This window comes from Moschus berezovskii, chromosome X, assembly GCF_049115385.1.
Source record: "Moschus berezovskii isolate FMDL1 chromosome X, NW_MosBer_1.0, whole genome shotgun sequence".
Lineage (NCBI taxonomy): Eukaryota > Metazoa > Chordata > Mammalia > Artiodactyla > Moschidae > Moschus > Moschus berezovskii.
The window spans coordinates 19,395,743-19,684,100 of record NC_142488.1 but is presented as its reverse complement, the minus strand read 5'-3'; the positions used below and the strand labels follow the sequence as shown (position 1 = coordinate 19,684,100).

The window sequence follows — 288,358 nt, the reverse complement described above, 5'->3', positions numbered from 1 at the left end:
TACATGAGTACATATGACATATATTTTATGTATTTACATGTTTTATACATATTTTATAGGTGAGAAAATGAAGGTTGAGAGAACTAAAAGTAGTCTGCTAAATGTGCATTTAAAACAAGTCGGATTTTAAGTCGTGGAGCTAGGATGATGGGCATTCTCAGATGAAGAAGCAGGAGGAGGAGAGAAAGAAAATTATAAGGTTCTAAGAGTAACAAAAATAGTAATAGTAGATTGCTGGCATTTCTTGACCACTTAAAAAGGCAGGCACAGTCCTATGAACTTAATAGACTCTACCTCCTGTCATCCTAGAAAACAATCCCATAAAATAAGTATATGATTATCCCCTTTTACAAAGGAGAAAAACTGAGGCACAGAGAGATTGAGTAATATGTCCAAGGTCACATAGCTAACAAATGGTTCTGCCAGAATTTGAATCCAGTTCTTTTACAGTTTCAATAAAGAACAAGGGAGGGACTGTTGACTAGAGCTTTGTTGCTTGAGGTGAAGGGCAGATGAGGTTAGAAAAGGGTCTTGATTGTTGGATTTGATGTCAGTGGATTTGAAGTCAAAGGGAAGTCAGTGCAAGTTTTATTTTACCAATCGGAATGAAAAGATCAGAAATCTGATTTAGAGTGATGTTTGTAGCAACAGTACCTAGGATGGCTCAGTGGGAGACAGAGAAGAGAGGCAGGTGAATCAGTTACAGCTGTCAGGAGTCCCCTGAGAGCTGGAACCAGAAGAGTGTGGTAAACCCCAGGTAAGTGCTGCATCACAGTAAGGTGAAGAAAGGGCTGCAGAGTGAAGACTCTGTCCAAGAGGGGCTGCCACAGAGAGGCATCTGGGCCTCTCTGAGCAGCCTTATGGGTTGGGACCTCAAGTAGACCTTAGAGAAGCCTGGAGTCCTTATGTTTGTGTGGTGCCTTATGCTTTACCATAGAGTTTTCATGTAGTCTCCCTTGGTCTCCAGAATAAGCCTGTGAAGTAGATATTATTTACCCCATTTTGTAGATGAAGAGATGAAGGCTCAGAGGGTGAAAAGTAATTTGCCAGAGTTACAAAGCAAGAGAGCTGGAGCCAAGGAATAAAGTTCAAAGATAACATTATGCTTCCCTGAAAGAAAATTTGGACACATCACAACTTGGCTGAGACAGCCCTCTCTGATGGTGATTCCCCATGGCAGCAGGTCATAGGGCTCTGCCAGCTGTTAGTGAGAAGAGGCTTCCAGGATCAAAGAAGATGAGGTTAAACGGGGTTGTCTCCTGCAGAACTTCTCAAAGCCTTCAATATAGGTGTGTATTCCAAAGCTGTAAAAAGGGGGCTACAGAACAGCGTAATACTGTGAACAATACTATGCTGTGTACTTGAAAGTTGCTAAGAGAGTCAATCTTAAAATTTTTCACCACAGAAAAAGATAACTATGTGAGATGATGGATATGGACATGTTCATTAACCTTATTGTGATAGTCATCTCGCAGTATAGTTGACCCTTGAACAAAGCAGGTTTGAAACGCACAGGTCTACTTAAAAGTGGATATTTTTCAATAGTAATGCTACAATACTACACAGGCCATGGTTGGTTAGATACTCAGAAGTGGAACCTTGAATACAGAAGCCCAACTGTAAGTTATATGTGGATTAACCCCAGTTGTTCAAGGGTCTGTAGATACGTGTAGCAAATCATCACGTTGTCCACCTTATACTTATACAATGCTATGTCAGTTATATCTCAAGAAAGTTGGGGGAGGGGAGAATTGATGCAAATGCAAGAAAAAAAAATGGAAGAGAGACTGTAGTAGATGTCATATACCAAAAAGAAAATATTGGCCCATGGAAAATTTGTCTTTTGCAAAATACATATTTATTTAACTTTTTATTTTATAATTGAGTATAGCTGATTAACCAGAATACATATTAACTGTACAGCAGAGAGTACAAAACCCTTCCCTAAGGAAATTATTTTCAGTAGGGCCATCATATGACTGCTTCCTGGACCCAGAAGTAAACCAATTGGATGACTTTGGTACTTCCCTGACTTTTTGTGTGAGGCTGGAACATTTAACAAAGGCTGGTCACTTAAAAAAAAGAGAAAGATATCTCTCACTATCTGAACTTAGCTAAATTCTCACTGTCTGAAGGAAGAAGCTAAATTGAGTTGAGAAGCAAGGAATATTTGTATTTATCCCTGTCAAACGAGATACGTATTCTTTACCATCTTTAGGGAAGAAATAAAAAAGTAAGCCTTCATGGAAACAGATTAATAATGACATAACAGGCCATAACTGTTCAATTGCCTATTTCCATCATTCCCACTCTTCTTCACTCATCTCATTATAGGTAGGGACAGGAAACTTGCAAACTACATTTCCCAGACTCCCTTGCCTGTTGGCATCTGGTTGGGTTCTGCCAGCGGGAGAGAATGACAGGAGACTGGAAGGTGAAAGAGAAGTTCTTTTTCTCCTGCTTCTGAGGGTATTTCTGGCACAACGGGTGGCCTTCTGTTGCTGGACAGTTGTTGGTGACTGCAGACAACTAAGGACTACAGTGAAAGTAGCAGATCCGACATCAGGGAAAGCTACAGGCTCTAGTGGCCTTCGGTGTTTTCAGGAGGGAGCAGGATTCCAAAAGCATCAGCAGTGTTTAAACAGATTCATTGATGAGTGTCCCCCTCTGGTAGTACCACCTCTTCCCTTTTGCTCCTCCAGTCCTAACAATGTTCCTCCAGTCTTCGGAGGTAGCTTCCTGCAATTACTACTCTCAGGCTTTCCTCATCTTTCTGTATGCTCTTTGTGCCTTGCCAATACTGTGTAAACCATTTCCTGTACTAAATTCACCCTGAAAGACCTAGAATGAACTCTGTCTTCCTGACAAATCACTGACTGATACACCCATACAACTAAGTTTTCCCCTACTATTGCAATCGTTCTCAAACTTTCCTATAGAAATCCTTCTGAAGTAGAGAAGGCTGAAGATGACTGCTTTGTTCCCCATACCTGGCATCTGATGGTTTAACCCAAAGTAGTTTCCAAAAGCAGGAAATATATTTTCAATCTCTTTGCTTCACATTGAAACTTTTCTTTGTATACACATAGGCATCATGAATAAGATTTGACATTGAAGATGCATCAAGTTTATTATGTGGTTCTGCTTACCCTAGCATGTCACCACATAGGTCTTGTGGTACAAATATCTCAGTTTGAAAAGCTAGAACCCAGGGGTTCTCTGAGGCTATCTTAGCCATGAGTCATCAATGGACTAGCCCTTTTCCTTAGAAAGCAAACTCTGGAAGGCAGCTTGGCAAAGTAGGAAACCTGTGGTTTTGGAGGCAAGACAGGTTGTGTCCCAATCCTAAGAGATATTTGCTAGCTATGTGACTTAGGTCCAGTTTCTTAACCTCTCTGAATCTTGTTTTCCCTGTTTATAAATCGAGCCTAGGAATCTCTATCACACCAGGTTGTTAGGAAAATCTGCTATAATATGGAGGATCCCCTGGAGAAGGGAATGGCAACTCACTCCAGTATTCTTGCCTAAAGAATTCCATGGACAGACCATGGGGTTGCAAAGAGTCAGACATGACTGAGTAACTAGCACTTTCTACTTCCTAAATTCTTAATAAATGGTAAATTGCTGGTTGCTTTCCAAGCTCCTCCTCTCTGTAGATCTTGGGAATGAAGATGAGGCTAACAGCCCACTCCCATATCTATCAGCCAAAAAGACTTCACAGGAGTTGATAGTTGCTTCTCATCAAGAGGAGGATAGGACCCCTTGACCCAGTGACTTTTACTTTTAGTCAGCTTTAACCTCACCTGACAGAGACCTGCTTTATGAAAGGGGTCAATGACACCTCTAGGGAATTCCCTGGTGGTTCAGTAGTTAAGAGTCCATGCTTTCACTGCAGGGAGCATGAGTTCGATCCTTGGTCAGGGAACTGAGATCCCACATGACTCATGGTGAGGCAAAAAAGGAAAAAAGACACCTCTACTACTTGTGATGCCTCTCTTGTTGTTCTCTTAAATTCCAGAGTCAGGTAATGTCTGAAAATCTAGGCACAGATTAGAGGATAAAAACAATTTTCTTTAATTGTAGGATGTATAAATTCAATATTGAAACCACTCTGACTGTGCCACATTTAACTTAAGGCCAAAACTTTAATAAAATGGACAGCCTGGGCTTCAAGTTTTTGTTATGGCAGTGTATTTTGGGGTTGTTAAGGATTTTTTACCTTTGTTCCTAAGTAAAACTTCCAAGTATTACTATAAGCTCTAATAATCATAACAAACAACACTGCCCAGAAACTTATAACTCTACAATGCTATTTTTAAAAAAAAACACTTACTTTGAGGTATTTATATTTATCATGTGGTTTCTAGCTGTTAGTGTTGCCTCCAGTCACTCCTTTTCTCCTATTATCCCCATGGTTACCTCTTTGTCACTAAGTGCTAACTGGGCTAGTGTAAATCGACCCTATTTAAAATTTTAAATGAATAATAATAAACCAGAAGGAATTAGATCTTAGATTTTAAAGCTTGATTTTTACAAGATTGTGAAATAGGTGGTCACTTGGTTTGAAAAGAAAGTTCAGTACATTTACAAAATAGCAGGGACTGACTTAACGGAACAATAGGATTTTTTATAGCAATGAGTTCACTGTACTTTAAAATGTGATCAGCATATCTATATTAGTGTTTCAGTAGTCCAACACATCCACCTAACTGATTAATATTGGAGTATCTACTATGTGTCAGACATTGCAATAGGCAAAGACAAATAATCTCTGCCTTTGAAAAACTTAGAGTCTAGTGGGAGTGGCCCACAAAAGATATTCTACCTGGAACTTGTGAGTATTACCTTATTTGGGAAAAAAGGTATATATAAAGGCAGATAAAATTAAGGTAAGGTTCTTGAGATAAAATCACCCTGAATGGGAGGGGGGATGTGGCAGTGGCTAAATTTAATCAGTGTCCTAAGAGACAGAATAGGATGACTCTGAGACACAGGGGAGGTCATATGAAGCGGGAGACAGAGACTGGAGTGGTGCAGCCATAAGCCAAGGAATGCCAGGAGCCACCAGACCTGGAGAAGGTGAGGAAGGAGTCTCCCTAGAGCCTTCAGAGTTACTGTGGCCCCATTTACATCTTGCTTTGAGACTTCTGGGATTCAGAACTGTGAGAAAACATATTTCTAATTTTTTTAAGCCACCAAAATTGTATCAATTTGTCTCAGCAGCCCTAGAAAACTAATTCAGCAGATACTAGTCAAGTAGCCACAAAATAAATATAAAATTGCAGTGGTGCTGAAAGTTATGATGAAGAGTTAAATGATGTAAGCCAATACCACAGGGCTCTGACCTCCTCAGGAAGATCAGGAAATGATCTGAGAGATGAAGAGGGAAGGGGTGAGTGAATCTTCTGGGCAGAGGGAAAGGCACATGAAAAGTCCCTGGGAAAGAAGGCATTACTGGCTAGTACCAGGTCTCAAGACGACCTTGCGGTTCCAGTTCATCCAGACCAGACCTTACCAACCATTTTAAGGATCGCTGATGTAATCTAAGGTAAACAGAGAAGAATTCAAATATATGAAGTTCAAGGGATGCTGTGTAATGCATACAGAAGATTAAGCAGTTGGTTGAAAAGGCTCCATAAAATAAGAATCATTTAAAATGACACATGTATACCTTTCACATCTTATTTGAAACATGTATTCATTCATCAATCACTCCATGAAGATCCAAGACTTTAAGTGTAGTTTCAATGAATGTCTTTCCTTGGCTTCTGTCTTATCTATATAATGTGCTAACTGCAGTTTTCCAATTCAGTTGCTTTTAAAAAAGAACTGATATACACATGCAAAGAATTCGGAGAGCATAATTATTCTAGAGTTTTATTTTATTAGATCTTTTATATATTTCTCACTTATACTTAATTGAATAATTTTCTTTATAACAATTTATCTTTATTGAGTCTTCCCAAAGTATCCAACCCAGTTTTCAGAGGGAAAAAGAAAAGCCCTCTGAAATGTGAATGTGTTCATGTTTCATCAGCTTACATAATACATTAAATTTGGTATTTATTTCAAAAACTGACAAAAATAGGTTAGAGACTCTTAGTAAACATAAAGCTCAATTGGTAGGAGCAGAAATATATGTGCATCCTGGAGAGCAGTCTACTAGCAGTGAGTAAGCAGTGTGCTGTGGGCATGAACTGTGTTTTTACAAAGGGTATCACTGGAGAGCAAGCTTCCCAGGTGGCTCAGTGGTAAAGAACTCACCTGCCAATGCAGGAGATGTGGATTTGATCCCTGAGTCCAGAAGATCCCCTGGATGAGGAAATGGCAACCCACTCCAGTATTCTTGCCTGGAGAATTCCATGGACAGAGGAACCTGGTGAGCTACAGTGCATGAGTTTACAAAGATTTTGACACAGCTTAGCGACTGAGCACAAGCACAATCATTGAAGAGTACTGTTAAATGGAGTCGGTGATTAAGTGTGATGTCAGTTATAAGAATAAAACTGAATCTTGGTTTTAAGAAGAATGGATTTCATGGGGAAAAAGAATAAATGGTCACAAGCCAAATAGGAGGCTAACATAGTTCATGTGAAATATTTGTAGCTTGGGTTACAAGAGTTCTCCATAATGATAATGGAAAGATAGGCCCACATTTGAGAGGAACATAGGACATAACATTGGCAAGATAGTGGGTTAGATGAAGCGAGAAATAGAAAGAGTTAGAAATAGAAAGGACTCCAGGTTTCTGGTCAGTGATGTTCTCACTAAGTTAAGTTATGCTGGGGTTGAACTAAGTTTGAGATGAGTTTGGGATACATTGAGTTTGAGTTACCTTTAATATGCAAAAGGGGTCTACAGCTCAGAGGAGATACGTGGGCTAAAGTTTAATGTTTAAATATAATCAATCTCATCTACCAATACATTGATAGTTATGGCAGGTTTTAATCAGTAATAATTGTGCTTTGATTAGAACCTCATTAACTATGCAATCACCTCTGCACAAAAATTGCCATGGCAATTTTGCATATATGTATATATTATACAGCTCGGAGAAGGCAATGGCAAACCACTCCAGTGCTCTTGCCTGGAAAATCCCATGGATGGAGGAGCCTGGTGGGCTGCAGTCCGTGGGGTCGCTAAGGGTCGGACACGACTGAGCGACTTCACTTTCACTTTTCACTTTCACACATTGGAGAAGGAAATGGCAACCCACTCCAGTGTTCTTGCCTGGAGAATCCCAGGGATGGGGGAGCCTGGTGGGCTTCCGTCTAAGGGGTCACACAGAGTCGGACACGACTGAAGTGACTTAGCAGCAGCAGCAGCATATATTATACAGCTATACATTGCCAATATTTAACAACCTGGCAGACACACACACACACACACATACAGACACCCACATAGACACAATTCCATAGGTGACAACCTTTTGAAAGAAAATCTGATTCATTATGGTTTTTCTCTATTCCTCATTAATACTGATAGTAAAATATTGAGTGCTTTCTACAGGCATTCTTCTAAGTGCTCATATGTATTTCAGTTCATTCAATCTTTGAAAAAATTCTTGAAGGTAGATACTGATGTCATCATGTCCATTTTACAGATGGAAAGGGTGAGCCACAGTCAGACTAACTGTTCTCATATTGCCCACCCATCAAGTGGCAGAGCTGGGAGTCAAATCAAGGGTATCTGTGTCCATAACTACTGCACATCACTGCTCCCAGCAAAAGGAGGCATCACCACCCACAGAGCTTCTGGACACAGAATATTCCAGAACTTGAAAGTGGAGGAGTACAAAACAGTGCAGCCATGATAAATGTCCTATTTGATTAGGCTTGCTGTCCATAGTTATGCAATTTCCCAGCTCCTAGGATCCTGTATTTTTAGAAAAACATATTCTCTAAAGTAGAAACTCAAACTACTTCTTCAACAGTTTTGAAGTCTTTGTGCTGCTGGCTCAGATAGTATTCTTGCCGGCATTGGAAAGCAGTAAAACCAATAAGGAAACTACAAACGAAAGCTTCTTTAAAGAGGTCTGAAATCATCTTTCAGACTATGGAGAAGGAGGATATGTTTGCAAAACAATAAGAACTGTCTCCAAAGCTTTCTCAAAGCTTTAGCAATACCAGGTACTTGATATCTACAAAAAAACCTCTTTAATCTCTGAAAGGGTAAAGACGTCATAGAATCAGTGCATTAATAACAAGGGCCTTGTTTTGCTGTCGGGCAACTAAAACATATTTCTTTCCTAGGAAATATTTTCTAGATTTCATCATTCCTGGTCATAAATTAGGCATTTCTAAATTGTTGTTAGCCAACTGCCAGAGTCGGTTGGACAATTCTTTTTACAGAGGCATAAGTTGACAGTGATTTGATATCATGAACTTCATTGGGCCTGCCCTGATTAAGTTTGTCAGAAAATAAGATTATTTGAAGAAAGTGAATTCATCTCACATGGAAAAATTATGATAAAATTTCACTGACTTTCACACAGCCTTGGATAAGCTTCAGAATTCACTTTTCTTTTATCTTACTGATCTCAAAAAAACTGAAGTTGTTTTAACAGCTATTCTTTCTTTTTCTTGTTTTCTTTTCATCTCTTGTCTCTTTTCATTGATATTCTCCACCTATCTCTTATTCCTTCTTCTCACTCAACTCCCAGACTTCCCTGGTGGTCTAGTGGCTAAGATTCCACACTCTCAATGCAGAGGGCACGAGTTCAATCCCCACTCAGGGAGATAAGATCCCATGTGCTGCCTTGCCAAAAAAAAAAAAAATCCCACTAAAAATAAAATCTTGTGATTCACCCAGTGTTCTTTTTGTCACCTGTGTCTGCCCTGCACCTCCTATCTTTCTTTTTATCTCAGATTCTTTCCTTTTCTTGTAAGAATTAAACCAGGTACATAGTTCACAGTATCTATCTTGGCCATTGATATAAAGCAGGAGTCGGCAAACTCCAGCCTTCTGGCCAAATCCAGCCCTCTGCCTGTTTTCATAAATAAAGTTTTGCTGGAAGACAGCCAAATGTATTTGTTTACACACCATCTACGTCTGCTTTCATGCCACAACAGCAGAGATGAGTAGTTGTGACTGAGACCATATGGCCCACAAAGCCAAAAATATTTACTATTGAACACTTTATAGAACAAGTTTGCTGACCCCTGGTACAAAGCAATGCGCTCCAGACTTGAGCAGCCATATTTGCAGGGTCTTCAGAGCACTTCTGTCTCTAGCCAGGGGACTAGATCACTATTCTGCCAACTTGGAATCTCTTTGCCCAGTTCTCTCACTTGTAGAATCAGTTCACAAAAAGTCATTCTTGCTCCTGTTTCAGAATGCTGTGGTGATCATACATAAAATAATATTCCTGATATTAATACATGAATGGGGAAAAGTATGGGGCCACTATAACTTCAGATGCCAGGGGGAAAGTTTTTCTATGGACACCATCATGGAAAGTATAAATGACCTAGGCAAGGAATATCTTCCTTTTTGCACCTTGACATATCTGAATCATGGTATTTATTTCTAACAGCCTGCTCACCTTTGCATCCACTCTCTTGTGAGAGCTCCCTTGTGATAAGGAAGTATAAGGCCAGCTTCAAATACCCATTGCAGAGGGAACTGGGAGCTAGGTCCAGCTACGGAGCTACTGAGATCCCATAGCAAGCTGCCAAGAACTGACGTTGGCCTTGGCTGCTTTGAGTTCATTCTTTGGCTGCCGTTTCCTCAAGATGTTCCCAGATTTCCACTTTGGGGCTGTGGCCACCACCCTGTTTATCATACCTTCAATTTACAAAGTGTGGTCTTATAACTCAAACTGTTTGGGGACAATCTACTTTCTCCTCACACCAATTTGGTAAGATGATCCCCTTAGGAAAAGATGAATATAGTATGGAGAGCCTGTGTGGAAATCATGGGTGAGTTTGGGATTCTTCATCACCTCTTTAACATCACCTCTTAAACAGGGTGTCTACAGAGTAGACTCCCTGTCAAATTATCACAAAGTGGTGGTCATCAATAGAACATTGTCTTCAGGTATAAAGGATGAACCACCTGAGATTAGCCCAGATGAGCCCCTTCCTGCTTTCCTATTTGACTGATGGCATGAAAGGGCTCAAGTTAAAACATTAATATCATTTGGGAAAGGCCAGGCTTTCACCTCGGAACTCTCTGAATCCCAATCAGCCAGTGAAGTCCTGGCAGATTTGATGCAGAAGCAAGAAACGAGAAAGCCCTAGAGTTAGGAAAGTGGGAAAGGAGAGCACACCACATGCCTGCCCCAAATGTGGCGCAAAGACACAACTGGCCAGCAAGAAGTCCTGTAAAGGGCTGCTCTCCACACCGAACAGGAAGGCACAAGCACCAAATTCTTCAAGACCTCCTAGGATCTCGCTGCTCAAATGTGAGCATCCCTGGGAGCTTGTCAGAGATGCCGAAGCTTAGGCCCGGGGGACTTGTATGCACCTTCAAGTTGAGATGCATTGTCCTGGGATGCACTCAATTGTCAGAAAGGATTTGTGCCAGTTGTTAAGCTGTCCATTTATTCACGTGTTCTCTCAGTCCCAAGCCCACCCTTCCATGCTCTCCTGTGACACTGGTACTGGGACTCTGCAAACTACATTTCTATTTTGCTGGTTGCTCATGGTTTGGCTCGGCCAGCAACCCACCCCCTCTGTGGGGGTCAGTGCCTGGGCCCATGAGCCCCTTTCCTTGGAGATGGCAGCACCAGTGGCCTCCTCAGAGATTGAGTTTCAGCAACATGTTCCCCTTCCCCAAATCTCTGTGTGCGTGCTCAGTTGTGTCAGACTCTCTTGCAACCCTGTGGACTGTAGCCCACCAGGCTCCTCTCTGCGTGGGATTTCCCCTGGGCAAGAATGCTGGAGTGGGTTGACATTTCCTTCTCCAGGAGATCTTCCTGACCCAGGGATCTGGCACTGGCAGGTGGGTTCTTTACCACCGAGCCACTGGGAATCCCGCCCGTCTCTAGCCTTTACTATTTCCAGCTTCTTCCTTTGCTCTCTCAGCCTCAGGGGTCAGAGTTGCTTCCTACAGTTGCTACCTTAGAGACACCTTAGAATTCTCCTTTCACCCTTTCGGTTACCTAGTTAACAATTGTATACTTAGTTAGTGATGTCTTCATAAGAAAACCTTATTTTTCAAATAACTGATGTGGCTTCTATCCCCTGACTGGACCCTGCCTGACCCCAGACCCTAAGCTGCTACACCAGAACTGGTCCCAGGACTGACTGCTCCATGGGGCCACCCTACGACTTTGTCTTCCATACTCAGAGCCACAGAGAAAACCTAAATAGAGCAACACACCCCACAGCCCCCAGGGAAAAGCCCTTTCTCCCTCAGAGGATAGGCCAGTTCTGCTTCAATACCAAAGCCAGAGCCAGACAAGAAGCCAGGGCAGAGAAGAAGGCCAAAGAAGGAAGCTTCTGGGTTGTCAGCCCATGAGGGGCCTGGTGCCCTCAGAAAGCCTTCTAGTGATCACTGTTGAACTTCCTCCCCCAGCACCTCTGCACCACCAGCTGGTCCTACTCTGAGAGAAGGGGCCTTGGATTCAGCAGGAGGAGTAGCTTCTTTCTTGGGTCAGAGTCCGGGTATTATGAGGCCCCTGCCACAGCCATAGGCATTTCAAACAAGGAGCTGAAGAGTGGGCTGTCGGTTGTGCTAGAGCAGAGATGGGTGGGGAGGAGAGTGGGACTTGGAATTTGATCACCTAAAATTCCACCCCACCACACACAAGAAATAGAAAGATGGCATTGTTTTTAGCAGTGTGTCACCTCAGCATGAGGTCATATTCCTGCCTATGGTAGAGGCACATCCAAAATGATGGATTCTGATTGATCCTGTCAGCTGTTCAGAAGCAAGAAGTTGTCAGGAATATCTAATTAAATGGAGAGCCAAAAAAACCCCAAACCAAACAAAAACAAAAAGGAGCCAGTATGTTTAAGCAGCAACATCCATTTGCAAAAGAGGGTACAGCAACAATAACGAAAAAATAAAGATTGACGATAAACACCAAATGGAGCAAGAATTGTGTAACTTGATGTAAACTGGCATAATGAAGAGAAATGGAATAAAACAAAAGAAAATACAGATTTTCAAAGAAATCAGAACCAAATTTAGAATACTTCATTTCCTTGTAAGTTCTGAAACTACTTAAAAGTATTATGAGTGCAGACAGATCATCTCTCTACCCATGATTTAAATGGAGGGAAAGGAGAGAGACCACACCACATTGTTGGCCCCACTATTGCCAGGGACTGAATTCAGTGCTGCACATGGAGGACATCAGAGAATTTTCTCTCCTCTGCCAAATAAACCTGTAGCTATTATTATCCCCATTTTAGGAGAAAAATGGAGCTCAGAAGTCCTGAGTCTTACTGAAATTTTGGCACTTGTTGAAATGGAATTAGGCCACAGATTCCATGTCCTGTTTTCCATCCCATGCAGCTGCCTCCCAAAAATCTACTTGAGGGTTATTGACATCTCCCATTGTCTCAGACCATTTGGGTTGCTATCACAAAATACTCCACACAGGTGGCTTACAAATAACAGAAATGTATTTCTCACAGTTGTGGATGCTGGGGAGTCCAAAATCAAGGCACCGGCAGATTCAGTGTCTAGTGAGAGCCCACTTCCTGGTTCAGTAGACCATTGGCAGTGCCGTCTAGGTGTAACTTCCCCCAGCAGAGAGAGCAAGGGAGTTTTCCTGGTCTCTTTTATAGGAGCACTACCCTCTCCAGTACTCTTGCCTGGAAAATCCCGTGGATGGAGGAGCCTGGTGGTCTGCAGGCCATGTGGTTGCTAGGAGTCAGACACGACTGAGCGTCTTCACTTTCACTTTTCACTTTCATGCATTGGAGAAGGAAATGGCAACCCACTCCAGTGTTCTTGCCTGGAGAATCCCAGGGACGGGGGAGCCTGGCGGGCTGCCGTCCATGGGGTCACACAGAGTCTGACACGACTGAAGCAACTTAGCAGCAGCAGTCATGGGCTCTGCCTTCAAGCCCTAAACATCTTCCAAAAGCTCCACCTCCTGATACCATCACCTTGGGGGTTAGGTTTCAACATATAAATTTGGGATGGACACAGAAATTCAGACTGTAACACCCTTCTGTAGTCTGTCCTCATTTATTATTTCCCAAGATTTGAGTAAAACATTCAGCTTTGTGTGACTTGATTATTTAAGCAGTTCATTATATTGTCCTGTTATGATTTTAGTACTTAGAGAAGGAATTTCTAGCCACTGAGAACCTCCGGTTCTTTCCTCACCACATAGGAAACTTCATTCAGGATCCCTTTGCTTTATCTGTACAACAGAGCTTACCACCTGATAAATTCTCTGTTATCTCAAGATGGAACCACTGAAGTGGATTATACTTCAATCATTAGATAGTCCCCAGTTCATCTTTAAAAGCCTGCTAGTTCATGAGTGGGGCAGACTAGAGATAGCCCAACTTGTGGGTTCTTGTAAATAGACTACATGTTGTATCGAAACATCCCTTTGAATGGCAGCTAATTTGTCCTCTATCACAGTGGTTCTCACACTCCCCCGAATTCCCTGAGGAGCCTGTTCACACAGATCAGCAGGCTCTACCCTGGAGTTTCTGAGTCAGCAGCTCTGCGGTAGGACTCAAACATCTGCCTTGGGAACCAGTTCCCAGATGTTGCCGATACTGACGGTCTGGAGTCCAGACCTGAGACTCAGCACTCTATAGAAAGTCTATGGAAAATGAACTGGCCATTGCCTCTTCCTTCTTTACAAATACAACTGATTTTTTAGAGACTTTTTAAAAATTTTTATTTTATATTGGCATATAAGTTGATTGGGGCTTCCCAGGTGGTTCAGTGGTAAAGAATCCACCTGTGATGCAGGAGACGCAGGTTCGATCCCTGGGTCAGGAAGATCCCCTGGAGGAGGAAATGGCAACCCACTGCAGTGTTCATGCCTGGAGAATCTCGTGGACAGAGGAGCCTGGTGGGCTAGAGTCCATGGGGTCACAAAGAGTTGGACACAGCTGAGTGACTAAGCAATAATAAATAGTTGATAGACAATGTTCTGTTAGTTTCAGGTGTACAGCACTTATGCGCATACATGTGTCTATCCTTTCTCAAATTCTTTTTCCATTTAGGTTATTACAGAGTACTGAGCAGAGTTCTCTGTGCTGTACAGTAGGTCCTTGTTGGTTATCTATTTTAGACATATCAGTGTGTACTGGTCACTCCCAAACTCCCAATCCATTCACCCCCCTCCCTCCCACCCTGGTAACCATAGGTTTGTTCTTTAAGTCTGTGAGTCTCTTTTTCGTTTTGTAAATAAGTTTGATGAAACAAATTTTAAATCAGGGTGGAAATGCATCTAGCCAAAAGATTCTATTTCTTAGCCTCTCTTGCAATTTCATGTGGCCCCATGACTAAGTACTAGCCTATGAGCTAGAAGGAGAAGTGTTGGGTGGAAACTCCAGAAAGGCTGCTTGCAGGAAGCTGGGTAACTGGGAAGAGCCTGTGGGAGGCAACCTCTAAGATGGCCCAGTGACACCCATCTCTTGGTGTTCAGGCCCTGCCGACACCACGTGAGCGAGCTGGAAGCAGATCTCCTGAACAGAGCCTTGGGGTGACTGCAGCCCAGCTGATGCCTTACTTGCAGCCTGGGAGACACTGAGCCACGAACACACAGCTAAGCTGCTCCCAGTGATGAGAAACTATGAGATAATAATATCTAGGAGATAATATGTAAACTGAGATAATGAATGTTTCTCATTTCTAGCCCCTAAGTCTTAGGATGACTTGTTAAGCAGTGAAATGTAACTGATGCAGAGCCCCTTCCTTGTTCTCCTGCCTGGATACCTGGATACGAGAGTCAGAGCCTCAGAAGCATCCTAGCCCTTGAGGATAGAGTCTACATGATGAGGATGGCAATGCAAAAGGACAGGTGTCTGGGTCCTGATGATACAAACATTGAGGCTGCATTCCCCACTTTCTTTATATGTGAGAGAAAGAGGCTGCTCTCTTATTATTTTTTTTAACTGGAGTATAATTGCTTTACAATGTTGTGTTGCTTTCTGCTATACAACATAGTGAATCAGTCATATATATACATATAGCCCGTCCCTCTTGAGCCTCCCTCCACCCTATCCCACCTAGAGGGTCACCACAGAGCACTGAGCTGGGCTCCCCGTGCTATACAGCAGCTTCCCACTAGCTATCTATTTTCACGTGGCAGTGTAATACATCAGTGACTGTTCTCTTATTAAAGCTTAAAAATATTTATGTATGCCTGCCTTTTCTCCTTTCACCAAGTCTATAAAATAACAATAGTACAATTTTTGCAGACATTTAGCTCTTGCTATAGGCCAGAAACTGTGTGAATATAAATATTCACCCATGAAATTGACATTACAACCCTATTGTTGGTCCCATTTTGCAGATGGGGAAACCTGGGACACAGCAAGGTTAAATGACTTGCTGAAGGTCACACAGCTAGTAAGGGTTATAAACCCAGGAAGTCTGGCTGCAGAATCTGTGCTTTTAATCGCTAACCCTGTTGTGCTAACATTTCCTAAGTACTTCCCGAGTGCTGGCCATCATACTAAGTGCTTTACATATTCCACAGGAGAGGAAACTGAAGCTCAGGGAGGGTTAAGTAACTTCCTGAAAACCATAAGACTGAAACTGGCAAGTTGAGATTCAAATGCACGTTTCCTGGCTTTGAGGGCCAGAGCTTTCACTTCTTGTGAATTGATCCTTCTGTTCTGGACCTAGTTTGTCTTCAGGGATTCCCAGTGACTGCGTCATTGTACCCTGAAGCCCCCCAATCTTGGCTGTGCATACAGATCAGCTGGGAGGCTTGGTAAATGCAGATTCTGACTCAGAAGTTCTGTCCTGGGGCCCAAGAGTCTATATTTCTCACAGGTGCCCAGATGACAGTTATGCTGCTGGTCTGGGGACCACACTTTGTGCCGTGAGGGTCCAGACGGCAGGAGATGGACTTTCTCCTTAGCGGGGCTTGACCCTCAGTGGCTGTGGCTACCTGTTTCCTTTTCCGTAAAACAAGAGGGAGCTAGAGGAGATAGATGTTCGATGAGGTTCTTCCTTCTGGCTCTCAAAGTTCTTGATTCTGCACAGAATACAATTTTCTGCCACTCTCCACACCTTTGTGCTTATCTGACAAAAGAATCATGCATCATTAAATGCGTCTACTTTGATATCAGGGAGAAGATCAATTTGTTCAAACCCCTCACTTTGCAAATGAGAAAACAGAAGTGAGGTGACTTGCCCAGGTCACAGGGCTGGGGCGCAGGGGAGCTTGTGACCAGATGCTGTTGCTTCTCAGACTTGCCTGTGCCTCCAGGGATCTGGGTACAAGGCAGAGTCTAGTTCCGGGGCTTGTGCTTTGTGACCCAGCTCTCAGGTGAGGCCAGCACAGGACACAGATCCAGTGCTTCTCACAGTATCGCTCTCCTCTCCAGCCACATGACTCGGGGGCAAGACAGCTCAGCTGGGGCGGGAAATGGAGACCAGGCCTCCGAGCCCCCGCAGTCACAAGAGACAGGAAGTGCACGGTGAGACAGGAAGGAATGAGCCAAGTGACCCGAATTTAGGAGGACCACCGCCGCAGAAGGGCTGAGGTTCGGGGAGGGTCTGAAGTTCAGGGGAAGTGGTTAGAGTCCCAGCAAGGGCTGAGAACACAGCAAGCGCAGAGCCACTTCCGGCTCTGCAGCACTGCTTTCCTGGCATTTCTCTAACACAGGGGCCAACCCCTTGGAGGTGGTCCTGGTCTCTGGTTGGGCACAGAGCTGGGTGGTAGCACTGGGGTGTGTTCAGAGGTAGCCCCCAGGCAACAGCCTGACCTGAGGCCCTGGGGTTCATCCCATGCATCTATGAGACCGCTGACCTCAGTTAGTTAGTCTTCAGTAAATGTCCCCTGTGTGCGTAGTGCTGTGCTAGGTGGTCTGGCAGAGAAAATGAAGTATCCAATGTGCTCTCCACCCTCAAAGGGTTTGTCATCTAACTGGGAAAATCAACAGGAAACAAGTCAAGAATTCAAGAGTTCCAGAGAATCCTCAACTCTGCAGTGAGGACTGATTATGCAGTGGAAAATCTCAGAAAGAAAAAAAAAATGGGTGTGAGTCTGAGGGAGTCAGAAAAGGCTTCTTGAAGAAGTGACACCTAAGCTGGGGCCTTTGTGTAGGTGGTGTTGGTAGTGTTCAGTCGCTAAGTTGTATCCGACTCTCTGCAACCCCATGGACTGCAGCACCCCAGGCTTCCCTGTCCTTCACCATCTCCTGGAGTTTGCTCAAACTCATGTTCATTGAGTCAGTGATGCTATCCAGAGGTGTGGCCTATTACTAAAATGGCCCCAATTCTTCCCCCTCCCTGTATCCTCAGCTTTTGTTATGTAACTTTGTAGCTCTCCCCCGCTTCCCTGACCATTTGCAAGTCAGCCATGTGACTTGCATTGGACATGGGGGTGTTAGAAGACTTGACAGAACAGGGGTCTGAAAATTGGCTTTTGTAATTCTGCTTGCCTTTTGCACCACCAGGCAGATATGCCCAGGCTGGCCTGCTGGAGACTGAGAGACCAGCAGGGCAAAGCCATTTCACCCCAGTGGTCCCAGCCAAGACTGGCAGACCCCAGTCTTAGGAGCCAGCGGAGTCAAGGTCAGCAGAGCCACCTAATCAACCACCCCAGTTGTGCAAGCACTTGTTGCCTGACACTGAGGTTCTGTGACTGTTTTCATGCTGCATTATTATGAAAATGGGTAAGTGATGTAATAGGCAGAGGTTGGACGAATGGAGTACTCAAGTGGCTCCTGTAGAAACTCCTTTAGAAAACTAGCTTGGTGTGATGATAATAGTTGCAACTTAGAACAAAGCTCCCTTGGTTAAACATGTTTGGGAAACGCTGAGTAACCTAAGATAACAGGTTTCTTAATATAGGACTTCCTGGGACCTTGACTATGAAATTGTACATTGTGAATCTCCAGCAGCAACATGTTTGGAACATTATATGAAATGCCTCGTGGGACAGATGTGTCCTCGGACACATTTTGGGACATGCCAGTCTCAGCAAATCGCATGCCAGTGCATCACTAGCGGGGATAGCATCTTTCTGTTTCAGTGCTGTATCTCTGGGGACTAGATCAGTGCTTGCCAGGTCATGGGCACTCAATAGATAGAGAGAGAGGGAGGGAGGGAGGGCGGGAAGATGTGGGGTTTCTTACCCCTGCTCTCCCTTTTGTGCTGTGCCTCTGCCAACAATGAACGCCTTGACTTTGTCTACCTGGTGAGCCCCAACTGTGCATCAAAGCTCAGGGTACAAGTCCTCGATTCCCTGAGGATTTGTCTGAAGTCCTCAAGCAAAGTTGGGTGATTCATTCACCATTATAAGCACTTAAGTATGGCTGCTATGTCCCTCTCTCCCCCATGATGCTGGGAGCTGGATGACTAACTTCATCCTGCCCCCTACACTGAACATAGAGTCCATCACACTGTGGATCCCTGATGAGTAGGTGCTGGGAGAAAGCAAGGGGGAGAAGGAGGGAGGGAGGGAGGGAGAAAGGAAAGAGGGATTGGACAACAGGAAAAAGAGCGGGAAGGAGTAAGAGAGAGAGGGAATAAGGGAGAGAAGGAGGTAGAAATTAATATCCTGGGGTAATTTCATAACAGCAAATGGTTAGAGATGAGAAGATTGGAGAGATTTCCTGCGGGCGGGTGGTGGAGAGACACGAATATCAGTAAACGAGCTCAGTCTTTATCCTGTAAGTTGTGAGGCATCACTGATTAATATTTTAAGCAAGAAAGTAGCATTAGATAAGCTTTCTCAATAAATTGGTTTTTTCCAAAAGGTAAAACACTATTAGACCATGTATTCCAAGGTAACTCGAATATGATTTAAGTCATTTGCTTAATAGAGAAAAGAATGTAGCCAAAGAGAAAAAAGAAATTTTGTACAAGTCCCTCAAACTTTGTAGACTAATACAGAGACCTCTATTGAATGGAGATGCTGCACTCAGCTTGGGTCTGGTGACCAGAAGTCATCACCCATGAAGTTGAGCCATGTGTTTACACATTAAATATTGATTCAAATCTGCCCTGTGTTGATAAAGGAAGGCAGGAGTCCCAAAAAGAGTCACCTACAATCAGGGTGGAATTAAATATTTTCCTCTTCTGAAAGCCAAGAATAGCACAAATAAGCATTTAATCAGGATTTGTTTATCATCAAGCCTCATGCATGGAACATAAAGAGCTTGTCAAATTTATGGGTTCCATTTTCCACCCTTTAAACTCTCAAGCAGATTCTGGCAGTTTCCTCATGGCTCATATGCCTGCCAAAGTTGAAGGAATGCCCTGTATTTTTCTGAAAGCTATCCAGAATCACAGGTACCTTAAATGCTCTATACTAAGGAGGAGAAAAATCAGAACATAACCACTGTGCCTGCTTCGTACACTTGTAGTCCTTACTAATTCAAAGCTGGCTAAGATCATTAAACAAGCTAAATCTTATTTGCATTGACATTTAATAAGAGGTGAAAACTCAATTCTGCCCAGATCTAAACAAGCCAAAAGAATTACAGAAGTGGGAGAATTGTCCAGAAGTTTCCAAAAATTTAAGGAACTGTGTGTCTGTGCATGCGTGTGTGCATGCATGCACATGCATATTAAAGTAGGGAGGCAGAAAAGGAAAGGATGGATAGGAAGAATCTCTGTTGCAATCAAAATATGGAGGTGTGACATTTAGGCATATCCAGAAAAGGATGAGGTTAGGTAATATATGTGATTAGCATTCACAAAAATAATCTATATAGACCCTATGAAATTGTGACTGAAAATATTTGAGGATACCCCCATCCCACTGAAAGTATTTTGAGAAGGATCTCAAGGAAAATGACTAGAACTTTTAAAAGCTGATTGGATTAAATTCTGATTTTTTAAAAAAGATTTTAACACCCCCCCCAAAAAAGGATGCTCTAATTAAAAGCTAGAAAACAAATACTTGGAAAGCAAGAATTAGTCTGCATCTCTACAACCATCTAAGAGTAAGCGACTCTGAACAGTCAAAATGGGCATCCACCCTACTCACCAAAGACATAACCTTTTTGGTCAGCTCAGCTGTTAGGTTTCCTATTATGAATTTACTTTGCATTTATGCATTAGTCTCTGTGAGAATGACTATCAGAAGCCAACACCCACCCCCAACTCCCACCCCACCAAAGTTGGTTAGCTTCAGTCATTCTAACACACTCAGTTTTCTGGACCTGCAATATTGAGGTCTCAATGTATAAGTTCCTGAGGTTCTTGTCATCCTACTGAATCCTGGCCTGGGTGGCCAGCTGTTTTTCCTTGATGACATTGCCATCTTCTCTGTCAAAATGTAGCAGTGGCCTGAATTGGGTGAACTCACTTCAGGTACCTGTGAAAAGGTGCAGCCTTTCATGTAAGCCATTCATATAAGAATATCATGAAAATAGACACTTGATGAACTTGTCAAGTATCAGTCAGTTGCAAGTGAAGTAACCCCAACTCAGATTAGGTTAGGTAACAAAGAGAAACTCAGAATGGCTTAAAAACTTAAATATAAGATGTGATACCATAAAACTCCTAGAAAAAAACAGGCAAAACATTCTGACATAAATCATAACAGTATTTTCTTAAATCAGGCTCCCAAGGCAAAAGAAATAAAAATAATAATAAAGAAATGGGACCTAATCAAATTTATAAGCTTTTGTACAGCAAAGGAAATGATAAACCCAATGAAAACACAACCTACAGAATGGGAGGAAATATTTGCAAACTATGAGACAGACAAAGGCTTAATAAACTAAATATACAAACAGCTCATACAGCTCAATACCAAAGGGAAAAAAACAGCAACCCAATCAAAAAAGAGCAGAAGACCTAAACAGATATTTCTCCAAAGAAGACAATCCAACTCCTGGGCATATATCTGGAGAAAACCATGGTTGGAAAAGACACGTGCACCCCAGTGTTCATAGCAGCACTACTTACAATAGCCACGACACGGAAACAGCCTAAATGTCTATCAACAGATGAACAGATAATGATGTTGTACATATATACAATGGAATATTACTCAACCATAAAAAGAATGAAATATTGCAGCAACATAGATAGACCTAGAGATGATCATACTACGTGAAGTAAGTCAGAAAGAGAAAGACAAACACCATATGATATCACTTACATATGGAAGCTAAAAATAATACAAATGAATCTATATACAAAACAGAAAGAGACTCACAAACATAGAAAACAGATTTATGGTTAGGGGAGGGAGGTTAGAGGGGAAAGGTTGGGATAAAGTAGGAGTTTGGGATTAACAGATATACACTGCTATATATTAATTAGATAAACAGCAAAGACATACCATATAGCACAGGGAACTATATTCAATATATCTTATAATAACCTATAATAGAAAAGAATCTGCAAAAGAATATGTGTGTGTGTATCTGAATCACTTTGCTGTATGCCTGAAATGAACACAACATTGTAAATCAACTATACTTCAATTAAAAAATAGCTTAGACACACAAACCAAAAAATTATTTACTCTCATATCTGAGGTTCAGAAGGAAAGCTTCAGCTTCAGGCATACTTGGATCCAGGAGTCCAGTAATGTAACCAGAAATTCATCCCTTTCTATCCATCTCTCAGTTCTGTCTTCTTCTTGTTGACTTTCAGTCTCAGGTATGCTTTTCTTTCTGGGTGGCAGATATAGCTATTAGAAGTTCAAGACTTACTTACCCTTCTATCTAGCAATCACTGCAAAAAGCAGTTGCCTCTTTACAAGTTGTCTTAGCAAAAATTCCTGGGGAAGCTCTAGTTGGTCCATCAAGAGTTACAGATCCTTCTTTGAACAGTCACTACTAGGAAGTTTTGTGCTGAATTGTCAATGTGGCAACTCTCAAAATGTTTCAGTATGAACAGTGTGAAATATGTGTTTAAATCAGGTTGAATCTCCACCCAAGGGGTGGTTAGTATTTGAAATCTTCTAATCAGGAATCAACACCCCAGGAGTGATTAGCTAGAAGTGCACTCTAATCAGTAATCAACACCTTTCTAAAGTTCCAATAGGAAAAAGATAGCCCACTCAAATTAAGATAATTCAAGCAGGTTTAATAAGCATATGGTTTACAAAGGTGTAGATAGGATGTCAGGAAATCTCAAAGGATAGTACAGTACTTAGAAGCTAGTAACAGCGAGGCTATTACCACCCTAGGCCCAAAGGGATGAAAGGAAGGAGCAGTGTTAAGAACCTAAAGGAGACAGTCATGTAGAGGTTGCCCCCTTGAAGGAATTGTGACCTTCAAGATGCGTCACAGACAGCTTAAGGAGACCCTGCAGAGACAGAGTTGGGGGGATTAATACAGTAACCACACTCTCTTCCCTCTCCCCAATCACCTGCTGGCCTCACCTTTGGCCAAACTCAGTTGGAAGCCAGAAAGTATGTCCGGGAGCCCATTGACACAGTTAATGCAGGCCAGACAGCAGAGAGAGGAAGGCTGGAGAGTATGATCTGGACAGGCCAACAGAAAATATTCAACAAAAGATGTGATGATACAGCACTCAAAACCTAAACATGGGATGTTTCCTGATGAACATAAAGAATGTTAGAAAAATGTTATCGGTGAAATGCATAATCATCAAAGAAGTACATGGTTGGAAAAGCTATAGCAGTTGTACCACTATTGCATGAGAATCTGGCAAGACCAGCAGCCTAATGCCATAGCAACACGTGGGTGTGGCACCTCACCTCTCTGTGTTGCTCCCTTCAAAAAGAACGCTATCACGAGCCCACACACAGGGCTGACCCGTCCTACTGTCAGAGTACTGTGTCACCTACAAAGGGCTCTCATGTAAGGTGCTGCTTTAAGTGTCTAGGAAAGAATGGAACTTCCCTGAACTACATAGCAGACAATGGTGTGTTTGGGGCTGCTCACTAAAAAATGTACATTCTATAGTACTTAATCTAAAACTTGGTTTCATTGGATAGTTAGGTTAAGGAGGAAGGGCACCAATTGCTTCCTTTCACCAATTGCTCACCACCACAGGCTCCCGAAACTTACCAAGGGAGTCCAACATCTGTTAAACAGCAAGACTGGATCACATGCCCAACCCTTAGCAAGGAGGAGGGATCATTTCCACAAAGTTTATCCAGGATGTGTTTTCCATAAGCAAAATAAATTCTGCTACAAGAAGATTAGGGAAGGAAGGACAGTTTATTAGGTGGACAGTAACTATAACTACCCCAGTTTGCTACACTTTCCACTTGTGGATTTAACATTCATGGTTCCTGAGTCATGTTTTTTGTTTTTAATATTTATTTATTTGGCTGCTTCAGGTCTTAGTTGCAGCACACGAGGTCTTCATTGTGGTGTGTGGAGTCCTTCAGTTGTGACAATCAGGCTTAGTTGCCTCCTTGCAGCGTGTGGGATCTTAGTTCCCTGACCAGGGATCAAACTCCCATCCCCCACATTGGAAGGCAGATCCTTAACCACTGGCCCACCAGGGAAGTCCCATTGAATCATCTTGAATATCCATAACATTCATAAAAATTGAATTGCCCATGTATTAATACAAAGCCAAGGAAGTGGTGCTTAGCTAGTGCATGAGCCTAGCTGACCACCTGTCAAACACATCTCAGAGTGGTTTTGTTCTCTCCTACATCTACAGAGCTTTAATAAGAGGCAAACTTTGTTCCTTAGGGAAAGCGTCCCTCAGGTGATGGCAACTATTGATGTTGGTGCTGAAGTGAAGAAGTGACTGAATCTTTTCTAAAAACTAGAACCACATTATATTCAAAAATCATCATAAGCCTGAAGAGACTACTCAGATATTTTCATCTTAGCTGATTGCATATTATGAGTTTAAATGTCATAAAGTCTTCAAGAGGGCCTGAGATACACACTATATGAATGATGTGGATTTACTATACAAAAAACGTCTGCATAACCCTTTCAGTTATCTATTCTTACATAACAAACTACCTCAAAACTCAGTGTCTCAAAGCAACACACACTATTTATTGACAGTTCCACAATCTGGGTTGGAGAGAGCTAGGCGGTTCTTCTGCTAGTCTTACCAGCAATCACTCATGTGCCTGGAATCACCTGGTGTGCTGGCCGAAAGCGAGGCTCAGCTAGGGCACTAGGATGCTTGGATCTCCCTCTCTCCATAAAATTCTCAGGTCCTCTCTGTCACCATGTATTCTCTTCAGTTCAGAGAACTTCCCATATGGCAGGCAGACTTCCTGTATAGCAGCTCAGAGCTCCCAAGAGTACAAATGCAGGAACTACCATGTCTTCCTATGGCTTAGGCACTGAACACACTCTGTTAATTAAAGTGAGTCACAGTGCCAGCCCAGATTCAAGGGGCAGGAACTGCACAAGGGCAGGTACATAGGGAAACATGGTTCATGAGGGCTGTGGTTATAATAGACCACCACGGCTCCCCTATACTCCAGTTGTAGGTGCGTTAGTCTAGTCTTTCACTGAATAAATCCAGATGCATCCTCATTTTGTAGATAATGAAGTGAGGCTTATAGAGATTAAGAAACTATCCCAAAGTTGCCCCGTTAGATTTGAATCCAAAGACAGTGCTCAATCCACTAACCATAGGATGTCATACTAGCTTTGGAACATACAATCAAGTTCAGTTCCTGGAAATGTATTCATTGGGTGTTTCCGTCGGGTGTTTCCTGGTAGATTTCAAAACAGACACCCTTTCATCTTCCATTCTCTCCTGTTTAACCTCAACCCCAATATTATCATCCCCTACTCCAGGACTTCCGGCCACTCAGATTCCAGAGCTCATTTCTCTATCTGCTTTTCTCCAGGCACAAAATTAATCACTCACTGCCACACACAAAACAGCACCCATTCAACAGTTAAGTGTGTGTGTTAGTCACTCAGTCGTGTCCAACTCTCTGAGACTCCAATAGCCTGCCAGGTTCTTCTGTCCATGGGATTTCCCAGGCAAGAATACTGGAGTGGGTTGCCATTCCCTTCTCCAGGAAATCTTCCCAACCCAGGGATCAAACCTGGGTCTCCTGCATTGCAGGCAGATTCTTTACTCTCTAAGCCACCTGGGAAGCCCAAGATTGAAATCAAATGCATGTACACCTAAGTTTCCCTTGTCCCTGATTCCCCACCCCTCCATCCTCCATAGCCCAAGGTAAAGGCTCTCCATACTATTCAAAGGTACTGTCATGCTGCCAACCCCTCCTTCCCCCATCAGCTTTCAGCCAAGGTGGTATCATCAAGGAGGTTTTGAGCCTGTGGACTCTGGGCCAATAAGCTGAGGTTGATAAGCCTAAACTGGCAGTCTCAGAAGGAGGAGAGGGTATCTCAGGGTATAGTCAGGGACCCATGAGTAAGAGAGCCACCAGGGCAGGGCTATTTTATTATTATTATTATTGATTGATATTTTCAAAGATGCAGAGACAGTCTATTGATAAATAACTGTTAAAGCATATTGACACGAAAATTTGACTCTGACAGCTTTTCGTAACAGTCTGATGCCAAGCAAGTGCACTGAATATCCAATTTTGTGCTTTCCCCACAATGATCTCCAAAGAGATTTGGAGAAAAGACTGAACCAAGAGTGAGAAGGAGAAGAGAAGGCCTACATAAGTCACCCTTGAGCCCGCTGTTCCCCAGATTTCAGGTTCTCCCCTCTTTTAGTAATCCCCCCTGTACCCCAGGAGTTTACTTATGACAGTACCCTGGTGGCTCAGATAGTAAGGAATCCACCTGCAATGCAGAAGACCTGGGTTCTATCTCCAGATTGGGAAGATCCCCTGGAGAAGGGAATGGCTACCCACTCCAGTATTCTTGCCTGGAAAATCCTATAGACAGAGGAGCCTAGAGGGCTACCATCCATGGGGTCACAGAGTCGGACACGACTGAGTGACTAACACTTTCACTATGACAGTACCACACTCCCTGGGTTTATTCTACAACTCAGGCTGGTACAGGGACCCGAGGTGGGAAGGGGCAACATAGAGGCCTTGCCCTTGCCACTAGAGCTTTGATGAATGAGGGACAATGAAACCCTCTATGTTAAGGCTAAGGCTGAGCCCAGCCTTAGCTTTAAGTGGGTGCCATTTTGTGTCTACATGTGAAACAGTTTAAAGATGCGAGGAAATTGTCAGCCTGAATTTTCCAAGATCTATAATCTGCATCAGTGTGAGAAGAGAAAAGCACAGAAATTGATTTAACTCTGTAAATACAATACTAATTATATCCTTTAAGTGATCTATTTACTGTTTACGCTAAATCACCACTTGGCACAATAGCAATTATGGGCATATAATTCAAATGTGTCCTGTTGGTATGATTTCAAGTTATATTTGATTCTGATAATAATCCATGAGACTTAGTCTATGAGCATTATATGAAAATTAATCTTTTTATTTTATAATTATATCATGAATTTTCCATCTTTGTAATGTGCTGCTCAGAAAATGCGGTCATGGATGAAACAGTTGAAGAAAATGTTAACTGTTACTCAAATCACATATTGCTTTCTCTCCATTTAATTGTTTCTAAAAATTCTGATTTCCCATTTAAAGAAGTCAATGATCCTTGGCTGTGGCACCATGAAATGTCTGTTCCTTCTTTCAGACAGTTAATATGTAGTGTTTCTCTTCTGTTATGCTTAGTACATCTAACATCTTGTATTTCTTAGACCAGGGCCATAAAAGGAAAATGTAGTAGCATATTCTACATTTACCTTTTATCTATATATACTTTTTAAAATTTATCTGAGTTTTAGTGCTGAACATTGAGGAGGCAATATATGAGAGCAAGTTATCAAGGTGTCAGAGTTTCAGCTCCACGGTGATGATTTTTTTCTCGGCTCTGCTGGACAGGGGCTATATGTTACAAGATGCTAAGGGCCACGAGATGATAGGGTGACTGGGTGAGATCTCCGTGACAAGCAGGCAAGCATATCCAAATTGGGACAAAGATTGAGTAGGTAGATTTACCCTCCCATTTGCTTCTGCTAAGGCACCCCGTGAAAATTGATCTGAGGAAATTGTTGAGTCACAAGTTTTCAGGGTTTGGGGATCTATGAGTTCGAAGTAGATGAGGGCGATATTTCTTCTCTCCAACAACCTCACTATCAGGTAGTGTGTTATAATTAAACCAAGTGTCAGCTCAAATTCTGACACTCATACAAGCATTCATAGCAAGGAGACAGCTTAACCGCCACACAATCTATCCTGAAAGTGCAATGATGTCCCATCCTGGTGACCCTTTGGCTGCTCCCACTGCACCTTGCATTGCAAGATTCACATGAGATCTATGTGCAAGCCTAGGACTGTTGAATTTACCAAAACCTCTAGCCAGAATCAGGTAACCAAATCCCCCCCACCAAAATGGGGAAACAAGGGACCAGTCTATAATCCTAATCCTCAAGTGCCATTCTAAAGGGCTGTGGGCTATTGGCCTCACCACATTCTTAAACCCCTATCATGCAAGACTAGGACTTTCTGAACAATATTTCTAGCTACTGCACACTGTTTAAATACCTTTTATTTCATCAATGAGAAATTATTTCTAACATCCCCATTAGGCTAATTAACAAAGCCTGTGATATTGATCTGAGATAAAGATATTCGAGAGCTTATAGCAGTTGCTTTGGGAATGTTGATTTCTGATTAGAGTCTTTCAAGGGAGAATAATCCCTAGAATGAATATCTTCAATTAGAGGACTTCAAATGTTAACAACTTCCCCTAGGGTATAGATTAAAATTAAGAGGCATAAATATCTACTGTCTTTCCTGACATTTAATAAAGTAAATTACACCACAGCAACCATATGCTGTGAGATATGATGTTGTTATGGCAATGATTATAATAAAAGATGAATTTCAATATTTTGTTTGCTTTACATGTATAAGCTTTTGTCCAAATGAATGCCTTTGAGCTAGGCTTAAACATCACTTTTGCTAGAATTGCCATATGATCCAGCAGTTCACCTTCAAGGTATAAACTCAAAAGAATTGAAAGTGGAAAGCAGAGTCTCAGAGATATTTGTAGACCCATGTTCATAGCAGCATTATTTACAACAGCTAAAACGTGGAAGAAACCCAATTGTCCATGGAGAGATGAATGGATAAAGAAAATATGGTATATACATATAACGAAGTATTATTCAGACTTTTAAAAAAGTATCTAAAACACACAATGCTTCATCCTAAATTCTTTCAGGGTGCCTTGTAGGTCAGTGACTGCAGTGGCCAATGACTTGATCCTCGTGGAACTGGAATGGCACTCCACATTGTCTGTTTACAGTACAAACTTCCAGTTATAAGAAAAATAAATATAATTAACACTGCTGTATGTTATATATGAAAGTTGTTACGAGAGTGAATCTGGTGGGTGGATGCAGGATTTACTCAGCTTGCAGCCACCCAAGACAAGCCTCCTATGTAACTTCCCTTGCTTATTAAAACTGCAACCTGCAAAAAAAAAAAAATGGAATTCTGACATGTGCTATAATGTACGTGAATCTTGAGGACATTACGCTAAGCAAAATAAGCCAGTCACAAAAAGACAAATACTGTCTTTCTATGTGTGCCTGCGTGCTAAGTCACTTCAGTCATGTCCAACTCTTTGTGGCCCCATGGACTGTAATCCACCAGGCTCCTCTGTCCGTGGGATTCTCCAGGCAAGAATACTGGAATGGGTTGCCATTTCCTGCTCCAATATGAGGTACCTGCTGCTGCTGCTGCTAAATCTCTTCAGTCGTGTCCGACTCTATGCGACCCAATAGACGGCAACCCACCAGGCTCCCCCGTCCCTGGGATTCTCCAGGCAAGAACACTGGAGTGGGTACCTAGAGTAGTCAAAATCATGAAGACAGAAAGTAGAATGGTGGTTGCCAGGGGTTAAGGGATTGGGAAAAGGGGCACTGGTGTGTGTTTTTTTTTAATTGAAATGTAGTCGATTTACAGTGTTGTCTTAGTTTCAGGTATACAGCAAAGTGATTCTATATGTTTGTATGTGTGTACATATATATATATATAAATATATATATACACGTATATGTGTATACACACACACACACACACACACACACACATATATAGGCTTCCCCAGTGGCTCAGTGATAAAGAATCTGCCTGCAATGCAGGAACTACAGGAGACATAGGTTCGATCCCTGGGTTAGGAAGATCCCCTTGAAGAGGACATGGAAACCCACTACAGTATTCTTGCCTGGAGAATCCCATGGACAGAGAGAGGAACCTGGTGGGTTCCAGTCCATAGGATGGCAAAGAGTCAGACACAACTGAAGCAACTTAACATGCATGCATATATATATAATACATACTGATATATAAAAATGTCCTTTCTCAGGTTCTTTTCCCATATGGGTTATTAAAAATATTGAGTATAGTTCCCTCTGCTATACAGTAGGTGCTTTGGTTATCTATTTTATATATAGTAGTGTATATGTGTTAATCCCAAACTCCCCATCCTTTCCCCTTTTGTAACCATAAGTTTGTTTTCTATGTCTGTGGGACTATTCTGTTTTGTATATAAGTTCATTTGTTTCCACTTTTTCTAGATTCCACATATAAGTGACATCATAGGATATTTGTCTTTGACTGCTTCACTTGATATGACAATCCTTGGGCCCATCCACGTTGCTGCAGATGGCATTCTTGCTTTCTTTTTAATGTCTGAGTAACATTCCATTGTATATATGTACCACATCTTGTTTATCCATTCCTCTGTCCATGGACATTTAGGTTGCTTACTTGTCCTGGCTATTGTGAATAGTGCTACTAGGAATACTGGAGTGCATGTATCTTTTCGAATCATGGTATTCTCTGGATATATGCCCAGAAGTGGGATTGTAGGATCATATGGTGGCTCTATTTTTAGTTTTTTTAAAGAACCTCTATACTGTTCTCCATAGTGATTCTACCAATTTACATTCCCACTGACAGTGTAGGAAGGTTCCTTTTTCTCCACACCCTCTCAAGCATTTACTATTTGTAGACTTTTTAATGATGGCTAGTCTCACCTGATGGCTCAGATGGTAAAGAATCTGCCTGGAACACGGGAGACCCAGATTCAATCCCTGGGTCAGGAATATCCCCTGCAGAAGGAAATGGCAACCCACTCCAGTATTCCTGCCTGGGAAATTCCCATGGACAGAGGAGCCTGATGGGCTACAGTCCATGGGGTTCCAAAGAGTTGGACATGACTGAGCATGACTAACACACAACACACACATTCTGACCACTGTGAGATGATACTTCATTGTGTTTTGCTTTGCATTTCTCTAATAACTAGTGACATTGAGCATCTTTTCATGTGCCTGTTGATTACCTGTTTATCTTCTTTGGAGAAATATCTATTGAGGTCTTCTGCCCATTTTTTTAAATTGGGTTGTTTGTTTTTTGGTTTTGAGCTGTATGAGCTGTTTGTATATTTTGGAGATTAATAATCCCTTGTCAGTCACATTGTTTGCAAATACTTTCTCCCATTCTGTAGTTTTGTCTCTTTGTTTTGTTTATGGTTGCCTTTGTTGTATAAAAGCTTTTAATTATTTCCCATTTCTTTATTTTTCATTTTATTGCATTTAATCTAGAAGATAGAGCCAAAAAGATGTTGCTGTGATTTATGTCAGAGACTGTCCTGCCTATGTTTTCCTCTAGGAGTTTTATAGTATCCATTTTACATTTAGGTCTTTAATTCATTTTGAGCTTATTTTTGTGTATGGTGTTAGAGAATGTTCTGATTCATTCATTTACATGTAGCTCTCCAGTTTCCCAGCACTTAATGAAGAGACTGCTTTTTATCCATTGTATATTCTTAGCTCCTTTGTCATAGATTAATTGACCACAGGTGCTTGGGTTTATTTCTGGGCTTTCTATCCTGTTGCATTGATCTATGTTTCTCCATTTTGTTTCTCAAGATTGCTTTGGCTCTTCGGGTTCTTTCGTGTTTCCATACAAATTGTAAAGTTTTATTATTCTAATTCTGTGAAAAATGCCATTGGTGGTTCTCTAGGGATTGCATTGACTCTGTAGATTGCTTTGGGTAGTATAGTCATTTTTACAATATTGATTCCTCCAATTCAAGAACACTAAATATCTTTCTGTTTGTGTCATCTTCAGTTTCTTTCTCATCAGCATCTTATAGATTTCAGAGTTCAGGTATTTTGCCTCCTTAGGTAGGTTTATGGTCTTAGTTTTGCAAGACAAAGAGTTCTGGAGCTGGATAGTGGTGATGATTGCACAACAGTAGGAAAGTATTTAATGTCACTGAACTGTGTATTAATGGTAAATTTTATATTAGATGTATTTTATCACTATGAATTTTTTAAAATCACATTTCCTGCTTTCTTGATATTTGGGTTCATCATGAGAAAAATATTTCCTGGGTTTCTGTCCCTCTATCATTCCCTGAAGCCTCAGGAAGAATCCACTTCCTGCTACAACAGGTATTATTGTAGCAACAATAAGAGTAAGGTAAGTTCAGAGGTGTATACGCAGCCCACCAAGTTAAAAATGAGAACTTGAATGGCAAGGAGATGAGAGATGAGATTTGAGAGAGTAACAGGGGCCTGCACAAAGGCAAAACTACTTGGCTGGGACAAGTAAGCTACCTAGGGAGTAAAATTTAAGGTGGTATTCATACTCAGATGCTAACTCTAAATTTCCTCAATCCTTGAGAGTGAGTGCCTCCTTAAATTTTGCACCCAGGTGACTTTCTAGCCTCCTCCTACTTCCAGTCCTGCACCTCAGCACCTTGTTTGCAAAGTAAGAATCTTAGATTTCATCCTAATGGCTCAAGGGAAATTTTGTTGCTTTTTTTTTTTTTAATGAGAATTTATTTATTTTGGGTTTTTTTTTATATTATTAGAGGCTAATTACTTTACAATATTGTGGTGGTTTTTGCCATACATTCACATGAATCAGCCATGGGTGTACATGTGTTCCCCATCCTGACCCTCCCTCCCACCTCCCTCCCCATCCCATCCATCAGGGTCATCCCAGTGCACCAGCCCTGAGCACCCTGCCTCATGCATCTGAACCTTGACTGGTGATCTGTTTCACATATGATAATATACATGTTTCAATGTTATTCTCTCAAATCATCCCACCCTCGCCTTCTCCCACACAGCCCAACAGTCTGTTCTTTACATCTGTGTCTCTTTTGCTGTCTCGCATATAAGGTCATTGTTGCTGCTGCTGCTGCCTAACCATCTTTCTAAATTCCATATATATGCGTTAATATACTGTATTGGTGTTTTTCTTTCTGACTTACTTTGCTTGTATAATAGGCTCCAGTTTCATCCACCTCATTAGAACTGATTCAAATGTATTATTTTTAATGGCTGAGTAATATTCCATTGTGTGTATATACCACAGCTTTCTTATCTATTCGTCTTTCAGTGGACATCTAGGTTGCTTCCATGTCCTGGCTATTGTAAACAGTGTTGCAATGAACACTGGGGTACACGTGTCTCTTTCAATTCTGGTTTCCTCAGTGTGTATGCCCAGAAGTGGGATTGCTGGATCATATGGCAGTTCTAGTTCCAGTTTTTTAAGGTATCTCCATACTGTCTTCCATAGTGGCTGAACTAGTTTGCATTCCCACCAACAGTGTAAGAGGGTTCCCTTTTCTCCACACCCTCTCCAGCATTTATTGCTTGTAGACTTTTGGATAGCAGCCATTCTGACTGGCATGAAATGGTATCTCATTGTGGTTTTGATTTGCATTTCTCTGATCATGAGTGATGTTGAGCATCTTTTCATGTGTTTGTTAGCCATCTGTATGTCTTTGGAGAAATGTCTGTTTAGTTCTTTGGCCCACTTTTTGATTCAGTTCAGTTCAGTTCAGTCGCTCAGTCGTGTCCGACTCCCCACGACCCCATGAATCACAGCACGCCAGGCCTCCCTGTCCATCACCAACTCCCGGAGTTCACTCAAACTCATGTCCACAGAGTGGGTGATGCCATCCAGCCATCTCATTCTCCGTCGTCCCCTTCTCCTCCCACCCCCAATCTTTCCCAGCATCAGAGTCTTTTCCAGTGAGTCAACTTGTCACATGAGGTGGCCAAAGTATTGCAGTTTCAGCTTTAGCATCAGTCCCTCCAATGAACACCCAGGATCGATCTCCTTTAGAATGGACTGGTTGGATCTCCTTGCAGTATAAGGGACTCTCAAGAGTCTTCTCCAACACCACAGTTCAAAAGCATCGGTTCTTCGGTGATCAGCTTTCTTCACAGTCCAACTCTCACATCCATACATGACCACGGGAAAAACCAATCCCTTGACTAGACGGACCTTGGTTGGCAAAGTAATGTCTCTGCTTTTTAATATACTATCAAGGTTGGTCATAACTTTCCTTCCAAGGAGCAAGCGTCTTTTAATTTCATGGCTGCAATCAGCATCTGCAGTGATTTTGGAGCCCAGAAAAATAAAGTCTGACACTGTTTCCACTGTTTTTCCATCTATTTCCCATGAAGTGATGGGCCCAGATGCCATGATCTTTGTTTTCTGAATGTTGAGCTTCAAGCCAACCTTTTCACTCTCCTCTTTCACTTTCATCAAGAGGCTTTTGAGTTCCTCTTCACTTTCTGCCATAAGGGTGGTGTCATCTGCATATCTGAGGTTATTGATATTTCTCCCAGCAATCTTGATTCCAGCTTGTGCTTCTTCCAGCCCAGCGTTCCTCATGATGTACTCTGCATATAAGTTAAATAAGCAAGGTGACAATATACAACCTTGACGTACACCTTTTCCTATTTGGAACCAGTCTGTTGTTCCATGTCCAGTTCTAACTGTTGCTTCCTGACCTGCATACAGGTTTCTCAAGAGGCAGGTCAGGTGGTCTGGGATTCCCATCTCTTTCAGAATGCTCCACAGTTTATTGTGATCCACACAGTCAAAGGCTTTGGCATAGTCAATGAAGCAGAAATAGATGTTTTTCTGGAACTCTCTTGCTTTCTCCATGATCCAGCAGATGTTGGCAATTTGATCTCTGGTGCCTCTGCCTTTTCTAAAACCTGCTTGAACATCTGGGAGTTCACGGTTTACATACTGCTGAAGCCTGGCTTGGAGAATTTTGAGCATGACTTTATAGAGGAAAACAACAGAATAGGAAAAACAAGAGACCTCTTCAAGAAAATCAGAGATTCCAAGGGAACATTTCATGCAAAGATGGGCTCGATAAAGGACAGAAATGGTATGGACCTAATAGAAGCAGAAGATATTAAGAAGAGGTGGCAGGAATACACAGAAGAACTGTACAAAAAAGATCTTCACGACCAAGATAGTCAGGATAACGTGATCACTGACCTAGAGCCAGACATCTTGGAATGTGAAGTCAAGTGGGGCTTAGAAAGCATCACTTTTTGATTAGGTCACTTATTTTTCTGAAATTGAGCTGCAGGAGTTGCTTGTATATTTTTGAGATTAATTCTTTGTCAGTTGCTTCATTTGCTATTATTTTCTCCCATTCTGAAGGCTGTTTTTTCACCTTGCTTATAGTTTCCTTTGTCGTACAAAAGCTTTTAAGTTGAATTAGGCCCCATTTGTTTATTTTTGCTTTTATTTCCATTACTCTGGTAGGTGGGTCATAGAGAATCCTGCTGTGATTTATTTCAGAGAGTGTTTTGCCTATGTTTTCCTCTAGGAGTTTTATAGTTTCTGGTCTTACATTTAGATCTTTAATCCATTTTGAGTTTATTTTTGTGTATGGTGTTAGAAAGTGTTCTAGTTTCATTCTTTTGCAAGTGGTTGACCAGTTTTCCCACCACCACTTGTTAAAGAGATTATCTTTTCTCTATTGTATATTCTTGCCTCGTTTGTCAAAGATAAGGTGTCCACAGGTGCGTGCATTTATCTCTGGGCTTTCTATTTTGTTCCATTGATCTATGTGTCTGTCTTTGTGCCAGTACCATACTGTCTTGATGACTGTTGCTTTGTAGTAGAGCCTGAAATCAGGCAGGTTGATTCCTCCAGTTCCATTCTTCTTTCTCAAGATAAACTTTGAAATAACCTAAATAAAGGATTTGGGGTTTTGAAAGATAGTTCTTGCCGTTGTGTAGAGAATTGATTGGAAGAATGTAAGACCCCTAGAGGCAGGGAGATTAATCCAGACAAAAAAATTATAAAGGCCTTATCTGGAGTCTTAGGGCTGGCGGACAATGGATGCTGAAAGAACTATTAAGGAAGCAGGATTGAAAGTGTGGTGACTAATTCAGTATGGTGGTGATAAAAGAGAGGAATGGTCAAAGATGATTCCTTTGCTCACTTGGACAACTTGATAACATGGTAATACCATGCACTGAATGGAGACAAAGGAGGTGAATAAATCATCGAGAGCGTACAGAGAGAGAAAATAGGATGCATGTTCCTGCATGCATGCTAAGTTGCTTTAGTCATGTCTGATTCTTTGCGATCCTTTGGACTGTAGCCCTCCAGGCTCCTCTGTCCATGGGATTCTCCAGCAAGAATACTGGAGTGGGTTGCCATGCCCTCCTCCAGGGGATCTTCCTGACCCAGGGATCAAACCCATGTCTCTTACATCTCCTGCATTGCCAGGTGGGTTCTTTACCACTAGCACCACCTGGGAAGCCCTGGCTGAGAATCAATGCTTTATATGTTAATGGAGAGGAGGGATGGAGAGGGAGTTCACCTGCTGGCTCACCCGTGTCTCCTTTTCCATTAGATCAAAGTTCAGTACATGTGGCATTAACTCACCTGTTCTTCCCTGTTGCCTTAACTGCCTAGGTAAACTAGACCCTACACCCATCGGTTGTATTTGAATTAGGGAAGAATGAGAAAAGCCAGAGTCTAGGCCTCAGACTCCAGAAAGGGAACCACTTGGGCCCACACAAAGACTATTGCCATAACAACACACGTCGCAGAGAGTCCAGGAGACAAGTTAGGTTGTGAAAGTCTGAAGAGGAGGTGGAGATGGGTCTGATGCGCAATGAACTTGACTAAAAACCGGAGGGGAGTGGGGAGTGCATTCCCATCAGTAAGACCTTAGCATTTCCATCATGATTTCCTAGAAAACTCATGCTGGAAGGTATTCTAGCTATGCTGAAAGTAACACAACCTCTGGAGTGGGCACAATATATTAGTTGCCTACCCCAAATTCCTTCCACTGATGAGTGGTTTATATAATTAGGGAACAGGCCTCCTTACCTCCCCTCCTACACCCTCCCACCTCAGAATGGACATCTGAAACTGTCTCTGTGATGACTTTGGCTACAGCTGGAAAGACTCAGTAAATCTTTGCCATTCTATATAAACAGGAAGCCAGGAAGGGAGAGTAGCACTGTAGAAACTTCCATAGAGAATTATGTGAAACAGTCCTGCCAGAACAATACAGCTGGGCAACATCTTGCCTTTATTTTTCTTATGGAAACTCTGTTCAAAGCACAGAAACACACACACACAAATCACAACCACAAATGCAATAGTGCATGCGTGTGAGCACACACACACACATAACAAAATTTGCCAGTCTCACTAGCAGAGGTAGTTCTGAAATTTTTTTTTAAATTTATTTATTCACTTTTATTTCCCTGGCGGCTCAACTGGTAAAGACTCCGCCTCAATGTGAAAGACCTGGGTTCTATCCCTGGGTTGGGAAGATCCCCTGGAGAAGAGAAAGGCTACCCACTCCAGTATCCTGGTCTAGAGAATTCCATGGACTGTATAGTCCATGGGGCCGCAAAGAGTCGGACACAACTGAGCGACTTTCACTTCACTTCATTTACTTTTGATTACACTGGATTGTCATTGCTGCATGCAATGACATGCAGGATGTCTCTAACAGCGGTGAGAGGGATCTACTCTTCATGGCAGTGCTCAGGCTTCTCATTGTGGTGGCTTCTCTTGTTGCGGAGCATGGGCTATAGGGCAGGCTTCAATAGTTGCAGCTCCCGGGTTCTAGAGCTCAGGCTCAGTAGTTTTAACTCATAGGCTTCGTTGCTCAGTGGCATGTAGAATCTTCCTGGACCAGGGATTGAACCTGTGTTTCCTGCATTGGCAGGCAGATTCTTATCCACCATACCACCAGGAAAGTCCTTGAAATCAAGTATAAACCCTAGCTGTACAAGCATCTTCTGTGCCACACTGGAGGAACTTGGGATAACTGGAAAAAAAATGGCCAAAATATTCCTCAGAATGCAAACTAGTGTTTTTCTTGCCCAACTGAGAAGAACCCCCAGGAAGTGAGTTTGAGAAAGGGAAATTTGGGAGGTTATTTTTCAAGGGTGAAAACACAGTAGTTTTTCTTAAATATTCAACTGCAAATATTTCTTGAGATCCTTCTATAGTCAATAGTTCTGATAGACACTGGAAGACGGGTATCATGAAGTGTAGAAGCCAGTCCTCACCTTCTGGGACAGAAAAAGCTCTTTTCTCTATTTTTCCTTGGCCCTTAAATATAAAGTTCTCTTTATACTTTTATGTCCTCAGGGACATGGTAGACAGGAGGTTTCACCCTTCATTCCTTTCCTGGTGAGACACAAAGAGAGACAAAAATCTAAAATCCACTGAGCTTCCATCAAGTAGTAGAAATGTCACTGACAGAAGTGGCATGTGACTTTCTGGAGACATCCTACCCATGGGAGCAGGGTAGGTTTCCTAGGGCTTGCTGTCTCTTCCCCATTATAAGCACACTGGGATGCTGCGGGGGAATCTTCTTCACTCTGCTGAAGAAGCCTTCAGTTTTCTGCTTGCTCCCTCTTTGTTTGGGCAATTAAAGGTGGAAATCATAGAAAGATTGATGTAGGCCTTAGTTCTAATGGGAGGACCCCTTTCTTGTTTCTGTTATCACCAGTGAAAAACAGGCCATGACTAGGCCAATAATTCAAAGAGACTGAGATTCATGTAGACAGACATGACCTCAACCTACAGTTGGAGCTGCCCAGCTGAGCCCAGCTGATACTGGCAAACCCATGCCAGCCAACCTGCAGACGTGTGGAACCTAAATGCTGATTATTATTTGCCACTAAGATTTTGTAGCTAATTGGTACAGAAACTGGTGGTTCTAAGTAATTAAACAACCAGAGCCTGGTTCTAATTGAATCAATCTAAAAGCTGATAAAATTCAGACAAATTATATTTTCCCTCTTTGTGTCTGTATATCCATCAAATGGGTATAACACTATTTCATGTCCCTTAGAAGGTTGTTGTGAACATTCGATTTCTTAATGCATTCAGAATTGTTGTTCAGTCACTCAGTTGTGTCCAACTCTTTATGACCCCAAGAACTGCAGTACACCAGGCTTCTCTGTCCTTCGACAACTCCCGGAGTTTGCTCAAACTCATGTCTATTGAGTCAGTGATGCCTTCACTCATCCTCTCATCTCATCCACTCATCTCATCCTCTGTCATCCCCTTCTACTGCCTTCAATCTTTCCCAGCATCAGGGTTTTTCCAATGAGTCAGTTCTTCACATCAGGTGGCCAAAGTATTGGAGCTTCAACTTCAGCATCAGTCCTTCCAATGATTGTTCAGGATTGATTTCCTTTAGGACTGACTGCATTCAGAGTGCATGAAGCAATACCTGGAACACAGTAAGCATTCAATAAATGTTTACCAGCATCATTTTATCTAGCAGTAAAGCTGGTGTTATATTTTTGCACGGGAATGCAAATGTTAGAGTCAACCTGCAAACTTCTATCAAAAACTCCTGCAGGGATTTTGATTAGTATTGCATTGAATCTATAGATCAAGTCAGAGAGAATTGCATTTTAGCTCTGAATTTTCCAGTTCATAAATATGACATATCTCTCCATTTATTAGGTCTTTTAAAATTTCTTTCAGCAATGAAATCTTGTACATAGTCTGTTAGATTTATACATGAGTATATCCAATTTTTATATTTTAAATGGCATTTTTACTTCAATTTCCAGTTGTTGATAGCTAGTATATTGCATTGTATCTTGTAAACTTGCTAAACGCACTTTTAGTTTTAGTAACTTTTTGATAGATTGTTTTGAATTTTCTGTGTAGATGAACATTTCACCTGTTCATAAAGCAGTTTTATTTCTTCCTATTCAATCTTTATACCTTTTTTTCTTGACCTCTTACGCTAGTCAGAACCTCCAGTACAATGTTGAATAGAAATGATCAGAGAAAATATACTTGCATTATTTTTGTTCTGAGGAAGAGACAGAGCATTCAGTCTTTCACCATTAAGTTTAGCTACAGAGGGACTTCTCTTCTACTGCTAGTTTTCTGAAAGTTTTTTATTAAAAATGAGTGCTGACTTTTTTTTTTTTTTTGAACAGAGGAAAATTTATGCGTCGAACCTGGACTGGTCACTTATGATAATATACATGCTACAATTCCATTCTCTCCAATCATTCCACCTTCACCCTCTCCCACAGAGTCCCAAAGACTGTTCTAAATGCCTATGTCTCTTTTGCAGTCTCTTATACAGGGTTCAGGTTACCATTTTTCTAAATTCCATATATATGCGTTAATATACGGTATTGATGTTCTTCTTTCTGGCTTACTTCACTCTGTATAATTGGCTCCAATTTCATCCACCTCATTAAAACTGATTCAAATGCATTCTTTTTGATGGCTGAGAAATACTCCATTGTGTATACGTACCAAAGCTTTCTTATCCATTCATCTGCAGATGGACATCTAGGTTGCTTCCATGTCCTGGCTATTATAAACAGTGCTGCAATGAACATTGGAGTACATGTGTCTCTTTCAATTCTGGTTTCCTCGGTGTGTATGCCCAGGAGTGCGATCGCTGGATCATATGGCAGTTCTATTTCCAGTTTTCTGAGGAATCTCCACACTGTTCTCCATAGTGGCTGTACTAGTTTGCATTCCCACCAACAGTGTAAGAGGGTTCCCTTCTCTCCACACCCTCTCCAGCACTTATTGCATGTAGACTTTTGGATAGCAGCCATTCTGACTGGTGTGAAATGGTATCTCATTGTGGTTTTGATTTGCATTTCTCTGATGATGAGGGATGTTGAGCATTTTTTCATGTGTTTATTAGCCATCTTTATGTCTTCTTTGGAGAAATGTCTGTTTAGTTCTTTGGCCCATTTTTTGATTGGGTCACTTAGTTTTCTGGAATTAAGCTGCAGGAGCTGCTTGTATAATTTGGAGATTAATCCTTTATCAGTTGCTTCATTTGCTATTATTGTCTCCCATTCTGAAGATTGTCTTCTCACCTTGCTTAGAGTTTCCTTTGCTGTGCAGAAGCTTTTGATTTTAATTAGTGCTGACTTTTATAAAAATAAAAAAACCTTTGCATGATAATGTTCTTCTTTTTAAAAAATGTTAATATGGCAAATCACATTGATTGCATTGACAGATACAGCTTTGCATTCCTGAGGTAAACCCCATTTCTTCATTGTGTGATATCATTTTCATATGTTGTTGGATTAAGTGCTAATATCTTGTTAAAATCTTGCATCTATGTGAGGGATATTGGTCTGTAGCTTTCTTTTCTTATTATATCTTTGTGTGGTTTTGGTATCAGGATAACACAAGCCTTGTAAAATTAGTTGAGAAAATTTTGCTGCTCTTCTATTTGATTGAAGAGTTTGTATGGCAGTAGTAGTATTTTTTCCCTTGGTAGTGCTTGGTAGAATTCACCAGTAAAGTTTTTTTTGGGGGAAGACGTTTCACTATGAAAGAAATTAATAGCTATAAAGTTATCCTGAGTGTATCTTCTTGAATGAACTTTTGGTAATTTGTGCTTTTCAAAATTTTTTTATCTACTTTGTCAAATTTATTGGCATAAAGCTGTCCACAGTATTTCCATATTGTCCATTTAATATCTGTAAGATTTTTAGTGATGTCTCCTCTTTCATTCCTGGTGTTGGTAATTTGTATCTTCTCTTTTTCCTGATCAGTCTGGACAAAGGTTTAGAAATTTTACTGATCTTTTTTTTACCTCACTTTTCTTATTTTATTTTATTTTTTAAAATTTATTTATTTTAATTGGAGGCTAATTACTTTACATTATTGTTTTTCATAGAATCTACTTATATTTTGATTTTTATCTTTTTTTCTATTTTCTGTTTTGTTGAGCTCTGCTCTTAATTTTGTTATTTCCTTCCTTCCACTTGGTTTGGATTTAATTTGCTCTTCTTTTACTAGATTCTTACAGTAGAAACATGGCTCATTGATTTGAAAATCTTTTTATTTCCAATACAACCATTTAATGCTATAAATTTTTATCTAGCACTGTGTTATCAACATTCCACAATTTTTGATATATTCAGTTCCAAGTATTTTCTAATTTCCTTTGTGCTCTCTTCTTTAACCAGTGATGTTGTTGTTCAGTTGCTAAGTCGTGTCTGACTCTTTGAACCCCATAGACTGTAGCTTGCCAGACTTCCCTGTCCTTCACTATCTCCTGAAGTTTGCTCAGATTCATGTCCATTGAGTTGATGATGCCATCCAACCATCTCATCCTCTGACATCCCCTTCTCCTCCTGCCCTCAATCTTTCCCAGCCTCAGGGTCTTTTCCAATGAGTCAGCTCTTCACATCAGGTGGCCAAAGTATTGGAGCTTCAGTTTCAGCATCAGTCCTTCCAGTGAATATTCAGGGTTGATTTCCTTTAGGATTAGCCAATGATGCTATTCTCTAATTCATACATGGATCCTGCATCTATCTCTCAGTTGGTTCAGAATGCAGATGACAAAAAGATGTGTTTTATTAATATCACCCACCGAGTTAACTACCGGGATCAAGCTATGAGGTCAGACATAAAGCAACAGCACCTAAGTGCTGAAGGCCAGTGTATCCTATAGACATCACACACCAGAATCACCTAAGTAGCTTTGTTTTTGTTCCTCAGAGACTCTACTTCAGTATATTTGACCTGTAGATATAGAGATCTATGTTTTTAAATCTGCATTTAAAAAATAACACAAGAATAACTCTGTAGGTAACTATGATGTTCAGCTAGATTGGATAACTCATGTTTGGATGTAGAGAGAAAGTGCTTTCTACAAAGCCTGGACTAGAGCCAAGGAAGAGAAGCACCTAGGGTACCACATTTAAGGAGGAACTCATTCTCAAGGTTTCAGGTGTGCTTTACACACATCTGTGAGTGAATGCCACCTTACATTTTGTGCACCTGGTGGCTTTCTAGTCCTGGTTTTCAGCGTTCAGAAAAAAAAAATGCAAGTAGGCAGGATTCCCTGCTCTGCCTGATGCCCTGTCTCCCCGCACTCCCAGGCTTCTCTCCAAACTACCCCAGTTTAACACCAGGTCACTTGCTTGCCAGCCTTGAATCAACTCTGCTGTCAGTCATGCATCCCTAGCCATTCCCAACAGCCACATTCCTATCTTAGGCCTCCTTGGTGACCATCTCTCACTCTTGCATCACCATCCCCTAAAAACTCAGCACATACTGCCTTATTCCCAGCTCCTTTCCCTAACTTGAGAATGAGTTTCTTTCAACTCTGTTTATAAGTCAGTTGTTTGCGGTCTGAAGGATTTCAGTTTAATTCTAAGGCTAACGGAAGGTCACTGGAAAATCATTGAAGAGTTTTCAGCAAGCATCTTAAATGCCATGTGTTTGTTTAGTTCTTCTCTTGTTTCGAAGAAATAGATCTCTATGTTTTTCTGTTTGCAAGCTTTGTTTGCAATGATTTTCTTTTTCTGACATCTTCAAATGTGAACATTCTTTGAATGCTTTGATTAAAGTTTTCCAAATGGCTTTGAGAAAACAATGAAATAAAATTTAGAGGACTCACAACAGTATTCAAAGCCAATGTAGAACACTTAGTTTGATTTACAAAGTAATTCTTCAAAGCCTCAGAGATTTCTAAAATCCACTTGATGATTTCCAGGAAAGAGAATGCACATACTGTCATGTTAAGTACTTTTAATTCAGCATCAGCTTTATCATAAAAATGTTTTATTTCAGTTACTCTAATGTTTTATAGATAGAAACATTTGTAAATTCTGAAAACTGCATCTTCTATTTTGATTGGTAGAATATTGCAGCTTGTTTGTATACAATTAATTATAAATTATGTTTGCACCTTGAAAATTCCAAGTATACTTAAGATTTCTTAATTTTAGTAAGAACGTTGTTCTTGCCATCATGTTCTGCTGCACCAATATTTGTATTTTAACCATTACCCCCAAAACAATTTTATCTTCAAATATTAAACTTCTAAAATGAATTTACTATGAAATTACTAACAAATGATGGCAGATGTTTCACCTTTGATAAAACAAATCTCCAAAAACTTTGATTCCATGAATTGAATGAAAATATTAAATTATAATTAGAATAAATTAATTTTTTATTCAAAACATCTGATGACACTAATATAAAATGTATCACATAACTCTTTGTAAACTTCATCTTCTGATGGAACCAACATGTTGACAACTCTTGTTTCACTTTTGTACATGCACAAGAAAACTCAGAATGCAGTCTAGCCATTTATGAAACTATATGCTCCACAAAGTGATATGTAAATACTCTCAGATGTAGACAGGAAGGACCCCTGCCCTAGGACATGAACTTTAGGTGGCCTGGCCCATCACAAACACACATAAAATAAGTATGTTAAAAAACTTGTGGACAGCCCTGTCACTCATGATCCAAAACTCAGTACCAAAACCTAAATGTCCACACTCAAAACTAGTACCTTTTGAAGCTCCAGGCTCTCTTTTCCACAACTCATCCCTAGTGTTCTAGAAACAAAAAGCAACTGCATGCAAATACTGTTGCTGAAATCAAAGACAGAAACAGTTTTAGACTGCAAGGAGGAGGTAAGGCGTACAGGCACTTACATAAGAGAAAAAGCAAATTAATTAATTTTTCAAATGTTTCCCTGCAGATAGCAAGAGTGCTGGAGATTTATGCACAACCATATTATTTCCAATTAGTCCTAAGCATCCGTTGCCTTGCTTTTCTTTTTTTTTACATTAATTTTTTATTGGAGGCTAATTATTTTACAATATTATATTGGTTGATTTTGCCATACATTGACATGAATCCTCCCCGGGTGTACATGAGTTCCCCCTCCTGAACCCCCCTCCCACATCCCTCCTCCCCTTATCCTCCCTCTGGGTCATCCCCGCACACCAGCCCCGAGCATCCTGTAACATGCATCGACCCTGAACTGGTGATTCATTTCACATATGACATCATACATGTTTCAATGCCATTCTCCCAAATCATCCCACCCTCACCCTCTCCCACAGAGTCCCAAAGACTGTTCTATACATCTGTGTCTCTTTTGCTGTCTCGTATACAGGGTTATCATTTGCATCTTTCTAAATTCCATATATATGCATTAGTATACTGTATTGGTGTTTTTCTTTCTGGCTTACTTCACTCTGTATAATAGGCTCCAGTTTCATCCACCTCATTAGAACTGATTCAAATGTATTCTTTTTAATGGCTGAGTAATACTCCATTGTGTATATGTACCACAGCTTTCTTATCCATTCGTCTGCAGATGGACATCTAGGTTGCTTCGATGTCCTGGCTATTATAAACAATGCTGCGATGAACATTGGAGTACATGTGTCTCTTTCAATTCTGGTTTCCTCGGTGTGTATGCCCAGGAGTGCGATCGCTGGATCATATGGCAGTTCTATTTCCAGTTTTTTGAGGAATCTCCACACTGTTCTCCATAGTGGCTGTACTAGTTTGCATTCCCACCAACAGTGTAAGAGGGTTCCCTTCTCTCCACACCCTCTCCAGCATTTATTGCATGTAGACTTTTGGATAGCAGCCATTCTGACTGGTGTGAAATGGTATCTCATTGTGGTTTTGATTTGCATCTCTCTGATTATGAGGGATGTTGAGCATTTTTTCATGTGTTTGTTAGCCATCTTTATGTCTTCTTTGGAGAAATGTCTGTTTAGTTCTTTGGCCCATTTTTTGATTGGGTCACTTATTTTTTTGGAATTGAGCTGCAGGAGCTGCTTGTATATTTTGGAGATTAATCCTTTATCCGTTGCTTCATTTGCTATTATTTTCTCCCATTCTGAAGGCTGTCTTTTCACCTTACTTATAGTTTCCTTTGCTGTGCAGAAGCTTTTGATTTTAATTAGGTCCCATTTGTTTATTTTTGCTTTTATTTCCAATATTCTGGGAGGTGGGTCTTGGAGGATCCTGCTGTGATTTATGTCAGAGAGTGTTTTGCCTACGTTCTCCTCTAGGAGTTTTATAGAATCTGGTCTTACATTTAGCTCTCTGCCTTGCTTTTCTTTTTGCTCCCCTTCTTGGTTTCAAAGGTACTAATGACTTAGTATGTATTAGTAATGTTTTGGGGTCGCACAGAGTCGGTCATGACTGAAATGACACAGCAGCAGCAGCAGCAGTAATGTTTTACAAGAGTAAACAATTCATAATCTTCTTAAATGGATGTGTGTACATATATCCATACATATAAATATATTTAGTTCATTTTAGGTAATTATGTGCAAGAATATATAAATCTAGCAATAACATAGGTGAAGTGTGATGAAGGTTCTTTTATTTTTTTTTTGACCACTCCACGATGTTTGCACGATCTTACTTTCCTGACCAGGAGTTGCAGATTGTTTTAATTTGTGACTGGATAGGCAATGAACCCTAGAATTGTGAGTAGTTCTATTTTCATAGGATTCCTTAATACAGCTGGATTTTCAATTTCAAACTTAAATTGAAATGTTCAGCTTTCTTAATTTTGATTGTGAAATTTGTTGATATACATGAATCATAACTTGTATTTCCCTTTTAACTGGTAATTGATCATTTAATTGATAATTTTGAATATTTTAGAAGAAAAACCCCATTTTTGAAAACCTGAAAAGTACTTAATTTTTTATTTTTAAATTCACTTTACATATTTCAATGAACGTGTTCAAGTGTTATACATTCAATATAATTATGTTTTATTTTTTAATCCTTTAGACTTTAACTGTGAATAGAAACCAAATTATGTGACAATCTCAAATACAAATATGGAATTAGTGATTCTGCTGAAGTGAAGGAATAAACAGTTTCATAGAACAAATATATTTCCTGTATCACATATTACTTTACTTGTATTACTCATCTAAACTTTGACAGCCCATCAAGAGAAAAATTCAGACATGTTCAATATTTAAGTTCAATCATCTCTGAGTCTTTGCCAACTCCATATAAATACTGTAGCTTTACATATTTTGGAGGGGTCATAATGAAGGTATTTTGTCAAGGTAAGAGCATAGAACATATTTTATTTAACAGTTTGCTAGCTTGATTTATCACTTGTAAATATTTAAACCTAATGGAATGTGGGCTTTCATTTGTCCTCTTGCCCGGGGCCCACAAATGTCAGGAACAACCAGAACACACGTCTGCAGCTGCATGTGGTAAATCACCATCTCCAGGCAGTCTCCCCACAGTGGTGATTACCTCTTGAAGCAGATGATAATGCTTCTTCAGCCGCTTTGGCTTTTCTACTTCCCACGTGGTCAGTGACATCTCTATGGCCTCCATGGCAGGTGATAAATGTTCACCAACACTTGGTGCAGGTCACAGACTCAACATCAACATACTTGAGAGGTGCAAATTCAGTACTTAATTTTTCATTTAACATTCCCTTAAGCTTGATGTCAAAAGGGTTTATCACAAAAAAAAAAAAGCTAGCAAATGATACAATAAATTAGGAAATAGACCTAGGTTAGCACAATACAATAAACAACAAAACCCCTGTAGCAAAAACATTGAGACTACTCTTTCCACACTCCACAGAAGCACAGATCAGCTTCTATTTCCTGCACATACCTCACATACATCTAACCTATGATGTCCCCATTTCCCACTGATGCTGCCAAGAGGTGGCCTCTCAGTGTGAGTCACAGCAACTGGCGGGCACACCAAGAGGCTGGCAAGGACAGTAGTTTCAAATATCACCACCCAAGACTGGAAGGGCTTCAATTCCTGGGGCTGCTATAATCTGAACCCACTTAGTTTTATCAGGGAGCAGCCTGCATGTTCCTCTTCATTGAAAGGCAGGCGTTAGCTCCCTTGCATCTGGAAAGGGCCAGGAAAAGAGAGGCAGGCTATCACTGGTCTTGTTCCAGATTTAACTACATGATAAAGTGAGACCTCTGGTCAGCAAATATGCCTCTCACTACTAGACAGGACCATGATAGAAGCTGGAAGCACACAATGGAAGTCTACCAAACTCACCTAGACTTAATTGAATGCTTTGTAATTATAATACTTAATTTAAAAATGAATAAACCAAGGACAAACGCTCTAAACTGGGCAGAATCCCAGGACAACAGGTGTAGATCGAAACTGCCTCAAGCCAACTGGCACTTACATCACTCAGAATATTCCCCCCTGATTGATTCTCCAGAATGCGGCCAGAGTGGCCTTGCTAAAGCATAACCTTGATCAGGTCAATCCTGTTTACAACTCTTCAATTACTTTCCAGTACCCTAGGGTTAAAATGCAACCCCCATGATGAAATAGACTATCTGGACTCTGCCCAGCTCAGCTTTGACTCCCTCCCCCTACATTCCTCTTCTGGACCCGAACTGAGTCTCACCTGATCTTCCATCATCTAATGATATCCTTCCTCCCCTGTAACCTTTCTTTGGCTGACTGACATGTATCCATCCATCAAGATAGTTCAGTCCTCCTGTTTTCTAGTAAGATTCCCTGGCTTCCCTCTTCCAGTCAGGCTGTCCATCCCCTTTCCCCATGGTGCACTGTGAATGTTTCCCACACGAGGTTATACCACAAATTGCATCTTCAATGTATCCTTTCTACCTCCTCTGTGAGCACCTTGAAGACAGAGACCTTGTCAGCCCTATATCCTCAGCACTCAAACATTGCTCTAGTCTACATGGAGTTGGGTTGGATTGGATACAACATGAAAACAAATATTTAGAGCCAAAATATGGAGAAATGTTAATGTCTGGTTTGTGAAATTATGCTTTGCTAGATGGCTGATAATAATAAATGGGGAGATTCTCAGCTGAAGAAGGCATGTTGACAGTATTATTTTAGGAGAGTCAGTCTGGAGGTGTACGGAAGCGAATTTCCACTCACTCTCATACGCTCCCCACCAATAATGTTCCCAGTAAACACCCTCACACTCCCTCTCCACCCACTCCATCTGGGCCTGTCAAAGTCACTAACACATGAGAATATGGAAGGCATTTCTAACTCAACATTTGTCATTTTTAGTCAGTAAATGTTAATGTCTTTACTGTATAAAGCGGAAACTTATAAATAAACATGAAAAATACTAACATCAATTGGACCAAAGAGAAAGGACATAAATAGGAATGTCACAAAAGAAGAAGCTGGGCCAAGTAAGCAAAGAAACTGCAGACTAAATTAATAATGAGATGCCAATTTTGCCTATCAAATTGTCAGAAATTATAAAATGAATAATAGCGTAGGCAAGGCTTTAGGAAAATGGCACTCTTACATGTGAGATGTAGGAGTGAAAATTAGGTTTCTGGAATGGAAAAAAATTCAGAGATAAAGATAACAATATAGTGTGCTAGACACTCAGAACATTTATATTCACTCAGAAATTTGCAAAGACTGGAATGGCCAACAATAAGGGAATAATTAAATTATGATAGTTTAATGACTATTTTATACAGTTATTCAAAGCCTTAAAAGAATATTAGATACTTAGGGCATTTCATATTTATAATATAATGCTTAGTTTAAAAATCAGAATATGGACATCTATACACAGAGTCATACTGCATGCATGCTTTGGCTGAATATAACATGACTGAGTGTTAAAATTGATATGTGGCTGAAACCAAATCTCACCATCACAGAACAAACTTCTGAGATACAAGAGTAAATTAGAACTTTTATCCAAAATTTAATTCAAATTACAATTTCATTATAAAAATGTTAGCAGTTAAAAATTTAATGTTTCCATTATAGTACTAGGACAATAATTTGAGGTATTCAATAAATGTTCACTTTCACCTAAGACTGGTGGAAGAACAAGATATTTTCATGTAGTTCATTTTTAAACATAATCTTCTCTTATCTTCATGTTCTTTATATTCTTCATGATGGAGGAATTTAGGATGGTATTTCATGAATGTTGCTATGTGTGATTTTAAATTTCTTCTTCTATTGTTATTACATTTTTATAAACATTTGTTGACTTGAAAAGGATGTAATGAAGTCCCTAAAATTACTAAGCCAACACACTCTCTTAATGTTCCTATTATCTGTGCATTTATTTATTTAGCTTTTTTAGAATAATCATTTTCATACTTAAAATTAACAGATCTTACAGTCATAATAATAAACATACATCCATACTTCACCTGATTAGTAAAATTTCAGTACATAACACACTTAAGATATTCACTTCATTTATACCTAGTATCTTAACTACACTTGAAAGAAAATAACCAAGTAAATAATAAAAAATCATACTAATAGAGCTAACTTGCCTTCTTCATGATATAGTTTGGCCTTGCTTTTTTTGTCTAACCTGATTATTTCTCTCTTTCAATCGGGGTATTTAGATCATTTACATTTAATCTTTATTGTTGGTACAGTTGGATTTAAATCTACTATCTTGTTATTTATTTTCTGTTTATCCCATCTGTCCTTTGTTCCTCTTTTTCTGCCTTTTTTTGGATTGAGTTTTCTTATGATTCCATTCTCTTTTTTGTGTGATCATTAGCTAAAACTCTTTGTTATTTTAATGTTTGTTTTAGGATTTATAGTACATGTCTTTAACTTATGACAGTTCACCTTCAAGTAATATACTACTTCATGTTAATATAAGAAACTTTCAGCAATTACTTCCACTTCCCCACTCTCATGCACCCAGAGAGAAGGCTTATAACTTTTCAATTCAAGAGTTCACTAGAGAGTCGCTCTCTGGATTCTTCTGTTTCAGATGATGACCTGATCACACCAGCCCAGCTTCTGATTGGTTGTCCTAAATCAGGTGGCCACTCCCAGCCTAATCAGCTGAGGCCAAAGGTGATACAATACAAATATGGCTGCCTAAGTCCTCCCTTGGGCTTCCCTGGTGGCTCAGAGGTTAAAGCGTCTGCCTCCAATGCGGGAGACCTGGGTTCGATCCCTGGGTCGGGAAGATCCCCTGGAGAAGGAAACGGTAACCCACTCCAGTATTCTTGCCTGGAGAATCCCATGGATGGAGAAGCCTGGTAGGCTACAGTCCATGGGGTCGCAAAGAGTCGGACACGACTGAGCGACGGAACGGAACGGAAGTCCTCCCTTTCCTCAAGGACAATTTCAAAGAGGGGTGAGTTCCATGAGCATCCTAAAATGGGCCTGACACATATGTGTAAATAAATACAGTATGAAAGGCCAAAACTGTGAGCCCTGTTTCTCTTTGGATAACTTTTCAACAGGTGACTGAGTCCCAGAGGCTTGGGAAAAGATTAACATTTGTACAGCACCTCTTAGAAGTCAAGGAAATTGGGGCAATAATGAGCAACTCTTACCATAATTACTCATCCTAACTGACCTATAATGCCGCTTGAAGGGAGAGTATTAAAGAGTGTGGGGCAAAAAAAGAAAGTGGAATATAAACAGAAAAGAATATAAAAGGGAAAGGAATGACTATTTATTGAACACCTGTTGTGTGACATACAATGTGATGGGCACTTCCCACAGGCTTTCTGGTGTGTTTGTTTGACAAGGGGAAGAGAAGGAAGAACTTAAGAAAGAATTAAAAAGCTTGAAAATGTACTCTCTCCACCACTGGTAAATGCCACTGTCTGTTTTCCCACAGGGTGGATTTATTTTAAGAAAACTCTATTTTTATGTTATCTGTAGAGCAAATCTCAGTTATCAGAAGATTTTAGGTGATGGGCAAGTTCTTCTAGTTTTAGGTGTAAAATATTTTTTAAAATTTTAATCAGCTCATAGAAGTGAGTCTCAAGAATTATGCCAAGTGAAAGAAGCCAGATTTGAAGGGCTACATAGTGTAGTTACACAACTGTATACACTTCTGGGCACACAAAGCACTATCCATACCTAAACAGGATGAATTTAATAGTATGTAGATTACACCTCAGTAAACTTGTCTAAAGTTTTTTCTTAAATTCAGACTGAAATATTTTGAAATTTTATTACCTACTGTCTTATGTTTTCTATCTCTAAACGTAAGCTGACCTTTCTTTTTTGATTTAGGATTTGAAAACAATGGGAAATTCTAATGAGTGTTCTCTTCTGTATAAAATTGATACCTTCAGAATCTATTTTACCCAAGACTGAATGGTCCCAGATTGCTGTGCCTTTTCAGTCCTTATGACTGTTTTATAATTTTTCTTCCCCACCCTTGCTATAAGTTATCAGCAGTGACATACACCCACCCCGACTCTACTCCCACCGCTACCCCGGGAGTATACTTTCCCAAAACAGCAATTCTCGAGTGCTGCTTTTAATTTGTTGTGAACTATGAGAAGTAGGAGTGAGGGCAGATAATTGTGTGGATAAGAATTGTGTGTTCAGTACAAATAAATAAGTGCTGAATAAGGGTCTAGGAAGGTTTCCTACAATAAAACGCACCAGCTTGTGTGCACAGATTGAGTAATTAGTTTAGCCACTCAGAGGCCCATTTTACTTATTTATTAGTTCTTGCCCAAGTTCCTGAAAGGTCAGGTTGCTACATCCCTGCATTCATTTGAGGTGAGGTGTTATCACAGTGTTTTATTCGTACAAACACTCATACATACATATTTACACACAACAAACCACTTACTTAAATAACAGGAGAGAGGATGGAGCCAAAGAAAACATTCCATTCTGGATAATTCAGAAGGTACAGCATAGAATAGAGTTAAGGAGGGAGGGGATTACACACATGTGCATACATATATATTATATATTTATAGACACACATCAGGAAGATCCCCTGGAGAAGGAAACGGTAACCCACTCCAGTATTCTTGCCTGGAGAATCTCATGGACAGAGAAGCCTGGTAGGCTACAGTCCATGGGGTCGCATAGAGTCGGACACGACTGAGCGACGGAACAGAACAGAATATACACATATATGGCTTCCCAGGTGGCTCAGTGGGTAGAGTCCACCTGCAATGCAGGAAATTCAGGAGATGTGGGTTCGATCCCTGGTTTGGGAAGATCCCCTGGAGGAGGGCACAGCAACCCACTCCAGTATTCTTGCCTGGAGAATCCCCATGGACAGAGAAGCCTGGTGGGCTACAGTCCATGGGTCACACAGAGTCAGACACGACTGAAGCTACCGAGCATGCACACACGTACATATATACTACATACATATATATGTGCATATGTGCATGTTTCTTGAGTTAGACAGGAAAGATTTTATTCACTGACCACAGGAGGATAAGGTCACATTTTGAGTCAACCAACTGATAACAGCAGGAAAGCATTTTAAAGAAGCACAAACATTAGCGGCTGTTTTCTCTTTCTCAAACAGGGCATTTGATTAACCTTTTTGCAAGATAAGAGAATCAGTGATGTGCATAGCCTGTTGCATGTGTATCTATGCACGATGACACCATTTAAAATCTTTATAAAAATCAGGTGATTTCTACACTCACAAGTCTAGACAGAATTTTGTTAATTCATTCTCAGAGGACATAATAATTAGTGCAATATTTTAAATGACAGGAAATATTAATGAAGCTTTGGAGTTCTGCTGTGAAAAGGCATAATGACTAGAGTATAGAAATTCAATTCTTGGCTTCTCTTCCCTGCGCTAAAATCTCAACAATTGAATTTGTAGGTGAATTTAGTCACTTTAGTCAGACATCCTTGGTTTGCCTCCCTATCTGTTCTGTAATTGCTACCAACTTCAGAACAGCTTTGTAAAAATTAAGGCATTCATTTCAGATTTATCTTCTCCTAATATTTTTACGCTTCTCTTTTGTTTCAGGCACTGTGCAAATGCTTTTAATCCTCAAAGGATAGGTACTAATATTTTCTCCATTTTATAGCTGAACTAACTAATGCTCAAAGAAAGAGATTTCAATAGATTTCCCAGTGACACAAAGCTAGTAGCGGGGAGCTGGAGTCTGAGGCAAGGACTCTGTGCTAATGTCCTCGAAGTCATTGACGTCACTTTGACTCAGTAAAAGGTAAAGGCCTTGTTTCCTTTTGTTGTTGCAGCAGAGTCTCCACTAAATCTCTATCTTTGTGTATTTTAAAAGTTAATTCTACCTCCAGTGCCTCCACTCATGTGAATTATTATTCTTTCATCATTTTGTTTGGGCCAGCAGTGCATTTTTCGTAAACATGAGCCACAGTTTGCTATCTCCAGGAATTTTTCATTTTCTCTATTATGTACCAAGCTTTTCAGAATCCTCTTTTCATTGTGAAAATGTCCATTTTACCCTTTCCAAGTATAAAGATGGCCATCTCAAGGCTCAACTTTATAACCCTCCCCAGAAGAAAATGGACTGAATCTTCATTTTCCACAAGGTTGAGCAGTCCTCCCTTCCCACTTCAGTTCATATGATCATCAAATCTTAGTAAGAAAAGAATTGGACCATTTCAACAGTTTCATAGGATTTTTTTAAAAAAAGGAATAGGAACATCTAATTCAATCCCTTTGCTTCATTTTTTATGCTTTTACACAATTTATTTAAAAATGTATGTCTTCACCAATGCTATGCCTCTCTTTCCAAGGGACTCTCTAGAGAAATACAGAGGTTAGGAGAACCTTTACAGGGAAAAGGATGAGGCCCAGAGAGCCCAGAGAGATGTGAGGGTCCCTCCCTCCGACCCCCTCTTTCCTGCTCGGCCTGGGGTTTGCCTCCTTCCCACTGGCTTTCTCCTGATACCTGGCTCTCTTCAGTCTCCCTGTCAGTCTGCTCACAGAGAAGGCTATGTCTGTGCTTCTCTAGCAAAAACAGCTTCTGAATGGGTACCAATTTGCTTTCCTTGATAACTAAAGCACAACCCTGCTGGTGTTAACTTTCCAAACCATCAGATAACAAATTAAGTTACCTCTGTGTTCCAAGCAGCTAGGCCATCCACTTGTGCTGACTGATGAGAAATGCCATGAAGGGCAGGGAAACGATTCTGGGGCAACAAGTCAGAGGAGCAGGGATCGATTCTTTGGTACAATCGTGCTTGTTAGGTCAAGACAACCCACCCCTTTGCAAAAACCTGAGTGGGAAAAGAGAAATGAGACTTTGTTCTAGCTCTCACTAGTTTTGTTTTAATTTACACATCTTGTAAAAATGAGAAACTGAAATGAAAGAGGGAATGAGAGCAAGGAGAGAGAATCACTATTCTAGGGTACAAGAGAAAGTTCAAATCAGAACAGCAAGCTCAGATTTTTATCCCTCCCCTCAAGATCTGGCCCTCTTCCTTTCTGGAAGCAGGCAGGCTGCTCCACGCAGTTGGCCACCTGTGAAATATTGCCCCATGCTGGGTTTTCATCAGGAAAAACAAACACCAGCCAAGTTTCCTCAAGTGTAAAATGCAAAACACAACCTGTACCTCAGAGTGCTGTGAGAATGGTGTGATGAAACTAATGTGAGTGTGCCCCAGTGCAGGCTCGGCACAGAGAACGTGCTTCTCGAATGGCAGAACACATGGTGGACCCAGAGCCCCCTTCTGGGAAAGGCTGGTGGGCCCCCCACCAGAAGTGCTGTTGGCCTCTCCAGAGACCACCTCAGCTGGGGCGCCCCCTTGGCAGAGGCATACCCTGTCCGGGGTGGCCCACACCCTGGAAAGGCAGGAGTATAAAGGCCTAACCTTTTGGGTCCAACTTAGGACAACTTCGATGGGCCATTTAGTCCAACTGCTCCCTGTAGGGTTGGCCTAAGGGGTCACAGCTTCTCCCTCTGTCTGCTCTTGCTTCCTCCCCGCTTCCTCCACAGTTTTGACTCCCAGGGCACCATAATAAACATCCTGCCCACTCAACCCTGCCTCAGAGCCTGCTTCCCAGGCAGCCCCGCCTGCAATAGGAGAGTATGAAATTCAGGGTTTAAAATGGTCTGTAGCTCTGGCTAGCACTAATACAGCTTATCCAAACCTATTAGTATAAGATTTGTAAAGCACCAGAAAAATACCCCTAAAATGCATAATGGCTTTCAAAAACTAACTCAAGTTAATATTACTTGGCAAATGGGACTAGGAAATTAGCCACTGGGAAAATTGATTCCTAGGGAAAACATTTTCAGATATAGGCTTCACTTCCTATATCTACCAGTTCATTTTCAGATATATTTCAGAGTTAAATGATTTTCTTAAAATATAGGAAAATGTATGGGTGACTGTTTAGCTGATTTCTGCCTTTTATGAATTTTTTAAAGTAATTAACACACCACTGTTAAATTTTAATTTTTTTCTGTTTTTGAGAAACTTAAAAGTTATAAAAATAAGAAGAAAAATATAACAAACTCCATAGCCCCATCACCCAAAACTGATAACTGTTGATATTTTCTAATGTTTGCTTCTAGTCATTTGTTTAAAATTCACATGCATGGTTTTTTTGTTTGTTTTTCTTTTTTAGTTTGAGTATTTGAAATCAGGGGCTTCCCTGATGGCTCAGTGCAATGCAATGCAAGAGAGGCAGGTTTGATCCCTGGGTCGGGATGATCACCTGAAGGAGGAAATGGCAACCCACTCCAGTGTTCTTGCCTGGGAAATCTCATGGACAGAGGAGCCTGGCAAGCTACAGTCCATGGGGTCGCAAAGAGTCAGACATGACTTAGCGGCTCAACAACAAAATTTTGAATTCAGGTAAGCAGAAGAAGGATACACTGGTTATTGGGTCAGTAAAGTATAGAAACAAAGTCTGGAGATGGCCTCTTAAGACAGGCAAGTACAAGGGCTATTGGACAGTAGGTAGCACAACCAAGTTATGGCAGAGGAATAGTCTCATTTGGAGTCATCACTGATCCTACCCCTGCATACATTAGACACCTCTATCTCTGGACTCTCAATGTGGCTGTTTCAACCCTGAGTAATTTTTCGACTCTTCCTTAATCTTAGCACCACTCTCTCAAGATTCAAAGTACATTCAAATGCCCTGGGTCATGCTCTAGCTGTCGAGGTTGGGGAGAGGGTATATCTCACCCACTTGGCAGAGACAAGACTTCCTCTAACTGACTCACAAAATTTGGAGTATCAGTTATTATAAAGCTACTTTTTCTCAGCTTCAAACCCTATTTCCTGTATACCACTTTGTGATGCTGAGACTGATTTTCTGTCAACCACATTTCTCCTTTGCCAGCTGTTCCCTATATTGACTGCCAATGGAGGATTCTAGAAGAAAACTTGAAGTCTGGGGAAGAAAGAAACGTTAATATTCCTTCCTATTTACTTCCTGTGCCTGTCAGCATTAATCCAGTAATGCTTCTTCACCCCAGCAGTGGTAGAAGATTCTAGACTGCAATTTTTCCAATGCTCCCAGAGTGAGGTCCTCATGCTCCCTTTGAGCTCAAGGACACCAGGGCCAGCTAGTCAGCTCCCACCTCCTCACAGGTCTAAGTCCAAGCCCCATGTGGCCCCAGCTCTAAGCCTGTAAGGTTTAAACATTCTCACCTTTTGCCTCTCCTCTTTCATTCCTGGGGGTGATAGTCCTTAGTGTCTCCTCTTCTGTGAATTGCCTGGCCATATTCTATATTCATTACTATAGTGTTAGTTGTCCTTCACATATTGATTTAGAAGACTGCTTTGTATATTCCGGATATGCATCATTTTTGAGTGTCTTCTGGTGTTCATAATATGGCTTTTAACATTTTTGTGATATCATCTGCCAAGCAGATATTTTATAGTTTGATACACAAATTTATTGATCTTTTCTTTTATGGTTTGTACTTTTTATGTCTTGTTGAAAGAAAGGAAGATGAAGGGAGAGAGGGAGGGAGGAAGGGAAGATGGAAGGAGGAAGAGAAAGAAGAAAGGAATTGAGCAAGATCATCCAAGCCATGATCGTCCACTCATTCATTCACTGAACAAATTTTTATTGAGTTTCTGCATTGTTCTTTCTTTTGCTGTTCCTTGTAGCCATAAATAAGACAAGTAAGGCCTGCCCTTGTGGTGTGCTTGTGCTTAGTCACTCAGTCACGTCTGATTCTTTGTGACCCCAAGAACTGTAGCCCACCAGTCTCCTCTGTCCGTGGGATTTTTCAGGCAGGAATACTGAAAATTTGGGTTGAGAGGGTTGCCATTTCCTGGCAACCAACGGACAGAGGAGCCTGGCAGGCTATAGTCCATGGAGTCTCAAAGAGTCAGACAGAACTAAGCAACTAACATGCCCTGCAGAATTGATGTAAATATAGAATGGACGGTGGAAAATGAAGGTACTGGGAAGGAAAGTGGGCACGGGTAAGTGGATAGACAGGGACAAGAGAGCTACCTCACCTAGGGTTGTCTGGGGATGCCACTTTGAACAGAGACCTGGATGGAGTGAGGGAGTACACAGTGCACGTACCAGGAAATGGAGCCTTCCAGACAGAGGGGGAAGCCACAGAAGTGGCCCTGAGATGGTGCAAATGTTTGAGGTGTTGGAGGAGCCATCAGCAAGGAAGTCAGTGGAGTTGGAATCCAGTGAGCAGGGGCAAGTGGTAAGATATGAAGCGAGAGAGGTCAGCAGGGCAGGGGCCACCTGGGGGTCACTGTGCAGAGCCAAGAAAGAGACCTTATCTAACAATTTCAAAGAGTCACTGTGTTCTCCTATGCCAAGAACAGGTGAGGGGAGGCATGCGAGAAACCAGAGAGACTAGTTGGAAAGGACCACAGTGTCCAGGCAAGAGATAACTGCATAAACTAGGTCATCAAGATCTTCTTACATTTTTTTCTCTTTTAGAACATTGTTTTGTTGTTGTTGCTGCTGCTGTTTTAACCTTTAGGACTTTAATGTAGCAGAATTTATTTGGGGACATGATATAGGGATCTAATTTTAACTTTTTTCCATATGGAGAGCCAATTGTCCCAAATCCCTTTATTGAATATAATTGATCTTCTCTCAATTGATTTGTGAAATGAGCCAATGGGCGAGATCTCTTTTCTGTTTCATGGATTAGTTTGTCTATTTCTATGCCAATATCATTCTATTCAAATTGTTAAAAATTTTTATTATATCTTGATATCTAAATAGCAATCAGATGACCATTATATCTACTACTGTGGGCTAGAATCCCTTAGAAGAAATGGAGTAGCCATCATAGTCAACAAAAGAGTCCAAAATGCAGTATTTGGATGCAGTCTCAAAAATGACAGAATGATCTATGTTAGTTTCCAAAGCAAACCATTCAATCACAGTAATCCAAGTCAATGCCCTGACCAGTAATGCTGAAGAAGCTGAAATTGAACGGTTCTATATGAACTGATGAAGACCTACAAGACCTTCTAGGACTAACACCCAAAAAAGATGTCCTTTTCATTATAGAGGACTGGAATGCAAAAGTAGGGAGTCAAGAATTACTTGGAGTAACAGGCAAATTTGGCCTTGGAGCACAGAATGAAGCAAGGCAAAGGCTAATAGAGTTTTGCCAAGAGAATGCACTGGTCATAGCAAACACCCTCTTCTAACAACACAAGAGATGACTCTACACATGGACATCACCAGGTGGTCAATACCGAAATCAGATTGCTTATATTCTTTGCAGCCAAAGATGGAGAAGCTCTATACAGTCAGCAAAAACAAGACCAGGAGCTGACTGTGGCTCAGATCATGAACTCCTTATTGTAAAATTCAGACTTAAATTGAAGAAAGTAGGGAAAGCCACTGGACCATTCAGGTATGACCTAAATCAAATCTCTTACGATTATACAGTGGAAATGAGAAGTAGATTCAAAGGATTAGATCTGATAGACAGAGTGCCTGAAGAACTATGGACAGAGGTTCATGACACTGTACAGGAGGCAGGGATCAAGACCATCCCCAAGAAAAAGAAATGCAAAAAGGCAAAATGGCTGTCTGAGGAGGCCTTAAAAATAGCTGTGAATAGAAGAAAAGTTAAAGGCAAAGGAGAAAAGGAAAAAAATACCATTTGAATGCAGAGTTCCAAAGAATAGCAAGGAGAGATAAGGAAGCCTTCCTCAGTGATCAATGCAAAGAAATAGAGGAAAACAATAGAATGGGAAAATCTAGAGATCTCTTCAAGAAAATTAGAGATACCAAAGGAACATTTCATGCAAAGATGGGCTCGATAAAGGACAGAAATGGTATGGACCTAACAGAGGCAAAAGATATTAAGAAGTGGCAAGAATACACAGAAGAACTATACAAAAAAGATCTTAACTACTCAGATAATCATAATGGTGTGATCACCAACCTAGAGCCAGACATTCTGGAATGTGAAGTCAAGTGGGCCTTAGGAAGCATCACTACGAACAAAGCTAGTGGAGGTGATGGAATTCCAACTGAGCTATTTCAAATCCTAAAAGATGATGCTGTGAAAGTGCTGCACTCAATATGCCAGCAAATTTGGAAAACTCAGCAGTGGCCACAGGACTGGAAAAGGTCAGTTTTCATTCCAATCCCAAAGAAAGGCAATGCCAAAGAATGCTCAGACTACCACGCAATTCCACTCATCTCACATGCTAGTAAAGCAATGCTCAAAATCCTCCAAGCCAGGCTTCAACAGTATGTGAACTGTGAACTTCAAGCTGGATTTAGAAAAGGCAGAGGAGCCAGAGATCAAATTGCCAACACCTGTTGGATCATCAAAAAAGCAAGAGAGTTCCAGAAAAACTTTTCCTTCTGCTTCATTGACCATGCCAAAGCCTTTGATTGTGTGGACTGCAACAAACTCTGGAAAATTCTTTAAAAGATGGAATACCAGATCACCTGACCTACCTCCTGAGAAATCTGTATGCAGGTCAGGAAGCAACAGTTAGGACTGGACATGGAACAACAGACTGGTTACAAATCGGGAAAGGAGTACATCGAGGCTGTATATTGTCACCTTGCTTATTTAACTTATATGCAGAGTACATCATGAGAAATGATGGGCTGGATGAAGCACAAGCTGGAATCAAAATTGCGAGGAGAAATATCAATAACCTCAGACATGCAGATGACACCACACTTATGGCAGAAAGCAAAGAAGAACTAAAGAGCCTCTTGATGAAAGTGAAAGAGGAGAATGAAAAAGTTGGCTTAAAACTCAACATTCAGAAAACAAAGATCATGGCATCTGGTCCCATCACTTCATGGCAAATAGGTGGGGAAACAGTGTGAGACTATTTTCTTGGGCTCCAAAATGACTGCAGATGGTGACTGCAGCCATGAAATTAAAAGATGCTTACTCCTTGGAAGAAAAGTGATGACCAACCTAGACAGCATATTAAAAAGCAGAGACATTACTTTGCCAACAAAGGTCCATCTAGTCAAAGCTATGGTTTTTCCACTAGTCATGTATGGATGTGAGAGTTGAACTATAAAGAAAGCTGAGCGCCGAAGAATTGATGCTTTTGAACTGTGGTGTTGGAGAAGACTCTTGAGAGTCCCTTGGACAGCAAGGAGATCCAACCAGTCCATCCTAAAGGAAATCAGTCCTGAATATTCATTGGAAGGACTGATGCTGAAGCTGAAACTCCAATACTTTGGCCACCTGATGCGAAGAACTGACATTTGAAAGGACCCTGATGTTGGGAAAAATTGAAGACAGGAGGAGAAGGGGATGACAGAGGATGAGATGGTTGGATGGCATCACCGACTCAATGGATATGAGTTTGAGCAAACTCTGGGAGTTGGCGATGGACAGGGAGGGCTGGCGAGCTGCAGTCCATGGGGTTGCAAAGAGTTGGATGCAAATGAGCATCTTAACTGAACTGAACTGAACTGATATCCAAAAGGATGAGTTTCTCCCTTCTCCCCACTGCTGTATTTTGTTCTTTTTCAAAAGTATTTAAGATTGTGGTGTACTTTCACTGTTTCATGCTAAATTTAGAATCAGTTGTTGTTGGGTTCCCCACCACCACCAGAAAAATACTCTAAGGTTTTTGGTTTTAATTACACTAAATGCATAGCTTAACCGAGGGAGAATTTACATCTATAAAGTCTTCCTAAGTATAAATGTAGCAAGCTCGCTGGTGGCTCAGATGGTAAAGAATCTACCTGCAATGTGGAAGACCTGGATTCAATCCCTGAGCCAGGAAAATCCCCTGGAAAAGGGAATAGCAACCCACCCCAGTATTCTTGCCTGGAGAATTCCATAGACAGAGGAGCCTTGTGGGTTGCAGTCCATGGGGTAGCAAAGAGTCAGACACAACTGAGCGAATAACACTTCAACACTTTTTCCATATATTCAGATCCTTCAATAAAGTTTAAAATTTTTCTCCATAGAATCCTTCCAAGAACTTTAAAGTTTTTATTGCTATTATGAATCTCTGTTTTCCTGTTGCGTTTTCTGTTGGTTATTCCTGGTAATGAAGGACTCTACTCTTAGTGTCAATAAAAACTCTTATCAAATATTTTAAAAAGTGAATAAACAACTAAAAACAGTAGGCAAAGGACAATGAACAGACAGCATTTTCAGGAGAAAGACAAATAACCTATTAACACATTAAAGTTCTTCAGCCCACAGAGCAAAGATTACAAATTCAAATAACCCTGAGATAATCATTTTACACCTGCCTAAGTGGAAAGGTTGATTTTCAAATTCCGGTGCTTACTCTATTTTGAGGATACTAACAGGCACTCTTATACTTTGCTAGTTAGAATGTGTTTGAGGAAAAAGAATGTAGCACAAGGTTTCAAAAAAATTTTAAAGTGTGTATTTGCAATCCTAAGGATTCTAACCAGAAGGAAAATTCAAAGATTATTGGGGGGAAAAGTCCTCATCAAACAGCCATTTCTGATAACAAAAACTGAAAGAATCTAAATCTCTGATACCAGAGGGATAGATAAATAAAGTATATTATGGCCACATGATAAAATGATGCATCTCTTATCATAACCATGTTTGAAAAAAAATTGTAATGGCTGAGAAAAATGCTCGTGATGAAATGTTAAATGAAAAAGGAAGATATAAAACTGTACTCTTTTTCTTTTTGTATATATATATATATATATATATGGACTTCCCAGGTGGCGCTAGTGATGAAGAACCTGCTTGCCATTGCAGGAGACTTAAGAGATGAGGGTTCGATCTTTGGGTCGGGAGGATCCCCTGAAGGATGGCATGACAAGCCACTCCAGTATTCTTGCCTGGAGAATCCCATGGACAGAGGAGCCTGGCAGGCTACAGTCCATAGGGTCGCAAAGAGTAGGACACGACCTAAGTGACTTAGTATATATATATATATATATATATATATATATATCGCAAATTAGAGAAAATATATCAAAATATAACAGTGTTTATCTCCTATTAGTGGATTACCAGTTATTTTTATTTTTGTTGCAGCTATTTATATTTCCTAAATTTTCTACAGTGTGCATGTGTTATTTTTTAGATGCAGGACATGAAAATGTTAAGTAAATAATAAATTCTCAGAAATGCTACAAGAAACTAGAAGTGTGAAAGGACACACCTTGAATTTTCAGTTCACTTTTTAATGTTTAGTTTATTATATGTAATAACAGACACTGCCTGTGGACAGATTGGTCTCTGCTTACAAGTGCAAAATGTTGGTTGTAACATTTAAGCTCCTAATGAGAAGGGGTCCACTTCACAGTCTTAAGATCCTTAATGAAAGCAAATGCAGCAATGAGATCTGAGAGCTATATAGTGTCAGGAATAGGGACTTTGTCCATGTATCTTAAAATGCACAGGATTTCTTTATACTGGGAACTCATCATAGTTCTAAAGTATCTTTAGATACTATCCACTCGATAAATACTTTCATGCATATTTGGTTCTAGACTTTAGTATAATATTGGCATTCTAAGAAAGATGAGTTTGTTGTGATTTTAGCAAAAACAAATGCATTTTTTCCTAAGGTTTATGTTGTGACTTGGTCTGGTGTCCAAGCCCAGCATATCCACAAATATAATCCCACCCACAGCCTTTCTGGGGAATGTAATTCACTCCTCCTCGCCCTTGCAGCCAGGAAAGATTTCAGAGTATCCTTTTACACTTACGTGGAACTGCCTCCCAAGATATTTTTATCGTATCCTCAAAACCACTCATCTCCTTCTCATTTGCCTTTTATACTTACAATAACTTTGACTCTTTCCTCTTTCTGAAAACAAGGAAGTTCCCTTGATATTTGTGTATTTATTTTGCTAGGAAACAAATTGGAGTTAAGCCCACATTTCTATTCAGTGTCAATAGAGCTCATAAAGAGACCAGTTTCCCCCTCAGTTTAGGCCTCTTGGTCAAATTTACTCAGCTTCCCAGTCGGCAGTCCATCCCACTCACAAATGCTGGGCACCTCCAGAGAATAAATAACCTAGGCAGGGAGCTTGGTGACTAATCGTGTTTGCCCAACCCTCACCATTCCCTCATTAAACAGCTTTTTAAAATTCAACTTCCTCTGTCTACCAGTGAGTAACCAAAATACAGGGACTCTCCATCTCAAGCTCCAGTCTAAAATGGCAGCTCCTCTTGGCTGGGTCCTCATGGGCGGGCGGGCACATTGTTGATGTGCTGTGTGTCCTTGCTCAGCGTTTGCCCAACTGGACAGACGCCCTCCTGTCTGTCCCCATCAGTAATGTCTCCATTCAAATACGAGCCCTCAGCCAGCAAGTCTAGAGCCAAGGGAAGGATTTTTATGCTCCCCAAAATGATGAGGCCACCTAGCTGAGTCACCTGGAGCCAGAAAGGAGAATGGTGGTTGCCAGGGGCCAGAGGCAAGGGCAGTTGGGAGTTAGGGTTTAAGTGCGGGACATAGTTTCAGTTTGAGAAAATGAAAAAGTCCCAGAGGTGGGTGGTGGTGATGGTTGCTCAGTGGTATGGATGTACTTCATGCCACAGAGCTGTGCACTTAAAAATAATTAGAATGGTCAATGTATGTGATGTGTATCTTATAATATTTTTTTTATAAACCAAGTTGATAGAAGGTAAAAAAGAAAAATAGAAAGAAAAGGAAAAAGCCCCCTTGTTTCTCTCCTGTAATTCAAACCCTCTTATCTAGATGCTGCCTCTCAGCATTCCAGATGGGTGAGCGCTTAGATTTCCACACCAGGTCAACTGGTGAAAGGGAGCTGTGAAGAAGGGGAGAGAAGGGAGAGTTAAGAGGCACGTGCCCACCCAGGAGAGCCCGCAAGGAACCTGCACAAAAAGTGCATTTGGGCTCCGCAGCTCCTGCAGACTCCCTTTCCCGCCACCAGCTTCCTAAGCCCTTAGTAGGCAGAGGGCCTTGTTTCTGTACTTCGTCTTTTTTGGAAGTGAACGCCTCCCTCACCAGCTCCAACGGAATTGATCCTATTTGCCCACCAACTTTGCAGACTGCAGCTTTGGGTGAAGCACTGAGTTTCCCTCTTCCCACCCCACCTTGCCCGTTAGGATCACACCCTAGCTGTGCCCTCCCCAAATAGCAGGGGAGATGGATGGGACAGGTAAATAGCGTGGGCATTTGACTCTGCATTTTTCTGAGCCTTTGCCCCAATTCTTAAGTAAAATTCCTAAAGTAAAAATGGAATTTTTGCTGGAAGAGTTTTTAAGTCAAGCAAATCTGCCACATTCCTTAAACGACAGCTGCGGTAAGTACAGCTACTGTGTTGTTATGCAACATTCAGCCAATATTGGCACAACCGAGCACATGGATAAAACATGAAATGCTTTCCCTGTTTTCCATGTTTTGCCACAAAATTCTGTTGAGAAAAGTCTGCGACTCTTCACTGTCTGTCATTTCTGTGGGCTCATGCAGAAATTTTAAAAGTGCCCTTTCAGTTAAAACTCCTCCCCAGTGTAATGAAAATCTTGTTTTCACCTTAGGTAACACATTCTTACCTGAACTCATGTTTACCTGTGCGTGCTTAAGCGGCAACAACTCTTATTTTTATTTTGCACTTTCAAGAGTTAACATATAGGATCCCACTTTCCCAGGTAACTGAGCTAGCAAAGACCCACTCATCTAGTAGAAATCCGAAACTCCCCCATTCACTTAGCATTCTACAGCTTCCCTGCTCTGTGGGAACAGCATTGCTAGCACTTCTCTGTATTTGCAGTCTGTTTAGGTGTAACGTTGCTGGAAATTAACTGTAAGGTGTTACTTTAAGTGAACTGAAACAACAAATTTTGAACCTGCAATTGTATGCCAGGTAAATCTAATATGTCCAAAAAGGGAGAAAACACTCAGGAAACTACTTGGCAGATCACAAGAGTGTTTAGTGCCTCAGTCCTGTCCGACTTTTTGAGACCCCCATGGCCTATAGCCCGCCAGGCTCCTCTGCCCATGAATAGTTCTAACTTAATTAGGCTTCCCTCACAAATTGGAAAAATGCATTTATTTGTTCCTAAGAAATTTATTTTTAAAAATATTTTGAATGCCTCTTTCCTTCTGGGAGAAAACTTTAACCATTCTTTTAGTTATAGGATTATAAAAATGAAAGAAAAAACTGGTAAAGAAAGTTGAAAAGATTTTTCAGATTAAAAACAAAATATCTACAATGCCAAGCCAAAATATTTTCCAAAGCCAGGTTCTAAAAAGTGAACTACATCTTTCAGGATCCACAAGGATCATTCCAGATTGAATTTCATAAAAATAAGTACCATTTTGGCAAAAAAATGTTTATTCAACAATAGGATTGCCAAAACCCTAACCAGTACCCATTCACTATAACAAAATTTCAACACAGTAGTATTAATGTTTAAATGATCCTTACAAATTCCGATGGAGTGTGTGATAAATACAAAACAATATAAGAGTAGCTTGCCTTATATAATACACTAGATGTGTTCCTGCAATGATAACAGTAACTTAAGTTTTGTTAGATTAATTCATATTTTTAAGACTTAACAATTCTCCATCAAAAGAACTCTGACAAAGCTCTTATTAAAAGAAGCACTTTTCAAAGAAAATCATCACCTCTTAATTTATGTGCTTTTTTAACATGTAATTTCAGATATTAAGTTTTTGTAAAAGGGAGATTTCCCCACAATACAACCTTAAATCTTTAAGATAGACCCCTACCCCCCAGCAAAGAGTTACCATTCCTCTTGAACACCTGACTATTAAAAATGTAGGACAGCCATATCTTGGAGAATCATACTTACATAGGCAACTTTATATGGTACAGTAGTTTTCAAAGGTCGGACTGAAGCAAAAGATTGAAAAAATCCTAAATGGCTGTGTGTAGGGGTGCCGTGATAGCTCAGCTGGTAAAGAATCCACCTGCAATGCAGGAGACCCCGGTTTGATTCCTGGGTCAGGAAGATCTGCCGGAGAAGGGATAGGCTACCCACTCTAGTATTCTTGGGCTTCCTGGTGGCTCAGCTGGTAAAGAATCCACTTGCAATGCGGGAGACCTGGGTTTGATCCCTGGGTTGGGAAGATCCCCTGGAGAAGGGAAAGGCTGCCCACTCCAGTATTCTGGCCTGGAGAATTCCCTTACAGTCCATGGGGTCGCAAAGAGTCAGACACAACTGAGCCACTTTCATAGGGGTGCTCTTTACAAAAGCCATGGGATGTCCCTACAGTAGAGTCCTGTGCATCTATAAAAACTGAATAAAGAAGCTCTCTATGTACGTGCATTGAAAGTCCTCCAAAATATAGTGTAAAGGGGAAAAAGCAAGATACAGATACTGGGTATAGAAGGTTATCCTTTATGTAAAAGGGATGAGGAAGAAAATAGAAATCTGTATTTGCTTGTATATGTACTTTTTGAATGAGTGGAATAATTCAGAAGCAATTAGAAGCTGCAGTGACCTGTGAAAGAAAGTGAATGGACAGACAGGGAACAGGTTATGAGAGAGACCTTTCACCACATATCATCTTATACATTTCAATTTTTGAAGCATGTAAAGGTATTACTCTTTGAAAAAATATTTTTTTAAACTCAAGGTCAGATTGAGTGATCCTAAGCCACGTGTGTGCATGTGTGCTGAGTCCCTTTAGTCAAGTCCACGTCTTTACGACCTAGCCCACCAGGCTTCTCTGTCCATGGGATCCTCCAGGCAAGAATACTGGAGTGGCTTGCCATACCCTGCTCCAGGGGATCTTTCTGACTCAGGAATTGAACCCACGTCTCCTGCATCTCATGCACTGCAGGCGGATTCTTTACTGCTGAGCCACCAGGGAAGCCCCCTAAGTCATATATTCTCTACATATTCATTCCCATCTTGGAAGCCTTCTTCCAGCCTCCCATCTGCTCTGCCTGCAAGCAGAGCCTGAGACAGGCATCCAGATGCTAATGATGGAGTGGAGGATTGCTCTCTGAAAGTCTGTCACGGAGGAGGGGAGGCACAGGAGGGTGGGGAAAGAGCCAGGCAAGTATGTGGTCTCAGGTAAGATCCAGAGCATAAATTGCATCACACGTTGTCCCTACTTGAGACTAAAGAGCCTGCTTTTGTACCTTGATGTCAGACTCTGGGCCTTGGGGGCAGAGGCAGGGGACTGTAACCTCTCAGGCCACATGGCTCCTGTTCAGCCAAAGGCAAGTCTCCAGAGATTGAGATGGGCCAGCTGGGAGCAGCCAGCAACCAATATTGCTGGCAGCTGGTGGGTGGGGGCATGGCCTGGGGAGGGGTGAAGGTGGCGCACCAGCTAGCTCCCCTGCTCCAGGGATTCTCCACCTTCAATGCCCATCAGAGGCCCATGGAGGGCTTCTCAAAACAAATGGCTGACCCCCAGCCCCAGAGTTTCTGATTCAATAAGTGGGGGAAAATGGAGGGAGAAGAGAAGGTCTTGCTATTTCTCGGAAGTTCCCAGGTGATGCTTTGCTGCTGGTCCAGAAACCACGTTTGGAGAAACACTGCCCTACAGCATTGTTGCCTGTCCTTTTCCTCCATAGCCAATCTCAGGACGCTCTTATCTCCCTTTGAATCTTCTGCAAGGTATTTCCTCTGCATTCTCATGGCTGATGTTCCAGGGCAGATCCTTATTTTATCAAGACCTAGACTAAGGGTATTTATTCCTTAGACAAAAAAGGGCAGGGTCTATTGTGAATTACCTTTACTGGCTACCCTGATTAAAACCACAGAGTAATTATCTCACTCTAGTTGTCCGTTAAGTGCCACAGTGAGGGCTTGACATGGGTTCAAACAGTGAAAGAACTGCCTCAGTTCCTTACCAGTGATCCATAAGCTAACTGTTCTTTTCTAGGAAAACATATACAGATCATCAAGTTCAATAGTTTTCGTGGGCTGATGGCACTGTGGTGCAAAGGAACGGCTCTCAGAACTGGGATTGGGGAGTAGGTCACTGATCTCCAAGCCTTGCATTTTAGAGATGAGGAACCCAAGGCCCTGCTTAGTCACGTGCCTTTGAGTGGCACACAGCTCCTTGTCCTGGGAGAATCCCAGCTCTGGCATCTAAGATGAGGACCCTAAGTTTGGAACGTTTACAGCCCAAGAACTTCAGCAACTCTCAGCTCACCAACTCCAGATCCACCTTCCTGCTTTCCAGGCTCCTCATCCCTAAGAAATAATGTAACTAACACTTACCAGGACCCTAGTGTGTTTGAGACTGTACCAGAGTCATCATGTATACCACCTCTTTATCTCCCTTACACATCTCACCAAGACCAATGCCAGGACTAGCGTGAGGCAAGAGGAGTATGCAGTCCCAAGCCTGACCAGGACCACCACCTTCAGGGTGGGTACAGCCACCCTCTGGGGATGCCCTGCTCCTGGCATCCCTGACAGGGTCAAATCCTCTCAGGTGACCTTGTGCATGTGATCATGGCAGAAGGGCGCTCCTTACGAAGTGATGGTGTTGTGCAAAGTACTGGTCAAGGCGAAGTTACCCTTAGGTTCTCAGAATCACGACCTCCTTTGTAAAAAGGGGAGTGGTGTCAGCCACCCAGAAAAGCCATCTGTAGGCTCATTTTTATGTCCTCAACTCTGTCCTTAAAGGTCACTTGGGAATGGAGGCTTCTTTTGCTATGAGATGTCTCTTTCAAAATGTAATGTCATCTCTTTCCAATGGGAAGATTTCTTGTTCTTTTGATGGAATGAATGGCTACCTTCAGGCAGTTCTTTTGTCTATAACTGTGCCATCCAATATGATAGCCATCAGCCACATGTGTATTTCAGACTAAATTTAAATCAATTAAACAATACAATTAACAATTCCATTTTCAGTCTCACTAGCCACAGTGCAAGTGCTCATTAGCCACTTGCACCCAGTGGCTACAGTATTTGACAGCACAGATAGGAACATTTCCATCGTTGTTGAGAGTTCTGTTGGACAGTGCTGGTAAAGTGGCTTTCCCTATCCTTGATTTTTTCAAAATTTTATTTCTCAGTGTCACCTAGAAAGAAAAAAAGTTTTTTCCTCCTTAATTACACAGAAACTGTTTTTGCCTTTAGTGTCATCCTTTAGTTTCTCTATGACTTTTAACTGCCTGAATTCACTTTAAAAATAAGTTCATCTATGTCAGTCATTCTCAAAGTAGAGCCCAGAGATCCCTGAGGGCCCCCACAGCCCTTTCAGGGGGTCTGCAAGATCAAGCTATTTTCATAGTAATAAGATAAGTAAGACATATCTTTTTTCATTTTCATTCCTTCCAAATGTACAGTGGCGTTCTCCTGAAGCTACATGACTTGTGATATCACAGAAGCAGATAAGATAATCCCTGAATCTTCTATTAAGCCAGCCATTAAAAGAGACTTGCTAAAAGGCAAAAGCAGCACTACTGGCAAGGACAATAAACTAGGAGTATGGGATTAATAGGCACACTGCTATCCATAAAAATGATAAACAGCAAGGGCCTACTGTGCAGCACAGGAAACTACACTCAGTGTCCTGTAATAACCTGTAATGGAAAAGGATCTGAAAAAGAATAGATCTATATATTTGTGTGTGTGACTGAATCACTTTGCTATACACTTGAAACTAACACAGCATTGTATATCAACTATACTTCAATGTTAAAAAAGATTACATTATATCAGAATAAACAGTGCTACTTTCTCACGAAATTTTTTCTGTTTTGGAAGAGAGTTAATTTTATTTCTTTTAATGTCATGTTAACATGTAATGGCTTATTAACGTTATCTTAAATGAATTGATGAATCATTTTAAGTATGTTTTCATTTCTTATCTGGTAAATATTGATAGTTATAGCCTAGGTGAACAATAGCTCTTTGGGGGCCTCAATTATGTTTGAGAGTGTAAAAGGGACTGCAGTTTTACACTGCCAGGCTATGTTATTGCACATTTTTGTTTTCATCCTGGTTTTTGACACATTCCCATCACTAGATAAAACTGGTCCCATCCCAGATTCTCCCATTGTTCCCAGCTTGTTTGCCGCGACATTAAGGAAGCAATCATCTCAAATCCCTTGTAGAATGAAACTTATGTGAACAGGAAAACAAGGGCTCTGTTGTCTCCCGCATAGATGAGCAAAGTGAACATCTTCTCAGGAAGTGGAGCAGCAGGCAATGAGAATGTGCTACACAAATGTCTTTCCCACCCACTAGCCCTTTTCTCTCCCAACCCACCCCTGCCCTCTTAACCTAAGAGAGCTGCTGGAGAAAAATCCAAAGCTTGAGGAAGAAAAAAAAATCAAACTCAAAGGATGTGATGCCCAGGGAACACTGGGGTGAACAAGGTTGACATTCGAATCAGTGACTGCTAATAAGATTGGTATTAAACTATTAAGAAATAAATTAAAGAGCAGGGAAATATACATCTGTGTATTTTAGGAGTCAATTTTTTTAAAAGAAATTCTAAAGATGCAGCAGTTTCACATTGTTTAAGCTTTGTGGGATTTCTTTTTGTTTTGTTTTGCTAAAGCATTGGAATCATACAGGAGCAAGCCATGTGTAAACATATCTAAACCACTCTGTCCCTGTGAGTGAAGGGAGTCAGGAACAGGGGAGAGGTGAGGGCTCCCTAGAAAAAAATAACATCTAAACAAATGCTAAAACTGAAGAGCATAACAAAGTTACGAATGTTAATAACATAAAAAAGAGAAACCCAGAGCCTGGACCCTAGGATGCTGATCTGAGGGAAACTGGCCAAAGATTCAATAAAGTTATATTCTTTTCTCCTTGTTTTTCTCTTTCGAGTGGGAGTAAGAAAAGGAATAAAGGAAGTTGGAAGGTGGGAGGGATATCGTTCCCAGTAAACAAGGTTCTCTGAACACTGCCATGCCTCTTCCTCCTCCTCCTCCTTCCTCCTTTCAGCCACTTTCACCACCTCAGATAATAACAGTAACAAATGTAGCTCCCATGTATTGAGTCCTTGAATCCACCGGGTACTGTTCTAAACACTTTCCATGTGTTTCCATGTGCAACTCACTTGGTCCCACAAGCCTACGAGGTGGGTACTCATGCTTTATGGTTCTCGCTTTATGGATGAGGAACCCAAGGCACACAGAGGTACAGTAATTATCCAGGGGCTTTGCACTTCTGGGTCAAGAATTCTAAGAGGAAAAATAAAAAGCTTTGGTTTTGATTGAATGGATAATGCTTAAAGTTTGCAATAAGAAAAATGTGCTGTTTGCACCTAAGATGTTGTTCTTCTTTGAAGATTACTCTTTAGCATATTTCTAAAAATAATTATTGGAAAATCATTTGCATGTTTTAATAGAAAAGACCTACATAAAAAGGAAAGAGAATGATATTTGTATTTCTCTTTACTGTCCACATTTGAGAATCTAATTGATGATAGTCAGTTGCTTGTTTGTAAAACAGGGATAAGACACAAGGTTCTTAAAGTTGCTAGAAGAATTCAACGCCAAAAGTACAAACAGATTCTAATGCTTCCTAATACACAGTAGGTGATAAGTGGCAGCTGTAACAATGGTTCGGCCATCCTCTGCCCCAGTTTCTGTACTTTACTTTCTCCTCTGTGTTGATTTCATCCCAAGGCAGACAAGGTCACGTCTTGTGGTGACAAGATGGCTGCCAGCAGGTTCTCCTCAGCAACTTCAGCAGGAAAAAAGGATTGTGACCAGTGTCAAGATCTATGCAGGGTCTGAGATTTTACCCTCTTTGCAAGCTAACAACTTATCCTGTCACAGTTTCATGGATGCTGGGAGAAGACACAAGACCTCTAGGTCAGAGATAAGGGAAAGTTTATTACTCACAGCCGTAGTAGTAGCTAGAGTACCAACAATTGTTGTGCTGGTTCCCCAGACCCAGTTCTCACAGGGCAATACTAGCAGGGCCCAGTGACACTTGTACACCAGGGAATTGTGTTATGGGAGAGGAGCCTTGAGATTGATGAACCTGAATCTTTTATAACTGTCTGGAGAGAACTATTATCTTTATTATGTGGGACTGTATGCCTGCATGTCCTTGCTTTGGAGGGAGACAGTATCTCAATCATCCAAGTAATGAGAATCACTGTGCTGTTCACCCCAAGACTAAGGTCTATTTATTTAATACTCTCTTTGAATTTGCCAAGGTAGCTATCAAGCAAAGCCTGGATGGCCATAATGTCTGGCAAGGATGTTATGAACTGGGTAGGATGTGTTTCCCGAAGTATATGGAACCTTTGATTATCTCATTAGATAAACATGCTTTTGTAAAAAAATCAAACAAACAACAAATTCCATGACCAAATTTAAGAAGTATGCTACAAAGTTTAACAGGTTTCTTTACTTCAGGACTTTTCCGTGACTTTAAAATAGTAACATGCGCTATGAATCTCCGCAAGAGAAACCAAGAACTGCAGAATCACCCATACTGCTTTGGCCTCAGAAGAAACAATTTTTTTCCACAGAAAACCTAATCATAATTCAGTGAAGCACTGTGAAAGATGAACACTAACAATTCTTATGAAATCAGAGGTTTCATAATTCTGTTACTTTATCCTCCACTGAGGACCTAATAGAAATGTTACCAGTGATGTTTACATTTTTATATAATCGACAGTGTCTATAGGACTAAAATTTCCTCCATAGATTATGTAATTCTTCAACGAATTACAGAAATTTTAGTTCGGCTCCAAATTCTTTTACTGTGACAGAGTGCTTAGGGTTTCAAGATATCTAACTAAATGTGTCAAAATTAAACATGATTATTACAGACCAAGAGAGACAAAATAAAGTCAAAACTATCTGAACACTGGCATTTTCTTCAGGCTAAAATACACTTTTTACAGAGTGTGCAGCCATAAAACTAGCATTTATGTCAAGCTAGGATTAGTATTATCATATTGTAGATACACTGAGGTACTTTTAGCAATTTTGAAAGACAGTTTCATATTCCCAACTGTAATAGAGTGCCTGAGAAATCATACTCATCTTGCTAAAACTAGTGTAATTATGAGAGTGAAAACAACTAAATATCTTTGACACAGCCCTTTGGCTGTCTTGTAATACTGAGACATTAAGTTAATGCAGTGTGCCTCTCTGAAGAAATGTAGAATCTGCCCTTCCATTCTAGTTTGAAACAAAAATTGGTAGCATAAAATTGAGAAGTAAATGAGCCAACAAAGATGCCCATATTTTTTGTGATAGCCTTGCCCTAGAGAATAAATCCCCCACTGAAGAAGTAGTTAGCGGTAGAAAATGAGCAGATCAGAGAGTCTCAGAGGCAAAAAGGACCTTAGACATCATCTGGTATTATGTAGACCAAGTTGTGCAATTTATTTCTTGGAAGTAATAAGTATGGCCATAGGAAAAAGATGCCTCAAGGTGGATAATGTCTTATTCCACTTGCTATTTCATGTTATCAGCCCATATGAGACTGTGCCAACAATTTCACACACTCTTCCCAGACTTGCAGTTGGGAGCTAGCAAAACCAGGAAGCAGGGACAATGGAGAATCCATGTTGGTGGTGGTGGCAACAGCATTGGCCACGGTGGCAGGCATATATGGATTCCAGGGGTGGCAGCACCCAGTGCCACTGGTGCAGTGACACAAATATGACATTTGTAGGAAGAACGTCACATTGAGATGTGACTTTTGGCAGTTGGGGGGGGCATTACCCAATGTCTGAGCTAGGGTTCAGCTGTCCTGAAGATGCTTTGTGAGCTACCCAAAATCTTTTCATTAAACCTTTTGCCAATGAAGTCATCCAGTGTTTGTTTTCTTCTTCCAGAGAAAGGGAGTCTGGGAGATAGTTTTTTAGGTGGCCTCATCAAGGTGGGCTAGCCTGAGGTATTTATCCATGGTAGGCATCCCATCTTGATACCAGTCTTCTGATCAGATCTCAGTACAGCCTTGCCTTTCGAGTTTTATAAACATCACCCAGTCCTAGGAGTGCCATGATGCATCTTCATATACTGACTGTAGGAAAGAAGCCTAGAAAGGTTTTTGAAACCAAGTTCCAAAAAGAGGGCTATGAATGTCAGGCATGAATTTCAAAATTTCTGAGCAGAGGGCTAGTACTGGGTTGGCCAAAAAGTTCTTCTGGGCTTCTCCACAAGACGTTACAGAAAAATTCAAATGAACTTTTTGGCCAACCCAATATGACTACAGCTGCACTATTATTTGTTAATGATGTATAGAATTGAGAGGAAGAATCCCAAAAGGTCAGCTGGGAGGCCATCACAACAATACATGTAAAGTACTACCTCTGGAATATCCTTCCCACACTCGGCTGAACAACTAGACTTTATTCTCCAGTCTCATCTCAGATGCCAAATCACCTAGTAAGCCGTCTCTGAACACCCAGCCAGGCCAGGTACCTGTTCTCTCTGCTGTCAGACATTCAAGTGCATTCCTCTACATCAATTCTTAACACATTATCTTGAAAGTAGCAACTTACCTGATAGTCTCTTCCAAAAACTTTACTGTTTCTGTTTGCATTCTAAACACCTAGAAGCTCATGGCATGGCCAGCAAGGACACCCAAATCTTCTTTTCCAAATCTGCTCTAATTCCAAATATTTGCACTTTGGCAAATGACTCCTGGCTCAGGCAAAAACCTGGGAATCACCCAGGACTGACATCCCTGTCACCTTATCACCAACTGCCTCCAGTCTCCTTTCCAATCCACTTCATCACCAAGTCATACCTGGTCTACATTCAAGATGTACCTGGAAAGAATTCACAGTCCCTAGCAGGCAGAAATATTCAACCACCAAGAAGCCAAGAGAAGGTAGAGAACTTTTTATGTTCTTCACCATGGCCCTCCACCCACCTCAGATTCCCACTTCAGTCATGTGGACAGTACCTCGTGACCTTCCACATCTCTATGCCTTTTTGCCTTAGGACTATTTCTAAAGCTTTTCCTAAGGCTGTTTCTTCCAGTGCAGTCCAGAAGCACAGTTTGAATAGGAAGATGTTGTTAGTATTCCAGAGACAACCCTCAACCAGGAAGGAATGAGGGTGGATAAATGCTCCAGTGTTCAAAACTGGGAAGACATTTCTGAGGTGCATTCTGCACAGTTCCTCAAAAGGTCCCCAAAGGCATTGAGCACAGTGACTGACAGAGATAACCAGCTCAATAAGGCCCATGTCATTGGTTCTTGGTGCTTCATGCAACTATCTCCCAAATAAGCTACCTGTACCCAAGGCTATTTTCAGGGTCTGCTTTCAAGGGAACCCAAACTAAGACAGTAGTGGACAAATGTTCTTCCTGGCATCTTTTAAACAACTAGCATCACCCTAAATATACAGATGGGTTCTACTGGCTGCAATAGAACTGAAACAGAGGCTATGGCAAATTCAGGACACTGAAGATAGTTCAGTAAGCTGGAGAAGGCAGAGTCAAAAAAACAAATGTGTGGCAGTGGATCAGACTGGAGAGGAAGGCAGAGGTCAGGTCAAGTGACAAGACCTCACAGAGTTTGCTTTAGTAACTGTAAACTCCACGAAGGTCAACTTCCAGAGAGTGCAGCAGGACAGAACAGGACAGGCACAAAATATACTCGTGTCCATAGCGATCATTTTCTCCCAAACTACTCAGTATACTTCTTGGCCAAATAGATTAACAAGAGAATCTCAGAGCAGTTGATGTAACTTCAGAGAAAAGCCCATAAACAATGAGTAAGGGATGAACACGTTTGGAGTAAAGATACATTATTTAATGTGATGAAAATGAAAACATGAAGGACTTGTCTGTGGTCTTATGAGGCAATGACTAAGCTAACAGATACAAAGGGATGTCATGGGTTCCTTCCACATGTTTATGGACAGGCCAGGAGGAGAGGCTCTAAGTGGGTCTGCTAAACTCATACTCTCCTACAGGTACCCAGCTGGGAGAGCAGAGGAGAGAAGACTCAAAATAACCTAGAATTGGTGGATGGTAACTAAGGTGAGTGTGTTACTCACTCAGTCATGTCTGACTCTTTGAGGCCCCATGGATTGGGGCCCGCCAGACTCCTCTGTCCATGGGATTTCCCAGGCAGGAATACTAGAGCGGGTTGCCATCCCCTTCTCCAGGGGATCTTCCTGACCCAGGGATTGAACCCAGGTCTCCTGCATTGCAGGCATACTCTTTACCTTCTGAGCCACGAGGGAAGACTGGGAACTAAGGAGATCAGTGAAAATCAACACAGATGATTTCTCTGTGCTCCGGGGAGTGGAGAGGCAGTGCTAAAGAACTGAGCAGGCTAATGTTCAGTGAAATAAAAGTGTGTTGTTTGGGTCCTCTTACCTCTTACCCAGCAGTAGATGCCTGGACTTCTGACTTTTGATTGCAGTGAGTTGCAGTGCATCACCATTTGGCAAAATCCAGTACCTTCTTTTGCCTGTTTGAAAATAAGCCAAATGTCAACAGTAATTTACCAGTCAGAAATGAAATGGGGGAAGTAGTAAATGATGGGAAAATAATGGGCAAATAGATAGTGAGGGATAAAAGTCTCTTCCATAAGATGGGAGAGGAATCTGAGAAAGTGGGGGAAATTCTATTTAAAGACATTATTGGTAAAATACTAGTTACATTCTTCCTATTGTCAGAATTAGGGGCTTCCCAGATAGACCCACAATGGTATTTTGATCTTACTTGACTCTCATCCAACTGTGACCATGCCTCCTCTTTGTTATCACAGGCACCACTCTCCCTCCTTAGTTCGTTCACTGGTTTTCTTTGCAGCACTCTTGCACCATACTTGGAAAATCCCGGTGTACCAGCTACACCAGCAAGTCAAGCCTTTCTATTTTGCAAAACCTTCACAAAATGCTTTCTATTAAATAGTGTTCACGGAAATAATACCATTATCATGATCCCTTGAGGAAACAGACATCAGACATCCCGGTGAAAGTGGCAGTCATCCCCAAGATGCTGTGACAACTCTGTTATCTTCTCTTTGTGACACTTCACACTTGCACCAGGAACAGTTATTCTCAGTGAGAGCCAGTGCAAGGATTGCTTCAGCAGATCTGCATTTTATGTAGCATTGTGACTGGTTAGTTCTATCCTCGTATCTCCTCTGACAATAAAAGTTTGACCTTTACTTCAGGAGAAAGTTCATATCTAGTTGATGCTTTAAGAAGTCTAATTAGGATGATTGGTTTGAACAGTTGAAGTGAAAAGTATGTATTTGAATTACATTCACTCCTTTTAAGGCTCAGATCCTCACTTTTAAAAACCTGAAACCCTCATCTCCCACTTAACCTAGGCACCTTCCCCCAGGTGTCAGTGTCTTGTGCATTGGCCCTACCCGGTCTCAGAGGCAGTACTTACAGTCAGTTCCTTGCTGCTAGAAGCAACTTCTACCTCCTGTCCACATACTCCCTACCCAAGTGAGACGTTTGTAACTCAGTGTTCAAGTTTGATTTGCCTTCAGAGAAGAGCTCTTTGAAGTGCCTTAGTTGCAAGCAAAAAAAAAAAAAAATCATTTTAGAATCAAACTTCCTCCTAATTTGTTTCTCACCCTCTCCTTCCTCTTGACAACTTTATGGCGCTGCACAGGTTTCTGAGAGGTTCCTATAAGCTATTTCACTTGTTCCTCACTATAGTCTGTAAGCAGGTATGGCAGATTTTACTTGTGAGGAAACTGAGATATTCAGGGGTCCAGTAAATTGGCCAGGGGTTCCCAGATGGCAAACGATAGAGAAAGGACTCAGTGCCAGAGTTCCTGTTGGCTAACCCGGGGCTCTGACAGTTATTCCCTTCATTCCTTGGCTGTGATCTTCCATAAAGAACCACCCTTGTGGCTCCTAATCATTTGCATGAACTTTCTTGGGACTGCTGTCTTTGAGATTGATGTCCCCTTCTTTCCACCTGTCTCATCTCTGACCACCCTTGACGAGTAGTGTGCAGCAGATGGAATCAGAGCCTTACCTCTGTGTAGGTAGCTAATGCCCTTCTCCCCACCACACACCCAGAAACAGCCCTCTACCCATGGCTGATGGAAGTGCATACATAAATTCTCAGCTCCTTTACCTCACTGGTAGAATAGGAAGCATATTCTACATTATGTCGCATTGTTTCTCAGTTCAGTTCAGTTCAGTCACTCAGTCGTGTCCGACTCTTTGCAACCCCATGAACTGCAGCATGCCAGGCCTCCCTGTCCATCACCAACTCCTAGAGTCCACCCAAACCCATGTCCATCAAGTCGCTGATGCCATCCAACCATCCCATCCTCTGTCGTCCCCTTCTCCTCCTGCCCTCAATCTTTCCCAGCATCAGGGTCTTTTCCAATGAGTCAGCTCTTCGCATCAGGTGGCCAAAGTATTGGAGTTTCAGCTTCAACATCAGTCCTTCCAATGAACACCCAGGACTGATCTCCTTTAGGATGGACTGGTTGGATCTCCTTGCAGTCCAAGGGACGCTCAAGAGTCTTCTCCAACACCACGGTTCAAAAGCATCAATTCTTCGGTTCTCAGCTTGTTTCTCAGGTGCTTTGATTAGTATGCCGCTCAATAATACCCCTACTGGCTTCTTTTCCTTCACTGTCTCACTTCCACACCAGTGTTTCCTGGGATCACCTACCACACAATCTAGTTGTACTCAAATTCTGTCTCAGAGTCTGCTTCTGAGAGAACCCAAACTAAGAAATGCATGCCCCCTCATCCCAATCTGCCTTCCTGGCTGGGCTTTCCAGCCTTCGGTATGAAGAAGGAGTTCTACTCAAAAAAATTCCCCTGGCCTTAAGGAACTACTTCTGCTTTAACTACCAACTTCTAGATTGGTCCTAAGTCTGACCATTCCCACGCCTTCCTCATAGCTTGTGTATAGGTGTTCTAAACACATCTCCTCTCCCTGCACCTTCATACCTCCACCTCCAATACCATAGCCCCACCAGTTCTTGGTGTTCAACTGGATGGATGGATGGATGATATGGCATGAATCGATGAGGGTATATTTGAGAGGGAACAGCAGGAACAGAAGACAGAATGCATGTGTGCATGTGGGACTAATAGGAGTTTCTATATGTCTGGGAGTTCTGTATGTCTAAGGAGGAAGGAGAAGAGAAAGCTGGTGACAACCACTGGGGGAGCAGAGATTATGTTCAGAAGAACTGAGCATGCTCTGCAAAGTATACATTTTATCTTGAGGTCAGCCAGTCAGCTGTCAAAGATTTCAAGCAAGAGAGTGCTAAGTTTAGATTCATGTTAAGAAAAGTTATGGGGATTCCCCGGTGGTCCAGTGGTGGTCCAGTTTCACTGCCCAGGACATGGGTCAGGGAACTAAGATCCCACAAGCCAAGAGGTGCAGTCAATTAAAAAAAAATTTAACCCAAAAGTTATGTGGAGGATGTTCTGTTCTGTCGATCAGTCGTGTCCGACTCTTTGCGACCCCATGGACTGTAGCCTACCAGGCTTCTCCGTCCATGGGATTCTCCAGGCAAGAATACTGGAGTGGGTTACCGTTTCCTTCTCCAGGGGATCTTCCCGACCCAGGGATCGAACCCGGGTCTCCCACATTGGAGGCAGATGCTTTAACCTCTGAGCCACCAGGGAAGATTGGAATAAACTGTTATCTAAAATCAGATAATGGATGTGAAAGGACAATGTAAACTGGGAAGATGATTCCAGGTGCAATATTTGGAGTCCTAAGGTAAATTACCCTAGGAGTCCTCATTTACATGGCATAGTGCCTGCCTCTATTCGCTCCTCCAGCCCAAATCCAGGACTCCCAATGGCAGGAGGCAGCAGTGGAGGTATTCCATCAAGATTGATTCAGCATCTGCAGGAGCCTGACGGGTGACAACCCATGGGGTAGCAAACAGTCAGACACGACTGAGAATGCACAACCTTCCAGGCATTGGGATTGTATTGGGGTCACTTAATGTACAACCCTATCCTTAGTTGATTTCACTGTGCAATTTCCAGAACCAGCAGCCTCTGGACCCGCCCACATGTCCTTCCACAGGCCTAATTGCAGGATTCTGTAGTAGCTTCAAATAGTAGTTTCAAGGCTTCACTGTAATTTCAAGGCTCTGATTACACTGAATCCAGTGATGGAAACTGATGGGAGACTAAGAGAGGGCAGAAGCTGAGGCCAGTACCAGGTGGGGAGAATATACATGTTTCCTAATAAATTGTTGGAAAGTGGACATATACAAATAATTCCGGCATACTTTTACATTAACAATACTTAAGGATTTTGCATTTAAAAATGAAATGTTTTCTGTGCTTGTGAGTCTCCTTTTCTGCTAAAAGAAAACATAATGCAGCTGAACCTAAATGAGATATATTTAAAAATTCAGTGACATTTTAGCAACAATGTGAATAAAAACTAAATGCTGCTTTGCCTTGAATGAGCATTTGCTAACTTTGATAATATAAAAAAAACAAGTTATTTTTTCCTTGTATAATATTAATTCCCTAAATAAACACTATGGTTTTGCATTATAATATTCTGCATAATAGCTACTTTATAGCTAATATTAATCCTCTAAATATGACAGTACACAATAGATTTTGCGTTTCAATATTTTTGGTAATGGTTGGTTTATGTCAGAGGGAATAAAGGTTCTTATTTGATATAATCTCTGCATTATCTCTTCACATACTATTTTTGATTAAATGTTCCCTTCCAATATCAGAACTGACCTTTTACAGAAATCTCTACACCAGAGCAGAAATTGATCTCATAAGGCAAAGGGATATTAAATAACAGAGCTTGGCAAGGATGTATAATATTATCGTATTCTGGTCTAGCATTTTGCTGCTTGTGCATGCTGCTGCCTTCTTAAAGTTACAATTAGCATGCATAAGTAAGCTCATTAAGGCCACTAAGAGGAAACACAAATCAGCCAGGGTGATGAAAACCAAGACATATATCAATAATCATCTTGGCACACTACTCAAAAATCATGTCCAAGAAAAAAAGTTTAAAAATAAACAAGAGAGAACTTCTTTTTAAAAAAATAAATTCATTTATTTATTTGGCTGCACCAGGTCTTATTTGCAGCATGTGGGATCTAGTTTCCAACCAAGCATTGAACCCTGGCCCCCTGCACTGGGGCCATGTAATCTTAGCTACTGGACCAACACGGAAGTCCCCAGAAAGCCTCTAACTTAATCTTTGCTTTTGCATTCTAAATTCCCCCTCTGATTCTCTCCCAAAAATGGGTTTGCTTTCAAAATAATGTAGAAATGGAGAATGGACTTGCACTGGGTGTGTCTGCATTTTTCTCCTCTGTCAATCTCCGCAAGCCTTCATTTCCGGTGTGCTTCTCCAGGCTTTAGAATGTTTACATGGCCCATTCCATTTTTTTTGCTCTAGGGCAGTAGAAAGGGACCATGGCTAATTTTAGAAGGAATAAGAAGATAGTTGTGCAAGATGTAGAAAATGAGAATATTTATAACTTTTCTGAAGAAAAAAATCTGAAAAACCAAATTTAGATCTTGTAAAAATTTTTAGCTAAAAAGCCTTAATATTTTCCATAACCTCCAGCACTCCAAAGAGGAAAGGGCTGCCTTGACAAAAAAGTTCTCTTTTTTAAAGATAGTAATGGGGGGAAAAGAAGCTATAGATTGTATAATAAATATACAATTAACCTTTGAACAACATGGGTTTATTCAGCACGAGCCCACTTATGCATGGATCTTTAAAATAAATATACTAGATTGAGATGAGTTGATGATGTCGGCCACGTGTTCCTCACCACTGACTCATTATGTGAGCATTCCATTCCATTCCGTTCCATTCCGTCGCTCAGTCATGTCCGACTCTATGCGACCCCGTGGACTGTAGCCTACCAGGTTTCTCCGTCCATGGGATTCTCCAGGCGAGAATACTGGAGTGGGTTTCTACCATACGTGTCTTTCCATCTTGGTCATGGGAATTAAGCCTTGTGTTGGCCATCCATGTAACAGTGATGCTTGATTTTCCAAATGAGCCCAGTCATCTTTGAATCCTCCAATGACTGAAGACAGAAGGTCTGTCAAGTCTTACTCTGAATTCCTTTCCCACAAACCATCTCATATTTTACAGTGCTTTCTACAACCTGGTAACTGACACTTAATGTTTTTAAATAAGAGACATTTCCAGGTCAATTTACAGGTTACTAAGCATTTTTGACCTACTGATAGGCTCCAGGCTCTGAAGGGTGATATGGAAACTCTCTCCTCCACCCACCAACCAGAGGTACCAGCATCCTCTGGGAGGTCATTAGAAATGCAGAGTTTGGGGCCCTTCCTCAGACCTAATGAATCCAAATTTGCATTTTTACAAGATCTGCAAGAGAGTTCCATGCACACTACTGTCTGAGAAGCTCTGATATAAATGACTGAGGAAAACTAGTTCCCACACAGGCACCAATGTGATGGGACCTTTCTGGAGGAAATTCAGGGAAGAGGGGAATACTCAGAAAGAGGCCCCCAAATCTACCCATTTGCAGACACGTATCTTTTTTTTTTAATTTTTATTGGAGACTAATTATTTTACAATATTATATTGGTTGGTTTTGCCATACATTGACATGAATCCGCCCCGGGTGTACATGAGTTCCCCTCCTGAACCCCCCTCCCACCTCCCTCCTCCCCTTATCCTCCCTCTGGGTCATCCCCGCATACCAGCCCCGAGCATCCTGTAACATGCATCGACCCTAGACAGACACATATCTTAAATAGAGGTCATAGCATTTCACGCCACAATCAGACATAGGTTTTGAGAAAGGATAGCTCCTGGGAGGATACTGACTACATCCTCATACTTACCTGCTTGTCCTGACTCCACAGCTCTAGTTTTTCCCACCACCTTGGCATATCTGCCCAAGGAAAGCGAGAAAGACCTGTGCTGGGCAAATAGGGACCAATTACAATGCCTGAGCGTTAGGTTCAAGGGGTTGGGTCTGAGGTGGCACTCCCACCCCGCTCATATCCCAATCCCTTTTAAACCGTATGCCCCCAGACAGCGACCTAGTGCACAAAAAATAAAATACTACTTCCTGAAGCCAGAATTTTTGTTCCTGAAATCTATCCTCCAACATCTACACGCATTGTCAACAGGATGGAGGTTGCTCACTGAGAGGCCATCCTCTGAGTTTGGGTGCCAGCCCGTCACTTACTGTGTGGCCTTAAACAAATGATTTAATGGCTCTGAGCCTGACTTTCCACATCTGTACACCCATCTCCTGAAGTAATTGTGAGGGTTCAATAGGTTAATACAAATAAAGCATTTTTAGCACAGCCTAACACAGAGTAAAAACTCAGTAAGCAACAGTTACTATTACTATCATCATTATTATAATTGCTATTATTATAACTGTTATTACTGGAGATCTGCTTCTGACTGAACATGAATGAACTCTCTCTGGGTAGATTTGTTCGATCAGTTCCATAGGCACACCATCCACAGCTGTTTTTCATCCAGTTCATAATTCTCAAGGAAATGAATTTTTGTAAATTACTGTGACAAACAGGACTAAAATCTGATCGTGGAGTCTCATCACTGGAACACAGTTCTAATCTGCCAGAGCACTAATGATTGGAGCCTGCGTTAGTGACTCAGGCTTGAGTTAGTGACTCAGGGTTGTTTGCTGGCCAACCCCTCTTCCCTGCCTAAGGACCCATAAGCCACTTAATTTAATCATTCATTCTAGAGTTCTGAGCAAACTCAGTTTCCAGTCTGAGGTGGGAACTCTGGAGAAATTCAGACATCTTCCCCTTTTCCAGTCTTTGAGCTCTCCTCTTGCCTACAGTTCCTCAGAATGACCAGCCACGGCTCAGCAATTTCATCTGCATTTGTCTGATTTTTCTCGGATTGTCATTTTTCTGTGTCAGAAGACATCAATCCATTTATAGCTGCTTGTGGCTCTCTGCTGATCTTCTCGCTTATCTCTGCCTTCAATTCCCCTTAACCAGACATGTTCTGACCTTTCTGAATTCTCTCTACTGCCCGCTGACACGACCCCATCAGACCCAAGCAGTCGGGCTAATCCCATTTTATTCTTTGTGAGCCAGGATAAATTGAAAAATCTACCCCCAAAAGAGTTAGCTTTGATTCATTTGGGGTTAAAACAGTCATTATAATAGTTTTACAGGCTTGTGTTTGTTCTTTTATAAATCAGGGAATGTTGGATGGGACTTTGAACCTAAAGTTGAGGACAGAGAAGTAATAAGTAGCTCCACATTCTAAAGATGAGAGAATGTTGGGAGTTTGGAGATTTATGTGCACACGGAAACTGGAGCCTGCTTCTAGCCTGGAGGTGTAGAACAGGTGGAGCAAGGTGGATGCTGGAACAGCCCACCCTAGAAAGCCGGTGAAGAAGGTTGTCAGTGGCTGTGCTTGCATGGTGTGTGCTGGCAAGACAAGAATGAGTACATTTCCTGCAGGCCAAGGAGACACTGAAGAAGAAGGTATCTGGACTTAAACAATGGTACCTCATCCCACTCAAGAGGGCTGCCCACTAGACCAAGGGACCCTCAGTAGTGAAAGGCTTGGGATGGGCACCCAATGATGGTAGCTGATGGAGAGGGAGGAAAAAGAGGCTGAGACAGACCTCTGCAGTCAGAGACCTATGTCTTAGGGAGGCCCTCCAGGGTCTTCTAAAAGAGTACGTGTACTCCCATGGATCATCTGGGCATGTTAAAATGCCAGTTCTCATGCAGTGAGTCCGGGATGGAACTCTGCATTTCCAACAAGATCCCAGGTGATCCAGATTCTGTTGGTCCATGAACTAACTTGGAATACCCAAGCCCTAAATCACCAGTTCTCAAACTCTGGTCTTGGGATCCTTTTGCAACCTTAAAGATTATTGAGGTCCCGAGGAACTTTTATGTGCCTTATAATGATTGATATTGACTGAATTCAAGCTTAAAACTGAAAAATTTTAATAATTATTGAACAATTCATTAAAAATGCATTAAAACCCATTACAAGTTATCATAAAGAACATATCTTTATGAAAAGATAACTATATTTTCCAAGGGAAAAGAAAATAGTGAGTGGCACTGCTTTACATTTTTTCAAATCTCTGACTTAGGAGACAGCTGGATTCTCACTCATCTGCGTCTGCATTCAGTCTGTTACCTCATGCAGATAAGCAGTTGGAAAAGAAAGGAATATTTTAATGGCCTTTTCAGGTAATTATAAGTACTTTTCTTTGATATCACACTAAAAGTCTGTAAGATATTTTCTTAAAGATTAGTTGGAATGTGAAATCTGAAACCACAACAATGAACTTTTCATACTCTGTTACATTAAAATCCATCTATGTAGCACTTTGGACCCACACATGATTTTGTAACATCATGTATTGGTAATTTGAATACATTGGCTCACCGAACTATGCAGATGTTCCCAATGTTTATATATTTCATTATATAATTTCAAAAAGTCACATTTGTTAATATTACCAGTGATCTCACCATCAGCTCACCAGAAATTTAAGAACTAGGAAGTTTTCATGCTCAAAATGGTAGATACAAGTTTTACAAAATTTTAATTTTTGCTTGAAACCTTAAATTTTATCATTGACAACAACAAACAGTATTTGTTGTTTTTCTTGAAGTGGCAGGTTTCCTTCAATTGTTTACAAGAAAATGACTGCCAAATACCTGAGTCTAACAACCAGAGCTTGTCTGTTAGGAGTTTTTCCCAGTGAAAATTATTTTCCAGGAAAATAAGTGGCTAGTTCAGTTCACAACTCAACCCACCATACACATAATTTTTCTCAAGATAACCATCATGCCTCAGTATACAGCCAAAGTGCTTCCTGTACACTTCCCATTTTACTACACAGAATATTAAGAAGACAGACATATACTCAAAGGTCAGTATTTAACACAATTAATAATTTTTACTGCTTTGTCAAGGACATCCTTAATTGAAATTGGATTCTGTTTTGTTTTGTTACCAAGAGCGACAGCAATGAAGAACACCGTGACTACTAGTAGAGCTTAGTGTCACTGCTTTGATTTGGGTGAAGGGACAGTCAATCTTATTCCCAACTGCTTTTGCACTATCATTGCAAATGCCAACACAGTGAAAAGACAAATAACATCTCAGTGTTAGTAAGCAAATAGTTTTGATCTCACAGACCTAAGAAAGGGTCTCAGAACCACCGCCCTAAGGAACTCACCATGTGCCCCCTAAGAAAGTCAACATTTGGAAAGCTGCCAACAGAGGGTGCAGCGGCCTGGTGGTGTGCACCCCCAATGCCACAACAACTGAGAGAGCAACAATAGCATCCCAATAAGTAAAGATATATTTTGCATTGCGTGAAGGATATATTTTAGAGCTAGATCAGACCATTTCAACACAGCTCAAACTTAGGCTTGGGCAAGGAGAGGAAATGAGAGATTGAGATCAAAGGTGAGATTGAAAGTTTAAGCTGGACTGGACTTCTCATAATTAAAAGTGACCAGAAAGTTATGGAATCTGCCCAAGATTATTATTAAGAAAACGGGAAGGGTAATAAGACAGAGCACAGTGGGAAACAGAGATTAAAGCAAATAAAACACTTTCATGTCTCTATCCCCACTGAGTTGAAACTCTTCATTAGAAAGTTATGTCTAGTCCCCCTTCCATTTATAACACATAAATATTTGAGCTAATTGAGAAGCTCCCTATGTGACATGCCATATTCCTTTTCTTCCTTGTTAACATCATATCATTCATCTATCCAACAAAATTCGACTGAATGCCTACTGTGTCAGGCACTGTTCAAAAGGCTTGGGAAACACGACTGAAAAAACAGATGGATATTGTTGGTAAACCTTACATTTGTAATTGTTACTTTTTAAAGCTTTTGTTCGGTTAGCCATGGAGGCTCAGTTGCAAAGCATGCTGGAATTTTGGAGCAACATAGCAGGGTTCAGTAGAGCTTGGCAAAACATTCTGAGTAGTCCATAAAGCCAGGCCCAAGGAACATGGTCAGTAATCTATATCACAGTGTTCCAGGGCCTGCTGGCTCCAACAGTCAAGGTTATCTGATAATCTGGTGGGCAGATGCCCCAGAACAAAAGGCTCTGGGCAAGATTCAGAAGAGATACAGCATCTTGATTTCAGTGGGATGGAAGAGGAACCTAATCCCAGCCAGTATCTGGAGGCACAACGGACAGGGGCAACTCTTTGGAGGAGGGGGGCCTGGCGAGGAGTTGGCCAAGGAAGGGTCTTTGTCAAATGAACTGGTGTTCTTCTGGGAACTTGAGTAGTAGGAACAGAAACCAGGTTACAGGCTGGAGAGGACACTCTGGACTGGATTCAGAACAAAGAGCAGTTCAGGGGGTATGTTGTTGCCTCCTGCTGAACTCTTTAATGGGTGTGGTCCAGTGAAAGACCATTAAAGGTGCCACACTCTGATAAGACATATAATATCAAACAAAAACAACTCTAAACCAGAAAATAAGTACAAGGAAGTCCAACAAAGTTCTACTTTTGCTCATGATGTAGTCTTCAAAGTAGTCTCAGTATCCAATTCCTTCAAATGGGCATTTGTGTGGGGAAGTGTGGGGTTCCTGCACTGTAGCATATGTGTGTGCCATGCTGTCTCAGGGGTCATCTGCACTGCTCTGTCCCCAGCCCAACAGGGAACATAAAGGACATGACAGGAAACTCCAGAGTGAACCACTAGCATTCATGTGATCAAGCCTGAGCAGTCCCCTTTTCTAAACAATTTTATTGGAGTATAGATGATTTATAATGTTGTATTAGCCTCAGGTATATGGCAAAGTAAATCAATTATACACATACGTATATCTACCCTCTTGGAGTCTTTGCCCATATAGATCATTACAGACTTTTGAGTAGAGCTCTGTGCACTATACAGCAGGTTTTTATTAGTCATCTATTTTATATATGGTACTGGGTATATGTCAATCTCAGTCTCCCAATTTATCTCCCCCCACCAACTTATCCCCTGGTAACCATAAGCTTGTCTTCCACATCCATGACTCTACTTCTGTTTTTTAGAGGAGTCAAGGTGTTTGAACACCAATTTCCCTCAGTCATTGATTGAAGCTGCCTCTGGCTGGTATGAATTCCCTGATAATTCAGGCCTCCAAAATCATAACCTTCTGGTAAAAAGATGAAGGTGCTAGGAAATGGTGATCGGGTTGAGTGCTCTGAAATTGTAAGGGTTGAGGAAATATAGGCAGGGACCCACTGTCATTTGCTACACCAGCTAAATCAACATGCCTGTGTGTAGGACTAGAATCTACATTTTGAACAAGTTCCTCAACTTACACAAGTAGTACAAGTGAGATTGAATTTCTAATTTCCTAATGACTCCTATAAAGAAAAAGACAGTTCTATTCTATCATCCCTCCCCACTAGAAAAAAAATCCAGTTTTAGTAAGCCCTGCTTTTCTTATAACAAAAGCATAGAACTTGAGTCTACCACTCACCATTATTATCCCTAGGCTGACTTTCCATTTTGTACCAGGGGAGCTATTTTAGACAAACCCTGTGAACTTAAATAGGGAAAGTGATTCATTGGCGTGTAAGGTCCGTTTCATGTTGATGTCAGGATGGAGAAATCAGATGGTGCTAAATGTTCTCTCAGGTCAATATTTGATGACTTCATAGCTTTCACCAGCGTTTTTAATGGTTCAACATTTAGCACTCAAGTCTAGGAGCTTTTTGTCAGCTCTCTGTGTGGGGGAGGCGGTGGGGGGAGATGCTAGTGAAAGGTTTTTTCAAAAGGTTAGTTAATGCACTAGGGCATGGATTTCATTACATGATCGCATAACACTGAGTGGCAGAACATATAGTGGGCAATCTAAAAATAATTACTGCTCAGATGTCGATTAACCAAGGGTTGGCCACAAGCCGGACTTTTGGAAATGTGAAGCTGGAGTCTGAGAAAGCAGGTTCCTGGGACCCCCATAAGGCTACAGGTTGGGAACGACTTAAATCAAATTCCTGCTATTGCAGGTCTCACTCACTTTCCATAATCATAAGCTAGTCCGTGCCCACGGGAACTGCAAAGGGCTTATGCAGCAATATCTTAGTCTTTCTTTGCTACAGTCAGGAGCCACCTTATGAATATATGTTAAGCATCAATCTAGATTATCTGTCGTGGGTGTCCTGCTCTTTCTGTAGTTTTGCTTTACCTATGAAAGTATGGCAATTGACTGGATACCGAGGGAAGACAGAGAAACTAGCCCAGAGTGTAGCTGAAGGTTCTCCTATGAAAACACTCAGGAGAGGCAGGGAAGCGAATTCAGGTGACTGAGAGTGACATTCTGAACTGCCACCCTCTGCCAAAGCACTCATCGTGTTGTCATGTCTTTGTCTCTTCTCATGTCTCTCCACCCTTCTGCCACCCCCATTGACGGTTCCTTGAAGGCAGAGCTAAGTCCTGTTCATTCTTGGTAGGTTTCAGCATTTTTTGTCAATGGTTCTTCAGCGGTTAGTTGTGATTTTGATGTTTTTGGAAGAAAGGGATGAGCTCATGTCCGCTACTCTGCCATCTTGAGCTAATCCAAGCCCTGTTCATTCTCGAATCTTCTCTGCCTAGTATCCAGTAAGTGCACACTGTATTTTGGTTGAGTAAATAAATGAGTAATGATTATTTTTCAAAAGAGTCTTGTAATGGCAGAAAATAAGGAAATGCTGAAAGAAAGAAAGAGGAGGAAAAGAGGGAGGGAGGAAGAAAGGAAGAAAGAAAATACAAGAGCCAACTGAAAGACTTCTCAGTAGTCAAAGTTGGAACAGTTGGACTAACAAAATAAAGAAAGTAGTATTGGATTATAACTCAAAGTATAAAATAAATGTAGAGTCTATACTGATATAAATCAATTATTGAATAAATTAATAAATGGGGAGAAGAAACAAATCTTCCATGCAGAACAATTGAAAATAAATTTTGTAGATACTCCACCCTAACTTCCCATTCCTTAAATGTGGGCTGTGCAGAGTGACTCCCCTGTAAAGAGGACTGCATGGAAAGGGGGGAAAGAGGAGTAACCTTGCTGTAAAGAGACCTGTATTAGCCGAATGACCAGTATTAATGTCAAAAGTCATCAATCATGTATGACAGACGGTATGTACCCCTGATATGATGTGATGAAAACAACACTTTACCTCCATGATCTTACTCCCCCAAACCCATCACTCCAGTTCAACCAGGAGAAAAAAATCAGACAAATCTTAATAATGGAACATGCTAAATAGTACCTGACCAGCCTCCGTCAAAATTGTCAGGGCCCTTAAAAACTAGGAAACTCTGAGAAATTGTCACAGCCAAGAGGAACCTTAAGAAACATGACAACTAGACATGATATGGTATCCTGGATGAGAGCCTGAGAAAAGGACATGAGAGAAAAATTAAGGGCATCTGAATAGACTATGGGCTTTCGGTTAATAACGTATCAATTTGAGTTCATGAATTGTGACACATGTATCTTGCTAACAAGTTAGTTTGGGAGGAAACTGTACGTGAGGTAGTAGGAGAGGTGAGGAATGTGGGAGCTCCCTGTAGAATCTGATCTATTTTTCTGTAAATAGAAAACTGTTCTAAAAATCAAAGTATTGTTTAAAAAGAGAGAGAGAAGGTGAGAAGGAAGGAAGGGAGGAAGGGAAAGAGTGGAAGAGAAAGAAGGAGACAGAGGGTTCAGATCTGTGCTCTAAGCTGTGGCCAGGCCTGCTTACAGAAAACTTGTAAGTAACCATAAATGGGAAACTCCTAGGACCCACAGTGTAGGCACGGATCTGAAGCCTCTGTGATGTTCCAGCAAGAATTCAGGCCTTAGCAAGGGGCTTGCCAGACTACTGCCTGACATGATTATACAAATTGTTTCTAGATGGTGATATGGATGGAGTTTAAAAGGCAGTGGGCCCACAGCTTTGGGTTCCTCTGACTGAGGAAATGTCTCACTGTTTTCAGACTGCCAAGATCACTAAGAAAAGCAAGAGAAGAGATGGGGAGCTGCGTCAGCCTCGTTGCATCCTCATCTCTTTCATTTGCATGGGGTTTTTTTTCACTTCTTTTGGGAGAAAGTGGAAGTGAAAGCCTCCTTGAGGTGAGCTCAGGTCAATCCCACCCATCCTTGCCCGCCGACCAGAACCTGGCCTAGTCCCTCTGTAACTAGGTGGGACCTGCGGGTACCTCATCCGGTGAATACTGATGACTTCTTCCATTCTGAATGCTGCACCTGGCTGGCCCAGTGAGCTCACGTCTATTGAGAGCTTTCTGGGTGCTGGCATCTTTCTGTGTTGTTGCAGTACTGCTCCCATTTATGCGGAGGGGGTGCTCCTTCCCCACCTGGAAATGGAAACTTGACATTTTCGGAGGACCTGTGGTGGGCTCACAAAGTCTGCAGTCCAAATTCTATTTCTTTCTGGTCCATAATCCCGGGTAAATCCCGACTCAGTCAGATAGCCTCATATGGGGATTAGCATAACGATGGCCAAGAGTCAGAGGCCCTGGATTTTATTCCAGTTCTGACACTGACTAGTTGGAACATGCCTCAGTTCTGATTCTGACAGACACTCCATGGTGGTAACAGCACAAAATATGCTGAGGATGTGGTCACATCTCTTTATTCCCTTCATTTTTATAATAATTAACATTTATGTCTGAGTTTCCAGTGTTCACACAAACCCTATCTCACTTGTTTTTCAAAATAATTCTCTGAGATAACTAGAAGAGTATATTTTGTCTCTATTTTGAAGAAGAGGAAGCCAGGGCTCAAAGAAATTAAGCAACTGGTAACAAACTAATGTGGCAACAAAGACAGCAAGTGTGTGGGCAACTCAGCAAATGGCTCCTCCTGAAAGCTACAGTCAGGAGCCATCTTATGTCTGTTAAATATCAGTTTAATGGTATTTCCTGGGCTACCCTTCCTACTCTTCTTTTAAGTTCCATTGATTGGATTGTTTTTTAATCTCAAACTCTCATGAGTCTCCAAGTTGGGCTTGTTGTTAAAAATGAAGAAACAGGTTCAAAGTTACTTGTCCAGTACCATACATCTCAGCAGTGTGAATCCAGACCTAATAAGACAACAGAACTCCTGTCCTTCCTTCTCAGGCATGGTCCTTTCCTCAAGCTACACCCTCCCTGAGTGACATCCCTCATTCCTGTGACATGTTAACCATCAGATCTATCTCCAGTCCAGACTTCTCCTGAGCTCCAGGTCCATTTACACAACAGCCTGCCGGCCATCTCCTCTTGGGTGGCCCATACACATCTCCAGGCCAATACATCCTAAATTGAGCTCGTACATCTCCCAAAAACCTGCTCCCCCTTGGGGGCTCCCACCTACAGCTAGTAGCACCACAGTCCAGTCCACTGCACAAATCTGAAAGTAGAAGTCCTGTGACAGCCCGTCCTCTTCCCCCACCCCACCCTCAATTGGTGTGCCTTCTCAATCCTTTCTCCTAAACTTGTCTTTGACCACTCTGCTGCTTCATCTCTCCTGTGCCTCTCAATCCTTTATCATCTGCAGTAGATCTCTTGGCCTCAAGTCTCACCCCACCCCTCAAATTCTTCTTGACCTGGAAAAAGCAGCCCCCATAGATCTGGCCGTACCTGGCTATTGTTCCAGCCTCACCACCCTCACTTAACCTCGAGCACATTGCGTTCAAATCCAAGGTGCATGCAATCCACAAAGAGCCATGCACCTTCTGCCTGGAACACCCTGTCTCCATCTACAAGGCTCAGTTCAGCAGCCACTGTCACATACTTCCTCTAAGAGGCATGTGACTCCCCCAGGAAAGTTGCTTACTGTCTCCTTTGTGATGCTCCTGTACCTTGAGCTTGCCCCTGTTGTGGCCCTTCTAACAATTCTTTGCTGACATGCACCCCTTGCCACCATGCCGGGGGATCCTTAAGAACAGAGACAAACTCCCTATTCATTCTAGCCCAGTGGCCAAAACATAGTAGGCACTCCATAGACATGCACTGAATGTGTGCTGGAATTCATCATCACTGACTTTTAGAATCACTGAAGGAAACTTAGAGCAAGTCGTCATTCCAAACCCTCATTTTACAGATAATGATATGAGGGCTTAGAAAGGATATGACTTACTGAGCTATATAACTACTTGGCAGTGATGGTAATAAATAGATTCAAATCTCCCGAACAGATTCACTCCTTTATCAGCTCTCTTTCCATGATTCTTCATTGCCTCTCAGACTCAAAGTAGAAAAGCCATTACGCCTGTCAGTGTCTCTGTTTCCACTCATAGACAACGGAAATTACTAATGCCTTCCCTTTCTACAGCATAGGGATTTTATTTAATGATGGCTGAATGCTGTCTGTAAAAATACTTTGACTTCAGAGATGAGATACACCACAGCCAAGACTTAGCGGCCTACCACTTTGATTTCAACTTCTCAGTTTACTCTCTCACTTCCTATATTGACTTTTCCTCCCATGCAGCCTGCAGCCCAGCAGAAGCTGCAGGAGAAGGAGATTTGTGATTTCCTCTTCCACTCTAAATAAAGAGAAAGGCATTGTAAATAAAATAAGACCAAGGTTCCTGTATAGCAGCATTAAAAATGTTGCCATTGATGTTAAGTTCAGAATGAGAATAAAAGGAGATTCAAATTTGGAGTCTTACACTGGGAGTGATTATGATATTACTCAGAAAATTCACATCCATCCATATGTATATAAAATAGTCTGCCAACCTAGGAGGTTTTTTTTTTTAATTCTGACATTCTTTAAAGGGGAGAGGTGTGTTAACTTGAAAACTAACCGTGTCATAAAAGATGTGGAAGTGTTCCACCTTAAAGGAGGCAAAAGAAACACAACTAGGTGCTCTATCTTGACCCTACACTGGATCCAGTATTGGAGGGAAAACATGCCATAAAAACATTAGGTCACTTGAGCAAATTGGAATGACAACACATTATTGATACAAATGTGTTATATCAGTATTAAATTGATGGGAATTGATCACTCTCTTACTTCCCTGGTGGCTCAGAGGGTAAAGCGTCTGCCTGCGATGCAGGAGACCTGGGTTTGATCCCTGGGTCAGGAAGATCCCCTGGAGAAGGAAATGGCAACCCACTCCAGCACTCTTGCTTGGAAAATCCCATGGACAGAAAAGCCTGGTAGAATACAGTCCATGGGATCGCAAAGAGTCGGACAAGACTGAGCGACTTCACTTCATGATTAGGGAAGACATTAGCCTATTCTTTTTTTAAATATATATTTTTTAATTAGAAGATAATTACTTTCAATATTGTGATGGTTTTTGCCAAACATTGACTTGAACTGGCATTAGGTATACATACGTCCCCTCCCTCTTTAACTCCCCTCCCACCACCCTCCCCATCCCACCCGTCTAGATTGTCACAGAGCACTGGCTTTGGGTTCCCTGCATCATACATCAAACTCCCACGGGCTAAGATGAGCCATCTCTTAGCAAATACACACTGAAGTATTTAAGGGTAAGGCTTCATGATGTATATAATTTATCCTCAAATGATTCAGAAAAACACTCTGAGTGTGTGTGTGTAGATAATATGATAGAAAGATAGATAAATGACAGAGATATTGAAATATAAAGGAGATGAAGTAAGATATTTACAGTAAATGAATAAGTGAATCTGGGTAAGGCATTTACAGGTTTTATTTATACTATTTTTATTCCTGTAGCTTTTCTGTTAATTTAGAATTATTTCCAAATAATTTTTTTAAAATCATGGGTGAAAAAAACTTTGCATTTGTGATCTTTAAGAAGTTCAATTTGCTATACCTCTATCTTCAGTATTCATGTCCCTGACTATGTATTAAAAACCATAGGGATTCTGAGGAAAAATAGGCATAATATTTTCTTTAAATAATTCATTTCTAGATCAGAAAAGAGGACATAAACACATAAAAGAACAGAAATAATAACAATAAGCAGCGATTACTGAAATCCAATTGAGTCATAGCAACAAAACGGAAGGCAAAATGGGATTTCAGAGCCTTAGAGAGGAGACACAATCGGAGTCAGGTCTGTGACTGGGAGTGAATCCAGAAAGGAGCAGAAGGGAGGAAAGGACACTGTAAGTGGAGATAGAGTGGAGCTGAGGTGTGGAGCTGGGAGATCATGGTCTGGCAAAAGTATGATTCGAGAGGTTTCATGGGGGAACAGAGCAAAGATCAGGGTAGAAGGGTAGGTTGGAAACAACCAGAGATGCCTGGAAATGCCAGGTTCAGGAGTTTGGGCTTTATTCCAGAGGCCAGAGGTCAGCAATCTCTTAGAAGCGGCTGACCCATCTTTCTTGTGGGCAATATAGATAAAGCTGGGAGCGGGCTGTGCTCATTATCATGTGAAGACAATGAGAAGGCTCAGATATTTCAAGAACATCTCTTTTATAGATCTTACCGGATGTTCTATAAAACTCCTAGAGGAAAACATAGGCAAAACACTCTCTGACATAAATCACAGCAGGATCCTCTATGACCCACCTCCCAGAGTAATGGAAATAAAAGCAAAAATAAACAATGGGACCTAATTAAACTTAAAAGCTTTTGCACAACGAAGGAAACTATAAGCAAGGTGAAAAGACAGCCTTCAGAATGGGAGAAAATAATAGCAAACAAAGCAACAGACAAAGAATTAATCTCAAAAATATACAAGCAACTCCTGCAGCTCAATTCCAGAAAAATAAATGACCCAATCAAAAAAATGGGCCAAAGAACTAAACAGACATTTCTCCAAAGACATACAGATGGCTAACAAACACATGAAAAGATGCTCAACATCACTTATTATCAGAGAAATGCAAATCAAAACCACAACGAGGTATCATCTCACGCCAGTCAGAATGGCTGCTATCCAAAAGTCTACAAACAATAAATGCTGGAGAGGATGTGGAGAAAAGGGAACCCTCTTACACTGTTGGTGGGAATGCAAACTAGTACAGCCACTATGGAGAACAGCCTGGAGATTCCTTAAAAAACTGGAACTAGAACTTCCATATGACCCAGCAATCCCACTGCTGGGCATACACACCAAGGAAACCAGAATTGAAAGAGACACGTGTACCCCAATGTTCATTGCAGCACTGTTTATAATAGCTAGGACACGGAAGCAACCTAGATGTCCGTCTGCAGACAAATGGATAAGAAAGCTGTGGTACATATACACACAATGGAATATTACTCAGCCATTAAAAAGAATACATTTGAATCAGTTCTAATGTGGTGGATGAAACTGGAGCCTATTATACAGAGTGAAGTAAGTCAGAAAGAAAAACACCAATACAGTATACTAACGCATATATATGGAATTTAGAAAGATGGTAATGATGACCCTATATGCGACACAGCAAAAGAGACACAGATATAAAGAACAGACTGTTGGACTCTGTGGGAGAAGGTGAGGGTGGAATGATCTAAGAAAATAGCATTGAAACATGTATATTATCATATGTGAAACAGATCACCAGTCCAGGTTCGATGCATGAGACAGGGTGCTCAGGGCTGGTGCACTGGGATGACCCTGAGGGATGGGATGGGGATGGAGGTGGGAGGGGGGTTCAGGATAGGGAACACATGTACACCCATGGCTGATTCATGTCAATGTATGGCAAAACCCACTACAATACTGTAAAGTAATTAGCCTCCAATTAAAATAAATAAATTTTTTAAAAAAGAAATCCATTTGAAAACAGAACTATCTTTGGGTAGCTAATTCGGTACTTCTTGTTCACAGTTGAGTGTACTTCAGTAGATAATCATGTCATGCTTTTAACACGTGGCCATTTTCAGCTATGTTATTAGCCATTTTGAGGGAATGGGGGAAAAATATTTTGGGAGGCTGTGCCACACGGCATGTGGGACCTTTGTCCCCTGACCAGAGATTGAACCCACGCCCCCTGCATTGGAAGCCAGAAGTCTTAACCACCGGACCACGGGAAAGTCCCCAACATTTTTAAAGGATGGAGAGCAGTCTTTTTTTTTTGTTTGTTTGTTTGTTTTTATTGGTGTATAATTGCTTTACAGTGTTGCGTTAGTTTCTGCTGCACAAAGAAGTGAATCAGCTTTATGGATGCATATATCCCTTTTCGCTTAGACTTCACTCAGCGGCCCCGTCCCTCCCCTCTGGGTCGTCTCAGAGCCAGGCTGGGCTCCCTGTGCCACGCAGCAGCTTCCCCCAGCTGTCTGTCTCCACGGGGTCGTGTGTAGATGTCGGCGCTGAGAGAATTAATCAGGCTAGTTGATGCTACCTGCTGTAATAAAAGAAAAAAATATCAGTGATTAACGTAGTAGTTTTTCTCATTCGTTTGTGTCACAAACTGGTACAAGTGGGACAGCTCTCATCAGTAGGTGCCCTCCAGTCGGTGACTCAGGAATCCAGACAACTTCTATCTTGTGATACTGCTGTCTTAAAACGTGGCCTCTGGAGTCACCATGGAGAGGAAAGATTCAGAGGGATGAACACACCAGAAATTTGGTGGCCAGGTCTTGAAGTGATGTATATCACTTTGGCCCATGTGTCAGAGCCTAGTCACCTGGGCTCAAGCAGACTGCAAGTGCCACTAGAATATGTAGTTGTCCTATGTGCCCAGGAAAATGAAATGAGATGGTGAGTTTGGGGTTCCCCTAAGACCAACTCTGAGACCAGGATATAGGTACTGATCATTTAGGCAAGAGGTGCTCTTGGGACCCAAAAAGGAGAGTAGGAAGTGAGGCAGAAGCCAATACAGATTATGGTGATGAACGTATTCTGGTCACCTCCAGCTCAGACCTACTGGGGACTACTGGGAGACCACATAAAATTAGCCCCAAGTTATTCCAGCTGAGAGGTGAGTCCGTTGAGCTGTTTATCCACCAGCTTCTGTCCTTCTTGGTTGAAGGCTGCTCCCTAGGAAATTAACTCTCTGGCATTTCTGGCAAGCAGGCCAACATGCTCCAGTTGCCAGAGAAAGTCCTCAGGCAGAGAGTACATGTGCTCGCACATGACGCCAGCAATGTGTACTGAACGGTGAGTGCTGAAGGCATGTGAAAGGGACATCAACAGCATCTGCTACAGGGAGCACCCACCCGTTGCTTCTGGGCTCTCTTTGCCACTCAGATCATTCTGATAGAAGAGCTCCTGGGAGGCCAGAATACACCCTGAGGCTATGGCTCTAGGGTAAGTCCTAGAAATGCATCTTTAATGAGCTCTCCCTGAGGGATCAAGGCTGCCCATATATAGGTGAGCATCTGGGGCTATCTCCCAGTCTCTTCTCCATCTTCCTTCATCACTTCTCTAGCGAACCACTAGTGAGACTACTTTCCATGGTCACCACTGGCCTGTCCCTTCAAATCTCGTCTCCTCAAGTCCTCAACTTAGTCATTTGATAAATCTTTTTATTTCCTTCTTGAAACCCTCTTCTTCCTTCTGGGACCACCCCTCCCCACTCTTCTAGTACTTCCCCTGCTTTCGTGGGTGCTTTCTCTGGCCCTGATAACGAGAGCAGCTGACTCCCACAATTGTTCCTGATCACCACACCTAGATTTGGAGAAGAAACCAGAAATGGTAAGTAAATTTGTTGGCAGTGGCTCTCTGAAGCCACATGTTGCGAAGTATTTTGAGGTTTTATGTTCAATTAACTATGGCTGCCATGGGTGTTGACGTAGGGAGCAGCAGCCAGAGTTCAGCTCTGCTGTGGATCTTTCTCAAGCTTCCGTTTTACATGATCTGCCTTAACAATCTCCTCTACTCCCAAGGCGTATAACCATCATCTATCTATGTTGGGTGGGCCAAAAAGTTTGTTCAGGTTTCTCTCTAAGATCAGATGGAAAAACCTGAAGAAACTTTTTGGGCAATCCAATACATACCACCTAAATATGTATTTCTATTCATGACCTCTCTCAGGAGTTCCAAAGCCATATTTCAAACTCTTTGGAGGACATACATACTTTATATTTATTTTCTAATTACAACATCTTTCATCTGCATTCTCATGTCACATAATGTCTTTATTGTCTTTCAAGATACCTCAGCTTAAAATATTAGCAGCGTCTTTACTCTTAATATTTCATCACTTTTCCCTATCATTTACAAGGGTGTGCAACAGATTGTATTAGAATTAGTTGTTTACTCTCTGTCTACCTCAACACACTGTGGGTTAATTGAACAAAATAATCAATTCCCTGCTGGTCTAGAGGTTAGGACTCAATGCTTTCACTCCTGGGACCTGGGACTGTTGATCTTTGCTCAGGGAACTAAGATTCTGCAATCTGCACGGTGTGGATAAAAAAAAAAAGGAACCAGATTTGTACCTTCACCTTCCAAAGCTGTTTCTTGTACAAAGTAGAGTTTAAGTTCCTGAGAATGTATTATGCATTTACATACATATATATAATATGTGCATATATATTTAATGTATTAATTATGAATATGTGTGTGTATTGCTCCTTCTTTTTACCCCTTCCACCCAATGTCTCTAGTCAGTCACCAAGCTCTAGCCAGTGGATCACTCCACAGAGACATCTATGTGTGCCAGCTCTGTTTCTAGACTAAATGTTGGGCTGACCAAAAAGTTTGTTCGAGTTTTTTCGTAACATCTCACTGAAAAAACCCGAATGAGCTTTTGGCCAACCCAGCATTTGCCATGCTCGTGGTCCCCTGAGGAAGAGCTACCAACGCAGGAAGTTTATTAGGAACAACACCTGGGGAGGAGCGAGGTTAGCAGAATTGGGGAGAGGGAGGACTTGGGCTGAAATACAGTCATAATAAAAGCCTCAGCTTTTAGGAAGCCCAAGAGCCAGGATGGCCCGTATAAATCACCCCTCCACACACACACACACACCATAGATTAATCACTGGATGTGAGTGTGTGAAGTTGCTCAGTCGTGTCCGAATCTTTGCGACCCCATGGGCTGTAGCCTACCACGCTCCTCCATCTATGGGATTCTCCAGGCAAGAGTACTGGAGTGGGTTGCCATTTCCTTCTCCAGAGATCTTCCCGACCCAGGGACCAAACCCGGGTCTCCCACATTGTAGGAAGACGCTTTACCCTCTGAGCCACCAGGGAAATCGTTGGATGTAGGCTGTCATAAAGAGCAAGTGTAATTTGGGGCAGGGCGCTCTCTCCTCAGGTGAGTAGGAGGCCCCAAAGGAGACTTGACTGAGATCCATCAGCACCAGCGCTTCCTGCTGCTGGGCTGACGTGTGCCCGAGTACTGCAGTGTGAGTCTCAGAAGTGCACCCCAACATTCATGTGACTGCTGTGCCTCATTTGTACCCACATATCTTCTTGCACCCCTCACTACAGGCATTGCTAAGCCATGTCACTGCCCCCAACCTCTTTTTCCAATCCATCGTTGCCCTGCCACCCAGGCTAATTTTTCACAAGCCAATCTGATATGGTCAAGAATCAAGATATGTATATATATATATATTCTCAAGGGTCAACACAGCTTACCTCGCAGTATGTACAAGTCCCTCTGTGTAGCTGGGGGAGAAGTATATATGTAGGTAGTATGTGTTTTGCACATGTATGCACACAAAAAATCTCTCTAGGAAAATCCATAGAGACAGAAGGTAGATTAGTGGTTGCTAGGGGTTGGGGAGGAGGAATGGGGAGTGATTGCTAATGAGTCTGGGAGTTTCTTTTCGGCTGGGGGGGTGGTGAAAATGTTCTGGAATTAGTGGTGATGTTTGCACAACCTTGTGAATATCCTAAAATGCACTGAATTGTACACTGTAAAATGGTAAATTTTAGAGTATGTGAATTCTATCTCATTTTGTAAAAAAGTATATCAGAGTTGACATATTAAAGTGATAGCAGTGATTATATTTGGTTTGTGTCTTTCATGTTGGACTGGCTTTTCAGATTTTTTTGTAAGTGAACATATTTTTTAATATTAATTTAGGGAGGGTAACAATTCTCACTTCAAAGTTATTCCAGTGCTTTAAGACCTTTGAAACTTCATCCCTCTGGGTGGAGTGAAGGCCAAACTCCTTGCAAAGTAGTCCAGGCCCTTACAGAGCTGTCCCCAACCTGCTTTGATGAATGCTCATCTTTCCCTCCCCCAAGACTTTCCACCCCTGTCTTCAGCCACTCTCTCCATTTCCCGAATGTGCCCTGGACTTCCTGTCCCAGAGTCTTTGTTCCCTGCCACTCACCACCCACCCCCTTCTTTGTCTCCTTTCCCACCCAGCCCTACCTGCAGAAATACTTTCAGGGCCAGATCAAATCTCACTTCCCCCAAAGCTGCAATTGAAATGACTCTCTCTTTCTTGCTCAGCTACCACTTTGTTTGGCATCTGTTTCTCTAGCATTTATCACAGGCTGCCATTTTATGTAGTCGTGTACTTTTCATTAAGCTGACCTACCTTTGATTCCTCTCATATATATCACGTGGAATAGACAGTAAAACTCTGCTTAATTTGGGGGTTAGCATTTTAAAATGCAAATCCACATCTATTCCCTTGCTCAGTAAGTAAGGAGTGCTTACTGATAGCATCCTGTGTGTCAGACGGTAATACCCAAGTCACAAAATGTCCTTGCTCTCATGGAACTTGCTTTTTCATTTTTTTAATGTATGACATATATAGAATGTGCATGAATCTTAAGTATGCACCTTAATGACCTTTTACATATGTACATATCCATGTACTCACCACCCACATCAAGATATAGAATATTTCCAGTGCCTCAGGCTCCCTCCCAGGCAATATCCTCCTGACCAGAGGTAATCATTATTCCCACTCCTGCTATGATAGATTGGTTGTGCCTGTTCATGCATGTCATAGAAATGGAATCATATAATATGTTTCTTTTTGTGCCTTGCTTTGTTTTTTATCCCAGTCTCTATGAAATCCATCCATGTCTTATGTATAGCAGCAGTTCGTTCTTCACATTGCTGTGTAGTATTCCATTGTAGGATATTCCATTATATATTTCACAATTTACTTATCTATTCTTCTACTGATGGACACTGGGTTTGGTCCCAGTTTGGGGTTGCTATGAATAAAACTGTGATAAACATTCTTGTAGGTGGCTTTTCATAGATCTAAGCATTCATTCGTCTTGGAATTACCCCTAGGAATGCAATTGCTGGGGCTTAGGTGGCTTTGGTACATACTACCCAACAGCCTTCCCAAAAGCGTTGTGCCAACTTGCACTCTCACAAAAAACGTAGGAAAACCAATAAAGAAAGAAAACATCTGAGCGTGAAAGAAGTGACTGACATTGAGAGTTAAGATCAGATGATGAAGCTGCATTAGATTTGGTAGCAGGCAAGGCATCCCTGACAAGGTGAAATTTAGCCTGAGACCTAAGTGACAAGAAGTCTGTCGTCTGCATGTCAGGGAAAGAGCAGTACAGGCCTAGAGAGAGCAAAAGGCCCTTGGGCAGGAAGAGGGGTGGAGAGGAAGCTGATGACCTTGGAGTGAGTCGGGAAGTGAGACACGGAAGGGAAGGGAAGGAAAGGCTTCAGATGAAGCGTATGTTGTTAAGCCAGCTGCCACAATAGGTGACTAGAGCTTAATTCTATGGACAAGCTATGGGAAAGGTATAAAATACATGCTTCCAGATTACCCCACCCAAGAACTGAGAGAAGTCAGGTATTTATGTTCCAACTGCCGTAGTCACTGGTTATGGATTGCTGCTGGGATGTTGAGCATGGAGGTAGATGCTCACTTCCCAGTGCTCTGACCTGGAAATTGACCTTCCGTGATTCTGGAAGAAAGCCTTTGGGTACAGGTTGCAGATACCAGCAGACAGAGCCCACTAAACTGAACAGTTTCAGGGCAGGAGTGTACTGACAGTTTTACTATGTTTTCTTATGTTAATTTTACCTGTCGTCTATTTTAACACTTAGTCACACAGACACGTATCTAATAGAGGTTATTTCCTTCCATAACTGAGAATCAATGTCTTCCTCTTTGTCTAGGCTTTTAACTTCATCCTTTTGTCACTGTTCTCCTTGACCCTCGACTCCACAGCCAGCTCCTTGATTTCACCCTTCTCCATCACCCTAAACATACTCAGTCATTTGACCAACTTTTTTTCCTGTGGCTAGCATCTCTAATGGAGAAGGCAATGGCACCCCACTCCAGTACCCTTGCCTGGAAAATCCCTTGGACAGTGGTGCCTGGTAGGCTGCAGTCCATGGAGTTGCAAAGAGTCAGACACGACTGAGCGACTTCACTTTCATTTTTCACTTTCATGCATTGGAGGAGGAAATGGCAACCCACTCCAGTGTTCTTGCCTGGAGCCTGGTGGGCTGCCGTCTATGGGGTCACACAGAGTCAGACACAACAAGCGACTTAGCAGCAGTAGCAGCAGCCTCTCTAAATCATGTCTATCATTTACTTTTGCTTTTCTGTGTTCCCATTCCTTAGGTATTCCTCCTAGCATAGTGTCTTACCAATAATAGACTCAGTGTATGCATGCAGAATGACTTTTGGAGTGGTATACATAACTGTGCTAATTTGGAAAGACTTCAGATTTGTATTAGATCTCAGTTTGATTCTTGCTACTCCCTGCAATCCTCCCAAGCCTTCCTTCCTGTACTTCCTGGGATGTTTCTCTGGCAACTAAAGTCTCACTTTCTGTATCAGTTATCTGTTGCTGCATAATGCTGTGTAACGAAACACCCTGAATCAAAGTCTTTAAACAGTAAGTATTTATGGAGTTCATAGCTATGTCAGTTTACAATTTAGACTTGACAGTGCTTCTGGTCGCAACTGGACTCACTCAGTGGTCTTGCAGTCAGCTGCAGCTCAGGTGATCTAGGATAACCTAGTCAGTTGCAATGACTAGGGAAACTCAGCTCTGTTCTTCATGTCACATTTTCCAGCAGCATAATTGGGGCATATTCTCATGGCAAGCAGAAGAAGAGGAAGCAAATAAAAACACTGAATGTCTCTTGAGACCTAAATTTGGAACTGGTATAGCATCACATCCACCACATTTTATTGGCCAAAAGCTACAAGATCAACCTAGATTCCAGGGAGGGAAAATAGACTCTCACTCTTTAGTGACAGAAACTCCACGGTCACATGGTAAAGGGTGTGGCTATAGAAAGAAGTGAAGAATCAAGGTCATTAATGCAATCTGCCATATTTTACTATGTGCTTTTTTTTACTATGTGCTTTTTTTTACTATGTGCCTTTTGACAGGTTGAGTGTATATTCCCTTCCCTTTTCAGTTCAAAGTTTCTGTGTCTTAAAACCTCTCAATAAATAGAGCCAGCAGTGCTTTTTTGGTTCGAATTACTCAATATTGCTTCAGTTCTCCATTTTTATATGTGTAGACATCAAAGAAAGAACTATGGAAAGTGTGATTTGTGTCATGACTATCCTGACAGATTTTAACAGGATTTCTAGTCACCAACTAAAAGACTAGCTGGAAAAGAAGTTAGATAAAAATCGCCCACAATCTTAGAGCTCATTTTCTAATGGAGAGAGAGATGCTTTTCCTATATCTGATGTCCTTGTTGAAAGAGAGGCAGTGCAGGAAAGTGCTTAAATTATGTGTCATTTATGAAAGGGAACAAAGGAGCTGCCACTATTGCAGCTGTTGCCATGGCCTTATCATATTAAATCAGGGTAGAGGAGGATAGTGCATCGGCTTTTCAAATGGGGTGTCTCCTCATAAGACATCTCTGCCGGTGACATCAGCAGGAACACCAAGTACAGAGTGTCCAGTGGAGAGTGTGTACAAAATATTCAAGACAGCAGCGATGCTGTGAGTCAAGCAGTCCTGCTGTGCCCTGCTCAACACTATTTCTGTCCTGTGTGAGGTGTGTGTCTTGAATTTGATTTACTATCTTTACCGCCATTCACCCACTGTGTAGCGTGTGGCTGCAGTAAAGGACTCCAGCTAAGACCAAGGCCTGGAAATCCACTGCAGTGCAATGAAAGCATGACAGTTAGAAACAGATAAAAGCTGTGGAAAGGAAGAAGGAGGTGAAGACAACCCATTCCTGATCTCCTGCTTAGAGAGAAGGGACAATGCAGAATGGTGATTAAGAAGCTAGGTTTCCGAGACAGTCTCAGGTTTGAGTCCAGGCTCTGCCCTTGTTCATTGCGTTACTTCTGGCAAGTCTCTTATCGTCTTGATGCCTCAGTTTCTTTCCCTGCACAATGGGGCTGCTGTGGTTTCAAAGTCTCAAAGGTTTAATAGAGGGGAAAGATCCAGAGATAAAGCACTTCACAAGGTGCCTGGCACAAATTAAGCACTCCATAAATGGGATCTAGCCATGTTTTAACTGGTAGGCACTTGGAATATTATCCAATCCAAGCGCCTCATTCAGAAGATGAAAAACAGAGTCATAGAGATGCTAAAGAATCTTCTTGGGATGGGGTAGGAGGTGGGAGGGAGGTTCAAAAGGGAGGGGACATACTTATGGCTGATTCGTGTTGTGTGGCAGAAACCAACACAATACTGTAAAGCAATTACCCTCCAATTAAAAAAACAAAGACTCTTCCTTGGTTACAGAGCTAACAGCACAGTCAAGGCTCACACCCCAGGATGTGCTGATTCCTTGGTTACAGAGCTAACAGCACAGTCAAGGCTCACACCCCAGGATGAGCTGATTCCTGTGCCCCGCTTACCTTCCACTAGCACACTGGGGCCTTCCTACCCTTTTCCACAAAGTGGGACTTCAATAAATACCTGCGAGTTTTCCCCTTTCCCCTGATAGCCGCATCTCAGGCGCAGGAAACTCTGAATGGTATGGAATTTTCTAACGTGGCACTCACCGCCTGCTCACTTTAATCTGCTGCAAGTGTCTCTGGGAAATAAAATATTGGCAGGTTTGTCCAACAGCTGCTCAGCCTAGAGACCACAGCTTATTTTGGTCCATTTATGTTAACTCATCTGTCTTCAGCTCTTTGTTAGTGACTCACCGCATACTGCTACCAAAAATATACACCAAAATCCAAGAATCATTCATATGAAGGGCAAACCTCTTCCTTAAAATACCACATTTCTGCCATCTTGTCTTTATGAAGTTTTTCCTTCCTCCCACCTCCACATCACATTTTCTTTTTTCTTGCTTCTCCATCTTTGATTGCCTTCAGTGACATGGAAGCTGCAGGCTGTGGTCAGGAGAATTCTAGAATGGACATCTGAGGGCTTGATTCTGGTACTGGCATTCTTTAGCTGTAAAAACCTAGCAAGTCACAATCAGTATGAGACTCCGTTTCCTTATCTGTAATACAGGAGAGTTACATCAGCTTTACAGCTCCCATCGGCACAACTGCCAAAAACTTCCTTGTTATTTTTTCCTTCGAAGATTCTAGGCTTTGAACAATTTTCATCTGCTTTGTAAATTGCCTTTTAAAATAACATTAATATCTCCCATTTTCCATTAACTGCAGGTATAAACAACCAAAGAAATATATATTAGAATCAACAAACAGCAATAAATAGGAAACAAAACATCTTGGATTAAATCCAGCCTATTAAGATGACTGCTGCTTCAGGTACCATTGCCAGACTTATCACAGGAAAATAAGCCATCTTTGTTAGACTTAGTGAAATATTGAAAATAGTTCATATATTATGTCATATACTTAAAAATAGACAGATGTGGGAAGATACACCCCAACTTCAAGATGATGCTAATTCCAAGGAGGAAGAAAGGGAAGGAGATGGGAAGAGAATCTTCAAGTGCATTTATAACATTTCATTTACCAGGATCAGAAGCAAATACAGAAAATTTTTAATGTGTTAAATCTGAATAGTATATAAAGACTGTCAGCTAATATTATTCATTTTTTATCTTTGAAATGTTTCAAAATTAAATATATTAAATAAGTTTATCAATGGAAACTCTTATACATGACTGGTGGGAGTACTAACTGATGTAACCACCTTGGAAAAGCTTGGCGGTTTCTTAGAAAGTGAAATCTACACTTACCATATGACCCAGTAATTCCCCTCCTGTGTCTAGACCCAAGATGAATGAATACATACATTGACCAAAAGACAGGCATTTTAACAACTTTATTCATAGTAGCCAAAAATAGGAAGCAGCCCAAATACTCATCAATAAATAAGTGGATAAATGATAGCATGGTCATACAATGGAATGCTTAACAATAACAAGAGAACTTCTTTCATCCCATAATGTGGATAAATCTCAAAAAAAAAATACATGTTGAACAAAAGAGGTCAGACAAAAAGAATTCAGACTGCTCAATTCAATTTACATGAAGTTCTAAACCAGGCAAAATGAATCCACAGTGATAGAAATAAGAAGGGTGGTTGCCGATCGTGGGAGGAGAGTGCCTGGAAAGAGGCGCAGGGAAATTTCTGGGATGAGGGGCATATCTTATGGAAATATCTGGATTTGAGGAAATGTCTTGACTGAAGTGGTGCTTATATGGGTCTTTGCATTTGCAAAACAAAATTCTTCAAATTGTACATGTAAGATCTATACGTTTTGCTGTATATGAATTTTACCTCAGTGTAAAAAAGAAATACCTAAAGATTATAGTCACTATCTTCATGGGTTCCCAGCAGCTCTAGGGACCTCAGAAGAGGAACCAGTCTCAGCTGAGGGACTGCAGCCATTTCCCTCTCTGAACAGTATAGGATTTTGCCTTCTTTACTGCTGTTTCCTTTCCTTCCAAATGAAGTCTGTCTCTGAGGTTGGCTTTCAAAGGCAATGTGGTGTTGTGGAAAGAATACAGACTTTAGAAAGAGCTGGAACCCTGGGTTTGAGCCTCTGCTCCATGACCCACTAGCTGTGTGACTCTGGGCAAGGAAGTGACCTCCCTGTTTTGGTTTTTGTTTTTCTTAACTGTATGCAGGAGAGTACGAGCCTACTCCCCAGGGTTATTTGGAGGATTACATTAGATCACACCAGCCAAAGTGTATTTCACACAGCCAGGCTCGGCACAGATGCTCCATACACTCTGAGTTTCTTTTCTTCCTTCCTTTACTTTTTATAGACCCTCCACAGAACGGAAGTTTCATATCTCCTCCATCATCACAGTTCAAATCCTAAGGATACAGGGAGTCGCCTCCTTGTTGCTTGTCAGGCATGATGAGCAAAAGTGCCACCTTAATGTCCTGCAAATGGGCCGCTGCCCTGGCCTCTGTGATTTCAAGGGTCTTGCTCTGACCCTCCCCCAGCCACACCTGCTCCTAGAGGACAGAGTCAGTGGGGTCCAGGGGCTGTCCTCATCAAGAGCCTGTGCCCCATCTAGACCACATTCTGGGTATCAAGGACCCCAGGTTATGCTGCCCAAGTGGCCAAGAGCTGGCTTCCAGCGCCAGCATGGGCCCCTGACCTGGTTCATCTTCCCACGAGCAGACTGTCATGAGTGTGCACATCCCTAGTTCCAAGGAGCCATCAGAGGGCAGCTGGTTGGGGAGTCTGTGGACAGAACTTGGCCATACAAATGTCCACTCACAGGGTGCAAGAGCCCACATGGCAATGGGAGGATCCCAGGATAGGAAGAGAAAGGGGATTGACCTCTGGCTAGGATCAGATGCCAGAGGCTGGCTCACCCCATACCACCAGATTCCTGTGTAGAACCCTAAGGAGTCCAGGAATGCTAAGTCTAGACCTGTCCTTCCTGGCCAATATTGGCATATATTTGTCAAGTTTGGATAATAGTATATGTTTTATAACTTTTAATCTTGAGACGTACATTTCATGGGCCTTGACTTGCACTCTTGCCCTGGGCTTCACAAATGTTAGGGACAGTCCTACCAAGCATGTTCGCCTCTCCAAGCCTTCTGTTCTTATGCCTGGAACATCCTTCTCCCAGATATCTGCTTGGCTTCTTCCCTCATTTTCTTCACGTTCTCCTTCCCATTCTCGCCTGCCTTCCCTTTTCTGACCATCATGTTTAAAATAGCTCCCCCACCCTCATGACTCTATACCCTGGATTTGAGGAAATATCTTGATTGAAGTGGTGCTTATATGGGTCTTTGCATTTGCAAAACAAAATTCTTCAAATTGTACATGTAAGATCTGTACGTTTTGCTGTATATGAATTTGATATTTGAGTGTCTAACTCCTCCATTAGAGAAAATATAAATTCCAAGCCATCAGAAATTTTTCTGTCTTGTACACTACTATGTTCACAGTCCCTAGAACAGCACCTGGCACCTAGGAAGGGGTTAGCAAGGTATTCGTTGAATTAATGCAGGAGTGAGTTGGTGAATGAATTTCAGTTCATGCCTTACTCTCTGTTCTAGCCCTAATATTTGACAACATAAAAACCAAAACAAAACCAAAAAAAAATTTTTTTTAATGGGCCAACTCACTTGCATTTCAGGTTTATTTCAGTTTTAATAAAAACTGCTGAGCACGACCCTCCGTTCTTCCAGTTCTCTTGCTCTATTTTTACCATTACGTCTGTTCTGAGTACAGAGACCTCTGTCCCCTTGACCTCTCCTACTTTGTTTTCATCTATCAGCCTTCACCTGTCTCCATTTCCTTCCTTCTTCTGTCTACAACTCGTGGCACATCACTTCAACTGTTCTTTTGCCAGTACCCTCAAGAATCTTGTCCGTACCCTCAAGAATCTTGCCCTTTTGTCTGGCAAAACCCTAGCTCTGGATCAAATCAAGGAACTTCTTCATCTCAACACTTCAGCTACATCAGAGGACAATATATTAACAGGGATAGGGAAATGATCTAAAAATATAGGCATTTCTTTCCTGGCCCAAACTCTTGCCTACCATCTATTGCACATTCTTTACATGGCTAAAATTAAATATGCAAACCTTCCATGGCATTTAATTAGCAATCTGTCAGAAAGCAAATGCTGCTCTACTTTCATTCACAAATTTTAGTTTAATTACATTCCATACCCTTTTCCAACCCAATATGGTTGGGTTCAAATCTGTGGTTAAAAAAAAAATCAAAGGTAAATGTTACATCACTTTTGAAAAGCTCCAAACTCACACAATCAACACATGTTCCTTCCTTTTTTTTCAGCTAGAGTGACGTAGCTTCCTTAGTCCTATTTTCTGTCTTCATAGAAATTCCAGATTTCTTTTCAAAAGAGAGTTGGCAATAAAAAAGCAGAATATAATATTGTATATATACTGTGATTGCTACTATGTTTAAAAATATAAATGTGTATGGGCAAAGAGTAGAAGGTAACAAATAGAAAGGATAATAGTAGTATATGAAATTTTGTTTCTTAATGCTCTTAAGTACTATAATACTGTTTTTCCAATTGGAAGTGCCAATAGGGTAGGGAGGAGGGATAGAAAGTCAATTTTACTGAAGAGAAAGTATGATGTCATTACAATATTCAAATTTATTTTGAATTTCTAATCAGCATTGATTCCATTGACACCTAGAAGTGGCCATCTCTCTGACCTTTAATAAATGTCCTAAACAAATCAAAGTGGTTGCAGTAGGACAGTTATAATCCTGTGGTTTTATTGTCACATGCATCATACTTATTACAAATGTCTTACCAGCCTTTTTTTTTAAGTCCCAGAATACAGAAAGCTTTTTTACATGGTCCTAGAGTCTGGATCAAGTTGCAAGAGAAAATCACTATAAACCCTCATGAAAAGACAACTATATTTTAAAGATTATGAATAATAAATGTATTACTAAAATTACCTCATAACATATACAGATAGCTTTTCCAAGGCCAAAAGTAAAAGCTCAGAGCCCAGAGACTCAATTCTTGCAGAAGGAGGAATGGGGGGAATACATTTAAAGTTGAATTATTCTCTAAACCTAAAGAAAAATGAGGAAAGGGCCCTATCATTCCCTTCAAGTCCAAATTCACCCCTCAAAACTCAGTGTTTCAGTACACAAATGAGGTGAATAATCCACTTATGATAGCACTAATTTCACAAGATTACTTTTTAATCAGGACAAAAGTAAACCCTAGACATCGATGGATCTTGCTACTGGCTTCTCCATAAATAACATTATTATGTTCATTTCCTTAGGAGTACGTGAATTATTATTCGACATTCTTGCATAGAAAATGTGAGTAAAAACATAGAAAATTAAACAGAAACCATTCCAGTATCCCAGTACATTCACTTTGGTTATGTCTTTCTTAGAAATTCTATTTCTGTTATTCAAAAATTTTTCCCCCAAATACCTGCTTGTTTATCTTAAGGAATCCTTTGAGAGGTGGGAAGACTAAATTGGTACAGTTTAATATCACTATTTTTAAATCAAGAATGATGATAAACTATAAACATTTTAAATTATCAGTAGAAACATGCCTCTACTAGTATTCAATTTACTCCAAGAGCAAGTTGTTTATGATTTCACTTACTTATTGTGTTTCTGCATTTGCTATAAAAATTTATTTATAGAAATAATGAAGGAAGATTGAAATAAGCAATTAAGTGCATAGATCATTGAGCAATATTTGTAGAAGCAGCAGCAGCAGCAACTGAACGTGCCACCTCCTTAGCATGATACTGTAATCTCACTCAGAGCCATGTAAAGCAGTGTTATTAAGTAATCAAGTGTAAGCGGGGTGAAGGATAATGGAATAATTCCCACTTACCACTTTGTGCTATGTGAACTCAAGTCAAGGGACATTTCTGCTTCTAAGTGAGTTTTATTAAGCAACAATAAAGAGTCCTGGAAGATTCTTTTGTAATTCTCATTTTTAAATAAGAGCCAAAGACAAAGAACCATTTCTAGCACCACAGCACTAGCATTTTTTTTAATATACATATATTTCAAGTAAAAGGTAAATTTCACTTAGGGGAGCAAAGCTAGTTCTAAGGAAATCCTGATGGTGAGTCCTTGGTGATCTGTGGTGTGCCCCTAGGGCCCTGGGGCCGGTGTCTTGCTTTGGGGTTCTTGCCACTTTTAGGTTTCTGTATTTGGAAGGTAAAGAAAGAATAATCTAGAGTGCTTTTGTCAGAGTTTATCTGAATTGTTAAAGAAAATATGTAGAACCTCACTGATGAGTTAGGGGAAGAAAAATGTTTGAGGCTCACTAGTTTAACAATTTCAAATGCAGTGTGAGCAAGTCTCTTAAGCCTGTGTTTCTTAATTTACCAGCAAAGTTCCTTTAAAGGCAAAGGGGTATAAACTCTTAACTAATGAGAGCACAGGAAACTCTACTCAGTGCTCTGTGGTGACCTAAATGGGAAACAAATCCGGAAAAGAGGGGATATATGTAAATATATAGCTGATTCACTTCGCTGTACAGTAGAAATTAACACAACATTGTAAAGCAACTATGCTCCAATAAAAATTAATTAAAAAAAAAACCTCACCATCACCCTACCCACCCTAGAGTCTGGAGACTTAGTTCAAACTAGACTCAGCATCTTGTGCAAGTTGCCCAAGAAGCAGACTAGGATTTGAGTGGTTTATTTGGGAGATAATCCCAAGAAGCCATTCCAGAGTACACTAAAGAGCAGGTTACTTCTGTGGGCAGAGGACTCAATCCCACAGAGGACCTTTGGGAAACAGTATAGAACATAAGTCACAACTTCCTCTCCCACCTCCTCCCCCACCCAAAGTCAAGGAAGCAAGTGTATTGAAATTTCAATTCCCATTCATCATTGGCTTAAGATGGATCTCAGGTTTGTTAACTGCTTCTCTGGCCAAGAGAAAGCCCTCAGTCAAAATTGCACCTGTCAGTAGTAAGACATCAATTGGCTTATACAGGAACCATGAGTGTCAAGGGGACATGGGTATGACCCAACTAGCTGGTTGCACTCTACAAGTCTCATAATGTATTATAAAAATTCACACTAACTGTGCATCTCATTCCATTATAATCTCGAAGTTAAAGTGATGCTCTAGAAATACGAATCCTATTTATACTGTGGCTTCAAGTACCTGTCTGTAACATGCCTTTGAGAACCTAGGATTAGCACACCCCAGTTTTGAGGGAACCAGGAACAGATAATCAGCTTCTGACTACACCCATTTGGGCAAAGAAGGAGAATAGGTCATCTTGGCAAAAGTTCTCTGCACAGGCTTCTCTAGGGAGTATATTAAGTCAATGCCTTCCACTTTGATTTTCCATATCCCATGGAATTTCCCAGCTTTTCATGGATTCCCATGGAACCTCAGTTTTTGCTGGCCTCCCTCTCCCAGAAGTTGACCCTTCCTCTTGATTATGCACACAGGCTTGGACAACCAATTCTATCCCATTCTTCAGGAGTTCTGGTACTTCTATTCAAGTACCTGAGAATCCATCAGTCTTGGTCCCAGACTCCAGTTGTGGCAGTTGTCTCATTTCTAGGACTCTGCTCATCACGTGGCCCCACTCTAACATCCAAATTGTGTCTCGGTCTCTGTCTGAATTGCTGTCTTGGTCATCCCCAATCCCTTCTCACACTAGGGCTCATCTTGTGCTCTTCAGTCTTTGTTACAGGTTAAATTGTGTCCCTCCTCCCCCATCAAAATCATGTTGAAGTCCTGGCTGGTGTACCTCAGAATGTGACCTTATTTGGGACCTAGCGTCTTTACAAATCAAGTTAAAATAAGGTCATTGGGGCAGGCTCTAATCAAGTATGACTGGTGTCCTTATGAAATGGAGAGATTTGAACAAAGAGACACGCAGAGAGGGAAAATAATGGAAAGAAACACAGGGAGATGACATCTATCTACAAGCTTCAGAGAGGCATGGAACAGACCCTTTCCCCCACAGCCCTCAGGAAGCACTCTGCCAACACCTTGATCTTGGACTCCTAGACTCCAGAGCTATGAGACAATAAGTTTAATGTTGTTTGAGTCACCCAGTCTGTAGTACTTTGTTTTGATAGCCCTGACACACCAATATAGTTCTATTCCTAAGCTCCAGCAGGCAGCCCTACTACCTGTTTACTTTAACTGCCTGTCTACCTGGATTCATCCATTTCTCCTCTCCCAGATTCCTTCTAAAGGCATTCAGCATTCACTGGAACTCCCAAGTATCTCCTCAAACTCCTAATGCTGGTTGCTTGCTTGAAATCACAACATGATTTTGCCACTCCCTTTGGATGTTGTATCTTTTCTGCTAAACTCAAATATCTCTCTCCCCAACACCTACTGACCTGCCCCTAGCAGGTGGACCAAATACAGGTCCTATCCTTCTTAATCTTTCACTACATAATGTCGACTGACAGGCTCTGCCATATTCTATCATAGAGCATTTCCCTCCATGAAACACTGAATAACTATCATAGAATATTGGCTCTCTAGGCTTACAGATATTATTCCCTACTCTCAGGACTTTATATCTCTAAAATAAAGTTATTCATGTTCATATCTTGATCAATTATAGGTTGCTTCTACCTTCCCCTCATTTTGGTAATCCTCTCCTTTTTCATTGTTCGTATGAATTAATCTAGGAGACCTAAATCAATGTTGTTCTAAAATTAAGACATACTCTGGGTAGCAAGTTCCATCACCAAAAAAAAAAAAAACTACCTTGTAGATATTATTTTTCCTCTCCAGTCATGAGAGAGAGAATGAATTTGTAAAAATGCTCCAAGAACATTTAATACACACAAAAATAAGAGAAAAAAAGTCAAACTTCAACTTTTGTCACCACTTTCTTAGCATACCCCAGGAATATTACTACATTTTTTATAACCATTCATATAAACTTAGGAGTAACCTTGAGATAGTGACTCTATCTGCTGAGTAGGAAGGGGTGCAAAAGGCTATCATGTACAATGGTTCCATCTTTGTATTTTTTTCCATTCTTACTAGTGTTTCTCTTCTGATTTCTCTGTGATACTACAAGAAGTAGGATGGAAATTATTCTGTGGTTTTCAGCTATAATATAAAAAAACCCTGAAAACTGCTTTTGACCACCTCTTCCTAAAGTATTCTATTGTCATCACCTAATGAAAACATTGTTTTTTAAAAAAATGTTAAAAATTATCCCCTGCTTTTGACCACTTCTTCCTAAAGTACTCTATTGTCATTAAAAGCTGGTTTTAGAAAAGGCAGAGGAACCAGAGATAAAATTGCCAACATCCACTGGATCATGGAAAAAGCAAGAGAGTTACAGAAAAACATCTATTTCTGCTTTACTGACTATGCCAAAGCCTTTGACCGTGTGAATCACAATAAACTGTGTAAAATTCTCAAAGAGATGAGAATCCCAGACCACCTGACCTGCCTCTTGAGAAACCTGTATGCAGGTCAGGAAGCAACAGTTAGAACTGGACATGGAACAACAGACTGGTTCCAAATAGGAAAAGGAATACGTCAAGGTTGTATATTGTCACCTTGCTTATTTAACTTATATGCAGAGTACATCATGAGGAACGCTGGGCTGGAAGAAGCACAAGCTGGAATCAAGATTGCCGGGAGAAATATCAATAACCTCAGATATGCAGATGGCACCACCCTTATGGCAGAAAGTGAAGAAGAACTAAAGAGCCTCTTGATGAAAGTGAAAGAGGAGAGTGAAATAGTTGGCTTAAAGCTCAACATTCAGAAAACTAAGATCATGGCAGCTGGTCCCATCACTTCATGGGAAAGATGGGGAAACAGTGGAAACGGTGTCAGACTTTATTTTGGGGGACTCCAAAGTCACTGTGGATGCTGATTTCAGCCATGAAATTAAAAGACGCTTACTCCTTGGAAGGAAAGTTATGACCAACCTAGATAGCATATTAAAAAGCAGAGACATTACTTTGCCAACCAAGGTCCATCTAGTCAAGGCTGTGGTTTTTCCAGTGGTCATGTATGGATGTGAGAGTTGGACTCTGAAGAAAGCTGATCACTGAAGAATTGATGCTTTTGAACTGTGGTGCTGAAGAAGACTCTTGAGAGTCCCTTGGACTCCAAGGAGATCCAACCAGTCCATTCTAAAGGAGATCAGTCCTGGGTGTTCATTGGAAGGACTGATGCTGAGGCTGAAACTGCAATACTTTGGCCACCTCATGCGATGAGCTGACTCACTGGAAAAGACTCTGATGCTGGGAGGGATTGGGGGCAGGAGGAGAAGGGGACGGCAGAGAATGAGATGGCTGGATGGCATCACCGACTCTGTGGACATGAGTTTGAGTGAACTCTGGGAGTTGGTGATGGACAGGGAGGCCTGGCGTGCTGTGATTGATGGGGTCGCAAAGAGTGGGACATGACTGAGTGACTGAACTGAACTGAACTGAATGAAAACATTCCCTAAGGATATAATGCTTTGAACTTCATGTTCATTGGATAGGGAGGTTTATTGTGTTTCAGTGGCGTGCTGAATTCTATGGTGAGGTGTCCTAAGGGGAAATTTAGAAGTTGCTTGCAATCATAATTAGACTCTTGTTCTGAATGTTCTGAACAATTTTTCTAACTCAGTTTTACGGTTTTTATCAAGTCATTTTAAGATTTCTGTTTGGGTGAAATAATAGCATCACACTTTGTAGAAATGAGTGGAAGCTTCAGCCGTTAGTCCTACCCTCTACTTCTATGGAGAATGAAACAAGCTCAGAGAGACTAAATGATTTACCCAAAATGCCAGAAATAAGGAGTAGCAGAGATCTAGAACCCAGGTATTCTAACTCCTAGACTTATCATCTTTGGTCTACATGTGGATTACCAGTTTAAGGCAAAATAGTTACATTTCTGAGATACAGCTTCTGAATCTTATACCGTATGTCCCAAGTTTTTCCTTCATCCTTGAGAAAACTTAAATTTTTCATTCCCTTTTCTCCTTCCCAACTGCTCTCAGTTTGTCTTGAGTCTTAAACTCAGGAGTTTCTCTTCTGCATGTTGAGTGGCAGGTAACTAATTTAAGTCACATGATGATATCATATGGCTTCATGCTGCTGCTGCAGCTGCTAAGTCACTTCAGTCGTGTCTGACTCAGTGCGACCCCATAGACGGTAGCCCACCAGGCTCCCCAGTCCCTGGGATTCTCCAGGCAAGAACACTGGAGTGGGTTGCCATTTCCTTCTCCAATGCATGAAAGTGAAAAGTGAAAGTGAAGTCCCTCAGTTGTGTCTGACTCTTAGTGACCCCATGGACTGCAGCCCACCAGGCTTCTCCGTCCATGGGATTTTCCAGGCAAGAGTACTGGAGTGGAGTGCTATCGCCTTCTCCTATGGCTTCATGCTAAGTGATTCAAATATACTGATGGATACATGTAAGTATAAGGCCAAGTGCATGGGATCACTGAAGCCTTAGATTAAATATTTTGACTCATCGTCAAATTATCTGAAGAAATTGGTCGTGGAAAAGAGTGCTAAAATCTTTGCCCCATCAGATACACGGTCTATCCGTCTCTACCGAATTCCGTGCTCATAGAAGCTGACCTGTAGAGACTGTATCAATGGGCTCTCTTGTCTTTTGGTTTCTGATTGGGCTTGAAGAATAGGGAGCATCAACAGAAGATTAGAGAATATCGATTCCCTCAACTCTCTCTCCACAGGATCTCTAGAGGTTGGCTCCATCTCTCTGCTGAAGGCTGGCTACTGTCAGTCAGCCCACTTAGCACAGCTGGGTCCCCACAGACACTGCTCTAGTCCAAGCAGTGGTAACAGCTTCTCAGTATTACTACTTCCAGGGTGATGCACCATCCCTTCCTGTTTTCCACACCAATGCTTTTATAAGTAGCCCCTCTCTCACACCCTCTTCAGTTACCCAGTTTGAATGTGCCATCTGTTTCCAGGCAGGAGCCTAACTGATAGTCAAATAGGACAATAAATAATTTGACTAAGTAATTTAAATATTTTTATATTATCACAAACTTACATATATTAAAGAGGAAAATGCAAAGTATGAATTTATTGTCCTCTGCTAAAGGGCATCTTTGTGGAAAATTTCAGGACACACTGGCAAATATAATTCTCTTTCCTTAGGGAAAATTTATGAGAATCAGAACTCAATCAGAACTTTTGCATTACGACTTTTTTTCTGGCCTTTGGCTTGTAGTGAAAGAGGAAAAGGAAAAGACAAAAATGAAAAGAATTTCATGGCAAGAATTCACCTTTATAAAAATGTTTTCAAATAATGCCCTGAGCTCAGAACAATTTTTTTGAAATTCAGTATTCACATTTAAAAACTTGCTCTTTTATGTTTCTACTCACAAATATAATTTTATATAAATGCATAAATCTGATCATATCATATACATTTGAATTTTTGTTGCAGTCTTTTTTTCTTCTTTGCTCATTCAACTTGGCTGCCCTCTCTTTCTTTCTTGCCTGCCTCTCTGGTAAATAACCCCCCTTCCAAATAATCCATAATAGCAAAGTAGTCTCCATCTGCACGTATTTTCTCCAACTGCATATTTTACCTACTTACCTACACAGACACATACACACCTGCACACACATTTGAGGGGTTTTTTTGGGTCATTATTTTATAAAGAAAGATTTATATTATAGTGTGTTTCTGATCTTGGTTTTCTCATTCAAAAACACCATTTGGAAATGTCCAAGTAAAATGGTATACCTCTCATTCATTTTTAAAATAACTGATTGTACAATATTCCAATGGATGGATATACTATAATTTATTCACCATTTCCTATTGATGGGCTTTTACTTTGATAATCTTCTGTTGGTATAAGCAGTGTGTGTGTGTGTGTGTGTGTGTGTGTGTGGTGTATTTACAATTGTTGCTTTTAATTCCTAAGAGCTGGATACGCTGAAAAGGGATGACTAGGTCAAATGCCTTGGATATTTTTAGTCTTAATAGATGCTGCCAGATTATCTTGCAAAAAGCTGTAACAGGTCAGATTTCATCCAACAATGAATGAGAGTGTCCTTTCCCCTGAATCCAACCAACAATAAGAGTTATAGATACTTTTAAATTTTGTACCTGTTCCTTGAGCATTGTCTCTTTGTTACCTTCATTTGCATTTTCCTTTGCTAAGAGCATCTTTTCATGTGCTGTTGACCATCTGGATTTGCACTTTGGCCTATTTTTTCTACAGGCAGAGAAATTGTATGTATAAAATAGAAATGCAGAAAGCTTAGGTTCCATAACTGCACTTTTTTTAGATACTTATCTTCAAATTGCCTATTCTACAAAAAAAAACAAACAAATCCTTGTTGAAGTATATAAAGTGTAAGTTGATCTAGACTTTTAAAATGCTCTTCAGTTCTATAAAAATGTGTGTTCCTTCAAGAACTTAGCTCAATTATTTTCAAGAAAGTTTTGAAATAATTGCCTCTTTAAATCTTTTACCCATTTTTACATTGAGTTTATAAGTTCTTTTTGTCAAATATATATTATTATGTCTGTCTGATGTTGCTATTTTTTCCCAAATATATTGTTAGTCCATTAAAGCTAAGGACATTTTTACAATTTTATAAAGTCAAATATATCTGAGCTCAGTTTTGCTTAAGAAAGCTCAACCCACCCCAACTGTGTAGTTGCCTAGGATTTCTCACAAGATGTTTATTATTTTATTTTTATCACTTGTGCTTAATCCATCTTAAATTTGTTAATGTGTACAATGTATAAGGTCTCATTTTATTTTCTTCTAGATGCACAGGCTAGTTATGCCTACCCCATGTCTTAAAAATAGTCCGTCCTTCTCCCATATGTCACCCTTCTCTTAAAATTCTCCATTCTCTCCCACATTTCTTGTCTCTCCCCAAATCCTCTAGTTTCTCCCCAATTCTCTGATTTCTCCCACAGTTTCTTATCTCTCCCACAGTTCCTTATATCTCCCAATATTCTTGATTCTCTCCCAATTTCCTTTTTCATGTTTCTCCATTTTCCACCAAGATTCTCTGGTTTCACCCACACTTCCTTTTGTCTCCCACAGTTCTTTGTCTCTCCACAATTCTCCTGCAATTCCTTATCTCCCTCACCATTGTTCATTCCCTCCCACAATTCCCTGTATCTCACACATGTCTTGATTTTCTCCCAGGATTCTCTGATTTCACCCACAATTCTTTTTCTCTCCCACAATTCCTTATGTCTCCCACAATTTTCCATGCTCTCCCACAGTTCCTTATTCCTTCCACATTTCTTCATTTACTTCCACAATTCTGCCTCTCCCACAATTCCTCATTCTGTCCTATAGTTCCCTATCCTCTCCCACAAATCCCTGTCTCTCTCAAATTTCCCCATTGTCTCACATGATTCTCTGGTTTCTCCCACACTTCTTTGTCTCTTTCAAAATTCCTTACGTCTATCACAGCTTTTGTCACTCCCACAATTTCTTGTCTCCCCCACAATTCTCAGTTCTAAAAATTCCCTCTTACACAATTCCACGTTTATCATAAAATTGTCTGTTCTCTCCCACAACTCTCCATTCTCTCCCAGAATTACTTGTCATTGCTAAATTCTTAAATGTGTTGGAAATTTTTCTGGACTATTTTTTTCCATTGAAGCATTTGTTTATTCTTAGTCAATTACAATATTGATTGGGCCTTATAATATGTTCTCTCATCTGGCAAAATGTTTCCCCTTTATTGTGATATATCCAAAAAAATGTCTTGACTCTTCTCAGACATTTATTCTTACACCCAAGAAAAAAAGGATATTTTATTCAGTTAAAAAATGTATGAAAGTTCAACTATTGACTTTCTAACTATAACTAATTAAATTAATATTATTAATTAGAGAAAATCAAGTTTTTTATATTGTCTCCTCCAAAATTTAAGATGTCTTTCCATTTGGTCAGATCTTGTTTTATGAACCTTCGGTTTGAATTTATTAGCCTTTTTGTGGCAGTTCTGAACCTTTCTTGTTAGCTTTCTGTTAAGAATCTCATGTGGGTTTTTTTAGTACTATGAATAGAATAGATTTTTTTTCAATTTCCTGTTCTAGGTACTTATTGCTAGAAAAGAGAAAAACTATTGATTTTTGAAATGTGTGTCTTCTTACTTGCACATAGTGAATTGAGGTAGTGAATTATGTAGAAAGCTGGGGACATAGCAATCCAAGCAGAAGAAACAGTAAGAATACAGATTCTGAGCAGAGGACATGCTTAATGAGTCAATAAATACTGAAAAGATCACCATTGCTAGAGTCAGTGGGCAATGGGAACAGAGATATAAGGTGCAGTCAGAGAAATAGCTTTGGGCAAGATTACCTGCCTTATAGGCTGCATCAGTTTCTATTGTTCCATAACAAATTACCTCAACTTTAGCAATTTAAAGCAACAATAAGCATTTATTATCTCACAATCTCTGTTGGTCAGGGATTTGTCAGTCATTTAGCTGGAAGATTCTGGCTCCTGGTTTCTTTTGAGATTGCTGTCAAGATATCACCCTGGACTGCAGTCATCTGAAGGTTTGACTGAGGCTGAAAGATTGACTTCTAAGATGGTTTACTCACAAAAACCCTGTTTCAGACATTTTTTAAAAATTTTCAATCAATTAAATTCCTACTTAATGCCTAAAGTGAAACCCTGAAGTGTATGTAGTGTTGCTTTTCTCTGACTATTTTTCCTTGACTCCTATGTTAATTTTGAAAGACATGTTTTGAGAATGAACCCATCTAAATGTCAGACCCCAGCTACAAATGTCACAACCCATGTACATTTCTAAAGCTTATAAATGCTTTCTTTTGAAAACACAAGAGCATTTATGCAAGCAAGAGGATAGTAAGAAACGAAGTATGAGTCTTTTAAAGCAGAAACTATGGGGAGCCTCAAGATTTTGACAGAATCTCTTTGATGAAATACTGTGTGTAGCTCCTACTCTACTGCAAACAAAAGGCAATATCTCTTAGCATGGAGATTCTGTCACGTCTACCTGTTTATAGGAGGGTAGGCCTTGTGTAAGTGAGATGGGAGCAGACTTGACTGAAGAGAATTATTCCATCCTCCAAGGGCTTAGTTGGTTACAAGTTAATTCTCAGGCTGTGACCTTAGAATTTGCATAAGTGGTTCCATGTTTTTTCTTTTCAATTCAGTTCAGTTCAGTCGCTCAGTCATGTGTGACTCTTTGTGACCCCATGAATCACAGCACACCAGGCCTCCCTGTCCATCACCAACTCCCAGAGTTCACTCAAACTCATGTCCATTGAGTTGGTGATGCCATCCAGCCATTCTCTGTCGTCCCCTTCTCCTCCTGCCCCCAATCCCTCCCAGCATCAGAGTCTTTTCCAGTGAGTCAACTCGTTGCATGAGGTGGCCAAAGTATTGCAGTTTCAGCTTTAGCATCAGTCCTTCCAATGAACACCCAGGATTGATCTCCTTCAAGATGGACTGGTTGGATCTCCTTGGAGTCCAAGGGACTCTCAAGAGTCTTCTCCAGCACCACAGTTCAAAAGCATCAATTCTTCGGCAATCAGCTTTCTTCAGAGTCCAACTCTCACATCCATACATGACCACTGGAAAAACAATAGCCTTGACTAGATGGACTTTTGTTGGCAAAGTAATGTCTCTGCTTTTTAATATGCTATCTAGGTTGGTCATAACTTTCCTTCCAAGGAGTAAGCGTTTTTTAATTTCATGGCTGCAATCAGCATCTGCAGTGATTTTGGAGCCCCAAAAAATAAAGTCTGACACTGTTTCCACTGTTTCCCCATCTATTTCCTGTGAAATTACGGGAATTGGAGTTGCTTTCAATATTCAGCTTTCTGTGGACCTTCTCCTGGTCAAATCCGCTGGACCTGGCAAGTAATAAAGAGTTCCCAACCCAGGAGGTAAAGACAAAAGCCAGGAATGACATGAACAGTGAATCAGTCAAAAATCCAAGAGATGGCAACATCTCTGATGAAAATTAATACAACTCAAGAAGGTAGCTGGGTGGAATCCATCCAGCAGAATAGATGCCACACACAAAAAAATTGTCAGTGCAAAGAGAAGGATATCTAGAACTTTTCAAAAGACTGCTATTCTGTTTTTGAGAAGATTAGTTCATTAGGATATAACAAAGCCTGGATCTCTTAACATCTTAATTGATTGATTTCTTATTGATTTCTTCCCTCTGTAACTCCATCCGCATCAGCATGAACCTCCAACAAATAAGATAGTTCCTCGCTATACTAGGAAAGGAGTATCTTGGAGAGAAGACTCTGATGTGGTTCAAATCACAAGAAAATTGTATGTGTGTGTGTGCACGCTCAGTCACTGAGTTGTGTCCAACTCTTGGCGACCCCATGGACAGCAGACTGCCAGGCTCATCTGTCCATGGACTTTCCCAGGCAAGAATACTTGAGTAGGTTGCCATTTCCTTCTCCAGGGGATCTTCCCCATCCAGGGATCAAACTCATGTCCCTTGCATTCCCTGCATTGGCAAGGGGATTCTTTAACACTGCACCACCTATTAGTGTTAGTCAGTCAGTTGTGTCCAACTTTTCTGTCCATAGAATCCTCCAGGCAAGAATACTGAAGTGGGTTGCCAATCCCTTCTCCAGAGGATCTTCCTGACCCAGGGATCGAACCCAAGTTGCCTTCATTGGCAGTCAGATTGTTTACCATCTGAGCCACCAGGGAAGCACTGCCTGTACCTCTCTATAAATTAATAAAATTTTCATTCTGGTTCATAAACCAGATTCCTATAAATTTTATTTTATGGTATGCTGGGACCCGATTGCTTCCTACAGCAGGAGGAAATAAAGTGACATCTATTGTTTCTTTTCTCTCTCATTTTATATTCAAAAGGGAAATCAATACACTAATGTTAAAAGCACTTAAAACTTTAAAAAAATCTTGATAAATACAGATGGAGAAGTATAAAATAGGAGAAAGCTGAATTGCAGGATACTGCTAATGAAACAAAGTTTTGTTTCGTACACATAGATGATCACAAAATCTGCCAGCAGACTTCTGTAAGTATGAGACATGTTGAATTTATTGATAATTCATTTAATAGATGATTCATATCTAATTAGCAAAATCCATTTGGTCAGAAGTAATTACACTAATATGTGGAGTCCTTAAGCACTGGTTAATCCCCTGATACTGAGGGGACAGTTTCACATGTACCCTGTGTCATAAGTAGCACTGTCTCTGTTGCAGATTGTTGTTGTTGTTCAGTTGCTGCAGCACACCAGGCTCCCCTGTCCTTCACCATCTCCCGGAGCTTGCTCAAACTCATGTCCATTGAGTCAGTGATGATATTTAACATCTCACTCTCTGCCGCCCTCTTCTCCTTTTGCCTTCAATCTTTCCCAGCATCAGGGTCTTTTCCAATGAGTTAGCTCTTCACATCAGATAGCCAAAGTTTTGGAGCTTCAACTTCAGCATCAGTCCTTCCAATGAATATTCAGGGTTGATTTCCTTTAGGATTGACTGGTTTGATATCCTTGCTGTCCAAGGGACTCTCAAGAGTCTTCTCCAGCCCCAAAATTCAAAAACATTGATTCTTTGGTGCTCAGCCTTCTTTATGGTCCAACTCTCACATCCATATATAACTACTGGAAAAACCATAGCTTTGACTATACAGACCTTTGTCAGCAAAGTAATGTCTCTGCTTTTTAACACACTGTCTAGGTTTGTCATAGGTTTCCTTCCAAGAAGCAGTTGTCTTTTAATTTCATGGCTGCAGTCACCATCCACAGTGATTTTGAAGCCCAAGAAAATAAAATCTGTCACTGCTTCCACTTTTTTCCTTTCTTTTTGCTGTAAAGTGATGGAACTGGATGCCATGATCTTAGTATCTTTTTTGAATGTTGAGTTTTAAGCCAGCTTTTTCACTCTCTTCTTTCACCCTCATTAGGAGGTCCTTTAGTTCTTCGCTTTCTGCCATTAGAGTGGTATCATCTGCATATCTGAGGTTGGTGATATTTCTTCTGGAAATTTTGAATCCAGCTTGTGATTCATCCAGCCTGGCATTTCACATGATGTACTCTGCATAGAAGTGAAATAAGCAGGGTGATAATATGCAACCTTGTCATGCTCCTTTCCCAATTTTGAACCAGTCCATTGTTCTATGTCTGGTTCTAACTGTTGCTTCTTGACCTGCATACAGTTCCTCAGGAGACAGGTCAGGTGGTCTGGTATTCCCATTTCTTTAAGAATTTTCCACAGTTTGTTGTGATCCACACAGTCAAAGGTTTTATCATAGTCAATGAAGCAGAAATAGATATTTTTCTGGAATTCCCTTGCTTTCTCTATGACGCAAAAAACGTTGGCAATTTGATTTCTGCTTCCTCTGCTTTTTTCTAAACCCAGCTTGTACCTCTGGAAGTTCAAAAATACTCAAACTAAAGTTGTTCAAGCAGAAAGAGGAAATTGGGATAAAGATTTCTCACAGATTTCAAAGTCAGAAATGTGATTAACGGTGCCTTAAAAACGACTAAAATAAAAGACACATTTGGTGAATTCTATCATACTTCTTTCTGCTCGTTGGCTTTATTCTTCTCCCTTGCTGCAAAGTGACTTTCTCCATGTGAAGAAAAACATGGCTAATATTTTGGCCACCTCATGCGACGAGTTGACTCACTGGAAAAGACTCTGATGCTGGGAAGGATTGGGGGCGGGAGAAGAAGGGGACGACAGAGAATGACATGACTGGATGGCATCACCGATTCGATGGACATGAGTTTGAGTGAACTCCGTCCGGGAGTTGGTGATGGACAGGGAGGCCTGGCGTGCTGTGATTCATGGGGTCGCGGAGAGTCGGACATGACTGAGTGACTGAACTGAACTGAATAACTACTTCAGAACTTTACATCTTACTTATTCCAGTATCTAAATAGAAATTGGTCTTCTTTCTCCTTTCCTGTTCTAGAAAGTCCTGAGCTCACACTGTAATCAATTTGATTTGGGTCAAGTGAAAATCCACACAAATCAGATATAGCCAGGGATGAGCTCATATTGTACCAGCATTGGGACTCCTATGATAACCAAGTGGATGGAAAAGGAGTTTCCAGAAGAAAGGTGCCAAGGAGATAACTCCAATATATGTCTGCTACCTTGAATATAAGTATTTTCTTGGGATAGATCCATAAATTTCATCAAATTCTCAAGGGATCCTGACCTCAAAATGTTGATGAACTACTGTCCTAGTGCAGCTCATATCTTTTAACATTCACCCACACCAGAGAAGATAAAGACATATGTGCTTCTCTCAATATTTCTATACTACATTATTACTTAAAGTTAAGGTTGTACAAGGTAAATACAATAAAATTTCCACAAATTCTAAGTTATTAGAATCAAACAAGGTTATCAAGCCTGACAGACAGATTCCATAGTCAGTCTCTTGGCAATATTTTTATTGTTTTTTATATTTATATATAAATAATATATATAACTCTTCATGTGACTAGTTGACTCACTGGAAAAGAGTCTGATGCTAGGAGGGATTGGGGGTGGGAGGAGACGGGGACGACAGAGAATAAGATGGCTGGATGGCATCACCGACTCAATGGACATGAGTTTGAGTGAACTCCGGGAGTTGGTGATGGACAGGGAGGCCTGGCGTGCTGTGGTTCATGGGGTTGCAAAGAGTCGGACACGACTGAGCGACTGAACTGAACTGAACTGATTAACTGTGATGGGAGGCACCAATCACATCTTTGGTTAGAAAAGAATTATCATTATGTATATGATCTTTGCTTGATATCTGACAATGATAGTTTGAGAGATTTATACTAATAAGAAGTGGGGCATGAACTATTTGACTAATAACCAGAGCTCAGCTAGAGAAGTACATGCCTCTGTTCTTGATTACTCTTTATGTATTGTTGTAGCTAATGATTTCTCATAGTACCTGAGCATGTTTGCAAGGTAATAATTTCTGGAAACTGCGTCATGACCTCCTTGTTCAGCTTTTATTATACAGTCCACAAAAAAAGTATGTCTTATTGATAAATGTAACATACAGACTTGATAAATTGTTCTATATCACCCTAGCATAATATCTACAGATTTTCAAGTTATTGTAGATGATATCGTATGTGACTATACCAGTTGTAAAGCATTATCTTATAATCCAGCTATATTAGCCCAGTTTAACGTCCTCATAAACAGATATTTTCAAGCATGTAGCTAAGGGATCAGTAGGTATCAAAGAAACATTTCCTTTTTCACCAAATATTCAAGTCAATTCACTAAAAGATGATTTATTTGTGACTGTTAAAACCTGCAATTTTGTAACTAAAATCAATGGAAAAATAAGAATCAGGTTACAAACGATTTTGCTAGCTGTGAATCATTAAACAGGCAACATGAAGTAGGAAAACTAAAGTCAACTGGATTTTACACCTGACTTCACCTCCATTCTGCTTTTGTGATCTGGGTATATGACTTCACCACTTTGAACATCAGCTGTCAAATAAAAGTAGTGAATTCCCACTGAGTCATCTTTCAGCTATAATATCTTAAAATCTTATTTCTATCAATTAAATTAGATTTGGTAGCAAGTAACAAAGACTCAAAGTAACTGTGGTTTAAACAAGGTTAAAATTTACTTCTCTCTCATATAAAATTAAGAAGCCATCCATCCAGGACTGCTATAGCAGTGCTGCTTCACCAAGTCCTCAAGAACACAAGTTCCTTATAACTCTAGGGTGTGACCCTCATCCCTGTGGTCTAAAATAGTGACTAGAGGAACTTCCCTGGTGGTCCAGTGGTTAAAAATCTGCCTGCCAATGCAGGGGCTGCGAGTTCAATCCCTGGTTAGGGAACTAAGATCCCACATGCTGTGGGCCTACCAAGTCCACATGCCACAGTGAAAAATCCCGTGTGCCACAACTAAACCCCAATGTAGCCAAATAAATAAATTTTGAGCAAAAAATAATGAAATAGTGACTAGAGCACCAGTCATCATACCTGTGCTTTGGGCAGCAAGATGAAGAAAGGGAAAATAAGATAAGAATCAAAGATCATACACTGGCCATTTTTAAGGAAGATTCTTGGAAACTGCCACACCTCATTTCTGCTAGTGTCCCATTGGTCACACTGAATTGCAAGGGAAACCAGGAAATGTAGTCATCATTTGGAGTGACCAACTAAAGTTCCCAACTAAAGATGAGAATGGTTACTTGGGAACACCTTGCAGTGTCAGCTTCATACATCATCTAAAAAGTCAGCACGTCTGTTAGGGTACCAGGAAATATCATTCAATATTTAGTAGTGGAGTTATCCATACCCATAGGAGTTAAAACCTTTGCTATTTCAATTCACTGTCTCCCTTTGCTTGCCACTGTGCCAGGCTCTGGGGACACAAAAGTAAATAAGGCAGGCTTAGTCCTTCGTCTCATGGGCCTTACATTGGAATGTGGAAGATCTTAAATACATAATTATAAACATGGTGATTATTACATAAGAGAACAGGCTGCTTTTATATTTGTGACAATTTACCCACCAACTTCTCTAGATTCTCTAGGGGAAGAACATGACATTATCCTTATTTGTCACAAAGGCCAAAAAGGAGTTTTCTATGACATTAACTTGTTTCTTACTCACCTACCTTCTTTCCTGCTCCTTCTGGCAATGCCGGGAAGTGGTCTGAATTCACCAGTTTTCCATGGAACCCTAATGAATTACTCGTCAGTTTTTACCCTCAGATCCCAGCATGTTAAAATCTGTGTTCATTCTAATATCTAAGGGTAGAGCAATAATAGTGCCAGAGATACTTAAGAATTGGTTTCCTTCAGATCGCCTTTCCGGGTTTGATGGATGAGACAGGCTGCTCAGGGCTGGTGCACTGGGATGACCCTGAGGGATGGGATGGGGAGGGAGGTGGAAGGGGGGTTCAAGATGGGGAACATATGTACACCCATGGCTGATTCATGTCAGTGTATGGCAAAAACCACTACAATATTGTAAAGTAATTAGCCTCCAATTAAAATAAATAAATTAATTTGAAAAAAAAAGAATTGGTTTCCTTGAGTTTATGTTTATGGAGGGAAAAAGCCTTGGGGAAGATTGCATCAAGAACTTTACAACTGACTGAACACACTTGGGGAAATTATATTGCATTGCTGCTGCTGCTAAGTCACTTCAGTCGTGTCCGACTCTGTGTGACTCCAAGACGGAAGCCCACCAGGCTCTCCCGTCCCTGGGATTCTCCAGGCAAGAACACTGGAGTGGGTTGCCATTTCCTTCTCCAATGTGTGAAAGTGAAAAGTGAAAGTGAAATCGCTCAGTCGTGTCCGACCCTTAGCGACCCCATGGACTGCAGCCTACCAGGCTCCTCCATCCATGGGATTTTCTAGGCAACAGTACTGGAGTGGCTTGCCATTGCCTTCTCCGATATTGCATTGCTAAATATTATCAAATCAGGATTTGCTTTTTCTATTTTTTTTCTTTTAAAATAATTTCCTTGAAACCTTATCAAATGTATATTTGTCATTAATCATCACTGTAAAGCAAGCTGTCTGCTACCTACAGTATTCATGTCGTCTCACACATCCGTGAACATTAAACAGAGAGCAACACAACACTTATAATGTATTCAAAGAATAGGAAAGGCGGCCTTAAAAAACAAAATAGTAGGTTTAACAGAGTTGTATGTAGAGGAATGTGTTAAATACTAATGTATGAGAGTGTAATTTTTTAATAATGAAGGAAGTTCATTAAAATGTTCTTCATATCACTTCCCTTAAGACAGGCTACTGAGTTTCCCTGAGAAAAATTCTTTCTTTCACACTACGTTGTCAAAGGTCAAATGAGTCTAGAAAGCATTTAACCACTATACTGGATTGAATGGCACCCAACCCCAGGTTTATGTCCACCCAGGCCCTCAGAATGTAACTTTACATGAAAACAGGGTTTTTGCAGATATAATTAGTTAATAGGAGGTCATACTGGACTATGAAGGCCATAAGTTCAATAACTGGTGTCCTTATAGGAGGGCCATATGAGGACACACAGACACACAAGCAAGAACTCCATGTGAAGACAGGGCATGTATTGGAGAGATGCATCTACAAGCCTGGAATGCTAGAGTTGCTGGCAACCAGCAAAAACTAGGAGGAAAGCATGACATAATCTCCCTCAAAAGCTCCAGAAGGAGCCAACCCTGCCAAAAACTGACTTTGGACTTCTCGCCAACAGAGCTATGAGAACATAAATTTCTGTTGCCTGCATATGACAGCTGGAACTGTTGTGACCATCTTACGTCCATGATGGGAAAAGCTTGAGGAGCAAACCAATTCTCTGAGAATGGCAGAGCAAAAATATAGAAAGAGCCTGGGCTTTTAGTAACATTGTCCATCACTGAATTAGTTAACTTTGCAATCCCTCTGCCTTTATTTCTCTTCTTATATAAAGTAACAAATTTCCTTCTTCCTTAAGCTTCTTTTAGTTGGGTCTTCAGCTCTTTGCAGTCAAAAGCATCCTGACTGATAAGCCTCCTCTGGTACAAAGACAAAAGAGCGATACTTTAAAAAAAACTTTATTTTGTTTTGGGATATAGCCAATTGACAAACAATGTTGTGATGGTTTCAGGTGAACATCGAAGGGACTCAGCCATACATATACATGTATCCATTCTTCCCCAAACTCCTCTGACATCTAGACTGCCACACAACATTGAGCAGAGTAAAAGAGCAATACTTTGGCTTCACTTCATGTTGCCTAGACTTTTGTGCACTACTCTAAAATCTTTACCGTCCGAGTCATCAGGGTTAACCACTGGGATTAAAAAATGAGTAGAACAGAATCTTTGTATGAGAAGGGGAAAATTCTTATATAAAATAACTTGAAGAGAGAAAAGATTATTCATCATCTGCACAATGTTTTCGTGCAGATAACAATGACATCAATGGTCTTGAATTATTTAATACTCTGTTCCACAATGTCATTTATGAGCAATGTCTTCTGCAGTTCAAGATTAGCAGCATCTTAACTTTGCATTTCATCTACCTTGGTCACTTAGTTTTTAGTCATATATTTTTCTGTGTTGGCTTTGCTTCAATGTCTCTTTTCAATTTACTAAAACTCTTCTTTGTTGAACCTAAGCAAAATACAACAGAATATGTGCAGAATATAAAAGTAGAGAAAGTGGAAATAAGTAAAAAGTCACCCCCAAATAAATAATCCACAGTGAAAAACATTGGTCTTGCTTCTATAAAAAGTTAATAAAGCAAGTAAAAAGTGCTAAAAATGACCAGCAAACTATGGCAATAAAACTTATGAACAGTTGTATGAGATGAAAAAAAACATAAAAATGTGTTTTCTCTGAGGTGAAGCTGTTATGACATTAATGAGTTTGGTGAAGGAGTTTAGATGCTGAGTAGAAGCTTGAAACAGTACCAGGGAAAATAATAGTTCATCAGCAAGGGCTGGGAAACTAGAAAGAATAAGTAAAATTGAGCCAAGGAGAAAATGAGATCATGAAAAGCAGTCTATTTAAGGTTCAGGTCTGAGATTTGTATAATTAAAGTGAAAACTTTTCCATTTCAGGACCTGGAATTATGTCGAAATGGATTTTGATAAAACTCACCATTCAAACTTTGAGTATGACTGCATAATTGCTACCTATCCATTATAGAATGTATCCACGAAATTCTGCTAGCTGAATTAGTCATGACTCCTTGGTATGTTTTTAGAACATTTAGATATAGTGGTTGCATGAACATTTTAGGCAGTTTGTTCAAATGCATCTGAATCACAATACTTCAGTAGTTTCCACCATTTCTAATGAAGCACTAAAACCCTACAAACCACTTAAAACATTTCATAAAATAGACGTCAGTGAATTGTGTTTTGTTAATTCCAAAGGAATTTAGCAACAGCCTAACCGAGACAGTTGTTGGCACTGTTTTTAGTGTTAATGATACTCCCTTTCAATAGAAATAAATATTGACGTGGTTATTTATTCATTTTGCTCAACATTTATCAACATTGCTCTGTGCAAAGCCTTATAGTAGGCCATGTGGGGAATATTCAGATGAATCAGGCAGGGATTCTGCCCATTCTGATATCACAGTTAGTTTGGGAAGATAAAACACATACACAAATGACTATAACATGAGATAGGAAGTGGTAAATGCTAAAAGAGATGTGGACACAAAATTCAAGGAGAATGAGAGCATATTGCCTTCCAAGAAGTAAAAGAAAGGCTTTGTGGAGACAGTGCATTAATGCTGAATTCATTCCTTTTTCCAAGAAAAACTTATTGGAAAAGTCCCAGCCCTCGCAGAAAGGACAGTCCAACAGGGAAGACAGACAACGAGCAAATAAAGATTTTTTTTTTGAGAGTGGTGAAATCAAGAAATAGAAGTAGGGCTAATGTGGGCAGAGTGTAATGAGAAAAGAGGAGAGTGATAGGGGATGAAGTCAAAGGGGTTCAGTTCAGTTCAGTTCAGTCGCTCAGTCGTGTCCGACTCTCCGCGACCCCATGAATCACAGCACGCCAGGCCTCCCTGTCCATCACCAACTCCCAGAGTACACTCAAACTCATGTCCATAGAGTCAGTGATGCCATCCAGCCATCTCATTCTCTGTCGTCCCCTTCTCCTCCCGCCGCCAACCTTTCCCAGCATCAGAGTCTTTTCCAGTGAGTCAACTCGTCGCATGAGGTAGCCAAAGTATTGGAGTTTCAGCTTTAGCATCAGTCCTTCCAATGAACACCCAGGATCGATCTCCTTTAGAATGGACTGGTTGGATCTCCTTGCAGTACAAGGGACTCTCAAGAGTGCAGGGTTCAAATCACATAAGACCAAGTAGGCCATAGGAAGGAGTTTGGACTTTAAGTGCTTTGGCAAGGTATGAATGGTTGAGCAAGAGGGTAACATAATCTGGTTTGTTTTTTTAAAAGTTCACCATGGCTGCAAGGTGGAAAGGGGATTATAAGGAGGTAAGAGTGGGAACAGGAACACCTCTCAGGGCAACTGGAAGAGTCCAGGTGAGAGATCATGTTGAATTAAATTCCAATAACAGCAGCAATGAAGACCCAGCACAACCAAAAAATAAATTGATTAAATACATAATTTTTTTAAAATTCCAATTATAGCCAGAGGGCTAGAGAGAAATGAACAGATTCAAGATCTAGTGTGAAAATAGAGCCAAAGTATTTCCTGATGGATTGTAGGTGGAGTGTAAGGGGACTGGAGGAATTGGAGATGATTCCTAGCCTTGTGGCTTATGAATGGTGTTGACACTTATTGAAATTGAGAAGGCCTGCAGAGGGAGTGGAGCTGAGGAGAAAGATAAACAAGAATTCTAATTTGACCATGTTGAGTCTCAGATACCTGTTGGAGATTCAAGTGGAGATATCAAGTAGACAGTTACATACACAAATCTGGAGCTCAGTGGAGGCATAAAGGCTGAGGTTACAGATTTGTGAACCATTAGCATATAGATGGTATTTAAATCTGTGAATCTAGATAAGATCAATCTGGAGAAAGTGTTGATCAAGTAGAATAGAGACCTAGGACCAAGGCCTGATAGGCATTTTGATAGGCAGAGATGAGAAGGGCATTTAATAGAAAGGAACAGAGTGAACGAAATTTCAGAGAAAGGAAAGTGCTTAGCAGGAGTGGGGAAGCACAGGTGATCCATTTAGAGAGAACCTATTCAGTTCAGTTCAGTTCAGTCGCTCAGTCGTGTCCGACTCTTAGCGACCCCATGAACCACAGCACACCAGGCCTCCCTGTCCATCACCAACTCCCGGAGTTCACTCAAACTCATGTCCATCAAGTCGGTGATGCCATCCAGCCACCTCATTCTCTGTCTTCCCCGTCTCCTCCTACCCCCAATCGCTCCCAGCATCAGAGTCTTTTCCAGTGAGTCAACTCGTCGCATGAGGTGGCCAAAGTATTGCAGTTTCAGCTTTAGCATAAGTCCTTCCAATGAACACCCAGGATTGATCTCCTTTAGAATGGACTGGTTGGATCTCCCAAAAAATAAAACCTGACACAGTTTCCACTGTTTCCCCATCTATTTCCCAAGAAGTGATGGGACCAGATGCCATGATCTTCGTTTTCTGAATGTTGAGCTTCAAGCCAACCTTTTCACTCTCCTCTTTCACTTTCATCAAGAGGCCTTTGAGTTCCTCTTCACTTTCTGCCATAAGGGTGGTGTCATCTGCATATCTGAGGTTATTGATATTTCTCCCGGCAATCTTGATTCCAGCTTGTGCTTCTTCCAGCCCAGCGTTCCTCATGATGTACTCTGCAGGGTGACAATATACAACCTTGACACACTCCTTTTCCTATTTGGAACCAGTCTGTTGTTCCATGTCCAGTTCTAACTGTTGCTTCCTGACCTGCATACAGGTTTCTCAAGAGGCAGGTCAGGTGGTCTGGTATTCCCATCTCTTTCAGAATTTTCCACAGTTTATTGTGATACCAAATCCTAGATTTGGTCCACAGATTTCCATGGAGAATCATGGAAGTTTTTTAATCTGTGGGGTGATTCTGTTCCTGATAATGTGGAGAGTAGCTCCTTTGTGACCATCCTTCTCTAAATAACAACTCTAAATCCTGGACAAGATTTTTTTTAATCTTACCTGTAGACACTGGAAAGCAAACAAGCAGGAAGGTACTAGAGGGAGGTCAACCCTTGAAGGACAGCATCAACTCCTTGTGAGTTTGCCATATTCATTTTACAGCTTTTTGCCTGAAGGCAAGTTCCAGTCTACACCAAGGAGGGCTGCTAAACCTGCAGTTTTATTGGACTAAAGAATCAGAGGACAGAATTTGGAGATGGGTTGGGGGGAGGAATCTGTGAATGGGGAGGGACAGAAAGGAAGTAATTTAAGTTCTGTATTGAAATTTTGCCTAAATCTCTGCACACATGTACAGTGAAGACTCCAAGAAACCCAGGTAAGGTTTAAAAAAAAAAAAAAAACACTGAACTTTGATTTTAGCTGCTGCCCACCATGAGGGAGAGAGTTTGGAATTTGAGCTCAACCAAGTTAACTGCCTGCAAAAACAAACAAAATTTTCCTTTGGAAGACCAGAACAGAATCCAGAGTCTCTAGAATACATCACTTACAATATCTAGGATACAATCCCAAATTATTAGATGTAGGAAGAAATAGGAAAACCTGACCCACACTCAAGAGAAAAAAACAAACAAACGATCAGTGGAATGAATCAGTGGAGATGACCCAGATGTTCAAATCAGTAGACAGGAAAACAGGTGGCTCAGTGGTAAAGAACCTGCTTGCCAATGCAGGAGACAAGGGAGATGCGTGTTTGATCCTTGGGTGGGAAGATCCCCTGGAGGAGGTAATGGCAACCCACTCCAGTATTCTTGCCTGGAGAATCCCGTGGGCAGAGGAGCCTGACAGGCTGCAGTCCATGGGGTTGCAAAGAGTCGGACACGACTGAGCACACACATACAAGGAAAACATGCTTGTAATGAATAAACCTGTGAAGTGAACTCATCACTCTGTATCTTAGAAGAATGAATCCAAAATCAGTGTATGAGAACCAGGACCTGCATTGTTAACAAGATTCCCTGGCAGTTCAATCCACATACAAGGTAAAGTTTAAGAAGTACTGTGTTCATGTGACCTTCACCTTCACTCCTTCCCCAAACAAACCACCCTTATCCAAAGTCCTTTCCCTTATTTAGCAGCAAAGTGCATGTAAAGGAAACTAGATATTTTGAAAATAAATAAAATCAGTGTATCAGATCAATCTGAGGATGCAGAGGCCAGAGATGAGAGAATAATGAGGAAGTTTTGATGAGTGAATAGTTCTATAGATATAAAGTGAGGAAATATGGCAAAAAATAACTTTGAAAACTGTCATCTGACTGACTAAGGGAAGAAATGAGCGGAATCAGAGATAGCACTGAGGTTTCACTGGTTAACTGAAAGAATGGTAGTACGACCAACAGAAATAGAAGCATCAATAGAGGATATAAGGCTTGAATATTGGATGACAAATCCAGCTTTCCAAATAGTAAGTTTAGAGTAATACACATGATATCCAGATGGAGTATTAAATATGGAATTCCAAATTCAAGATAGAGCTGAGCAAAGCTAGGAAGAGTGAGTTGGAGTCATTCAGTATGGTAGTGATCATTGAAGTCCTTATGCAATTGGATTAGATCTCCAAGGAAGAATGCATATAGTTGAAAGAGAAGTAATGTGTATTAGTTATCGATTGCTGCATAGCCAATCAAAAATGCTTAAGACAACAACCATTTGTCTAGCTCATAGTTCTGTGGGTTAGCAATTTGGGCTGGGTTCAGCTGGACATTTATATTAGTCTCTTGTGGGCTCACTCAGTATCTGACAGTATGGCTGCCAAGTCAACTCTGCTGACAATGGTTGGAATTGTGTCAAAATGAATTTTGATAAAACTCACCATTCGAACTGTATGACTCCTTAATTGCTACCTATCCGTTATGTAGAATGTCCATCTTTCACACCTCATATGTGATGGCTCATCTCTGCTCCATGTGCTCTCTCATTCTCTAATAGTCTAACCTAGGCTAGAGCAAACAGATGTCCAAAAAAGACCTCTTAAGGCTCAGACTTGGAAGCAGTACCATACTGCTATCTCATGCTATTGCAAAGCTAGTCATCAGGCTGTTTCAAATTCAAGTTGGAAGGAAATAAACTTGGTAAGAGAAAATACACACACATCAAAAAGGGGCATGGATACAGGAAAGGGAATAACGTATGGCCATTTTGCAATCTACCATACTGACAAAGAACTTTGGATCTGCACACTCACATTCATAATAGGATTATTCAGAAATAGCCCTCAGCGTCCATTGACAGAAGAATGGATAAACAAATTGTATATACACGCAGTGGAATATTATTTGGCCTTATAAAGGAAGGAAATTTACACATGCTATGTATGGATGAGCCTTGAGGACATTATGCTTAATGAAATAAGCCAATCATTAAAAAGATAAATAATATATGATTCCACTTATGAAAAGTGAAAGTGAAAGTCGCTCAGTCATGTCCGACTCTTTGCGACCCCATGGACCATACAGTCCATGGAATTCTCCAGGCCAGAATACTGGAGTGGGTAGCCTTTCCCTTCTCCACAGGATCTTCCCAACCCAGGGACTGAACTCGGGTCTCCTGCATTGCAGGTGGATTCTTTACCAACTGAGTTATCAGGGAAGCCTGATTCTACTTATAAGAGGATCCAAAGTAGTAAAATTCCCAGAAGCAGAAAGTAGAAATGGTGGTGGACGTAGAGGAGAAGGGTAAATGAGAGCAGTTGTTTAAAAGGTCCAGAGTTTCAGTTTTGCATGATGAAAAAGTTCTGGAGATGGGTTCTGAAAGTGAAAGTTGCTCAGTCATGTCCGACTCTTTGAGACCCCATGGACTCTATAGTCCATGGAATTCTCCAGACCAGAATACTGGAGTGGGTAGTAGTGTTAGTCGCTTTATTCGTATCCAACGCTTTGTGATCCCAAGAAGAACTGTAGCCCACCAGGCTCCTCCATCCATGGGATTCTCCAGGCAAGAATACTGGAGTGGATTGCCATTCCCTTCTCCAGAGGATCTTCCCAACCCAGCGATCGACCCCGGGTCTCCTGCATTGCAGGTGTGGCCACCAGGGAAGCCACAAGGGAAATGGATTAATTGCACAATAATGTGTATATACATAACATTACTGAAATATACACTTTTAAAGGGGCTTCCCCGGTGGCCCAGTGGTAAAGAATCTGCCTGCAATGCAGGAGACACGGGTTCAATCCCTGGGTTAGAAAGGCTCCCCAGAGATGGAAATGGCAACCCACTCCAGTATTCTTGCTTGGAGAATCCCATGAACAGAGGAGCCTGGTGGGCTACACAGTTCCTGGGGTTGCAAAATGGTTAAGATGGTAAATTTTATGTGTCTGTTATCACAATTAAAAAATAAAATATTTTGTAGAAGATAGGACCTAAGACACGACCCATATTTTGGGTCTAGCAAGACCCAAAACTACCTAAACCTGAAGAATATATCACATTCTTCATACTACTCTACTTGCTTGCTTCTAGTGTCATTTAATTTCTTTCTTTAACCCCTTTTTTTTCCAAAAATAGAATTTAGCTCTGAATCAGTTCTGTCCAATAGAACTCTCTGCCCCAATGGAAATATTCTATAATGTGTACTGATACCATAGCCACTAACCACAGGTGAAAACTGACAAGTGAAATGTGGTTCAGTTCAGTTCAGTTCAGTTCAGTCGCTCAGTCGTGTCCGACTCTCTGCGACCCCATGAATCACAGCACGCCAGGCCTCCCTGTCCATCACCAACTCCAGGGGTTAGTGGGACTTAAAAACTGAATTTAAAAATCTTATTTTCCTTAATTTAAACTTAAATAGCCAAATATGACAAGTGACTATCATATTGGACAGCACACCTCTAGAGGCTTTAATTCCATTTCAGGTTTTTGGAAAGAATACCTCATAGGTGGTCTCATATGCTTCCTATTGTGTGACAGAAGTGCTTGGTTGTCCCACCTTTTTTTATGCTAAGATGGATCATTGTGTTTAGGTGGTGATAGCTGATCCTTCCAATTTCAAGTTCTCCATCCACCTTTCATCTAATGGCTTGATTCATTTACAGTTGTTGCCTGAATCAGTTCCTTCATTATGTTTTTTTAAAATTTATTTATTTTAGTTGGAGGCTAATTACTTTACAATATTGTATTGGTTTTGCCATACATTGACATGAATCTGCCCCAGGTGTACATGTGTTCCCCTTCCTGAACCCCCCTCCCACCTCCCTCCCCATATCATCCCTCTGGGTCATCCCCGTACACCAGCCCCAAGCATCCTGTATCATGCATCGAACCTGGACTGGTGATTCGTTTCACATATGATAATATACATGTTTCAATGTCATTCTCCCAAATCATCCCACCCTCGCCCTCTCCCACAGAGTCCAAAAGACTGTTCTATACATCTGTGTCTCTTTTGCTGTCTCGTATACAGGGTTATCATTACTATCTTTCTAAATTCCATATATATACGTTAGTATGCTGTATTGGTGTTTTTCTTTCTGGCTTACTTCACTCTGTATAATAGGCTCCAGTTTCATCCACCTCATTATAACTGATTCAAATGTATTCTTTTTAATTGCTGAGTAATACTCTTGAGAGTCCCTTGGACTGCAAGGAGATCCAACCAGTCCATTCTAAAGGAGATCAGTCCTGGATGTTCATTGGAAGGACTGATGCTAAAGCTGAAACTCCAATACTTTGGCCACCTCATGCGAAGAGTTGACTCACTGGAAAAGATTCTGATGCTGGGAAGGATTGGGGGTGGGAGGAGAAGGGGATGACAGAGAATGAGATGGCTGGATGGCATCACCGATTCGATGGACATGAGTTTGAGTAAACTCCAGAAGTTGGTGATGGACAGGGAGGCCTGGCGTGCTGTGATTCATGGGGTCGCGGAGAGTCAGACACGACTGAGCAACTGAACTGAACTGAATATTCCATTGTGTATATGTACCACAGCTTTCTCATCCATTCGTCTGCAGATGGACATCTAGGTTGCTTCCATGTCCTTGCTATTATAAACAGTGCTGCGATGAACATTGGAGTACATGTGTCTCTTTCAATTCTGGTTTCCTTGGTGTGTATGCCCAGGAGTGGGATTGCTGGATCATATGGCAGTTCTAATTCCAGTTTTTTAAGGAATATCCACACTGTTCTCCATAGTGGCTGTAGTAGTTTGCATTCCCACCAACAGTGTAAGAGGGTTCCCTTTTCTCCACACCCTCTCCAGCATTTATTGCTTGGAGACTTTTGGCTTTCAAAATCTATCATTTTCTAAGTCTATCATTCCTTCTACAGAGTAATCCTGTAAAGAATTTTCATCATTTAATATTACATGGTTGGGTTGGCCTGATAACTCAGTTGGTAAAGAATTCACCTGCAATGCAGGAGACCTGGGTTCAATCCCTGGGTCGGGAAGATCCCCTGGAGAAGGGAAAGGCTACCAACTCCAGTATTCTGGTCTGGAGAATTCCATGGACTGTATAGTCTACCGGGTCGCAAAGAGTCAGACACGACTGAGCAACTTTCACTCACTGGGTTGGCCTGAAATACAGTTTATACAAGAAAAGCCATGATAAATCCTTAATTATTCCTTCTTAATTGCCATTAAGGCTTCCCTAGTGGCTCAGACGGTAAATAATCAGCCTGCAATATCAGAGACCTGGGTTCGATCCCTGGGTTGGGAAGATCCCCTGGAGAAGGGAACGGCTACCCACTCCAGTATTCTGGCCTGGAGAATTCCATGGACAGAGGAACCTGGCAGGCTACAGTCCATGGGGTCACAGAGAGTCGAACATGGCTGAGCAACTTTCACTTTCAATTGCCATTAATGACTAGAGAAAAAGGCAGAAGTCTTGCATCTATGCAAAGGTGCTGGAACTTTATCCTGAGGTAAGGAAAGCCACCATGGGTTTTAAGCAGGGGATAAACAAGATGAGATTTTCATTTTAGGAAGCAACTTTTGGCCATGGTGTGGAGAACGAGTGAAAGTCAGGAAGCTTCTAAAGCATGTGTGCATCTAAGTCACTCCAGTCATGTCCGACTCTTGGTGACCCCATGAACTGCAGCCTGCCAGGCTCCTCTGCCCATGGAACTCTCCAGACAAGAATGCCAGAGTGGGTTGCCATTATCTCCTTCAGGGGATCTTCCCCACCCAGGGACTGAACCCACATCTCTGGAGGCTCCTGCATTGCAGACATGTTCTTTACCACTGAGCCACCAGGAAAGCCCAGTTTCTAAAGGGAGATGTCATAATATAGGCTGGATCTGGCAAACTTTGGTAGGGGTGCTAGAGTAGAAGAGTTTGACAGAATCCAGACAGATGAGAAAGCAGAGTCAACAAAATCTAGCTGTCAGATAATGCAGGATGGAGGCGAAAGGGAGTGCAGTAGGATGACAGGATAAAACCTTGATTTCTAATTTGGTGAACTAAGTAGATGATAATGCCAAAACCCACCTTAAGAAGTAGAGGCAAGTTATTTTCTAAATGAAAAACTAAATCGGCCCAAATACAGACCCCTTAGAGAGAAGGAAAGATTTAAGATGCTATATTTTTTTCACTTCAATCTAATAAATAAATACACTGAGTGGTGGGGGTGAGATTGCTTATATAGAATAATCTGATTCCAGAGATCTATAAATAAAAATCAGGGATTATTTTTGTTAGCAGTGTTTAACCTGAAGGAATTAAATTCTAACTGCTAGTCCTAGTCCATTTTTAAACATAGTTCAAATTCTTATCTATCATTTTTTGCATAGTCATTACAGAGGTGCACCAACTATTTTCAGAATTCCTTAATAGTAGATGGAGTGTTTTCAGAAGTGAAAATGCTATGCAAGTGTATAAGTGAAAATCTTTTCTTTCTTTCTTTTTTTTTTTTTTTTTTTACAAATCCACACTTTTATTTATTTTCAAGAAGTTTAAATCCTCGAAAGGTACAGCATCACATGGATTCTGTGTCCAATGACCTTAGCAGGAAGGTTGCTTCAGAATTTGGCACGAACCATGCCACTGTTTCCATGAGCTTGAGTTATCTTTCCCCAGATTACTCTGGTTTTGTTAGGTTTTCCATCAGGAGTTACTGTGTTGTTCTTTGCTTTGTACACACAAGCACATCTCTTGCCTAGATAGAATTCAGTTTCATCTCAAGCATATACACCTTCAATTTTCAGGAGAGCGGTGTGTTCCCTTTGGTTCCGTAGATCCCGTTTATAGCCAGCAAAAATGGCCTTGGACCACTGCCTTCCAGACATATTTGTCGTTTTAGAAGTCCTGTTCCCAGCAGGCCCCACTTATTTGCCCCCAAAGTTCAGCTGCAGGAACTCCACACACCTCCCGTGAAAATCTTTTCTATGTTGGATTAGTTTGCCAGCACAGCAAACTGTTATCTTAAAATAACAGAGAGTTATTGCTCACAATTTTATGGGCTAGAAGTTCAAAATCAAAGTGGCAGCAGGCCATGCTCCCTCTGAAACCTGTGGGAGAATCCTTGCCCCTTCCTAGCTTCCGCTGGTTTGCCAGCAACCTTTGGCTTGTTGATGCAATATTCCAATCCTCTGTCTTTACATGGCCTTCTTCTTATAAGGTAAACAGTCACATTGGATTAGGGGTCCACTCTACTCAAGTGTGACCTTATCTTAACTGATTATATCTACAATGACCTCGTTTCCAAATAAGGTCACTTTCTGAGGCACTGTGTGTTAGGATTTCAACATATGATGGGGGGTGGGGTGGACAGAATTCAACCCGAAACAGTGGTCTACAGACCAATGATGAATTATGGAAGGAAAAGTTTTCATGTGAAAATTATCTCCTTTAGCATCCTTTCAAAAGTCTTACATTGATCTTTGGAGAAACTAAAATTTATTTTCATTTTTTTTCAAAATGATAGTCATAGAAGTTTGCTGTATCCAGAAAGCAACATGACACGCAGATATATTTAACAAGGATACTTTTAAGTACTTATTTGACTACATCTTATGGTATATTTCCCCCAAGCAATGTCCTGAAATTTTTTGAAATAATTAATTATAGTGGAAAACATTTATTCTTTATGAGAATACAACACTAACTTTTGCTAACAATACTTCTTGTTAGAAACACAGTAACATATGTAAACCATTTAACAATTTGCAAGTACTCACAAGCTGTTAGCTGCTATTAATATATATTTAGTATTTTTTAGGATTGCAATGACGATTAAAGGAGTTAATCCATATTAAACACTTATCATAGCACCTGACAAATAGTACTTATGAAATAAATGTCTGTCTGTTGCTGTAAAGTGTCCAAAACTGCCAATGCAACTTCTAATTGATTTATTAATTGGCTTACACACACACACACTCAATATTTGCATATAGTTTCATTCGATGGGGTTTCTTTAAATTTCATTTAACCTACAGAATTCATCCCTCAGTTAGTAGACAGTTGTAAGTTATTTAAATTCAATTTTTTAAGTAAAGAAATTTCTTAATATTTATGCTTCCCCAAAGCATTTATTTTATTTACTACTTACCTGAAACATGACTTGAAAACAAGCTACTGAAATCATAAGCAACGTGTTGTTTGATTAAAATATACTTCATTTACAAACACGCCTTATTATCTGCAACAGACCTGATTTGACACTGCCCCCATTCACATAATTTTTGACACATCTTTGGGATTAAAGCTGCAGATTTCCCAAGCATGGAGATCCAAGGTTCAGTTGGTGGTTGAGGAATAGAGCTCTATTTGCTGCCATAGCTTTACCCAAATTTCATTTCCCCAGTTGAGGTCTGATCATAGACTGATCTTAAATGTACGTCACTAAAAAAGTTAGGATTTTTTTAAAAGTATCTTTTCAGGTTGCAGATGCAAATCTATATTCAAAAGCACAAATATAAATTTTAACAATAACCCCCCCCACAATAATAGCCACGTTCTAAAACAACAGTTCCATAAAGTTGTTTTTTTTCTCCATAGTGGTGAGTAGGAACTAGTGGTTCTTGGGTTTTTGTTTCAGAATGGTTTGTGGACTGAAAAAAATTTTGAGAACCACTGCTCTAACCAACCAAACTAAATTGATAGTTATAAAATGGGAATGTTTATCCTCTGAAGGAGTACTTTATACTGCAATTTTTGGTTAATGTTAAAGCAGTTGTTTTTAATATCAGTTTGAAAATGAAATTTTAATGTATTATCTCCCTCTTATGAATTAGTGTTTATAAACAAGAACATTTAGTGGGTCTTTTCTGTGCTAGTAAAATGAAAACTGAGGAAAACAGTAGCTTATTAAAGCTCCAGGAATGGCTCTTCTCAATTCCTTGTCAAGTTTCAAAGCCCCATAATTCTTCCCCTTCAAACAACTCTGAAACAAAATGACACCTCTAAGGATTAAACATTTTGGAAACCAATAAAGGAAAACATTAAAGCATGTCTGACACAGACCTCTCTTCCATACTTCCCTGTTTCTCCTGTCCTCACTGCGTAAGTATGAGTCAGGTAATGTTAACTTTGAATCACACATTTGTAGTTTCTTTTGAGCATTACATAAACAAAGTTTTGATCATAGCCTATGAGGCAACTGACCTGTAATCATTTGCATTTCAACATACATGGCTTGAAAAACAGAACAGTAAGTTACCCTACATGCTCTTTTATTTGAATTCCACAGAGTTACAGTATCATTTTGTGTGTGTGTCACATATCACTATGAGAGTGCCCTCAAGAAATAGATTATACCCTAATGAAATGATCACACAACAAATGGAAAGAAATAACTTTTAGGAGTAAAGTCTTTGAATTATATTATGTATGCAGGAATATTCCCTTTCTGAAGTTGGTAACAATAGCTCCATTTATTGAATGCTTCCTATGCGGCAGGCACTGTGCTTAATGCATCCCAGACATTATTTCTATTTAATCTTCCACAAAATTCTACAAGTGGGGGCACTGTTATCCTGTTTTCAGATGAGGAAAACTAAGCTTATTTTGCCATTGTTTATTGATCAACTATTACATGCCAGTTCTAGGCCTTTAAGTTGAAGCTTAGAGATGTAAAGGAACCTGGAGTTTAGACATAGGCCTAGCTCTGCTCTTGTGATCCTGTAGTGCCTTACCATGAAGAATGTTAAAACGTTTCAAGTATTTGTGTCATAGATCGTCTTCCCCTTAGTTCCTTATAGATTTTATGAGCATCTTGCATCACATGCAATTCCAGAATCATTGAACTTTAATATCTATAGGAGAAGATCTTACATTTTCTGAAACTTGATTTCTTTCAAATAAAATGTCCAGATAGGTTTAGAAATATCTGTTGTCTCTTAAGATGTGTGTCAATCAGGAAACTATTCTTAATAATTTTTACTTGGGAAATTTCAAAGAAAAGATGAAATTCATACACATGAAAAAAATATGTCACCATGTATTTTGTTTAATTATTGTCTTATGCAAGATAAACTTCGAGCCCAAGTTTTATCTTTCTTTCTTACTGCAAAGAAATAGTTAAATAGTCTCGAGTGATTACTTTTTTGTATGGAAAGTAAACATGTTTCAGATAATGTAGAGGGATAACACCTGTTTCAGAGAGGTACTGACGAGTACACTTAATGGGTTTTCTATAGGGACAAACCTGTAACTGGGAGCACTGGATGTATATGAAGTGGAGATTGTGCCATGAGCCATAGTTTAGTCATCTTGTAACTTTTCCAGACTGATGTAACTCCATTTTGTTTGAACAAATGTTATTTTGTTAAGTAAATGCCCATTTAAACTTGTATACAAAGGTTATAATTATAGCAGGAAATTGTTGGGGACAGAGGAGGTTAAATCTGGTTGTCCTGTCATACATCAGGAATTTCTTGGAAATCTAGTACCAGATTTTCGACTGAGGTTTGCTGTTTCCCTTTGCTGTAGTTTCAAGTAATAACTTTCCAATATCACTTAACATTACAGGACTTTAGGAATACATAAAAGACTCAGTGTTAAAGGAAAATGCTAACGCAGAATTGTCCTGTACAGCTATAATGCCAGTCATGACAAGTAAGCCACATATGTAAGTATACATTTTATAGTAGCCACATTAAAGTAAAAAGAAACAGGAAATTGATTTTAACAAAATATTTTAACTCAATATATTGAAAATATCTACTCATCATTACTACTGAGGTCTTTACACTCTTTTTTGGTACTAAGTCTTTGAAATCTCAGTAGCAACCAGCCAACCTTGTTTTAAGTGCTCACGGTGTAGCTAGTGGCTATGTCCTTCCCCCCCTACCCCCCACCCCACCCCATATTACCCTGCACAGGTGCTCTCTAGAGGCAGCTATTCTTTGAACACCTAAGAGTTTTCCTTTCTTAAAGGGGGGGGGGGAAGTAATCCTGTTCAGGGCACTATCACCTTCTATGTTCAAATAACTCCTTTTGTTGCCACCCGCAAGACAAATCCCACAGCCTTATTTGATTTTCCCCAATTCTCCCAGCAAGAGTGAGTGATTGCACCACTCTTGGATTTAATAAATGAAAGCAGCCAAAAAGTTTATTGTTAACCAAAAGAAAAAAATCTCTTTCTTTTCTTTTTGGGCAAAAGGAAGGAGAATAGTGTTTTCCCAAATCAATTCACATACTTATCAACTTGAGCCTATTTGCAGGACAGCTGTGCTAGTGGTACTTTAGCCTATTATTAAGTTCATTTAATGCTTAACTCCTGCAATGTGACCACTGTTCACACTACTTTTTCAGATGAATTCGCTATTTTAAAAGTTATTCCTCTGAATCAAGTTTCCTACTGAAATCAACTTTTCAGTATGCAAACAACTAGATTTATTTTAAACAGGTTGGCTCACCCTTTGAGTGGAATATTTAGCGTTGGACAGTGTTAGACACATGATGACTCTTTTCAGCTGTACGTTTTTACTAAAGAAAGAATGTTAATTGGCATAATTGATCACCGTTGGGGGGGACTAATTTACCTTAAACTAACCAAACTGACCGACTTCTTTTCACTGTAAGGAATCTGGCACTTTGTGCATAAATGCAAAACGATATACAATTCCTTATCTTCAAACTACTGCAGGCTAGTTTTACTGTCAGGAGTTACAGAGACGGTGGCTGCCAAATTAGCTGAGGTTTGGGTCCAGATTGGATTTGCAGCACTTGAATCAGCATGCTGGGGGAGGTGACAAAATCACGAGCTCCGTCCTTCCCCCCCTACCCCCCACCCCACAGACCACTCTGAGCCTGCCCAGATGTTGCTCAACACTGAGCTGTCCCCCTGAGTCCAAGGCTGCGAAAGAGGGCGCGCAGCGAGGATTTCCGGCCGCCTCCTCAGGCTCCCTGAACAGATGGAGCCTCTTCAGGTGGTCAGGGGGCTCCCGGGCCTCGAGCCTGTGCCCAGGGGCGCGCCAGCGAAAGCAGCAGAAAAAACGAACACCTGCCTCTCTCGGCCCAGAGAGAAACCTTGCACCGCCCGCACAGACCTGGCTGGGCAGCTAGGTGTGGGGCTCTAACCTCATGCTCACACCTGCGTTAGGGAGGAAGGCCAGGGCTCTCCAGGTGTGTGGGTCCCTGGAGGATGAAAGGAGCTGTTAAGAGGCGTGCTCAGGAGCGCAGCGGGGGACGCGCTGTGGTCGCCGAGCGTGGGAGGACCCGGACGCCTGGGCAGAGGCCTGAGGGGATGGAAGCACGGGCCGGCTTGGAGATTTCCCTTTACTTTTTTCCTTTTCTTTGTAGGGCGGTTAGCCAATGGCTGCGGTAGCTTTCCACTCAGCCCGGCGACTTTTACACAATTCTGCCCGGGCGCACTGAGCTCGCCGGGCACCTGGCGCAGGGAACTTGGGGTCGAAACCGCCACCCCCACCCACCCCAGACGTCCAGGCCTCTCCCTTCACGCTCTCCCCGTCTTCTGGCGCCCCATCGCCGTCTGGGGATTGGGATTCCTTAACCTAGGGCTTCCCTGTCTTGGGCAGGAGTTAGAAGCCCTCCCTCTCTCCCCTCCTCCACTCACCGCCAGACTGATTTTTAATCTAATCTTTTATTTAAAGTCAACAGAAAAGCAGGAATCCCGGACTCCTGCCACCAAGATATTTTAAAATAACTCCCCAACCTCTGCCGAGACTGGCAGCCTTAAAGAACCTCCTTGTTTTCTCCTTCGTGAAGATTTAGGCTGCGGAGAACCCGGGAGGGATGGCAGGGGGCGAGCTTGGAGGGTCACGCCTGAAGCCCGAGGGCTCTGCGGACTTGGGGGGAGGTCGACTCATGCAAGACGAAGTAATTCCAGATATTAAAAATCATATAACACAGAAGCGTCAGTTTGGAGAGCCTTGACTCAAACCGAGCGGCTGCAGGACACGAAGCCTTCTGTGTCCCCATCGTGGGGGGTGGAGGGGCAGGTGAAAGCCCATCGTGTGACGCTGGGAGAGGGTGGGTCCTGGGCCATTAGGAGATGTGCCAATAGACTCGGCGCGCCCACATGCACCCACGGAAGAATCGGGCCGAAAAGACCCCACGACCCCTCCCCGGGTCCTTGGTACGGTACCGCACCCTCTACGCCTCGCCGGCCTCTGCCTAGATGGGTGGGGACCACTATTCTCGACATCCCTGAGGGGCCTTCAACCTGCTCAGACCCGTGGCTCTTAGAAACTCAGCCTTTCGCACCTCCTCCTTTCCCGCTCTTTCCCCCACCTCCCGCCGACGCCCCCAGATTTCTCCGCTTGCCCTTCCTGAAAGAAGGCGAGGCCCAGAAGCTGAAGCTGGGGCGAGGAAGGAGGGACGAGAGGAGCGCCGCGGCCAGGGGCGTGTCTTCCCAGGCCCCGCCCCCGGGTGCGCGCGTCGGTGGCGGCGGCAGCCGAGCCTCGCTCTGAGAGACAGGTATCGCTTAGGCGCCATGTTGTGAGCGGAAGTGGGGGAGCGCGCGGGGGCCGCTGTTCTGTTGGGAGCGGGCGCGGGAACCGGCGGGGGGGGCGGAGCTGGAGTCGCGGCGGCGGAAGGAGGAGAGGAAGAAAGGGGCGAGACCCGGTGCCGGGCAGCGGCGCGAGGCTCTCGCTCGGCGCGCGGGCGTCTCCAGCCGGGCGCGCGGCGTTCGAGGGTCGGTGTCGGCGCCGAGCTCTCTCTCGGGCAGCCGCCGTTGCTGCTGCCGCCGCTTCTGCCGTGGGGCTCGGGCGGCGACGGAACGGGGCCGGCCGCGGGGCGGGCGGGGAGGGAGGAGGCGGTGAAGGCGGCGGGCCGGGGGGGAAGATGCCGCTGGCGCAGCTGGCGGACCCGTGGCAGAAGATGGCTGTGGAGAGCCCATCCGACAGCGCTGAGGTGAGTGCAGCCGGGCGGCCGGGGCCGGCGCGCCCCCTCCCCGCACCCCCGCCGGTTCGCTCTCTTCCCGGGAGCCGGCCACTCGGCCCCTTCCTCTGCTGCTCGCTTCTCCCCTCGGCTCGGGATTCCGGTCTGGGTAGTTGGGGTTGGTCTGTTTGCCGTTCTCTTCCTCCCACCCACACCCCCGCTCCCTTCCCTCGCTCGAGGGGCTGTGGTGTGGTGGCGCGTGGGGTTTGGAGTGGGCGCCGGGGCTTTGCAAGAAGCCGATTTTCAGCAACTTTGCGTGGGGGGAGCAGGACGCGGAGCGGGGACCGGCGAGGAGTTGGGAAGTTTGGCCCTGCCTGGTCGGGGGCTTCCCTGGACCCTGGTGACTTTGGGGGATGCGGGAGGGGTGTGGACTGGGTTCACTGGAGAGCGGGGACTATGGAGTCCGGCCAGGGGACAGGGTTACCCTGGGGAACCGGGCGCGCGTGGGCAGGAATGGCCCAGGGCAGGGGTGGCGACCTGTGGGGGGGGGTTCGGATAAGGGGTGCAGGACAGTCGAGGGGCTTTGGCCCCCCTCCCATCTGCCGCAGCAGTTTCTGCTGCTGCAAAGGAAAAAGTGGAAGCCTGAGGTTCTCCATTCTACCCCCACCCCCACCCCGTTTCTGAGGTCGCTGAGCTTGAGGACCCCGTCTCTTCGAGTTTAGCTTGAGTTTCCTGTCCGCGGAGATGATACAGTGATATTCAAGGAGATCAGCGGCTGCAATAAAGGGCTTTCTGGTTTACCTCGCCCGGGATCTGGTGACCCACCCTGGTGACCCAAACCCAAACGATATATACCCAAACAGGGCCAGACAGAATTTCCCCGGCTCTTCGCAGCCGCTTCTGTCCCAGAACCAACTCGGGGTCTGTGAAAATAATCCAGACAAGACCCATTCCAAGGCATCAGCGCTCCTCTTCGGAGCGGAAAATCAATTCCTGATGGTGGCGCGTCTGTGATTCTTCCTTCTTGACTTTTTGCTGTCTCCTATCCCCACCGCGGACTTTGGGGGATTACAGGATGATAGGCTGCGTGTGTTTGATAGTTACTGAGTGAGTGACCCCATTTCTGGAAAGCATGACTGAAGCGCGGGGGCGGAATGGGGCAGGCTCTGATGAGTGGTGTACTTGGCGGCAGCCGCTGCCCTGCCGGCCTCCGCAGTGTGAGAGGTGGATAGGGTTACTGGTTACGTCAGTAAGACCGAGGCTCAGTTTTGATCTGAGATGCGGGACACTTGCATTCTTGGGTAGTGTGGAGGGGGAGGGGGACGGGGATCAGTTCCAATCACTTTGCACTTTTTGCCTGGTCACCTCCGCTGCTGAAGAAAGTAAAATGTTTACTTGCTCTCCTTATCGCAGAATTGTAATAGTGCTTACGGTTGGTGCTTTGCATTTTGCGACTTGGATCATATTTTTAAAACCTAAACGAAACGCTGTTCTTCCGTGGAAAACACATTGATAGATGTTTCCTAAAAATATATTTTTTAAAAAGGAAATAAGGTTTTTAAGTCTGGCGAAATTAAGAGAATTTCATTTAAAATTGTTAGCCGGTCGAATATTGTAAAATTTTTGTAAGGAAATCAAATTTAGAATGTTTAATCATCTTTTGAATGGATAGTGTGAAAAAACAATGCGTCCAGGACTCTCTTCATTCATTTTTTTTTTCAGAAAAATTTTTTGCTTTCAGTACAATAGGTAAAAGGTTGATAAAGTATATTCTCAAACTGCCGACCTTGTGGAAAGAAATTGAATTTGCTTTGAGCCTGATTTTTAGATGCAAACGTTAACATTTGCTACTCGTAATCAGTCCACATTTCTGCTTGGCATTTATCAATGTGTTAAAAAAAAAAAGTAAGATTCCACCTGATCCTTTTTCTATGTAGCATACATTTGGATAAAGAAAACACAAAACTAATGTTTATTTAGCACTTACTATATGCCAGATACTGTGCTCATGCTATTTCATTTTATCCTTCCAATCCCCCAACAGAGTAGGATTTTGGTCTCCATTGTTATAGATAAAGAAACTGATTTCAGAAGTTAAGGGCACAAAGATTATAGATAGTAAATGGCAGAGCCATAATTAAAAGCCAGATGAATATAATTCATGTGCTTTACTTTATACTAGGGTAGGTGTTTCATATCTTTTGTGGAAAAAATCAATATAAACAAATAAGCCAATAGTTAGAGGCCATGTATTTTTCAGAAACAATTACGGTATTATAAGATGTCTCATTTGTTAAAACCTACTTATTTCAGTAACTGTCATGGTTTCCAGAACCTGGCAGATAGGTTTCCACAACTTGCCATTTTCAAGTAATTTTCTTGAAATTCTGGCATAAGGTATTTCAATCAGAGCCAGTGTTGCCTAGATTTATTAAAATTAGATTCTAACAAATTGTCTTTAGATATTTTATTGCTTTTGCTTATTCAGCTGTTTCAAGTAAATTACTTCTGACACAAATTTGAAAATATTGAAACCAGTAAGGAGAAGGTTGAAAATTTTCATTTGGATGTCTAATATTGGACTTAATATTCTCCCCAGAAAGTTCTCATCAGTGAATAATTGTATTTTACTAAAGTAAAATCATTTTTAAAAAGTCATTGAGTAAAAACACCAAAATGTTTCTCTTCAGGCTAAAAGATTCCAGGGTCCTTCTCTATATAGTCTCTTCCTTAGAAGACTGAATTCTTCAAAGCTGAGACTTTTTTTATTCTTCTCTATATCCTTAGCACTTGACACAGTGCCTGGCATATACATAATATAGGCACTCTAGATGACCAGTGAGTTAATTATGAAGGTCAGGAACAGGGTAATTGTCAGTCTTATTTCTATTCTTATCATTTTAATCTTAAATTGAAATATGGGCAATCTTAAAAGAACTGAGTACCTCACCAAAAGTACAGGCAGTTTCTTGATTCCTTTATATGTCTTCTTGACCTCATATGGGTCTCATAGTGCTCAAAACAAAAAAACCCTTGTGGTTGAACTCAAACATGGGTCAGAACATGATAGGCTAGAACTATGCCAAATGTTTAAAGAAGCAAATTTAGAATAATAAAGGAAGTACTATGTAAGCAAAGTCAAGGTTGGTACAAAATTAAAAACAAAATAGCTTCCTAAATACTCCAGGTTAATTCAAAACTCTAATGAATTATTTAAGATGGTAGTGTGTTTTTGAATATTTGACTGTTTAGGAGATGGATATCAAGGGATTGCGGCTAATCTCCCTCTGCTCTTAGGGACATTTACTGGATTTTAAGCCTGACTTAAAGTGACACTTTTTCAGTTTTAGTAAAGATAAATTATAGTAAACCTGTAAATATGAATGAGTTTCCAAAAGAATAAGATTAAGGAGATTCTCTTTGCTTTATAGAAATGTGCTATGTAAAAATATAAAAGCTACCTTGAATTCCTTTAAATAAGATGTACCCATAATGCTTTGAAAAATGTTAACTATATAAATATTTACAAAAAACAAGACCCTTGTTTTGGAAACCTTCACTGGATGTGCAACTATTTGTTATCTCAAAGATTATATTGGATTCTGTAGTATTTCCACTATATCAATATTAGATTTCTTATATTTCATCTGTAGGGAAAAACATTCTATTAAAGTGTGATCTTTGATTTTGAAAAAAATGTTTTATTAAGTTTCTTTTCCTTTTCCTGTTTCATTTTTACCACTTTTCAGGTTTTTTTCTTTCCCCCAAGTGAAGATCTGAGGAGAGGAAAGGTATTGTTACATGTCAACTGTCGAGTAACTGTGACACATTATTGAACACTTTGCTGTTTTCAGTGATTATAATATTAACTATCAGTTTTTTGAAACTAAATTTAGGAAACTTTTCTTTATTTTGGCAGCTTGATCCTATACTCACAGGGTTAATCCAAAATGAGAAACTTCTTTGATACATTTAAATTTTAAGATAAAGAGAGAAGCCTATCCAATTACAGAAACAAGTATAGGCAGACTTTGCCTTTTCATCATTGTTTTTGAAAATCACAATGAATATATCTTATTTTTATATAAAAAGAGTGGCATAATTGGGATGTGTACCCTTGACCAAGGGCATGACATTTCATAAATTATAGAATGATCAAAAATATAAGATCATTTATCAGAAGTCTGAATTGCGGAAGAGTCGTTGTAAAGATTTTTTTTTAATTTATCATCCACTAAAAAATGTATGCCATTGTGATCATTGACAAGATTTGCTCTAGCGTTCCATACTCAGGGACGTGTGATCTGCTAGGCTGTGAATGATGGGTGACCTCACGTGGCCCAGTTTGTCCAGTGCAGACTGAATGTTTTAGACCCAGTGGTTTCAGATTACAGTGTACAACAGTGACATCTTGGTGGTCTCTTGGTAATGCATGAGTGTAATAGTGCTCAGTTGTTTATGGGTTTTGGTGGATAACAAGCTTTAAAGCATTGGAATGCAAGTGAGTAAATGTAATATTTTACACATCCCACTCCGTTTTTTTCATGTAATGGGAAGAAAAAAACAAGTAATTGCATTTTAATACTTGGCATTAGACTTACACGGGCACCACATTCCACCCACCCCGCCACCTTAGGAGTTGATAACAGTTTCCTGTGTCATTAATCTGGAACAATTATCAAATCTCAGTTACTCTAGTTTTTCAATTTTATACCAAATAGCAAGATAAGTAAATCTTATTGTTAAGTAAAGTGTGTCAGTTAACAAAACAAACACAAATATGTATGTTGTATAAAACAGTATAAAATGTATCCGTATAAAACATAACTATCATTCAATACATTTGGCTATTTTAAGCAAATAAGTTAGTTACTAGCAATTAAATAGTTCAGTTTTACTTATTCCACTTTGTGGGATAATTTGAATGTATGGCAAAGTGTTAAAGAACAGACTCTGGAGCCATGAAGATCTGGTTTTGAGCCCTGCCTCTACCACTTAATATCTTTGTAATCTTATGCAAGTTATTTAAAATCTTTATGCTTTAACATTCTAATCTGTAAAATAGGCATAAAAATAATACCTACTTTATTGGGTTTTGATGGGAATTAAATTATAATATATGTATAGCATTTGGTTCAGTACATGGTTTAAGTGTTTAATAGTTACAATGAATCATCTCTCAAACACAACTATTTTAGTAAATTCTGTGTTTTTCTTCTGGGGTAATTTTTCCAGAATCAAACAGAACAATTAAAAATGGTTTATTTGGTTGACCTGTTTTAAAAGAACCTTTGTAATATCAGAATATAATTGTAAGGGTGAGGTGAACAGAAATCTCTTGAATCTTACCCTTTTTTTTTATTGTTCCCCTCTTCGATAGTGTCTTTAAAGGGGGGAAACAGATAACATTTTGAGGAGTATGTGTGGAAGGAAGAAGAGAAAGTATGTTCATATTTCAGTAATGCTTAAATTGGAAGCCCTCTCACAACCCATGGCATGTCATTTAGTTAGCGGTAGTTTTTTTCCCTTAGTGATATATAAAATAATAGTGTATCTTTAACACATGATGGTGTCTAGTAATTGATGAAATATGATATACTGTATATGTCAACCTCTTGAAGGAGGTGTGTCTGTGAAGAAATAAACTTAATATATAGTATCAATAGGTAGAATTTTAACTCACTTTCTAAAAAGTACCGAAACAAAATCTGTGCTTCTTTTTATATTTTAGGGTCACTTCTGTTAATTTCCACTTTTAGGGACAGAAATTAATACTGCACAACTCCCTCCCCATTACTACCACTATGTTTGTTTTGGTTGATTATGTCACGAGTAGCTGGATTTTCCTGTCTAGAAATACAATCCTTTGGATTTTATTCTATTATGTGATACTAGTACTTAAGCAACTTTGAATAGTACATATGGTATTTTCAACTGAGAAGTCTCTGAAAATTTGCAAAATGTGTCTGTGTCCCAAAAACCATCTTCTCCCTCCAAAACATACACACACACACACACACACACACACAGGATCATGACATAATCAAATAAATTTGGGGGTTGTGGAGTTAAATGAGATGTGACCAATGTCTTTACTGCCCAACATTTTAGAAATTTAAGATGATGATGTACATGATGAATCTGCAAAAAGGAAATAGATCAAAGCATTTGAGACTTGATGTCAGCACCCCTTTTTCATGAACCATCTATTGAAGTCTCAAAGGACATAAGTGCTTTGCAGAACACAGTTTTGGAAAGTCTGATAACTATAGTAATAGGATCCAGTATTGCCTAGAAACAAGCTGTTATGTTTAATTGACTGTATCAAAGCTTTTTTTTTCTGTAACTGTCAAAAAGTTTTTGTTTCATTTTGAAGTCTTTCTAAATTAATTTGTGTAACAATTTTCCATCTTAATAGTGGACTAAAATTTAAATACAATAATTTAAAGTTTTAAATAATTTAAACTTTTAAAAGCCAATGTTCTGAAATTAGTGGTCATATTCTATCTTAATATCAAGCTAATTGCCCCTACTAAATGACCCCCTTATTGACTTGCTGTGTAACTTATTTTTAATATTCTAGTTTTTTAAAAACTTATCACTTGCTACTTAATGCTGCTGTCAGTCTGTCTGCCTGTCCCATTCTTTTTTAATTAATTGCTTCAAACTTACAGATACTAGAAAATAGCTAGGATTAATATATTTTGATGCAGCTGTTTTTAACTTGGGAATATTGTTACTTCATCTTTTAAAAAATTTACACTTACAGCTTACTAAATAATGTAAGGGCTTCCCTGGTGGCTCAGATGGTAAAGAATCAGCCTGCAATGCAAGAGACCCAGATTTGATCCCTGGGTTGGGAAGATGCCCTGGAGAAGGAAATGGCAACCCACTCCAGTATTCTTGCCTGGAGAATTCCACGGACAGAGGAGCCTGGAGGGCTATAATCCATGGGATTGCAAAGAGTTGGACACAACTGAGTCACTAAAACTTTCACAAATAATGTAAAATGACTTTCTCACCCTTTTTCTGATCTCTGTCCATCATGTACACGTACCTCTGGAATCAGGGATGTTTGATGGACATATTACCTACTAACAAGCTCATTTTATATTTCAACCTACCATAGCAGAATAGCTCAATTACTGGCATTACCTACTCTGAATCTTTACCTTCTTCTCCTGAAGGTGTCAGCTAGAAAGAAATGTGAATGAACTAAAGATCAGCCAGCTGCAAGACTGAAAGCTAGCCTGCTGTTCCACCTGGAGTCAGCTCTCCACATTGTCTCTTGGAGGGTATTTGTGTGTGTGTGTGTTTACAGTGCTAGTTCCCTGAATATTACATAACCATACATTTATGTGTAAATCCAAAAGTATTTTTATACTTCCTATTATTCTTCTCCTCTATTAGTATAAATACAATTACAGCAATAGCATAACTTAAGTCAGATTTGCCTGTCTTAACTAATATTCTATCCATGCTCTGTTACATACCTTAAAAACTAATTATGTTTTATCTACCATGTTAATTGATTTTTATAATCTTACATGTGATGATCTCATCTTCATTTCTGACCTGGTCATCTAGATTTCTGTGCGCTTACCTCTAATCCTTTGGGCCACAAAACTTGTTACAGGAAACTTGGTTTAGTCATTTGATAGGAGTTAAAAGCAGATGTCAAACGATAGCCTGAAACAAAAGTTCATTTTGACATTAAGAGATTGAAGTACATCTCAAGTGCAGTGTTTGGGGAGATATGTTCACTCCAGAAAGTTCATTTTGACATTAAGAGATTGAAGTACATCTCAAGTGCAGTGTTTGGGGAGATATGTTCACTCCAGAAATCTTGTAGAATCTATACTAAAAACCCCAGTTATACAGGATCTTATTTTGCTTCTTCATATTTAGGAGCAGCGGAGTCTATCTGAAAACAATATAAAATAATAGGAGAGATTCACTTAAACAACTTCTAGATAGGCACTGTTTGGTCGCCACTAGCCACATGTGGCTATTGAGCACTTGAAATGTGGCTAGTATGAGGAACTGAATTTTTTAAATTAACTTTAATTAAAATTTTAATAGTCACCTGTGGCTATTGGCTACCACATACAACAGTACAATTCTAGATTATAGAATACAAATTGAATCCTTTTTTCTACACCAGTGTTTTTCAACTCTACCTTCTATTGCTTGTATTTTAAAGTTAATAGGCTTAATGCTTTTTCTAAATGAAAAGTATATTGAATATGCTTTTTCAAATTATCTTTAAACAGCTTTGTCTTGTCTATCTTTACCCTGAAGATTTTGATAAGTGATACATGTACCTCAAATAACCATTCTGCACTTTATACAACTCTACTAATTTCACAGTGACATTTCTCATTCAAGTGGTAACATCAAAGCATTGGGGAAATTTAGCAATCCGAAATGGTGCCTTTTGTTCACTATACTGTACTAATTAATACTGGGAAAGTAGATTGATACATCTTGGAGATTAACATTTACTGAATGCCTTTTCTTTGACTGGGGTTTCCCTGGTGGCTCAGATGGTAAAGAGTCTGCCTACAATGCAGGAGACCTGGGTTTGATCCCTGGGTTGGGAAGATCCCCTGCAGAAGGAAATGGCAACCTACTCCAGTGTTCTTGCCTGGAAAATCCCATGGATGGAGGAGCTTGGTGGGCTACTGTCCACGGGGTCGCAAAGAGTCAGACATGACTGAGCGACTAACAACTCTCTCTGTTTTCTTTGACTAGACGCTTTGTGTATATCAACTTGAATGAGATAGATGTAATTAACCTCAACTTACAGATGAGGAAACTGAAGCCTAGAGAGGTTAAGTAACTTGCTCATGATTGCACGGCTATTAAGTGGAGGAGGCAGAGTTCAAACACCAAGTCTCACAGATTGAAAATTCCATTGATTTTCCACTAGACTGCCCAGCTTTGGTTGAGAACAGCATATAGGTGAGTGACTCTGTCAAAATGACATCTCCTCCTAAGGGAGAAAGGGTCCATATGGTTTGTACTGAACACATGTTTTTATGGGAATGTATAGGTAGACTTAGAAAGCACAATTGATATTACTTTTCAAATAGAGCTTGGATAAAATAACCTTATGTGATCTGACTTGAGAAACAGCATTTTTGACATTGTATGGGAAATTTTTACAATTTTTAAGCTGTCTTACAAGTGAGAATTTAAAACAAAAACTACTACTGTACTTGAAAAAGGTTTGCCCAGATGTAACTTAACCCCTCTTCATACAGAAGCCCCTAGGTGTGTGCTTGAGTAACTGCTGTTTTTTAATTGCAGCTTATTAAATCATTACCTCTTTATATTTGCATCTTCTTTTCAGAAAAAATCTATTTGACTTTCCCTCAGAGTGCCAGAAAACAGGGTCTGACTGAACCTGAAAAAGTTGCCAATTATCTTGCTACAGTGAAAGAAAAGGAAATTTAAAACATGTTACACAATCATTGGTGGCTTTTTTCACCCTTTGGATTTTTTTAACTGTTAGGTTAAAGAGCCCCAGTTAATCTTTTTAAAAAATTGAGATATGATTTATATGCCACAACATTTCACTCTTATGAAGTATGTAATTCAGTAGTCTTTAGTATATTCATAAAGTTGTGCAACCATCATCACTATCTGATTTCATAACTTTTTCATCACCCCCAAAATCCCATACTCGTTAGCCAGTTACTGCCTATTCACTCCTTACCCTCAGCCCCTGGTGACTAATAATCTAATTTCTGTCTGTAGATTAGTCTCTTATGGACATTTCATATTAATGGAATTATATGATATGTGGCCTTAGTGTCTGGCATCATTCATTTAACATAATGTTTTCAGGGTTCATCAGTGTTGTAGCATATATGTCAGTGCTTCATTTTTATGGCTGAGTAATATTCTGTGGACATGAGTTTGAGTGTACTCCGGGAGTTGGTGATGGACAGGGAGGCCTGGCGTGCTGTGATTCATGGGGTCGCGGAGAGTCGGACACGACTGAGCGACTGAACTGAACTGAACTGAACTGAATATTCTGTTGCATGGTTGTAGCAATTTTGTTTAATCATCTATCTGTTGATGGACATTTGAATTGTTTCCACTTTGGGCTGTTGGAAATGCTCTGAACATTTGTCTACAAGTTTTTATGAATATGTTTTCAGTTCTCTTGGGTATATGCCTAGGAGTGGAATTGCTGTGTCATATGGTAAGTCTATATTTAATTTTTTGAAAAACTGGCAAATTGTTTTCCAACTGGTTTGTACCATTGAAAGGACTGATGCTGAAGCTGAAATTCCAATACTCTGGCCACCTGGTGTGAAGAACTGACTCATTTGAAAAGACCCTGATTCTAGGAAAGATTGAAGGCTGGAGGAGAAGGGGATGACAGAGGATGAGATGGTTGAATGGCATCACCGACTCAATGGACATGAGTTTGAGTAAACTCTGAGAGTTGGTGATGGACAGGGAGTCCTGGCATGCTGCAGTCCATGGGGTCACAAAGAATCAGACACAACTGAGCGAGTGGACTGAACTGAACTTGTACCATTTTAAATTCCCATCAGCAGTGTATGAGAGTTGCAGTTTCTCCACATCCTCACCAACACTTGTTATTGTTTTTTCGTTTTACCACCCTGTGTGTGTGTGAAAGTGGTATCTCATTGTGGTTTTGGTTTACATTTCTCTAATGAATGAGGATGTGAAGGATTTTTCATGTGTTTATTGTCTACTTGTATCCATAATTCTTGTGCATGTTTTGTTGCTGATTAGGGAACTTAAATGGAGTTTTACTGTAATGCTGATATAGAAGATGCTTACCTATGTCATGCTGTATACATTGTTCTCAGAAAATTTAGTTTCAGTTTGCACTTTTAAGAGATTTGCTTCATTTTTAGATGTGATAAATAAAAAGCTTTTTCTAAAACAATAGCTTTCCAACTGAGTGAATAGAGACCTACATTCTGTGGAAATATCTTAGGATACCTCATCACCTGGGCCCATCTACCAGCTAGAGCAGAGTTTCTAAAGAAACACATCTAGGAGTAAAAGATTAATTTTAAAAAATTATAGAAAGAAAGCAAAAATTGAGGTGGTATTTTTCCTTACAGTCCCTTCAGCCTTCAGTCTTGTTATACTATAGTTTCTTATTTAAAGCAAGACTATAGCAATAAATCAAAGACCAAATCAAAACAAAAAGTCTACAATCTCTGAAATTCAATATAAATAAATACATTTCCAAGAATCCATCTCTTAATGTGAGATATACAGAGTTTCATTTAAAGGAGTAAAAATGCAAAGCAAAAGCCCTGTTTGCCTTCTTTCCTTCAAGTTCCCTTAAAAATGCAAAGCAAAACCCCTGTTTGCCTTCTTTCCTTCAAGTTCCTGTTGGCTCTTGGTATAATTCAAGAAGAATAGCTATCAAAATGGATGTTGGTAGCAGTAAGGGGAGTTACTTAAAGAGGTGTCACTGGCAAGTTAAAAATAAAATTTGCTTTAGATTATTAAAAAGAAGAGCTCAAAATGAGTTTTAAAGTCATCTTCCCCCCCTGGCTGTCCTGAGTTTGTGTAGTATATTACTAGGTGATAATGAATAAAATAGAGTTCTTTCCTTTGGAATATTATAATGTGAAATTATTGATGTGGACAGACAATTGAATAACATGAAGCAAGCTAAATTTGCCAGGAACAATATAAACATAATTGGATCTTTAGGGGAAAATTATGATTTATGATGTTATAGCAGTTTTTCATAGTGCATTTTTAACCATAATGTGGAAACTTAGAAAATAAATGTTATTACCCCAAACACCCAGTAAAGTTTCTTTTAACATGTACACACACACACACACACAAATGTTATTTCAACATAAAAAGTAGTCATTTGGAGGAGACTTCTGTTTATGCCAAGATGGAGGAGTCTTTTTTTTTCCCTTAGGTCTTCCTTTACAACTAAAACACCTAACAAACAAGCACAGAAACACTCTGAAATGTGGAAATAAGAAGGCAGACTGCCTGCAGACTTTGAGACTAAAGGAATAACACAAATAGTAAGTCTCTGGGTGTTCTTATCACCTCCCATATATCCTGGAGGGTGTTGTAAAAGCCTCCAACCTGGAACCAACAACAGGCACAGACAAAACGGACTCCAAAAAAAGCCAGTTCTCTTTAACCAGACTGCAGGGGGGAAGGGTAGGTTAACAACAGTAAACCTTGGCTCAAACGGTAAAACATCTGCCTACAATGTGGGAGACCCAGGTTCAATCCCTGGGTCGGGAAGATCCCCTGGAGAAGGAAATGGCAACCCACTCCAGTATTCTTGCCTGGAGAATCCCACGGACAGGGGAGCCTGGTGGGCTACAGTCCATGGGGTCGCAAAGAGTTAGACACGACTGAGCGACTTCACAAACACACACACACACCCTACTATAGCCAAACACCAACAGAAAAACCCCACCCTACTCCTAAGCAGCAAGTGGCAGTGCTTGGATTCCTCCACCCCATGAGGTCCCAGCTGAGAGACCTCATCTTCCCTTCCTGCCTAGCAAAAGCAGACAGCACTTTGATTCCCCCTGCTGGGTGCTTTTGGCAGGTTGTGCAGGGACCCAATGTTCCCTCACCACCACCCCTGTCCCACTCCCTACAGAAGGAGGTGGTGTTCTCACTAGAGTAGTGTCTGTGGGGTCCAGCAACCACTAAGCCTCCACCCCAACCTGAAAGAAGTGAGACATAACAAGGTGGTGTGAGGCAGGCTAAGGTGGTGTGTCCCGGCTAAGCCTCCCCACCGCCCTGTGTTAGTGAAGTGTTGAGCCTCCACCCTCACCCAGCATCAACAAGGTAGAGCAAGATGGTTGGAGGTGGCCTAGTCAACACTGCTTCCCCCTCCCCTGATGCAGTAAGGCCCAGGTGCCACCCTCATCTGGTAGCTACAAGGCAAAACAGTGGTGGATGACAGGGCTGATTGGCACTCCACTCCCCCCCTCCCCTCTCCTGTTGTCAACTGGGTCTTTAAGGGAGCTGAACTTTCCTCTCTGCCTTGCAGGAATGAAACAGTGTGAGTCAACCCTCCACTTCCCCTCTCCCTACTGTCAGTGAGATCTGTCAGGGAGCTGAGCTTACACCCCTACTCTGTGGCAATGGGGTGGTGCGGGTTGGTGCCCCACTTTCACTAGGAACAAGAGTGAAGCTGAACTTCCATCCCACCCATCTGCAAAAAGGCAGTGTGAGTCATTGCTCTACTTTTGCCAGGGTGGTGTTGGCGGAGCCCAGCAGGAAGCGGAACATACACACTTACCCTGCCCTCACACTACACCTCAGCTGGTAGACTGCCTGCTAAAAAAGAGTAAATAGGATCCAGAGTCTTAAATTCCCCAAAATGTCCATTATTGCAGTTGAAGTTCGCTTAAGAACCAGGAAAATCATATCATGAATGAGAAAAAAAAGGCACCAGATACCAACACTGAGATGCTTTAGATGCTGGTTGTCTAACAAGGATTTTAAAACAAAACCAATATAATATTGTAAAATAATTAGCCTCCAATAAAAAAATAATAAAACAGCCAGTATAAAAATTTGAAGCAAATGAATTAGTCTCAGAAAAGAAATAAAGCAGAAAATGGACATTTTGGAACCGAAAAATACAATAACCAAAATAAACTTACTATATGGGCTCAACAGAAGAACAGAGGGACTTCCCTGGCAGTCCAGTGGTTAAGACTCTGGGCTTCCAGTGCAAGGGGCAAAGGTTTGATCCCTGGTCAGGGAACTAAGATCCCACATATGGCACAGCCAAAAAAAAAAACAAAACAAAAAAAAATGGAGATGACTGGAAAAGAATCAATAAAACTGAAGATAGAGTGGTAGAAATTGATCAATCTGAATATCAGAGTAAAAATAAACCAAAAATTAAATGAAGCGTGTCTCAGAGTTCTGGGGAACATTAACAGGAGATTTAATATTCATGTCACCACAGTCTCGGAGCAGAGAAAAAAGGTGGACTTGAAGAAATAATGCCTGAAATCTCCCCAATTTGGCAAAAGATGCAAACCTACAGATTCAAGAAGCTGATTGAACCCCACATAAGGTAAACCTAAAGTAATCCATACCTAGACACATCAAAATCAAACCTTTGGAAACGTGAAATTATTTAATGGCTATAGAGTTTAAATTTTACAAGATGAAAAAATTCTCAAGATTGGTTGCACAACAATGTGAATATGCTTAACATACTGAAAGAAAGAAAGCAAAGTTGCTCAGTCATGTCCAACTCTTTGCGACCCCATGGACTATAGTCTACCAGGCTCCTCCATCCATGGGATACTCCAGGCAAGAATACTGGAGTGGGTTACCATTTCCTTCTCCAGGAGATTTTCCTGACCCAGGGTTTGAACCCAGGTCTCCCGCGTTGTAGGCAGACACTACCGTCTGAGCCATCAGGGAAGTCTCTGGTGAACATACTGAACTGTACACTAAAAAGTAGTTAAGATGTTAAATTTTATGTTACATGTATTTTACAATTAAATGTTTTAAAAAATCAAACTAAAAGACAAAGAATCTTAAAGCAGTTAGAAATGAACTGTTACTTACAGGGGAATAATGATGGAAGCCAGACGGAAATGGCACACTGTATTTTAAGTACTGAAAGAAAAGAACTGGCAACTCCAAATTCTATACTTAGTGAAAATATCCTTCTATCATGAAAGTGCAACCAAAGCAGTCTCGGATGAAGGGAAGCTATGAGACTGTAGTAAGACTGTGAATGAATGACTGCAGGTAGTTCTTCAAGCAGAAAGGAAGTGATAAAAGAAGGATCTGGAACATCAAGAATAACATGAATTCTACATATTTTCTTCCAGAAAATAGATGGGGAAACATATCACAAGTCATCTTTTGAGGCCAGTGTTACCCTGATACCAAAACATAAAGACAGTACAGAAAAGAAAACTACACATCAGTACCTTTAGAAATATAGACAGAGAAGCCTCAACAAAATATTAGCAAAACAAATCCAGCAACATATAAAAAGAACTATATACCATGACCCAAGTGGGTTGTATTCCAAGGATGTAAGACTGATTGAGTATTCAAAAATCAGTTGATGTAGTCCACTGTATTAAACAGTTGAAAAAAAATATTTAAAATATGCAAAACACATGATTAAAGACATATAGATCGGAAAGGAAGAAATTAAAAAATAATCTCTACTAGCAAGTGACATGCAAGATGAAAAAATTCATCAGTTCAGTTCAGTTCAGTTCAGTCGCTCAGTCGTGTCCGACTCTCCGCGACCCCATGAATCACAGCACGCCAGGCCTCCCTGTCCATCACCAACTCCCGGAGTTCACTCAAACTCATGTCCACAGAATCGGTGATGCCATCCAGCCATCTCATTCTCCGTCGTCCCCTTCTCCTCCCGCCCCCAACCTTTCCCAGCATCAGAGTCTTTTCCAGTGAGTCAACTCGTCTCATGAGGTGGCCAAAGTACTGGAGTTTCAGCTTTAGCATCAGTCCCTCCAATGAACATCCAGGATTGATCTCCTTTAGAATGGACTGGTTGGATCTCCTTGCAGTATAAGGGACTCTCAAGAGTCTTCTCCAACACCACAGTTCAAAAGCATCGATTCTTCGGCGATCAGCTTTCTTCACAGTCCAACTCTCACATCCATACATGACCACGGGAAAAACCATTGCCTTGACTAGACGGACCTTGGTCGGCAAAGTAATGTCTCTGCTTTTTAATATACTATCAAGGTTGGTCATAACTTTCCTTCCAAGGAGCAAGCGTCTTTTAATTTCATGGCTGCAATCAGCATCTGCAGTGATTTTGGAGCCCAAAAAAACAAAGTCTGACACTGTTTCCACTGTTTTTCCATCTATTTCCCATGAAGTGATGGGACCAGAGGCCATGATCTTTGTTTTCTGAATGTTGAGCTTCAAGCCAACCTTTTCACTCTCCTCTTTCACTTTCATCAAGAGGCTTTTGAGTTCCTCTTCACTTTCTGCCATAAGGGTAGTGTCATCTGCATATCTGAGGTTATTGATATTTCTCCCAGCAATCTTGATTCCAGCTTGTGCTTCTTCCAGCCCAGCGTTCCTCATGATGTACTCTGCATATAAGTTAAATAAGCAAGGTGACAATATACAACCTTGACGTACACCTTTTCCTATTTGGAACCAGTCTGTTGTTCCATGACTGGTTCTAACTGTTGCTTCCTGACCTGCATACAGGTTTCTCAGGTCAACCTAAACCTTAATCTTTATACAAAAACTAATCAAAAGTGTATCATGGATTTAAATATAAAACTCTAAAACATTTAGAATTTAGATTTGAGAAAATCTTCAGGACCGAGGGCTGAGGGAAGGGTTCATAGACCAGATACCAAAACTAAAACCCATAAAAGAAAATAAATTGGACTTCATCAAAGTTTATAATGTTTGCTCTATGAAGAAGATCCTGTTATAGAAATGAAAAGACAGGTTACAGATGGTGTGGAAAAGTATTTGCACACCTATATCTGAGACAGGACTTGTATCTAGAATATATAAAAGAACTTTCAAAACCTAACAGTAACAAAGGAAAATAGTCCAATTAGAATGAAACGAATCGCCAGTCCAGGTTTGATGCATGATACAGGATGCTTGGCGCTGGTGTACTGGGATGAACCAGAGGGATGGGATGGGGAGGGAGGTGGGAGGGGGGTTCAAGATGGGGAACACATGTACACCCAGGGCAGATTCATGTCAGTGTATGGCAAAACCAATACAATAATATAAAGTAATTAGCCTCCAATTAAATAAATTTTAAAAAAATCATAAAAAAAGAAAAAAGAAATGTCCAAACAAACATTTCATCAAAGAGGATATATGGAAAACACATAAGCGTATGAAAACATGTCAACATGGTTAGCTGTCAGAGAAATGAAAATTAAAACCCCAGTGAGAGATGTCTACATGCCTTTTAGAATACTGTTTTGCCGAAAGTTTTCACTTTGGTCTCAGGTTCAAAGGATTTGTTAACAAAATAAGCCACTCATTATATACAAATAAATAGTACAAATATTTATTAGAGAATTATCTAACTTACTTTCAATAAACTAATATTAAAAGAGAAATAGAGCAGAGAATACATCACCAAATTGTGTTTTTACCAATATCCAGATTTAAACAACGCTGGGAAGTCCCATGTCAGCACATCTGGAGTCCCAATTGGGAAAGGATCCCAGGCAGGGCGTCTGGTCCATGGGTGAGACTTCAAAGATTGCAGTTTGGGATTCCCGTTTATAATCTGTGACCAAATTGCAGCTCTGGTTTTATGTTAACGCTGTTGGTTTCGTCATGTAAAACTTGGAATGTTGCTAAGCCTGGGGCTTGGTTGTCCAGGCCCCCTCCAGGGGCACAACAATCTCAAGATTCCTCCCCCATCTTCTATATGGTGCTGCAAGTCTTGCACTCACAGCAGGCAATTACTCACAGTCAACTCACCATCTGGGCAGTGTCCAGGCAGGTTAGAAGGAAGGTCGGAGGCCTACTCTGCTTTGTCTCTGAAGCCTAATCAAGACTATTTAATTTCCATAACAAGTAGCCAAAGTGAAAAATGCTAACACTACTTAGTGTTGGTGAGGACGTGGACAAACTGGCTCTCTCATATGTTGTTGATGGGACAGTAAAATGATACAGCCTTTCTGGAAAACTTTGGCCATCTCTTCAAAACCTAAACATACACTTACTATAGAACCCAGCATTCGCATTCCTGGACATGTGTCCCAGAGAACTGAAAATGCATGTCCACACAGAAGTCTGTATATACATGTTCACAGCATTGATTTGTAATATCCAAAAGTTAGACAGCAAATGTCCTTCAAGCTGTGGTATGTTCCCACCACGGTATACTGGAACACTCCTAAACTAAAAGGGATGAATTATTTATACACACTCAAGGGAATTCATGCTGAGTGGGGAAAAGGTACATACCATATGATTTCATTTATATAACATTCTTGAAATAACAAAATTGTAGAAATGGAGATTAATTAGTGGTTGCCAGGGTTAGGAAGAAGGGTGAGGGAGAGGTCAATGGTTGTAAAAGGGCAACACGCAGGATCCTGGTGGTGAAGAACTGGTATCTTTACTCTGGTAGATACAAGAATTTATTCATGTAATAAAATGTGTAACATGAGCACACAGACACACACACACGTGAGAACCTGTAAAACCAGTGATATCTGAGTAAGGTCTGGGCATTGTACCAGTATAAATTTCCTGGTCTTTACAGGAAGTTGTGTAAGATGTAACCACTGGGTTAAGGGTATATGGGACCTCTGTATTATTTTTGTAACTTCCTGTGAATATATACTCATTTCTAATTAAAAAGTTAGGGGAAAAGTTGAGAAAGCGTTAGACAAAATTCAGTATCTATTATCAATTAAAAACTGAAATAGAAATAAGAGAATGTGTCGTTAATATTATTAAAAAATAGTCTAAGACCAGTAGCCAGCATCATGCTTGATAGAGACATATTAGGGGCAATCTCATTAAAAGTATGCCTACTGTTTTCACCTCTATTTTACATTCTAGAAGAGTTTGCTAATGAACTTAGACAAAATCAAGGGATATTCAAAAGAAGGATAAAACAGAACTATTCATAGGTGATATAATCATCTACTTAGGTAATCTAAGTTCAGTTCAGCCAGTTCAGTTCAGTCGCTCAGTCGTGTCCGACTCTTTGCGACCCCATGAATCACAGCACACCAGGCCTCCCTGTCCATCACCAACTCCCGGAGTTCACTCAAACTCATGTCCATCGAGTTGGTGATGCCATCCAGCCATCTCGTTCTCTGTCGTCCCCATCTCCTCCCGCCCCCAATCCCTCCCAGCATCAGAGTCTTTTCCAGTGAGTCAACTCGACACATGAGGTGGCCAAAGTATTGGAGTTTCAGCTTTAGCATAAGTCCTTCCAATGAACACCCAGGATTGATCTCCTCTAGAATGGACTGGTTGGATCTCCTTGCAGTCCAAGGGACTCTCAAGAGTCTTCTCCAGCACCACAGCTCAAAAGCATCAATTCTTCGGCGATCAGCTTTCTTCACAGTCCAACTCTCACATCCATACATGACCATGGGAAAAACCATAGCCTTCACTAGACGGACCTTGGTTGGCAAAATAATGTCTCTGCTTTTTAATATGCTGTCTAGGTTGATCTAAGGAAACCACTAAAAAGGTTTGTTAAAACCAATGATAATCTAATAAGGTGGTATTAAACAGAGTATATATTTTTAACTTAATAGTTTTCTTTGTTAGAAATGATAATGGAAAAAGATTTAATTCAAAATAGCAGTAAAAATATTAAATATATGGAAATAAGCAAAGGACCGGAACTAAATGAAAGAAAATAGTTGCATTAAAGAATAAGTTGAGAGAAAAGCTATGATTCTTTAAATTACTTTCAACAGGATTTGGTGTTTGTTATTTTCTTGTTTATTTTTTTAAAAATTGAGGATAACTTTTTCTCTGTCTTGAATGAATATTGCCAGAGTTTTGTTTTTTTTTTCTAATTTGTTTAGGTGTCTTTCAGTTTGTAGCTTATCTGGACAGTTAATATAACAGTTTTAGTCGAATACTCTTATTAATAGTGTTTATGCTTAATACATGGACAGAGGATCCTGGTGGGCTACAGTCCATGGAGTCACAAAGAGTTGGACACGACTGACTAACACATGCTTAATATATATACAGCTGCTGCTGCTGCTGCTAAGTCACTTCAGTCGTGTCCGACTCTGTGTGACCCCATAGACGGCAGCCCACCAGGCTCCCCCGTCCCTGGGATTCTCCAGGCAAGAACACTGGAGTGGGTTGCCATTTCCTCCTCCAATGTGTGAAAGTGAAAAGTGAAAGTGAAGTCGCTCAGTCGTGTCCGACTAGTAGCGACCCCACGGACTGCAGCCTACCAGGCTCCTCCGTCCATGGGATTTTCCAGGCAAGAGTACTGGAGTGGCTTGCCATTGCCTTCTCCGATTCATTATTGAGCTGTGAAGTGAAGTGAAGTGAAGTCGCTCAGTCGTGTCCGACTCTTTGTGACCCCATGGACTGTAGCCCACCAGGCTCCTCCATCCATGTGATTCTCCAGGCAAGAATATTGGAGTGGGTTGCCATTTCCTTCTCCAGTTGAGCTGTAATTACAACTATATTTCTCATTTTTTAATATGTAAACCTTGCTGCCATGCCAGGTTGTGTGTAGACGTATGATATCTTAAAATATATGTATCTGTGTCTGTATATGCATGCATAGTTTATGAGTGAGTAGTTTAGATTGTTTTTTCCTAAGTAATTTCAGTTCTAAACTTGTCTAATACACTTCGTGTTAAGATACAGTTGATGTTGCTTGGGTGTTAAGTTCTTTTTTATTGTGTATTTGAGCAAGTCCTATGTCTTGTTTCTTTTGCAAGCCGTTATTGCTGTCTTTTTGTTCATAAGGGTGTTTGTAAGACTGTATGTAAGTTTAATTGTTTTAATTAACAATTATGTTATCAGTAACATATTTTGGGTTCAGTTCAGCAAACATTTAAGCACCACTTGTTTTACCGATGAGGAAATAGTAATTGGTAATTTTGCCAATTTATAGTAAATTTTGCTATTTATTATAGCAAATAAAGCTTGGGCTTTGAAGCTCAGAATAATGGTGTATCTGTTTTAGATAGGAGGGCTTCATTAATAAGTCTTCAGAAACCAGAAGAAATTATTATACTTTTCCCTAAGACCTAAATTAGCCAAGCCAAATAATGCATTAACAAATTATCTGCTACTCAGATTTTTAGCCCTAGAAATGGAAGTGGACCCATTAGGGTAAGGGGCTCATCAGAATACTCTTAAGTATTTGCATTTGTCACCCCAAAGCAGGAGGAAAGAGAGGTTAACACTCACTGAGCAGCCAGAATGGCTAAGCACAGTAAACTTTATTACAATCTCCAGCATAGCTAGTATTCAAATCTTGTAGTTTAGAAAACTGAGACTCATGTTAAGTAGCTTGCCCAAAGTTACACCTATAATAAAGGGCAGAGCCAGGTTCTGAAACTGGATATGTCAGACTCCAAAGCCCATGATCTTTTCTCTACACTGTGATTTCCCAGACTTACCTCATCACAGGAGTCATCTCAGGTGCCTGTTTAAAAAATGAAATACCGAGCCATGGGGCTTCTAGAACTTCTGATTCAGTTTTGGTTTGGGGTAAGGCCAAGTATTGAGTATATTATTAACAGGAGTCTTAGGTGATTCTGATCATCATACATGTTTATGAAATACTTTCAACTCCATGAAGTACCAAGAAGTGGGATTCAAGGTGTTAGGAAGGCAAAAGTCGCATTGGGAGTACACAGAGGAGATTAAAAAATAAGTTGCCACTTTACTAGTAAAATGAGAATAGTAAGATTGGATTGTGGAAGTTATAAAATTGCTTTAGATTGCTTAATCTGCACAGAAAAACAATGTTTCATTTATTTTCTTTTTATTAGTACTTCTCTTTCAAGTGGGGCTTCCCTGTAGCTCAGTGCTTCCCTGATAGCTCACCTTGTAAAGAATCTCTTGCAGCGCAGGAGACCCCGTTTTGATTCCTGGGTCGGGAAGATTCCCCTGGAGAAGGAATAGGCTACATACTCCAGTGTTCTTGCCTGAAGAATCCCCATGAACAGAGGAGCCTGGTGGGCTACTGTCCATGGGGTCACAAAGAGTCGGACACAACTGAGCGACAAAGCACAGCACTCTTTCAAGTGACAACATTTGTACATTCCATTTTTGGCATTATCCTTGTTTACACTTGAATACAAAGCACCCCTAAAGGATACAGATAAAACTGTATTTTGGATGCAGAAAAGAAAGAAGAAACTAGAGTTAGAAATAATGTACAGAACAGCTTTAAAAACAGAATTAGTAATGTCCTCAGGTGTAAAAAATCCCACAAAATTTTAAATACTTTTAATCCTTAAAGTCACAGGATTATAACATTTTCAAGTTGGAAGAGCTCTTAGATATCCATATATTTTATGCATGAAGAAACCACAAATCAGAGAGGCTTAAGGGCTTGCCTACAGTTGTGTGCTTAGTGGCTCAGTCGTGTCCAACTCTTTGGGACCCCATGGGCTATAGCCCACCAGGCACCTCTGTCCGTGGGGATTCTCCAGGCAAGAATACTGGAATGAATTGTCATTTCCTTCTCCAGGGGATCTTTCTGACCCAGGGATCAAACCAGGGTCTCCTGCATTGCAGGCAGATTCTTTACCAACTGAGCTATGAGGGAAGCCTACACCTAGTGGCAGACAAAATCCATACTGGCCAAGATTCCATGAAACTCTAATGGATTGCAGTTAAATACCAGAAAATAGTGACTTTTTAGAAATAAATTTGGTAGAAAATCATGTTTACCTTATATTCCCTACTTCATCTGATTTTATGGTTTCTTTCTTTTTAATTGCCCTCAAGAATATGAATGTTTTCAAAGGAATCTTTTTTAGGAGATTATCAAGTTTGAAATATAAACAGACGTTTTTAGAACATGTGTTGAGGAAGAATTCTAGTCTTCTCCACTTTTTATTACAAATTTTTTTTTTGTCTTTGTGTACACACTTGATTTGTACCATTAGATTATTCCTCAGGACAAGAGCAAAGATCATCCCCTGAAGAAACTTAGGAACTATGTACAGCATTTTACAGAACAGAAGACAACACTTTAGCTGAAACCTGCCTGCTGACCAGAAAAGGGTGTCCTGAGTGGACTCAGCAAAGAAAAGGAAGTCAGGCAGTGAAGGGAAGTGCCATCTGAATCAAACTTCACCCGCCATCGGAGCGAGTCTTGTGATGGTCACATATTGGATGCTGTGTTTGAAGGGGTCGAGTACAGCACAGGGGTTCCATGTGTATTCACAGGCTAGACCCCAGGCTGAGGTGCCATTCGGTCAATGTCACTCAAATTTCTGGCCAGCCAAACTCCAGCAGCAAAGAGTCCCAAATTGAGAATCAAGTTCCTCCGGAAGTCATTCCCGTCGGTAGCGAAGCGGTAGACGTCCTGAAGTCAGTCCCCCACGTTGTCTGGCATTTTGGGAGCTTCGTTTACTGAGCCCACAGAGGTCACGCTGGCCCCACTGGAAGCCATAGCAGCACCTCCTACAAAATTTTATAAATAGAGAAAAATGAGCACAGGTAGTTGCCTATACTTGACTTCTAACAGTAATAGGGCATTTCTGTGTAGTAGTGTGAGCTTTGGATTCAGATGTGGGTTCATTTGTCTTATCTGCAAACTAAATACCTCTGTGATCTTGGATAGGTTATTCTCAACTTTTTTCTTCCCTATATAATAACATGACTCTTGGTTTATTAATGATTAATTGGGGTTAAATGAGAGAATATATGTAACATAACTAACACTGTACTTTGAACAAAATAATTACAGAGATAATAGCTAATATTATTTCCTTGAGCCAGTAGTTACTTAGAATAATATTAATTTCTGAATGAGTACTTTATTTCCTTATTCAGTATTTTTTATCATAATCAGAAAATACTGGTACAATCCCTGCTTTTAAGAATTTTGGATTTAATTCATGGCCTGGAACATAGTTCGTCTTTATAACTTTATAGACAGTTGAACCCATATTCTTTTCACATTATAAAATTCAGTATCTACCTATTCTAATGTAAGTTAGGTCAAATGCTTCATCCTTTTCTATTCATTATACTAGTTTATGTTAGTGTGCTAAAATTTCCCCTTCTTCTTGTTTCTGTTTATTTCATGTCAGTGTGTTTTGTGATTAGGTTTGTCTTTGATTAACTTTTCAGTACTGTTTTGCATTATATTGTTTTTATTTACAAATAGCTGTGAAAAGAAGAGAAGCGAAAAGCAAAGGAGAAAAGGAAAGATATAAGCATCTGAATGCAGAGTGCCAAAGAATAGCAAGGAGAGATAAGAAAGCCTTACTCAGTGATCAATGCAAAGAAATAGAGGAAAACAACAGAATAGGAAAAACAAGAGATCTCTTCAAGAAAATTAGAGATACCAAGGGAACATTTCATGCAAAGATGGGCTCGATAAAGGACAGAAATGGTATGGACCTAACAGAAGCAGAAGATATTAAGAAGAGGTGGCAAGAATATGCAGAAGAACTGTACAAAAAAGATATTCATGACCAAGATAATCACAATGGAGTGATGACTCACCTGGAGCCAGACATCTTGGAATGTGAAGTCAAGTGGGCCTTAGAAAGCATCACTACGAACAAAGCTAGTGGAGGTGATGGAATTCCAGTTGAGCTATTTCAAATCCTGAAAGATGATGCTGTGAAAGTGCTGCACTCAATATGCCAGCAAATTTGGAAAACTCAGCAGTGACCACAGGACTGGAACAGGTCAGTCTTCATTCCAATCCCAAAGAAAGGCAATGCCAAAGAATGCTCAAACTACCGCACAATTGCACTCATCTCACACGCTAGTAAAGTCATGCTCAAAATTCTCCAAACCAGGCTTCAGCAATATGTGAACCGTGAACTTCCAGATGTTCAAGCAGGTTTCAGAAAAGGCAGAGGCACCAGAGATCAAATTGCCAACATCCGCTGGATCATGGAGAAAGCAAGAGAGTTCCAGAAAAACATCTATTTCTGCTTCATTGACTATGCCAAAGCCTTTGACTGTGTGGATCACAATAAACTGTGGAACATTCTGAAAGAGATGGGAATCCCAGACCACCTGACCTGCCTCTTGGGAAACCTGTATGCAGGTCAGGAAGCAACAGTTAGAACTGGACATGGAACAACAGACTGGTTCCAAATAGGAAAAGGAGTACGTCAAGGTTGTATATTGTCACTCTGCTTATTTAACTTATATGCAGAGTACATCATGAGGAATGCTGGGCTGGAAGAAGCACAAGCTGGAATCAAGATTGCCAGGAGAAATATCAATGACCTCAGATATGCAGATGATACCACCCTTATGGCAGAAAGTGAAGAGGAACTAAAAAGCCTCTTGATGAAAGTGAAAGAGGAGAGTGAAAAAGTTGGTTTGAAGCTCAACATTCAGAAAACCAAGATCATGGCATCTGGTCCCATCACTTCATGGGAAATAGGTGGGGAAACAGTGGAAACAGTGTCAGACTTTATTTTTGGGGGCTCCAAAATCACTGCGGATGCTGATTGCAGCCATGAAATTAAAAGACGCTTACTCCTTGGAAGGAAAGTTATGACCAACCTAGATAGCATATTAAAAAGCAGAGACATTACTTTGCCAACCAAGGTCCATCTAGTCAAGGCTATGGTTTTTCCCGTGGTCATGTATGGATGTGAGAGTTGGACTCTGAAGAAAGCTGGTCGCCGAAGAATTGATGGTTTTGAACTGTGGTGCTGGAGAAGACTCTTGAGAGTCCCTTGGACTGCAAGGAGATCCAACCAGTCCATTCTAAAGGAGATCAATCCTGGGTGTTCATTGGAAGGACTGATGCTAAAGCTGAAACTCCAATACTCTGGCCACCTCATGCAACAAGTTGACTCACTGGAAAAGACTCTGATGCTGGGAAAGGTTGAGGGCGGGAGGAGAAGGGGACGACAGAGAATGGGATGGCTGGATGGCATCACCGACTCTGTGGACATGAGTTTGAGTGAACTCCGGGAGTTGGTGATGGACAGGGAGGCCTGGCGTGCTGTGATTCATGGGGTCATGGAGAGTCGGACACGACTGAGCGACTGAACTGAATGACTTGTTTGAAAAATACACAGGCTAATTATAGAAAATCTGAAAAAGAGAAATATGCACAAAAGGAAATGTAAAATAGAACATCTTTACTCTTAACTATGAAATATCATTAGGAAAAGATTTAAACGTGATTGAGTAGGGGTTTTAGAATCAGATGTGGGTTTGAATTTAGGCTTTGCTTATTTGCCTTAGGCAGGATATTAGACTTCTTTACTTATTCAACGAATATTTATTGAGCACCTACTGTATACCAGCCAGGCATTTTGTTAGGGGCTGAGGATACATGTACATGTTTTTCAGTGCTTTCAAAGATTGATGTACCCGTCTTGACTTCCTCATTTGTAAGTTAGTGATAATGCCGCACAGAGTTGTTAGAAGCATCAAAGATGGACTTGCCTAGTGTATGATAATTGCTCAGTAAATGATAGCAATTATTATTACTATATGCAATAAGTCCAGATCAAATTATATTTGATCAAATTATATTTTTAGTCCATATCAAATCACCTTTTTGATCAGTTTAAGGTTTTTGCTTCACATTTTATTTTTGGCCTTATTATTGCAAACACTTGCTTTCTTCTTTTTCTTTGTGCTTTTTTATGCTTATCTGTTTTTGTTTGGGTTTCTCTTTAAAACAGTAAAAATTATGTGAATTTTTAAGCTTTTTAAAAATGCAACCTAAGACCATTAAATTTTTATTATCAAGCATTTTGAACACATACCAGAGTAGAGAGAATAGAATAATGAACCACAGTATTTCCATAGCCCAGCCTCAAAGATTATTCAACTCATGGCCACTCTTGTTTCATCTGTACTTCCCATCACACACACACTACTATCTCTTCCCCTCCCTGGCTCCAGTGGATTATTTTGAAGCTAATGCATCATTTCAGACATAAATATTTACATGTGTATTTCTTAAAAGATAAAGAATTTTTTAAACATTAATTAACATACCATCATCACTCATAAAAACATCTATAATTCTGTAATAGCATCAAATGTCCTTTAAGATACTCGGTTTTAAGTAGATACTTTACAGTTCTTAGTGTAAATAGGTGTAAAATAGGAATTATTTCCGTCATCTTATTTTAAGTTTTTTTATTCTTGTGGCTTGGTTTCTTTCTGCTGCCTTATGGATGCTTTTGTTTGAGGAGGTTATGAAAAATTGAAAGAATTACAGAGCTGGAAAGACTTGGGTTTGAATCTCGCTTCTGCCATTCACTAATTAACTTTGCTGAACCTTGGTTTTCTCATCTGTAAAATAGGGTTAATTATACCTACCTCAGACTTCCCTGGTGGCTCAGATGGTAAAGTGTCTGTCTACAATGCGGGAGACCCAGGTTCAATCCCTGGGTCGGGAAGATCCCCTGGAGAAGGAAATGGCAATCCTCTCCAGTACTATTGCCTGGAAAATCCCATGGACAGAGGAGCCTGGTAGGCTATAGTCCATGGGGTTGCAAAGAGTTGGACACGACTGATCGACTTCACTTTATACCTACTTCATGTGCTTAGGGTTGAATGGGATGCCTACATAAGGTACTATTCACAGTCTTTGCCAGTTATTATATTCTCCACTGATTTGGACTGCAATAAATAATCATAATTCTCAGTTTATGGTTTTTCAAAGCATTCCAAAGTTTATTAGCTAGTTACTAAAAGCAGTGGTTTTTAAATGTCTTTTTAGGATAGAATTTAGATAGAAAGATAGAATTTTTCCTTTCTTCCACTACCTCTTTTATTTTCAGTCCACATTAATTTACCTTTAACTTGCTAAAGTTTTATATTGTTTATATACTTTTATCAGTTATTTACTCTTCATTAGTGACCCTTTCTCCTTTATTGGGGTTAATTATTTTATTCAGGTATTTCTAGATACTAAGTTGGTGTCAATATACTTTACCAATTCTTTCCTACCTCAGTATTCTTGAATTCTTATTTTGATTCTCTTTCAATGGTCTAAGACATACCTTTGAACAGTTCATGAAAAAGGTACTACCAAGGTGGTGAAATTTTATAAGACTTTGCAGAACTAGGAATAATTTCCTGTAACCTTTGTATGTGAAGAACTGGGACAAGGTATAAAATTCTTAGATCCTAACTTTTCCCTTTTAACTCTGTGTAAGTCATTACTTCATTGTCTTCTGGCATTTTATTGTTGCAGAGGAGAAATCTGAGGTCAATATGATTTTAGTTCCTTTGAAAATAACCTATTTTTTTCTGCTTGTATGCTTGTAGGATTATATCTTTATCCTTGACATTTAAAAACATTTGCCAGGACATGTCTTGGTGTTGATGATCTCTGTTGAACCTTCTCAGTCTCCAGTCTCAGGTATTTTTTTTTCAGAACTGGAAAGTTCTTATACTTTTGATTGATTAAACTGCTGGTTTTTCTTTAGGAGCATCTGTTATTCATAGATTATTTCTACGTCTGTCCTCCATAGTTTTTTAATCTTTTCTTTCATTTTTTTTCATTTACTCAAGTTTGTCCTCCGTGGCATGGATTCTGTTTTCTGCAGTGTCAATTCTGATACTTGCTATTCACAATGCAGATTTAATTTTGGCTACCATGTTTTCATTTCTTTATTCTTATCTCAACATACTCTTGTTTCATAAGCAGAATCCCCCTTAGGGGTACACGCCCAAAAAATGAGATGGATTCAGGCCTAAAGACTTATCTATTTTCTGAGGCCACAACCACAGGAAACCATCAGAGAGGGAAAAAAAAAGCTTCTGAAAGATTCTTCTAAAACTTAATAATGTAAATATAACCAGTGGTCATTCCTACCCTAGTCTAGAAAATAGAATAGTCTTGAGTACTGGCAGACCTTTAGTTGCTAGAGGAATAGCAAAGCCCATGTAATGGCACCTTAGCTAGAAACAAATGGATTTTTCTAATTACATTGATTGTTTTTTCTCTTTATAAAATAATATATAATAAGTGCATATAATTTTGAAAATACAGTACAAAGAAGAAAATCCTATGACCCAGGTAACTACTAATAAGATTTTATATGTTTTCCAGTTACATGCACACATGTTGGGGGGGTGCAAAATTGGGATCATACAATTTAGTTTTGTATTCTTTCTAACTTAATATATTGCGGTCATATTTTTACATCATTAATTTTTCTTTGAGGCCCTGATTTTAACCATTGCATAGTATTACTACATATGAATAGATGTATTATGCTTTATTTAACCAGTCCCCTGTTGGTCATTTAGATTGTTTTCTATTTTTCAGTATAATGAGTATGATGAATATCACTGTACATAGTCTTTATGCACATCTCTGATATTTCCTTAGGATAAATGAGGAGCTGATTCTTAATCCTGTCACATTGGTAAGGATTATATACATTCCTTATTAAGAATATAAAATGCTTGTTTCTTATTGTTTCAATGTGATTGCATAGAAGATTCTTTGGATTCTGAACAATTTGATGCTATCTTTAACTGAAGTTTTAGAGAGGTTTCTCATGCTTCATCATTAGCACCTTCATGGAAATCCTCTGCCATATGCTTTGGGCAGGAAAACCGCTGCTGATATCAGGGAGTTTGGAAGGCAGATATACTTGTGGAAACTTGAGGATGGTTAAAAAAAAAAAAGGCATGGTTCTTGTTTATATCTACAACCTGGGTCTCCAGATTAGTACACTAAGGCTCTGGCCCCGTTCTTTTCCTCTCCCTTCCTGTTGTTTTAGGCTGTTCTCTATGAGGAATTCTTTTCTCCCAATATTCATATGTATATTTCATTTCTAGGTGGTAGGATGTCACGAGATAATATGTCCTGCTAAGTTCAAGGTAGCATTTATGAGTCACAAATCATTTTTGTAGTCCTAGTGTATCTGTGTAAGATGGTCTTCTGCTGGTCTCAGTGTATTTTTTAAAATTTATATTTAGTGATAACAAACTACCAAGCAGCCTAGAAATGTACATGGTAGTAACACACCATTACAGCAAAACAATCTGTTTAATAGGGTTGCTTAAATTTTTTAAAATTTTAATTAGAAAAATATTCTTGATTTTAACATTTTTAAAATTTTCCTTAAAATACTTTTCAATATTCTAGAAGTCCTGAAACCTTGGTTCAAAATTACTGATTTGAATTGTTTATCATCTTAAGAGCAGGAAAATTATGTGATAATTTTACACCACAACATTAGAAGTTGTGTTGAAAACAATACCTGCTGAAACTGAGGCTAACAGTCTCCTTTGTCTGATTTGTTCTGGTGAAACCCATATTGTATGTTATTCTAATTTTTGACTTTTACACATTTAGACTACCAGAGTAAAGCATGATTAGCATTTCCTAACCTTTTCCAGTATTTCACATAATATTTGCATATGTACAGTCTGCCAAGCTCTGATTTTTTGGCTGGAAGGCATTATGGTGGGATGAGCGAGGATAAATACGTTTGCCTCACATTTAAACTATTCTTTTTCACCCGTACTCATTCTTTAGCCACATTGTATAAAAATATATCACACATATGAATGATCTCTTCTACCCTGCTTGGCAGGAAATTGGCTGTAGTAAGTGGTGAAACAGGTATCTCAATACTCTGCTGTACTTCTTCATTGCATTATGACTTTTGGAAGCTAACTGTAGAAATAGAAATATTACACAGTCAATTGAAGGCAAAGAGGGGACAGGAAGTAGCATTTACTGAGCATCTACTGTCCCTTGGTGAGTCCTTTTAATTACAGCATCCATGTGAAGTTGATATGCATCTTACAAATGAAAAAACTGAGGCTCAAAATGTTAAGTAACTTAGCTAGTTAACTACAGCAGTAAGTGACAGGACTGGGGTTTAAACCTGGTACTAGCCAGATTCAGACCGCATGTTTTTTCTATTTGTTTCTTAAAATTAGAGAAATAAATTTTCTTGTTTAATTGGTATTATTTCTTGAACTTTTGAAACTGTAAGTATTTACAATAGTGAGTCACATTAGTGGTCCATGTAACCTAACCTTTAGTGAAGTCAAGAGTCCTTTTTCAGAAGGAAAAATTCTCAGCCACAGAAGTAATTATCCTCATTTCTAAATAGTTGAAGTGATACAAAAGGTTTATTGAAGTACAGTTGCCTTTTGGGGTTGATTTTGGTAATGCTACACTGGTATGTAGGATAAAATTAGCTTTTATATTTTCCTGCTTTAAAAATTAAATTGTACAAAGTTCTAAATCTTTCGTAAACTCAGAAAGGAAGTAGATGTTTTTATACTCCAATTAAAAATAATTATATAAAAAAAGGCTGAAACATTAGTAGTTTGAAAAAATATGTAGAGCATAAAATACCTTTAGATTATATTTCATTTAACTTTTTTCTTAGATGGCTTTGTTAGTATATTGTATTAATTAACTGAGTGGAAAATTCAGAAAAGAGAGTGCATTGTGCAATTTATGGATTACATGAAGCTGAAAATAATGAAGAAGCTGATTGACAGAGTTGGAATCTAATCTGTAGAGGTTGTAGCAATGAATCAGAACTGGAAAAAGATGAATAAAAAAATTTATGGCTCTAAGACTAAGTAACAAGTACAAGATAGAGGATAGAGGGCTTAGTTGCAGTGAAGAAAACAAGAATTTAACCAACAGAAAACAAGAAAGAAATAGTATGACTCAGCAGTGTGTTGTGGACATTCCAAAAATAATGCAATTTTGAACTGCATTAATATGTGTATTATGTAGAACAAGGGAGGTGATATGCCCTTTAACTCTGCATTGGTTGTATCAAGGTTGCTGTGTTAATTGCACACAATTCTCTATACCACCATTTAAGATGAATTGGTTGCATGCTCAGAAAAGAAAGTGGTCCCATCTTCTAAATGGAGTGTTTGAAGGAACTTGAATTATCTAGAAAAGAACAGACTTGAGGTGTTCTTTGAGTTTATAGTCACAGCGGTAGATTTACTTCCGTGGCTTTGTAGATAAGAGTACAGACAAGTTAGTCATCGTGTATTAGTAATCCTCTTAAAGAGAATTTGCATTTGAGGAAAGTTACTATATGAAGAAGAGCATTATCTAGCAGTCAGTGCTTTTCTTGAAACAGTATAGTAAACTGCCTAGTGAGGTATAGTACTTTCTTGTCCTGATAGTGTTCATAGGTGAGAAGGGGATAGAAAGAATTTAAGCATATGATATGAGTATGTTTGTATATTTGGAACAGAAAACTAAGATCAAAATGACTTTATGCAGTATTATTTTATCCTCTTGAACCTACCTTACCTTAATAACAGTAATTTGTGTGGTACAGCTTCTTACAGTTTATAATGTATTTTCTTATGAGTTATCTCAGTTTTGAGCTTAACAATCCTTTGAGTAGACAGAGCAGATACCCCCATTTTGAACAGATATAAAGTAATGGATTAGGAGACTCTCTGAATTTCCCCAAATCATAAAGCTTTTTAAGTGGCAGATCTGGGACTCTACCCCTGGTCTACCAATTCAGATTTTAGTGCTGTTTCTCCTATACCAAAAAGTAAGTTACAAGCTGTGATTCTTACTTTGCGTTGAAAATCGCAAGGAGCAGATGATTCTCAAATTATATTCCCATGGAAAATATAAATGTAGCTCAAGTCAAACCAAGGGTTCTAAAAGCCAAATAATGGGGAGCCATTGAGTAGATCTGTGTTAATAGGAGAGCACTATGTACAATTAGAAAATCTACTTTGGGCTCCTAGATTAATGATGATGCCATTTACTGAGACAGTGAATGCAGAGAAGTAGCAAATTGGTGGGCTGCAGAGGGAGTGATTGAATTTTGACAATAATTAAAATAGCTAACTTTGATTGTTTACTGACAGGTCTTATATCATTATCTGATTTAGTCTTCAAAGCTCTCTGAAGATAAGACTTTTTAATCTCCACTTTCCATATGAAGAAAGAGCTTATATAATTTAAATAACTTGTCCGAGGCTTCATAATCAATGTAAGAGCAGGACTTTGAATCTAGGTGTCTGACTCCCAAACCAGTGTTCTTAAGAGCTCCTTTAAGGTTTTTCTGGGATATTTGGATAAAAATGATCAGTGTTCAGTTGAATAAATGGTTGTGGCTTTTAAGAGAAAGATGTGTCGTTGTGTTATTTGAGTCCTTACCATAGGAGTGGACGATACATAGCCTCTGAAGGTGTCTTTGGAAAATAAAGATTTTATACCTGCTTCCTCCTTTTCTGTATTTTGGCACCATTTCTGTGCTTTGTAATGTTGTGTGGGCATTTCCTAACCCTGGAACATACTCTATGAGTGTTTGAAAATGGAAGTTGCCCTTTTTATGGGTCAGTAAACCTATGAGATACTGTAGGATGGATCTTTAGGATGAGGGTATGTTTCATTAAGTTTTCATCTCCAGTTTGGTGCCTAGAACATAGCATGAATGAAATGAAATGGATGGATGGATGGATGAATAAATAGAGATAGAAAACAAAGAGGAGTTCAAATTCAGACCAGATGTCTCTTGTGGGATATGAGGTAGTGGATGGCTACCTTTTATTTCCTAGTTGATAATTCTCTAAAGATGGTTAGCTTAGATCCTTGTACTTTGTTGAATTAACAAGTGGCCAGGAGCATTACTTCTTTTTCCAGTGAGGGAGTTAGAGAAGACATTACGCATACTTGACTTTTGCTTTTGTTTTTAATTATGCAAATAATACATATTCATTGTAGACATTGTAGACACATTAGAAAATCCAAATAAGCAAGACAATTTAAATTGTCTAAAATTCTACCACTCAGAGATAGTCACTGTTAACATTTTGGTGTATATCCTTCCAGAGTTTTTCCCATACAAATATATACATTAAAACATGTATATATTTATTTACAGTGGGATCATTACAATCCATACTGTTTTGTAAACTGCTTTTTCACTTATTACATGTGACTGTCTTTCCATGTCAATAAATTTACATCTTTATTATCATTTTTAGTGACTGCATAGTATTCCATTATATGGATGTACCATAATATATTTAACTAGTTCTCTATTGTTAGGAATTTAGGTTTCCAATTTGGAGTTCTTTTTGGAAAAAGTTATGGTGAGCATCCTTATATGTACATCTTTGCACACTTGTCCATTTTTTTAAAAAAGTCGAAATGATGAGACATTTCAAAGTTTTATGTGTCTTTTTTGTTTTTTAAATACAGGCTTAGATTGCCTTCTTGAAAGGTTGTGCTGATTTACACTCTCTTCAGCAGTATATCCAGAGTGTTCTTATCCCCATACCTGTGTTAGCACTGGGTGTTATTTTTTTTCTGTAAATCATTACCAGTTTGAAAGGCAAAAGTATCTTTCAGTTAAAAACATTTCTTTGATTAGTACTAAGGCTGAACTGTTTTTTCCCTTATTGCTCATTTCTGTTGAAGTTCAGTGTTTTTACTTACAGGTTTGTAAAACAAAGTTCTTTATGTATTGAGGATACCAACCCTTTGTCATATGTTGCTTTTATTTTGTTTTTGTATCAATTTGTCTTTTATGTCTGACAGAGACATTTTAAACTTTTATGGATTCAAGTGTCATTTATTCCTTTATGATTTCTACCCTTCCTCATAAGTAGTACTCACCTGTGTTTTCTTCTAATACTTGTATAATTTTACTTTTTGACACTTAAATGTTTAATCCATCTGGAATCTCTATTGATACAGAGATTTAGCTTAATTTTTCCCCCAATAATTAATCATTTACCCTGATTGTTTATCAATGGAGTTGGAATTTAGAATGTGTTTTGCCATAGAAAGTATTGTAAATGATGTTTGGTGAGGTTTAAATAAGACCATTGTAATACATTTAACTATTAAACTCAAGGGCTTGCCAGGGATTACCTGGAAAGGTAACTATCAGTTATTACATCATTTCCATGGAAAAATATTTTTATAATTTTAAACATCAATTCACACATTAACTTTTGAAGCACAACCTGTTGCAAATTGGCAACTGCATACTTAAATGGTGGTTCTTTATTTCATTAGAACCCTTTAGGAGTGAAAATATTTCTATATGATTTTGTTTTGTCTGCCTTTGAATTGATGTGAAATCTGTTTTGGTGACTTTTTACTTGCTATGCTTTTCACAGAATGGACAGCAAATTATGGATGAACCTATGGGAGAGGAAGAGATTAATCCACAAACTGTAAGTAAAATATTATATCGTAGGGATATAGATAAATCAGATACCATAAAATTTAAACATTCTTATTTTTAAACTGGGCAAAGTAATGATTTTACAGTGTTGGAAACTTATTGATGCTTTCACATTAAATTTATCAAAATACATTCTTGAATATGCCAGTGATATTTTTAAAAACTGTTGACAAGCCTGATTTTAAGACAGATTATAAAGACAGACTTTATATTGTTGAAAGCTTTTCATTAGTAACTTAAAGCTTGCTTTAAAAAAAAGGAACCTAACTATAGATTTATTGGTGAAATAAATGGTCATGCTTTTTAGAGATGTTTAATGTTGAAAATGATTGTTCACCGTTTCCTCATCTTGGTTTTTTAATTCAGTCCTGAATCCCAGCACCTAGACCAATGCCTGGCACATAATCAGTTCAGTTCAGTGGCTCAGTCGTGTCCGACTCTCCGCAACCCCATGAATCACAGCATGCCAGGCCTCCCTGTCTATCACCAACTCCCGGAGTTCACTCAAACTCATGTCCACAGAGTCGGTGATGCCATCCAGCCATCTCATTCTCGGTCGTCCCCTTCTCCTCCCGCCCCCAACCTTTCCCAGCATCAGAGTCTTTTCCAGTGAGTCAACTCGTCGTATGAGGTGGCCAAAGTATTGCAGTTTCAGCTTTAGCATCAGTCCTTCCAGTGAACCCAGGATCGATCTCCCTTAGAATGGACTGGTTGGATCTCCTTGCAGTACAAGGGACTCTCAAGAGTCTTCTCCAACACCACAGTTCAAAAGCATCAATTCTTTGGCGATCAGCTTTCTTCAGAGTCCAACTCTCACATCCATACATGACCACGGGAAAAACCATAGCCTTGACTAGACCGACCTTTGTTGGCAAAGTAATGTCTCTGCTTTTTAGTATATTATCAAGGTTGGTCATAACTTTCCTTCCAAGGAGTAAGCGTCTTTTAATTTCATGGCTGCAATCAGCATCTGCAGTGATTTTGGAGCCCAAAAACATAAAGTCTGACACTGTTTCCACTGTTTCCCCATCTATTTCCCATGAAGTGATGGGACCAAATGCCATGATCTTTGTTTTCTGAATGTTGAGCTTCAAGCCAACCTTTTCACTCTCCTCTTTCACTTTCATCAAGAGGCTTTTGAGTTCCTCTTCACTTTCTGCCATAAGGGTAGTGTCATCTGCATATCTGAGATTATTGATATTTCTCCCAGCAATCTTGATTCCAGCTTGTGCTTCTTCCAGCCCAGCGTTCCTCATGATGTACTCTGCATATAAGTTAAATAAGCAAGGTGACAATATACAGCCTTGACACACTCCTTTTCCTATTTGGAACCAGTCGGTTGTCCCATGTACAGTTCTAACTGTTGCTTCCTGACCTGCATACAGGTTTCTCAAGAGGCAGGTCAGGTGGTCTGGTATTCCCATCTCTTTCAGAATGTTCCACAGTTTATTGTGATCCACACAGTCAAAGGCTTTGGCATAGTCAATGAAGCAGAAATAGATGTTTTTCTGGAACTCTCTTGCTTTCTCCATGATCCAGCGGATGTTGGCAATTTGATCTCTGGTGCCTCTGCCTTTTCTAAAACCTGCTTGAACATCTGGGAGTTCACGGTTTACATACTGCTGAAGCCTGGCTTGGAGAATTTTGAGCATGACTTTACTAGCGTGTGAGATGAGTGCAATTGTGCAGTAGTTTGAGCATTCTTTGGCATTGCCTTTCTTTGGGATTGGAATGAAGACTGACCTTTTCCAGTCCTGTGGCCACTGCTGAGTTTTCCAAATTTGCTGGCATATTGAGTGCGGCACTTTCACAGCATCATCTTTCAAGATTTGAAATAGCTCAACTGGAATTCCATCACCACCACTAGCTTTGTTCGTAGTGATGCTTTCTAAGGCCCACTTGACTTCACATTCCAAGATGTCTGGCTCTAGGTCAGTGATCACGTTATCGTGACTATCTTGGTCGTGAAGATCTTTTTTGTACAGTTCTTCTGCATATTCTTGCCACCTCTTCTTAATATCTTCTGCTTCTGTTAGGTCCCTACCATTTCTGTCCTTTATTGAGCCCATCTTTGCATGAAATGTTCCCTTGGAATCTCTAATTTTCTTGAAGAGATCTCTTATTTTTCCTATTCTGTTGTTTTCCTCTATTTCTTTGCATTGATCACTGAGAAAGGCTTTCTTATCTCTCCTTGCTATTCTTTTTAACTCTGCATTCAGATGCTTATATCTTTCCTTTTCTCCTTTGCTTTTCGCTTCTCTTCTTTTCACAGCTATTTGTAAGGCCTCCTCAGACAGCCATTTTGCTTTTTTGCACTTCTTTTCCATGGGGATGGTCTTGGTCCCTGTCTCCTGTACAATGTCACGAACCTCCGTCCAGAGTTCATCAGGCACTCTACCTATCAGATCTAGTCCCTTAAATCTATTCCTCACTTCCACTGTATAATCATAAGGGATTTGATTTAGGTCATACCTGAATGGTCTAGTGGTTTTCCCTACTTTCTTCAATTTAAGTCTGAATTTGGCACATAATAGGCACTGTTTAAATATTAAAGAAACAAATAAATAGTCTCCTCTTACAAGATAACCATTGCTAGCAGCTTAGTTTTTATCATCATTTTGTTCTGTATATAAGATGATTATTATTATTGTTTTGCATTATTTATTATTATTCCTTGTTTTACATCCACATATCCGACATCCAGTACCCAGTAGATGTTCCATCAGTGCTTGTTAATTAAAGGAACGCATGAATTAAGTCTTGGCTAACTTGTAGAGCCTAGTGCCTGAGGCTGCCTTCAGATTTGGCCTAGATTTCTGCACCTCCCAGATTATTTGGGTCATTTTACTTCATTGGTCTATAGTATATTTTTATTAGCATGTAAGCAAGTATAAAAACGATTAAGTATTAATATTGATTTTTCTGCCATCAGCCACCTTGTTTTTCTTGCTACAATTCCTTTGAAAGGAAAACCTTCAAATTTTTTATTCTCTGTAGTATAAAATCAAATCATTTTCCATTGTGATATTCTACATACATGGCTCATACTTTCCCTCTGAGTACTGCCAGCATTAGTGACATTTACATCTGAAAGAAGATTGCATTCTAGAGATAGATAGGTTGAAAAAGTGCAGGACTAAGAAACTACCAGCAATGTGGGTTAAGTTGTTGAGATCATTCCCCATTACAGGAATTGGGTATAAGATGAAAGCCTAATATTTAATATTTCTTTAATGATATTAAATCCAGAAGACTGTCAAATATTTCTTAGCCTTATACTTTTAAATTGTATTTGCCTTTAATGTACAATTACATGTTTTTTGTCAGTTACTGTTAATTAGTGAAAGTTGTGGAGAAGGCAATGGCACCCCACTCCAGTACTCTTGCCTGGAAAATCCCATGGAGGAGCCTGCTGGGCTGCAGTCCATGGGGTCGCTAAGTTGGACACGACTGAGCGACTTCATTTTCACTTGTCACTTTCATGCATTGGAGAAGTCAATGGCAACCCACTCCAGTGTTCTTGCCTGGAGAATCCCATGGACGGGGGAGCCTGGTGGGCTGCCGTCTATGGGGTCGCACAGAGTCGGACACAACTGAAGCGACTTAGTGGCAGTGAAAGTTGAGATGTTGTAGTAGTTATTTTATATGTAACGAATTACCCTAAACTTAGTAGCTTAAGCCAACATACATTCATTAACTCACAGTTCCTGTGGGCCAGGCATATGGGCATGGCTTAACTGGGTCCTTTTGTTCAGAGTCTCTCATAGACTACAGTCAGGGAGTTTGCTAGGGCTAAAGTCTCCTTTGAACCTTGACTGGAGAAGGGTCTGCTTCCAAGCTCACTTGTTTGTTGGCCTGGATTCCTGGCCCCTAGAAACTGTGAGATAGTAACTATGTATGGGACTTGTTGACTGGTAGACTTTCTTGTAGGTTGATTGACCCCTTTTTGAACCCCCCCCTTCTATGGGCTGGAATGCAGAGTGTGATGATTAGCCAGTTTTGGCTACAACAAAACTATAGAATGGATATAGAATAACAAGAAAGAAGAAACTTGGATCCTTAATGACCTAAGGACCTAGCAACACTTCTTCACTCTAACCTAGCCTTGTACCTGTGGAATGCTCCGTGAGAGAAAAATATGCACTTCTCTTGTTTGAGCCTTTGCATTTGGGAGTCTTTTTGTTAGAGCAGCTGAGTCTGTACTCTGACTACATTTAGTCATTCATTAATGAAGTATTTAATGAAGGTCTGTTTGGTGCCAAGAACTCTGCTAACTTGTTAGAGATACAAAAACACATAAGGGAAACTTGTAGTTTTAAAATGGCAAAATAAAGCTGCTTTTGTCCTCTTCTCTGAGATATTATCACCTTAAACAACAAGAAGAATAAAAAACAAAAAAGTGATCTTTGAAATTAGAAGACTTCTGTTATTTGAACCACAATATATAAATATGAAAAGCAGATAAAAGAATCATAAAGAGATGGAGTTGTAGGACCTACATGCTGGAAAGGAGTATATCAGCAGGAAGAAAACCTTGTTCACGGCCCCAGAGCCCCAGAAGAGCTCAAGAATGAGGTCATCTAGTACTATGGAAAGTGGAGGTATGACCCAGGCTGAAAATAGCGATTGGTTGAATGTCGACATAAAAAACCTTCACACTGTCCCCTCTCCTACCCCTGGAAGAGACAGAAAGTATTTCATAGAGAAAAATTAACCAGAGAGGCTCCAGACATGGGGAAGCCCAGGCATAGTAGTAAGTGGGATGAGACACTGGGCTGGAAACAGGGAGATCAAGTGAAAGGCTACTCCTCAATGGTACTGTGATCCCCTACCCCTACCCATTTCACCAGCCAGGACCATATCCTCCATACAGGAGAGTGGAGTCATCTTTCCTGAAGAAACAATGATCCCTGGTAAAAGACCTTCAGATAACTGCAGTTTGGGAGATGTTCATTGTAAAGGCTGGCTGCTTGGCCAGATAACCTACAAGAAAGTCTACCAGTTGACAAGCTCCCGAATATTTGGTCCACTTCTTAGTGCCTCACTCTTAAATATGAGTTAAAAGCCAGATATCACCGGACACTTGAGAAAGGCTTCCAACATCTTAAGGGAAAGAGACAATGCAGGAAAAAGAAAAATTAATATAGTTTGAATGCTAAGAGGTGAAATTGATTTTCTAAAACAGAAGTAGAATGCTATTTTTTTAGTTAGAAAAAGAAACTCTTAGAAATTAAAAATGTGATAGTAATATTTTATAATTCAGTAGAAATTTAGAAGCTAAAATTGAGGAAACTTCATAAAATAGAACAAGACAGAGAAAATAGGAGAGAATGAAAGAGAAGCAGTCTAACATTTACCTAATAGGAAGAGACAGTGGGGAAATGGAGGGGAAGAAATTAGGAAAGAAGTAGCATGAGATACATGTTTTTACCTATATCTTAATATCTTTGAAATCAGAATGTTTGTTATAATTGAAGATGTGACACATTTTAGTTGGCATCACTTTCTCTTTCTTAATCACTATATCACTATCTGTATAACTAGTGATAATCGTGCTCTTAGATTAGGTAGAATACTAAAATACCAGAAAAAGTTTTTTTCCCTCAACATGAGGACCTTGAGTCTCTGGATTAAAATGGCTTACTGTGAAAGCCTGTTAATAATAAAAATAATTAAAATAAGCCAGAAAGACCACCCTACTCTAAAGAAGGGTCCTTATCAAATATCAAAACACCAGGGATAAAGAAAAGATCCAGGGATAAAGAGAAGTTTTGCTGTGGGCTAAATGTGTTTCCTCAAAATTCATATGTTGAAGCCAATGTGATGATATTTAGAGGTGGGGCCTTTGGCAGGTGGTTAGGTCATAAGGGCAGTGCCCTCATGAATGGGATTAGGACCCTTATAAGATACACCCTAGAGAATTCCCTCACCCCTTCTGCTGTGTAACGAGAAGACACAGCAAGAAGATGGCTATCTGTGAATCAGGAAACAGGTCCTTACCAGACACCCTATCTGCTGGCAACATGGGCTTGGACTTCCTGCTGTATAGTACTGTGAGAAATAAATTTCTGTTGTTTATTATAAGCAACCCACTGTATGGTATTCTGTTAGAGTGGCCCAAACAAACTAAGATAAGCTTTTAGAGATTTTTTTTTATACCATATATAAAGGAGTGGGTATAAGAACAGTATTAGACACTTCAGCATTGAAAGTTGAAAATCAAGGAGCAATGCCTTTGAAATGCTTAGTGAAAATTATTTTCAAGGAAGATATTTTCAGATATGTACATATTCTTTGGAAGTTCCTAGAAAATGGGCTCTGTCAACAGGAGAAGACTGTTAACTAAAGGAAAGAAATTCAGGCAACAAAAGACCTAACATTTACAAAAGCACAATGAAGAAAGTTCCTTCCCATTATGATGAATAAAGGATGCTTCAGAAGATGAGTTCATTCAGTCCACTGAGACAGTCCTTAGTCCAGATTGAAGCAGACAGATGATTCTAGGAGGGCTGTATTCATGGCAGAAATGGTAGAAGTTATGAATTGTCCAATAGGTTTGAGTATTGAAAATTCACTTGAGACACAAAGAGAAGAATTTGAGAGAGGTACAAAGAAAAGAAAGCAAATTCTAAAGCAAAACAACTATAAACTTAAAAAAAAATGTGTACGAGAAATGTAACTATAGTATATTCCTTCAAGTAGTAAACAGTGTTTCAGTTCAGTTCAATCGCTCAGTCGTGTCCGACTCTTTGCGACCCCATGAATCGCAGCACGCCAGGCCTCCCTGTCCATCACCAACTCCCAGAGTTTACCCAAACAGTGTTTACATAGTCATAATATTTATAAAGACTGAATATTGATTTAACCAAAGCTTGTATTATGAGTAGTCATCTATAATAGGATGTCTGAAGGTAATAACTGAAATTACTGAGTCGGAAGAAAATAGTATAAGGTTATTAGCTATCATATAAATACCAGAGGGAACAATGAATAGAGCTGAAAGGCTATCAAAAACCCTAGGTATTGCTACTTTTTGGTTATATAAGCCTTGCATCATTATTTGACCCTTTAACCTTCACTCAGACCTTCTTGACATATGGAGCTGCCCCTGTGATTTCTCTTAAACATGTCCCCTGATTTCTGTTTGAAACAACTCTCTTGTTTCATTCTGGCTGAATTTTTTTTTTACTTCTTCATCTCTTCCACTCTTCCTTCTGTTCTTTGCACTGCAGTCTGCCTCCTTCCCATATCTTAGATCCACCTTTCTTCCATCTTCTAGAATTTATTGCTGTTTTCCTTTCTTCTGGCTTTCTGAAGGCTCAACCCTTTCTTGTCTATATGTACTTGAAGTACAATTATTTCTTTCACATGTCTAATAAAATGTTAGAAAATTTATCTAATTAAATTGATCCGTACCGGGATAAACAGGTAGTTATCACCTTCCTCCATCTCCTTGCCCCAGGAATGTTTGCATGTTCAGTTCAGTCATTCACTCAGTCATGTCCGACTCTTTGTGACCTCCATGGACAGCAGCACGCCGGGCATCCCTGTCCATCACCAACTTCCGGAGCTTGCTCAAACTCATGTCCATTGAGTCAGTGATACCATCCAACCATCTCAGAATCTGTCATCCCCTTCTCCTCCTGCCTTCAGTCTTTCCCAGCATCAGGGTCTTTTCCAGTGAGTCAGTTCTTTGCATCAGGTGGCTAAAGTATTGGAGTTTCAGCTTCAGCATCAGTCTTTCCAGTGAATATTCAGGACTGATTTTCTTTAGGATTGACTGGTTTGATCTCCTTGCTATCCAAGGGACTCTAAGAGTCTTCTCCAACACCACAGTTCAAAAGGATCAATTCTTTGGTGCTTAGCTTTCTTTGTAGTCCAGCTCTCACATCCATCCATGACTACTGGAAAAACCATAGCTTTGACGAGATGGACCTTTGTCAGCAAAGTAATGTCTACTTTTTAATAAGCCATCTAGGTTGGTCATAGCTTTTCTTCCAAGGAGCAAGCGCCTTTTAATTTCATGGCTGCAGTCACCATCTGCAGTGATTTTTGAGCCCCCAAAATAAAGTCTGTCACTGTTTCCATTGTTTCCCCATCTGTTTGCCATGAAGTGAGGGGACCGGATGCCATGATCTTAGTTTTCTGAATGTTGAGCTTTAAGCCAACTTTTTCACTCTCCTCTTTCACTTTCATCAAGAGGCTGTTTAGTTCTTCTTTGCTTTCTGCCGTAAGGGTGGTGTCATCTGCATATCTGAGGTTATTGATATTTCTCCCGGCAATCTTGATTCCAGCTTGTGCTTCTTCCAGCCCAGAGTTTCTCATGATGTACTCTGCATATAAGTTAAAGAAGCAGGGTGACAATATACAGCCTTGATGTACTCCTTTCCCAATTCAGAACCAGTCTGTTGTTCCATGTCCAGTTCTAACTGTTGTTTCTTGACCTGCATCCAGATTTTTTAGGTGGCAGGTAAGATGGTCTGGTATTTCCATCTCTGTAAGAATTTTCCACAGTTTGTTGTGATCCACACAATCAAAGGCTTTGTTTGACATAGTCAGTAAAGCAGAAGTAGATGTTTTTTCTGGAACTCTGTTGCTTTTTCGATAATCAGCAGATGTTGGCAATTTGATCTCTGGTACCCCTTCCTTTTTTGCATGTTTAATAGCCATCTTTGCATGTTAATTCATATTTATGTATAATTAGTTGAATTTATCACCAGTTAACTTGCTCCAGCCAGTGTATTTTGTTCTTCTCCCTTACCTATTAAGAGAGACTTTTATTTTTATCCTTTATTCAGCTAAGGCTGGAAGTGAGAGATAGCCTTCATAGTAGAAGGTAAGTTACTGTATAGCTCCTCAGGTGAGGATACCTTCCTGGACTCCAGGATTTTCTATCTTTTCTCATCTGGTCAGAGGACTCCATGCTCTGATGATCCATGCTGGGGAGATAGGGAGTCTGAGCTGTTTAAGTCCCAATAATCATCCAGGAATCTTTAAAGCAGTTTCTTGTTTTGTGGGGAAATAATTATCTTAATGGTTCTTACGGTGGCAGGCAAAGGTTCTTCTGAGGCTTGAGAATTAAAGGAGATAAATAAAATACCTAGCACAAAGGAAGAGCACTATAAGTGTTAATTTTTCTGTCCTCTTCTTCCCAGAGACTGATCCTGCTCTCTCAGACTATTCACCAGAGAGAAAGTATGCCTCTTAGAAACAAGGGTGGTATCCAGTAATTTTGTGGCTGACAGTAGACCTGGCTTCAGACAAAACTGAGACATGACTTTCTCTTGACTTGGCCCTTTGGCCCTTCTGTTCCTTTTATTGTTTATTTCTAATGGCCATGCATATGTAAATTGCTCATAACATTAACTTTGTATTATATCACTGCAGTCCTAAATACTATATATCAACTCAGTCTTTGTAGCTCTTATATCAGAGTCACATGCATGATTGTCAAGAATTGGAAAAAGCTTGTTAAAAGTAGTAGTGGTAAAAATGGTTTTAAAAGATACAATGGAGATGGGTCGTAGATGACCTTAGAGCCAAGTTAAAGAGCAGCACCCTGTGAAGTACACAGGCAGTGTCCCGTTCTTCTCTAATCTCCTGATGGGACTTTAGTAATAGTTTTTTCCAGTGTCTACACATGCCTAAGGCAGCAGTGATGTGTTTGATGGACTTCATAGCATCCAGGGAATTTCACCAGTTGCCAGTTGTCTGTTGATTTCCTCCATGTCCTTGAAGATTCCCTCAAACTCTCTTAAAACTTGTATTTGAACATCCAGAAATGATACTCATAGCCATAAGTCCAGCACACACTTGTGTAGCTTTTGAAGTTATGGGTTAAATACAAACTACAGAAAGAGAAGCCCTATAAGAGTAGACAATAGTCAGTGAAGAACCCACTCAACACAGGAAAGTACAATAGAGTACTCATTGGCAGTGAGCATTTGTGGAGTGATACGTTGATGACACTGACTGACTGTGTAGAGTATTGTCTGCAGTTCTAACTCTCTTAGGCTGAGAGTATATTTTAGCACTTAGCGCATGGGGAAAATATGTTCTAGTAGATTTAAGTATATGCCACTTAGAAAAATATTTTTGAGATTAAGTAGTATTATAATTAGCACTGCATGGTGGCATTGAATGGAGTATATGTATAATAGACAAAATTTCTAAGCATGTAAGATTTCCTATACTACATTTTCACCTTCTTTCAGGGCTGTTTTTAATGTCTAGTGTCCCTTCTCTCCTCCCCTAAGAGCTTTTAAAAATCACACACGCACACTCCCTTTCAAAAAAAAAAAAAATAACTTGCCTAACTCATATGATCCCCCTGATCCAAATTTGCTTCTCCTCTGCTCTAGTCTGCTTATCACAATACTCATTTTTTCAGAGTTTGAGTGATCCAAACCGTAATTGGAAAGAAAGAATATTCATTTGATTAAGTTCTTTTGAAATGTGAGTGGTTTATTTAGTCAACCTGAAATACTGGTGTATTGAAAGTTGTAACCTCTGTACTTGAGTGGATCTCTTAATTTACCCATTTTAGACCAAAATGACTAAATGAAAAGAACTCCAGGCTAAGCAGGAAAAAGTGAATAAGGAGACCAGCAATACCGCCAAGGGTGTATCACTGCTTACTGCAAGATGCCAGTCTGGGACTCAGTGGTGCTGCCCCGTTGCTCTTACATCATGCTCAGGGGAGATGTTGTGGGTGAAATATAGTGTGCTTTCCATTGAGACAGGGCTTTAGAAGCAACCCCTCTCCATATTCTAGGAAGCCACTACCATTTGGTTCAGGTTGATGGTCATGAAACTTATTTCCCATCTCTGATTTAAAACCTTACAACCTTAGCATTTTATAACATTTTTTATTGATGGATGTGTGCTACAGAATACTTTCCCTATACTTAAATGGAAGTCCTTAAATATTAAGCTAATTAGTATCTGAAAATTTGATTCATAACAAAAAAAAAACGGTATCTGAAGGAATTGTTAAGAATATGTTAAGTTTTTATTATAGCAGTTGATTTTTCTCCATCAGAGTTCAGCTGTCATAGAGTCATGAAGATGGTTGATAATTGACCAGAGTTCAGGTTTTGTCAGACAAATATAATGTGTGGTGTAGAAAAAGTGTGGTGTAGAAAAAGTATTCAGAAACTCTTCTGTGGACCCTCTACTGAGCTGTATTCCTTCAGGGTCTTATCAAAAGGTTTAGTACCTCCTGATGTCTGGCCTACATCAGCCACTGGCCATACATATATACACGCTCCTTCCCCAGATATAATTGCCTGGCTGTGCTCCTACTAACAACCTCACAGCCATTCCCACTTTTGAACTTGGGCAGCGGGTTCCTTAACTTCTCTCTAACCCTTTGTTTCTTCATCTGTAGTGTGGATAACAGTACTAACAGTACTTATCTCATTGTGGTGAGAATTAACTGAAATAATTTCATGTAAAACATGGTTCTTAGCATATAGTAGTATCTTAAGTGATATTGTTAGAATTATACTTGAAAAAAATTTATTAATAAATGAGAATTCAAATAAAGGAATTGAGAATTCAGTGAACGAAACTGGAAAAAGAACTACACAGTAAACCTATAAAAAGCAAGAGAAGAATTTAAATTCCAAAATTGGTGAATTAGAAAACAGGAAAAATAAGAAACAAAAGGAAATGCACAACATTAGGAAAGCAAAACAGGATATAACCACAGATAGGAAGGAGATTAAAACATAACAACTGAAATATTTACAGATGAAATATTATAATATCTGGGATTTACTTCAAAATAATTAGTTATCAGAGTGGGGGGAAGTGAGTATTTCAAGAAAAATTGGCCATGAGTTGATAATTGTTATAGTTGAGTGCTGGATTCGTGAGGGTTTGTTATACTATTCTGTTATGTAAGCTTGAAGTTTTCCTTAAATTTGATTAAAAAAACATAATAGTGTACTAAATATGGGCTTCCCTGGTGACTTGGTAAAGAATCTGCCTGCAATGCAGGAGACCCGAGTTTGATCCCTGGGTCAGGAAGATCCCCTGGAGAAGAGAATGGCAATCCACTCCAGTATTCTTGCCAGGCAAATCCCATGGACAGAGGAGCCTGGTGAGCTACAGTGCAGGGGGTCACAAAAAGTTGGGTACGAATGAGTGACTGACACTTTTTTCACTTTCATATGAAGTATGTCTCTATGCCGATATGAAAGCCTTGCTGAAAATGTGGTTTTTAAGAAAACCTGAATGATTTCATCCAGGAAAAAATGGAAAAACTATGACTTTACCAATAGGAAGAGAGAACTTTAAGTTATTAAAGAATATGTACTGCCATTGTCCTCAAACATATGAAAAATTTGTATCACCTTCTAGTCTGTTTTATAAAGTTAGCATAGCCCTGAAAATGAAAGAACACAGAAAAGGAAATTGTGCCAATTTAATTTATGAATACAGATGCAAAAGTCCTTCTAAAAATTTACAAATCAAATACAGATTTATGGTAAAGCAATGGACTTTTCCCAGAAATGTAAGCATATTAGGACATCTGTTGATCTAAGTTATCAAATCAGTGAGTCAAAGGAGAAAAACTAAGTTTATTATATTAATAGATAGTAAAAAGACACTTTACAAAATTGAATATTCATTCTTCTTTTAGTAAAGAGGAAATAGTCTCATATTAACATGATTAAAATATGTCTAAACCCAAATGTTGATAACCGTATTTGAATGATTTTCTGAGTATATTCCCAAGTTAGGATCACAGTAGCATTTATTAGTGTTTGCTTTATGCTCCATAGACTATGAGAAATTTGAGTTTCAGTCTGGAATTCGAAGCCATTGAAGCATGTGAGATAGAGGTACGACCCAGCCTGATTTCTGTTTTAAAATTATTCTGGTTGCTGTGAAGAAAAAGGATTGTATAGGAGAAATTTGGAAAAAGGAAAATCAGTTAGATTGTGCTAGATGATAATGGCTTGTACTGATAGTGTCAGAGGAAATAGAAATAGACAGATTTGAGGTATATTTCAGAGATAAAATATGTAGAATTTATTGATGGATTAAATATGAAGGGAAGGAAATTAGATTAGAAAGGAAAAAGCCAAAAGGAGCTTACAGATTTTGGGGATCAGTATTGATGCTGCTGCCTAAAATGAGGCAGTTTAGCTTCCCATTACACTGGAAATCAAATCCAAAATTCTTGATAGTCTGTAAAACCCTGCTTGATGTGTCCCAAACCTACCTCCCCATTTCCTTCTCTTTCTTTAGTGTTCACACATTCTAGCCACCAAGGTCTTTCTTTTGTGTTTTGAGTTCATTAAGCTCATTTCCTAATCTCAGGGCTTTTGCATTTGCTGCTCATTCTGTTGGAAGACTCAAGACCATGAGTCAGCAAACTGTGTCTATAAAGGGCTGGGTATTGAGTATTTTAGGCTTTGTGAGCCATGTGGACTTTGTGGCAACCACTCACGTCAGTGGTAGCCATTATGTAGGGCAAAACCAGCAGGAGCTGTTAGGTAAATAGCGATGGGCATGACCAGATTTAGCTCTTGACTGCCCCTGCTTGGCTGTAGTTTACCCTTGCCTGAGGTCTTGGTATGGTTCTCTCATTATTAGATAGGTTCTTCCTGGAGGACAACTTGCCAAATGAGTTCCGTTCCGTTCGGTCGCTCAGTTGTATCCGACTGTTTGCGACCCCGTGGACTGTAGCCTACCAGGCTTCTCCGTCCATGGGATTCTCCAGGCAAGAATACTGGAGTGGGTTACCGTTTCCTTCCCCAGGGGATCTTCCCGACCCAGGGATTGAACCCGGGTCTCCTGCATTGGAGGCAGACGCTTTAACCTCTGAGCCACCAGGGAAGCCCGCCAAATAAGTTAGGATCAAGAAACTTTAAAATGCTGTATACTCCTTTAGAAGGTGCCATCCCTGGTGGCTCAATCGATAAAGAATCTGCCCACAACACGGGATCCCCAGGTTCTATCCCTGGGTCGGGAAGAACCCCTAGAGGAGGAAATGGCAACCCACTCCAGTATTCTTGCCTGGAGAATCCCATGGACAGAGGAGCCTGGTGGGCTACAGTCCATAGGGTTGCAAAGATTCAGACATGACTGAAGTGACTTCGCATGCACTACCTTTAGAAATACAGTGCCATTTCTAGAAATTATTTCTAATAAACTGTGAATGTACACAAAACATGGAGACATTCCAATGATATAGATCAAATACCCAGCACCCCAGGGAATTTATGTAGTAGAATCCTCTACAGTCATGAATGACACATTGAGGCTGATTTAATAATAGAAAACAAGGGTCAGCAAACTATACCTGAGACCTGCCCCCTATTTTTGTTAATGAAGCTTTATTGGAACACAACCTCATCCATTCTTCTTCCTGCTGCAGTGGTGGTGTTGACACCAATATGACTTGCAAAGCCATATTTTCTGACCCTCTACAGGAAGAAAAAAATGATAATATTCTGTAGTATGGTTCAAGTGTGTATATGTATGTATTCAGAAAAAAACCAGAAAACATCGAAATAGTGAATTTTTTCCCTCTTTTGTTTTTCTTCTTTTTGTTTATTATTTAAGCTTTCTATCCTGGACATGCATAATTTTTATAATGAAAGTTACTTAAATAGTAGGTGAATGATAAAACCAATAAGACATAAAAATGAAAAACTAGCTGAAAATTTTAAAAGATAAAATTTAAAGATAGTTAAAAGTTAAAGGCAGCAGAATATCAACAATAGTATCTAGTTTCATGGGTACAACCACACAAGTAGTGTCCATTTCCAGACTTCAGTATATGATACTTAATTGGGCAGCTGTTATTTGAGTTTCTCCTATATGGTGTTTGCTATAAGGATACAAGCAAGTATGGTGCCTGTTCCAAAGATTAATCTGGTAGGGACAACGGGATATGCTGAAACACTAATAAATGCCATAAACAATGCCCTGAAGGACTTTAAGAGCATTTGTTCTGGTTAGGAGATAACTAACACCCAAAGGAAAGTGAAAGGAAAGTGAAGTCACTCAGTCGTGTCTGACTCTTTGCGAACCCATGGACTGTAGCCTTCCAGGCTTCTCTGTCCATGGGATTTTCCAGGCAATAGTACTGGAGTGGGTTGCCATTTCCTTCAGGGGATCTTCCTGACCCAGGGATCGAACCTGGGCCTCCTGCATTGTAGACAGATGCTTTACCGTCTGAGCCACCAGGGAAGTAAAGCAATTGTTCAGTGATATATATTGAGCTACTCTTTTAACTTTGTTTGTGGTGCCTTTTGATGTAAAGGAGTTTTTAAATTTTATAACCAAATCTATACCAATGTTTTCCTTTATGCTTGCATTTTCTAAACAGGTAGCCAAATACCACTACATCTCCCTCAGAAGTAAAGCGTCCCATTCTTTTCTGTCGCTATGCTTATCTTTTATACAGCAGTACCATGCTGTTTTAATTAAGGTATCATTTCAACTGAGGAAGACTTAGTTCAGATTTTGGTATCTGAAATATTGCTTTATATTTTAGGGGTAATATTAAAAAGCACAACTCACAGTAAAATGTGAATTGTTAACCTGAGCATCACTGGTCATTAAAGCCAATTTAGACCAACCCTTTAAATTCAAAAAAGGTTATTTGGTTGCTCCTGTTCTTAAATGTTACAAGAATAAAGTTGGTGACTGCTCTCTACGGGGACTCTCCTGTTTTGTTTTGTGCACCTTAGTTGGTTGTAGAATAACCGTGACGTTTGACTCTTCTTGACAGTTTTAAGAAGCACCTCATGTTGAGAAACTGGTTCAGTGTTGGGTGATTGTCCTGGCCTTGCTGCCCTTTTGGAGTATTGTAAGGAGCCTTAAGTGATTGATTTTGGGAAATGGGAAGGTTTATGTTCTGATGGAAAACTTTTTTAAGTGCTTTCCTTACTGAAAAACAGAGATACACATTTTTAATTAAGAGACATGCAGTTTCCCAGGCAGAGTTGAAAATTTTATCTTGGCTATTTGTTTGAGTCCCAGGTGATTCTAATGTGTTTGGTTACATAGGATAATTTTTCAAATCTAGTAATTTTTTTAAAAATTTTTCAACTGTATTAGATCATTTATAGAACACGGCTGTAAAAATTTGATCTAGCAGAAAGAGCCATCGCCTTTCACATGGTATCTGTAACACCTAATAAGCCCTCTAATATTTGCTCAATACAGGACAGCAGCACTGAGCTCTCATGGCAGGTAACTCTGTCATCAAACATGTGCTTGCCTTCATCATAGTTCCTTCATGTTTGGAGCAAACCTGCTGATTTCTAGATGCTCTTCAGTTCTTGAAAATTCAGTGATTTTTATGAAATTTCTACAGGGTATGTAGATGAGGTTTTTATTGGTTCCACATAGATTGTGTACGTTAAGTAGAGTATTTTCCCACAGATCTTGATGCTTCTGTCGTTTGGTTTTGTTTAAATGACACTATCTCATGTCTGAATATTGGCATACTTTAAAAAATATTTCTGAAAGCAAAAATACCTTAGAAGAACTTCTGGGAGCTATTAGAGGATGAAATGGAGTAAGGGATTGTATGGTAGTTTCATCCTTCTTTTCCAGATTTACTTCAGTAAATGTTCCTTTTGCTCACTAATAACCCAGGGAGTGGACTTTTTTTAAAAAATTAGATTTTATCAGCTAGGAATGTGAGTTTTAACTGTGGGCCTTGAAGTCTTTAACCTGGTTGATAATTGATGTTTAGAAACCAATTAGAATTTAAATATAATTTACTTTCATTTAAGATAGGAAGAATCTGTCCTTACATCACAATCAAAAAGTTTCTTGCATGTGGTCATTTTCTTCCCATAGTTCAGAAACTCTTCGTCATTGACGGGGAACACCCACCCATTACATGTCTACATGTAACGTTAAAGTAGTCTTGAAACTGTCTTTTGGAGTGTGTGTATAAACATTACACAGGGTAAAATTTCACATGTGAACTGATGACTTATTATTTTAACAGTGCTGACTAGTTTCCGTTGCTTTTAAAGTGTCGTATAGTTAAGAAATACCAACCTATCTCAGGAATCTGAAATAAAAGAACATTCATTACATTGATTGTGAAAATCGCCCGGATTTCTGGGAACCAGGCGTATGAACATTTCAACAGGATTTTGCTATCAGCAAATCTGTTTTGGTTTCCTGTTCTGGCCTCCCTACCTATCAGCTACATTAGTGCCCTCGCCATTACGGTTCTCCTTTCTTTTACCACAGGAAAATTGTCAGGCCTCTTTCTCTAGCATTTCAGGACCTGCCTGACAGGAAATTTTCTAATTGCCGGAACAGCTGGTAGGGGAAAACTTTGCAGGGGCTTGGCCTTCCCTTTCTAACTTAAGTTTTACCGTCAGAAATTCTTTTATCACCATCATGGTTTCGTAGCCATGTTTAAATTTCTGTCTTTTCGTGTTCGCTCTATACAGGTAAGCTTTGTTCAGCTTCTTTAAAGACTAAAATGTTTCGGTTGGAGCTAAGTATAATTACACTAATTAAGCAATTATTTTACTTTATATGTTCTTTTAAGTAGCTTTTCAGAATTCAAAACCAGTTCTTAAGGGACATTTAAAGGATGCTATTTCTGTTTACCTAAAGTAAACCAGCTATTTATATTATACATTTCAACTCTATGTATTTTCTAGTTATTTTACATTGGCTGTTTGGTGCTAAAGTAATTTTTATCGTGTTAGTGTGTATAATTTTGTATTATAAAACAGATGACTGTAACTCTCAGTATTAAACTAGGCCTGAACAAAATTGGAAGCGTACAAATATTTAGGAGATTACCATGTAATAATAATGAAAGCAACATTGTAGGAGAATGTCTTATTTTAAACAGTCAAGAACTTAAAAGGAGAGTTTTGTTGAAATTCTTTTAAAAATTTGAAGTTTTTAATCAATTATATTTTAAGTGGGTAATTTTATCTTAGAGTAGGCACAGTTTTCAAAGCATAACTTTGTTAAAATGTGGTTGTGAATGATAATTTGCATTGTATTTAATCTAAAAGCGTGCCAAAATTAACTTGATATTTTCCCATGAGAATTGTGCTGTCCTGCTGCCCGTTAAAGAGAATTAAATTTGTTGATCAGGATTCCCGACTGGGAGAAAACTCAGTGCTCTTTGCAGCAGTTATTGAGAATATTAGTCTGGGAAACTAGCTCTTTTTTCAAGCATAGATTCAAGAAACTGGTTGGAACTCATGTACACCCGGGGCAGATTCATGTCAATGTATGGCAAAACCAACCAATATAATATTGTAAAATAATTAGCCTCCAATAAAAAAAAAGAATTTTATTAAATGAGAAATGTTGAGCATATTTATCATTCATTAGCAAATCAAGTAAATTGGATTTGGTCAAACTGTAATCTAGAATAAATTAAAATGTAGTTTCTCACCACAGCTTGAATAACCAACCTAATTATGTGTCACAGCCAAAAAATTAACATATTTTTTTTAAATTAAAAAATGTGTATTATGGAGCTATAAGTATCTATAGAGAGAGCAGTGTTTAATTTTGGATTATATTTAACAGGTAAATATAATCTTATACTTTCATTTGTCAGAGTTTTTTTTTTATAATAGGCCACAAAATGATTACATATCCATGAGTAGAAAATACTTATTTATTGGCTTTTACTAAGGAATATTTAAATATTTTATTTCCAGCTTCAACAATGTTTTCTGACATTAAAAACAATTTTAAAAATACAAATGCCTTAAGAACACACTTCCTGACTCAAGGGAGGGGAGGAAAAAGGAAATTATGTATACAAGGCAGGGCATAATGCCAAATGTTGAATCATTCTTTAAAATCAGTTAATGTCACCCAGTTTGGTTTTTTTGATGTTTGGATGCTAAAACATTAGGTTTTCTATAACTCAGGTAGGCAGCATCAATTTCAGTTCCTTTTCTTTAATCCTTTTAGAAAACATTTTAAGAACAAAATTCTATTTTTTCCCTTTCAACTTGGAAAGGAAACATTGAGTTAATTTTCCCCTATTAATGGAAAGACCTCAAAGACCATTTAAGACAAAACCTATGGACCTTTTCTTGGTCCTGGGAAACAAATGAGGTGACCTTTCTCTGTGACGGGAGGAGCACCAAAAGATCCATCTGTCCATAAATTTTCTTCTGCCATTTTTCTGTGATGTCTAAAATGATACTCTTTACTAATTCCAAAAATTACATATTTTTTTTAACTGAATGGACTTTGTTTTATCTATCAGGGTCTTATCTCAACAAGTGTTTATCCAGCAGTCCATCTTTGAAACCCTGGGTAAATTCCTGAAGAGGAGTTACTTTTCTATATCTTAGTATTGCTAATACCTAGCACCATACTGGGCCCATAATCTGAATTGCCTTCTAACATAAAGGAAGGACCCTAAGAGAATATGTCATAGATCAGAAACACTTCCATCAGGACCAGGCAGTCACGAAGGAAAAGTACAAGAGCTGCCTGAGTTTTAGTCCCCTCTTGAGCCTTTCCTTTTCTTCCTTTCCTTCTCACTCTCTGATCCGAACACTAGTTTCCCTGTGTGCTCCACACTGGCCTTCGCACTGCTTTGTCCATTTGCCTGGAATCTCTCCCCCAGATGGTTGACTCCCTCAACTCCTTCTGGAAATAGTGTCTTTTTCAATAAAGCTTGCCCTGGTGTTTTTATTTCAGATTGCAAGGCCTTCTTTCCATCCATGCACTTCTGATCCCTCTTATCCCTCTTATCTTTTTTCCACAGTACGTATCATGTTCTAAGATGAACTTACTATAACTACTATTACTAGTAGTAATACTACTACTACTTATTATTATTAGGTTTCTCCCAAAATAGCAAATATTTTGTTCTGTTTCATTTATCATATGTCTCAGACAATTAGAAGAGTGCCTGGCATGTATTAGGTGTTCAATAAATAAATGTTTAAATGGATGAACGAATGAATTCCCATTCATAAGTTGAGAGTATTGAACACCTAGGCTGGAGTGCCAGGTGTCTGAAAGTGCTGGGAATATAGGTGAATGATATAGGATTGTGATGTAGACCAGCTGCCAGCCTCACAGTTTTACCTACAAGTACACTTTTATCAAATCAATGTGGACTTTGTAAAAATAAAAATATGAAATTTGTTATAAATTTTTAAAATACACAAGCTAAGTTTTTGTGATAATGAATGGGCAGGTATCCATATATCAGTTAAAGTGCAGTTGTGCTAGAAAATATAAAAATGTGAGCCTCACAGAAAAATTATAATGGTTATAATATATAGTTCTGCTCAGGCGAAAACACAATTTGGCAAACTATCAAGCTATAATTCTATGTTTTCATATGACAGATTCATTTCAGTAACAGTTGATTTAGTGACATAAAGATAGGTTTGTCACATGCGAATGTCAGTCTGTCCTTGGTTATCAATGTCTTCAGTAATTTGATATTCTTCCCTGCATCTATCTCATTGGATTCCAAATATGAGCTGGAAGAGCACACTGTTGCTTTCCTATCTGTTATCCCAGATTGCCCAAGCATTAGTATAATGTCCTAATTGAACCTCAAGCTCATTTCTGAAATATTCATGGTCCAATAACTTGGAAAGACTGGTAATATAAAGCACAATTTGGGAATCAAAATACCAACCAAGGATATCGTGTCTATTATGCTACTGTGACTTCACTTATAGGTAAAAGTAGATAGAAAATGATTTACTGATATGATTAGTAAAAATTTCAACTGGAAAGGAACAGAAAAATGTGTTGGGAATAGAACAGTGGCAAGATTTTGGAACTTGAGCCACAGACATTGATCTTTTCTCTCTACCCCAAAGGACGATTTTTATATTCTCTGCACTCCCAATTTAGAAAAAGATTTTTAAAAGTCTAATATCCTCAAAATGATTGCATCCATTTTGGGGAGGATGTGGTAGGGGAATGGAGGAAAGTGCTATTTAAAAAAAGAATCTGAGAAAAGAAGGATTTGAAGATTTATTTTAAAACAAGATTTACCATAATAAAAACTTTGGTATGAAGGTGGGGAAATAAAGTCAAGGATGTCTCTCAGAGACAGAAACCAGGAGAAAAAAAGGTGAGAATTAAATTCCACACATACAATGTCCAATTGATTGTTGTAAAAAGAGAAACCCCGAAGAGTAGTTGGAAGGAATTTATCAAAGAAATGTTAGAATTCCGCCAGAGTTAAAAAATTCAACTCTTTAGATTATAAAGGTTCACCAAGCATCTAGCATTCTGAAGGAGAGGAAACCATTTTTATCTCACTTAGTTAGTGTGGAATTTTAGAAATACAAAAACAGAAAATTCTTAAAACTTCCAGAAAGAAAAACCAGGTCACGTACTAAAAAGTGTGTATCAGACTAGCATCAGCAGCAGCGCTGACTGCTAGAAGGCAGTGGACAAATGGCGCCAACATTCTTGGGCAAGGTTGTTTTTATTCTAAAATTTGGTAGCAAGCCAAACTATACAAATGTGAAGACAAAATAAAGACATTTTCAGATGTGCGAGATCCAGAAAGTTTTCTTCCACATCACCTTTCTTAGGAAGTTAGAAGGGAGTGATCTAAGAAAGAGAGAAACGTGGGAAACTGAAAATAGTAAATTCAGCCAGGAAAGCACTGCAGATACATCCCGAGATAATACCTATGCAACAAGGTCTAGAGAACAACCCTTCCTGAGGGAGGGTAAGAAAGGCTCTCAGAAGAATAGAAAGTATGATTAAAAGCTAAGATTTCAAGTCCCCTTGGATTGTCCCAGAAGTCACTGTTAGGCACCATATGAAAGGAAATTTAATAAACCTCCTAGCCTTCGTTTGAACAATGTATTGTCATGAAAATGCTGGCTGCTTGTATAGGCATTCAGCTTTTAGAATCCGGCTTTGGGGAGAGCAAGAAGAATTTGGTAATGGTTACAGGAGAGGATGTTAATTTTCTTAATATTAACAGCCTTAAATATTAATACAAAGAAGCTATCAGCAGTTGGGGGGTAATTCGAGGAAAAGAATGTATGAGCACTATTACCCTCTTACAAAGTGAAGAGATAGGATCCTGTCTAAAACTTACCAAAAAAACGAGAGGGTTTTGTGAAAATAATTATCAGATAGCAGGGAAGAAGATGATGGATGGAAGGGGCATAATGTAAGTAAGTCCTTCATCTTATTTTTAAATCAGTAGGCATTTTCATAAAGTTAATAAACTAAAAAATTATCAAAGTTAGTGCAGAAAGAATTAGATTTTTTTTTAAAGCTTAGGTATGGCGGTGAGAAGAGACTTGCTTTTCATCTTAAACTATTCTGCCACTATTTGATTTGTTACCCTTATGTAAGTATTACTTTGATTTTAAAGACAGAAAATTTAGGAAACAGGAAATAACCCAGCTTGACACAAGACCATATAAAGGAATGTTGGGAAATAATCCCAGAAAAGTCAGTTGAGACCATGTTGCAAAGGACCTCCAGTGCCAAGGTGAAGAAGCGCATTTAATTTGGGAAAACTTGGAGAAGTTTTTGAGCAGTTGGTCATGTAACTGGAGCATCTACTTTCAGAAAATGAATTTGTCAGGAGGATGAATTGGAGTGGCAGTGGCAAAAAGGGGCATAATGAGTGACCAAGCTAGTTTCAGTTTCCTACAGGAAAGGTAATGAAGGATTACATCCAGACAGTGTTACTGGAAATAGAATGAAAAGTATTCCCAGTACTGTGCTTAATACATAGTAGGTACTTAGGGCGGTTATTCAATGAAGGGATCTAAGGAGACTCTTCATTTTTTAGTAGTTTTTTGACAATGAAAGGAAAAGAAGGGTAGTCATCAAAAATGAAATCTTTCTTTAATAGTAACTGCTGTTTATTGTGAGATCTGTGGCCTGATTGTAGCTCACACTGTGGAATGAGTCTTGATCCTGAATACCTGTGACAAAATGCAGAACAGTTATAATCAGTAATCCTTCCCTGCCTGTGTTGTATTTTTATTTGTGACCGATAATATTAGTGGGTATTTGCTATGAAATATAAGATGAAAAAATGTTGCAGCCTAATAAATTACATCCCACTTAACCCAAGAAAAAAAGTGCTAAAATATACAGAGTTTGATAATAGTCTGTGACAAGGTTATGTTTCTTGTTTTGTTGGGTTTTGTTTTATTGTAGTTTGGGGCTGATTTTTATGTGTCTTGATTAAATAAGGTGTACTTAATCTTCTGATCTCAGGGTAAATAGATAATTGAAATTATATGTATGCTGCTGCAGAGTCGTGTCCGAATCTGTGTGACCCCATAGATGGAAGCCCACCAGGCTCCCCCGTCCCTGGAATTCTCCAGGCAAGAACACTGGAGTGGGTTGCCATTTCCTTCTCCAATGTGTGAAAGTAAAAAGTAAAAGTGAAGTCGCTCAGTCGTGTCCGACCCTTAGTGACCCCATGGACTGCAGCCTACCAGGCTCCTCCGTCCATGGGATTTTCTAGGCAAGAGTACTGGAGTGGCTTGCCATTGCCTTCTCCGATACTTGTATGTATTTTCAGCCTTTTTCTTCTGACACCTTCTCTCAAATATAGTAAAACAACCACCATCTTTAAGTATCCTTTTCTTAACTCTAAGATCTTCTACTGTTCCATCATGCTGGAAAGACATTTTTTTTTCTGTCTAATCCTCCATCCAAATGTTAAACCTTTTTTGATGTTGTGTTTTAGAGTTATCCCTTTCTCCCCTCTCAGATCTCAGGTTGTCCTAGAAACAGGAAGTAACTTAGATATTTCAAACACAGTAAATTTCAGCATGCTAATTCAGATGGCCTTGCTAAGGGTAGAAATTTCCACATTTACTTTGGAATATGTTTCAACCCATCTCCCCAATAATCAGGCTCTTTTGTGTATAGATTCTACCTGATACAGCCACATATCAGAGCATAGCAGATTAGTCTGATCTGTTTTCGGACTTCTTTACACCCTATGCCCTCAGCCAATGAAACTAATTATTCTGATTATTTCCATTAGGAAGCATGAAGACTTGAAAATATTCAGTGCTAATGTTATGTACAGGTTTAACTGGCCTGTGTGGTTGGCTGGTATTATACTGTCTCTGACATTTGACTTAAAGTATATTTGCTTGGCATGTGTTCTCTTTTTACTTGATGGGTCGATAAAGGCAGTTTATGTATGTTAACTTGAGGATTTCCAATATGATACACTAAATTTATATTGCTTGATTTATAGAGGAAGTAGCTCTAACTCTCTTTTATCCCCTTATATTTGCATCAACAGGAAGAAGGCAGTATCAAAGAAATTGCAATCACACATCATGTAAAGGAAGGACATGAAAAGGCAGATCCTTCCCAATTTGAACTTTTAAAAGTATTAGGGCAGGGATCATTTGGAAAGGTAAGTCATGAGTATGTACTTTTTAAAAAGTTGTTTTTTGAAATTAATGTATATTTCATACAAATGGGGAATGGAAATATTTTATCGAAATATTACTGATATCCCTACAAAGCGGTATTTTCTGTGTTTTTACAATTCGCACTGTCAATAAGTGTGAGAAAGTGAATAAAACCATTCAAGTACATTGGAAACTTTTCGTAAACTGGCAGTATTCAGTTCATTTTATCTTCAAGGCCTTCAGTTCAGTCGCTTAGTTGTGTCCGACTCTGTGACCCTATGGACTGCAGCACACCAGGCTTCCCTGTCCATCAGCAACTCCCAAAGTTTACTCAAACTCATGTCCATTGAGTCAGTGTTGCTATCCAACCATCTCATCCTCTGTTGTCCCCTCTTCCCTCTGCCTTCAATCTTTCCCAGCGTCAGGATCTTTTCAGATGAGTCAGTTCTTCACATCAGGTGACCAAAGTATTGAAGCTTCAGCTTCAGCATCAGTCATTCCAGTGAATATTCAGGACTGATTTCCTTTAGGATTGACTGGTTTGAGCTTGCAGTCCAAGGGACTTTCCAGAGTCTTCTCCAGCACCACAGTTCAAAAGCATCAATTCTTTAGGGCTCAGCTTTCTTTATAGTCCAACTCTCACATCCATCCATGACTACTGGATAAACCATAGCTTTGACTAAACCGACCTTTGTCAGCAACCTCTCTAATTGCACTTCTCAAATGATTAAAAAATCACAAAATGTTCCCGTGATACACTGGTCTCTTTTGAGGCTTCATGTAGAATTGGAAGTTGATCCTGCATTATATTCTAACACTGCATATCAGCCTTTCCTCTGGAGTATCCCTAATTCCAGCAGAAAGTGAATAGGTACTTCCAAGGAAATAGGGTGTGGGGTTAGCACTACAGATATGAAATTGGGGGACTTCTAGCTTGTCTTTAAAATGAATGCAAAGGTTGCATTCTAATCATTGGTATCTGTGTCTATTTTAATATCTAAAAATATTTCCCAAATCCACTAGCTGAAATTGCAGCATCTTTATCATTTTTCCCCCTGTTGCATACCTCAGGAGCACTTCCTCTACTCCATTTGGGGAAATACAGCTTTATAATCACTATTACTTGATCTGTCTATCTAGTACATTTCTCAGCAAGAGGAACTTTCTGAGAGTGCATTCAACTTTCACCATGCAATGCTGCTTTGCCACCTCACTGAGGAAGCATTTGAAGATAACATGTTTTGCAAGTTTCAAAACAACACCAGTTTTTCTCTCTTGTGTATTTTAATGGGACTATTTAGCAATTCTTGGCTAATATAGGTAATCTGTTACAGCTGTTAACTTCTTTCAAACCCAAAATGATATTTTTAATCCAAATACAGATTAAGTGGCCAGAAGATAATGGTTGCAAGTTTGCGCTCTAGGTCAGCCAGAGGTAGATTCTCTTTCTTTTTTTCCTACATACTTGCTATTTGTGCTTGAGCAAGTTAGTGAACCTCTTATAGCACCATTTCCCTCTTCTAGGTAGTCATCAGGTATTAAAGTTCTCAATGTTCCATTCTAGGCTCCCTTCTCCTCACTCTCTACCCACTCCTAATTACTTTCTCTGTGTCCACTATCTTAATAAAACCCTTGTACAGCTGACCTAAGAGACTTGCACCTTCAGTCTAGATTGTGCCTCCGAGCTCTGAACTCTATGTATAGCTAGTTTTTTTTTTCTTTTTGCATGCCTTAAAGTCAGTTTAAACTCAACATGTATAAGACCAAACTCATGATTTTCCCCTAACCCCCAAACCTCTCCTGTTTCATTTTTCTCCATCACTATGAATGGCATCCATTCTTAACATATCCTTCTAGTCCCCACCCTTCCCTCTCCCCTCACGTCTACCAATATGATTTGTCCATAAGTTTTGTTATCTAGTAAAGGTTTCTCAAATCATGCCTGTTTTCTCTTTTTCCCTGCCACTTCTTCAGTCTATGCCACCACTATTTCTTCCTGACCTATTGAAGAAGGCTTCTATCTTGGGCTTCCCAAATTTATTCTTGCCTCAAGCCATTATTTACAGGGCAGCCAAGAGGAGCTAGTCTTGTACTCCGTCCCCTTAACCCTTTGGTAGCCTCCCTTTGCTTTCAGGAGAAAGACGAATTCTTTACGATGGTAGAGGAGCCCCTGAGTCTGCCCCCTAACTACCTCATCAACATCACTTTATATACTTTTCACTACCTGTGTTCTGGCCACATGGGCCTGTTTTTCAGTGGGTAAGCAAAAGCCTTTTGCACATGCTGTTCCCTCTGCCTGAAACACTGTGTCCTACCCCCACCTCTTCCTCCTCTGGTTAGCTCCTGTCATGCTTATGAGCTCGAAGTCTTCCCAGCCATCCTGACTAGACCGTATTCGTCTCTTTTACCCTTGCAGAACATTACATACCTCATCTTCGCAGCAATCACCACAGTTGCAGTCTTTTGTTTGAGTAGTTATTCGTTTATTGACTATCTCCCGCACTAGACTGTTCTGTGAGTGCAGGGGCCATGCACGCCTTGCAACATGTCTCAGTGTTGATTCTGTAGCACGGTACCTAGCATATAGTTCTGGAAAGAATTAATGAGTAAATAATGTCCTACCCTCATAAGGTGAGAATTAAATCATGTAAGGTCAAGCACATAATACCTGCTATGAGATTGTATTATCATGTAATTTATTATGGATAAACCAAAATAGATGGACTTATTTCAGCATATTATATTTTCAGGGAATGTAATGAAGTTTCGAGGAGTTAGCATGCTTCTCCCTTTATTTCTTTAAGAGTAACTTAAATACCTTACTAAAAATAGCAAACATTAAAAATAGGGCGTCTCCTTTCTTACTCATCCTCAAAAGCCAGTCTAAGCCAAGGAAACAGGGATGACCTGTCACAGCCTAGAATAGCTTCATGGGGGAGTTAGAAAGGTCAGAAATGCTGGTGGGAGAAGATCCAGTGGCATCTGGGACTGCTGCTGCTCCTGCTGTGCTTGACTGGTGACCTGCCAGAAGCAGTGGAATAAGACGGCCCTGAGCAGAAGCACAGAACAGGGAAGCTGGCCCAATTCTTATCCCGATGTCACCACTGTGACTCTAAGTGAACTGTTTCACCTCTCAAAGCCCTCACCTGGGCAGCTATAAAATAGACATTGCTTAGTAGTACTGCTTCCCAAAATTATGAATGATGCATTACAAATCCTTGTGAAAGTCCTTTGCAAAAACTAAGATGTGGTGGAAAGGTATCAAGAGGGTGCTTTCAGAGAAGGGTGAAGGAAAAAAAAAGGGTGAAGAAAGCTTGCAACCCATGAAGACAATATTTCTTGTAGAATGACCCAAAGAAACTTGATTAGGAACCCTTAAGAATGAATAATAAATATCATATAAATCCTCACTATCCCTACCTAATTAGAATTTATTTCAGTTCAGAAATACTCATGATCTCTGACTGCCTTTAATATTTGAACATCATTCCTTCTTAAGAACCACCCTGACTGAGAATACACTTTTTCTCCCCAAGTTGGCTCACTGCTAGCTGGCTGAAAGAAAGTTTCACCAGGGGCCATGGTGAAGGGGGACAGGGGGAAAGATTTGGATAGAGAAGCATACCCTGCATCAGGGTTTCTGTGTACATTGTGGCACTTTTCAATGAGGTCATTGTCCATTGTCTTTGGAAAAATTTCTCAAAGTGAGGAACTCTGCCTTGCACTAGAATCAGTTGAATGGATCAGTTTTTGGTTTTGTGCTAATAGTCTAGTGTGCTGATGCAGATAATTGAAAGCTGACCCTAGAATTATTCCTTGATTATAGTTGTGTCTCTTCTTAGCATATGTGGCAGCTCAATAACACTACTAGGAAAGAATGGGTAGGAGAAAAAAAGTTGAAATTCAGGTCCATTTAGCAAGTCTGTTTAAAAGTTTGATGGAAAAGATCATGAAACTCATGGTCAAAATGAGTAGAGGGTGTATATTGATAGTTTTGTATTAGCTATGTTATAGTATGACCGTGAGTTATTTAGAGCAGGCTTTATTCATTTTGCATAAATCTCACACTGAGTTTTGGGAATATTTGGAAATCAAGAAGCTCAGTAACATACCTGGGAATTGTATTCTTAATATTTAGGTTATATGTGTATATTTGATTTTTAAAAGATGGGGAAGCAGGGTTCTGACTTAGCTTACATTAAATATTTATGAGTAAGCTTCTTCAGTATAAGTGTTTTAAATTGTTCTGCCCAAGTCAAAACTGCAGTGAGATATTACCTCACACCAGTCAGAATGGCCATCATTAAAAAGTCTACAAATTGTAAATGCTGGACAGGGTGTGGAAAAAAGGTAACCCTCCTACACTGTTGGTGTCAGTGTAAATTGGTACAGCCACTATGGATGTTCCCTAAAAAACTAAAAATAGAGTTGCCATATGATCCAGCAATCTCACTCCTGGACATACATCCAGAGAAAACTGATTCGAAAAGATACATGTACCCCAGTGTTCATAGCAGCATTATTTACGTAGCCAAGACATGGAAGCAACCTAAATGTCCATCAGTAGATGAATGGATAAAGAAGATGTGGTGTGTATATACAACGTTATATTACTTGGCCATACAGAAGAATAAAACAAATGTCATTTGCAGCAACATGGATGGACTTGGAGATTATCATACTAAGTGAAGTAAGTCAGAAAGAGAAAGACAAATATCCTGTGATATCATGCATGTATATGTGGAATCTAAAATATGATACAAATGACTTTATTTACAAAATAGAAATAGACTCACAGGCATAGAAAACAAAGTTTTGGTTACCAAAGGGGAAAGAGGATAAGGGAGGGATAGATTAGGAGTTTGGGATTAGCAGATGGAAACTACTATATAGAAAATAGATAAACAACAGTCTTACTGTATAGCTGCTGCTGCTGCTGCTAAGTCGCTTCAGTCGTGTCCGACTCTGTGCGACCCCATAGACGGCAGCCCACCAGGCTCCCCCGTCCCTGGGATTCTCCAGGCAAGAACACTGGAGTGGGTTGTCATTTCCTTCTCCAATGCATGAAAGTGAAAAGTGAAAGTGAAGTCGCTCAGTTGTGTCCGACTCTTAGCGACCCCATGGACTGCAGCCTACCAGGCTTCTCCGTCCATGGTAGTTTCCAGGCAAGGTACTGGAGTGGGGTGCCATTGCCTTCTACTGTATAGCACAGGGAACTATATCCAATATCCTGTTGTAAACCATAGTGAAAAAGAATGAATATATGAATGGAATCACTTTGCTGTACACCAGAAACTAACACATTGTAAATCAAGTATACTTCAATTTAAAAATAAAAATAAATATAAATTGTTCTGCCCAGTAAATGAGAAATTGTGGCATTTTTGTATATAGAAAAGACTATTCAACAGAATTGAATCAGCAGAAAATTATGGTTAATGGGAACTCCTGTATAACAATTTTTATGGAATCAAAATTTTTGTTCTGTTAAAAGCAGAGTAGTTGCCACTTGTGTTATACTTTAAACATGTTAGACTTTGATTGCTACATGTTTTAAAGATTTTTCCTTGTCTTACATGTTATATGATCTTCGGGGAATTGGCAAATAACAATAAGAAATGTGTTCACTTATATCCACACCTAAAGTTATAACCACTGTTTACAATTCATTGTGTTTATAATTGATAGATTTTAAGGAAAATAGTTAATGTATCAGAATCTTTCTAATAAGCTGATTACAATAGGAGTCTTATTTTAGCAATAGCATAGTTTGTGATACTTTGTAAAACTTATTTTCTCTTATTTAAATACAGGTTTTCTTAGTCAAAAAAATCTCAGGCTCTGATGCTAGACAGCTTTATGCCATGAAAGTACTGAAGAAGGCCACACTGAAAGGTAAGTGCTACTGTAATTTGTAGTGTTCATGTAGTGTGAACAGACTGAAAAGTCTCAATTGATCTCATAGGATTTCTCAGCCAGTTATTTAAATTCTGAATCTGTTCTTGTTACTGTCTTTAAATTTAGACTTTCTTTTAGTGGATTTTTTCCTACAAGACTAGGAATCATACGACTAGTGAGAATGGGAGTTGCCATGTTTTGAAAGAAGTATTACAAATTTTTCTTGGGCTTTAGGCAAATAGAAGTTTCGAATATTAAAATTAGGTTTGATGTGTTTACCAGTTCATATTAGTATTTTAATATTTTTTAAATGTACTAATTAATTTATGACGCACAATAACTTTTATTCTAAGGACTTTATCATTTTGACTTCTGGTCTGCAAATAAGTTTTCATTCTAAGCCTCTGATTTTGAAAAAAATATCTAATGTCAGATTTGGTTCTTGTAGGTAAACAGTCTCTTAGAAAAAATTGTACCTAGATTTCAAAATACTTAAATCTTCCTTTTTAAAAATAGTATTGTTTTTTTTTACCACATAACCTCTAATTGTTTTATGTGTTGATTCCTAACATCTTTTTCCTCTTCAAATTTACCTGTATTTTCTAAAGGTTTTAAAATATTCTGGAAGGAATATTTGTGATGATCAGTTACTATTTCTGATGTTATTCTTCCCAATTAGTAACTCACGCTGGATTTTACCATCATTTCAAGAAATTTCACCTTCTTCTATAAACATCCATTGCTTCTGTTCTTTTGCTCCTTCCTGAATGTATTTTCTTTCCTATCTAGTCTCCACTTCCTGGCCTACTACTTAGTTGATTCTTACTGGGACCAGGGCATTAAAATTGTATCCTTAGTGTCCTACTCTATGTCACTGTTTTTTATGACTTCATACTCATGAATCCCATGTTATAAAGCTGCGTTTGTTGTTCGGTCATCCAGTTGTTTCTCTTTTTGACCCCATGGACTGCAGCATGCCAGCCTCCCTGTTACTCACCATCTCCCGAAGTTTGCTCAAGTTCATGTCCATTGCATTGGTGATGCCATCCAGTCATCTTATCCTCTGACATCCTCTTCTCCTTCTGCCCTCAATCTTTCCCAGCATCAGGGACTTTTCCAATGAGTTAGCTGTTTGCATCAGGTGACCAAAATACTGGAGCTTCAGCTTCAGCACCAGTCCTTCCAAAGAGTATTAGGGGTTGATTTCCTTTAAGATTGTCTTGTTTGACTTCCTTGCTGTCCAGGGGACTCTCAGGGGTCTTCTCCAGCTTATTTAAGAGAGTTCATTTACAGAAGCAACAGAAGTAGTTTGTTTTCATGTATATAACAGCACTTGTGTTGTGCATAATATATATAAAGGAAACAATGAAACTCTGAGAAACCTAAAAGATATTAGGAAAGGAAAAACATGCCCAATTCCTTTTGGAGAAGGCTAATAAGATTCTCAGTATTCTTCTAGTCATCTAGTTAGCTCCATATCCTCAAGATTCCTGTTGCATTTTCCTTGAAATATTCAAAATTTCACTTGAAAACATATGCCTCAAAGAGTATTCTAAAAAGAAGAATAAGAAAGGGACAAGCTTTATCAGGCTTAAAGCTTATTTAAAGCAGTAATAATTCAATGTATTTTTTGGGGAAAATAATATAGGTCTATAAACCAGTGGGACAAAACAGTACAAAAGTATTATATATTAAAGTTTAATGTATTTGTTGCAAAAATATTGAGTAATTGCTGTGCTGTATGACAAAGCATATGTCCAGAAAATGAGAAATTTAATACTGATTTTATAAATTTTGCTTGAAATACTTCTGAACAACCTGGAAAAAAGTTAAGTCTTCTCTTAAACCATATACCATAGTAAACAACAATCTAACTGAATTTTACAATTTAACACATCCTAGGAAACTTGTGAAGAAATGTTGAGCAAATCACAAATTATAAGCAGCTTGACAGTACAAAAATTTTTGGCCCTTCATATAATGAAAAGTAGTATAAATAGGAAATCAGGAGATTATTTGCCTCAGATATTACAAAATAGTAATATATAAGGAATTTATTAAAAGACTCCTATTGGCCAAATCTAGGACAGTTTAAACATTGCAGTAATTAATGATAGTGATCGATTACAACTCACTGAATAAAGAATCCATGGGTTAATCCATAAAATAATTCATGGAGAACAAGGGAAAGCTCTTTCTTACAGTAGAATTCCAACTAATAAATGTGAAAGGAATGATTGGGTTAGGAGTTTCTAAGAAATAACATTACAACCTCCATCTACAGGGGTTTAGAATACATTTTCTATAAGGGGATAAAATAAACCATAGTTAGAAAGATATCTCAGTTTTCTGATAAATGCATATAAAATAATGAGTTTTTTCATATGATGGCAACATAAATTAGAAAGCTGTTTTGCATTAAGTATAGCAAGACATTATTGCTGCTAAAGTAACCTGAGGAAATAATCTCAAAGGAAGATTTTGTGCACTTGCAATTTTTTCATTGCAACAGTATTTACAATATCAGGAATTTTAAATCTTATAAATATTGAAAAATAGAGAACTATTTAGAAAATCATGGTATACCACTTAATAGAATATTATTTAAATGAACTATTTCAAATGTGAGCATAAAAATGAATGTAATAAAAATTTGCAAGTGAATATTAAAACAAATTTGTCTACCTAAAGTATATAGATATAAGCTATAGAAGAGACCGTAGAAGATTGAAGATACTTGACATATTGGAATTGTAGGTTGCTGGTGTGTTCTTAAATTTAATTTTTATTTTTCTCAAAGTAATCTGCATATAGAGTCTTGTAAAATATCAGTGCTTTTCCTATCCTCCTCCCTATCCCAATTCTTGACCCTCAGAGACAATGACTTCAGTCTGTTTAGCTGCTGCTTATGCCTTTTACCTCTATATTCAGTATTCTTATATTGTAATTCTTTGCCCATTTTCATTAGGGGACATAATCTTTTGACTTCCTACCATGGAAGTTTTGGATTTAGTTCTTTTATACTACCATCTACAGACAATTTCCCTTTTCATGTCCTCCTAGTAATATTTCCATGATGCTTTATAAAAGCTGTTCCTTGCTGAGCCAGGTAGTATACTGAAGTCACATATCCTTCACATCTTCGCTGATTAGATCTCCTTTCCTGAATTCTGTATCTACATTTTTCTGAGTTTGCTTTATAGTTTTGGTGGAATACATCTTCTAGGAGGTACTTCAGAAAAGTTGGACAGTAAATTTTTTGTTACTTTACATGTCTGACAATGCCTTTATTCTACCCCCTCACTTAATTTATAATTTGACTAGATGTAAAAGTTCTAGATCAAAAATAATTTTCCCTCAGAAATTTGGAGCCATTGTTTCTATTGTCTTCCAGTTTCCTGTGTTGCAGTTATGAAATTTATTGCCATTCTGGTTCCCAGTCTTTTGTGTGTAAGCTGCTTTTCCTCTTTAGAAGTCTTTGTAATCAATTTACTCTTTATCCCTGGTGTTCTGAAATTCATATAATGATATTTCTTTAGTGTGGATTTTTTAAATTCATTGTACCAGAAATGGGGTGGTCTCTTTCAATCCAGAAACTCATTTCTTCAGTTCTGGGGAAGTATTTTGTCATTTCTTCTCCATTTTACAACTGCTACTCTTTGGATATGTTGAACCTTTGGATTTGTTGATTAATTTTTATTTTTTTCCTGTTTTCTAGGAAATGTTATCAACTGTCTTCCAACCCTCTATTGACTTTTTGTTTCTACCATTATTTTTAACTTCCTAGATTTTTCCTTGTTCTCTAATTATTTCATTTTTAAAATATTTTTATTATGGATAGTATCAAACATCTACAGAAAGAAACAGAAAAATATAGAGAACCCCCATATACTCTTCTTTTTCCTTCAGTGTTTCTGAACTCATGATCAATCTTTTTAATCTGTGTTCTTCCCCTTCCCCTGTTTTGATATTTGAAGCAGATTTCAGACATTGTATAATTTCTTGTGTAAATGTTTTGGTGTGTATCTCAAGATCAGGACTCTTTAAAGAAATAATATAATTCTGTGATTATACCTGAAAAAAAAATTACTGTACAGATGTCTGATAACTGTTCAAATTTCCAGTTGTCCCTATTGTTAGAATTCATTTTTCTTTCTACAGTTTGTTTGAATCAGGATCTATACTTTTCTATTTATTTTGGTAGCTATTTTTCATGTTTAGAGTCTTTTCTTAAATTCTTGGGAATTCTTTGCTATCTTTTCCTCATTTAAGAGTGAGGTACCAAAAAGTTGATTGGAAGGGATTTTGTGGCAAGAATTTTCTGAATTCTTATTGGCGTCTTTTCCTTAAGCTTAGATTTTAGCTTTCTCTGATTTGCTGTTTGAGTTACCACTTAGTCACTTTCTGCTACTGCTTCTTCTCTTTTTTGTCCTTGTGAGTTTATGTGTAATTTTCCCATTATTGTAATTTCATTAGGATTTTTGAAAGAAAGTAGAAAGTAAAAACATTAATGTTTAATTAGAAGTCTCTTTCCATTTTGAAGTTTCTATTAATACAATGAATGGGGTCAAAAAGAAGTCAAAAGTGTTAGGTTGAGTTTATAGGGACTCTTGTCCTAATAAAGTAATCTGTGGGCCTAAAAGGTTTTGTAAACTATTGCTTAAAGAATTTGCTTAATATGTAATTCTAGACACACTAACAGCATTTCTTCTTATTCGCTCTCATGTTCAAGTCAAGTAGAGTTTAAAATCTAATAACTAAAAAAAAAAATCTAATAACTAGTGTGTAATAAAAATTATTCCAGAGGAATGTAGTTGCTTTGCCAACATGAGTCAGTATTAACAACTTCTATTTCAGGATTTAGAGTTTAACCAATATAAAATTAGTGGTTCTTCTGAACCACTAATATCCTAATCAAAATTCTTGATGGTAGGATGATTTATATTTGTCACTAGGTCTTTATATACATAAAAGAAACCAGATTTAGAACTATTGTACAGACCTGTTTCCAACAAAAGGAAGGAATTCTTTAGTGAGTGAATCTTACTGTTCATTTTGAACTAAACAAGGTCTCATCAAGGTTGCTTATAAGGAAACTATCTGACAAGATAATCGTAATAGAAAGAAAACCATCTGGTTCTAGCCTCTTATTTTATACAGAAGAAGGCAGAAAGTCCCTGAACAAAGGATTTTACCAGGGTAACTCATCTAGTTATTAGCATGGCCACTAAACTATAGCTCTTAATTCCCAAGTAATTGTTTTATAGCAGTAGAATAATAGAAGAGTGATATACAGTAAATATATTGATCACACCATCGTGATTATCTTGGTTGTGAAGATCTTTTGTGTACAGTTCTTCTGTGTATTCTTGCCACCTCTTCTTAATATCTTCTGCTTCTGTTAGGTCCATACCATTTCTGTCCTTTATCGAGCCCATCTTTGCATGAAATGTTCCCTATCTCTAATTTTCTTGACGAGATCTCTAGTCTTTCCTATTCTGTTTTTTTCCTCTATTTCTTTGCATTGATCACTGAGGAAGGCTTTCTTATCTCTCCTTGCTGTTCTTTGGAACTCTGCATTCAGATGCTTATATCTTTCCTTTACTCCTTTGCTTTTCGCTTTTCTTTTCACAGCTATTTGTAAGGCCTCCCCAGACAGCCATTTTGCTTTTTTGCATTTCTTTTCCATGGGGATGGTCTTGATCCCTGTCTCCTGTACAGTGTCATGAACCTCCATCCACAATTCATCAGTCACTCTATCAGATCTAGTCCCTTAAATCTATTTCTCACTTCCACTGTATAATCATAAGGGATTTGATTTAGGTCATATGTGAATGGTCTAGTGATCACTCACCTAGAGCCAGACATCTTGGAATGTGAAGTCAAGTGACTCTTAGAAAGCATCACTATGAACAAAGCTAGTGGAGGTGATGGAATTCCAGTTGAGCTATTTCAAATCCTGAAAGTGCTGCACTCAATATGCCAGCAAATTTGGAAAACTCAGCAGTGGCCACAGGACTGGAAAAGGTCAGTTTTCATTCCAATCCCAAAGAAAGGCAATGCCAAAGAATGCTCAAACTACCGCACAATTGCACTCATCTCACACGCTAGTAAAGTCATGCTCAAAATTCTCCCAGCCAGGCTTCAGCAATACGTGAACCTTGAACTTCCAGATGTTCAAGCTGGATTTAGAAAAGGCAGAGGAACCAGAGATCAAATTGCCAACATCCGCTGGATCATGGAAAAAGCAAGAGAGTTCCAGAAAAACATCTATTTCTGCTTTATTGACTATGCCAAAGCCTTTGACTGTGTGGATCACAATAAACTGTGGAAAATTCTGAAAGAGATGGGAATACCAGACCACCTGACCTGCCTCTTGAGAAACCTGTATGCAGGTCAGGAAGCAACAGTTAGAACTGGACATGGAACAACAGACTGGTTCTAAATAGGAAAAGGAGTACGTCAAGGTCGTATATTGTCACCCTGCTTATTTAACTTCTATGCAGAGTACATCATGAGGAATGCTGGGCTGGAAGAAGCATAAGCTGGAATCAAGATTGCTGGGAGAAATATCAATAACCTCAGATATGCAGATGGCACCACCCTTATGGCAGAAAGTGAAGAGGAACTCAAAAGCCTCTTGATGAAAGTGAAAGAGGAGAGTAAAAAAGTTGGCTTAAAGCTCAACATTCAGAAAACCAAGATCATGGCATCTGGTCCCATCACTTCATGGGAAATAGATGGGGAAACAGTGGAAACAGTGTCAGACTTTATTTTTTGGGGGCTGCAGAATCACTGCGGATGCTGATTGCAGCCATGAAATTAAAAGATGCTTACTCCTTGGAAGGAAAGTTATGACCAACCTAGTATAGCATATTAAAAAGCAGAGACATTACTTTGCCAACAAAGGTCCATCTAGTCAAGGCTATGGTTTTTCCCGTGGTCATGTATGGATGTGAGAGTTGGACTGTGAAGAAAGCTGATCGCCGAAGAATTGATGCTTTTGAACTGTGGTGTTGGAGAAGACTCTTGAGAGTCCCTTGGACTCCAAGGAGATCCAACCAGTCCATTCTAAAGGGGATCAATCCTGGGTGTTCATTGGAAGGCGTGATGCTAAAGCTGAAACTCCAATACTTCGGCCACCTCATGTGAAGAGTTGACTCACTGGAAAAGACTCTGATGCTGGGAGGGATTGGGGGCAGGAGGAGATGGGGACGACAGAGAATGAGATGGCTGGATGGCACCACTGACTCGATGGACATGAGTTTGAGTGAACTCCGGGAGTTGGTGATGGACAGGGAGGCCTGGCATGCTGTGATTCATGGGTTCGCAAAGAGTCAGACATGACTGAGTGACTGCATTGAACTGAACTGAACTGAAATATATTGATAGGTATTTTTGCTGCTTACTGAGCAGAGGAGTGATTTTTAAATAATAAGCTTTGTATACTTACTGAAAGAGATAGAAATTTGTAATCTAGCTTTAAAGTAACCAAAACATAATCCAAGATTTTATGGGTAGTAATGGAAAAAAGGGCAGTTTTGGGCTAGAGTAGAATTGTCAGCAGACCTAGGTGATTATCCTCATTCACATAAATAGTTGAAAGGGCCTGTTGGACATGAGGCACCAGAGTAGTAGTGATAGGACAAAAGAACGAAATCAGAGACTGATAACTGAATTTGATCCATCAGCAAAGCAAGTCAGGTAAAACAGCTGTATTGATATCAAAGCAATTGGTTCCTTTTCCGGTTTTGCATATTTTCAGCACCAAAATCTTCCATTTGGAGGTAGAAAACTGGTAGAATGACAAATGTAGGTTTTTTTTTTTAAGCTTTGTTTATTTTTTCCAGAGGGCTTATATCTGAGTTTTAAATATCAGTAGTCACCTTTAATTGACAAGGAAGCCAACCCTGTTCCCACCTCTGCACCCCCAAAAGACTCTCCTGTTCTTTCTATTTAATCTTTGACATAACCATGCAGTCTCTTTGGCCTGAAAAATAGAAGTTATGTGTGATTTGTCCTTATTACACAAGAGAAAAAATAACTTTAATGAAATGATCATTTTCAACTCTTAAATCCATTCAGCTACCAACAGAGTACTTATCAGATGATTAATCATCAGTTTACTTGTCACATTCCCACCAGATTATGAGCTTATTGAAGATTATTTTATTTGTATCTCACAGTGCCTGGCACACAGTTTGCTCAGGAAATGTTTTGTTGGTAAAAGAGATCTTTGCCCACATACAGGGTCAAATGTAAATTCATCCTGGCATTCCAAATTGTCAGGAATCTGAATCCTCCCTACTTCACATCCTCCCCCACGTTCCCCTTCCTTGCCCCCCTCCCCCGCTCACTTCCCCACCTACCGCCCCCAACCAGTTTCAACACTGATTAGATTCCTTCTTGCGCATCATGCATGCCTCCATGTCCTTGCTTGCACTGGTACTCTATACCTGGACTTTTCTTCTCTGTGTCCAATCCTTCTTGCCCATCTAAATTCTACTGAGAGTCCCAAACACCTCTTCACTCTAGCCTTCCTGTGCAAGTAAAACTCCTCTTTCCCTTTTCTGAATTCTTGTACTTCTTCCTGGTGGTAGTACATCATTTTATTGCTTTATAATATTCATGGTCCTATAACTTTATCATATACATGGTGCTATAATTGAATATCTCTTATATCAGGCTCTGGGATGTACAAACCTTATGTCAAATGGTTACACAGCCCCCAAAGATATAGTGGTGTTATCCCCATTTTATAGATGAAAGGTAATAGAGGCACAGAGAGTTTAAGTAACTTGCTCTAGATTACACAGATCGGTATCCAGATTTTTCTAATTCCAAAAATCTTTACTCTTTTAGCTGCATCACAATATCTCCTCTCAGTATCTCTATTCTCCTGCCTCCCTCAAAATATACCTTTTGGGGTATATCTGCCCTTCACCTTGACTACCATATATTTTAGATGTTTAATGAATGTTTGTTGAATTGAATTGATATGGTTGGTAAGGAGGGGTGTTTAAACCTATTTCATATTTTTGTGTTTTAATATTTCATTAGCATGCCATTTTTTAAAAGTTGCTTCTTTTTTGGCCAATTTTCATAACTTTGATCAAAATATTTATAAATCTGATGTTAAAGCCAACATCTAATATGTTCTCTATTTTTTTAATGTAGAACACAGGTTTTATAAATATATCCAATTTTTTCTGGTAATATAATTCAGTTAAATTAGTTAATATTGAAAATTTAAGAGTAATGAATAGTTTTATTTATACATATAATTTTATTTCTATGTGAATTCACACTTTTATACATATAAGCAAAATTGTATTTAATGTAGTCACCAAAGAGGTTTTATTTCAAAGATTGTCTCTGGAAGCTATTGCAGTATAGCCATATGTACAATATTTTATAGTTCGAGACCGTGTTCGGACAAAAATGGAGCGTGATATCTTGGTAGAAGTTAACCATCCTTTTATCGTCAAGTTGCATTATGGTAAGTTATGAACAACTTCCTACTTCATCCTTTTACCTCATTCTCCCACTCCCTGATTGCATGCAGATATACGAATGTATATAAATATTTACTTGTATATATTCATATATGTCTAGTAGATACATATAGTAAGTCATGGAAATTGAACCATTATTTCTTAAATAAATTTTAAAAGCTTTTGTTGCATTTAGCTTCATGTTTCTTTTAAACATTGTAGTTTCTGAGTAATGCCATAGGAATGGGGAATAATAATCATTTTAAAATTATAATAATTAATAATAATGTGCCAGTATTTTAGCCTAACTTAAAAGCAAAAAAAATCCCTAAGATAGACATCCTGATGTTTTTATTATGTATAATTAAAGCTAACCAGTCCACATTTTTTGTAGTTAAGTGACATGGTTTTTGTATTTTGTTTCATGGTTAAGTAAGTCTTTTCTGTTAGAAATTTTTCTTACTGACCACATGTTTTAGAACTATTGTATTCTTAAGAGACTATTGCCTGAATAAAATCTAACAAATGTTTCTAGTGGTTCCATAATAAGAAACACTGCATTTAACATTTCTACATGAAAAGTAAGAGTAATTGGTGATTAACTTGTAAAAAAATTTAATATAGTCATTAATTGCTAACATAGTATTTATTTGTGAATGAGTTGACCTAATGTAAACCCCCAAAATTAAACTGTGAATTAAATGGAAATTTTTATTTTTTGTTTCAGCTTTTCAAACTGAAGGGAAGTTGTATCTTATATTGGACTTTCTCAGGGGAGGAGATTTGTTTACACGCTTATCCAAAGAGGTATATAATTAATCTCTGTTTTAAATCTATTTATATGTATCCCGTTTTAAGTAAAGCTTTGTTATGTTTCAATATTACGCTTATCGTATTTTCTCAAGTGGCACACGATTCTTACATTGAAGAATCAGAGCCAAAAAGAGTTATTTTCCCAACTTTCAAATTTATTCTGAAGGTAGATTTTAAATTGATAAACTGTCTATTGTCCTGCTTCTTTTAGCTTTAGGTTTCTCAGAAGCAATATTATATCAACAAATATCCTTGAACAATCACTATTGGAAATTCAGCATACATTGTAAAGATCATTTTTCATTTCTAAGATTTTATTATAGTGGGGCAACAGTGGCACAATCTGAATATAGTTGTTACTTAACAGAATGTAAAATTATTTCCCGCACAGTGCATATTTAGCATTTAGTAAGTCATTAATTGGCTGATGTAATCATCTTTGCAAATATCTTCCATAAGTGAATTGTAGAGGAAGCTACATCTAATTAACCATATTTATAACTTTTAATATTTAAATTATAGAGTGGAACTTTAAATAAAAATAGCAAACACCAAAACAAAATAAAGACAGAAAAATTATTATTTTATTTTAGGTGATGTTCACAGAAGAAGATGTCAAATTCTACTTGGCTGAACTTGCACTTGCTTTAGACCATCTACACAGCCTGGGAATAATCTATAGAGACTTAAAACCAGAAAAGTAAGGAATCATGCTGCTAAGTTTAGTTCAATGTAATTAATTATTTAAGTGGTAAAACAAAATAATGTTATTTCATCGAATGACCACAAACATTGAGTTAAAGTGCCTGTGCTTCACATTTCTGCTAACCCTCCGTATTCTCATACTTTTAAATTTCTGTTAATCAAAATATCTGTTCATGTTACCTTGTTTTCATTTACATTCAAATCTGTGCTTGTAGATTTATTGGCAATTTGTCTTTTTGTGTGATTTTTCTGTTCATTGCCTTTGCTAGTTTTTCTTTTGGAGCATTATTTTTTCCTCATTGATTTGTAAGATACCATTCTTTATAAGCTAAGATTTTTACCATTTGACATATATTATAGATATGCTTTTCTAGCTTATTTTAAAATTTTATATTATTTTAACCTACACAAGTATTTTTCTCAGGTCTACCAATCTTTTGAGATCTCTTCTATGGCTTCTATTCTTAGGAGCCATAATTCTCTAATTTGTCTAAATTCATGAGAATTTTCTAATTCTCGTGATCTGATTTTTTTCTTCTAATTCCATGGGGGGTTTTTTTTGTTTTTTTTTTTTTACTTTTAACTCCATCTAGAAAATTTTTGGTATGAGGGATGGCATGGAGCTAATTGTTTCCTCCAAATACCATTTATTGAAAATTTTCTTCTCGACATGATTTCAAATTTTTAGTGTGAGTTGAGCAAATTTCGCATTACTTTTATAGTAGTGGTTACCAAGAAACTAATATTTAAAAATTGCACACAGTTCTGTGCTTTAATTTGTTAGTATTTACTGTCTACCACTTTGAGCAAGAAAGGGTTTTCTTCATCCTTTTTTTAAAGGATATAAACAAGAACCTTGTTCTATGAAGAATTTTAAAAAATAGTTTTATTGAGATGTAGTCCACATACTGGAGAAGGAAATGGCAACCCACTCCAGTGTTCTTGCCTGGAGAATCCCAGGGACAGGGGAGCCTGGTGGGCTTCCGTCTATGGGGTCACACAGAGTCGGACACGACTGAAGTGACTTAGCAGCAGCAGCAGCAGCAGTCCACATACTCCAGTGTTCATGGAAGCATTATTTATTCTTGCCAAGATATGGAAGAAACCTAACCGTCCATCAATAGATGAATGGATAAAGAAGATGTGTGTATTTCTCAGCCATAAAATAACAAAATTTTGCCATTTGCAGCAGTGTGGATGGACTTGGAGGGCAAGTTCCTATGATGAAAAGGACATTTTTTTAGGGTGTTAGTTCTAGAAGGTCTTGCAAGTCTTCCTAGAACCATCAGCTTTTTTCGCGTTGTGTTGAGGCATAGACTTGTATTACTGTGTTGTTGAATGGTTTGCCTTGGAAATGAACCGAGATCATTCTGTCATTTTTGAAATTGCACCCAAGTACTACATTTCAGACTTTTATTGACTATGAGGGCTACTCCATTTCTGCTAAGGGATTCTTGCGCACAGTAGTAGATATAATGGTCATCTGAATTAAAATCACCCACTGCCATCCATTTTAGTTCACTGATTCCTAATATGTCAATGTTCACTCTTGCCATCTCCTGCTTGAACACATCCAATTTACCTTGATTCATGGACCTAACATTCCAGTTTCCTATGCAGTATTGTTCTTTATAGCATCAGACTACTTTCACCACCTGACACATGACGACTGAGCATTGTTTCCACTTTGCCCCAACCTCTTCATTCTTTTTGAGCTATTTTTCTGCTTCCTCCGTAGTATGTTGGACACCTACTGACCTGTGCGCTGACCTTTCAGTGTCGTATCATATTGCCTTTTCATACTGTCCATGATTCTTGAGGCAAGAATACTGGAGTGGTTTGTCATTCCCTTCTCCAGTGAACCATGTTTTGCCAGAACTCTCTACCATGACCTGTCTGTCCTGGGTGGCCCTTCATAGCATGGCTCATAACTTCATTGAGATCCATGTGATTTTTTTTGGTTAGCTTTCTGTTCTTTATCATAGCCCATACCTAAGAACACAATAAATAGTCTTTATTTTTCCTTCCAAATTGTTTTCTAAAATCACAGGTTTGATTATCTCTGCCTTCCTTGCATGTAAATCTTTTATGATCTTCATTGCCCTTGAGAAGAAATCCAAAGTCTTTGGCATGCTCTATTGGCCCTTTACAGACTGGTCTCATTCATGCAATGTACATTTCTTATCTGTACTCTGCCAGACATTGAGCTACAAGATGAATAAGATCAAAGTCTCAAGGAGCTCTCAGTTTACTGAAAAAGAAAACACTGGGTAATACCAGTATACACAATAAAAGGATGAATCAAAGAAAAGCAAGGAGTGTGAGGAAGGTGTGTTGAAGAGAAGAGGATTGTGTAAGTTGTGTCAGAAAAAAACTAGGAAGGAATGACTAAGTCAGGTGCCTTTTAAAAGACCAAGAAAGTAACAGCTCTAACACATTTGGCTTAAATTTCTAGACCCTTTGTCTATTGTTCAAGCACTAGGGAGTTTAGTTAGGCTGCTGCTGCTGCTGCTGCTGCTAAGTCACTTCAGTCGTGTCCGACTCTGTGTGACCCCACAGACGGAAGCCCAACAGGCTCCCCCGTCTCTGGGATTCTCCAGGCAAGAACACTGGAGTGGGTTGCCGGCTACCTATGCAGAAAGGCACTAGAAAGGGCAACTTATAGGAATATGTTTTAGTTCTTTTCCTCATAGTTCTCAAGTGTCCCTGGCTCTTTAATACAAGTTTATATCACTTTGCCTTTGGGATTTGTTATATGTGTGTGTCCAGAAGAATAGTTTTTCTCCTCCTTTACCTTTGCCTTCTTATTCACAGTCTAAGGCAGTGTTTTGGAATGACTATAGTGGTCTGATGCTTAACAAAGTGATTTCAGTTTTAGCTTCTAAAAATCTCTCTTTAGTGGTTTGAAGAGATTTTCTGACTTTGTTGTCTTTCAGCATTCTTCTTGATGAAGAAGGTCATATCAAGTTAACAGGTAAAAATCCTCATTTTGTTGAAATAGTCTCTCCTGCTCTATATAATTTCCTTTAAGGTTGATCATGATATAAATATTAAGTAACATATTGTGTTAAAAACTTGAATTAGAATTTTTAAGTAATTAATGTAAATATTGGAACTATTAATGTAACCTTTGGAAGTCAACGTTTGAACTTTGTATGTTCAAATTATTTTAGGGTATTTATGAAATTGGTATTTATTTTCTCAGATTTTGGCCTAAGTAAAGAGTCTATTGACCATGAAAAGAAAGCATATTCTTTTTGTGGAACTGTGGAATACATGGCTCCAGAAGTAGTTAATCGTCGAGGTCATACTCAGAGTGCAGACTGGTGGTCTTTTGGTGTGTTAATGGTAAGGTTTGAGGTTTTTTTGTGTTTTTTTGAGTTCAGTAGTGACTATAATAGAAATATGTCACTTATTTTATTCTGTAGCAATTTCAGAAGATTTGATTGTAATTAAAAAATGCTTTTTGTCTTTTTGATAAAATTTTATACTTACTAATACCTCTTATTTTTCTTTGTAGTTTGAGATGCTCACTGGTACACTACCTTTCCAAGGAAAAGATCGAAAAGAAACAATGACTATGATTCTTAAGTAAGTACGCCTTGAGTGTGTGTGTTTTGATGAGATTTAAAAATCAGTGCTTCACACTAAAAAGTGAGATTTTAGAGTGTTAGATATAGTACAATAAATAACTAAGAAATTCATTGACATTATGATATTCATATTATGTGGTTGAAATATGAACAAACCCATATAATTATCTTCATGCTAATATTGAAAGCTTTACCTTTGAGATTTGGAATATGACAAATATGCCCATTATTCTACTTCTGTTCACATTGTTCTGAAGGTACTAGCAAGTACAGTAAGGCAACCAAAAGAAGTGCAGTTTGAGATTTAGAAAGAAGAAATAAAATTGTCATTGAGAATTCCCTGGCCATCTAGTGGTTAGAACTTCAGGCTTCCACTGCCAAGGGCCCAGGTTTGATCCCTGGTCAGGGAACTAAGATTCTACAAGCCACATAACATGGCATGGCCAAAAAAAAAGAAAAAAATCTCATTTAGTTAAAATGATTGTGTCCATAGAAAATACAAATCTTCATATAAATCCTTGGTATTAATAAGAGCTTGGTAGAGTTACTGGATAAAGGGTCAATAAATAAAATCTATTTCATGATTGAATACTAGCAACAGGAAATGTAATTTTTTAAAAAAGATTCTGTTTACAATAGTATAAAAAATATCAAACCTAGAAATAAATCTAGAAGTTATGTAAGAACTCAATGCAGAGAACCTGGAAAATGTATCAAGGTACTTCTTGCACATTGAGAAACCAGTACTTAGATAGTAATAGCAACATTAGTTATAATAGCCAAAAGTTAGAAATTAGATTGTTAACAGAAGAATGGAGTAATAAATTATGGTAAGTTCATACAATGGACTACAACAGGGGTTGACTATCTATAAATATTTTAGACTTTGTAGGCCACACACAGTCTCTATCAGATATTTGTATTGTTTATTCTTTCTTTCTAACACTTTTAAAATGTAAAAACCATTTGTAGCTCAAAAGCCATACAAAAATAGGCTGAAGCCTTTTGCCCATGGGTGTAGTGTGCCATACAGGAAAGAAAATTAACAAACCTTGGTTATATACAACTTGGGTAACCTCACAAGAATGTTGAGCAAAAGCAATTCAGATACAAAAAATGAATACTACATAGATTGTTCTATTTATAAAGTTTTAAAAGCAGACAAACTAAAACATAGTTTTTAGGGTCCATATTTAGATGGCAAAAGCCTGTGGCAGAATAAGGAAAGTGGTTCTGGAAATCTTATATTTCTTGGTCAGATGACTGTTCACTTTGTGGTCAGTCATTGAGCTATGTACTTTGGTTTGGGATTTTTGTTTTATTTTTTGCACTTTATGTTATCCTTCATAGTAAAAAAATATGTTAAAAAGTATTTGCTATATAAACAAATGTTCACTGAACCTTCATCACTCTTATCTACTCTGGCCCCTTCCTTTCAGCTAACACTCACACTCTAGTGTTGAAAAAATCAAACCATTTCTTTAATTTGGCCTTTTTTTCAAGTTTCTGCAGCATCTCCCTGCATTCTTTCGATACAATGTCTCTTTAAAGAGTAGTCTATGCTTTTTGTTACCTTTTTGGCTGCTTTTATCATAACCATAGCCTGTTTGTTGTTCACTTCTACCACCCTGTTGAAACTTCTCTCACTATAGTCATCAGTAATTTCCTGGTTGCTCAAATTAGTGACAGATTGTTTGAAAGGTGACTCTTTGTATCATTTGTTCCCACAGTTCATTCAACAGATGATTGAGGTCTTGCTATATGTATGTACTTAGGATGGAATGTGAGCAAGACTGACAGGATCTTCTGTCATCTCACAGAGTTTGCGTTCTAGTGGGGGAAACAAAGGAATTACTCTTAAACGAATATAATAATTTACTATAGTAATAGGAGCCGTGGGGATAATAAGCCAGGGTAATCTTGAAGTGAGGGCAGGAGTCATTTTAGGTGGGACAGTTAAGGAAGGTCTCTCTGAGGAATATTTGACCCTGCTGGCCTCCTCCTCCCCACTTAGTTTTTCCTACTTTTATCTGTTGCTCCCACCTCTCTAACCATTCCTGTTTTGGTCTCTTTTGCTTGACTATTCCTTCTGTGCCTGCCTTTCTCTTTATGAAACCTCTTATGAAAAATTTCCAGTGTAAGTTTGCAAAAATACAATAATACAGTGAACATACATATACCAATCAAGAGTCATCAAGATTTTGCTGCATTTGCTTTGTCTAGTCTTTTCTTTTTTTTTCTTCTTTGCTGAGATATTTCAAGCATTCCAGGCATGTCATTTCTTAGCTGCTTCAGTTTGCATGGTAATAGTCATCTAATATCAATCCTTAACCAGATCTTTCAGGTTTTCTCCAAAACTGTGTCCCAGATCAAGTTTTCACATTTTCTTTGGTTATATTTCTTAAGCTTCTGTTCATTTGAACAGTGTACTCCTGTTTTTTCCCTGCCATTTACTTGTAGAAATTAAGTCACTTTTATATCATTTCACTTTCTAAATTTATCTTGTCAAAAGATAAGACCTCTTCTCATTATCTGAGACAAAAATTATAAAGGTGGTTCTGTTGTTTACTATAGTAAGGGAAAGTGATGGTGGTCCAGCAGCATCTCTCCAAGCATAGTAGACCACTGTTCTTATATAGGGTTTGGAGGAAGGGTGGAGTTCAAGAACTGGCAGGTTTTCAGGGCCTTAAGTGAGTTGACATCTGTAAGAGTGTAGTTACTTGGGTGGGACTGTTGGTACTCAGGTCTGGTTGTTGGAGTTAGTTCATTCTTGTTTGGCTAATTTTCACAGATGAACAGCAGTTATTGAATGGTTGGTTTGCAAAAACAAAAAGGAAAGACTGTTCACTTAGGCAAATTGCCTTTGATCAATTGACTGGCTCTGGTGACTTGTTACCATGGTTACATAACAATTAGTCTTTTCCCAGGAATGTGGATGTTTCTTAAATTCTCCTTGTGGTATTTTGCACTTATTCCTTTATCCCATTTTTGATTAAACTTTTTTGGCAAGACTATTTCCATAGCTTGTGCCTTTGCACCCTATTACATCACATCAGGAGACTTAACAACACTGTGTTCCACCACTATATGTGATGAATTCTTGTGATTATAGCTGATCCCTCCATTGTTAAGTTCCCTGTCGGGCTTTCATCTAATAGTTTCATCCATTGATAATCATTACTTGAAACAGTTATTTTATTAGGGACTTTAAGTGGTGAATTTTCTGTTATTGTTATTTTTTCATTTATTAGCTGGTGTTTTCCAAAATGATAAACTTTTCTTCATCAGCTATGGTTATTTAGTTATCTTGAAATTAGACTCAAATGCAAAATAAATATTTGATTCTTTTCTTAATTATTTCCAATTGTCAGAGCCCTAGTTACTTCCAGTGGGGGTGATATCCAATGTGAGTTCGGTTTTTATGTTACTTTTGACTTTTTCCTTTTCCTTTTTTTTTTAAACTATAACAAGCTCATGGGATTTAATAATCTGTTTGATTCAGCCAGTTGCAGTCAGTACTTTTAATGCCCAAATTGTTCTTTTCCTGACCACCTTTTAAATGTTCTCGTTCCCCAGGGTTCCATCTCTGATGTGCTTTTCTTCCCTGCTGGACTCACTTTCCTGGATATCAATCTTTCCAATAACTATTAAATATTTTAATTACTCCCAAGTCACTTTCTCTTAATTTACCAGACACCAAACCTGTATTTCCATTTACTCACCTGCATGTCTCACCCAAAACAAACGACATGCATGACTTAACATTTTTAAGCTAAATTTATCTTTGTTTGCTGTTCTGTTCCTATTCTTGTATTCCCAATTAGCAGCATTTCCATGCACCCTATTTCCCAAGCCAGAAACCTAGAAATCATTCTTAATTTCTTCTTCTTGCATTCACAGGTGTTCACTAAATTCACTCTCAGAAATATTTCACGCTCCCAACCTTTCCTCTGTATTGTACTGCTTATAGCTCTCAGGTCTCCTACCCATGGTGATCTCCTACCCACACTATAGGGTCAAACTTCTAAGTAGAAAGCCCACTGCCCACCACCTTTTACCACTCAAGATCATTCTGTACTTCCCTTGGCATTACCTTCTTGAAAATAAGTATGGTCTGTTAGTCCACTGTTTAAAGATCTCTACTGTATTCATGTTACCCCATATGGTGGTGTTTCCCCTTGTTTCTGTTGTTTAACATAACCCTAATTATATAAGATGTTAATAGGTATTGTCTGAAAAAGAGATGCTAAAAACAAATGTTTAGAAAAATACTGATTTCTTAACTCACATTTATCAACCTCTCATATGCAACATATTTTATTTAATGTCTCCAGCATGGGGTATAATAGATAAGATTCCACAAGGTCATGAAATATTTTGTTGTTATTGCTTAGGGTCTAGAGAAATTAATATTATTTAGTAAACTATTGAAGGAATACTGACCAAATGAATAGATTCTCAACCTTTAATTGCACTTAAGGCCTTTTACAATCTCCCATATTAAAATAAATATCCCCTACGGTTCCCTTGAGCTTCCCTGGTGGCTTCATGGTAAAGAATCCACCTACAAAACAGGAGATATGGGTTTGACCCTTGAGTCAGGAAGATCCTCTGGAGAAAGAAATGGCAACCCACTCCAGTATTCTTACCTGGGAAGTCCTATGGACAGTGGAGCCTGGCGGGCTACAGTCTGTGGGGTCACAGAAGAGTTGGACATGACTGAGAGACTGAGCATGCACACATGTTCCCTTAGCACTCTTCACATACACCCTTCTGGATTTGTCTCTTAATGTACAAGGGTTATCTATACCCATCTTCATCACTGACCAATCATTGGGGGCTGTCTTTATGGGTATGCTCTGCTCTAAGCAGTGTCTCGCACATAGTAGCTTCAATAACAACTCACTGAATAATAAATGGATCTGTTTCTGAAATAGAAATTTCTCTACTAGCCATTTTTTCCATCTCTGTGATTATTTTCATACTTACAGGATCATTGGTTTCCTTAATTTTTAGGTTGAGAAAAAGAATAAAATTATATATTAGAGCTGAAACAGACCTTCAGGCTCATCCAAGCCAGTGGTTTTCAGACTGTACCACAGACATCTTAGATGTTCCACAGACCCCTTTCCCACCAGCTCCTCTTCCTTGCAGGGTTGTTAAAGGGAATAGAAGGAAAAAATAGGTATATGGAAACACATGTTCTCTTAGCAGTTTTAAATGTTGGATTTCTTAAATTCCTTTTGAGAAAGGGTTCCAAGTCTACCATTTGGCAACCGTTAATCTAACATCCATATCCCCTTGCTTATGAAGAAGTGGTAACAGGCTCAGGAGGATTGACTTTCCCAAAGTCACAGAGATCTTAGTAAGAGATCCAGATGATCTTACTTTTACAGTAGTGCTTTTTAAAAAAATTCTGAAAAACGAAAAAATTCATTACAAGATTTTGGGCTAACATTCTATTATGTGTTCACACAAAAACCTTGACCAAAATGTTCATAGCAGCTTTATTCGTGATACCCCAAACTGGACACAATCTAGATGTCCTTTAACAGGTAAATAGACAAACTGTGGAATGTCCTTGTCATGGAATACTACTTGGCAATAAAAAGGAATGAACTATTAATATAACAGCTTGGATGAATCTCAAGGAAATTATGCTGCATGAAAAAAGTTACATACTATATGGTTCCATTTTACATGGCATTCTTAAAATGATGAATTTATAGAAATGGAGAATAGATTACAGTTTCCAGAGTTTAGGAATCAGGGAGGGAGGGAGGTGGATAGTGTTATAAAGGAGCCACTTGAAGGATCCTGGTTGTTCGGTACCTTTGCTCTGGTGGTGGCTACAGGAACTTAGAAATGTGATAAAATGTTATTGAACTTCAACTCACACCTGTAAGAATGGCTGTCATCAAAAAGTCTGCAGATAACACATACTGGATGGGACTTCTCTGGTGGCCCAGTGGTTAAGACTTCACACTTTCATTGCCGGGGCCCAAGTTCAATCCCTGGTCAGGGAACTAAGATTTCACAAGCCATGCAAAGCAACCAAATAAAAATGTGTTGGAGAGTATGTGGAGAAAGAGGAACCCTTATATATTCTTGGTGGGAACATAAATAAATTAGTGCAGCCACTATGGAAACAGTAGGGAGGTTCTTCAAAAAACTAAAATTAGAACTACCATATAATCCAGCAGTTCCACTCCTGGGCATATATCTGGAAAAAATGAAAACACTTAATTCAAAAAGATATATGCACCCCAGTGTTCATAGCAGCACTGTTTACAATAGCCAAGACATGGAAGCAACCCAGATCCACATTAACAGATGATTGGATTAAGGAGATTTGGTGCGTGTGCACGCGCACACACGCACACACGCACAAAATGGTTAGCCATAAAATAGAATGAAATTCTGCCATTTGCAGCAACATGGATATACCTTGCAGGCATTGTGCTAAGTGAGACAGAGGCAAATACTGTAGGATATCATTTATATGTGGAATCAAAAAATAATGCAAATGAATGTGTATGTAAAACAGAAACAGACTCACAGACATCGAAAACACACAGTTACCAAAGAGATGAAGCAGGAGGGACAAATTAGGGGTATGGGATTAACAGACACAAACCAGCATGTATAAAATAGATAAGCAACAAGGATATGCTATATAGCACAGGAAATTATGGCCATTATCTCATAATAACTGAAAGTGGAATATAGTCTGCAGAAATACTGAATCACTATGCTGTACACCTAAAAATAATATAAGGTAAATCAATTCCAGTTTTTAAAATGACAGAACTAAACACACAGACAAATAAGTGCAATAAAAATTGGAAACATCTGAATGAGATTAGTGGATTCTCTCGATGTCAATATCCTGGTTGTGATATTGCAGTATAGTTTTATAAGATGTTACTATTGGGGGAAATTGGGTAAATAGTACATAGGCTCTCTCTGTATTATGTCTTACAACAGAGTTTGAATCCACAATTATCTTACAATTAAAAGTTTATTTTAAAAATAAAATACAGATACCTCCAAAAAATAAAATGTTATTATATGAATTTATTATTTAGAGCCAAACTTGGGATGCCACAGTTTTTGAGCCCAGAAGCCCAGAGTCTTTTACGAATGCTTTTCAAACGAAATCCTGCAAACAGATTAGGTAAAATTCTTAATTTGCTTCTTTTTTGTGTTTGGTGATGTTTGTTTTCTAGGGGGTGGATGGATATTTGTGTTGTGGAATTATGAAATAGTAGGGCAGGTGTTAAAAGTGAAGACTAAATAATAAGCATTGTATATCTATCCTTGAAATAAAATTGCCATTTAAGCAAAGCTAATTAATTTTTGATAGGTGCAGGACCAGATGGAGTTGAAGAAATTAAAAGACATTCATTTTTCTCAACTATAGACTGGAATGTAAGTATCAAATGAAAACTTGCTTGAAATATTTTTTAATAATTAACACATGACTAAGGCTTTCTTTTTCCCCTCCAGAAACTGTATAGGAGAGAAATTCATCCACCTTTTAAACCTGCAACTGGCAGGCCTGAAGATACTTTCTATTTTGATCCTGAGTTTACTGCAAAAACTCCCAAAGGTAAGGAGAAAATGTGAAAATCCAAATATAAGACAATCTATATACTTTTTCTTGTCCAATCAGAAAAGCTTATCTAATATAAATCTTTATGCTGTCCTCATTTCTCCCCTTCATACAATATCCCCGCTGCAATAACTAGATCATTAGTAAATCCTTTATAGCATGTTATAGAAATTAAGGTCCTTGTTAAATATTTTAGCAAACTATGTTGTGCCTTAAACTGATTTGGAAACATTATTTGGTTGTGCATTTATTTACTTGTAGCTATGTTCATATGAAGTACTGCAGCATAAATAGTGTTTGTGAAAATACTTGTAAAGTTCAAATCCCAAAGATAGCTTAAACTTTATGTGAGGTGTGATAACTTCAAAATTATTCATATCCTGTATTAGGATATCCTAAAATTACTGTTGTAACTGTTAGAAGTGATCTTTTAAATGGTAAGCTGTATTTCATTAATTTATCTGTGCATTATACATAATGGTGTGTTTTGCACTTTAATATTCTCTTATTTAGGTGTATCAAATCCCAGGTTTATCACTGACAAGTAAATAAATAGAAAACGTACTTGTGTGTATCATTTAAATCTGGCTATAAAGCTTTGCAGCCAAAAAGCCTGACAGCCTATAACATTAGCATTGAAGGGTGTTTATTTTTATAAGGCAGTCTTAGAAATTTGGATTGATACACGAATAGAATTTTATCAAATGCATAGGCAATGGTATGCATAGAATTGATGATACATGGAAGTATTTTACTTTGCTTTCTTAATACAAGTTATTTTGATAGAGGGAAAATCTTAGAAAAGAGCAGTTCTATCTTATGTTCTGCCCAGATAGGTTCTCTGAGCAGAGGTCTTGGGTATAATGGGGCTTCCCTGATAGCTCAGTTGGTAAAGAATCTGCCTACAATGCAGGAGACCCCAGTTCAATTCCTGGGTCGGGAAGATCCACTGGAGAAGGGATAGGCTACCCATTCCAGTATACTTGGGCGTCCCTGGTGGCTCAACTGGTAAAGAATCCTCCTGCAATGCGAGAGACCTGGGTTTGATCCCTGGGTTGGGAAAATCCCCTGGAGAAGGGAAAGGCTATCCACTCCAATATTCTGGCCTGGAGAATACCATGGACTGTATGGGGTCGCAAAGAGTTGGACACAACTGAGCATCTTTCACTTTCAGTATAATACTGCCACGTTAATGTAAAGTTCACTAAATATGTATTGCTGAGGATATCAAGCTGATATTAAAAAGAATTTTATGTGGAGTTGATGTTTAAGTAGACTTATTTGTTTTTTGCTTGCCTGTAGCCTTTAGAGTATGTCTATAAGTATTAGTATGCCTAGTTGGGTTTTTATATTTATGAAAAACACATTTATTATGCTTTTATTATTTCTTTTTATAGTGAACATTAGCTGTATTGTGAAAGTATTTTTCTGTTTTTGTTAATGCTAATAGATTCCACAGAAATACTTTGACTAAGTATACATGTCAATGTCGTAAAATATATTTTAAGGACTGCATACCATGATTGTCCTAGGCTATATATATATATATAAAATTTATATATATACATTTGACATTTTATATATTTAGTAATTTTAGCTGGAGTTTCAGTTCAGTTCAGTCGCTCAGTCGTGTCCGACTCTTTGCGACCCCATGAACCACAGCACGCCAGGCCTCCCTGTCCATCACCAACTCCCGGAGTTCACTCAAACTCATGTCCATCGAGTTGGTGATGCCATCCAGCCATCTCATTCTCTGCCGTCTCCGTCTCCTCCTACCCCCAATCCCTCCTAGCATCAGACTCTTTTCCAGTGAGTCAACTCGTCGCGTGAGGTGGCCAAAGTATTGGAGTTTCAGCTTTAGCATCAGTCCTTCCAATGAACACCCAGGATTGATCTCCTTTAGAATGGACTGGTTGGATCTCCTTGCAGTCCAAGGGACTCTCAAGAGTCTTCTCCAGCACCACAGTTCAAAAGCATCAATTCTTCGGCGATCAGCTTTCTTCACAGTCCAACTCTCACATCCATACATGACCACGGGAAAAACCATAGCCTTGACTAGACGGACCTTTGTTGGCAAAGTAATGTCTCTGCTTTTTAATATGCTATCTAGGCTGGTCATAACTTTCCTTCCAAGGAGTAAGCGTCTTTTAATTTCATGGAGTTTAGATTTCTAGATTCTGATGTTATATCTTGAGACCACTGGACTAAATTTCTTTCCCCTAAATTATCTGTAGATGAACCTTGTATCTCCCTCTAACCAGGAGCCATAGCATTGCTAGGTTATTATTTAGAGCTGGACTATCCAACATGGGCTTCCCTGGTGGCTCAGAGTGTAAAGCATCTGCCTGCAATGAGGGAGACCTGGGTTTGATCCCTGGATTGGGAAGATCCCCTGGAGAAGGAAATGGAAATCCACTCCAGTTTTCTTGCCTGGAGAATCCCATTGACAGAGGAGCCTGGTAGGCTACAGTCCACGGGGTTGCAAAGAGTTGGACACGACTGAGCAACTTCACTCACTCTCATTCACTCATCTAATATGGTAACCAGTAGGAATATGTGGCTATTTAATTAAAATTAAAAATTTTGTTTCTTAGTCACACTAACCACATCTCGAATTCTCAGTCGCTGCATGTGGCTAGAGGCTACCATATTGGGAAGCACAGATAAAGAAAATTTCAATCACTGCAGGAAATTCTTTGGGACAGTGATAATATAGAATAACCGTAACCCAGTAATTCATTCATTTAGTATATTCTTCAAATGAATTAGCTATTTTCTGGGCTCTAAGGGACTAGGATGTCTGAGTTGTGATGGCAGTAAGCCATCAGGACAGTTCTGATACAGTGCCTCACTGAGTTATCCTGAAAGCACTGAATACCTGAGAAGTAGAATTCCAGAATAAGTAAGAAAGGTCATAATGTGGACAGTTCTTCCCTTAATTACCTTTCAAAGCATTTGCCTTCATAGTAATTTATCATTTTCAGATTCACCTGGCATTCCACCTAGTGCTAATGCACATCAGCTTTTTCGGGGGTTTAGTTTTGTTGCTATTACCTCAGATGATGAAAGCCAAGCTATGCAGACAGTTGGTGTGCATTCAATTGTTCAGGTGAGTGAATGTCTAAGTAATTTTAAATTTGAAATGTTGTAAGATATAGTTCATTGTGTGAATAATTATGTTAGATTTGATCTGCTGATTTTAAGTGAGTAGCTTAAAATGCATTGCATATCATTGACCCTTAGAAATTTCTTTCATATACCTTTGAAAAGGTTGCAATCCTGGATACCTATCTGACTTGAAAGTGGGATTCTAAGAGAGCTGAGATCAATATCACCATCTTGTCTCTCTTGTCTCCTGTGCCTCAGAATGTTTATCAGGCCTAGTTTGTTTCATCCTCTGTCTGTACTAGAGCAGATATGATGAGCTAAGGTCTCCTGTTTCACAGGGGTCAGCAGATTTTTTCTATAAGGAATAGGTGATAAATATTTGAGAATTTGTAGGCTATATGGATCTCTATTGCAGCTACTCAACTCTGCCATTGTAGCACAAAACCAGCCATAGATTGTCCATAAATGAATCAACATGGATGTGTGCCAAAAAAACTATATTTAGAAAAACTAGCAGTAAACCAGATTTGGGCCACAGGCCATAGTTTGCCAACCTCTGGCATAGAAATAGATAAGAAATAAAAATGAACTTAAATTTTAAGTTTTCCAGGTTTATGTCTTTATTCTTTTGGAGCCTGCATTGTCATTAGGAAGAAATGCCTGTGGATACTGCCTTGGGGTGCCCCCTACTTCCCTTTTCCCCTCTGTTGATCAGTGCAGGAGAAAAAGGAGTTAAGAAGCAGGTTTCTGAGTGACTGTGAGTGTGTGTGTGTGTCTGTGTAACAGGAAACTGTACTACTAAATTAAATATTATTAGAGGAACACAAGTAGTACAAACCATTAGAGTTTATTTCTTCCCATCCTAGTTATCATTGAAATATAAATTTAATTCATCTTCCTAATCATAGAAGGAACTAGATACATCTTTTGAAACATTGAGCTGTTTTTAGGGTATAATTAGTGCTTCAATTTTCCTGGTGATTAAATTGCTTTTGCACTTAAGTTTTTTTTTTTCACACATCGGTCCTCTTGCTTTCCACTTTCTAGAAAATCAGTTTAAACACTGTTTGTTTTTTTTAACGAAGTTCATGTTTAAATAGTCTGTCCCTTTTACTATGACAGGCATATGATGTATGGCAAGTTTCTAAGTCAAAACTTCTGTACCTAACAGAAATCATAAACATTTTCTCTGTAGAATTCAAGTTTTAACCTATAGGCATGCTGAAGGGTGTCTTCAATACTATAGGCAAGAGCAGAACGACTCCCCTCAGTCTGTTAGTAGAATTAATAATTTGCTGTTCATCATCCTACCCCTTGTTACTAGTCCTCAAGCCATTAGCAGCTTCTCTGGACAGAGTTGTAATGAAGCTATGACTTGAGGGTAGAGAAAGGAGGGCATGGCTAGTGATAATCCAAAGTGACAATAAAATAGGTATCACCTTCAGATACATTATTTTCTATAATCCTCGCCTTCTGAGAATACACAAGTTCAAGGGTACATGGCCTACAACTGGTGCATCCAAGACAAGAATCCAAATGTTCTAATTCTGAATCTTTCTAATCTTTTCTTCTTTACCAGAGGTTTCAAACATCTCCCCATGTGCTTCAAAGACTTGTAGCCGTTTGGATAGTAGAATGGGGAATGATCACAGGCAAGGCTGTCAAAAACCACGTAGCTCCATATTTTTTGTTCTATATATTCAGTTTTCTCTTTTTAACATAAGCTTTTTAAAAAGTAGTATTACTTGCTGTACATTTTATCATAGACACTTATGAAATACAAAGTTGTAGAAGAATGAGTGCAGTTAAGATTCACTCTTAATTTTACTAAATTCATTTACAGTGTATGCTGATGTTTCCCTATTACATAATGTACCAAAGTCATTACAGCGCTCTTTATCAACTTATAATTGTGTTGTAGCAGTTGCACAGGAACAGTATCCAGTTTACTGATGGGTATGAAGTAAAAGAAGATATTGGAGTTGGCTCCTACTCTGTTTGCAAGAGATGTATACATAAAGCCACAAACATGGAATTTGCAGTGAAGGTAAGTGTTTTTAGATTTAAAATGCAATTCTAATTCTTATAAGTAAGAAAAAGATCTGAAGGGATGTACATTAAGGTATGAATAGTGGTAGAAATCGGAGTGGCTTGCCATTGCCTTCTCCATATATACTATATAGTATACTAGTATAGTATGCATGCTAGTACCAGTTTAAAACTACACTGAGGGTAGATGCATGTTACAGGATGCTTGGGGCTGTTATGTGGGGATGACCTAGAGGGAGGATAAGGGGAGGAGAGAGGTGGGAGGGGGGGTTCGGGAGGGGGAACTCATGTACACCCGGGGCGGATTCATGTCAATGTATGGCAAACCAACCAATATAACGTAAAATAATTAGCCTCCAATTAAAAAAATAAATAAATAAAATTACACTCTCCTTTGCTAAGTGTATCCTCTGTTATAAAAAGGTAAGGTAATTTAAATGTCTAACTAGTGATCTTCAGGATCTTAATCTGGAACCATAGATTCCCTTGTAAGCTCAAAAGATAAGGCAGCATACATACAGTTTGAGGAAGGCAGTACCAGTTTTCCCCTGACCTGGTTTTTAGTATCATGCCTTTTTTCCTCAGAAGTCCCCATTTATAATCAAGCTTTCAGGAGTTTCTCAAAATTTTATGCTGGATTTTGTATGTGTACATTTTTATGGCAAAAATATTGATACATCCTTCACATTTAAAAGGATCTGTGAACCAATAAAAGAATAAGAACAGGTGTCATAAAATATATCATCATTTTAGTTAAGTGTACTAAGACAATAAGGAATTTCTTAGCCAAAAACCAAGACACATGCCTCTATGAAAAAGTTTGAGTCCAAACCCGGACTTCCCCAGTGGTCCAGTGGTTACCCTTCCATTACCAAGGGCACAGGTTCAATCCCTAGTCAGGGAACTAAGATCCTGCAAGCTGCATGGTGTGATCAAATAAATAAAAGTAAATTTTAAAAATTAAAAAATAAAACAAAGCCTCCTAATGTGTTCTGGTTTTCACAAGACTGGTGCCAAATCATTTCCTTTGAGTTGGCATGTCTTTTTCCTGTATCTTTCCTCTTACTCATCCATTTGCCTGATTCCACACTATCACTTGCAGTTGCTCACAGTGGACACTTGTATGTTTGTCTTCCCCATTCTCCAAATAAAGAACTGTTTTCACAAATAAGTCCATTTCAGATAGCAGGTTTGGCTCATATTGAGAGTTACAGGCTCTTTCCTAGGATGATGGAACATTTGGGTATTTATTACATATATTAATTACTAAGTTGTTTTAAAACGGAAAGTATGAAGATCACGTTTTAGACTACCTTTTGGATGAAATGAAAGCAAAGCTTGTTGCCTTTTAAAAAATATAATATTGCTTTAACAGATTAAAACATTTAGAGGAGTATTCCTAAGAAGCAGCTGACATAAAAGGGTTGGAAAGCTAAATTAGTATTTTAAAGGGCTTTATTATAATAATTAAACTTAATTCTAGCCAAGTAGAATTTCTAGGTATGGTATTCTGCTTAGCTTTCTGCCTAGCTTCAAAAATAAGCTTGTTCTACCTGTTAATTAATTTTTTATAAGTAGCTTACAACTAATGGGATATTCCATTGAAGCATTTTATTTAAAAAAGTAAAGGTAAAAAAAATAAAATAAAAAAGTAAAGGTAAACCAATAACTGTATTGAATTACAATAAACAAACTCTGGTGGTGGTTTTAAAGATACATCTTGCTCTTCTTAATTATCTATATTGATAGAGGTTAGAAGTTAAATGAGTTCCCAAAGGTCTTAAGACATTTAAAAATGGAAGAAAGTTATGTTAACTGTGTTCTTGGTACCTTTTCTTGAGGCTTTTGAGCTTTTGTTAAATCCTAAACTTGTTACAAACTTAAACTAGACAGACCTGATGTGAATGTGACTCAGGGCATAGAGTTTATGGCCTTACCATCTATATCAAGACTGGCACTCAAATTTTGATTAAACAATCTGGCCAGGTACTTGAGTAAAAATCGTTGATAAGTGACTTATAAATACAATGTTTACACAAAATAACACCTATGTCTGTAGCTGTAAATACTTAAAGTTTATACTATACAGTTCATGAAATTTTATGATAAATATTTGCCTTTTAGATTATTGATAAAAGCAAGAGAGACCCTACAGAAGAAATTGAAATTCTTCTTCGTTATGGACAACATCCAAACATTATTACTCTAAAGGATGTAAGTAGATTCTTTAACATAAATCATTTGAATCAGTTGTCTAACTCACATTTGGAATCATGTGTTAGACAAAGAACTCAATATAGTGAGCAAAAAAAAAATAGAAGACAGCATACATAATTCAAGTTACAGAAAAAAATCATGTATATAGTTAATTTTTCTGCCTTTATTTTAAGAAGAAAAGTATTAGTTATATTACTGCTCTTAATATCAGTATTTACTGGAATACTTAGGTATTAATTATATTCATGCACAGGTTGAACTAGGTCAGGTTCCGGGGGTGTGTGTGTGTGTTATTCACTCAGTCTTGTCTGACTCATTGTGACCCCATGGACTGCAGCTCGCCAGGCTCCCCTCTCCATGGAATTCTCCAGGCAAGATTACTGGAGTGAGTTGCCATTTCCTTCTCCAGGGGATCTTCCCAACCCAGAGATCAACCCAGGTCTTCCTCGTTGTGGGGAGATTGTTTACCATCTGAGCCATAGGAGAGGCTCCGTAGGTTCCCCAAACTGTTTTCCATAGTACTGCCAGAGGGAGCTACCACTTCTATGGAAGTAACCACGTTACTTTCCTGCCTGTAGTTCAGGCTGCCCATCACCTCTGGTCCCTGCCTTCCTCCGTCTGTAGTTTTCACACTTCTTCACATACATCATGCTCCAGCCATGCTCAACTATGTACATTTTTTGTTATGTTTTCTTCTACTGCTCTTTCTTTTATATGATTCCCTCTGTTGGGAATACCGTTTCCCTTCTTTGCCTGGCTAATTACCACAATCTAAGACTTAGCTAAGGCATTACGTTCTTCAGGCTTCCTATTCTGCCCACCACCACCCCCAAAACAAGTGAAGTTTTCCTCCTTGCTACCATTGGCTTTTGTCATAACAGAGATGTTGGCAAAGGGTGCAAACTCCCCAGGCAGCATTAAGTCCTCTCTTGCTGATCATGCTCATATGGGCTTAGAGGCTATGTCTGGGTGCTATAGACCAGAAATGTCATGTAGCCAACTCAGCCAGAGGGCTCCTAAGGTACCTTTCACCTCTGAGCTTTTGTGAATTCCAGCATTTATCCTTCCTTCTCCTTCTAACTGAAACTCCAGTTTCCTCAGGATAATGTATCACTGTTCATTGTTAGAGGAGGTTAATATAATCCATTAAAATGTGAAGCTGTTTCACTTAAGTGACTCTTTAATTAATATAACCTCCGAGTATCCAACCAAGTACATTAAAAAGGAAATGTCAAAAATATTGAATACTTAATCTCAGTCTTGCCTGGGGAGTTCCCTAAGCTATTGCTATTTTTTATATCTTTGCTCCTTCATGTCAAATTCCAAAGTCTCTAAAATGATAACCACTTTTGTTACAGCATCGCCAACATTTTTTAAAACTCATTTCTATGTCTGTTTCTCCTTACCAGAATAAAAACTTTGAGAGCAGGTACCTTGTTTTCTCCATATTCAGGGCCCCAGTACATGGTATCTATTAGGGAGCTAAACAGAGCTGTTCTGTAACTCTATGAGAAGAGGGGAATAAAAAGGCCTGAAGTTTAAAGAGAGGGTTCTTTCAGTTTTGGATTGCCTAGAGTATAAATCCAAAATTATGTTGAGCGTGCTTTTTCTACATTAGAAGTGAATTGGTATGCTTCTGTATGGTTGAATGGAATTTCTCTTTGCTACTTAATCTTCCTACTTAATTCTTGCCACAGCTTGTCTTTCAATTTAATCAAAATCAGAATAATTCACTATACTGTGCATATAAATATAAAAGTTCTACAGTTGTAGAAGTTCCAGGAAAATCTCAATCACATGTCTTTGCAGCAGTCCCTCTCATCATTGGTAGGTAGAAAGATCAAGAGGAACACACCCTAAGAGCAGTTCAGTGCCCCTTCACATTTCATACCCATAGCTGTTTTGATTGCCTTAAGTTTCACAGAAGGAAGTCAGAGGTTATTTTTCTGACATTGTCTCATCAATTCCTATTTTAAAGTTTTTATGTGTATAAAATTGTTTACAAATTTTATATCCTTCATTGGTTATGATAAGTAAAAATTTCCTTGAATATAAATTGAGTTTTACTTTCTCTTTACCACGCTAAACTTCAGCTGAGCACATGTAAAGCTTCACATAACTTGCATTTTTGGTATTGAATTTTACAGGTATATGATGATGGAAAATACGTGTATGTAGTGACAGAACTTATGAAAGGGGGTGAATTGCTGGATAAAATTCTTAGGCAGAAATTTTTCTCTGAGCGAGAGGCCAGTGCTGTCCTGTTTACTATTACCAAAACTGTTGAATATCTTCATGCACAAGGGGTAAGTATTTTTAACATTTTATTAATCTAATGTATATAAAACACCTTATGAAATTTGGTATAAAATACTAAATACCTTTTTTCTTTTTCACTCTTAGTGTTTGAGCTGAAATTACAAAGGTAGAAGTTAGTTTATGCATGTAAAGAAAAATAACTATATTACGTTAATTATGCTGCTGTTTTTCCACTATGCAGATTTCTCCCATTGAGCCTGAAGTTCTACTTTGAAATTTTAGCTTGTTTATAAACATTAAATTCTTACACTTCCCAAGAAGTACGTGAGATTTTATGACCTAGAAAACAGCACGACTTTTGCTAGGCCACTGCCTACTCTTGAGAATTGGGCCCATTTAGAGTTTAGACAAGAGCCAGAGTCATGGGTTGTATTCACTTGTAAAAGGAAATCCTTCAAACAGACTAGGCCAAAGAACCACCTGATTTCTGACTGGTGGGTGCTTTCCTACTTTATTCCTGCATACAGATTTTTAGTAAATGGCCAAAAAAAAACCCATTTTTTTTAAAGAAGTGAGTCTGGGAGGGAAGAGGAACAAGAGAGAGGTGGGGAGGGGGGAGAGGGAGGAAAGAATAGCAGAGGAGCAAAGAGGAATGGGAGGCAAGAAAAGAATAACAGACCTCTTCTTAAGGAGTTTATTTTCAGTACATTATTCTTGTTTTCTTTGTCTTTGCCCCTAAAAGCTAACAAGTGAAATGTGTTCATTTAATTCTAGAGCTTCTTCACTTGTAGCTGCTCAAGATTTGCCTATTACTGTGACTGGAAACTAATAGAACTCAGTTTTCACTGAAGAATTTGTGACTTTGCAGTCATCCAACTCTTCTATGTTCTTTTCTTAGTGCCTCAGCAGTAATTAGTTATTAAAATAATAACTGGTCTGGAGAAGTAAAGTTCTGGATGTTAGGATGTGAAACTGAGGTTACTGGTTAGAACATAAACGCAGACTTGGGTGACGGAAGAAACACATAAGTCTAATAAGGGGCATCAGAGAGACTTAAGATAAAAGAAGTATTCCAGCAGGAGATTAAAGGGAGAAAGTAATTCAGAAGTCTAAAGGAATGGTATCTTTCTGTGTGTGTGCCACTATTGCTTGGATATCACATAGGCAGTACTTAGGTAAATCTGGGGTTTTGTTTCCTTTTTACACTTAAACCCCATGCCTGTTCCATTGAGCCTGTCCACACATTTATTGTGTTCATCCATTGTATATACCATTCCCTCTACTTAGAATGACTACCCCCACTTCTCTGGCTTCTACTTTCAGTTCTTCAGATCTTAAATCAGTTGTTACCTCTAGAGACCCTTCCTGACCCTCCCTAGTTGTGCCCCATCACTCACATATTTATTCTCTACTTCCCTTACTACTGGGTAAGCTCCTGGCATGTAAAGGCAAGGATCTCACAGGTCTTGTTCATCAGAGTATCTGCAGCTCCTTGTGTAATACCCTGGTACATGATAGATATTCAATTAATATTTGTTGGTTGGAGACAGATACTACTGCTATTTGCATTTTTCATTAATCCACTTAATTGGACAAAGTGGGCAGGGGAGATAAATACTGTTCTTCCTCCTTTCCTTGCCACAGTTCTGTGTGAGAGAGTTATACTTACACTATCGGTATTTTATACTGTTCGAATAATGTGAAGGTCACTACCAATCATCTTGTTAAGTTTGTGATAAATAATTTTCCATAATAGAGACATATTGTTAATGAACCTCTTTAATTTGTATTTCAATTAGGTTGTTCACAGAGACTTGAAACCTAGCAACATTCTTTATGTGGATGAATCTGGCAATCCAGAATCTATTCGCATTTGTGATTTTGGCTTTGCTAAACAGCTAAGAGCAGAAAATGGTCTTCTCATGACTCCTTGTTATACGGCAAATTTTGTTGCACCAGAGGTAATTGTGAAAGAATTTGCTTGCAATATTTCAGTATATTTAAAGACTCATTTGCTTGTTTTGCCCATCTTCCCTGGTTGCTCAGATGATGAAAGGTCTGCCTGCAATGCAGGAGACCTGAGTTTGATCCCTGAGTTGGGAAGATCCCCTGGAGAAGGAGATGGCATCCTACTCCAGTATTCTTGCCTGGAAAATTCTTTCCTGATACTCTTCAAATTTCCTGATTTTTGTCACCATCTTCCTGTATTTCTAAAGCTAAAACATCATGGTCTTTTCTTGTCTTTAGCTTTGTTGCCAGTTAGCATCTCTGTTATCCCCTACAACCAGTTTGGGCTTCTTCTGTTCACAGACCTACCTTCCTAGCCCCTGCTTCCTTCACTACACCCTCAGGTGACTGCCACAGCCTCAGTGCATGGCGTTCCCTTTTGTCTGATCAGTCCAAAAAGATGTTGCAAAGCTGCTGAAGTTTTCCTCAAGCACTGCTTTGATCAGGTTCCTTCTTTTCCTAAGAAATTGCAGTTCCCCATTATAGCATCTCTAAAATCCACTGCTTTGTCCTCAAAATTTCTTGACTTTGGATTATCACTATGTAAAAAATTATAACTAGAAGCAAGATAATAAAAAATAATAGTTAATCCTAATATAAGGCTTGCATGTCAGGCACATATGTTAACAGATTTCATCCTCACAGCTTTAATTTGGGTATAATAATTTGTTCTCATTATAACTATGTGAGGTGAGTACTTTTATTTGCATTTTACAGGAAACAAGGTGCACAGTGAGGGGTGATGCCATTTGCCTGAGGTCAGATCTAGATTTGAGCCCAAGCAACCCAGCTACAAAGTTTGTGCTTTACTATGTGCTAGATATTTCACGAAAATGATAATAGTTGATAACATTAGACAAGTTAGATTATAGATTTGGATTCCCCCCTCTGTTTTCCAAACTTTACTTTTTAGATAGGAAAAAAAAAAAGTTTTTTAAGATTATTTGATTCAGTTCTCCCAGTGATGCTAGAACTCATGAGGGACAGGGTTTTTCCTTTATTTGTTGACATATCCACAGCCTCTGACACACACTGGTGTCCAAGCATGACCCCCTAATCCAGCCATCTCATTTTTCCTCATGATTGTTTCCTACTTCATATAAGCAGTCTGCTTCTTGGAATCACCATGTAGCTTTTATGCCTTGGCACATTGGAATGATTTTTGCTTCAGATTCTGCCTCTAAATTCACCTTCAGGAAATCTTCTATGATCAAACTGTCCTTAGACTGACCTCTTAACTCTTCCCAAAATCCTCCTCTTATATCATTTCTCCACATTCAGTGGATCACCAGATCCTTTCCTTTCTGATTCCTAAATATTTTAGACCTTTTTTCCCTTACCCTGTATATCCAATCTTTACTGAGTCCTTCCCATTTTATCTTTATGTCTTTTCTTTCCTCTTTGTGTCTTGTTTTAGTACAGATCCTCACAGCCTTTCACTTAGTTTGCTGCAAATTGCCTCCAATGAGGTGGCCTTGTGTCCATTCTCTCTTCTTGCCAGCATTATCTCTATACCTTGAGTTATCTTTCTGGTATACACATCCACTTATTTTATTTTCCTCTTTAATGCTTCAGTGACATCTGATTGCCTGCAGGGAAAAGTAAAACACCTAGATTCCTTAATAAGATATTTATAAAAAGCTCTTCAGGGAATTTCCTGGTGTTCCAGTAGTTAGGACTTGGTGTTTTCACTGTTGGGGCCCAGGTTCGATCCCTGGTTGGGGAACTAAGATCCCAGAAGCCACGTGGTGTGGCCAGATAAATAATTTAAAAACCTTTAAAAGACCGCTTCAGTCTTTCTATAGAATCCCCTATGGAAATCTAGCCACACTGAACTTAGACATGTCGCTAAGCAGGCTCTGCTCTCTTGCCCCTGCTCTCTCCCACCTCTTGATTTTGCCTCCTGAATTCTTCCTTATCGGCCCAATACAAGCAGGCTGCCTCCGAGCCTTCCCTCTCCCCCTTATCAAGAGTGAATTGCTTCTTCATCTTTATACCCATATCCTTAAAACATAGTTTTGTTAGAAAACTTATCATGTTGAATTAACTACATATATGTTTATTTCCTTTGCAAGATTCTGATTTTCTTACAGAAAGCAGTTGTTTTGTATTTGTCACAGTTTATGCCTGATAATAGTGATGATTAAATCTTGAGTATATATATAAAAGTACAATTTTGCCCTATACCATTTATACTGTTATATTTTGTTTTGTTAATTATTTTTGCAGCCCCTTACAAAATATAAATACATTTAAATAATAAATTTACCTTCAGTTTATTTTTATAGTCCTCTGTGTGCCACAGCAGCATTTGATAAATTAATCTGAATATCAAAATTTAAATTTATATATATTAAGTATTAGTAGAAGTTTCTAGAAATAGTATTATTATATTGCCTTATTTGTTAATCATGCTGTTTTTCTTGTATGCGTTGATTTAGGAGACATAATTTAGTTCACAGCCTATCCAAATCTGTATAATACACAACAGTGTGTTAATACTGATTTTTACTTTTTCTAGGTTTTAAAACGACAAGGCTATGACGCTGCTTGTGACATATGGAGTCTTGGTGTCCTCCTCTACACAATGCTTACTGGGTGAGTGTGTACCGTATGTTGTAAGCATTTATTCATCAATATTTTGGTTACATTATCTAGATTTATTTTTTAATCTCTTATAATACTTTCTTTCCATAGTTTCTCTTGTTGTTTAATAATACAGTTCTATGTGTATGTGTGTGTATCACTGTTACACCTGTATTATTGTTTTCTGTAATGTACTATTATTAAGTTCTTCAGTTTATGAGTTGATTTTTTCCATATCTTTTTTGTACTCTTTGTCATAAACATATACTGTTTTAAATATTTTATTCTATAGTATGTCATGTCCTAATTATATTATTGTGTATTAAATCTAAATTAATATTTCATAACCTGTACCTTGATCTGGTACTTTATGAAGCTTCATATTGTTGTTAATTTTTACTTCAGTAGATTTTAATGAGGTGTAACATTAAATGAAGAGAAGGCAATGGCAAGCCACTCCAGTACTCTTGCCTAGAAAATCCCATGGATGGAGGAGCCTGGTAGGCTGCAGTCCGTGAGGTCGCTATGGGTCAGACACGACTGAGCGACTTCATTTTCACTTTTCACTTTCACACATTGGAGAAGGAAATGGCATCCCACTCCAGTGTTCTTGCCTGGAGAATCCCAAGGACGGGGGAGCCTGGTGGGCTTCCGTCTATGGGGTCACACAGAGTCGGACACGACTGAAGTGACTTAGCAGCAGCAGCAACATTAAATGAACTACTTAGAGTACTTCTGGACATTGCAAATAAATATGAAAATTACAAACCAAAAAAGAAACTTTATTCATTAGCATTTTATTCTGTTATAAATTAGTTACACTCCATTTGCAAATGGCCCTGATGATACACCAGAGGAAATACTGGCTCGAATAGGCAGTGGAAAATTCTCACTCAGTGGTGGCTACTGGAATTCTGTTTCAGACACAGCAAAAGTAAGTATGGCTTCCTATTAAAACTTTTGAGAAAATAATTTTTCATAATCCCTAGTGAGAAAAAATAGTATCAGTTAGAAACTTGTTGATAAAGCAGTATTGAAATGATGTCACCAGATACCTCAGACTCAAAAATTGACCACTTATGTTGTTTCTTTCCCAGAATATATTGGTTTGGCCTTATTATCTATATATTTCATGCTACTTCTTACTAATGAACATGATGAATAATACTTACAGTGGTCCTCATGATTTGTGTGTTTCCTCTGTGCCTCACACTGCACTTTACCTAAATTATCCCCCTTAATCCTCTTAACAACACTATAGAATAGGTAGTAGTGTCACCATTTCACAGTGGGAAACCAAGGCCCAGAATTTTAGTGTGAACTTCTCCACAGTTACACACCAGGCATGAGTAGGTGCTTCAAAAGAAACAGCTGATTCCAAAGTCCTTGTTCCCTAGAATAACTGTACCATGTTCTATTTTTGGTCCATATTATGAAGAAAGGAGTGTATCTTTTTCACAATAAATAGTAGTTTAGTTTTATAGTGTCTACTTGAAATCCATTTGAAAAGCCTTTCTTGCTAGCAGACTTCCCATCCCCTGAATAGCATTGATTTGCCTTCTAACTCTGCTCTAGTTTCACTTTATTTGAAGAAAATTCTGTTTGAAAAGAAGAGCAAAGTTTTCCATTTCAAAGTAAGAAAAACATAGAGGAGATTAGGAAGATACATATTGGTAAAAAGTGCTCACTCCTTTTTCTTAGAGGTGGATGCTTGACTTGAAATGATTGCATTAGTAAATAAGGTAGGTCAGAAATTTATATAGATAATTTTGGCATTGGGATGAAGCCTCAGTTGACTAGTTTAATATCTGTGTAGATAATATTTAGTATTGTAACTGTATTTAAAATGATATGTTAGCTTTTCCCTTTGTTTAACAATAAAATTTCTTAAACCAGATAATTCGTTTTTCTTGGTACTTTTTACTTTTTTTAAATTCATGTATGGAGCACCTACAATGTGCTTAATAAGTGAAGGTGCCAGGGATAAAAATTGGGACTCAGATGGAATTCCTGATCTCACAGAGCTCTCAGTCTAGTTGTGAGATGGCCAGAAACATACAGTTCAGTGTCACATGTGCTTTTGCAATGCTCTGCTTACTGTGCTAAAGAAGTTCACAGATGGTGTTTGATCAGAAAGATTTCATGGAAGGCTTTCGAGAAGCATTGAAGGGATTTGCCAGGCAGTTTTGGGAAGCAGAAGGATGTAGTCCATCCCAGACTGAGAGTGCAGCCCATGCGTGGTCATGATGGCATGGGAATGGCACAGTACCTCCAAGGTGGTGCACGGAGTTTGATGTGACAAGTACAAGGTACATGTGAGAGGGTCATTGATGAACTGCAGTTATGAAAGGTTTTGTCAGTCATGCTCAGGATTGGGGATTTTCTCTAATTACTGGGGAGCTGCTGAAAAATAATGAGCATTGTAGTGATCAGATTTTCTTTTTTCAAGGTCACTGTGGAGTAGTAATTTTTAACCATTGGGATCCACTGCAAACTTTGTCAAAATTGGTTGTCAGGCATATCAAGTAATGTTACCATAGAAAGTACCATAGTTTATACATTGCCTGGTTTTTTAATAAGTTAAAGCAAGTCTAGCTTATCTCTATGATTTTTATAATTTGGTTCTCATTCACTTGCATTTTATGATTTTTTTTGAGTGAAAGGCAGGTGAGGATGAGATACAAATAATGCAAAAAAGTACATCCAATGCACAGCCTATTTTATGAATGCCACATGATTACTAATAAGTTTTGCTAATTTGTCCAGTTAATACTTGTGATTATAAGTATAATGTAATATGCTGAATACCCACAAAATTGAGAAGTAGAAAAAAATAAAAATAACTGTAATCTTTGGAGGGAGCATTTAGAACACTCCAATTAATTCCTGTTATTAGACAGTTATATCCTGCTTTTCAGTTTTATCAATAGTACAAAAGAAATCTTAAGTAGCTGAAAGTTACTTAGAAATAAACCAACGAAACTGTAGAGGAAATCAGAATATCTGAGGGAAAAAAGAGCCAAAGTCCTTAAAGATACATAAAATGTGGTAAATTTACCCTTTGCAATGCACCAGAATTACTGTTAACTCAGGGAGGAGAAAACAAAGACTTAAGTTTTTACTTTTTTTTTTAAACATTGTCACATTGACCAAATTGCTTTGTACCCAAAGGTCTGCTACTCGGAAAGAATAGTGTCATGGAAGCCAAGGAAGAATACTACACAGTATCAGGTGCTATAGGAAAACAAATAAGCTTGTTTTATTCTTTCTCCCACTTCAGGACCTGGTGTCAAAGATGCTTCATGTGGACCCTCACCAGAGACTGACCGCTGCCCTTGTGCTCAGACATCCTTGGATTGTCCACTGGGACCAACTGCCGCAATACCAACTCAACAGACAGGATGCACCACATCTGGTCAAGGTGAGCAGCTCACTGGGGCATGCCCTCCAGGGGAGAGTGTGAGATGCCATCTGTGTACCACAGCACCTTGCCCTTTCACTGCCTCTTAACATGCATCCACTTCTCAGGTGAGATTCTCATACAGTGGGTGATTTAGAAAGAAAAAGTCAAGGCATGCCAAAATACCATCCTAAAACTAGTTTAGGAATGATTTCTGAGTTTGTTAATCAGATAAGCTTTGTGGACTTCCTGACTTTTCTTTGTACTTTTCTTTCTTACACACAACGCAAAGCAGACTCTTTGAGGTTGTCAGCAGTGGTAAAACACAAATTCCAAAACAGCATTCCTTGCTGACTCTCATGGTAAAGGATTGCAGAGGTAAAAAACAATTGAATAGTCCAGAGAAAAGTAAGGACTGGTTGTTATGAGCCCACCCCTGTCCTCTCTCATCCATAATTTCAACCTCCCTCATTGGCCTCTTCAGTTTTAGTTAGATCAGAGGATTTGACTAGTGTGGTTATTTTCATTATGAGCCTAATAAAATCTATATAAATTTGCATGTGAAGAAATTATCCGGGGAAAATTCATTTCATGTTCTGTGTATAAGTGACTACCTACTGTCATTATCTGTGGCCTTTCTCTCCTGATTTCAGGGTGCCATGGCAGCTACATACTCTGCTTTAAACCGTAATCAGTCACCAGTTTTGGAACCAGTAGGCCGCTCTACTCTTGCTCAGCGGAGAGGTATTAAAAAAATCACCTCTACAGCCCTGTGAAGTGACCTCAGTGAGATATTTGGTACCATGGTGTAAGTTGATAGCACAAGTTCTGGTGACAGGTAGCACATATCTGAGAGGCACCTGCAAGCACACACTGTCCCAGCTGGTACCCATAATGCTGCTGCTCCTGCTGCTGCTCCCGCTTTTGTCTCTTCTCGCTTTAAATGATTGTTAGCAAGGTAGATTTTCCTGGAGCTTCGGATGAAATGAAAATGGAAACATGATGAAGATATCTTCACTGAATCAACAAGAATAATAATGAACACATGAATACCACCTAAAAATACACTGAATAAAGTACTCTACACCACATAGCATTATTTTTATAGGAAATATTTCATGTCCCTTAAATATTCTTCGTTAGATATAGGGATGGACAGTTTATGTTAAGCACTTAGCTTAAACAATCCGTTTCTATTAGCACTGTATCCCTTGTGCCATCCAACATTTTGTATGTTTTTGTAAACAGTTCATATACAGTACATTTCTGTACTGCTTTCTTTAACGTATACATGCCTTGTTTAACTTGGAATCTATTATTAATCAATTGACTATGAAATCTGGTTAAATAGTTCACCTGGATTAACAGTATTGTTGGACAGCCCTCAAAATGGCCAGATTGTAGAACAGCCTTTGAATGTAATACTTCCAAAATGTACATATCTTTCCCCATGTCTGTTTCACTGGTTCATTTGTTTGTTTGTTTCTTAAAGTCAGGTGCTCTGTCAGGCTAACCTAGAGAGCTGTTGTGATAGAGAAAGTTACTCTGTGTGTGTGTGTGTGTGTGTGTGTGTGTGTGTGGTATGACAGACATCAAGAGTACACCTATGAAGTTAGTCCGTATACTTTGCAAATCCTTAGTCTTTTTCCCTTAATTAAGGAAGTAGTTCTTTCATTTTTTATCTTAAATCATCTCCATACTTAGAATTTGGCATACATTTGGGGTTTTTCCCAATATACGTCAAAGACCTTTAAAAGGCATAGTGAAGAGATGGCAAAGGAAAATTTAGCAACAGGTCATTGAAATCCCATTGGATTTTTCATATTGAAATAGATCAAATTGCAGAATTTGGCATATGAATAACAGGATACCTGTTCTTGTATACCTACAGGAAAAGTATGCTTTTTTGGGGGGGGGAAGAAAAAGATAAATCATAATGAATTATATCCCATTAAGATACTCTATATTAAACACTAATTTGAATGTAATAAAGGCCATGGGCCTCTCTATGAAATTTGGACTTAAACTTTCTTATTCTAGGGAATAAAGCATTCTGGATCAAATATTATCTGTTCTAACCTTAAATCATAGCTGAGGTAGACTAAGTGAATGTTTAGCATTGAGTGTTTTCTGAATTCTTCCTGATGATTTATAGCCATATAATGCTTTCTTTTCTTTCTTTAAAAATTTTTATTGGAGTATAGTTGATTTACAATATTGTGTTAGTTTCATGTAATGCTGTCTTTAATTTCAGAAATGATCAGTTTTCATAATGGACACTGTGTCTGCTTATTCATTATCTACATCAAATTTGGTAGTTTCCACAATTTCATTAAAGAAACATCTACATCCATTATTACCTGTATCTTTGCCAAGCTACCTAGCATACATCAGTGTGTAATACGAAAAACATATGAGCAAGGAAAAGGTGATTTAACTTATCTCATTGAGAATGTGCCTGAACAGATCTTTCCTAGTCATGTACTAAGCCATTTACATCAGAAATCTCTTTTCCTGCCAGAAGCTTTAAATCTTCCCCCCTAAGAGTACAAAGCCAAGAAAGCATGGTTTATCTAAATGTCTTGGAAGCCACTTGTTATTCCTTAACTTCTCTGTGTAATTCAAGAGAAAGAGAAAGGTGATCATGCCTTTTGCCCAGGTGACACAAAATGATTATTGCCTAGAAATCAAATATAAATTTATCTTCTAAATAAAAAAAAATACATAAGAGAAAGGATTTCAGAAAATCTAGATGAAGAAAGTTTTAAAATATTCTTGAGTATATTGATACTAACGATTAACACCTGCTTTCCATTGCCTGGAAATAAAGGTGTGTTTTTTTTTCTCCTCTATTAAATGTTTCAAACCACAGTCATCCCAAATTCTTGTCACTTATGTAATTCTAGGCAGAAAATAGATCTTTTCAGATTTTTGACACTGACACTATTTCCATAAGTGTTTAGGTGTATTGCTAATCGTAGTCTTTTAAAACCAGAAATAAATGTGTAAATCCTTATAAATTGTCTAGTCCAACTTTCTCATATTGCATGTAAAGAACCTGAGACCCAGAGCAAAGACTAGAATCCTTAACTTCCCATTCAGTTTCCTTCCCTCATAACACCGTGCTGCCTTCCCCTCATATTGCCACACGACCATGTGCTGAGTTGTTCAAAAACTATAGTTCTTGGGGCAGTCCTCTGCTGGTACATGAATGCCTTCTTTGCCTTCTCTGCCTAGAAGAGCTGCCAGTTTTATTGGAGAATAACTGGTTATATGTTCACAAAACTGAAGGCCTTCTGCCTAAAAAGCAGTTCATACTTTATTTCATCTGTGATTCTGGTGTTCCTATTGCCTTTGACTTAGAGCAGACAAACTTGGCCAACAATGTGCTCTAAATGTAGTGCCTGTGCTGGGATAACCTTTCCATTAATTTCTTCAAGTCCAGTTTCTCTTGGGCCCTACAATTGTGGGAGTGAGGCCCTTTCCCATTAGTGCTGCTGGTTACCTCCCAGGAGGTTTTAGTTCAGTCTGAAGGATATTTCAATATGAAAGAAGGAACTAAATTAACAGGCTACTTTCACAAACCTCCTCTTAGTTTATAATCCAAAATAATATCCAGAATGGTTGGTTGAATTTAACATTACCAAGCACATACTGGAAAATCTGGATTACACTATACCATGTGTTTTCTATCCTCCCTTTCAAGTGATGATGCTAAATTACGGTAAGTTTTTTGTCCTCTGAACTTTTCGTATAAGTAAGTAATTTCAGTTACTAATTCATAGAGATGTCTTCTTTCTAAGTACAATAGACTCTTCACTTTAGCAGATCTGATACAGATTCATTTATTTGCAAGCAACCCCAAAAGTCCAAAAATAGAATAATTTTTACAAGGCACAAAGTTGGGATGCTGTGAGGCTGGAGACTGATGTGGGAAAAGTCACTTGGTGAGTGTCTGGAGAGGGTGTGGTGTGTGTGCAATAGAGATTCCGCATTTCACACACAGTGGGCTGCAAGGAGCTGGTTTAGGTCAACCTTTTCCCATCTATTTTTAAGAAGTGGTTGCTGTTGGGACAAGAGAACATCATGGGAAGTGGGGCTAGTCTGTTAGCTGTACCTTGTACCCTCAGCCCAGGAAAGGCTTCATGATTGGGCACAATGGGTTGGGTAGGAAAAGCACTAGGGTACATCCAGCCTCAGGTGACAGCAGAAAAGCATTCACGATTTGGGGGCTTAGCACAAATGTGCATCACCACAAAAGCCAACAGTCCACATTTCAACATGGCTGTGATTTTTCTCAACTTCCTGGCATTTATACATGAGCTGAAAATTTTCAGGTTGCTTGACTATATTTTATAGAGAAAATTCTCTCTTACGGTGGTATCGAGCATTTGAAATTTACAAAGGCATTAGGACAGATATCTCAGGAATGTAAATGGTCAGAAAAGGTCTGCTTTCTGTGATTAACAAATACGATGAGTTCCATGGCTGACCTTGGCTCTTAAACCAGGGGGTTCCAACTAGTCCTAGAGCTCTGTCCTTCTGAAAGGTCCACTTCCATGTGACTAACAAACTGGATGTATACTTTGAGCCTTATTTAATTCACAGATAAGTTGACTTAACTCAGCATTTTTATTTCAATTAATGAAAACAGTCCTCTCTTCACCTCCAGATTGCTTACATTTTGCTGGTCTCCCCAAGTGACCATTAGTGGAGGCCAATTAATGAAGGAATGAAATTTGCTGGTTTTTTTTTTTAATTTGCTTTCTTGGGACTGTGGTGTTCTGCAGAGCCACGCTTAACCACTTTTTCTAGTGAAGAGTCTACAGAATGATAATAACTAAATATGGATGGCCAAGAAGATTTTGTATCTACAGTGCGCTTTATATATTTTTGACACTGCTGTATTCTGTGTGATCGAATGACCTGTAACTGGTTCCAATGTGACTGAGTGTTCTCAATGAATTCTAGTAGCAAAGTCAACTTAATTTTCTTAAGCCTTGTATTACTCTCTGTCTCACATTTACCACTTTGATTCCAGTCTTTTAACTGTTCATAACAGGGCATACCAAGGGTTGGGATGAGAGCCTACTTCCTACCTCTAAAGGCACTTTCCTCATTATTTTGCCATATAACCTTGAAGTGCATGATAAGCTGTTTAAATGTCCATGACTTCTCCCAGAGCAACTAGCAAAGTATATGACATTGAATAGAGATTAGTGGAAAGGAAAATTTAGAGACTAAACAGGTGTAAACCTCAAGAAAACCTCTTTAGAGCACATACCATTTGAGTACAATGTATGTAAATGTATGTGAGAAGAGAGTTGCTATAATAGTCCTCTCTAAGTAGATTAGTTCAATATCTAATGGAAGTGAAAATCTTTACTCCTATTATCACTGTAGTACTGAGTGAACTGTATACTGAGTTTTTCAAACACGTACTTAAAGTAGAACTTTAAAATATAAAGCAAGGGCATAAGGACAAAGGTTTTGGTTTGCGTTTCTCTAAGTGTAGTTTACCATCTAAGGCTTTCTTTTTTAATTTAAAAAAAAAAAGCTTCAAGGTATTGCCATTCCTTAGTATCCTTAATAATTATGGGTGATGAGTTTTTAACTCTTAAGATTGTATACCTGTATTACATTTATCTTAACTCTTACCCTAAGCAAAAGGGAAGGTATACACCTAAGGGATGTAATTATTTTGCATTTTTGACCATGGGTGGGAAAGGGGTGGGTATCTACTTAAACAGTTTTTAAAAAAGAAAAAAGTCACAAATATTTTTCTACTCTTATATATGATTTTACTTTATACTAGTTTCTCTCTAGTAAGGCATGCCAGAAGCCCGTGACACCATATCATGAGTTTATATGTATTGTACCTTTTATTGGTGGTTAAATCTCATCAGATGCTTGGCACTGCTGCCATGATTATGAAATGCTTGTAAAGGATTAAATATCACTGAGTATTTTAAATTGTTTTACTTAAGAGTCTAATCTGGGAAGTTTTCAAATCATACTATTAATGTATAATCTAAGCTCTTTCAGATGTATCCACGAATAATCCTGGAACAATATTGCTTGTATTCCTGTCACAGAACAGGTTTTGTAATCTTTAAAAGAAATGAAAATTTATATAATAAAGTTTCAAATAAATGCATGTATGTCCTTTTATGAGATTATTTCACTTAAGTTTGTCCGTTAGATGCCAGCAGCATGGCCCTTCTTCCCCAGTTGTGACAACCAGAAGTATCTCCAGACACTGTCAACCATTCCTGGTGGAGAACCACTCTTTGACAATTGTACTTTATTTGTCTGTCACTTAGGAATGTCCACTTCCTTAGAAAATGTTGAAATGCTAACGTTTTCAGAAAGTGATTTAAAATAAGCTTACTTAAAAGTGAAGCTCTTCCTCCTGCATAGTCAGCTGTATTAGTTTGCTGAAGCTACCTATAAAGTACCACAGACTGGGTGGCTTAAAATTATTTTCTTACCATTCTGGAGGCTACCAATCTGACACCAGGGTGTTAGCAGTATTGATTTCCTTTGAGGTCTCTCCCCTGGGCTTGTAGATAGCTACCTTCCTACTCATGCAGTGTTCCTTTCTGTGCTGTATCCTAATCTCTGTTTATAAAGACACCTAGTCATATTGGATCAGGGCCCACCTTAATGATTTCATTTCAATTTAATTACGTCTTTAAAGACCCTGTTTCCAAAGTCACATCCTGAGGTATTGGGGGTTATGAGTTAAATATACAAATTTTGGGAGGATACAATTAAGCCCCTAATGCTGAGTTTATCTTCTGCCCTCCCTTCCTGTGTGTACTGAGAACCTACTGTGTGCCAGACATTCTGCTAAACGCTGGTAATAGTAAGCAACTGATTTGGTCTCCGCCAAATTAGGTTTACAGTGAGGTAGGGGACACTTATAAAGTAGTGTCACATAAATATTACTCTTTGGGACAAGTAATAAAACTGAGCTGCGAGATTAATGAACCCGCAGCTCAAACCTGAAGACGCCAGTTTGCCACAAAGCAGTAGAAGTCCGGGAGTTGATGATGGACAGGGAGGCCTGTTGTGCTGCAGCCCATGGGGTCGCAGAGTCGGACACGACTGAGCGACTGAACTGAACTGAGTAGAAGTCTGGCGCCAGGCAGCAGGGGGCGCTACCTGAGTACGCCTGTACCGCGGCGCCTGGGCCCCGCCCACTGCCTCCAAGATTCCGCCTGCTCCCAGGCTCAGGCCCCGCCCCCGGGCTCCCGGCCCCGGCCCCGCCCCCGAGCTCACGGCCCCGCCCCCGCTCCCGGGCTCACGGCCCCGCCCCTACCCCCCCGCGGGGCTCCGCCAACGGCGGTTAACTGAGAGCGCGGCTGCCTATCTAACAATAGGAGTCAGCCGGCCACGCATGCGCCGTAGGTCGGAGTGGGCACGGCTTGCTGACGTTGGGAGGTGGGGATAACGGACGCAAGCATTCGCGACGCCATTTGCTGCGGCCGAGCGTCGGTGAAGGCGGGTCTCGGAAGACTTCCGTCGCTAGACTCCCGCATACGGGACCCGGTCTCTTGCTGCCGGTTCGTGTCAGCCTATCGCACTCGTCTCCCCTCGGAGGAGTCGCCGCCACCACCCGGAGAGAAGTCGGAGAGGCCTCAAGTGCGTCGTCACCGCCATGCCTAAGAATAAAGGTAGTGCCGCCTGAACCTCAGGACCACGACTCCCCTCTGTCCGGTCTCCCTTGCTCTGTCCGCGGCCTCCGGATGGCCTAGGCCTCAGTAACTTTCCTCTTCGGCCTGCCTTCACACAACTAGACTATCCGAACGCGATTCTGGTCTCGGGGGAGGAGCTGGGAAGTTACTTCAGGCTTCCAGTTTGGTCACATTGGGGTGGAGCCGACGCCATTTTTGAAGAGCCTCCTGTGGGAGAACGTGTGCTTCTGCTCGTAATTCGCGCCAGACAGACCCTGGCGCTATAGGGACCTGTGGGTAGACCTCCATGCGGCCTGGGCTTCCCGCATGGGCGCCTGTGGCCTTACCGGCAGTTGTTAACTTTCACAGGGTGATGCCTGCTTTAAGTGGCCATCGGTACTCCCGCATAGGATTCTTTATGGACAGTTGCTGGGTATTATTGGGACTCTTCCCTTTCCCTGGTAAAGGGGGCTTGATAGCTTACTTCTTTTTATTACTAAATAGTACTCATTATATGGAAATATCATAGTTTATCCGTTTACCTACTGAAGGACATCTTGGTTGTTTCCAAGTTCAGGCAGTTAGGACCTTGCTTTTTTACTGGCTTGATGTATTCTACAGATCCAGTGTAAACTCTCAGAGTTGCCACAATTGTTTCTCTCCCTCTGCTACTACAAAAATCAGTGTGTTCCGTTACAGTAGTGAGAACTCTGCCAGGCCCACCTCCGGCCCAGTTATCTTTTTGCACACAGATCTTTCATTTGGGCGAGCAGGTACAGAGAGACCTTATTTTATAAAATTAGTCTTGAACGTTTTATAAGCCTTAGTTTCTTTTTCTACTGTTTTGCAGATAATGTCTTTTTCTTTAAAAACCATTAGGTAAAGGAGGTAAAAACAGACGCAGAGGCAAGAATGAGAATGAATCTGAAAAGAGAGAGCTGGTGTTCAAAGAAGATGGGCAAGGTAAGCATTTAATAAGTTAGGTTTCTTTCAGTAATAGTTCTCTTTTGTAAATAAAGATATTCAATTTCTAAATATAAAAGAGATACTGTTCGTAATCCTGAGCAAAAAATGTGATGTCCCTTTTTGCTCTTCTTGCTTTCTCATCCCCCACACTTCTCCAGAGCATCTTTTGGTAGTTATTTCGTGTATACTCAGCCTTTGTTGAGGGTTGATGGCATTTCTGTAAATACGTATCTTTCACTATTTTATGTCAGCACACTCAGAACTAAGAATGAATTGAACAGTTCAGAGGGAACTAAACTTCAAAAGCTGTATTGCTGACAATTTCATGACTTGGTTGGCTTTTTTTTGATAGTGAATGGTGCTACATAGTGTGTTCAATAGACCATGGTTATTAGAGGAATCCAAATCCTTTCCCTTACTTCTCCAGTTTTACTGGCATTTATCAATAATTTCTAAAATACAGTGAAATGAAACTGAACCATTGACTTGACCTTTTCAAACCGATTAAGATTTTTAAGTAATAACACTAGTTTCCCATGTTTTTATTTTGAGTAATTTCAAACTTTCAGAAAAGTTGGAGTTTAAGTACCATGAATTCCCTTAAACACTTCGCATGTGCACGTGTGTGTGTGTGTCCATCCGTCTTGAACTATTTGGAAGTTGATTGCAGACATCATAGTACTATGGTACTTTTCCCTTACTCTGAATACTTCATCATGTGTCTCCTAAGAACAAGTCTGTTCTCTCACATAACTAAGGTTATCAGTTCAGTCGCTCAGTCGTGTCCGACTCTTTGCGACCCCATGGACTGCAGCTTGCCAGGCTTCCCTGTCCATCACCAACTCAGGTATTTTAATGTGAATATATTATCTGTCCAGTATATAATCATATTTAAATTTTTCTAGTTATCTCAGTAATTTCCAGCAGTTTTTAGCAAATAACTTTTTCTAATTGTCTCTTGTATAGAACTTGATGAATTTGTTCATACCATGAATAATAAGCCACTGAAAATGAAACACACAGTATCTGGCTGAAAGACCTTTTTACTTCTTACCCTTGGTCACTTGTGCCTCCTTTAGCAATTGACTTTATTTTGACAACCATTGGTTCTTTTTCATGCCCCAAAGAGGGGCTCCCTCTTTGGAAGAAAGGCTACCTTTTAATAGACCAGCAATATTGAGGTGGTAGATGGGTGCTACATTCACTGCAGTCTGAGTAACACTGCCACTTTGCAACCCCACAGGTGAACCTTTGAAAGTTAGGTTTCATTATATTTACACACTGGTGGATAGCCTCTTCTTAAACACAACTTGAGTAAGCGAAAAATTCTGGAGTGACCCCATCCCCCACCTCCGATCTTCTGGGCCACAAGAGATGGCCCTTGTGCAAGCCAGTGTATAATCTCAGTTTTCTTCCTCGGTACCGTTTTGGAAAGATTTTGATTAAAACTTTGGCATTTGCCTGGAAACATCTTTCCAGTTTTACAAAAACCAAAATACTCACTAATTTAACAAAGACATTAATAACATTCAGGCTGCTTTTATTTGCTAGTCTACCAAAAATTGTGTTGTGACCAGTCTCTAAAGGCTAACCTTCCTCTGAGGGAAAGGAGATCCGTAACTGGGTGAGGATCCAAAGTGAGCGATTGATGAGGAACATTTTAGTGTATATTTTGGGACAAGCCACTTTGATCTCCAGAAGTAGAGCATACAGTGATGAAGACAGTGGTCAGTCTGCTTAACTCACAGTGAGTAAGTAGGTAATTAAAATATTTCTAATAGAGACAGCTTGTCATGAACATGGCATTCCACAGCTTTGATTCTGGCTCTGTTGTATACTAGGTTGGTGTTTATCACGCCCTTGTACTTTACTACAAATACTTACTCCTAACCAACACACCTATGTGTTCTAATGAACTTATGTGGACTTTTAAGTTGCCTTTATCAGAAATTGAGCAATGTCCTATACCCTTTTCTTTTCCCTCATCCAGAGTATGCCCAAGTAATCAAAATGTTGGGAAATGGACGTCTGGAAGCAATGTGTTTCGATGGTGTTAAAAGATTGTGTCACATCAGAGGGAAACTGAGAAAGAAGGTAGCTGTGGAGACTTGTTTTACTTTAATAGAAAATTATGGTTAAAGGGGGAGAAATGGCAGTAAGGTTTTTATGGGCCAGGGACCTTTTTTTTTTAGCATCATTTATGTTGTATTCCTGCCCAAGGTGGTTTACCTGAATCTAATCGTGAGAAAATAATTAACAAGTCCAAACTGAGGGACACATTGTAAAACGAATGATCTGACGGTAAATATTGGGTTGACCTTAACAACTTAAGGAAGATTGTTATTTTTCTAATATCCCAAATAATAGAAACTTTAAAATGGCTCAGCTACTTGTTGTAGTTTTGTCCCCCTAATTCTAAATGTAGATACTCTACCCACAGTTGAGTGAATAGTATGTATGTGTTGTGGGAAGACTGACTCAACATTGCTCTTGGTTGAATATTTTTATTTTAAATGTAACTTGCTCTGGCTTTTATAGGTCTGGATTAATACCTCAGACATTATATTGGTTGGTCTCCGGGACTACCAGGTAAAAATATTATTAAAATTTTCGTTGTTTACTTGCTTAAATTTGGTGAGCAACTGATGTTTAGAACACAAGTCATAACCAGATTTGACCAGTTCCCAGGCCAGTAGGCTGCTCAGTATTGTGTCAGTAAACATTTCTTAAGGGCCAGTTCTGTCATAGGCATTGTGGTGGGTACCCCAGGGATCATGGTTCCCCAGTGCCAGTCTATGGAGTCTGCATTTTCACTATAGAAGAATCACAGTGTAAATTTTTCATGAAGCTAAATACTCCTTTTTCTCTTTTGGATATTTAGAAGTTCCCTTTTTGGAATGAAGGATACTATACTATAGTAATAGTATAGTGTAGTATAGAAGGATACCATACTATACTATAGTAATAGTATAGTATAGAAGGATACTATACTATTACTATAGTATATATATTATGCCATATATTATATATACTATATAGAGTATATACTGTATATATGCTGCTGCTAAGTCACTTCAGTCGTGTCCGACTCTGTGTGACCCCATAGGCAGAAGCCCACCAGGCTCCCCCTTCCCTGGGATTCTCCAGGCAAGAACACTGGAGTGGGTTGCCATTTCCTTCTCCAATGTGTGAAAGTGAAATCGCTCAGTCGTGTCTGACCCTTAGCAACCCCAGGGACTGCAGCCTACCAGGCTCCTCCATCCATGAGATTTTCTAGGCAAGAGTACTGGAGTGGCTTGCCATTGCCTTCTCCATATATACTATATAGTATACTAGTATAGTGTGTACGATACATGGTATATACAGTATACACTATAGTGTATACTATATGTACTTTATACAGTAAACACTAAACCTATGTAGTATACAGTTACATATACTATACTATATACATATATATAGTATATATAGTATACTATATATATAGTATAGAAGGATATTATACTATACTAGTTTTGTTAGTGTTCTTAGTTGGCAGGATAAAAATGTAATTTTGTGTTGGATTACCTGCCTGCCCCAATTTTTTTAATTTATAGATATTGAAGTAAAAATACGAAAACCATTACTGTAGGGGATACAACTGAGTGAGTCAGGCTGCCATCTCACAAAATGCTTATGGCCTGACAGTAGAGAAAATAAGAGGTACACAAGTAATTGCAGGACATCATGATAAAAGTGTGTGTGCTCAGTCACTCAGTCATATCCAACTCTTGTGCTCTAAATTTAGATGGGAACTTAGGGAAGAAAATGGTAGTTGCCCTTCAGTGATCTCTTCCTGGAGACTCTACCCATTGTGAGTCTGTGAAATCTATTTGGTTTCCACCTATTGGAACTCATCACCATGTATATATTTACATTTTGAGTGATAATTTTTTATTTTTATAACTCAGATCATACTCTGATTTTTTAAATGTATGTTCCAGAATAAAGAATTAAAATTACTACTTTAAATCAGTGCTTCTCCACTGTGGGTGACTTTTCTTCCAGGAGATATTTCGCAGTGTCTGGGGACATGACTGGTGTGCATACATGGGGGTAAAGGGCAGTGCTGCTGGCATCTAATTGATAGAAACAAGGGGTGATGCTGAACATCCTAAAACGCACAGATTGGTCCCTACAGCAAAGAAGTATATGGCCGAAAACCTAAACAGTGCTGACATTGAGATACCGTGCTCTACACTCATATTATTTTAATGTCCATTTTCTTCTTTTGATCTTAAAGAGAACCTCAGAAGTAGAAAGAATTAATTCCCTGTTTGACAGATACGGAAGTCAAGGTTCTGAAAGATGTAACATTCTTACTTGCGTGCTAGCGTGCTGAGTTGCTTCAGTTGTGTCTGACTGTGACCCCAGGAACTGTAACCCACCAGGATCCTTTGTCCATGAGCTTCTCCAGGCAGGAATTCTGGAGTGGGTTGCCATGCCCTCCTCCAGGGATCAAACCCAAATGTCTTAAGTCTCCTGCATTGGTAGGTGGGTCCTTTACCACTAGTGCCACCTGGGTAGCATTCATATTGATACTCTAAAATGACAGCCACAATAAATGTTCTGATTCTTAATTTCTTATGATCCTTCTCTTATCTGAGAGGGTGGTACAGGGGCCAGTAGCATCACTAGCTTTCAGTTACTTGTTAGAAATGCAGATTCTTGGACCCCACCCCAGGCCGCCTCAATCAGAATGTGTGTTTTAACCAGAATCCCCTTGGGCTTTTGTACATATTGCTTTTTGAGAAGTGCTGGTCCTGAATAACACCATTCTTGGATCACTGTGATCACTTTCCTGCCTTTCTTTGGACCTGCTTTCAGGTCCAAAAATTTTTTTGTTGAAACTATCAGCTTCAACCTGTTTTTCTTCTTTAAGTCAGATTCTTTTCAGATAGGGAAGTGTGAATGTTACGAAGAATTCATTTTCCGTGGGACACTTGCATCAGAAGTAGCCATATATTTTACAAATACACTCTCATGGGCTTCATTCCACAACTCCTAATTTATCGGGAGATATAAAAGCTCCACCCAGGTAGCGTTAGTGGTAAAGAATCTGCTTGCCAAGACATGGGTTAGATCCCTGGATTGGGAAGATCACCTGGAGGAGGAAATGGCAACCGACTCCAGTACTCTTGTCTAGAGAATTCCGTGGACAGGGGAGCCTGGTGAGCTACAGTCCATGGGATCACAAAGAGTCAGAAACGACTGAGCATAGACATAAAAGCTCCACAAAAGATTCTGATGGATTTGTACCCTAAAAACCGCTGATTATGGAAAGGTGTAATAATTCCCTTAGGTCATTATCCCAGTCTCAGTGTTTGAATTAGTGTTTAACCACCTATAAATTATGGTCCCAGTGAATTTTTTTCAAAAGACTTCTAATCAGAGGGTAACTAAATAATCTAAAAATTGGGTCTGCACAGTTCTGCTTCTTTTGAAGTGAAATCTATATAAATGTCTTCCCTAAGCTTGTTGATCATTATTCACTTACATATGCAAGATTCTTCAGACTGACTTAAACCCAAGAATGTTTTTCAGAGGGTAGGAGAAAACTTTAAAATTTAAGAAAAGAGTTTAATAGCACAACAGTGAGATTTAATTTTTTATCCAGTTTGAAACTAATTTATTAATGGATAGTATTATTAATGGATAGTATTTTGGCATAATTATTTGTAAACATTATGTGTCTCTTTTTAAGGATAATAAAGCTGATGTAATTTTAAAATACAACGCAGATGAGGCTAGAAGTCTGAAGGCATATGGCGAGCTTCCAGAACATGGTAATGTCTGAGTTATTATGCTGTTAATCCTTGATGATTTAGATGAAGGAATTTTGATAGAATTTTTTGGATTTTGCAAAACTAAATATAGTTTTGTCTTTATGTGATTCATTCCAAGTATGCCTACCTTCACTTCATATTACTAGACACCTTAAGAAGAAAGCAACTGAGACTCTGTTTCTAATAACTATACTTCTGGTGAGGATTTATCCTTTATGAGCCCTGGACTATATTTTGGTTGTTGCATATTATCAAGAAAACTGTAATTTTACTTGGGTGTGAAAATCCTGCTGTAATTATTTACTTCTCATTTCCAATCGAGGAAATACTAATATATCTGGGAATAGGACTAGGAGTTCCTGGTTCATTTCCGTTATTAAGGGATAAGCATGATATAACCAAATTTTTCTGATTGATGTGTTTGATAATTTCTGTGTTGTTAACATGTGCTACCTTTTTTGAAGTGTAGCTGGAAGTTGTAATAATTTAGAGTTTGTTTAATTGGAGCCAGCCTCACTAAAAATACCTTTGTGAACAAAAGAAAACTATTTCCATCTTGACTTAAGAGTTGTTGTATAAAATAGTGTTCTATATACTAGGGTTGTTAGGTAGACATTACGAGGATATTTTTGATAATGAAACAGATTAAATTAAAAGTTTGACTTGTATAGTTCAACGTTTGATACCCAACTACTGCTTTCAGCAGGCAGTTTAATTCATTTTTACTAACATCTTGGCTATATTATATGACTATATTTGTTATTGTTTCTTAAGCTAAAATCAATGAAACTGATACATTTGGTCCTGGAGATGATGATGAGATCCAGTTTGATGACATCGGAGATGATGATGAAGACATTGATGATGTAAGTTGATGCACCTTGTGTTTCTCAACTTTCGTTTGTGCTAGTCAAATTGTTTGTGCTTATGAGAATTTTATAATCTTTTTCAACATTTCTTCCTGAAAAGATCAGTATTTACTAGAGTATCTAGAGAGATAGCTGTTAAGAAATTTGGCAGACAATTGTGAGAAATAAGATTTTATCAAAGAAACAGGCCTTTTCTTTTATTAATTGAGATATAGTTGATGTTATATAACAATATTATATGTTACAAATGTACAATATATGGATTCCCAATTTTGAAAGGTTATAGTGTGTTTATAGTTATTATTAATATAAATGGCTATATTCCCTGTGTTGTACAAACATGCCTTCTCTTAATTGAAACTGGTATATTAGAAGAATAATCTTGTTTGAACCAGTTTGGTATGAAGCATTGGAATTACAACATAACATTAAAAGCCCTGTTAAAGGGACTCCCCGGATTACCAGTGGTTAGGACTCTGTGCTTTCACTGCTGACAGCCTGAGTTTGATCCCTGGTCAGGGAACTAAGATCCCACAAGCTTTGTGGCACAGCCTCCTGGCCCCCCCCCCAAAAAAAAGCAAAGACTGGTCTTGAGGAAGACTGAGTTAAGCAATACCTACCACCAAGATTCTATAATTAACATATTTCTATACTTGGTTTATCACATTTCTGTCTAACTTTATTCATCTGTCAGTCCATCTTACATATTTTGATGTATCTCCAAACCATTTAGAATACACCATGACTTAAATAAAATTTGAGCACATATCCCCAGTGTGTTTTTACAATTATGAACTTTTAAACATACAGTACTGTATTTTAAAGCATACCCTAAAATAGAAAATTAATAAGGGTTAAGAAATAAATCTATCATTCTATTTTTAATGTTACCTCCCTTTGGAGACCCCAGAACCAGAGGATTCCTGTGACTAAATTGTTAATGATATTTGGACAGTAGATTTATCGATGATATTCTATGACAGTAACCTGACATGGAGCTGTTGTGTTATAGATTAAGGAGTGATCCCAAGATTCTGACAGATGGGGTAGAAAACCTTTTTTAGGAACTTAAGAACCTAGTCAGAGAACATGCCTGAGTCTGAAGTCACATACACAGAGGTGATAGGGTGAGGATCTAGATAAGGGTAAAGCTTTTCTAAGAAAAATATTTTTAAATTTGTGCCAGCGCTTCCTCAGAACTGGGATAATAAAGACAGTAGTTATTAAAGCAATTTGAGTTGGCTTGTACATTTTTTAAATGTTGCTTTATCACCTGAGAACACTACTTCTTCCCCAAGGTGTTTCTCCAAATGGTGTCTGTGTGTTCTTGCCTTCACCTCTATAACCAGGTTGACTGGTAGGAGATTTTGGTATCACACTTGGCCCTTTCTTAAGGAAGTAACACTCCTTGTGTCTGCTCCCACCCCCGAGATAAATTTCTAGTCACTAGCATGAAAGGAAGGAGATACTAATCTTTATAGATAATATTCTGCATAATGTATTCTGAAGGAATTTGTAAAGATTCACTGGCAGCAGACCAGAATTGAGAAAATCCTACTGTACAGAATTTCCTCTTCAAACTGAATTTGTTTCCCAGATACTCTAAAGGGGGTGCGTGTGCCCCTTACATGAGGTAGACTATTGGAGTATAAAAATTCTTTTGGTTGATCTGATTTGTTTTCTTCCAGATCTAAAGTGAACTCAGCCTTGCACATTCCAGTTTTCTCTGAAGATTGTTCAACAGTTTGGATTTTGACTGTGACTCATTAAAATAAAAGCTTCATTAGCAGTGCAATTTGCTAAAGCAGAGTGATTTTGTTTCTAAGGTACTTCTTTAAAAACTGGTAATGCTGAATTCTCTTAAGTGAAATGTTAAGACCACTTTGTTCTTTTGGTATAATGGAGCTTGGATAAAAGACCACATCTGCTCTTTCAAAAAAGGAAAAAAATGCATTGCTGCCTTTCCCACTTTGACCACTTCCAGTAATAAGTAAATGGATGTTTTGAATAAACCATTTGCCATACACTCATTATAAATAATAATTAAGTCCTAGTTTTGACTTACCTGTTGACTGTACGATGAATTTTTATATATTCCAGTTACCTAGTTCCCTTAAGATTTTGGTACATTTTAAGGGAAACAAATCTTTATTTGAAGTAAAAAATGATCTGTTTTTCATATTTAAGTAGCATTTGGCTATTTTTATACTAGCTTTGATATCATATACTTTTTTTCATGATCTTATTTTGCCACTGTAAGCCTTTCAACGAAAAAGGCAATTCCAAAATGCAGTTAGAACCTGGGTTTTAATAGCAGTTTTGAATTTGTAGAGTTAGGTGCAGAAATCAAACACTAGGTGGCACCCAGTTATCTTAACATTGGAGACATTGATATAGTTATCAACTTTTTTTTTCTTAACTGTTCACAGATGGTTTCCCAAACAACAAAAGACTGATCACATGCTATGTAGAATATTTTTGCAAAACAAAAAGGTTATGTTCAAAAAGTTTTATTTTCAGAAATCATATATGTGTAAGCTGGAATTTTGAGTGCTTTATAAACACTTAAGTTATGTGTAAATGAAAATTTAATTTCATAACTGCTTGTACAAATTAAGCCTTTTGGAAAGTATCTAAGCTGGGAAAAGAGGAAGGCATTTAACAATGAAATGAAAAGATGGTCTCCAACTTCTGAATGGAAGAGCTGCATACGAGGGAGAAATATAATAAAGTCAGTATTGTGCTGTAGAGAATATTAAACCCTTACTTTGTGTTTAGGATGTATGTGTACAGGTGTTTTTGCTGGCAATTTAGATTTACCCTGTGTTACTTAGTTTTCCATTATCACTTCTAGTAAGATGAAATTAAGGGCAGGACCTAGACCTCTCTAGCTACATAGAAATCATGAAAGAAGTCCCTGTAGCTTTTAACACTTGTAAGGAAACAGCTTTGAAAAAATTGACCTCGTGATCATCGTCATCACGAAGTAATGATGTAAGGAGTAATCTAAACCTCCTAAGATATTTAGGCTTCTGTACATAAAAGTGTTTTGCTAAATTTGTGCCATATGTAGATCTTTCCTCCACATTATTTTACCAAGAATGTTTTGACCCTGCATCTGTGCTACAGTTCATGGTAGGGGTGGTACAACTCCAACATTGGTTTTTCTACTTAACTTCCCTTAATAAATGGTTTGTCTAAAGATTCTTTTCAAATTACAAATATGACACTAATTCTTGTGTTTGCAAGTGACTTTTTTCTTGCCGAGGTAGTATCAGTCCCCTCTGGTGCTATTACACTCTAGAAGATCTCAAATCACGATGATTAAAATAGTTGGGGTAAACTTGTACTTCATATGCAACACTACTTGGAGGAATTATTTTACTTGCTTGTCTTTAATGTAAAAATTAGTTTAACTGATTTGATCATATATTTGGAATGGAAGTGGTTGTTAAGAAAAAAAAATTTTTTGTTACGCTGTTTGATTGCTATAATACAGTGCTATAAGGTGTGCCCTGAAAGAAAATAAACTGTTTGAAATCCAAGAATAATGATTCTTACTGCAAAGAGGGTGTAACAGTTACCACTATTGAGTTTGACAGTCTTGTGTTTTTCTACACAGTGTTTATTCCAGTTAGAGTATATATAAGTCATATTACTAAGGTGGTTAAATAACCAAACCAAATGTTTGTGTAAAAAAAAAGACTTGCCAAGAATTAATTGTTTGACTGTTGAATCTTTCTTGAACATCCGGCTTCTCTAAGAGACCACCTCTTAGGGAGCCTGTAAACTATGCATGATGAAAATTCTTGTATTTTATTAAGGAAATGGCCATTGGTTTACTCACCACATCCATGGAATTGTGGCTATAAACATAGTTGCTTACAAAAGTCATAGTGACTTACAGTTTAACTTAATCTCATCTCTTGTGTAAATATGAAATATAGGATGTTGCCTAACAACTTTAATAGATGCAAACCGCTGTCAGTACTGACTTCAGAGCAAGTGAGTAATCAAATAGATAAAAAGCATGTTTCAAATAAAATACCTCGCTGGATTTATACTTTATTGCATACAGATTTAACAACATCCAGTGTTGTGTGGCTTGACAGTGAAATAATAAATAAGTTCTTTATGTTCCCTGACAATCATAAAGATTAAAAAGATTTGTTTTGGTAGGAGATGTTTAGATCTCTATCCTGCTTATTACTAAGGGGAAGTTTCATTTATACAGTTTGGGCTCCCATGAACTTTTGCATACCACTTGGTATTTTTTATTTACCTTAAAGTAGCATTCTTGCATTTTTCTTCCTGTTTAAAAACAAAATCTGAATTAAGTCTTACTAGTAAGTGTGATAAAGCACCCTTAGGAATTTGGAGAGTGTTGGACTGTATCTTCTCTTCCTCCACAGCCACCTTGTGCTTAGGAGGCCTTGTGATAAGTGAAGATCATGGACTCTAGGGTCGGGCAGCCTGTGCCCCAGCCCCAACTCTGCCCTTTACCTGCAGGTGACCATGCACACCTTCTCCAGCTTGTCTGAGCTTCAGGGCCCTCCCCCTGTAAGATGAAAGATAACAGTACCTGCAGAATCAGCATTATTGGGAGGTTTAATAACATGTATTCATATGTGATGCACTTAGAGCAGTGTCCGCTACTATTCACTTGATATCTAGGACTGTATAAGACACAATATGCATGCCTTTTATATTCTAAATTTTTCATTTCTTTCACTTGCAGTCTTTGGTTCCTATAATAAAAGAAGTGTGTAGAATATATTTGTATATTTATGTCAACAGTATTTAAAATAATTGCTACCACCCTCATTTAATTCAGCATAAGACTAACATGGAATTTTCTAAATTGCCTAAAGAAAGATATTTTGCAAAATACTAACTTGCTCTATATTTCTCTAGAGAAAGTTTAGTAATGTTGATAGCTCTGGTCATTCTTAAGTCTTAAATCAGTCTCTTACTGTAGATTCATGACAGCTATTAGTACTGATTTGGAGGTTTCTTTTCCCATTGTTTGGAATTATGATTCCCATTGTCTGGAATCAGATGCAAACTATTGCAATTAGAAATAAAATATGAAATAACTTTCAACATTGTATGAAGTTGATTGTTTTTAAACTATGATGTTTCAAACTGAACTTTATTTGTGATCATTCTTAAAATTTTGATTTAAAAAATTGTGATGTATGAGGGAAATGCATACGTTATCTGTTTTTATTTCTGTGTTTGATGTGAATCCATTTGGTCAGACTCCAGATACAGGATTTTCTGGGCAAGTGAATTTGTTACAGACCTCTACTGAAGACATTTTCTAACGTTAGGTCAGTTGTCCAGAATGATCTCAAATTCCCAGAATCCCATTCACTGGACCTCATTGTATACTGTGCAGAGACATAGGAGAAGTAGATATTTATTCTCTGGTCAACTTTCTCACTTTTAAAAAGCCAGTCTTTTCTGTTGCAATCCAGGCTTTGTTTGGTTCACAACTTGATAATGGGAGATCAAAAAGTGAAGACAAAATCTGAGTAAGGTCTCACTGCTGATTTGATCCACCAGACTGTCAGGTATAGAATTAGTTGGCTTTTTGCAAATTCGATAAAATTTAGTACATATTTATGTTTTAAATATCTCGTAGAAATCAGAATAATCGAGACTATTAACTTGACAGTTTACCTACCAAAAGCAAATGTAGAAACACAATTTCTTTTAAAAAGCAAGTTTTACAGTGTCTCTGACATACAGTAAAATGATTAATCTTGTTAAATTCTATCCTTGAGTACACATCTTTTTTTTTGCATATCATTGACAAGTTTATTATCAAGAAACTTTAGGTTTTGTAAAAGATTGCATTAGCTTTACAAGACTGAAAGATGATCAACCAGGACAGGACAAATATAAACAAGGATAATTAAAATATTAAATACTATCTAAATTAAAAGATCCTAATTCAAATTGTTAATTATAATCTTTGTGCCTTGTTAGAAGCAGCTGTACAGTTACCCTTCATGAAATTCACCTCACCAACTTAGACTACAAAGCCTCACTACAAACTCAATTATATAATTTACAGTAATCAATGAGTTTTTGCAGTTAATCATGCACTATCACAGAAAGCCCAAAATCTATACAGGGATTTGTTTCTTTAAAATGTATCTCAAGCATCTTTTAAAGTGTGAGCTACAAGTATGCTATATTCTTAAAGAAAAAAGCTTCCAAAGGAAGTATGAGACAGCTATATGACACTGTCAGGAGTGGTTATATAATGAACCAAAGAGTCCCAGCAGCACCCTGCTGTTTTAGTGTGGCAGTCTTCTACACATCTTTTTAATAGTTAATAGGTAAGTGTGCCATGAAGTACAACAGTTGTCTCAGGGAAAAACTGTGATCGGTTGCAAACTGAACCAGCCATCATTTTTCATAGAATACCATTTTTACTTGAACAACTAACAAACTGGTTATTGAAACTTGGGTTTGTGGTCAGCATTTTCTCAAAAATAAATGACCCTGTCACTCCAAGGAAAACACAGCATTTGTTGGAGGTGATAAAATTTGAGTTTTAAGTGAAAAAGAGTTGGGGAAAATTGATAACTGCCACCATTAGCTTGACAGCTTCACAGTGAAGAGGTCAGTGGTGGTAGTAATGGATGTGACTTTAATACCATAGAATGAAATGTGTTAACATTTGGAAGATTGAAGCAGAGTCAAGCAGTATTTTCTAAATGATTGTTTCATTTTAGTGTACTAGTATGAAAAGATCACTGATTCAGTGTCAGATTATACATTGCAACTAACTTGAAGTTACCATTTGTCAAGATTGGGTGTAGTATCAAGAGCATACTTACCTGGGAAGCATTAAACTATTTCTCTCTTTTCCAAGGACATAGAGGCTAGATTTTCTTTGTGTGTTTTAACCACCTACTGTAATACATTGAATACAAAAGCCGATATGAGACTGAATTTTCAGTTAAGCCAGACAATAGATGTTATTTATGTTAAAATTTAGGTTTATTGTTAAAAGGAGCAAATTAAAAATTTTCTAACATAAATTTCCCCCAAGTGAACTTATTACTTCAAAGAAAACTGACAGTGTTGCAATATTAACACAAGCGCTTTCAGGTAAAAACAGTTTTGGAAAATATACACCAGCATCAGCAGATAGAGAAGTTCTTTGGGATTCTTAATTTTAGGTGTAAAGTAGGAAGTAGGTTTTACTGAAGGACCAAAATAGTTTTGTAGGCTCTATGATCTGTGTTACAACTAAGCTCTGCGGGTGTTTCACAAAAGCAACCTGAGACAAGACGTAAACAAATGACAGTGGCTATATTCCAGTAAAACTTTATTAGAAGTAAAAGTGGGCTACATTTGGCCCATGGGCTGTAGTTTGCCAACCCCTGCTTTAAAAGGGCTCTGAGGCAAAAAAAATAAAATTGAGAACTACTGCATTAGACTAACATACTAGGTGGTTTAACAGATTTCAAGATGTTCAAGGCATTCCCTGGTGGTCCAATGGTTAAGACTCCGTCCTTCCACTGTAAGAAGAAGAAAAGAACAGCTCCAGTGCCCTAATTAATTTGTTTTAATCTTATTGGGTTAGGAACACTTTAAATTACAGCCAAGGGACCAGCCCCAGCTTGCCCATTTTCCTGCCCATTTGTGTCTGAACTCCTAGCTATCTCACCATAGTTGCACCGTACACCCAGCACACCTTTGGGAGTGTCAGGAAAACGTTCATCACATTTTTGTGCCAACAAAGGGATTCTTTCCAAGCTTTTCACTAAGAACCCAGATATAAGTTACTGAGGGTTTCAACTTGTCAGGGTTTTGTGTTTTTGTATAATTTACACACCATAAACTTCACCCATTTAAAATGTACAGTGGTTTTTTGTACACTAAAAACAGTCAACCATCACCATAATTGTAGAACGTTTTCATCATCATCACATACCCCCCCGACCTGCATTCAGCTCTGTTCCTCTTTTTTAAATCATGCATTTTTCCCCGAGGGGTGGAAGTTAAAACCTGGGGGCTGGTCACCATCCAGCAGAGAACGCTGCAGCAGAGATGTTCTCCTTACAGATTCCTCTAGTAGTAGTAGTGTTTGTTAGTCGCTCAGTCGTGTCCAACTCTGTGACCCCACAGACTACTGTAGCCCACCAGGCTCCTCTGTCCTTGGCATTCTCCATGCAAGAATACTGGAGTGGGTTGCCATTCCCTACTCTAGAGGATCTTCCCAAGGATCGAACCTGGGTCCTTCTGCATTGCAGGCAGACACTGTTAGAGGTACCTGTGTGCATTATTTGTGCTCCAGTAAGGAAGGAACCATTGAGTAGTCCTCAAGTGGAGTCAGCCAGGGAGTAGGGGCACAGTTGGAAGGCAGACGACATACCCCTGCTCTTTGAAGGTTCACCCAGCTGGCGTCCCGGACTCTCTGGGTGGCTGCATGGCGCGCCTGTGCTTGGAGGGAGACGTCTGCACACATGGCACGGGCCCAAGTGGCACCTTCCCGAAGCCCTACTAGGACCTGTTGCCAGAGCTAAGTATGTGGTTGCCTAGTGTGTGTGAACTTAATGCGAGCCATGTGAGGGTTTGAATGCACGGTGTGTGAGAACGTGTGTGTGTTGGGTGGGCAGGTGTGTGTGCACTGTGTTTGCAAGCTGAGTGAGGATGTGAGTGCATGCTGTGAGAAACTGCATTCCTTGTGTATGACAGAGTGTATGCACTGTGAGGATGTGTGTTTACACTGGAATGGGTACGCTGCCTGCTGTGTGCAAGCACTGTATGGGGAACGGTGTCCATGCAGTGAGTTCTTTCGCGCTGTGAAGACCAGTGTACACGTCGAACGTGCACGCGGTGTGTGGGAGCTCTGTGAGAACTAGTGTGCACATTGCATGTGCACGCCGTGTAGGCGAGATGCATGAGAGTGGGTGTGCATATTGCTAAGTGCATGAGGTACGCGCCTGCTGCGTGAGGACCCGTGTGCACCTCGCGTGTGGACGCGGTACGCATGCGCAGCTTGAGAACCGGTGCGCACATCGCACTTGCAAGTCGTTGGGGGGACGCGCGCGGGTTCCACAGCGCGGCGGCGGGGGCAGTGCGCCTGTGCAGCCCCGGCATCCCGATGGAGCACGGTGTCGGCTGCGCGGCGACAGCCGGGACGGAGGGGGCTACGCGGGCCCCTCCGCTTCCTGGGAAGATGGCCGAACCAGGCGCGGTGAGGACCTCACCGCCCAACCACCGGCCTTCAGGTAGGGGGCTCTGCGGCTGAGGCGGGCGCGTGGGCGCCTCAGGCCCCCGAGGGGGGCGGGGCGGCCGCGCGGGGCAGAGGCTGTGGAGAGCACGGCTGTGGGAGGCGGGGCGCGGAGCGGGGCTCGCATCCTCTCCTCTGCGCTGAGTCGTCTAGGCGCGGGGTCCCAGGGCCGCGCCCCTCACGGCGCCGGTGACGGGGGACACTCCCTCTCGGGTGACCTGAGTGAGTGGGTGCCATTGGGGGGTGGCTCAGGGCGGGCAGCAGGTGTGCTTGGCATGAGGGGTGGAGGCAGAGGCCATGCTTGATGCCCTAGGGGCCCCGAGTGTCTGGCCCAGTCTCCTGGAGCGGCCGGCACGGGGGGCGCCGGGGTTGGCCGAGCCGGCATGGGGGGCGCCGGGGCCTGCGCGCCCGCCCGCCCTGCGTCTCGGGCGTCGAGCGCGAGCGGCTGCCCAGCTCGGAGCTTCGCGGCGTCCCCGGGGGGCCGAACCCGCGCGCCACCACTGGCGGAGCGGCCAGGTGCGAGCCCCTAGCCGGCTTCCCCGCCGCCCGCTCGTGCTTCTCGGAGGCCGCGGGTACACTGGCGGGGCCGCGCGCGGATGAGCCCCCGGCCCGCGGGGCTGCAGCTGCTGGGAGCTGAGGAGGCACGGTCCCCGTATTGGCTGCCCGCAAACGAGCGAAGCGGGCAGAGATTTTGAGGACATTTGACGGAATTTTCGATAAGCTAGTCTCGCGTCTTTTAACGTTCTGTAAAGTGGTTGCGGGTAGTGCGGGGGTGTAAGCAACGTGGAAACCGTGACAACACCTTTTTTTTTTTAAGTTAATGGGAGCTATTTTTAAGACGTGTTTTTACCGCAGTATAGCATGCTTCCCACAGAAACGCACAGATCTTAAGTAGAGGGTTTGGAGATTTATCACATCGTGAAGATCTGCGTATTTTATGTAAGGTATACCAAGGAAGGGAAGGAAATCAAGGGAAATGTTCTTGAACCACTTAAAACAAGATTTTCATGGGGGAAGTGGTATTTTTTAAATTGGGCCTTCATTTGTATCATTTAGAGAAGGAGGGGGTGGCTTGAATCTTTCCCGGTTTGCGTTTTTCATCATGCACATTTTGAAAGGCAGAATTTAACAATTATCACAGGATTGTGATATAAATTACTATAAACACGTATTTCTGTTTTCGTCCTTTATCCTTGAGAAACTCGGTCGCATCTGCTAGGGAAGAACCTAAAACCTACCCATCCGTTAGAACCAGGTTGGGGGAGGGGAACCTAATGGAATAAAACATTGGAAAAGGAAGGTTGTTAAAATTCACATTTTAATTCGGTCGAGAGTTTAAATAAGTAAGTAGTTTTGATGTTGTGGAGTCAAGGTGGAGCTGTATGGTTGGGCCTGAAATTCATCTGTGGTATTTTATTTTATTTGAAGGCACTTAATAAGAGAAATCCCGTGGACAGAGGAGCCTGGCGGGCTACAGTCCGTGGGGTCGCAAAGAGTCGGACACAACCTCGCGACTAAACAACAACAAATAAGGGTACCATTCTTATTAAGTTCTAGTTGAGAACTTTTATTGTAAAAATTAGCTTAAAGCTATATTCCTTCATTTGACATCGGAAATACTGAAAGACATGTTCTGTGAAGGTTTAAAATATTTCAGGAACTTCCCAGGCAGTCCAGAGGTTAAGACTCCTCCCTTCCATTGCAGAGGGGAGGAGTTTGATCCCTGGTCAGGGAACTAAGATCCTTCAGGCCACCCGGTGCGGCCCCAAACAAAAGATTTTTAAAAAGATAACATATTTAATAAACTTCCATGTACATTAGGGTTGGTGTGGAAAAATTGGAGTATTCAATTTAGGTGTCAGGTAGTACAAGGGTTTGCTTTTTTAAAGCAGGTTCTGTGAGGCTAGGTACTTTGAAAAATAATGTCATCCTCAGAGAAGTCTTGATTGAGGTTTTAGGATTATCCATCCTGATAGTCATTATTCTTGGCCATCCAAGGCTTTATCATTTGGGACCTGTTCCTGATGAGATTCAACCTGCATTTCTTGAGGGTCAACCATTGTTCCTAAGTTTGTGCTGAGTGCTTTGAGAGCCAGAAAAGACAAATTCCAGAGATGTTTAGGCTCTCAGACAATTTCATAGTGGGGGGATATGGGCCGGCGAGTGGTTTTCCTGGGAGCTGTTGTAGAAGGTCTCATGGGAATACCTTTCTGGTTGTTTCCTCTAGCAACAGGTTCTTCCGATATTGAAATCCTGTGCATTTTTCCATATTATCCCACAGTGATGCTTTCTTTCTTTCCCTTTACCTACACCCCAGGATGGAGATGACCAGTGTACTGTTCTCTTTAGTGCTTTTGTTATGTGCATGGTAGAAGGAATGAGGTGCAAGCACCTGTTGCTTGAGTCTGCTTGAGTACCTTTAGAAGGCAGGAAGAGGCAGCAGACTGTCACCAGAGTCTGACAGACTGCCTTGGTGTCACACAAGTCCTCTGCTCCCCTCAGTCTGAAGTGTGCCCTTCTCCACTTTTCCCATTGGCATTCACTTCCTCTAGGCCCCTCTCAGTCTGAATTAAGGAACTTCGTCTTTTTTGTGCCTGTAGCACCTGCAGGAAAGCACTCTTCTTACTCAGCCCATGTGATGACAGTAACCTTCCAGCTCCTCTCAGCAGATGTTCGTTGGGTGCCCACTGTGAACAGAGCCCTGACTGCCTGGGTGTGAATGCCATTATCTCCTCTTCCTGCTTTCTCACCTGCAGACACATTGTTGAGCTTCAGTTTTCTCACCTTTAAAATGGGTGTAAGATTAACGTGGTGGGGGAATAGAAGCACTGCTTTGAAGATGAAGGAATTAGTAGCTGTAAAGCAGTGCTTGACACAGTAAATGCTCGAGCTGGTCATTCAGTGTCCCTTCTATTAGATGATCAGCTTGAGAGTAAGGCCTGGGTCCAGGTTACAGGTGCCTCTCACAGTGCCACCTGGTGCAGAGAGCGGCTGGATGGTCATCCTGCTCATCCTCAAAGTTTTTGCACACAGTAGGTCTGTAACTGATGTTCGACAATTGCATTATGCTGGGAGCAGCTCCACTGGGTTGAGTAAATACTCACAAGTTGGATTAAAGGATTGTGTCAGTGGAGGAGATTGAAATAGTGGAATTACAGAACATGTTAACTTTACAGTGCTTTCTGCAGGTAAATACTGTTTCCTAAGTTGAATTCATTTGCCCATGGTTCCCTGGTCAGGAGGGAATTGCTTTGAGGTGAGAGTCCCTTGGACAGCAAGGAGATCCAACCAGTCTGTACTAAAGGAAATTAGTCCTGAGTATTCATTGGAAGGACTGATGTTAAAGCTGAAACTCCAATACTTTGGCCACCTGATGAGAAGAACTGACTCACTAGAAAAGACCCTGAGGCTGGGAAAGGTTGAAGGCAGGAGGAGAAGGGGACGGCAGAGGATGGGATGGTTGGATGGCATCACCGACTCAATGGACAAGTTTGAGTAAGCTCCGGGAGTCGGTGATGGACAGGGAAGCCTGGTGTGCTGCGGTTCATGGGGATGCAAAGAGTTGGACACGACTGAGCAACTGAATTGAACTGAGATGAAGTTCCCTGCTTACCTCCCACCCAGATTAGGAGAATTCAAAGGTGGAAACTGGAAGTTCAGGAGAGATTCCCCTGGGGACCACAGTAGGGTGGGACCAAGTTGGAAAGGTTGAGAGTCCGGCCCCAAGAAATTCAGAGTTCTTCATCCTGTCTCAAAGTTGCATTTGAAACTTTTTTTTTTATTGTCCAGCCACGCAGCTTGTGGGATCTTAGTTCCCCAGCCAGGGATTGAACCCCTCGGTAATGAAATCGCAGAGCCCTAACCACTGGACCCACAGGGAATTCCCTACAACCATTCTTGACCACTCTAATATTAAAATTGTTTAGTATTGTTTGAACCTGAGAGGAACGAGTTGAGCTTGTGGACGTGTTCTAACATCATGAGTCCCTTTTGGCCTTGAGAAAGACATTCCCTCTCCCCTAGGTCATGAGACAAAGAGACAAAGTTGCATTTGGTCTTGGGCTTCTGGCTTTGTTGAGTGTTGGCTCTGATGGACTTGGCAGAACCTTCAGGGCAAACTCCTGAAAGCCTGTCTGACTATAAACTGTTTATTTTTTTTGATGTCCTGAGCCTGGTGACACAACTGGTCAAAGTCTGTCATTTCTGTCTCTGACCCTCTTTCCTCTCCAGAATTAAAGGATGTTTTCCTCTCATTCAGATGCCCCATCTTCTGAAATGGTTCATTTTTTGAAAGAACATTTTATCTTCTTTTTGAAAATATATTTTTACTTGAAGGATAATTCCTTTACAATATTGTGTTCATTTCTCCCATATATCAACATGAATCAGCCATAGGTATACATATGTCTCCTCCCTCTGAAACCTCCCTCCCACCCCTCTAGGCTGTCACAAAGTACCAGGTTGAGCTCCCTACATCATATGGCAAATTCCCATTGGCTGTCTATTTGATGTATGTTCATATATATGTTTCCATACCACACTCTCAGTTCATCCCACCCTCTCCTTCCCCCACTGTGCTACAAGTCTGTTCACTCTGTCTGCATCTCCATTGCTGCCCAAATAGGTTCATCAGTACCATCTTTCTAGATTCCATATATATGCATTAATATACAATATTTGTTTTTCTTTTTATGATGCCACTCTGTATAACAGGCTCTAGGTTCATCCACCTCATTAGAACTGATTCAAATGCATTCTTTTTATGGGTGAGTAATATTCCATTGTGTGTATGTACCACAACTGCTTTATTCATTCATCTGTTGACGGACATCTAGGTTGCTTCCATGTCCTGGCTATTGTAAATAGTGCTGTGATGAACATTGGAGTACATGTATCTTTTTCAGTTATGGTTTCCTGAGGGTAATAGGATTGTTGGGTCATATGGTAGTTTTGGGCTTCCCTCGTAGCTCAGCTGGTAAAGAATCCATTCCTAGTTTTTTAAAGGACTCTCCATACTGTTCTCCACAGTGACATTTTGCCTTCTGTATTAGCTGTACTGATTGACTTACACAACAGAAGGATTTTCAGGGCCAAATCAGGTAGAAGAGAGATGGAGTTTTCTGGTGGATGCTGGTCAGTAGTTTGGTGGGCTTTGTTGGGAGGATTTAACAAGATAGAACTCATAATATGCTCAGCATAGTAAGCACTCACAGGGCGGGTGGTATGTTGATGCTTATGATGATAGTGCCTGGTTTGGCAGCTGTGCTTCAAGAGCAGGGACCCACAAGTTGCCAATTTTCTTATGGTCCAGACTTGAAGGTCCTAGAATGTCCTTTCTGCTGCATTTGGTAGTCAAAGCAAGTTCACAGAGCCAGCCCAGATCCAAGGGGAGGGGAAATATATTCCACCTCTTGAGGTGATGTGTGGTAAGCATCTACTGGAAGAGGAGGAATCTCCCTTTCTAGAGGTTCTCTACTGTAACTTGAAATTGAGATGTTAAGTAAGGGAATTCCTTGACTTGGTGCATTCACTGCCAGGACCTGGGTTTGATCCCTAGTCATGGAACTAAGATCCTGCAAGCCACGAGGCTCAGCAAAAAAAAGAGAGGTTTAAATAAGTTGGTCAAGGTCACACATTGAGTGGCAACCCAGGGCTGAAACCCAAGTGTGTGTGACTCTAGAGTTAAGTATTTTTAATCTCTGTGCCTCTGTTCTATCCCAGATAGATTATAACAAACTCCTTTTGTGCATGGGCCGTGCCTCCCACATTTTCTGTGCCCTACTCAAGATCTAGCTTAGTACTGTGGATACACATTTGATGAAGATTTTGTGTGCCTTTTTTATAGTACACAGTTACTTTTCTGTATAAAGTTGATGATGACCTTCATTTCTTAGAACTACAGCAAAAATTGTATCAACAAAAATGCTTAGAGGGAGAGAAGTTTCATTTAACAGAATCTCTTGTTTGCCAGATTCCAGGATATCAATGGGTATCAGATTGCTTTGTCAAATAACTACAAATGTCTCTAAATATGTGCTCTCAATTTATATCATTACTGTGTACAATAATGAACCATAAGGAGTCTGGCATCTGTCCACAGGCCACACTCTTGAGTAGTTTTGCCCTGGACCAGCATTTCCCAAAGTTTGTGATACACAAGATGATTTAGATTACATGTGGGCAAACTTATCTTCTCAGTTTTATATTAATAGTCCTGTGAATTCTTTACTTGGGTTGTAAAAATACAACTAATACATCAAACTAATTTCATGAATATTTTCAGCATGAAGTAGAATATGAAAAAATATTCAATTTAAAGAACAATTTAAAGAAAACTACTGAGTATAGGTTGGTGCTAGCTAATACAAATAGAATGCCAGCTTTAGCTATTTAACTCAATATATCCAAAATATTGTCATTTTAACATGTAATTAATATAAAGAATTATTAATGAAATATCTCACATTCTGTCCTTTGCACCAAGTGTTCCAAAACCAATGGAAGACTTTACACTTCCAGCTCATCTCCACATGGACTAGTCAACAGTTCAGGTGCTCAGTTGTCACTGTGGCTAGTGGCTCACATATTGGACGTGGTGATCTAAAGCATTTCCCTCATGGCAGAAAGTTCCGTTGGCCACATAGGGCACCATGGCATTGAGTGTCACATGAAGAACAGGATGTGTGCTACAGTATTCAGCCTATCGTAGCTCTCTCGTGTCGAAATGAAAAGATGCTTTGATAAAATGGCCTCCCATGCAATGAGGCAAAACCTGCCTGGACCCTCAGGCTCCCAAGGGGAGAGGCTGCTTTTGCTTTCCCCAGTGTGGGCAGGTGCCAAGGTCCTGATACGGATTATTGTCTTGGATTATTCACAACGTGTGGAAAGGGAGTAGGCTTGGCTTCCTGGTAAGTGTTGGGCTGTTATTATGGAAAAGCATGGTATAATATTGATGGAACAGTGGGAGGAGAGTGGTATTAGCCAGTGCGCACACTCCATATTCAGTGTCAAGTCCAGTGGGGAACCCCCTCTTCAGGGTGGGCTCTCTGAGGCCAGGTCTGGCCATTCCCCCCAGTTCTAACATTGTGCCTTCCTAGCTCCTGTTCACAGAAGCCACTCTCTGTGATCACCAAGTTCTGGTTGACTGATGGGACACACCCCCTAACTGTGGAGATCACATAATTGAACAGTTTCAGGGAATGCAGGGGCCGGGCCACCTCCTGTATCCTAGGTTTGATGATGTGGTGAAGCTGGCACTAGCTTTAGGGGAACTTACTGGGCAGGGCCAGATAACCCACACTCGCTTTCGGGGCCTGCAGGGCAAGTCCCTGCCCAGACCAAGTTGTCCCCATCCTGAGCCATTGATCTGTCTTTGCCTTTGGTACCGAGTTAACTGTTGGTTTAGCAGGTCAGCCAATGTGCAACACCAACTTCTAAGGTAGATCTATTAAATGCACTTTCTTCTTATCCCTGCCCTTGTTTTTCTCTTTCTCTCGCACTTTTCATATGAATTTTTGCTATATTTTGTATAAGCAGACGGAAGGAGAGAGGAGGACATAAAAGAATACCTGAAACTAATAAATACAGAGCAGGAAATGTCCCTATAGCCTGAATTTTTCATCAGACACCAAAAGTCCTTTATTAAGTAGTACTATGTGTCTTTGTTTCAAAACAGCACTTTAATATGTACCCATAACTGGAAATAACCATCTGAATCGTAAACTGGGCAAAACAGGATTCTCCTGCTGTGCTTATTTTTAAAAACACCTCCCACTACACACACAAGATTGTGCTACGTTCTCTTCCCTTAGCACCTAGGCCTGTGCTTTCAGCATTCCACTGACTAGAGAGGCAAATGTCCTTGTGCAGGGGGGCAGTGTCTCCTCTTATGAGAGTTTGCACTTCTCTACCTTGTTAACTGTGTGTGTTTGGTTCTCTTGAGCACCAGTCACGGGTGACAATTTGTGGTGAAATATTATAACAGCCTTCAGTGGAAGCTTTCTTTGCACATAGGTAATGTTTGCTCATGTAGATATCTGTTATGAACAAAACTTTATTCATTTTCTTTAGTTAGGTAACCAATATTATTGAAGTAGATTTAGTTATATCCTCAGACAAAAAGCCCTCTTTAAAATATTTCTGATTCTACTTGCAGTTTTCTTACTGCGAAACATGTTCCTGCTCTTTTTTCCCCCCTCCTCACCCACCTAAATTTCCACTTCACTTGATTTTGTTTTTGGCAGTCATGAATTATTTCTAAAGAATAACTGCTTCTTATTAATGGTCCATTAATTTCTGCATATGGAGGAGGGCATGGCAACCCACTCCAGTTTTCTTGCCTGGAGAATCCCATGGACAGAGGAGCCTGGCGGGCTACAGTTCCTGCAGTCACAGAGAGTCGGATGGACACGATTGAGCGACTAAGCACAATTTCTGTGTATCCTTAATCTTCTGGGTCGAGAGTAACTCTTTTTACAGCAAAACAGTCAAGAGAGTGAAATGAACTGTTTCACTCTACCCTAATCAGCTTCTATTTCTTTTTTTTTCCCAGCTTCCATTTCTCTTACTTGTTTTTTTACTTTCTCTCAGTTTTGATTGAGAGACCCAAGAAGACCCAGTGCCTTTCTACTAAAGAGTGTTGAATGTCATGTGTGGTACATAGTTTTACCTTTATTAAAAATGAAAAGGATTCTTGCCCCCTTTTTAAAGGTGTATAAAGATGCCCTGTAGTGGTGTGTAAAGATTTCAGAGTATCTCTTATGATCAGGCCAATTGACGCAGGAGATACTATATACAGTGCTGTCCAGTAGAACTTTCTGTTCTCCGTGTGTTCCAAATAGTAGCCACTTGCCACATGTGGTTATTAAGCAGTGAGGAACTGACTTTGTTTGTATCTGATTTTTAAAAAAAATACGGAGAAGGCAATGGCAAGCCACTCCAGTACTCTTGCCTAGAAAATCCCATGGATGGAGGAGCCTGGTAGGCTGCAGTCCATGGGGTCACTACGAGTCAGACATGACTGAGCGACTTCACTTTCCCTTTTCACTTTCACACATTGGAGAAGGAAATGTCAACCCACTCCAGTGTTCTTGCCTGGAGAATCCCAGGGACGGGGGAGCCTGGTGGGCTGCCGTCTATGGGGTCACACAGAGTCGGACACGACTGAAGTGACTTAGCAGCAGCAGCAGCAGATTTAAAATAATTTTAATAGCCATATATGGTAACAGCTCCTGAATTGGACTCTGCAGTTAACTAGATGTTTACTGACTTTGCCAGGTTAGATCAGAAATGAGTGTATTTTGGGCTCAAACAAGTTCCTTCAAACCCATCTTCTCTTTTTCTTTAATTTAATTTTTATTTTATTTTGGAGTATGGTTCATTTAGTTTCAGGTGTACAGCAAAGTGATTCAGTTATACCTATACATATATCCATTCTTTTTCAGATTCTTGTCCCATATAGATTATTGCAGAATATTGAATAGCGTTCCATGTGCTATACAGTAGGTCCATGCTGATTATCTATTTTATATATAGTAGTATGTGTATGTTAATGCCAAACTCCTAATTTGTCCAATCTATTAGTGGTTTCTTCTCTACAAGGTCTGGTATTTAGTACTTGTTATTCGGGTCCTCTCAGATGTGCACAGGCCACCAGGACCAAAACTGGCATTTAGCTCTTGTGGTTCACATCTTGTCTGCAGTGCCATGATAGATCTACCAGACAAGACTTATTTCTGGCTCCCGGGGGCCCTGGGATGCCCTATTTGTCCCTGCTTCAGTTTTGGTTACACAGCTTGGTTGGAGGAGAAGCCAGATTGACTTATAAGGCATCATCAGATCATGAGATGAAATATTGAGCTTTACAGAATATGGATGGGCTGTGGGGAGGACTTTTCCAGGGGGATGTTGGCAGGGACTGAGATCACAGGAGAAGCCCACGGTGGAAGGTGAGGGTGGCGAGGGTGTTGGGGAGCCATGAGCAGTGCAGCTGAAGGAATCAGTTCTCCCTTCTCTAGGACATGCTCACTGAAGTAGACGAGCCTCAGCTTTCTTGTCCAGCTTGCTCCTCACAACTGTGGCCTCATGTGCTGGCCTGGGAGAAGAACTTGGTTACTTGTGAGTGCACTGGTACTCTAGGTCATCTGACTAATACTTTCCAACTCTGACATGCTGTGGTTCTCCACTGCCA

At 39.6% G+C, this 288,358-nt stretch overlaps 2 protein-coding genes and 2 pseudogenes across 10 annotated transcripts; 2 read left to right on the top strand and 2 right to left on the bottom strand.

Moving 5' to 3' along the window:
* The first annotated feature begins 98,305 nt into the window (after positions 1-98,305).
* On the top strand, positions 98,306-259,742 carry RPS6KA3 (ribosomal protein S6 kinase A3). 9 transcript variants are annotated; one of them, XM_088833879.1, is made up of 24 exons: positions 148,544-148,615; positions 176,546-176,639; positions 177,615-177,651; positions 183,380-183,436; positions 207,713-207,829; positions 213,641-213,722; positions 223,144-223,224; positions 223,947-224,026; positions 224,626-224,732; positions 227,674-227,711; positions 227,943-228,085; positions 228,258-228,328; positions 235,419-235,507; positions 235,697-235,761; positions 235,840-235,942; positions 238,930-239,054; positions 240,975-241,100; positions 243,227-243,316; positions 245,467-245,625; positions 247,378-247,539; positions 250,107-250,183; positions 250,988-251,105; positions 253,452-253,592; positions 254,225-259,742. In XM_088833879.1, exons 4-24 carry the CDS (start codon positions 183,395-183,397, stop codon positions 254,345-254,347), a joined length of 2,139 nt encoding a protein of 712 aa, XP_088690005.1. In that variant the 5' UTR covers positions 148,544-148,615; positions 176,546-176,639; positions 177,615-177,651; positions 183,380-183,394; the 3' UTR covers positions 254,348-259,742. The 9 variants fall into 9 exon arrangements, with proteins under 9 accessions (XP_088690009.1, XP_088690010.1, XP_088690003.1 ...); XM_088833880.1 differs by having other exon boundaries at positions 177,552-177,651; XM_088833883.1 differs by lacking the exons at positions 148,544-148,615; positions 176,546-176,639; positions 177,615-177,651 and adding an exon at positions 98,306-98,325.
* On the bottom strand, positions 141,250-141,582 carry LOC148773239 (large ribosomal subunit protein eL33 pseudogene; annotated as a pseudogene).
* Positions 171,464-171,722, bottom strand: LOC148773238 (mitochondrial import receptor subunit TOM6 homolog pseudogene; annotated as a pseudogene).
* A 1,289-nt stretch (positions 259,743-261,031) lies between the features above and the next one.
* On the top strand, positions 261,032-270,705 carry EIF1AX (eukaryotic translation initiation factor 1A X-linked). The gene is made up of 7 exons (XM_055438685.2): positions 261,032-261,250; positions 262,130-262,213; positions 264,207-264,310; positions 264,755-264,805; positions 267,960-268,041; positions 268,816-268,907; positions 270,599-270,705. The coding sequence occupies exons 1-7, from the start codon at positions 261,235-261,237 to the stop codon at positions 270,602-270,604; spliced, it is 435 nt and encodes a 144-aa protein (XP_055294660.1). The 5' UTR covers positions 261,032-261,234; the 3' UTR covers positions 270,605-270,705.
* Positions 270,706-288,358: the final 17,653 nt, after the last annotated feature.

Coding starts and splice junctions, on each gene's coding strand:
- RPS6KA3 (XM_055393806.2), top strand. CDS start 148,547: ATGCCGCTGGCGCAGCTGGCGGACCCGTGGCAGAAGATGGCTGTGGAG. Junction 183,437..207,712: donor AAGAGATTAATCCACAAACT/GTAAGTAAAATA, acceptor TTGCATCAACAG/GAAGAAGGCAGTATCAAAGA. Junction 247,540..250,106: donor CAAATTTTGTTGCACCAGAG/GTAATTGTGAAA, acceptor TACTTTTTCTAG/GTTTTAAAACGACAAGGCTA.
- EIF1AX (XM_055438685.2), top strand. Junction 262,214..264,206: donor GTTCAAAGAAGATGGGCAAG/GTAAGCATTTAA, acceptor TCCCTCATCCAG/AGTATGCCCAAGTAATCAAA. Junction 264,806..267,959: donor TTGGTCTCCGGGACTACCAG/GTAAAAATATTA, acceptor TCTCTTTTTAAG/GATAATAAAGCTGATGTAAT.